The sequence below is a fragment of the Clarias gariepinus genome, chromosome 5, assembly GCF_024256425.1.
Source record: "Clarias gariepinus isolate MV-2021 ecotype Netherlands chromosome 5, CGAR_prim_01v2, whole genome shotgun sequence".
Lineage (NCBI taxonomy): Eukaryota > Metazoa > Chordata > Actinopteri > Siluriformes > Clariidae > Clarias > Clarias gariepinus.
The window spans coordinates 30,478,125-30,722,398 of NC_071104.1; the positions used below are offsets into that span (position 1 = coordinate 30,478,125).

The 244,274-nt window shown below is 38.4% G+C and overlaps 2 protein-coding genes across 9 annotated transcripts; one reads left to right on the forward strand and one right to left on the reverse strand.

Moving 5' to 3' along the window:
• Positions 1–23,727: 23,727 nt before the first annotated feature.
• Positions 23,728–239,858, reverse strand: tns1b (tensin 1b). 8 transcript variants are annotated; one of them, XM_053496636.1, is made up of 33 exons: positions 239,540–239,858; positions 158,618–158,732; positions 136,966–137,003; positions 107,413–107,451; positions 92,509–92,550; positions 85,490–85,539; positions 80,922–81,096; positions 79,815–79,865; positions 79,583–79,705; positions 77,742–77,806; positions 77,269–77,352; positions 72,950–73,062; positions 72,660–72,720; positions 70,323–70,398; positions 67,459–67,588; positions 65,336–65,401; positions 65,110–65,226; positions 48,792–50,270; positions 44,250–44,425; positions 44,028–44,103; positions 41,399–41,494; positions 40,130–40,295; positions 39,015–39,904; positions 38,255–38,341; positions 37,636–37,764; positions 36,789–36,881; positions 34,290–34,367; positions 32,623–32,694; positions 30,965–30,991; positions 30,256–30,424; positions 29,280–29,348; positions 29,060–29,089; positions 23,728–26,597 (listed from the first exon to the last, which is right to left on the reverse strand). In XM_053496636.1, the coding sequence occupies exons 1-33, from the start codon at positions 239,642–239,644 to the stop codon at positions 26,456–26,458; spliced, it is 5,229 nt and encodes a 1,742-aa protein (XP_053352611.1). In that variant the 5' UTR covers positions 239,645–239,858; the 3' UTR covers positions 23,728–26,455. The 8 variants fall into 8 exon arrangements, with proteins under 8 accessions (XP_053352611.1, XP_053352607.1, XP_053352612.1 ...); XM_053496632.1 differs by having other exon boundaries at positions 43,965–44,103; positions 239,540–239,856; XM_053496637.1 differs by lacking the exon at positions 239,540–239,858 and adding an exon at positions 203,426–203,580 and having other exon boundaries at positions 43,965–44,103.
• On the forward strand, positions 214,358–218,284 carry LOC128524204 (gastricsin-like). The gene is made up of 9 exons (XM_053496641.1): positions 214,358–214,476; positions 214,604–214,724; positions 215,206–215,323; positions 215,796–215,914; positions 216,691–216,881; positions 217,072–217,188; positions 217,523–217,670; positions 217,851–217,949; positions 218,056–218,284. Exons 1-9 carry the CDS (start codon positions 214,358–214,360, stop codon positions 218,215–218,217), a joined length of 1,194 nt encoding a protein of 397 aa, XP_053352616.1. The 3' UTR covers positions 218,218–218,284.
• Positions 239,859–244,274: the final 4,416 nt, after the last annotated feature.

Below are 244,274 nucleotides of genomic sequence, written 5' to 3' on the forward strand. Positions count from 1 at the left end.
TAGAATCCAGGTTCATTGAGACCCTGGCCAGGATAAAGTGGCTACTGAGTAGAAATGTATAAATAAATGGATAATGAATGATAATGATTTAAAAAAAATCCTCTGTAAAGTATCAACATCTTGCGTGACTGTCATCAACCAGCTGTTGATTAAAACAATTTTCATTTACTTTTGTTTATGCTCAGTAGATTGTCTATAGACACTTTATAGACTGTCATCCTCTCCTTTTCCATACACCTTATGTTTCGCTTGCTTGCTGTTGTAAATAAACACTAAGCAAACACCTTATTCGTCTCACCCCTTTTTATTAATTTTTTCACCTTTATCCCCCCTCCTTTTCTTTCCTGTTACGACCCGACCTAGACGGGGGAATAACATTTAATTAATGGTTAGCATATTATTATTGTCTTAAGTTGTATAGTCTTCCTTCGCCGCTTAATGATTTCAAATAGAGTTCATAATAATTACTATATAAACATCTTTCATGTTTTCAACGCTGGATCAATCCTGGGAAAGTGATATCCTGAGAAAAAATAAAGGATACAGCCTGAAGCCACAGCCCCTAGGGAATTGAGCCAGCGTCATGAACAGGCTGAGGGCTTGTGCACGTTTTATAACCTGGCTTAGCATCCTGCTAGACAATGTTCAGTCTCTTGAAAACAACTTAGACTGTATCAGAGACTGGGGTAAGTTTCAAAGGCACAGACAAGACTGCAACCTCTCCACTTCACCCAGACATGCTTGAGTACCAGACCACGGCATCTAGCGCGGCATGGCATCTGGGTCTTCTTGGTTTACCGCATGGACAGGACAGGGAATTCAGAGAGCCTGGGGGGAGCATTGAACTTCTCACACTGTCCTGTATACCAAATCTGGAGCTCCTTACTATGAAATGCCAACTGTTTTACCTTCCTTGGGAATTTACCTTAGTCATAGTCAGCGGTTTTGTTTGTATTCCCCTTCAGGCAGACATGGACACTGCCTTATGAGAAATACACCAGACTTGCAATCAACACCAGACTCATCACTGGGATGCTGCAGTCATTGTGGCAGGGACTTATGATCTAGTGATCATTGTGTGTCAGCAGCAGCTTCCCATTCAAAACAATAGGCGGTCAAATGACCGCTGAACCGCGTTATTAGTAGGTGACACTGGCGCGGCGCTTCTAGTGTTAACAGTGCCAACCTCAGATGCACAGGGTTATACTCACACAGCACATCACTTATCTTTCTACATTCCAGTCTCATTCACAGTTTGGGAAATCAGACTATGCCACCAATTTCTTTATATAGTACTGAAGGCAGAATGTGCGTAGAAATTGTCAAATTTAAAAACTCATTCATTATTTGGAGCATAATGGTTCGAAATGCCTTCAAGCAAGTGAACCCCAAAAAGGCAGCAGGACCAGGTGACATCTTAGGTTGAGTCCTTAGAAAGTGTACTGACCAGCTTGTACTGTCGTAAATAGAATTATTGAGCCTCTTTCCTGCACAGTTGGTAATCCTCACTTGCTTTAAGCAGTTAATCATCATTTTTGTTGCAAAGAAATCCCAGCCTGCCTGCCTGCCTGCCCCAATTATGCAATAGACCTAACCCCAGTTGTGATGAAGTGTTTTAAAAGGCTGGTCAGACACTTCATCAACTCTTCATTACTTAACCCTCTGGACTACAATTCACATACTGTGTAAATCCCCCAACCGATGATGCCATGGCACACCTTCTACATACAGACCTGGGCCAATGATTTTGGCACCAAGATTAAAATTGTCAGTGCATGGTAAGCAGTCATTTATCATGCTCCCTTACCATCAGCATTGGAGTGCCACGTGACTGTGTGGCCACTTCCAACTCTACCCCCATCACCAAGTCTGCTGATGACACTGTTGTTGTGTGCCTGATCATTAATATAAATGAGATGAGTTACGTGAAGTTCAAGACCAATTAGATAGTACTGAAGGACCTACTATTATTTTTAAATTTTTTATGCATTCCTTTAAAATTTGCAATTTATCACAACATTATACAGCAGAGAAACGTTTCTTAAAATTAACAAAGACTTACTGTACAGTAGTCATCATTTATGATGAAGGACATCACACTACAGCTGACTTGTAGAAAAAAGAATTTCCAATTGCCAAACCTATCACGCAAATCTGGTGAAAAAGCCTCTGGAGTGCTGTTGCAGTGTCAGCCCAAGTTTTTTATTTTATTTTGAGATCAACTCTGGATTGGCATAGAAATAGTACTGTCTGTAAAGTAACCACAATCTTATTTTCCCCTAAGGCACAGGCCTAGCCCAGCTAAATAACAACCTAGTGCAGCAGCTCTCCGAGATGAGTTTATTACATAACCTTTAGTACTGTACACACTCTACCTGTATGCAGGCAAAACCAAAGCACACAAATCCTGCATTTGAAGAAAAGTGGAGATATCCTAGCTAAAATATTACTCAAGTAAAAGTAGAAGTATACCCCATAATACGTGCATATTCCTATAGGTTTCTGTCAATAATCCAAAATCCAAGTGTATCAATGTGACGGTGCAATATAAGGAAATGTTCAATTTAGCATACCTTTTCTTGCTTTATATTACTTAATCGGCAACATAATTAAGTTAATTATAATAAGTAACTGAGATAACTTTGGGAAATGAGATGAATTCATCATAATAAGGTCTACTCACTAAATTGTTGTGGGCCTGATGATATGCTGTTACATTAATGAGCCTTTAATGATCAGAGACAGGGAGTCTGGTGTAGTCACCTTTAAGCATGCTTTGATACAGCTGAAATAGCTTCCTTTGCCGATTAAATCAATCAATGCATCTACTCAGAAGAGGGCGTAAAAAACGATAATTATCTTTGTCACGATATGGATCCAAAATAAGTTAATATTTTGTAAAGCTGGAAAAGATTTCACCATCTGTCAGAGAAATCTGCCTCGACAGGCCATGTCTGGGTCTTGCTGGCAGGCAGATGAGAGGCTGCAACCACTGAAGACTAATTAGTGCAAATAAGCACCTACTGAGCTCCTCAATTATGTGACAAGTCAAGCGAAAAATTGCAGGGCCAACACTGGCTGCTCACAATTTAAATTTAATCTACAATAAGTAGCCAGGCAAGTTCCCCATTTCTACTTCTCTTTATTTATTTTAAGGAGAATAATGCAGAGTTTAAATGCATGGGAAAACTTGGTTCCAGGTACAGTATAATAATACCAAACTGTTTGCCAGTGCGCTTAAATTTTTATGCATGTTTGCAATTCCTTTATGAACGACTAGTTGCTTCATAGCTTCTTAGTTACATGGTTCATTGAGAATAGATTATTAACTAAAAACAACAATCATATTCCTCAACACATCACATGGTTTTAGCATTTCTTACATGTTGACTTCTGGGTAAATCTGACATTTTGCTGATTAAGTTCCAAAACTCAGATTTGAATCTGATAAATTTGGACCTGATTTGGTCCTGATAAATTATGTTACAACTTACATACTGATTCACTGGATATAATTGCACCGCCCCCAAAAAGGTTTGACTTTCTAATTTCTAAAAAAAAAAAAAATGTCACCTGTATGTTGTACAATGAATAGTGGAGACTGTAGACTCACCATAAAGACTGTTCTGTGCTCACTGCTAGGACTTATACCCTAACACTTATACCATATACCCTTTCAGGACCCTTGTTTGTTTTTTCTCTTTCTAAATGCACACTCTAATGATCGATCATCACACTACCCAGCATTAACTGGTGGAGAATGGGTTCATTTGTTGAGTCTGATCCATTTTTCATGCGATCCCTGGGAGTTTTTCTTTGCCATATTCACACCTACAGTATCTATCTATCTATCTATCTATCTATCTATCTATCTATCTATCTATCTATCTATCATTATTTGAACACAACATTTTGCACACATTCTCCATATATATGTATACAGTATGTACAGTATCTATGAATCTCTGGCAACTAAGTCAATGGGTTCCATTAGACATGTTTTCAAGGAACCACAAAATCTACTTTAAATAGCTGACTGAAAATGTTACAGTGCCTGCAAATGCTCAAGGTTATTCAGAGTGCATTGCACAATTTGTATTTCTCTTCCATAACAAGCATGTCCTTGAAAGCGAAATGGTAACACATATTGTATAGTGAATGCTGAGAAAAACTTGCATTTGCTGTTAAGTAAAACTATAGCCACAGACAAGTATTTTTACCATACAAGCAGATCATTTCTTCTATCTTTAGGCATCAAATTTTAATAGAGTTAATCTCAATAAAAGAAGATAATCTGTGTCGAGGATTACAAATCAAATATTTTTTTTCTGATCTACTGAAAAAAAATGGCCTAAGCCTAACCTTGTTTCTATTCATGAAAAAAAATTAAAAAGAGAATGTAAAAGAACAACAGTGCATACGTGCGAGCAACCTGGTCAGGCCTATTTCTCGGTAGCCATACTGCTTTCATTGAATGAAACATGCAGTGCAGTAGGTGTGGCACAGTGGCAAGAAAGCAGGAGGAAACCAAAACCAACTCTGGTAATAAGTTCAGATGGAGCGAGTCTCTCACGGGACCTTTCGCTTGTAATCCAGGACTGTAAATCATACAAGGGGCGTGCTCTGTATGAACCTGGCACACATGGTCACACGCACACAGAAACTTGAAGGCACACCACTTGCTCACTCAGAGGCACTCGACTACCGCAGACATGCAGCCAGACACAGGAAGGCTCGCCTGGGTGAGCAGATCAGTCCATGTTCTTAAGTCTTGGGTGAGGCTCACTATTAAAGCAGTCTAAGGCCGACAGGATTGAAGTGTAACTCAAGCAAACACAGCCAATTCAGGCAAAGAGCCAGTTAAGTGATTAGAGGTAGAAGAAATGTCTCACCAATGCAATGGCAAATACATTAAAAAACATTCATATTAAAAAAAAAAGAAAAAGAGAGTACTGCACTGTATACTATACATACAATTATATCATATTATACTTTGGACTTTTTTACCTTATGTACTCCATGCAGTCATAAATCATAAATCATAATCATACATAATAAATTATACTAGTAAACTGGTGACGAAACATGAGCACCCAAGTCTCATCTATGCTTGTGGGGACCAAAAGCCAGGACATTGGGATTAATCCCACAGAAAAGCCACTGCACAAACTGCAGAACAAAAGTGAATGCTGGTCACAATAGAAAAGTATCAAAACAAGGTTTGACCCTGTCACCAAATTTCCCAGATCTTAATTCGCCCAAGTATCCATAGAATACACCAGACAAACAAGTCTGATCCATGGACACCCCAACCCACAGTACCCAAAGGATCTGCTGCTAATGTCCAATAATCAGACACAACAGCACTTCTCCACAGGTATTTTATCATTAAATTGACTTTTAAGCACCAACTCGTTGGGTGCTTTAAAAAAACAACTCCATTGCAAAGCATAACTGATAGTTTTGCTTCATTTGCTAATTGGATTGATGTGGTTGTGTTTCGTGTTGCAGTCCAACAAACCAAAATGAAAAAAAAAAAGTGGGAGTTCAAGTATGTCTACATACTGTAAACATACTGTTCAGTTGTGTGGTAAAATGTAAACAAGACTTTTTCGTGTATGACTAAAAATCATAAACTTCATTATCATTACTTGATCATGGAATGCTACTAGTGATTGTGAGGTGGAGGTTAGAGGTTGAGTGGGTACTCTTCCTCTCCAACCCCCCCACAATGTGTTTCTCTGGCCCGTGACACTGCATGGGCAGCAGTTTAAAAAGATGCAGAGGTTGGCTTCACATGACTTGGAGGAAGCATGTGCTTGCCTCACCCTACTGGTTGGTGGTTGTAGTCAAATAGAGGGCAGCTAGAGAGTGGTTGGAAATTGGCAAGACCAAATTGTTGAGAAAATGGAGAAAGGGAAAAGCCAAAAGAAACAAACAAAAAGACTAAGTGAAAAGATTAAGCTTTTTGTGAATCAAAGCTACAAAAATGTCGTTGGTAAAGAAATATGTTTACAGCTGCAGTCGGAACAATTAAGGCTGAAATTGTCCTGCTTTTGAACCGGACAGGGATCGTCTTGCTCAGAGAGTCTTGGACCGGTTGTTTTGGTCTGCACCTGAGAGCAGTTGCTGTGTTCTAGCCTGCCTAAACAAATTACACCAAGAAGGAAAACATGAATCAAATGGATCCAGTTCTGCATATGTGAAAGCACCCATAGAAGCCTTTCATAGAATCTCTCACTTTAACCATGTTATTAAAAGAGTCAAAAATGGAAAGACACACAAACGTCAAATTGATGGCTAAACTTATTAACTTATTACTGAAAAAGTAGAAGACACCAGAAATGTTTGTGTGTGTATATATATATATATATATATATATATATATAAGATTTTAAGTATCTCTGGCAAGTGTGACTGATGTATTAGATGGGTTAATCCCAAGTGGGGTCATTGCTGTGCCAAGTAAACAAAGTCAGAGCCTCTGCGGCTTATAATGATGGAGGAAAGAAGAGCCCAGTTACACAGATAATAATCAGGGTCCATGGAAGGCATGAATCAAGTCAAAGCCTGCGCAGTAAAATGAAGTAGCTAAGAGGCCTGTTTTATAGCTTTATGTGCTGTTCCAGACCAGGCCTGGAGCTGAAATAAACCTTCGAGAACTAACAGACTGTAAAGAGGGCATCTAAGGTAAAGAACAGATAAATACCAGCAAAAAAAATATTTTATATTGTATGTTTAAACAATGCACTTGCACTTTAATAAAAAAAATAAAATAAATGATAGCATAAGAGAAAAGTCCTGTGATTACCTCACGGTGGAACCGTTTTACAAGTAGCTGTAGGTGTAAAGTTCTTCTAGTAGACCGTTGACGAGATCAGGTTTCCCCTCTTCTCTTACACTTTAAGAAGGTCAGTTTCTAACACACGTGCTAAGTTTCTTAAATTGTGTTCACTGATAGCCTCACACACATGCACACAGACAAGCACACACATACATTTCTGTTGGTGTACCATGGCTGCTCATAACGGTTGGCTTGTCGTCACACACGCCCTGTACTTTTCAGATGAATTCAAAAGGTGCTCTCAGACTGGTGCACCAAACAAAGCAGCCATTGTTTTTGGGGGTGGCACAGACCTATCATTTACAATGTCAGGTCATCTCTCATATGTCTCCCAGCTATCGAGAGACCTAAGGGGAAAGCCAAAGAAGGAAAATAAACGTAAGACCTGACTGCCTTAAGTTAAACCCCCTGACCTGCCAAGAAGGTGAGTATACATTTTAGATAAGTAGAATTTCCATGCACTATACAGTATCTTACTATATAATTTAAAGTTTCTTTAAGTTCTTTCCTATTTAACCTTCTCTTCAAAGAAAAAAAAGCTTGGATGATGAATTACAGTCATTTAAGAATCTTTTCCTTGTATCCATCAAAATGAAGCTTAGAATGTCAAGGTATGGCTTGGCATGTTAACGTTTTTGGCTGCTAGCTGCTTCGTTATTTACCCAAATTCCTTATAAATTCAGGAAAATTATGATATCAAATTCCATTTTTTTTCATGTTGTTGAGTATTTAATTGCAGCATGTTCTTCAAATTGTCTTGTATACATAGCTACAGTACCAAGACAGAGACAACAACCTGGCCTTTCTATCAACCACTAGTATAAAATCGCAGAGTCTGATAAGCATCACCCAGCCCAATATCTCTTTCATCCCTTTCTCCATTACATTACTCTATGAAAAAAGGAATCAAACCAGATGTGCAAACAGAACAAAGGTAAAAAAACTGAATAAAATATCTAAATGTTTGTAAAACATTTACAGCAAGAGGGAGCACTGTTGTACTGAATATCAGCATGCGCTGTGTCGAGGTTCCACAGTCATGCTCGTATTCAGTACAACAGCACGTCCTTGAGTATGATTTTACACAAAAATTCCACAATTTATTATTACAAAATTATAATTTGTAATTATAATTTGCTTACTGTTATTTTGCTAAACCAACACCCTTCCACTCCTGATAACAGTTAGTTTAATTAACAGGGGTGAAAGTAGGTTTACATTGCTCCCTGTACTGTGCAAAGGAAAATAAAATATGGAGGTGGTGAGCAGTTCTAAAAAACTTTTGAAACTGACTTTATATTTCTAGTTATTCCATTACAGAATATAATATCAGCTAACTTTCTGGGTTTTGGGGTTTAATCCTGGGAGTTGAGGTCAAGTGCTTCGGCTGTCGAAAAAAAAAGAACTTGTTCGAAATTAATTAATGTCTCTGAACAGCACGCAAAATTCGCCATTGTTGTTGTGCTTGCCCCTAGCATTTGCTGCTAGCATTGCCGCCAGCAGTGCTGGGAAAGTAGATGTACATGTATGTATAAAGTGTTATTAAAATACACGGATGTGACAGTTCTTAGTTCTTAACAAAGCCAGTTTTTAGGAGGTTTGCTATTGAACCAACTCGGAACCGGCACTAGCAGCACCTGATTTGTTAAAAAAAGGGGTACAGTGAAACCTCGAATTGCGAGTAACGCGGTCTGCAAGTGTCCCGCAAGAGGAGCAAAGATTTTTAATACATTTTGACTTGGAAAACGAACAAGTCTTGGTTTACGAGTATTGAGTATCATGTTTCATGCATGCGCTTCTTGTTTTGACCCTGAGCGTCACGTGATCACACATGAGCCAACGGTTTTTCTCTCTCTTGTGCTGCGGAATTGTGGGTAATCGTCTCCCCTACTGGGTCTTAGTGCGCGTCTCTTACTGGTATAATCAAGAGCCATGCATGCGTGTACTGTTTACTATAACACTGTGACCCTGTGTGTGCGTGTAAAAAATATTTTATTTTGTGTCTGTATGCGTGTTTGTACAGCGCACGTGTAAAGCAAAAGCAAGTCTCATTAGAGAGGTTAAAGATCCATTTTTTCTCTCTGTATCAGCCTGCTCTTTGTGTCTGTGTGCGCGCACAGACCCCTCCTACCTTCGCCTTTACAGACACACACACTCTTTCTCTCTGCTCTACACAGAAACACTGCTCTGTCGCGATTCTTTTCAAAGTGCAGGTTAATTTGTTTTATTTTTACTTTACAGTAGTGATTCCATTAGTGTGTCGCTAAACCGAGTGTCATTAGAGAGATTTCTTGTTTATTTTTCTGATAAACCGTTGTGTGCGCACGTGTGTGTGAGAAGAGTGGAAGGGTAACTGTGTAAGACAAGTAGGGGAAGAGGAGAGCTTACTTTAGATTCACACGCACATAAAAAGCGCCTGCACGCACAAACGGAAACAAATCTGTCAGGATTTTTTTTTTTTAAGGTAAAGTGCAGGTTAATTTGTTTTATTTTTACTTAATATGTTATTATTATTGTGTTATTTTTTTAATGTATTTTTTGTTTGGGGGGGCTGTGGAACAAATAATTTGTGTTTCCATTATTTCTTATGGGAAAAAATCGATTTGGTTATGAGTGCTTTGGAATACGAGCCCACTTCTGGAATGAATTATGCTCATAATCCAAGGTTCCACTGTATTTAATTTGAAAGAGATAGGAAGTAATTAGGTTAGTTCTTTTTTTATCATAGCAGCTTGGGAAAATTTTGCTTTTTCCACTAAAATACATTTAAAACAATCCATATGGTAGAACTTACGAATAAATGTATACGGAAGTGAAAAAAAAAACTCTATGCATTGTAGAATCGTATGATATATGGTTATTACAGTCCTAAAAATAATAGCTGGTTCGATTTAACTGTGCCCTGTAGCAAGCCCTCAGGAAATCTTTACATTAAAATGTCTACATCTACACAGCATAGCTATAATGTCTTTAAGGTTTGTGATCCAACAGAGTTGCAAGTCTGCCTTTTATTCAGTGCTGTGATGGAAGAACGTACTGGCTTTAATAAAGTATAAAAGATATGATAATTTTTCAGTACTCACATGCTGCCATCTCACCAAGGAAATAATCCTTCTAATAACTTTCGAAAGCAAGTTTCAAGAAGAAGGTAATGAACTATGATACTCAACATGTTCCAAGCACATGCCCAATAAAATCAAGGCATAATAAAGAAATTTGTTAATACTAAGAATGACTGAGATACAGCACATCATGTACATTCTTCTCAGTTCTCTCACCTCCTTATTCATATATTGCCCTGCCACTGGCCTTAGCAGCCCTAAGCATTTAAGATATGCTAAAGCCAAGTTGTCATATAGCATTTGAACTTGTGAATGGAAGTTGGCACTGGATTCCCCTTAATGTGGCACATAACATCAGAACCCAGCTCACTGGTTAACAGTTTTAGAACCACACCTTTGTTTGGGGAAGTGCGGTCTGTTCCAGCTCTAATTTCAGATCCCATTTACTGTACATGATGTTTTTAGTTTTTTTTTATATAAAAATGAGCCATGTACCTCAACATGCTTGTCTAGTTTTGAACCTCGCTTGCTAAGACACCAATTTTAGTTGAAACATTACTAAAAGAGTATAGTTGCATAGTCAAATAGATTTTTTTTTATAATTACCCTCATAATTTTGTGTAATACAGTTGTTAATGGATTTAAAAGGCCACACTTCAAATAAATATACAGTTTATGCAAAGGCAAGTAAAAGAAAGTGCTGTTTTCTGTACCACATGGTATTGTTGGAACATGAGCACTCTGGATTAAACACACATGCTCAATAAGGCTTAAAATATTTTTATGTCTTTGTCCATTTGTGTATGGATCTCCGCTGATGTGAATTGTGAACCTTTTAATGTAAAAAAGGATTGTAGGATATTTCAATTGCCATCTTAGGGAGTTTTTCCCTTGCCAACGTCACCATGTTCATTAGGGACAATCTTGAAATTATGATTTATTACCATTTTCAACCATTTTAAACCCATTTCCACAATGTTTCGACCATTGCACTATATAAAAAAATATTAATTTAGTCAGTCTTCTCCTGCAAAAAGAAATCTTTTTGAACTGTAGAAGGCTTCTCCTCTTCATCTTCTAATATTCTTCTGTATATCTTGCCTTTGCTCCATAAGGTAGAGTAATAATTAATCATTAGTATGAGTAAACTGACCTATGATAAATTAATGATTGCTTTAACTGCACAGTACTATTCTTCTTGCACTTAACTAAAAAATCAATGCCACTACCATTCGCTATTACTACACCTGGATTGCTTTACACATATGTGCATCAACTATGATTATTCACATAGCTTTTACAGAATACATTAACATTAAAAACATAACACAGCTGTGAAAAGCAGAAGTATGTAGTCATTGTATCCCCAACTATTATTTACCATTTTACACATAGTCCATAGAAGTTTTGTTCCAGGAAAACCTATGACTGGTCATTTTAGTGGTGTCAGTATGGACATTATACACATGCATGTTCCTCGCACTGCATCTGTTCAACATCAGTTGCCAAAAAAAAGCATACATGCCATGTTTTAGGTATTTTTTTAATGATTAAAATTAATTGGCATTTTTCAGAACTGTTTGTTTGACATGCACAGGGAATTAAACGACTATTATTGATGACTGTCCCATCAATATTACAGATATGATGTGAGATATTTTGCTAATAGTGTATGCACATCTGTAAGGGAAGAAGCTGCCCAAATTCCTCTGAGAGCCTCGTGCTTGAGATCATCCATGTTTGGCTTAGAATGTGCTGAGGTAATCTTATCCTTTCATGACAAATGATGCATTCTGTATGAAATAAGAAAGAAATGAGACGTTCTTTTCATAATTGTAAGCAAATGTCTCCTGTTTAGAAAGTGGTGGAATGTAGCTCCTTTATAAATATAATTTTTAATTGCTTTTAATTCACACCTTATGAGAAAAGTAAGTGAACTAAGCATTTGGAATCCTTTCAAAGATATAACACTTGCAAGCTGTGATGTTTTTTTTTCCTGGCCACATATCAAGTCGACATAATTAACAGGGTCCCCAGAGATAGAAGTGATGATACAATGATTCATGACTCTGTTAAAATCCACTGCTTTCACTGACAGTACCCGGTAGCTATAGCTGCAAATGCTTTATAAAGAAAGAAGGTCTGCAGTCTAGCTCAGGATGCCGTAAAATGTTTTAGAAAAGGTGTACTTTCTGTGTTCCAGTTTACCGTTTCTGCTGTAAATAACCTTTTTCTTGTCTAAGTTTACATGTAGAACTTGGATGAACGGTTCTGCTTTCCAACCAACATTGTAAGTTTATGTTCAAAATAAATAGAGCTCACTGTATATCTCAACAAGCAAGCAAAGTCTGCTCAAAGCATCTTTTGGAGAATGACCCGCAAACTAAACATGGACGGTTGCATCCCAAACAAGGTATGAGATCACCAAGTCTCCAACAAAGTGAGAATAGACATGTTTATGAGGAGGTCAAATGTGTCATTACACAGCACAGCGTGTGTTTTACTCTGCCCTAAATTATCAGCTTACGTAAGATTAATAAAGTGATCATGAATCATCCTTCTGGGGCCAGCCTAGTAGTCTGGTGCACACATACAGTACATGCACACATTGAGTGTAGATCTTTTATCTTTTACCAGTGTAGTGTTTTATTGGTGCATAACACACAAAACTAAGAATATACTGAAGAGGTTGATATATACTGTAAGATTATGTCCCATTTGAGGATGTTACTCCAGTTAGCCTCATGGTTAATCCAAATAAAACTTTTAGTTGACATACACAGTATTATATGAAGTGAAATGCTAAGATGACCACCGATTACCTAAAATAAAATAAAAAAATAAAAAATTAGATTAAGTTCTTTTAATAAGAATATTAGGTATAATTTGGGGTTTTTTTGTTGTTTTTTTACAAATTAGAAATACTGTATAGAATAATATAGAAAAAATATTAACTAATAATATAATAATAAAATTTATAAAATAAAAGTAGAATAACTGTCAGCTTATTAAACTTTATTTAGGAGGTTAGTCTATTAGTTTTTTTTTTTTTTTTTTTATAAAATAAATAAATAAATAAATAAATAATCTTAAAATTAACCTGCACATTCGTTATCCAGTTTAAATTGTATATAATCTCCAGGATTCCTTAGTTTTTTTTTTTTTGGTCAAAAGAGGGAGACAAGCAATACACTTAGAGTTGGAAAAGGATCAAGTGGATTAGACAGATTCTGTCCTGGACTCAATAAATCCCTCAATGCCCCCAATCAGATGTGGGAACTACATTTTCGCCTGCAGTTCTTCTTTTCTGTGCTCATTTTAAGCGGCGCAGCCATTCACCAGAATTGACCATTATGGACATACTTCTGGGAAAATGAGTCTGGCCACCTGCTCTAGCCAGCTGGATTTATACTTCTGTGTAGAAAGGAATGGCCAAGGTCATGAGGTTACCATCCATCTTCCCTAAAGCTGAAATGGCATGAGTCAAGGTCAGGGAGCAGGTGAGTCCAGTGCCCTTACGGACAACAGAAGCACAGTCTCAAAAAGTGCAATTATTTTCTTCACAAACTGACATAACCTAAAGCTTTCTAACAAGTTTCCTGGCTCTCCTCATCAGCTTCCAACTAGCATATGTGTCAGCCAGATGATCTTGGAGGAAATACAAGCAGTGCCATCCAGTGGACTATTATGCAAGGATCCATTTCCTTACACTCTCACAACATTTTAGTTTATCATGAAATAGAAACACCGTAATGTTATTGAGAACCCTGCTGCTTGTTGCTGCTAATGCCTCCACATGGTTAATGTATTGGCGTAAAAGGTGATGTATATACTTATGCCCATACCCAAGATAGAGCCATATAGCTTTATCCCAGAGGGCATGCATTTGGCAAAAGGTCAGCTATAGATGAGGGGATCCTCTTCCAGGGGCCGTCGTGGTGGTTTGTGTTGATGAGGCAATAGGGGGCAGGTGCTGCCTGGCCTTGCTGCACCACCTGGTTATGCCCATCAGCTATGTAGGGAGGCCCCATGTACTCATGCATGCTGCACATTCTAGCACTGTCACCCTAACCACAGTTTCCTCTCCTTGCTATGTCAAATATTAAATACCCCTTCCTATTAGGAAAGAAGATCCAGACTTAGTGATCATAAACCATCACTCCTCCATTTTACCTCAAACCTCTGTTTTACTCTCAGAATGGATTTCTGAAGCAGCTAATGATACTCTTTCACCGTTTTACATTGGTAGGGTTGTTGCGTGAGCACATTATATTATAGAGAAAGTGATTACCCACAAAACACAAAGTTCACAATTACTCTACATGAGTCTTACTAACAAGAGGTTATCGTTACACTTGTGTTTAGTCCCAATCCTTATACGAGTTCTGCGGAAATGTTCTTACTTTCACATAGCTAAGTTTTTTACTGTTTATTTTATACAGTACCATGCAACTTTACCAAGCGTTTAAGTGATCTTTTGAGCATTTGAGTGATTTTTTTCTGTCCACATTTCTTCAAGTAATTTCAATTCTTTTGTTGTTTTCTTTTCTTGATGCATCCCAATAATTTTACCCGTCTGAGCTAGTGCTTTTTTTTTTTTTTTTGGGCAGGCAGTGTATATTATTAATAATGGTTGCTGCAGACCAGTAAAAAAAACAGCTTTGCTTAGGGATGTTTAAAAGGGAATATTTTATCATACTGCGATAACCAGCAAGTAAAAAATCTTTGCACTGGGATATGTTACAAAACATAATTTTTAATTGTTGAAATAAAATGTTTATGTAGCTTCTAGGCATAATAAGCATGTGTGTGTGTGTAACAAATACTTTGAAATTAAAATGTAATTTAAATTGACACAGACTATAATCTTTTAAATTAAATACAATTATCTTTTCCTGTTATGAGTTTCCAGTAAACAATGTGGTCAAATTACAAGCACCTTTTAAATAAGCATGATGAATCTGAGCTGGATGAATTTCCTAGCATTCAGCACGTAACATGTAATACATACATGCATACCTGTTGAGCTTACCTATTAACACACTTCTCATTTTCCACTTTTTAATTGCAAGATAAGATTCTACCAATCACCACTCTAATTGGTCAGATTGCAGTATTACAGTCATGAGACCCCACAGAATTGCCAACTGTGTGGAGCATCAGATCAACTGATTGTCAACAAGATACAGAAGCCGTACAAACTCATGCAGCTGGACAGACAGAGAAGCGGCCTTTAAGGGAATTAAATAGAAGTGTGCTTGTTTAATATAATAACAAAAATGATGTCGGTACCCACTTGATCTGACATCTATTGGGGCAGTTGCACTTGTGACATGAGATCTGGTTCAAATCAAAACACTTTACCAGCAATATCACCAGCATTTAGATGAGCAGACATACAGCATATAAACATACAGAAACTTAGTTATGAACTTACTACTGTATAGTCTAGAAAATGTTTACAATATATATTTACTGTGCAGCTGTTTTTGATAGATCATGTAAATAACATTTATTCATTCATTTCTTTATTAATTATGATTTTTGTTTTATCCTAAAAAGTGAAATCCAACTCAAATCAAGTCTTGCAGCTACTCACTAGGATGGTTCTGTCGTCAGGAAGTCTCCTGCCAAGACCCTGCACCGTGTAAAAGAATTAGCAGTACATTCCATTTCAGCAATCATAGACTCTGAAAAGAATGTGGTGATGAAAGCTTGGATAGCTGCAAGCAGGATGAATGGGAGTGGTACAGTAGGATGTATGAAGACTGACCCAGAGCTGGAGGAGTAGGAAATGTGGTAAGGATATGGGAGAGAGAGACGTAAATTCAGTTGATTTAAATAGTGATTTACATGTAGGATCATACAGAATATTCCTGGAAAGCACTTGAAACAATCTGAACTAAAATTTTCAGAGCAAGTGGCTAGCCTGTTTGTTATATAGCACCATAGTCACTTCTTTGAACATGTCATGTGGTATTCAACATACTGTATGACAGCATGAATAAAAGGTTACACACTCATTTGGGCACCTTGGGACATAAAGCTCTTCACCAACAATGTGAACGCATGAGAGTGAGGGATGATGGCTTCATACTTCCAAATTTACCAAAACCTTCTTTGCTCATAAACACCCCAGATCTTTACATTTACCTTTATCGTTGTTAATAAATAATTTTGTTTGTTTGTTTGTAACAAAAAATGGAAGGTTGTTCCATCATTAGAAGGCTGTTTCAACTGCAGAGCTTAGTAAGAGAAAGCTGTGGTCAGAAGTACTTATTCCAGGCACTAATAAAGAAACTGCACCTTTTTTCATTAACACAGCTATAACTATAAAAACCAAATATATGCTCAGGTTTGCTCAGTGCAGAACATTGAATGCTTTATCAGTTGTTCAACATAACATGGGTTTAACACTAAGATCTATTGTAAGGTCCTCAGAAACAAGGATATTCATGTATTAGCGATTACACATTTTGGTTATTCAAATGTTTTATGTTGAATTAATGTATTTGGATTTAATAAATATGGTTACATGGATTTAAGAATCAGTTTTTTGAGATATTTCTCAGGACTAAGGTAAGGCATGTATTCGCAATCACACATTTTAACAATCCAGATGTTTATAACAGTAAACTTTTTGGTATAAATTCACCAGTCACTTCACTTCACTTTAATTCTGTGTGGCATAGATTAAACAAGGTGCTGGAAACATTCCTTAGAGATTTTGGCCCATATTGACATGATGGCATCAATGGCGTTGCTGCAGATTTGTTCGGCTGCACATCCATGATGTGAATCTCCCGTTTTATCACATCCCAAAGGTGCTCTACTGGATTGAGATTTGGTAATTTCAGGATAAAGGCCATTTGAGTACCGTAAGAAACCAGTTTAAAAGGATTTTAGCTCTGTGAAAGGGCATGTTATTGTTATCCTTTGATCAAAAAGGGAGCAATAAGACTCAGGGAGGCAGTGGCATTTAAATAAAACTCAGTTGGTACTAAAGTAACTAAAGTATGAAAATATCACCCACACCATAGGATCATCACCATCAGCAGCCTAAGCCATTGATAGAAAGGGGAATGTATAACTGCTTTCTTGTTGTTTATGCAAAAATCAGACCCTAGCATTCATATCTTATAGCTCGAGACCCATCACACCAGGCAACTTTTTTCAAATCTTCTTTTGGCCCTCTGGTTAAAAAGAACCAAAGGTCAGGGCAACAGTGGTGAAAAGGGATAAATACTGTATGGTTCTGAATGTGGTGAACTCCTGTACAGTGCGGTAAAAGCACAACGTTAGCTAAGCTCACCTCAGTAATGTCAGAGTGCTTCTATAACAATAAACATATTTTATTTAAATAAATTAATCAATTAATACTTACCCAGAATAAAGAGTCCACAAAACGGCCATCTTCACCTCCCTGGTGCAGGTTTATAGCGACGGTGCTGCTGGAATCATGTGATTGCATCTCAGGAAGGTAAATTGCTGGCTCAACTTGATTTTTTAAATTTATAAAGTCTGTGTCTGCAAAGTTTTCGAAAAACACATTGTTACCTGTTGTCTCAACAAATACCACTACGATGTAGTATTAATTTATTCAGCTTTTATCTAGTTAGAGCTTTTACAATGTAGGACTTGAACACCTCTTATCCTGGAAAAAAACTAAAGAGAACTTTTAGACACATTGTGTGTGTGTGTGTGTGTGTGTGCACATGAGTGTGTATTTGTGCTTGTGTGTTGATGTCACTCTCCTCGTCAGCGCACTAAAGCTGGCTGGTAAGTATATTGAGGCGTGGCTGACACTTCATGCAATTCCCTCATTTCAAACTAAACAGAAGAATTTTAATCATAATAGAAGATACGTGTACTTTCCAAATGGCAAGAATCCCCAGAAGCCATGCTCCACATGTCTGGTTTCAATTAAATCATCACGTAGGATGAAGCAAGAAATCTCCCAGGCTAAAAAATTACGCAGCAATGCCCCAAAAGTAATACCCATGTTACTCCTAATGTCTGCAATTTCACTTGTATCAGTCAGCGCTGGGCACCCAGGAGTCCCTAAACCTAAGTAGCTCTGGATTTAAAGAACTGGAATCTATATCCGCCAATCATCAGAGATGTATTACTTAGTAACTTATAGGAATTAATGAGGAATGGTCACTATAAGGTTCCTAAACAAAGTGATGTGTTATCCTCATTAATGACCTATAGCTTGCTCCGTATAAAATGTGCAACATCCTTGAATTGCAGGATTATGTGATCTATGAGGGTACTGGGTAATTGGACCTGTTCTTAAAACATGCCATACAATGGGATTAACCCTATTACAAAAATTTTATATATACACATTATGAATTTAGCTATACCTTTAATTAATTAAAACTGATTTAACAATTATAAAAAAATAACTCGAGACAGGATCATGGGCACCCTAAAGTAGGTGATCCCACAAACAAGCTAGTACAGCACCACCCACTGAAAAAAGTCAATGTTGCCCACTGGAGAAAGAGAACAAGCCAGAACGACCAGAGCACTACAGCCCACCACACATGAGGCCAGGCAGCAAAGAGCTCAGGGCTGCCGATCCAGCCTCCAATCTCCCCAGATCCCAATCCAATTTAGCGCCCATGGAATGCTCTGGAAAAACAGGTCTGACCACCCCGCAACCAACCTCATGCCAATGATCCGCTGCCAACATCCTAGTGCCAGAGACCACAGTACACTGCCCGTGGTCTTGCGGAGTCATATCCCAAGAGGTCAGAGCTGCCCAGGTGGCAGAAGAGGAACCTCTCCGATATTGCAATGTAATGTTATGGCTGTTTGTTGTATGTAATATATTTTCATGCAGTATATGACTATACATGTAACATACATGAAAAACATTCTCTGATATATTGATATGTACATCTATATATTACTGTACATACACATACACTATTATACCATTAGTCCACATCACACAAGCATAAGGACGAAACAATAAGAAAAACCCACACAACTGTTTAGACCAATAGCCATGTACAGTATATATGGTGTATAGTATAGCTGCCCAGTTAGCAAAACAAACAACTTACTTTATTAACTTAACAATCAGCAAGCACAGAATGGTACAGATAGCTATTCTGCCTTGCAGTACTAACTGTTTAGTGGTTGAATACAGATTTTTGTATTCTGAATACATACATGATACATGCCATGGAAATGGTAGAAGCAAGTTCTGTTTCATTTAATCCATCCTTAGCGTATGGTATACAGGAAGGTTATATTTTAATTTCTGTTATTTTAGGTTACTGACTTACTGACCCAGAAGTGCCCAGAAGTGTTTTGGGTTGGCAGGGGGTTTTGGCAGAAGGGGGGTGTTCAACTTTTTCATTTATCCTATGACCCACCAAGATTGATTGTAACAGTAATGTGTGGTTTTTAATCATAGAAATGTTTTTTAACAGTTGCTTAACAGGGCAAATATTCACTATATACTCATAGCATGGTTCACTGTCTAAATGCTACTGTGGCTGTGCAGTTTGGAGCATGTATAATTTGGTAATATAACCTTATAGACTACACAAGTGTGCTTAAAGCCAGATATGCCCATATGAAGTACCAACTTTTGCTGGTGTAACCTATATATACAGTGTGTATATAATATATATTATTTGCATTAATAGAGAAGGAATTGTTCCAGAAATAGCCAGACTCTCTGTTTTATTATGAATATAATTCCAGGTCAAATTATTTAATGAAATGTACCCCAAAATTATTGTTGATTAAGAGCGACGGCTCATGCTACCAACTATCATGATGATTTATGAAAAGGAACCTCATCCAATTTGCCAGCCAAAGGGATATCCAACACCTGTGAAACTGCTCAGAGCCGTGATTGACAAGAGACTCATGTGGTTTCACAAGCATATGGGCTTGTTTACTGTACTAGAACTGCATTTTTCCCATGTCACCCTTAAGGCAGCAGATTCAAACTCTGGCCCACATGTGGAACCAAGACAGGTCAGGAGTCTTGTTACAGTAAGAAGCTGTATCTAAGTAATTTTAACACCTGCGCATGGCATCAATGATGCTGAACAAACAGGAAATACATCAGCCCCAGATTCAATTTACTTTCTCCCTAAAATAATTAAATTCCAATAATGATTTAATTATTAAAAAAAAAAAAATACATGCTGATGAAATAGCATAAACTTCATTATTTGGTCTAACAACATAGTGTAGCCAGAGATGGCACAAAAGCAGTCTTAAGGCATTCGACTATATAATACCTTGTATGGAAATCTGGGGAGGTCAAGCAGGGATCAAAGGTCACCATGCAGCCGTTCACCCGCATACTGCAAAGCACTAGTCGTGTCACAACAATCACAAACAGCTCTGACATGTCCTGACCTAAGTCTGACTATTTAGCCATCTGTTAAGGCATGCTGGGAGTGCAATGACCATTAACACAAGAGGTTTCTTCTTCTCTCTTCTTGGGCTTGGAACTCCCGCAGCTTTACATAAATTTTTAAAGAAAGTACTATAGCTTTGCTGATTTACTTATGCTTGGTTTTGCACATTAGGTTAAATGGCGAGCTCAGCTTTACAGCATGAACACCACAGTTTGTTAACTAAATCTTAAAAAAAACCTTTACTCCTTGGAGGAAATGGAGCTGAATGGTAACCTCTTAAACCCCCACCACCTTCTTAGCAAATTTTTAAAGGAGCAGGCAGAAAGACTGGTGTGTTTTCCCCATCTAGATGATTCCCAATGTCCTTGTGAATTGCTCAGGTGTTCCCAGTGCTCCTCCTGTTCCATAAGGAGGAGACACTCAATCCTTCTGGCATGTCTACATTCATTTCTGCTAAGTGCAGCTTGGTCTTGACCTCTGGCCCCTATTTTGCAGGCTATTTATACAGAAGTGTACTTAACCTGGCTGCTGGAAAGAAAATGGTAGGAATCGAATGGTAGGGTGTGGAAGAGGGGAATGTTCTTCCTGAAAGAGAACTGAAGAGAAGACTATGGATTCTTAATGCGGTTATTAGGGGTACCTGGGACAGTTACAGAAGTCCTACTACTCTGGCAAGCCATTAAAACGGAAGCCAAGAAGTATGAGGTGCACTTTCCTAATGATTCATGACAAATGCCTAAAAGCTACTGCAGCCCATCTACTGTACGAATTGGGAGCACTCTGTCGATGAGTGAGCCAAATGCAGATCCCTAGACATCCTTTGCTCACATACAGCCATAAACACATTCTGCACAGCCTTTTACCAGAAAACTAAGATCAACTTTGGTCCTTTTCACCCGAGCACAACATAAAACTGTGGTGTTGCACTAGACGATTCATTTTTATTTCAATAATAGAAAGGGGAAAGAAAATGTATGAATAAATAAATAAATAAATAAATAAAGCAGACCCTACTACCTATAGTATGGATTTTAGAAGTGAACATAATAGTTAGGGGTGTCAAAGATGCTTCGGCCTGTAGAACATTTTTAAAAATCATTAACATCAGGCTTACTGACAGTCATTGCAACATTATTTACCATGCACCGCATCCAGCTTCTTTTAATTCCACTATAATGACTTATTGTAAATCTTTTTTATTCAGTTTGAAAATACACAAAGCCACACTTGTCTCATGTGAGAGATCAATAACAGAGGCTGGAGTGCAGTTCTCAGTTGGGATCACATTGACTGCACCATATAAGTGCAAAATCACCATGGTGTATGTGATTAATCTTTACCGGAGTGAAGAGATAACTGCTCTTATGAAATATTACTCCACATAGCATCAGGACCAATTGATTTTTTAGATTTTCTTCCCCCAGTGCACAAAGCCATTTTGATAGAAGATTATGCTCTTCTTAGTCTCAAACTGACCACCTAATACTACCCATGTTGGCAAATTTGTACCTTCCAGCCACAATTATATTTACAGGGCATTAAAGCTGTAATCTCATCAAAAGAGTGCCCACATATCCCCTTAGCATCACCAGCTGTATTTTTCCATTGTCCACAATGAGTAAGGAATGTTTTCCTGGAATAATAGAGTATATGTAAGCTGTGGGACTAGACCAGTGCCATTGTTTGGGTGTTGGGGGCGGACAGCCCTGTGAGCAACACATCGATATAGTCTAATAACGCCTTATCTGTATCAAAGCCAGCATAAATAAAACACAGCATTGGCTGTAAATGGAAACTGCCCCTCAGTTTTTCTCAAACCATGACATAGCTAAAAAAGTGCTGTCTGATGGATGAACACTGACACCATGTGTCCACTTTGTGCATGTACAGCTCTACCACAGCAGTGCTCCATTCATTTCCTGTAGGTTGACCTACATTGACATAATGATGAGAAAACTTAAAAGTAGTAACTTGTGTTTAATTCACAGATTTATCATGTGTAAATGCTTTATCTTGGTCAGAGTTGTGGTGGATTCTGTTCCAGGAACACTGGGTATAAGTCCACTGCAATTGAAATCATGGGAAATTCAGTCATAACAGGAGCTAAGGAAAAAGAACACACAGGGAAAGCACAGACAAAAAAAAAAAATGATCCTAATCAATTCTACACAGACAGCAACTCAGGATTATACTGGGGCTGCTGGACTTGTGAGGAGGCTGTTTTACTGATGAATGGTACTCAAATTGTATCAGTGGAATGGTATGGTTGATACTCAAATTTGGTTCTTGTTGATTAATAGGCACAGTTTGTGAGAACACGCTTAACTGCATTTAATCACCAATAAGCATTGCATATCTATTGCATCTAAGCATTCTGGACAAGACCCCAACCTATAGCATTTACCTGACCTGTCTATTAATTAAACATGTAAAAGGTAGTAGGTGAATGTGGGTGTTTTGTTGTATTGTATATTGTTTTCAAATAGTTTTCAACACTTTAAAAGGCAAATTTTAATTGTATTTATAATTAATTGTAGCCATCATTATTTAAATTCAAGAAAGCGTTAAGTCATTGTATAACCTTATTAATGTGAATGTAACAAACATGTACAGTTGAAGTCAGAAATATACCTAGACTTATTGTTATGTCTGGGAGGCCTTGCAAGCCACAGGACACCATCCCAGCAGCAAAGTGGCAACAAGAAGTTGTCGGGGTGCAGGTGGGACTGGTGCACTTTGCAAAATAGATGGCATAGTGAGAAAGATATATTATTTGGATATATTTAAATACATCAAATAACATCTCAAGACATTAGATAGGAAGTTAGATTTTGGTTGGAACTAGGTCTCCCAAGTGGATAATGACCCTAAGCATACTTTAAAGTTGGCAGTAAAATGACAACAAAGTCGAGGTACTAGAGTGGCCCTGACATCAATCCAATAAAAAAAATGTGTGGGCAAAAATGAAGAAGTATTTGTGAACAAGGAGGCCCACAAACCTGACTCCAGTTCAGTAATGAGGAATGGACTAAAATTCTAACAATATACAGTAAGAAGCTCGTGGAATGCAACCTGAAACACTTAACCCATGTAAAACAATTTAAGAAATATTAACTAAGTATTTGTGAACTTCTGACCCACTGGGAATGTGATGAAAGAAATAAAAACTGAAATAAATATTTCTCAGTATTATTATTCTGACATTTCACATTCTTAAAATAAGATTCTCTCCATACTTTATTTACTTTTCTTCCAGCAATATTTCTTCAGAGCGGGATTACTACTACTACTACTACTATTATTATTATTAGTAGTAGTAGTAGTGGTAATAGTAGTAGTATACTGTAATTGCATCATTGTAAAATTGTACCCAAATAAGGCACTATATAATTATGCATTAGATAAACACAAGAAACACAAACACTTCCAAGTAACAGTGTACTTTAATGTAGCTGAGTTTGGTTGCTTTTTAATAGGTTTTTTTTTTTTTGTCTTGCAAAAACAATTAAGCCATACAATATAATGCAAATAACACATGGGTCTGTACAGCAATAGTAGCACATTCACACATTCTATGCCAAGAGCTATAATAGCTGAGCACATGAAGTTAAGCAACATTGTTGACTTTAATACAGAAATATGGGTGAGGGATCTTTTGTTTTTTTCTTTTATTTACTCATTTATTTATTCATTTCTTTAAAGGGCATTACGATCGAAATTTTGAAACATATTGTCATCTACACAATAAATAGTAAGTAAACAGTTCTAAGCCTACTGGTCAAGTGAAATTCGTAATAAGACAAGCAATGCATACAAGCATGTGTTTTATAATGTGCACTTTACTATTCATACTGCTTGAATGCTGAAGGAAGACTTTCAAAGATCTCTACAACACATTTAATAGTTTTCTTGGTGCTCTTTTGCCAGCTCGTGAATGTTAAGTGCTTTGCATTATTCTTGTTATTGGAGTAGTTCCTTAAGGCTAAAGAAATGTGGCCTGAGCCGAATGCATTTTCATGCTAAAGCCAGTCTCTGCACTGAGTGGAAGCTCCTCCTCACCTAAAACAATGAGCCACACTTCGGCTCATCAGTCAACTGGAGCGTGATCAATACTCAAACGCAAAATGCATACAAAAGTGAGATAAAATCTTTGGCAAAATAAAATATTTACACACTCAAAGAAACAGATTGTAGTTATTACTTTTTTGCTTTAAACACCCCTGTAATGATGGAAATGATGGGATTTTAATGGTAAAGTTGGCATAAGAAACACGAAAACACCCGTTTGACCTAATTTGTTTTTTTCTTCTTCTTCTTCTTCTTAAATTACAGTTAAAACACTGCAGTAATTCCCCAAATAATTAGGAGGCTCTGAAATGTGAGGAAACGAGAAAAGACGCAACACCTGACTACGCCTCATGATGGCACTGTGGATATTTTCCCAAAAAGGACAACATTTTTTGCTCAGTTTTTTTTTTTTTCTTTTTCGGATAGTGTGCGAAGGATAGGGAAAACGAATACATTTTAATGGGATGATGTGTTAGCAGAGCAAGTGAACTCTCTCTCTATATATATATGATGGAAAACACTTGCACTTTGTGTACATTTCTTTTTATACGTGAAGCGTGGGTAAAAGCGTAGGATCTCAGCTTTTTGCAAAAAAACGTGTACATCCTTTTCCCCTCTACAAAAACAGTGTCAGCTCCTAAATAAAAGCTCAAAATAAATCAAGGCAGTGAAAAAAGAAAAAAAAAAATTCAAAACGCAATAGGTTTTCAATACATACACTTTACATCATTCATAACTAAAGACGTCTCAAAACCGCCTGATTTTGATATCTTAGCCAAAATAGTTTTTTTTGTTTTGTTTTCATTCTTTCTTTTTTTTTGTAATCTTTGTGTAGACTATACAATATATGCAAGTATATGAGTTAACATAGATCATGTAGCAAAATAATAAATATTCATTTAAGTCATTTTTAGACATACTGTTTTTTTTTTTAAAGATACATTTAGCTTACTTTGGGGTGTGATGTCTATGTGAAGGTGTGTGTGTGTGTGTGTGTGTGTGTGTGTGTGTTTTAAGAAAGGCCTATGGATACTTTAGGCACTAATAAATCCAAATCTGTCCCAGAAGCACTACACTGACTGCTTGGAAGTGGGTATAGCAATGAGAAAACTGATCGCTCTCTGGAAATGTGTGATCAGAAGACAAAGGAAGAGAGCGCAGACAGAGAGAAAGAAAGAGCAAGAGAGAACAAGAAAGAAACAGCGAGGATACTGGTGAGCACAACATCGTCAGACCAACCAAGGTGACAAGACTGATGTATAATCTTTGAATGTTCTACACTGCTGAAGGCTGAAAGAAGAAACCTTTATGGGTAACAGAGAAAAAATTACGAGGAAAAAGTGGAATCTGGCCCACGTTTTTTTGTTTGTTTGTTTGCTTGTTTGTTCTTTTATGTATATGGTAAGCCTTTCTTAATCCAACATGCTCCATATGAGCCAGTGCAGCCCGGACATAAGAGATAACATGCGCCATATTTCGGATTTCTAACCAGAGAATACGGATGTCATTTTCACAGAAAGCAAAAGAATATCGATATTTATGTATAGACAGGAACCTATAATCCTCTGAACAAGCAGTCTTATTTTACAAACAAAAAGTCCATGTATATCTTGACAGCAGTCTCATCTTTGGTATGGTAATTCAAAAGCCTGATATCAGTCTCATCAACCTTTTTTTTTCCCTTTTTCCCTTTTTATTATAAAAACCCACAACTTTTAGACATCCATCCCTCCTTTCTAAAGTTAACCCTGCACAGAGATGAATTCCACACCTCTTCTCTTCCTCACCACACGACTCCTCCTCCTCCTCCTCCTTATCACTGCACTTCCTCTGTCCCCATCTGAGCTCAACTCCCAAATCCATCGGTTCACACCTTCCGATACACACGCGCACGCACACATGCAAGCTCACACTAACACCTGGACCTACACTTTAATATTTACCCAATCGTTACCACACACACACACACACACACACACACACACACACAGTGAAAGATTTGAATACATCAGAATGAAACCGCAGGGGAAATCAGTCCTCTGGGGGGTGGGGGGTGGGGGGGAAGCAGAATTTCCCAGAGTAGCTCATCGCTTTTGAGAGCCAATCATCACTTTGGAGACAAAATTGACGATGGCGGTGGCCGGTTGGTCGGGATCCAACTCAGCGAACAGATGACTGACGTTGTCTGTTGTGCTTCCCTGCTTCCTGGCCACGAAACCGAAAAATCTGAAATGAAAGAAGAAAAAAAGAATCCCTGACTTGATAAATTAAAACACTACCTTTCTCACAAGGTGACATTTTATTCTTTTCTTACTGCAAATATGAAGTTTGCTTTAAGTAATTCTTTAGTAAACTGCATTATGTTTAACTCCGAATAAAGCGTTAAGAAAAGAGAAAGCATGATAGTAAAGAAGATCTGGTAGTAGACCAACCCTTAAACTTACTGTTTCAAAAGTGTTAACCTACTGTATAGCCAAGGCCAAAGGTTTTGAGAATTACTTAAATATTAGTTTTCACAAAGTCTGCTGCTTCATTGTTTTTTACATCATTTTGTCAAATGTAACTATGGTATACTGAAGAGTAATTACAAGCATTTCATAAGTTCCTTTTATTAGGCTTTTATTGACAATTACATTAAGTTTATGCAAGAAGTCAATATTTGCAGTTGTTCACACTTCTTATTCAAAATCTTTGCAATTCACCCTGGCATCCTGTCAATCAACTTCTGCTCCACATCCCGACGGGACGTGGCCCATTCTTGCATAATCAATGCTTGGGGTTTGTAAGAATTTGTTGGGTTTTGTTTGTCCTTGGATTGACCACAGGTTCTGAATCGGATTATGGTCTGGGGGGTTTCCTCACCATGAATCCAAAATTTTTATATTTTGTTGCCTGAGCCACTTAGTTATCCCTTTTGCCTTATGGCAAGGTGCTCCATTATGCTGGAAATGGCCTTGCTTGTCCCCAAACTCTTCTTGAATGGTTCGGAGAAGTTGCTCACGGTGGATGTTTTCGTGCCATTCTTTATTCATGGCTGTGTTCTTAGGCAAAATTGTGAGCCCACTCTCTTGGCTGCACAGCAACCCCACACATGACTGGTCTTAGGATGTTTACTGTTGGCACGGCACATGACTGACGATCTAAAAACACTTAACCAGCAGACTTTGTAAAAAATATATATATTTGAGTCATTCTCAAACCTTTAGCCCAGGTTGTACTTACATCTGTTAACTTCATAGAAATCATGACACTTACTAAACACTTTCGTGAATGTTTGTTCATGTGAAAGTAAATTTTTTTACAGAGAACTTTCAAGTGGTTCTCTGTCAAATTATGAAGAGCCCTAACACAATGCACCTGTCATACTTCATATGTCCTCGCTCTTCATATAATGAAACTCTTAGTGGTGGTGGTCATTTAAAAACCAGCAAAATATATACTAATTGTCCTCGATTAGCATAGGGATAATGTCAGAACTAATCCAATAGCAATATATCTAAATGTCTTGGTCCTACAGTCTGGATATGTTTATAGTCATTTTAGAATTTTTATGGCATCCTTATATGTTATTGTATTTGATCCTCTTTATTGACCTGAAGTTACCCACCATCCCTCAGTTAAACTGGCATTTCTGACATCATGTGCTTTTATCCATTGCCCAAAATAGTAATATGTTCTTCATGCCTTAGCTATCTCAGTACATCAATGCTCTGGCACTTTTATGACAAAGCAGAAGAAACCATAATGGCACACACATGCTCTAATACAAGCAAGCGAAAAGAAAGAAAGAAAGAAAGAAAGAAGCACTGAAAGCAGCATGTAATGTTTACACTTACCACATTAGTATTATATTGCAATATCTCTTTTTCTTTGGACTTTATTTCACCCTAGAGCTGTGTTCTTGTTGGCACCGCATTGTGCGTTACTGTGCCCAAAGTTCTTGTGTTTCGTAATGGAATTGTACTGTCTTGCACTGTTTGCACATGCTTTCACTTTATGTAGTCTTTTGTTTATAGTTTAAGGGTGCTTGCTCTGGTGTAACTTGCAGTGTTTTCGCCTTGGTTTAGTTTCTTTTCACGCAAAGAAAAATCCAAGAATCAAAGCACGCAAGAATGTGATTCAATGTACATTGGTCCTGTTTTGGTTCTGCAGAAGGTCTGCACAAGAGTTCGCCAGATGATTTGGATCAAGGCCACCTTTTTTTTCGGATCTTGGTGCAGTTGTTTTGGTCCGCACCTGAGCGTGTTCACACGAGGCGAAATGAACCGCACCAAGAAAAAACAACTAAAGACTAGAGTTAGATTTAAATGGACTAAAGCCATTTAGTTATGAGTAGTCTTTGTGTAGTTCTGTGTTGTTTTATGTAGCACCCAGGTCCTGGAGGAATATTGTTTTGTTCACTATATACTGTACCTACTGTACTGTATGTGGTTAAAATGACAATATAAAAATTGACTTAATTTGAAAACATGTAGCAGTAGCTGGGTGTATTGTAGTTCTGGTTGCTTTTAGTAGAGCAAGGTGATAGTGAAGACTGAATGAGAGCCCAAGAGAATCTGATTATTTAGTTAATTTAAGCGAATGATCATAGACGTGCAGTATGCACAAACAAGTCTAACTGATTTATGCTGGTGCACAGTCCAAATAACCCTAATAAATAACCATAATAAATATTTAGAGGGACTTACTTGGCAGTGCCACCTTCTGGTTTACTCCACCTAGAGAGAGAGATATTAAACACAATGAGATCATGCCACAATTATTTTAAATGCAACATGACATCTGTATAAACAGCTGTAATATAACAAAGATTACAAGGTTACAGTGGAGCATACAGTAGGAGGAAGCTAGAAAAGTGTTTTTTGTCTTTAGTTGTAGTGTGTGTTAAAGGTTCTGAAGGGTACATACTTCCTCTCTTGGGGATCAAGGTCACAGAACGTGACTGTGTTGATGGGGTAGTGACGTCGGAAGAAAAGTCTGATGGTAAAAATGATACGGTTAGATATCAAATTTGGGTTTCACAATTTTTTTAAATGACAGTTCGAGAATCTTAGAACCCCTAGAACTGTTCTCAGAACCGTGCAGCTACAAATTCCAGTTATAGGATTTCTCCAATTACATGCATGCATAGACATATTTTTCTATAGTATATATTTCAGAAATAAATCAATTCATTAAATTAAAGAAAAAAATCCTCCCTGATTGACCTGCATTTACATAATCTTTATGATAAGCCTGTGATTTTGAATGGTGTCAGATTTATTATGCAATGAAATTATGAGCTTAAGGTAATTAATTTTTTTTATTTTTAACTTCTTTTCTCAGCATATTGGACTTGTTTTTATTTTTTTCATTTTTTCATGGTTTTCTACATTACTGTTCTCTGATAGTAGTGCCACAGAGATTAAACTTTTGGATCATCGTTAATATTTATTTCTTTTCCGATGTCTCTTCACCTCCTAATGTCTTTTGCTTTATACAAATGGAGGTACAGTATCTGCACCTCTATTTAACTCCGGCTCCTCCTTACCCCTACTTACTTTCGAGATGCATGTCAGTCACCCCAGCACAGGGGGAACATGCAAACTCCACACATAGACCCAAAGTGAGATTTGAACCCTTGACCCTGGAGGTGCAAAGTCACAATGCTAACCCCTGGTTCATTTTTACTTATAGATACTTGAGTCCTTTAAATCACCTACTGTACAGTAGCTCTCTCACCTCATTTAAGTGCCTTTTATAACGCGTACAGTCTTACAGCTGAGTCAAACATTTGCTTATTATTATTTTTAACAATGAATTTCTTCTCACTGATGACACTAAACTTGACACTAAACTTGGCGAATGAGACAAAAATAATTATAAAAATTCAATATGAGCTCACTTTCTCTGGTTGTCTGTTAAGGTGATGCCTTGTGATGACACCTTAAAGTGGACCACCGTGGCAGCGGGTGCAGGGTTGGATGCCATGGTCTCTGAGATCGCCTTGGCGATGGCCTGTGGGCCGGTCAAAGACTCCATATCCACTGAATTTATGTACAGAACGTTGCAAGCTGTAAATAAAAGCAGCGGATAAAACAGTTACGCACTGCCTAAGCAAGTAAAGAACAGTAATAATGTGTTCCTACTGTAACTGTAGCTCTATTGACAGTGAAGTACAAGCAAATCTATAACAAGTGTGATACTGTCAGCAGTGTCATATACGCCAATAGACTGTGATACAGTTGGAACTAAACTGTTAACTCTGTTCAGCCTTTAATTCGAAGCAGGAACAAACTGTTAGTGTATTTAAGAACATTTTTTTTTTGTTTATATCTTGAATCGTCATGCCGTGCAATTCATCAGTCAGCTCAAAGCATGCTGTCTAGCATCTGTCTGCAGAGAAAGCCTTTCTGAAGAACCATCATAAGAGATAGCTTGAGTAGGATAAACAGCAGATGTGGAGAGTTTTAAAGACCAAATATAGTAGAGTTACTGATACAGACACTGGCTGTGTGTTACACTCTCTCATGCACAAAACTCAAAAGACAACTCTCTGGGATGCATCAGTCAGAAAAGTACAGGGAAAAAAAGGAAAGTGTGATTGGGTTTACCATGGGATTCAACAGGACTCTTCTGCCCTATAGTCACACAGGAGTGACAACAGAATGAACAACTGGTTCATAAGTGATATAAGAACAGGCCAAAAAAAAAAAAAAAAAGATCCCTGCATATTCCTTATAGTGGGTGCAATTGTAAATACATTAAGATTGGTTTGTCTCACATAAATCGTAGAGTGATGCTCTTACGCTTTTACGCGTATAGAGTATGTTTTGTATGAACCTCTTCATGGCAGTACATCAATTTTGTTTATACTACAAGGCTGATTATTGTCCTCAGTCACTTTGAAAACTCTTTTACCCTTATCCCTTGATTAAATATTAATAATAAATACTGCAGTAGTATATGTACCATTAATGTTGACAACATGACTAGGACAATTAGTACATGTAATTTTGTTATCATAATGTAACTTATTCATCAAAGTTGTGCACGGTGCTTCATTTTAAATTATCTTAAAAATACATAGTACTTAGTACTGTACCATCAAAACATTCCCAGAAGGATCTGGTTTGGAATGTTACTCAGGAACCAAACTTGCACCTTTAGCAAATCTCAATAAGGTCCTAATAACATTGCACAAAGGACATTCGCATGGAGACCAGATGCACGTCCCCTCTTTGCTGGGATAAATGTGTGTCATGCTATATGCATCGTATATGCAAATAAGGTATTAACTGACATATGATTGTGTCCAAGCAGCTAAAAGTGACTTATTAATCACACTCAACTTGTCAGTTGTTTTGATATTATAATAGTTTCATGAATCAGACACAGGCTTGTTTACACTTCATACTGTGTGCTCAAATCTGTGCTTGTGCCAGACTACACAATCCAGGACACACTCCAGCCTACAAACAAGGCTGCTGAGAACTACTCTACATCTCCCAGCATACTGTATATCTGCTTCTTTTCCTGATTATTGTTTGCCACCACCGGTACACTACTAGCGAAAATTTGGACACACGTTGGTATTTCCTGATTTTTATTTCTTTTGACATTGTATAACAACGCTGACGGAATCCACTATATGCAATAATCTCCTTTGAACAGTTAATATTGAGATGTGTCCGCTACTTATGCTCTGTAAATCCTTCATAACTAAAATAATAACTGACTGTTATTGTTTTTAAATTAATTACATAATTTCATGGTTTTGAACACTACAGTATTGTTCTAGAATGTAGAAAATGTGAATACTAAAAAAAAACATTGAATTAGAAGGTGTGTCAAGACTTCTGACTGGTACTGTAATCTAACATAGACATTATATAAGGGACTCAATCACTGTTTTTTTTTTTTGCCAAGCTGTTTGTATTACTGTTTCTTATCCTGGTTTTTGATCCAGTATCTGTCCCAGTTTTCTGATTCTATCCTGCCCCAGTTTGCATGGTTTGTTGATCCAAATGCCTTAAGATTTCGAGTTTGCTACTTGTGTTATGTTCGTATAGATAACTTTCCAGTATTGCATGGCAGATTCTGTCTACGCAACTTTGATGAATAAGGGACAATGAATGTAATATAAACTTGAAAAAACGTAAAATGGAATTTGTTATAATTGATGGGAAAAAAACAAGAACAAATATGGCAACATAGTGTACCCGTTGTATAGTTGGCAAATGTAGTATGGTAAATAAAACCCACTGTTTACCTGCACCCTGTTTGAGCAATTCTGTAGCTGGGTTTACTGGAGTGGCAACCTCTGTTATCTCCTCATTGGGGTCTACAAAACACAATAAAAGAAAATGTATGAGAAGCTTTGCAACTTGCATGGAAGACACAGGGATGTGTTGTTGTTTTTTTCTATTAAGCAGAGAAAGCTGGCTCTGGGGGCTTTGATTTTTTTATCCTCACCCTTGTTCTGACCTGTTTTTTGTTTTGGCCAAAACCCACATAAGGTGGCTGACACTTTTCACCACATGCGGTTATGATGTTTTAAAGGCTTATAAAGGTTACAGAGATAAACACAGAGGCAAAAATACAAAATGTCAAAATATATAGTGAAACATATTAAAAAATTACCCAGTGACCTTAAAAATAGCAAGGTATTTTTTAAGAATAAACAAACACATTTGTAACTGGACATACGGTCTGTCGGGTTATTTCAGGTGATAAGAGTATAGAAGTATAATTTTACTTTTACTCTATCAAAAGTCGGTAGTGTACAGCACTGTGCACTTGGCAGCTTGGTGCGGTAGAAATATTTGTTCCCATTTTAATTTAATCTAATATTAAGAAATGACGGGTGACTCAAGACCTTCGCACAATATTGTACAGTGCTATACACTACAGAATATGCTCAAAATTTAAATACCAGATCATAACATATTTATGTGCTTGAACATGCTAACACAGATTTATTCCCCAATTGCTGTTACTACAGTATATTCTCCTGTTTCGCCTCTAGGAAGGCTTTCCACTGGAATCTGGAGTGTGGCTGTGGGGATTCTCACATTCACTCACATAACCATTAGTAACGTCAGGAGCTGATGTCTGGCATGAAGCCTTAACATTGTCATGTTGCAGTTGGTTTGGGGCCAGTTTCGCTGAAGGGAAATTTTAATGCTACAGCATACAAAGACATCCTACACAGTTTTGTGCTCTAAACTTTGCAGAAGCCCCATATATTGGTGTGATGGTCAGGTGTCTACAAACATTTGACCATACAGCATACTAAACCATTTCCTTAGTACTCCGACTGTTTATTAACTATGCCAAAAAAAAAAAAAAAAGGTAAAGCCTTTATAGGCCCAATGACTGAGAATTTCTTTAAAGTGACTCAATGAGTGACTCAAGTGTTAATTCATTGAGTAACCAATTAATCCCTCCAATTATCATGTTGATCCAATGCCTATTACAGGACAACTGCATTTAATAAAAAAATACAGTATTATATTGATAAACCTCTTTCATTTTCTGTTTATCTGCCATATCTTCTATATACCAATACAATGCAAATTGCTAAAAAGTATTTTGTATTTTAAATAAATCTGAAAATACGTGTTGATTGAGTACTTGTTGTCAGATATAACCTCTGACTTCTCACTTTCCTGCAAGGAATTCACACTCTGTTGCGTTCTCACACACCGTTTGATATGGTCGGAGTGGGAAGCATGTAACCTCTAGCACTATGTTCCTTTCACACCTGCGTGGCATGGAGAAGTTGGCAGAAGGAGGGATCCAGCTGTGAAAGCTCTAAATTCAGCTCAGGAGGTGTTTACACCGGCACAGAGAGAATACTTCATTCGGACAGCAAGTCTGAGATCATTTTAAACACACCGACGCATACAAACATGAGCACATATGGCAAACTCTTACCTTTTGTGGGTATGACCAATTTGCAAGGCAGAGCCAGTGGAGTAATGGAGTGCTGATACACTAATGCAGAGAGGCAGCCTGGATACAGACACATGCAAACTTGTAAATATATTTACGAGAGCAGAAATCCGAGATGAACATGCTTTACATGGCAAACTCCATAACTGGGTTATATTTTAAACTTATGCCATGCAATACATCATGTAATTAGGCAATCCTGGCTGAACAGCTTTCCCACTAACAAGGTAGAATGACAGAATTGGCACATGGTTAGAAGGACCCCATTGTCACACTTTTCACTAGCATCGGGCCTCATCTATCAAGTTAGATACCAGTGGCATCAATATGGTCAATAATAATAAAATTTTAACATGTAATTATTTAACATAATAATTATTTATTATGATAATAAAAGAAAGTCTTTTAGTCACAATATTCCACTGTATTTCTTAATATAATTTATTAATCAACATTTATTTATATAGCACTTTACAACAACCTAAGTTGAATTAAAGTGATTCACAGCACTAAAAATGGCAATAAAGTGGCAATAAAAATAAAAAATACAAAAACAAAATAAAACACATAATTATAAATGAATGAAAAATATATTGTAATTTATTTACAAAAAAAATTACAAATCTAAACGGTATTACGTTAATTTTTTGTTCATGTACGTCAGGCGCCAGACAAACGAGTATCTATGTAGGCACGTACATTTTTGAAAAGCATGTGATTTAAGGCTGGGGTCTAATTGGATTTTTTCAAATCATCCTTGATTTGGAACCCTCCCACTTTTATTCTTAACGAATCAATATTGTTTTTTAATATTTGGGCTCATATGATTGGACCATTCTCAACGAGTCTTAATAACGGTCAGCAGATTGTTAGTTAATGTATTGAATAGTGATTAACGTAGAAGCCAGCTTAATGGTGCACTCAGCGCTTTTCCAGCACTTCTTATGGCTATTTACGGGCGATTATTAAAAGATTTATTTTAGTTTTGTTTGTGCCCCCAACATTTTTTTGCACCAGCTGCCACTGTTAGATATCAATTGATTCACTTGTAAATAAATAAATTTGACTAAATAGTAGAAGTGTTTAAACCAACACCAATACCCTGCGAGAGCTAGTGAGACTATAATAGCACATAAAACACTAAATCACTTAAGCTCGAAATCGTATCATTTCATGAAACTTTGTTTTTTCATAATAGTAAACTGAAATCACATGATCCAAAAATAAATCAGTGACAGACTAATGATTCAGTTAAAACCAACAAAGTGGCATTCCATAAAGGGTGGAGGAGTTACTGTGCACTAGAAGTTTTAAACCAAGCCAGTTTTTACATGGATTAATTAATATACTGTACACACATAAATATGGTGAGAACAAGCTTTACTGAATCTTTTTAAAAATCTAACATAAATTTCTTTCTTTTTTATGTAAAAACATGCATTCTTAAAACATTTATACTTATATTTTATTCCTTACTTAAACCCGAGAACAGGCTATGGTGGTACTGTCCGTATTGTTAAATTAACTCATTATAGTCCAGCTGGTCTTGTATACACACTCGATGTGTCAATGTAGTATGTGGAGATTTTACAACGTGTTGATGAGTGATAATTATAAAATCATTAATTTTTTATAAAAATGGTAATGCATGTTTAAATAAAAGTAAAAAATTAATCAATCAATAACAACTTTCCCACGAGAGACTACCCTGTCTGGGCCTCATATCTACAGTAAATGTGCATTTGGGACACGGCTTGCCTCAGCATGTGTGAGACTTGGCAGATCCTCAACCCAGACCAAGACCAAGGGAGGAGGAGTGAAGTGCAGACAGCTTTATATCTAATAGCGCTGCCAGCCTTCGCCAACACCTGCTCTTAACCTCACATGTCCCACGTTTTTTTCTCTCTTACTCATAATAAAAAATACACTTATGTAATGTCTGTTTTGGCTTGTATGTTATGAAATGCCTCACCTAACAGGGTATGTCATAGCTTACATAAGCAGTCCTGCCCATGTTATTGTTATTTTAGGGCAATAAAGGAACTACATACAGCGGGGAAAAAAGGGACAGGCTTCACTGTGCCTTCACAAAGCCATATCATAATCTAGCCATCAGACTAAATTAGAGACAAGCTTTTCAAACAACATTATGTGACTTAACCCTTAAAACTCAAGCCGCAATACAGCATGTATGCAATTTCTTAATTTTAAGACTTATTTCTAAATTTTTTAGCTCAGCCATGTTTTCATTTTGGGTAAAATGAACAAAAATATTTGCATATTTGCGATTTTATGATGAAAAAGCATATTTCACTCCATATTGCACAATCCTGAGCCCTATATATGTTTATAGAAAAAAAAAGAAGAAAAAAAAAGAAATAATGGCTAAAATGCTCCGTGCTTTAACTGATTGTGGCACTATAATTAGAATTCTTAAGCCGAGAACTACTATAATATGTAAATAAAAAACAAAGAACTAACCAAAGTAGGGCTCATTGGGGCATCCCTTCAGCTTCACGCCCTTTGGACTTGTCTCAATCAGGAAGTGGCGAACCAACTCATTTGTGATGTCACCTAAAAACCCACATAATTAATTGTAAACAAATGAATTTAAATACTACAGTTTGTTTAGTAATTAATCAAATACTACTTAATAAAATATTAACAGCTACAGTAGTTCTGATAATACCCATCCTATTTCTCTTTTTCCTACACATAGTCTATTAAAACCTCTCTGAAATATTTGTGATTAACAACATACAAAGGCTCACAGATTATTTAAAAAATACAATTTTATCTAAACTTATGTTTTTGATAAATTCCATAAACGTCCAATTTTTCCAGGTAAGATCTATTAATGTTTAGCTCCTCAAATAGTCATAAAACCTCTGTAGAAACATGCCTAGGAAGTGAAGCGCTATCTTGGCTCAAGTCTACAACAATAGCCTTAAGGGTGTCCTCTAATTCTTTCTGAATATCAGGTATGCATGAACCTTAGAGCAGCTGTGCTGAAAGAGAAGCTGTGTTGAAAGCCATCTTCAGATTCAATTCTAATCCAACACTGCATTACATTTAAGTGTGTGTGGACAGGGGCTGTTGATCAGATACTGAGAGCTAAATTACAGGTTGAAGAACAATCAGAGTCTCTTTCTAGAATTGTTTTAGAAATATTGATTAAAGGAGAAACTTCCAAAGTCTCAGAATAATCAGTGTCACAATATCAGTTTTATGAAGAGTGTGCTGATAGAAGGTAAGTGAATCGTATGGCCTAAGGGCAGCGTGTCAAATACTTTACATAGCTTACTATGGTGGTTGCTCGGTCAGATACCTTTTTTAGGTGGCTGCACTGTAGGAGGTGGGGAGGCCACCTTCATGGCCAGACCATAAGCACCCCTGAAGGAGTGGCTGTCTCGAATGATGAAGGCTCCTGGCTCACGCTCTTTCAGGATATTAATAGCTGGGAAAAGGATCAAGAACAAGAGCGAGCACTGCTTTAATTCCATTTGTCACAACAAACAATTCCAGGCAGACTGTTTACACTGAGAAAAAACAGATCTCCATTCCTCCCTAATCTACTTACAAATGAGATTAGATTTGGAGCCATGTATTGCATATACAGGTACATCTATGTCTAAATGTAACAGACACAATCTATACTGTACCTACCATGAGTACAGCAAAGCATAAACAAGTACATATGGATCAGGGTAGGTGCCTGGTTTTTACTCTTATCACCACCAATTTGTCTCTAGTCCAATAAAAGTCAACATAGAAGAAAAAAAGCCTGCAGTAGTGCACAGGAACTGACCTCATAATGACCTTACAAAACATGGCCACTAAAGCAGACAGCAGAGTTCTTCAAGTTAGTTATATAAATGATGTAAACATAGATATACAGTAACAGACGCTTCAACCAATACAGAAAAACACACATGCCAAAACCTTACCTTGCTCTCTGGAGATGTCTGGTTTATACCAAAACTTGGAAGTGTCTTGGACAAACTTTACATTCATCCTGGTCTCCGGGCTTCCATCTACAAAATTGGAAATGCTAAATATCAGAATGCACAGATCTGTTTAAAACTGTTTCACCCTTAAACATATTTACTATCCAGATTTGTATAATAACAATCCATATTTTAAACTGTATTGCACTGTGTTTTGTCAATTTACATAATTTCAAAATTTATTAGACTTGCTAGTTTTGACAAGACTGGAGAACATGATCTTGAAGATTATAGTGGAGTATAGTATGTCTTAGTGATAAATATTTAGCAAGAAGCTGTCTATTTACTGTAATTGTTATAGCTATAAACAGTTAGATAAGGCTTAGGTAGATAGACAATGTTCTTCCTTAGGCCGCAACCCACCCATTCATCTAGGCTTGGTACAGGCATTAAGGGTTTGTCTCAGCATCTCAGTGCCTACAGTAGGTACTACAGTATACTGTATATGTGCATAGGGTTAAAGGCCTTCCCCAAGGGCCCAACAGTGGCAACCTGGCAGTGGTGGGGCTTAAACTACAGCCTCACTGATCATCAACTTCCTGTGCCACCACTACCCTCAGCTAGAACACAAATCCTACAGGTAAATACAAGCATCAGCTTTCTTTACTGTTCAATTACTGTAAGTGTAAAAATTGTCTTCAGGTAAACACTGACCATCATAAATGAAATTACATCTCTCGGTACTAAAATAAAAACTTACCACACATATTGAGTTTGGAGAAATCTGGAAGTGTATGAAAGAAGTGAGAACTTGGAGTACTCCCTCCACTGGACATGGGTGATGAAACTTTTCCGTTAAGGGTGCCGTAGGAGAGTACACCATTCGGGCGCTCGCCACTCGACATGCGCCTTTTCTCAGGCAGTTGAGGCTGCTGAAAGCCATCAGAGAAGGAAGCAGGAGAGACAGGGAAGGATGGGGTGGAGGGTGGATGATAGCCTGATGAGCTGCTCTGGCGTGACAGGGCACCATGTCTCTCATCTGGCGTGGTGTACCCACTGTGCATTGGGTGCCTGTCCAGGCTGGGGCTTGTATGAGACACCTGAGTGACAGAGGGGTGGCGTCCCAGGATGGGGCTGCTCTGTCCCGTGTGGGTGAGTGATGTCTGCCTACTTAACACTGGACTAACCTGACTGGGCTGGATGACAGATTGGGTAAGGGATGGCTGATAGCCAAGCGAGGGGCTTTGAAGACCTTGTGTACTCAGAGTGGGGCTGCTCTGTGTGCCCTGGCTTACAGGCATCTGTCTGGGCATCACTGGACTGCTTGGGGTAGGCTGAATCATGGGCTGGGCAAGAGATGGCTGGTACACAGTTTGGAAACCTTGCCTGTTCAGCACGGGACTGCTCTGCGTGCCCTGGCCAATGGGCATCTGTCTACTCAGCAGCGGGCTACTTTGTGTCGCCTGTGAAACCATGCCATGCCTTGGAAGCACTGGGCTGCCAGCTGCTTCTGGCTGATAGTAAGAAGGATAGGTAATAGGAGTTGGTGTTTGTGAAGTGCTCTGAGAGGGCAAAGAGCGGAAACCAGAGTCTCCCACTCCATCAGATGGTGTGCTAAGGCCCATTCTGCTATCATTCATTACATGCTCTCTGAAACAAGAATAAACACTGCATTAGAAATGTAAGGTCATAGTCACTGCCTGGCCCTTTTGTCCATTACATAACTCTATTTTGAAGCTTTATTTTCTACAGATGGGAACATCTTTAAAATGATACATCTGTCAAATAGCCCTGGCTCATTTTAAAACCTCATAAGTATGATATTCTTAATAATACTGTAAAACCAGAAAAAAACAAATGTTGCAGTCTTCTCACCCCTCTGCTCGTTGCACAGGGCTGCTGGAGGAAAGTGGGGGGTTAAACGGATGAGAAGCTCCTCTGGCCAAGCTGTTACTCTCAAAAGTAGGAGACACAGGACTGGATGGTTGCCCCCCAGCCACTGCTGCTGAACGAGCAACAGACGCCACATAGCTCCGGGGCTCTGAAAACACACATACAGTAGATAAGATATTGCCAACTTACTGGACAACCGCTTTTATTATCTTACTTCTGATATGAATGACAAATGATTTGATCACCAACATGAAACTCTGACGAAGGTTCCAGGAACCTCGTTCAGGACATTCAACTAAATAAATACTGTATATACTCTATGTGGAATGCATTTAATATATAACATGGAACTTATGACAAGCATTTGATGAGAAATGACCATGATCTGGATTTAAATAAAAAGCTAAAGAGTTGAAGTCAAATAAAAAAAAATGTGATTATGGGAATAAAGAGGAGACTCTTTATTAGTGCTAAGCTCTTACCTTCTTCTTCCTCACTTTCTGTACCATGACAGTACATAAGGATTAAAAGATTTAGAAAGAGGGTGAGGAGATTAAAGAGAAAAAGAAAGCATTATAAAAAGTGAATTATATTTAACTAGGCAAAAGTATGGTAACGGCATTTTGCCAACAATTACTAAAGACAGAAAAAAAAGCAAAAAAAAAAAAGACAAAACTGGTTCAAAGGAAGCACTCTAAAGGATGCATTAGCCTTAACTTGCTTGGGAACGGAGCTAAAACTAGCAATGCATGAGACTTTTGGTTATGAGGAGGCAGAGGTTCTTAAGACAGGCAGCCAAGTTAAATAGCTCTTCAGACACACTCCTGTTATCATTTAGTCTGTTTTTGCCTTAGATACCTGCCCTTTCAAACTGAAAAGGAACCCCACACTTTAAAAAAGATGTTTTTTTTTTTTTACTTCTCACAATCTTATGTGGCTATTATTGGCGTACTAGCTGTTTGGATACTGAGGTCAAAAAAGCAACATGCCTTTCTTCTGTCACACATACTGTACACACACAGGCTGCAATCACGTCAACCCAATCACATATGTAATGTAAAGACTTATTCATTTAGAAGTGTTTATGAGCTCGATATTTGAGAAGTTGAGGTCAAGACGCTTGTAAAAGTGGAAGCAAATTCACTTTAATATATTGCACTGAAAATAGATTTATTTTTATTAGCAAGCGATGAAGATCTTAAGAGCTGGTTATATACGAACTGATTTCTTGTTTCATGTGTATTTGTTTACCTGAGCCTGTCTGGTTGAGTTGGATCTCAGAAGGGTTGTGTGGCTTCAGACCCAGGAAGGACAGTGGTGTTTTAGCCAAACCTGGAGGAGAACGACCTAAGTGAGAAAGAAGGCACAGCTTAGTCTAGAGCTCAGGACTGGGCAGGTTATCAACAGCATGGATCTGTATGTTCAAGCATGGCACTAACAAAGAATTATTAGCAACTCATTGGCTATGTTTTGATGTCTGATTCCAAATTCGAACAACATTTTAATATGTTAAGAAAATCTGAGGCATTAAATATTTTAAAAATTTAATACATGCAGATCCATAGCTGTAAAGATAACATGGTACAAGGTACAGTATTTACATTTAAACATCTGGGGATGGTGCAAATGCCTCATGCTTACTGGCTAGGCCATGCAAGAGTTTCATTCAAAATATGAACGCTGTAGATAAAACACTCTCTGCCAAGTTATTCTGACAGAACGAGCACATCATGCAAACAATCAAACAATACTCAAATGCTGATGAGCTGAGTTTGAGGTGTAGCTTCTTACATTTGTACACAGAACAAGTGATGGTAGCTCTAGCTTTTTGTGCAATCCACTGTAGACACTCTACAGTCAATAAACCATCAGTTTCAATTAAATCTGACAGTTTATGGATGCTGACATTTTCTATACAAAATTTACAGTTATGCAATCTGTATGGAGAACTACACATTTCACTGTTTATTATTAAACACTAAAGAAAAATACTGTAGCAGAATCAATGACTGCGTAAAAATAATGGATGTAGAATGAAAAACAGAATGGGCAGCAAAGCAGATGTTGTTATCCACTTTAAAACAGCTGCCTCAGCTCTTCAGAGTCTACAGCAATAGATACAATAAAATGTATGTCTTATCGTTCGAAATTACTTTATATGTTAGTCAAAGGCCTGCTTTAGTGTTAGTTGGCTTGTAGAGTGTCTCCGATGGACTATCGGGGAAAAAAGGGAGCTCCATAAACACTAGCAGCGAATAGTGTAGACCGACAAAACAAGACTGTACAGACAAAATAATAATAACTTATAATTAAAACAGATCACGCATGCAGACAACACAACACTATGGATCACATTGGGTGTGTGGCAGAAAATCAGGGCCGGTCTCTACATGCATGCCTGTTGAAGCAGTGTGCTGTTAAGTTTGGACATTGGCCATGAGTTCTGGGAGAATTTTAACACAGGACAAACTGAGGTTCGGGACAGTTCGTGCACATCCTCCACTTACCAAAGAATCCCATACAATTCTTTGTTTGACAGCCCAAATCGCTCAACATAAGAGGGAAAAGGGAAGGGAGGAAAAAGAGTGGGGTAGCAGAAGACTCAGAGGTCCTCTGGTTTACTGCAGGAGAAGGGGGCCACAGTGACGCTGCTGCTTTCAAAGGCCTTTCAAAGCATGTGAGCTTCTTTTCCACTGACCAGAAAAGACAACCAATGCTGTCTCCTGCTCCCCACAAATGCAAACATGCTTGCTTTAAAAGCCCACACAGACGATACATGTTTTCTGCCAAAAAATGCTTTTGACAAAATGTGTACTATACTGTATATTTCTGACTAATCCAGCTTATGGCTGAATAGTCCTATTTTTCTTATACATATAGCAATAAAGCAGTGCTCGCTGTCAAGCTTTATTTTTGCGATCCAAGAAAGCAGTACTCTAGAGAAAGTCCTGGTTTCTGATGAGCGTAAAGCAGAATTGATTTTAAACAGCATGTCTGGTAAGAAGGAATGCAGCACTAGGCCAAATAAAACAGAGCAGGTCAAGAGTGCATGGAAGATGCTAGGGTCTGCTCGAAGAGAAAGAGCCTTTTCTGAGGAACCTGAGGCGGTGTGAGTGCAAGGGTAGGATAAAGTAATAGGTAATAAAAAAAAAGTGAGCTATTCTGGCTTCTCATTATGGGATCAGCCTATAAATATGAGAGCTTGACGACCTTCAGAGCTTACACATGCATCTGAAAATAGCTGATGGCAGCAGTTTATGAAACATGTGAGGTTGTTGGAAACAGGAGAGGACTAGGATATTTTTTCTTAGCCTTTATGAGCTAATGCGATATGTACCTCTTAGCCAGTAATTAACCACACAAAGGAGGTAATGGAAATTAAGCACAAATTCTCACGTCTGCAGCCTTGGGTAACCTGTTAATAATGTTTATATAATAGCCCTGAGACTGGGATTGGCTTGTAGAAAGTGTGTCAGTATTGATTTATCCTTAATGTCCCACAGAGACTCTCACACAACACTGCTTTAAATAAGAAAGACATACTTATTACATAAACTTCAACACAGAAGGTACAAAATTGTCTAACATGCAATATTCTCAAGTATAATAAACTGTAAAGGCAATTCAAAAAAAGTTATATCTGACATATATTTTAGGGTTATTGAAGTATGCCTTTTAATAAACATAGTCATAATGTACAGTAGTATGTTCTCGGTAATTTAGCTGATCATGATATGTCTTTTAGTTAAGTGCAATAGCTAGGAAAAGAAATCTCCGGATCTCTACGGCACCCTTCTCCTTCAGTTGGGAAACTTACACAGGTTGAAGTAAGGGGTTTGTGGCGAGACAGGGAATGCAGGGGTTTGGGGTAGGACCTCACCGCCCACAAATGCTGGAGGGCTCGCTGGGCCCCCATCAGTCTCTTCAAAAGCCTCCCTGTAACTGTGCATTTGTCCCTAGAGGAGCATACAACAGGTGAACATGCATATACAGTATGCAAACCAACAATCCCTTGTACAGTACATCATATTAAGCATAAATGATGGAGGCAAAAATTTAAACATCCGATCAAAACGACATCACTGTCGACCACTGAGTCTACCTCCTTAGGCCGTCCCCCTGGGTTTAAAGCAATGGTATTAGCCAGCTCTGGTGAAATGCAGCGAATTGGGGAGCGGACTCGGGTAGGGCTTTCATCACGAGACTGTCCTTCACTGGTAGTCCGTTGTCGTCTTGGTCCAGAGCCTTCCTCCGTTGGTGCCGCATGTGATTGAACCCCTGGCATACCATGTGATAACCACACAAACACTTAATTACAATTTATTTTAACCATCAGTAATACAAGAACCTTATCTGTCCACTGGAATAAATTAATTAGCAGAATGTGTAAAAACGAACCTGACCATGACCTTTAAAGGTTGCTAATCTCAAGAGGTAAATCCATGTAGAACTGAATAATGTTTGAAAAATGTTCACCATAAGCAATGTTTTATTTGGATTATCAGTAACAGGATCACATTGGCGTGTTATTTGTTGTATCCGGATAATAATGTAATACTCAAAGCAGTTCATAAGCCCCTTAAGTCACTTTAATGACCAAAAGCCATCTCTGAAAAAGTAGGATTTTGAACATTCTATCTAAGATAGAAGCTAAAAAAGTCTTGGGTTGTTCTACTCTATATAAATATGAGCACTTCAAAAGCTCCATTATCCTTTGTATAATGAGGACATGTGATGCTGGACACAAAATGCCCTCGTCACAGGGTACCTTTTGGCTAAGGAACATCCCCAATTCTTTTTCACATCTATTGAAAAAGCCTGAAGTATTCATCTTTGCAAGTACTGGATAAAGTGAAGCATGTAATCAATATTGTGTAGTCTAGGCAATTTATAGTTCTAGTCTTGTGTTTCAGATCAGTTTCATCACTTTGAGAATTACATGGAATTGAACTATAGTCTAACCCAGCTGCTTTCAAAACAAATCACGCTCCTGGTCTCATCTGACTGCAACCCGGCCCAGGCTGGGGTGTGCACAAACACACCCTTGTGTGAAAACGAGAGGTTTGGAAACCAGGCAACAGTCCGAGCAAAATATTTACGGCTTCTCTCAGTGATGGAGTGAGTGAGTAGTGTGGTGTGTCAGAAAAAAAAAAAAACAATCCATACAGTTCTTTAAAAAAAAATCCCCGCAATTCCAATGTTGCCATGACATTCATGCTCATGATGGGTTTATGTAAACGTCTAACCACAAATGTTGCAATGAGACAACAATGTACAGTACATTAGGAGAGCTTAGAGCTCACTGCCAAACCTCTCGTGCCATGAATGCTTCCTGTAAACTAAAAAGAATCAAGGCAGTTTGGTTGTGGGTATAAACCAGTGAGTTCAATTTTCTTAACTCGCTGGTTCTCAGTTTAACTCCTGGGAACCCTCTGGCCTGCAAGTTACTGTAAGAAGGGCTAAGCTCCAGTAAATATGTCATGGAATGAACAAACCCTGACATAAATGGGTCTGTATATGGGTAGATCAGGAAAGCACAAAAGCACCTGAGACCAACCCTTGGTGTTGTGGTACTGTATATCCCAACTGAATGACACACAGAACTGTCCATCTGCAGGATATCACAGTTTGTGTCTACACGTGTTGCTAGAGCAATGTCATAACACAAAGGCTCCAGATTTATTGACCTGGGAAAAGAAACCATGTTCAGAAAGTATCTGGATCTAGGCCCAACTCCCAGGGGTAGCAAAGGTGCACAGTCAACTTCTCCAGCGTCATTTCACTTTGGGGTATTTTATGAACATGTAATGCAGATGGAATAAGCACAGCTGTGCATGTCCAACTCTGTACACTGTTTCCTCAGCAACTGTCTATATCTAATGGATTCAAGCTGTTTCGTGGGAGAACCTTAGGGCCTTTGTCTTGCTCATCTTCATTTGATCCATGCAGAAGCTGCGTGAGGGGGGAAGTGAGATTTTTTCCTCCTCTTTCATTCACTTTTAGAAGTATAAAGAAGCTTGTGACAGGAATGTGTTATCTGAGGCAAGGTGTGGGTCATTGTGGAGTCTATACTGGAGTAAATGTGAGTCGAAAGAAGTCCCGGACTGGGAACGGATGCTGGCATCTGGCTACTGTATGCTGCCTTTGTGGTGAATAAACAGCCTGTGCCCTAGACATTTATTCCCCAATGGCTGATAACAGCTGCACAATAGTTCTGCAACTTAGAAGGCTTTATGTTGTTTTGTTCTTTTCCTAAATGCTAAAGCAGACGTGGAGGAGAGGCCTTGAAAGAATCCTGTGTCTTGATACTGCTAATTTGTTCCCTGAGTTTGGCAAACTGTATCTTGTGACACATACTCGGTGGATGCAGACAGAGTGGCCATTGTCTTCGCATTGTCTCACTCTTTTAAAATCTTCATGCAGTTTGTTTGGGGTCACCGGCAAACCGTAAGTCAAAATCTGTGCTTTTAAGAGTATTAAGGGTCAGAACATCCTGATCCTGATGTCTGTTATAATGTCTTAGAGTTTGAAGGTAAATTTATAAGGAAATAACAAACAAAAAACAACTGTAATAAAGATGATAAACAGATTGGAACTGAGAAAATAATAAAGGGAGAAAAGCTGGAGTAAGACAGATGAGAAAGGTAAATATCGTGTTATTGATTAATATGATTGCAGAGGAAACAGTGAAACGAATGCATGAATAGATATAAACAAAAGACAAAACAGGAGGAGAGGAATAAAGGGAAAGATAAATCTAAAAACTCAAAGGAGGAGAAGGAAAGAGTAAGGTAGGCGTAAAGAGGATAAGGAGAATGAAATAAAGACAGAGATGCAGTAGATAGATAAAGAGAGAAAGGGAGAGAGAGAAAGAAAGGGGGAGAGAGAGAAAAGAGAGAGAGAGAGTCATACACAAGACCAACCAGAGAAGGAGAGAGAGCGGCGGCGGTGTTCAGGTTCAGAAGCGGTTGCTCTGTCTTGGAGGTCGTGGATACGAGCTGTGTACTCTACAGAGGAGGTGCACGGGCACGATGGAGGGCAACAGGAGGTGATAGAGTAAGGTGGAGGGGTAGGATGGGTAGGAGGTGGAGGAGATGATGAAGCATCCACAAATAGGATTAATCCAAAAAAAAGAAAAGAAAAGAAGGAAAATAATAATAATAATTCAAATAGTAAGAAATGTATTTTTGGAACAGAATGAAACATTTTATTTGTTATTTCATGTAGACGTCTATCTAAATTACTCATCTTGCTACCATATAATACCACTGATACCTTGGATGCTATTTTTCAATTTAGTTAATGCGAGGCAGGAGTAATCCTAACAGTATGCATCATGGAAAAGTATGTGCCTTATGTCCTTTTTAAAACGAAAGCTACACCTGTCCTTTTTATGTGATTAATGCAAGCAAACAGAAGCTGTTCTGACAAGCAGAAGTGTCTGTGCGGCTCGGGAACCTTAACCGTCGAGTGAATGCGAACGCTACGAATGATCGTAAATAAGTCCAAAAGCGTCTCTCTTTGGTAGCCGATTGCTTTCGCATCATTTTATCATCTCCAATTGTCACCACAGCTCCTATTATTATAATAAGCACAACTGTGGCTGGATTTTACACTTAATATTTTTAAGTGAGGTTATATGCCGCCTTCCAGAATCAATAGCTCGGCTCAGACGGCAGGTCATCGAATAGAGCATCTTTGGTAAAGGAATCTTTAATAAATAAATCTTTAGACTTAAAGTGCTGACATGTAGAAGTCCTTTTTATTAAAGGCTGCTTTTCAAACACATGCTCAGTCTTATCCTTTTTGTCTGGAATCCTTGGAGTACGCATTAGATAAGGAGTCTGGAATCTGGCATGTTTTTACTAGTACACCACTAGAGGGCACTTGTGTACCTACTGTAGATGGAGCTACATTTCCTGGGACAATGGAGCTTGGAAAAACTTTGTCTTTGTGTATAGTCATTTATTGACATATAAAACAGTAGATTCTGTTGCATGAGATTCCTTATTTTTTTGTCCAGGGATACAAATCATAGAAGACTTCACCATAAAACTTAAGCATGCTCTTCATACACATCTCAATGTGAGCATTCAGAGTGATTATGTCTTTACCATAAGCTGATCTTTAAGGTGGTGTGTTTTAGACCAAACACCTGTGCAAGGCTACTATATCAGAGTTTTAAGCTCTACAGCTGCATTGTAAAAAAGCAGTGATCTGGCAAAGCACATATGTGTATCCACAGTGTAGAAACAAGGCCTGAGATGAGAGCTCAAGCCAGCAAAACACTTCATACAATGCTTTCTTTGTGATCTCACAGAATTCGTCAACGCCAACGTACAGATGCTGAAGAACAACATGGCTGGGTGTGCCTTTTAAAGTAGTGTTATTTAATTTGTGAATGTTCCCTAAAAAGCTGGCAGACAAACCGCAAAAACAAAAGATGTGTGTTCTATGATTGGTATCATTTGATTTTATGCCTCCCCCTTAAACTGTATTCAGTATTTTATTTAATGTATTTTCAAGTTGCAAACTATCTTTAGTTTTTTGATTCAGGTCATCGATGTGTTTCTTTCTTTTAAGAAATAAGAAATAAGCATTCACATCGTGAATTAATTCTAGAGAAAGTAAGATGTTAGCTTACCTGCCACACGGTGAGCCACCAGCCCTTCCAGGTGGTGATTTGTGTTCTCAGGGTCAGCCTCTCCTGGCGGTGGGGAAGAAGCTGAGTAGCCCCTGAAGGGGGCACTGTGTGAGCTATCCTCTGGAGAATCAGCAAACTGAGAGACTGTGCTGGGGGGATAAGCGTTAATGGGCTTCAGATCCAGACTACTAACTGTAGGAGAGGGTCCAGAAGAGGGGATCAGACCAGTCACATCTGGAACTGAGGAGTGGCATGGAACTGCTGACCTCTGAGGACTCTGAGGATAGGATGGTTCTGTGAGTTGGGACTGCGATGTAGATGGAGTCTTTTGGACAGGGGAGATATATTGCTGGGGCTGCGGATATTCAATCCTTGAATGTATGGCGGTATCAGCCTGATAGGAAGGCCGAGCCTGCGTCTGGGAGAAGGATGGCTGGGTTGTGATGACAGTGCCATCACCAGAAGGGGCACTGTAAGACTTGGGAACTTGCATATGAGCCGGATCCAAGTCCAGCATGAGCAGGTTGAGAGCCTCGATTGATTGTTCAATCTCATTCTGTGAAGGAGCTTTAGGGAAATCAGGCAGACTGTGGCTCTGGAGTGCAGGGCTGAAGTGTACCCCATCTACAACTGGTTCCTCTGTAACACCAAACTGCTGCCAGACATTTAGCCCACGCTGAACAGCATCTCTGCTACTGGTGGTACGTGCTGGAGCTTTGGGCATGAGCTTCTGTTCCGCACTGGGAGTGGCTCCAAATGACTGTGAGCGACAGATGCCTCCATTGTGGCTGGCGTAACCACTGGATGGTAGCTCAGAGTTGCCCAGACTCTCCTGGGTGGAGGACAGAGAGCCGTAATGTAGCGCTGCAGGTTCTGTGTCCTTTCCATGCCTGCTTCCCTCCAAGTAGGGCATGCCCTGCCCATTGATCACTGTCTCAGATTGATAGTACAAGTCAGCTGGGGTGGCTCGTCCCTCAAGCGAGGACAGAGTACCTAAGCTGTCCACACTGTTGCCTTCTTGGCTGTTGGGCAGGTCATCATCCAGGATGTCCGTTTCCCTATCTATGCTGTTGTGTCCATTGACATGAACCTGTGCTGGAACAAGGTGGAGGATACCACCTCCTCCTCCACCTCCTCCCCCGTGACTATTTTGGTAACTTGGCTGGTGCATGGGCGCCTCCAAGCCACTGAGCAGTTGATCCAGCTCTTGCTTCTCCTCAGGACTGAGGGGTTGATTGGGCTGCTGGATTACTGGCACTGCCTGCTGAGCAGGTTCATCAGTGCGATCAGTCTTAATGGAGGCAGTGGAGTTTCCAGAATCACTGCTAACAGACAGAGCGTGATCCACTGGGGCAGGAGTGTGTTCAACAGTGGGCTCAACTGCTGTGGGAAGGCCGTTAGCTGTAGCATCCAGTGAATCTTTTTTACGGACTTTAGCGTAGAGGCTACCATCCAGAGGACCTTGCATATGAATAACGTCTGTAAAAAAACAAAAACCCTGCGGTCAGTATTTCTATCATTGTATTGCATCACTTCCAACCACCAAGCACGCTACTAATGTCTAGTTGGGTTTTATTTCAATTTGAACAACTATGCATATATTAAAGAATTCTGTATAAACAAAACAATCATGTAATACTTATTGTATATTAAACTGGAATATTATTTAATCCAGAAATTAATCATATAATTAACAAGTAAACAATGATCCCAGTTTTCTGTCCAGAATATAAATCCTCTTTGGAGGCAGCATTATTTTTCATTGGTTTGATTGAATGCACCAAGGTCCTACCTAACGCTTGTATGAACCCCTCCCTTCATGAAAAAAAAACAAAAACAAAACACCCACACATTTGTAGATTTAGACACACCCCTGGACTATGATTCAACAACATTTTCCCTGGAACTCCTTATCCACAGCTCTGACTCACCTGTGGAAAAATTAAATGTTGAAGGAATTTTGGAATAAATGCATCACTGCCTACATCATCTCACTTGTACATGCACACCCACTGGCTTGGGCAGCTGGAAAGTCCATTCATCTGCAGCCCCTACAATGAACATTTTGTTTTCTCGAGAATCAGCTTTATCACAACAAGTGATGGACTGACGAGGCTCTCCTTACACTGTGGGATCAGCAGTTTTTGGTTCATTTAGTCATTGTATAAAATAGTTTCTTTGTTTCAATGTCCTGATGCATCTTGTATCAGTAGTCTGACACCTACTAGATTATAACTCTAATGATGAGTTACCTGCCACTTTTTTCTGTTCTATGAAATATAATCAATATAAAAGCTATTATAGCTGATGGGACAGTTATTTAAACACTGCCTGTAAAATATGGGAGTGCATATGAAACACAAAGAAAATAATGCATAGGAACTGATGTATACAGTACAAATCTACATAAATTAACATCTTACATGGGCCACATTTAACTGTAATCAAGCTACAGTCCCATAGAGCATTCAAGCAGGTTTAAAAAATGGTTTAAAAGATCATAATCTTTCATGTTCCCTGCATTCCCAAGATTTACAGAAATTGATGTTATTACAGGCATCATCAATGACCAAGTGAGTCAATTTCAGTTCAACTCTTGCTGTAGCGTGACCTCAAAAAATTCTTACAAATTTGAATGAGGACGATCTAGATTTGGTTTGATTTCATTTAAATAGATTGAAAAGAAAATGTATAAACATTAGCCGTGCCGGTAACCTTCACCTTAGCAACTCTTAATAATGAATTGAGCTAAACAAATTTCCATGCATGAGTCACGTTTTTGCCAAATCTTGGTGGAACATCAGTTATGTCTCTACAGAGTAACAACAGGTTTTCCGATCTTTATCCTAGTAAATCTTCTGTCCTGTTTAGTGTTTTTCCCCACCTTTAACACACCTAAAGGTAACTCAGTAATGGCTGTTAATCAGCAAATTAGTTGGCTCACATAGCACTAAAATGTGCCTGGCAGTGGGTTTTTCAAGACCAGGGTTGGAAACCTGTATGGGAAGTCCTTCTTCTTTTAACGGTCTATTATGGTTTCCAAAATGGATTGTGGATATTAATTACAGAAACCCCTTGTTATGGCTTCTATGCATATACTCAGACCTGCTCTTTTGCTCCATCCAGAGCTGCATTAGTCAGACACACCTACATATGCGCAATGTTTTACTATCGTTCCACTTAAGGACCTTTCCAAACGTATTGGCTGAAAGTACCAGCTAGCCTTGCCTTAATCAGCCCAGGCTTACCGCCAGCACCTCCCTTAAAAGGCCCGGCCTGGAAAAACTGAGCGTTTTCCCTCATCACCCATACTTTCCCCTTAACTAGGAAAGCTCCAGAACTCATTCGTGAGCCTTTCCAGCATGCTGAGAAGCAAAGTCCTCAACTTGGCGGCAACACATCCGTCGGGAAGCTGAGCGAACAGCGCATTAAGTATAACTATTAAAACTAAGTTAAACTGACATTTACTAAGGTAGCTAAGGCAAGTTCTCAGATTTTATTTACACCCAAATACATCCATATGACTGAAGAGTGTCATTTGAGGAACTGATGCTGTCAGAATCTTCATATGACACTCAAGCTTTAAAGATGGAAGGAGACAGACCTCCGTCCTGAAAAAGGAACTGCCTTCTATTTCAGCATGCATTTTATCCCTATTTACATGCACCTGTGATCCGCCATCATTCCTATATTAGACATCAACATCCTCCCTTCCCAATCATCAGAGGTATAAATAGCAGAAGGCTCGCACATGTTAGGAGAGGCAATTAGCGTTCATAATAATAGAGGAACTCAGAAAGGCTGGCAAACTTTCCCTACCTGTTAAGGCATCCCGTTCTGCAAGCTCTGCATAATTTCTTAATTACTTTATGATCTGCAGTGGTCTTCTTCTATACTGTTCCACTAACTGAACATAAGTGAGCTGTGAAGAGAGAGAGAGAGTTGCTGTGGCTCACCCCTCACACTCCTCCCACTGAGGCCACCAAACCGATTCTGAGACACTCCAGTAGAGACGCTCTATAATGGACTGCCTGTCTTTCATTCTCTCTCTCACTCTGTCTCTCATGCTCTCTTTCTGTTTTCTATAACCCAACTATGATCTTTGTGATTTTATCCTGTACCAGATGAGCAACTGACATCTAATGCCATGACATCATACGGTCTTTCTCTGCCCCTCTCTCTCATTCACTCACTCCAACTCTCTCTTCTTCCATAAGTGATACCCTATACCAGACTTGGACATGTAATCAAAAGGAGAAAAGCCGAAATTAAATTACACATGTAACTAAATGCATACCTTCCCCCAAACACACACACACACACACACCCTTACAGACCCGGGAACACATTACGGGGGGGAGAGGGTGGGGTAAAGGGGGGTGGGGGGGGACAAATCATGGGATATCCAGCAAGAATATTTAAAGTTTATATGTAGATGAGTGTCTCCATATTGTTTGGATCATACAATATTGGAACTGACATGACCCCCTCTTTAATACATCATACGGTGCAGACCTGAATTCACCACTCCTTCATGGACCCCGGTTTTCAGCCAGCTGGCTGTTTATAGGACAGTCTGGCCTGAACTCCATGGAAAAGCTATTCCCATTCAGCTATGCTAAAACGTGAACAAAAGCGTTCCTTTTTAAATGCCACTTGCAGTGAGGGAAAGGGAGAAACAGACAACATCGTATACTGATTGAAAACAGAAAGCGCTTAAACCGAGGCGACTACCCTTGCGTCAGTGTCATCTCATTCGGCGAAAGACACACCAAGCCGACACATTACACTGCATCAGGAGACCACTATTTTTCTTATTCCTCCGAGTTCCACTAAGCAAACAGCTGGTGAACAGAGATACAATACACAACCAGATATTTTTCTAACACCCCCCCCCCCCCCCCAACCACCACCACCATAAACTTCTCCCTAATTTAGTCATCTCCGATTCTCACCACATCCAGATACTTTTAATCTTTAAACTCCCAAAATTGCCTTCCGTATTCCTGCACAAAGCTAAGCTGAATCATTTAATTGAAGCCTTGATGGCTGATGGTGGAGTTAAGTCAGGTGGACTGCATCAATAGTTCATAGGGTGTTGGGTGTTGAGAAATAGTGTGTAGGTTGGATCTCAATTCACAACATGAGCTTATGAGGATAAACGTATGATGGGAGCTTTAAAATGAATGCTTTTAAAGCTAATCCCTTGTGTACAGGTAATGATTTGCAGGGAAGTTCCGCTGTATTCAGCTTGCTGTTGGTCTTCGAGTGGAAAAGCCGTGGGCTATTTGGAACACTATATGAAACTTTGTTTCAGCCATAACAATGATTTACAAATGCAGTACAGGAACACAGTGTGTGTCCTTAAATGGCTGTGTGGTGAAGATTTTCTGAACAGTACAGTATCTGATTTAACATTAATTCATTGATGTCCACTGATGGTTAGTCAATGGCTGAACCATTAAAGCACCCTTGATCTTGAACACTAAAGCAGTTCTCAAGGACCTGATGTTGGCTCGAATCCAAACTCCATTAGGACAATGCCTTCAATCTTGCCCAGGTCCTAAACCAAGGGCAGCAAAAGTCAGCTGCTTTTACTTGAGTAATAATACATACCTTTGCAGAAACATGTATCTCACAAAATGCTTTATCAATCAGGTTTAAACAACTGTTTGATAAAACTAGAGCCAAAAAAAAAGTCTCTTTTTTCTTCTCAACTTTCACTACATGATGTCAGCATGATATCTGAACACATACACTTATAAGCCCCACTGCAGAATTGCACGAGCTAAAATGTCTCCTGCAGTGCCTGCAAACCGCACGCTGCCCTCTGTTATATGAGCTAATTATTATGGGTTAAGTAAGGCATCTGGAATGCCAACAGGTCCCTTGGGATGAGTTAATTTACATCTCAGGGCAAAGAAGCAGGAAGTTTTGGGGGGGTCCTAGTACTCCATGCCCCCAGGAGGACAGACACAATCCTGAGTTATGACACATACAATGCTTTGATAGTTGGACATGCTATACTTAGAGGCCGGGAACACTGGGTACACAGTGAAATCACTCTGAATGGGACACCGGTCCAGTGCAGGGCAAGTGTTCAAAATGCACACCAAGCTCAGGATCGAATTGGGACCCTGAATCTGTGAGGTGGCAATGCTGCGCTACCACGCCCCAAACTTTACTCGCAACACTGGCAAATACATGTGATTATTGCACTGGTGCAATGTGTGATAAAACCAGCGCAGTAATTATAAATAAAATCAGGGATATGTATACGTGTGTGTATGCAAGAGGCAGGGCTAGCTCAGTGGTTAAGGTATTGCACTACTTACTGGAAGGTCCTAGGTTCAAACCCCAGCACCACGACCACCAAGTTGCTGCTGTTGGGCCCTTGAGCAAGACCGCCAAATGCTATGAAAGTGTGTGTGTGTGTATTTTCCTTCTTTATTTATATCCCTCTGTATTCTTTATTGTTTACGATATTTTTACAAGACTTACTATATAATATATTGTTGCACCAGAATTTCTGAGTACTGTGTATGATGACAATTAAATAATTCCATTCCATTCTTTTATAGTGATGCTCATGTTACTGGCCAAGTTTTTATCAAGTGCTCCTGTAAAGGGACCTGAGAAAACCAGTAAAGTGTCTGCACCGATACTTGCGGTGTCATGTAACACCGTAAAACCGTAAATCTGAGTAGGACAGTGCTGGGACGCAGAGAGGCACAAACAAAAAGACATGGTTAAATGCAATATCTGATGTATTCACATGTCCATTTGATTCACTTTACTGTGTGCTGAAAAAAGTAAAGAGCTTCCTAAAGGTCCTGACAAGACTCCAACTCCTGCAACTGCAAACTAAGCATTTGAGGGAAAACAACAAAACTTGCATCCCAGAAGTGTATTGGCTCTTATCTCAGCCATAATAGCAGTTCTTAAGTACAGCACATTAAATATGCATTAAAGATGTTTTGGACCAGCAAGACGTAAAAGTGTTCGACGACTGCGGGATGAGAGAAAAAAGGGTCCACTGAGACACGGTAAGGTCAGATATTCATCTAGTGGGAAGTGCTAAATGTGGCTGCATCAGCAAAGCTAAGAAGACTCTTTGTGTTTATGCAACAGGATTGAAAAAACAAGGAAGATAGAGATGACTAATTCCACCCTCTCCTGCATTCCCAGCATTCACCTTCTCAAAGGTCAAATACTGAAACACTTTTTGAGTTTCTCTCTATACTGTCATAGCATGCAACTTACTGACTTGAGAATTTCTAAACCAACTCTCAAAATGTATGATTTAAACCTGTCCTAGACTAAATGTTAACACAACTTTCAGTTAAATATTCTAGTGAATCAAGCCAAAACCAAACTATCTGTGCATGCAGCGCTCCATGTGAGTCAAGTTTAAAGCCAAACATTTTATTAGTGGTGACGTAGCATGTCAGGAAAAGTAATCAAGCTCGACTCTGAGCACTGAAAAAAAGACAAGATATGCAGAAAGCCGCTCTTTTCTGGCATAGTGGCCAGCTGTGGTACTGTAGAGACCAAACATGGTCATTCCTCTCAAAACATAAAACATGCACGCACAAATATCATCACGTGAAGAATCACATCACTATACAGTGGTGTGAAAAACTATTTATATAAAAATAAATATCCTGATTTCTTATTCTTTTGCATGTTTGTCACACAAAATGTTTCTGATCATCAAACACATTTAACTATAAGTCAAAGATAACAGTAAACACAAGTAAACACAAAATGTAGTTTTTAAATGATGGTTTTTATTATTTGGGGAGAAAAAAAATCCAAACCTACATGGCCCTGTGTGAAAAAGTGATTGCCCCCCTTGTTAAAAAATAACTTAACTTTAGCACACCTGAGTTCAATTTCTGTAGTCACCCCCAGGCCTGATTACTGTCACACCTGTTTCAATCAAGAAATCACTTAAATAGGAGCTACCTGGCACAGAGAAGTAGACCAAAAGCATCTCAAAAGCTAAACATCATGCCAAGATCCAAAGAAATTCAGGAACAAATGAGAACAAAAGTAATTGAGATATATCAGTCTGGTAAAGGAGGGGGGCAAATAGTTTTTCACACCCCTGTATGTCATGTTGGTTCTCTCCAAATCTAAAACACAAAATATTCTGTCCAGTATTGTGTACAGTAGGTTCTCCCTTCGGGGCATGACTTCAAAAGACCTCTGTTGGTGTGTTGTGGTGTCTGACACCGGGACATCATTGTCATTGTCCTTTACTGTACTGTAGGTGCTGTGGGTTTCTCGGTGATGCCTCCATTGGTCGATTTGTTTGACCGATGCTAGGTTGTATTGAGATCTGGGGTATTTAGAGGTCGGATCAACAACCTTAAATGCTTTGCCTGTTAAGCCTTGTGTGTGGCTTGCTGTAATGTGCTGGCTGTTCTGATACCATACTCTCATGTCCAGCATTGCCTTTTTTAGCTATATTGGCTTTTCTTATGTCAGTTATTTCAGTACAACCGACAGTATCTGCTGACTACAGCGTGCAGTCAGACGACACATATAAAATGTGTGATAAAAGCCATTTTTAGTGCAAACTAGATAATCTGACTCATGGAATTATAGCTAAAAATGCACAAGAATTCAAGAAACCATGATTTGAATCCCAGGTGGGCCAACTGGAACACTGGCATCATCATCCTGGAGACCTTTAAAAAAAATCCTCCTACTCTTATTAAATCCAGGCCAGCTGAGTGGCTGTGTAATTATTAAATGCAGAATAAAAAATGTTTTCAACTGAAAGTCTATCTTGATGAAATAGCCACATTTAAATGAAGCCAAAAGACTGTACTGTATGTTCCACAGACATTTTTCAGTACAACTGAGATGGCTTTCTATCCACTCGAATGATTAGTTCCTTATTTGCTTGTGAACCCAAATTCCATAAAACTTGGGCCCACTAATGTTCCAGTATTACAGCTACAGTTATTAAAGCTAGGGGCAACTCTGTAAACCTCTCAGACAATACCATAATTAGTTACTGGATGACTGTTAAATCACCAGTGTTGAGTTTAGCTTTTGGGTTTTGTCCAAAAACCACCTCAAAAACCAATAAATACTAAAAGAGTAGGATGATTTCTGGCACTGTGGATGCATTTCAGCTCAATTCAGTATGGTAAAGGTACAACTCAACTGAGAAATGTTCTTGGTGAATATGTTTAAGAAATGCACTATACAGTATGAGTGATATCACTAGCGATAGCAATATGTCAGAGCAGTGATTGGTTAACAGATTTTCTATAGGCTCTGTGAAGCTTATGAAAACGAATGGGTGGAGACACCGTCTCATAAATATCCACACCACAGCCATCTGTTACAGGTCAGAGAAAGCTATTTAGGGAGACTATCTGACCCATGCCGAGGTATGCGTAGAGGCCTGGAAAACATAAAGGAAACAAGACAGTTGTGTATTATAAAGTCAAAAAAGGTGAACGAGATCCTTTCCTTCTGTTGTCCTCCACCCAGACTTACAGTTCCCATCAGACTTCTTAAAGTTTGGAGAGGAACATAATGACGGCAGCTGGAGAAATGGTGTAAGTCCAGAAGTAAATGTCAACAAAGCATGGGTCTTCTTATGTTTCCCCCTAGCAGGACAGGTCAAAATGGCTTTATTTCCACAAAACGCACTAGTTTCCAAGGTTGCCCCCTGCTTAGAAACGCTAACCAAGCTAATAAACCCAAACCTCCATAAAGCAAGGACACCGAATAAATAAGTCGCTTGATCTGTTATATAGTAACAAGCCTGGATGAAACATGTTTCACTGTTACACAACTTTCACTGGCTCAAAGCAATGTAATCTTTAAAGACCTAACTGATGAAGGCAGATTACTCTATCCAACAAAACAGGCTAAAACATTTATCATCTGTGTAGTGGCTCAACCTACTGATTCTTCAGCAAAAATCCAAGTTGGTGGCAGTTCCAAATGCTGATGTCAACATGATTTTACGAAGCAAATCACGTACAGTACGCTAGACTAGAGCAGCTACAACAGCATGTAATAGGCGAAAAAGACAGAGCAATTTAGCAAGGCCAAGCTCAAAGTAAAGTTAAGCTGAGCTACGCGAGCAGGGCCCAGCTAATACAGGCACTCCCTGCTCCCTGCCAGTACTCCAGTTAGACTCCACATGTGTGCAAACTGAACAAATTGGTGACAATTCCCACTCTCGTGTCTGCAAAACAGTCATAAAAGTCAGACAGACCACACACACTGTATCACATGCATCAACAAACGTCTTTCGGGGAGCCGCGTCCATTGAAGGAAAATGAGCAACGTGCACCTTTGGTGTCATGTGTTAACAGGTGGAAACTGTAAAATATTCGGCACCGTGCTGGCAGGCTTGTCTCTCCATCACAACACTTGTTAAATGTCATGAGTCTGTTGAGCATGTTCTTAACAATACATTCTGTCAAAAGAGTTAATGCATATTTGAAAGCCTTTCCTTCTCCATATATATATATATAATTAGATCCAATTTTGCTATGGATATATTTATACTGTACTGTATATATAGGATCTGCACTTATGTGCAGAGCTAACCACACAAACACAGCGTAATGGTTTTCTGCAGTATTTCAGCATGCAACATTGAAACTGCGGAGCTCAAATAGCCGATCCGAGACTTGAAAAGTGGTAGGAACTGTGTTTAAAAAGCGTGTTAACCACATTCAAGCCAACTCTGTCAAAATCAGTCTGGCCTGTGATGGCTTGAAAAATATTTACTGCGGTGTGGCTTTTCTGCTGTGGTAAAAAAGCTGTTAGGACAGAAATTAGGCAATTATTATACAATAACACAGCCCGAACTGTACACTAAAAACCGGGATAAACGCAAAGATAAACCATCAGACTACATACCTTCTAACTCCATGTTTTTTCTGATTTTAATTTCGGTCTACACTGTAAAACAATGCTGAAGGAGTACACAATATGCAATAATCTCATTTGAACAGTTGATATTAAAATATATCTGCTACTTATGCCCTGTAAAGTCTTCATCATGCCTCTAATCTGAGGTGCTTCTTGTTAATTGGTGGTTTTTGAGGCTGGTAACTCTAAATGAACTTCTCCTCTGCAGTAGAGTTAAGTTTTGGTCTTACTTTCCTGGGATGGTTTTCATGAGATCCAGTTTCAACATGGTGCTTAAAGGGTTTTTCAAATGCACTTGAAAATAATGTTCTTGCAAGAACTATTCAAGAACAGCTGACCATCATGTCTTTAAATAATAATTGACTGTTGTTATTGTTGTTACTTATTTACCTAATGCCATGTGTGTTATTTCATCGCTTCAAAATCTCATGTATTGTTCTAGAATGTAGAAAATAATCCAAACTCGTATCCAAACTCTTGACTAGTACTGTGTACACAACGGCAAAACTCAGATTACCTTTTATGTATGATGGCCTGGCCCTTTACATGTTAAAATTGTGCCATTTTTATGATATAATTTGGATAAAACTGAATTCCAGAAAAAAGATGCCAACAGACTGATAATCTAAAAAAATACCAAAGTTTCGAGATTTAATTTCCTTATTTAAACTGTTAGACTAGTCATATTTGGTAAAAACCCCAAACTGCAAATCATCAGAAAACAAAAATTCACTTTGTAAATCAACACCAAGAACTCTGATCTAATCATCAGGCTGGAATTTTAAAGCAGCTTTTTATTTTTTACCACAAAACAGAGCAATGTGTGATACCATCCATGAAAGCAGCATATAAAAAAAAAAAAAACAGTTCCGATGGATTGATTGTTAAAATTGCCATAAAGTTCAAGCCTACCTGTGTACAGACAGCATTCAAGGGCTTATTATCCTTCAAAACAGGCCTTGTGATCTGAAATCCTAAAATCCTAAGACCATAAAATGTGTGTGCAGCGAACACAAGCTACCGCGTCATTCCTTCTCTAGTGAGAGACAACAAAAAGGTCTTTGGTATCTCGAGAGGCTGGAGGAGTTGTCTGTAGCTCACTCACTGCCTCTCTGACAGAGCCTGTCCGGTCTCATCTCCCCACCTCCACACTTTTCACACCCAACCATTCGGAAAATGTCGTGGCCATGGACTCTGGACAAATATGAGACAAGCCACGGTAAACAAGACCCTAGTGGTCCCTTCTGTGAGCAAGGCCGTGAGATCTGGGGCACTTCATTGAATCCCTGGGAGAACCTCTTTTGCAGTCACGTCCTTCTCTTTCCCCTCAGGGCAATTCAAGTCCCTGGTTTATTGCAGAGTTTAAGTGTTTCATCTTTTTTTTTTTTTTTTTTTTTTTTATGTAAATAATCCATCCGGGCGAAATTCGGCTACTTATAAATAATGAAATTCATCTGAGGGTCACTGGGTTAAATATTTGGCTCAAAAAGTCCACTGCACATGTACACACTATCTGACAGTGAAGTGTGTGCTGTCAAACCCTAGCATCTGAGGTTATCACAGTCACATGATAGGCAGCATATAACCTGCATGTAACATGTCAGTGAAGATAAAACCTTTGACCTACGTTATCTTACTCATTTGTAGAGCAATCGACTATAATTATGGCTCACTGGCCTGGATAATAGGTTCCAACAGCCACAATATTTACTCTACATATGCACACTTTATATACTCTCCGGACAGTAATTATTTTTTCATAATTTTTGAAACAGTCAGCAGATACTGGACATGGCCTTGAACAAAAGATAGAAGCTAATTTTATATAGCATTACAAAAAATAACCATGGATATTAATGAATGAGAAGATATTCATTAACAAACCTCTGTAGAATAAAGGAATGCTGTTATGAGAAAATGATGAACGACAGATAGGGCTGATGGCAACCGATGCAAAGAAGTGTCACCAGAGAGTCTGTTAATTAATGCTAGGCTCAAAAGTAACAAAGGCTTGGCACACATACTTAATGCCAAGGCGTAAAAGAAAAGCGTAATTAACATTTATTTTAAACTTGACCTGTCGCTTTTAATTCTTGGCCATTTTATTTACTCTATATACTGTATATATATTTATATACTGTGCATTATACACAATCACAAAATGCGTATATTTCCTGCTTATTCGTCCACCTGAACCAACCAGTCGTGTCATTTTCAACATTTTAAGCCTCAATATAATCCCTGCCCATGTTTTTATTCTCAGTAATATAGTTGAAACATATTTAACATAAAAAAAATGAATGAATTAATTAATTAACCAATTTCTATCTTGTCATACATTGTTCCAAGATACTGTAACTTGGAAATTAGTGTATGAACAATATAAAAAACGAATTACTCATATAATGCTTGATAATATTTATATACTGTATAATCTCTTCCTCAGTCTATATGTTACTGCATTTTCAACATGGCGTGACGAACTTAAATACAATAGAGTGACGTTCGACCTCTTATCTCACTCTGGATTCTGTTCTTTGGCTCTCACGGCTCAATGGGGCCGTTTGTCCCAGTTTGGTGTTTTTGTGCAGCAGTAATCTGAATTCCCGCTCTGTCTGTCTGTCCTACATGACTACAGCGTGTGCGTTGTAGAATGTTCTCTTGTATTCTTCTCCAGCTGGCTCGATGCCTCAGGCTAGCTGGAGGCGTGGCTTGTTAAAAACTCGAGTACTTGGCCTCTTGACCAACGGTTCCAGCCAACCACAGAGACAGACTGGTTTACAACAGCGTTTCGAAGGCTACAGCCAAAAGATCAGCGTCCCCTTATTTCTGGCTGGCCTATTTAAAGCGAGGACTGTTTAGCAGGATTGAATGTTTTATGGCTAGACATCTCAAATGACTTAGAGTGGGAAATGAGGTAAAAGAATGTGTGGTCTGAAAGGACCGAAGCCTTGAAAATTTTGGACATACTGAAGAAGCAATAAATACAGATATATTTATCTCCTCATTTTTCTCAGTATATTGGACTACAATACGATTAAAATAGAATGTGTTTTTAAAAAGCATTATGCATGGGTATTTTCTTAGAAATTAAAATAGAACTGGAACTTTGCATGAGCTATAGCTGTTATAAAGCTACTGTATATGACAATACATGATCTTGGTCGGATACTGACCATCTTCAGACTGCTGGAGTTACAAAGGTGCCATCAGTGGCTAAAGACTGGAATGTGCTATATGTGGCCTGCTGACCCTACAGACACAAGGTGGGTTGGGGGAGGGAGCCAGGATTTAGTGGCTAGTCATGACGTTGTCAGGTGTCCTCACACCATCTTTACAGTTACATCCAAATGAAAACCTGGAGCAAGGCCATGATTCGATCTGTTTAGGATTTGGAACCCATGCTTTTATATACATACAGTATACAGTATACAATATGACCTTGACAATGTTATACCAGGAACAGGTTCTGAAAAATATAGTACAGTTTGATATATTACAGGAAAAGACCAACAAGATTACTGACATAAATTGGAATCACATTATTAATTTTAGAAGTAAGATTAATACTAGTCAGGCTTTATACCACAGGATGCTTAAATTCTCATAAGGCATTGATTTATGATTATATTAGTATAACTATGAGTGGTGGCTCAGGCAGCTAAGGCTCCAGGTTGTTGAAGCTCTGCTGTTGGTGTGTTGCCATACTACCCAGTCACTGCATGCAGGGCCGATTCCAAGCTCGGTTGGAAAAAAGGGAGGATTGCGGCATTAAACCCGTCCCAAAATTGTGTATGGGTCGGATGGTCTGCTGTGATGACCCCTTGACAGCAGCAGCCGAAAGAAAGGGTGGGTTACGATTCTGGGTTACTGATTAGAAGGTCAGCGTTTCAAGCACCATGATTTACTTAGTTTTACATTATATTTCTGTAGTTACAATCACTTCCTCACTCATCGTCAATACCGCTTTATTCCAGAAGACTTGGGGATTAGGCAGTCACTCATTTACACACTATGGGAAATCTGGAAATGCCAATTAGCCTAGTCTGCAGGTCTTTGGACTGTTGGAGGAAACCAGAGTACCCAGAGAAAAACCACCAAGCACAAGGAGAACATGCAAACTCCATGCACACAGAAACGGAAATCGAACCCGGACCCTACACTACAACCACCGTGCCGCCTCTGTAGTTACAGTATAATATAATTATAATTCAGTCATGTTTCATACAAGGGGTCTGTAGAGCAGACATGCTATTTAAAATAAAATCTTAATATAAACACATTTAAACCCAAATATGTAGAATTAATGATGTTGTATTATTTTAATACAGTAGGTGTTGTAGGTTCTGTAAGTACACCATGAACAGTAATTAAAGTAAGTTTAAGGTAAACATATTTTTTTACCTGTTTCTTCATGTTTCACTATCATAATTTTTTTTTTATTACAGACAAGCATGTAGTTGTGTGCTGTGAGTTTTTCTTGTTTCTATGCCATCCTTTTAATGGTGTCTTTAGACAAGCATCATAGCAGAAGTGACACTTTAATTGAATAAAAAAAATGATGACATTGCCAGAACGTTTTGGCCGTGATGGTGCTAAACCACTGAAGACTCTATTGTGTAAACCTGGCTTTAATCAAGCAATCCAACTAGTCCCAATATGGAATTTATTGTGTTACTTTTTCTAAAATCGTGTCTTACTGTAAACACTCAGCCAATTTAAATTCTTGAATGCCTGGCACAGTTACAGATGTGCCGCAAAATCCTAAAAAGCCCCTGACTCTCTGTGCATTGTCATCGAACATCTCCCTAAAATCAAAACAGATCCTCCAATTTAACAAAGCCGTACAAGGACAGTAACTCCCATGTGCAAGGATAATGTAAAATCATGGTAAAATCAGAACTTTGTTTGCTCGAATAATGAGAAAAGCAAGCAAATCTGTATTTCATTGCATTTACACGTTTAATCTGTGCATGATGAGACTCAAGGCTAAAAACAACTTGTGGATGAATTTACTTGAGGAATGTGAGGAAAAGCACTGCTAACTCTATTAGAGCTGATTGAATCAGGCTCTCTGTCTCTCACTCACTGACAGCGTATGGGACAGCTTATTTAACCTGCTCACGCAACCAGAGCAATCATGGAAAGAAGTTTCTGGCCAAAGTTCTGGCCAGTAAGTGCATGGAAATGGATTAGTATGGTTTTGATGCTGGCGAAGTAAACAGCCAACAGCCAATGAAATTATTCACCCATTTTAGGACACAGAAAATGTTAAAACCTATTTGATGACTATATAAGGAAAACCTAAATCCCAAAATAGTAACTTGCCACAGTTAAGACAGACGATCCGTGATTTTTCTTTCTATTTATTTATTTATCTATCTATTTATTATGGAAAACCTACCTTCCATCGAATCTTCATAGCGCTGATTAAAGTTTTCATAGGAATCCCAGCGGATGAGAGGATCCTGGGTATTGTAGTCGACGGACACACTGGGTCCGTTCTCCAGGTGGCCCATTCCTTAAGAAGAGAAAGCAGCTTTTTAGCTCAGGGAATAAAATATAGCTCAGATTCCACATTGCCTATCGGTTGTATTTCAGTATAAATATTGTTCTATTTGAGTCCTTACCTTGGATTTTCTCTGGCCCAAACGAAAAGACGAACTCTACTTTTCCATATTCAGGAAATCTGTCATCTGAAAGAGGAAATCGGTAGAATTTTACAACACTGCGGTGACCTAGAACTGCTTAACCTTGTTTTTGGAACTGCCATTAAAGTTACAATTTGCAAGGATGAACTGTAATAAAAATACAGACAAGCCTTTTTTATCCACTACCTCACTATGTCCATGAAAACTATGTATGCTTTGTGGTTTGCATTTAATAGAAAAGACAGTGGAGCAGTGCAGCTCTGTTCCTGCTGACTCTGGGACTAATTTCAGTGCCAAAAAAATGTCAATGAAAAAATGAAGAAACAACTTCTTCATGGTTCTTAAATGTCTGATATGACAGAACTTCCATTACTGTGTTAATAATTAGTCATAAATGCATGCATGTTCCATGTGCAATACCGGTCCAGGGTACTTGATCCTTAAACTCTTAATAACGGGTGACTTTACAGTATGTGGATGTAAAGTAAGTTGTAACTTTAATAACTTCCTGATGTAGCATATTGTGTTTGTTAGCATTTAGGAAATGGGAATGCTTTTTTTCTCCATGCATTGCATATAAAAGTCATTATTAAGGTCTGATTATATGCACCATTCATATATATATAAGTAATATGTTTCTAGCTGACTGTAACAAAGCACTGACACTGAAAGCTCCTTCTAAAATCGCAGATGTAAGTTGTTATTATAATAAGTATACCAGTATAGTCTGTGGAGCTGGAATTATTGCAAAGTCTTTTAGTGAATTAATCAACACCTTTTGATCGAGCATCAAGAATTAAACTCAATGCAATCCAATGCTGGGGTATAAATAGAGCTCTAATTAATTTCACAAAGGGGGACTTATGATGAAATTTCCTGTGAATAAAGGTGTAAAATGAGATGACATTTACAGAAAACGTCAAACACAATACGGTAATGCAACTTTTGTGCCACAGTAACACATTTGAACGGCGCAAACATTTTAAAGGAAGTCGTACATTCACGGCTGAGGTGGCTCAGCACCCACTGTAGACGGTCCTGAGAACATTTAGCAAGTGGAACAATTCAACAAATAACCTGTTGCCAACTTGCAGATAAAAAAAAAATGTCAGTGAGAACTGTACCCACATCCCTTCACAAACACCACTTGCACATTACAGGAATTACAGGAGTTAATGCCACATCCCCCATATAGTCCGGACCTTAATCCAAGCCATTTTTCACACGTTTGGGCCATTAAAGGAGTTCCTTGGAGGCCAGCATTTCTAACGTGAAGCTGGTAGTCCGATCATGGCTCCAGCGTACTGAGAAAACTTTCTACATTAGAGGCGCCGCCCCATTAAAGTTAGGCAGAAAAGAATGCTACTTTACCATGTAATTATTTACCATAATAATTATTTATTTTAATAATGAAATAAAGTCATTTAGTTACAATATTTCGCTGTATTTCTTAATATAATTTATTTACAATAAAAAAAAAAAATCTAAACTGTATTGCGTTCGCTTGTGTTCATGTACGCGGGCTGCCGGACAAACGAGGCACATAAATTTTTGAAAAGCATGTGATTTAAGGTTTAGCTCTAATTGCTCACATCACTTTTGTTCTTAGCAAATCAATATTGTTTTTAAATATTTGGGCTCATGTGATTGGACCATTCACAACGAGTCTTATTAACAGTCAGCAAATTGTTAGTTAATGTATTGAATAGTGATTGACGTGGACGACAGGTAAATATAAGAGAAAATTCTGTAATTTTTTTGCTGAAATACTTTCATCGGACAGGGAAAGTTAAAGTTAAAGAGCTTAAGCAGCAGTAAAGTGATCGCTTCCGAACTTACACTCCGTGCTTTTCCAGCACTTCTTATGGCAAGCAAAGCTGGCTGACTGGATGCCTTTATTTTAAACTAGTAGTAATGATGCTTAATCACTATTTATAGGCGATTATTAAAAGTTTAATTTTTATTTTGTTTGCGCCTCCAGAAGGTTTTTGCACCAGCCGCCACTGGTTTGATTTAAATACAGGATTTACAGGAAGTGTCCAAACTGCACTTTTAGTAAGTATTTAAAACATAACAGGATAAAAAAAATAAAATTATTTTACCTTTAAAAGTTTCGTCCAGCTCATCCTTGCCAAAGACAAGGCCTAGGTCATGAACGGCACAGGTATGAAACTGCACTCTGAAAATCACGTCTCTGGACGGGCTGCGGAAGCGCTTGTGATAACACTTGAGCTACATGGGGAAATAGATAACAGTAATGTAAACCATTACATCATACACACATCCTTTGGGGAACACAAACATTCTAAAACACTGAACAATTACAGACTTGGAAATGTACAGTTGCCAGCATTTTATAGTGGTTCTCTGTCTTTCTCATACATCATACACATATCTATAAATATGTGGTCCTTCTGAACTATTATGCCTTATTATACAGTCCATTTCCATTCACTAAGGACACTTGAAAAGCTAAAAGCAGTGCAGGAAATGCAGTTTGTGGCCTGGCATGCGCTGCTCTACACATTTCTTAGGGCCCCAACATTCGCAGGTATTATTAAGCATATCCAGCTCTATGATTTACTAAAACAATATGCACAAGTGAAGCTGTGGCCAGAACGGCAGCTGTCTCCACCATTATGGTGCATCAAACTCCCAGACATATGCCAGTGCTTACAAGCAAGCACTATTAACCTTCTTAGATCAGATAACGGTTCTGGATGACCAAAGCTCTGTCAGTATTCCCATGCATAAAGAATTCCTGATATCCATGTCCATATCTGATTTAGTATACAAAAATGCCTGTCCAAACCTCAAACGAGAAAATTGAAATGGCCTCATAGACCACTGAAGTAACTGTATCCTGTTGCCTAGGATATCTGCAATTAAACTGTTTTGCTTGGGGCTGACAGACGTGAAACATACAAGTTCCCCCCCATTCCCCCCCCATCCCAGACTTTATACACAGCACAAAGTGGAGGGAGGTAGCAAAGGAAGTCAAACATCATGTGGCTTTGAGTCACTACATTCATGCATTCCAAGCTACAGTATCACACAGGTTGTGTTTTCTCTGGTGATTTCATTGCATACAATGCATAGAGATATCTGTAGTAGCTTTTTTACTGTACTTTATATGGATTTCAAAAAAAAAAAAAAATGTTAAGAAAATGTTTTTTTGTTGTTGTTGTTGTTGTTTTTAAAGCTTGATTGCTTTTTGTGATACTGTGGCAACTGTCATTACACCCATGACAGACACCCTTATCCAGAGCGACTTTTTTAAATTTTTATCCCTTTATACATCTGAGCAGTTGAGGGTTAAGGGCCTTGGTCAAGAGGTTGTGAAATTTGAACCTGGGACCTTCCGAACCATAGATCAATACCAATGTATTATAATCTTGTACAAAAGACCAAACAGTACATACTGTAGGGCATAGGCTTATACAATGCTCTGTGACCAAATATAGTTGTACTGGTGCTTTTTTTTTCCTGAAGAAGAAAGACCTGGAGTATTTCAAAATATCGTCACTTAAAATGTACAGGAATTATATACTTATATATTATATATAAGGTAACTTCCACTTTTGTACTGTAATATGAAAAGTGCAACAGGAATAAGTATGTATTCATGGAAATGATGATGTTGTCTCGTGTGGTTTTGACAATTTTTTTTTATGTATAATAAACTTAACAAGACTTATTCCACCCACATTTATGACAAGATCAAGAGAAAGTGACTAAATGTGGTGTCACAAGACTGATCTTGAGAACCACAATAGGACTAGGCAGCTCTCAAAAATTAAAATTAAAACACCTTACAGGGTCGACCATGTGGATCAGAGAGTGTTTTCCCCCCCTTTGCTAAAATTTGTGGGGAAGGATAAAAAGGTAAGATTGTAAAAAGTAATGGAACGGCAATAAGGGCAGAAAAAAAAATTGTTAAAACTCCATAGCCCTTAAACCTCAGAGCCATTATTTGTTTTGCGGTTTTTCAATGAATGTATACTGTTAGACTCAGGGCTGGGCAGTATAGAGTGTTATTTCCTTTTTTCAGCACAAAATATGCAATATGATGAAATGGTAAAATTTACCCTTTATAAAATTATTGTGTTTTTTTTTTTTTTTTTTTTAGAACTTTTGTTCTACCCGACAACCAATACACAGTTTGATATCTGAGGCCTCCCGATGAAAACACACCTGCAAGGATTTGGAGAAAAAAAGCTATAATTTAAATAGTAAAGTGTTCTAGTGCTTAAAAAGTGTCCAGTAAGTTACTTTATTTTTATGTACGTTGATTTACAACATACTTTAATACTTATTCCAGTTTATTAATTTCCTGGCAATCATTCAACTTAGAATTCTTTTTAAGTCACTTTTTTTTTTCATTTCCCCCCTTTTTTTTGGCTGAGGACAGTTTAAGATGAGCTCATCTTTAAGATGCTGCTCTTAAAGCAAAACCTTAGTGTTAATTAAATGAATTACTTCGACAACAAATTATACAGCTTCTTAAAAAGTCTGTGCAAAAATCTTGCAGACCGTAACACTTCGCCATAACTGTTCCTTCTACTGTCATTCGTTGTAGATTTTCCTCGTTAATTTCATCTCTGGCTTTTACTCCAGGAATCGAAAAAATGCATATTGATTTCTCTGAAGCTTTTTTTCGTGACAGTGTTCATTGATAGAAATTCCTATACAAATGAATTAAAATGATATTCATTTATAGAGGTTCAAAAAAGAAAGCAAAATCTCTAAAAGAAACCTAAAAGTAACTTTCCTTCACCTTTCATGGCTATGTTTCAGATATGACTTATTCTAGAAATATGAGCAATACAAGCACATTAAAACTGAATAGAACAAAGTTAACTATAATTAAAACCAAATGAAGTAATACAAATCGTAAAAAAAAAAAAAAAGTCTACAAAGGGAGCAACGTTTGCTGATAATATAAACTCTATGCACAGAGACTTACCAAAATGTCTCCCTTCAACAGCAAACCAGGTTCAATAGTTATGCAGATGCTTGTTTGACTGTCTCCTTGCACATTACTGTGAATTACAGATAGACAAACATAACAAATTTTACAAAAAAATACAGATAATTCTAATTAGGAAAAATACAACCCCAAATCAGAAAAAGTTGGGACAGTATGGAAAACACAAATAAATAAGTAGTGATTTCTAAATTTACTTTGACTTGTATTTCATTGCAGACAATATGAACACAAAATATGTCATGTTTAACCTGGTCAACTTCATTTCAGTTGTAAATATACATAATTTTTGTCATTCAGACCTGCAACACATTCCAAAAAAGGTTGGGACAGAAGCAATTTGGGCATAGTAATCAGGTAAATTGGTTAAATAATGATGTGATTTTAAACAGGTGATGTTAACAGGTGATGATTTGGTACAAAAGCAGCATCCAAGAAAGGTCTAGACCTTTAGGAGCAAAGATGGGCAGAGGATCGTCAGTTTGCCAACAAATACGTGACAAAATTTTTGAAATTGTTAAAAAACAATGTTTCTCAAAAAGAGATAGGAAGACATTTGGATATTTCACCTGTCCCAACTTTTTCTGATTTGGGGTTGTATGAAATTAGTAAAATAAATACTCAGCTAAGATACAATAAGTACAATCTAAGATATGTTTGGACTATTCTCTGAGACCTCTATGACATTATAAAGGATTCTGGGACGCTGGAAGCTGTGTCAGTGTGTGTTGGTTGATATTGGTGTTAAAATGTGTGATTGCTGATAGTAATATGGAATTCTTCTCTTCTTGTATGTCTGGGTTTGTATGTCCGTGCTTATCATAAATATGTATCCAGATAAAAGACCATATTCAAAGTTTGAGCCACTTATGTTTAAAAAAAAAAGTCTGTATATGTGTCTGGTGTTGAAATTGACTGTGTGGTTCATGCCTTCAGGTTTGCCAGGATTTTTTTTACCCGCTTAAAAATCAAGTACTGCTTTTAAGCTGAAAAAAAGATAGAAAATGTGCTATAATCATTTTCCAAAAATCTGAGCTGCACTTCATCAGTAAAACACATTAAATATGTTTATATTGAAAGATTTGTGATTTTGGCACTATTTTGTCCAGAAATGTGACTTATGCTGTTCCAAGGAAACGTCGAATAAATGCAGTATGTAACATTTTATATAATGCTGTTACAAAGTGGTTCACAGAACAAAAAAAATGGCTTTGATGGTTAAAAGTTGAGGTCTTGCAAATGAATCTATTTGATCAGTGAGTAATGTTGAATGTGTGACACTCCTGGTCAGATTAAAAGACTAAATTGCTGCTTCCCTTAAAAAACATCCCTCAATCAAGTGAGAATTTTAGCCTCCTTAGTTACTGTAGCAGGTAGGTGAATGGCATTATGGGAAACAAGGACCACAAGCAGGTAAGTGAATGGTGTTAATCAAAACAATACAAGCAGGTAGGTGAACTGCATTATGGGTAACAAAGTCAACAACCATATAAGTGAATGGCATTATAGTAAACACTACAATCAGCTAGGTGAACTGCATTATGGGTAACACTATAAGCAGGTAAACATCATTTTGAGTTACTCTGGAGTTAAAAATGTCATGACGTTTCATTTTTAAAATAGTCAACACCACTGGAGATTATGACCTTCTGCGTGGATTATTCTTAGAATTTTCCCTAACAATTTACGGCCTGAATGAAAGTGTGCAATTATGCAAGGCTAAATATGACCATCAATAAAAGATTAACTTGGTAACAGACAAAACACCTCAACATCCACATACACACGAGATGTTCACATGTAATTTATGCAGGGCTCATAATTTAGCAAATGGAATACCACTTCAAAACCTGTTCCTGAAACCAAGCCACTCTCAAAACACTAAATCACAGCATTTCATTATTTCCATTTAATCGCATAAAGCTGTAATGAGTCTTGTGGTTACTAAAACCTCACATGCCCTAAAGCCAACATGCCACTCTCTCATCTGATTCCAAACTCGAGCATAATCCCTCTGATCCGGTCGTCCCTTTCTTTGGCTGAATCTAGGGGCTTATGCACTGAGCTGTGTAATTTACATAAAGTTTTATCGTCTTTTTGTATTGACATACTACTTTGACAGTCTCAAAGTGCTATATCCAGGAGATAGACATACTGTATTACTCCATCTGTGCCTGTATGTATAACTTCCTAGCTCTATTTAAAAAAGAAAGAAAAAAACTTGTGACTTGGGTGTGTATGTGTGCGCGAAGGCTAGCAAAGATATCAGGACAAGGTGGAAAGTGAAAGGAATTACAAACAAAGCCTGGTTCTTACTAGATTCCTGATGTGTAGACTGGTTGCATGGCCTGGTAGATCTTGAGGAAAGGGCGGCACCCTGAAAGTCACAGGAAACAGAAAGAAATAATGAGAAAAATGAGTAGAAAAGGAGGATAGAGAGAAAAAAACAAGGCCTTAGTCTAAATAGGGGGAGAGGGCATAGCTAGCAGGAAGGCATGGTCTACTCACTTACGCTTGGCAAAGGATTGATATTATAAAAGAAGACAACCGTCTCAAACTTGTGTGGTCCTTTTAATTATGCACAAAAAAAAACAGAGAAGACTCACCTCCTTTAGACTCGAAGTTGGGAATGCCATGCATGATGACATGATGAAGGAACAGAGGCTTGTTGTTGATCTTAATGTGGCCAGAGAGCAGCCCACTGAAATACTGCACATACCTGAAACACACACGGCAACAACACCGAAAGCAGACAATCAAATAAAGGAATAAGGTTATAACATAGGTAGTGAACTGTAGTATTGAGATTAGGGAAGTCAAAAGGCGTTGGAGCAGGAGATTCTGGACTACAGCAGCTGTTTGTTTACAAATAAATAATATCAATAAGACTAAGATGTTTTTTTTTTTTCATTTATTCATTTCTTCCTTTTTTTACTCCTATATATTAAATTATTCTTTAGTCCTCTCTATACCTGATACATTTTATTTCCTCCTGTAAGACATTCCCAGGTCAACTATGAGATAATTTATTCTCCCCAGACGGTCTTGGGTCTGCCTCAGGGTCTCCATCCAGTATGTCATTCCCGATATAGCTTTAACAGGAGCCGAGCAAAACACATCCTTGTAAGGAGCCCAAACCACCTGAACTAGTTCCGGTTGTATTGTAGGAGAGACAGCTCTAATCTATGGCTATCCCAAATTCCCAAGCTCATAAGCTTATCACAGAAAGGAAACCCAGTGTAACAACTCTGCAGGGGAACCCCTTTATCATCTGTACTTGCAACTGTTTGTGAACAGAAATTTACAGAGAACTTTGAGTGCAAACTGAGCTTCTTATTCACTGGTATAGCAGTAATAATGCTGTCTCATAATGAAAATCAATTGAATTCAAATGTACGTGATTAATGAAATGTTTGAGGTGGATCTGTTATGCAAAATCCACTTTTTAATCACATACTGTAGTTCTTATCTGTGTACAATATGTAAAAAAAATGTGTGTGGGGGGAGCATTTTGTCCTTTTTTTCCATTTTTTGTTTTTTCAAACAAGTCAATTAGATTCTCTCGAGAGGTTGGAAGGGAGAAGCTCTTTATCTTTGGGAAAGCTCTGAGACATGTGTTGAAGAAATTGTACATGAGACCTTTAAAAAATGCTTGTCTCACTTTGTGGCAGCTTTTCATAAAATACACTATCTAAACAAGAAATGAACATAATGTGTAAAGGTATGGATATAAAAATGGCCGAAGCACTACCTTTCAACCAATCAGGAGCCAGTTTCCTACAACCATTATAAATGAAGATCATTAACTGTTAAGGATCACAATGGTCATTTTACCTTTTTTAGTATTGTACTATGAGGTTTTGGAAAACTCACAACCAAAATGTGTCTCTCTTGCCTGGCGATCATGTTGCCTGTAATTTCCTTCCCTTGTGCTTGTATTTACAATGTCTAAACTGGGCAGCTGATTAGCAGGGCAAGGGCACCATGATTTTGGTGAGAAACAAGAGAAATGGCCTGAATTAAAGGAAAAGGGCTGGGATTTGTTTGGGTTTTAAGTTTCAGTTCATCTTACTTTAGCTGGTGTCTGTCAAAACCATTAACGTTGAGAATGTGTGTGTCAGAATGCAATTAAAATTGCAAACAATGAAAAGGTTTAAGCCATAAAGTATAATTGATTTAGTGCTATAATCAGCTTTGTACTTTCCTGTAGTTTACTGTAACATAATCACTTGTTTACATATTGGTTTACAGCTGTGCGATATGATCTCAAATCACGATTATCACGATTTCACGATTAATTGAACATTTTACCTTGATTATGATTAATGAATAATTATTGTTATTTTGTTTTATATTTTACCCGAATAGTTCTCTTACAGTGGTTATACTGAAAATATACTAAACTATTAAATCAGGGATATTTTTCCCGGATGAAAGAGTTCAGACCTAATGAAGTCATGTGACTAGACACATACATTACATACGGTAGTATGTTTGTTAAAGCGACGGTACGCCTTACTCACTCACTCCTTGTCCATGCCACTTTATCCTGTGTAGAGGGATGCAGGGCCCTAAAGCCTATCCCAGTAGACTTGAGGCAGGGTACACCCTGGACAGTGTGCCAATCCATTGCAGGGCACACACATACACACACAAATTCACACACTATGGGCACTTTGGGAATGTCAATCAGACTAATCTGAATGTCTTTGGATTGTGGGAGGAAACCAGAGAAGCCCCACCAAGCATGGGGAGAAAATGCAAATGTTATGCACACCGACGGGAATCAAACATGGCCAGGAATCGAACCCGTACCCTGGAGGTGCAAGGCAACAGTGCTAACCATTAAGCCACCGTGCTGCTGGGACACTACAATGAAAAAAAAAAATTATGTCGCTTAGATGATTTAAATGTCGGTTTGATTCATTGGAATAAATGCTTAAATCATTTCTCGGCCCTAATGCAGAGTCTATTAGAGGTTTCATATGAGGCCATTAGAGGTTTCATATGAGGCCACTGGAGTGGAGAAACGCCCTGCTTTACAAAAAAACAAAAAATCCTACAAGAGGCTCTAGGAGTTTTCATAAACAGGAAGAATCTTTTTTTCCCTACTTCAACACTGAGGCCTCTTCCTCAGGGAGAAACAGTGACCATAGTTCGAGGAACTGTTTTCCCACGCGAAGCAAGGACATCAGCAGATCTCCTTCTAATCATGGAGTTGCTTTTCCATCAACGTGAATCCATTACTACTCCTAAAAAAGGAGTTAATGGGGTCTGAACTGTGAATAAATGTAAGATCTGATTTACTTTGCCAAGTTCATTGCCAAATATTCACTTATCTTAATGAATGTTTAGTTGCTTTATTAGCTTTTTTATCCTCAAGGGGTAAAATTAGCTTTTTTCGCATTTCCCAAAGGGGAAAATGTATGAGTCAGGGTGCAGGATCATCAGTTATACAGTGTCCTTGATCAGTTGCCATTTAAAGGCTTTTTTTAGGGGTGCATTGGATAGAGAATATCAATTCTGGGCCTCATGATCTCATGATCTTTCAGGCTGTAAAACCACCGTGCGGGGTTGTGCATGTGTGTGTGTGACTATATTTGCTGTAAAACACATGACATTCTGAGTAACGGTGCCTCATGCAGGGAAGTGCATATGTGTGTGTGTGTGTGTGTGTGTGTGTGTGTGTGTGTGTGTATTTAAGACACTGGTGCTTGGCACGTTAGCATTACGCATACCTCCCATAATAACTGCAGACTGGTGGACAACCACTTGTGACTAATTACAGACCCAGTCAGGAAATAACAGCACAGAGATCCCAGATCTCAAGTTTGCTTGCATTAAAAATCATTTGGGATATTACTTCACCTCTGGAAGAACGCTCCATTTCAATATGGTATGGGCAACATCCAGGGAATTGCATCAAATAAATGTAAGAAATGCGTGAAAAGCAAAAGCCATGTGTGCTTCTGAGCTTCACTGGAGAGTGCTGATCTCTGCATTATGTGGGCAATGTCCAGATTTACCAACAGCTTGTCTTACTAAACTATTACTGCTCTGTAGTTAAGATTTAAGCTTGTTTTACTGGATTATTTTGGAGAAAACAACTAAAAGAGAAAATCAACCTTAAAATCTTGCATGTTAATTTCCATATACTAGTTATTTTTATTTATTCTGAATCCTGTTTTTTTTCCCCCTAAACCAGCTGATCAGATTTTTCCCCCTATTGTGACTCTATATAAAAAATACCCTCCACTAGCTTGTTACTCTGGAGGGATGTGACCCAGCAGTAGCTCATTTACATAGACACATTTGGACAAGGGGTGAAATTTAATGCGAGAGCTATGACAAAATACATTATTGGAGGGGTATTTCCATCGGAGCGTTAACAAAGACACTTTGAGAAGCTCTGAGACGTGTGTGTTAACTGTGTTATCTTTAACTCATCAGGTGTAAAGTTCATTAAATGCACTAAACAACAATGGAAAAAACTTTTTGTTTGAAAACAGTGTGAGAGGTTCTCACAGTAAAAAAAAAAAAAAAAAAAAAAACAGCACCAGTCAACAAATTAACACCAAAAGCACATCTAAAATATTTCATTTTAAACGTACACTATATATTGTGTTTTAATGGTGGAGTTTTTTCACCGGTTTTGTTCATGTCAAACAGCAAACATTATCTTAGATCTCATATACTTGCTAAAAAAAAGGTTGTGGTTGGGGTTAAACAGCTTTATTTGAACTTTATTGATTGCAATAGTTATTTTTTATAGACACTCGTGAGTTCTATTAATAATAACTGGGATCAGACACAAAAACCGTAATTGCAAAGCCATAAAATGCAAGTTATACCTACATTAAAAATCAATGTGATGACTGGTTTAAAAAGTATGTATACAGTGAGCAGGAAAAGGGTTAGAACTGACCTTTTCTGGGAAGGTTGGCCCACAGGAAGTACTTTATCTTCATAAAACCTCTTCATAGCAAACCTGTCCAGAGCCTGGTCCGCACTGCAGGTCAAAATAAACATATACTTGGTTCTCAATTACAGCAAATACATAAGACTTTTAGTCTAAGTCTCCAAAATTGTATTTAGTAATTAAATAAATGCAGTGCATATGCATGTCTCCTGTGCACTTGGGTGGTCTAACAGTGATTCCACATTATTATGTCTGTTGATTAATGACTAGAACAATCGTGACATCCTGTGATTGCAAGCAGAGCTGAGGATTAAAAAAGAACTACTCTAAGGGTATAAATGAATCATTCGCGGATAGTGTGTTCTATCAGGATAATTCTTTTTCAATGTGTGTGCTGTGATTAAAGATTATCATGTTTCATCTATCGGGGTTCGAATGCATGACTTTAAACTAATAAGCACACGGTGTGGTGGTTTTACCTTGCCGAAATGTTGCTATAATGCATATATGCAGCCACAACGACCCCGGTTCTCCCACGATTTCCCTGCAGATATCAAGACAAAGAAAGAGAGATTACGGGATAATGCAAGCTAAACCATGAAATGTACAGTAATTATCACAGACGATTTCATCATGTTAAAGTTCAGTGAACAGCTTGTGGGTGAGAATGTTCTGGTCAGTAAACTGAAGGAGAAAAAAGAAACTTTTGATCTTGTAAGTTTGAGGGTCTGTATTAGGAATTTATGTGAAATCTGTGTATAAGATGTGTATCCGGGCAGCCCGTCGGCCGCTGCAACTTTCTCAGCTACTGCATACTTCCACCAGTTAGTCATCATCTGCTCGAGTTTCCACAGCCGGACAGAGCAACACAGTTTGCCATGGCAACACTAACGTTATGGTTTCCCGTATAAACCCTGGGCTGGTACTATGACCAAATCTCTCTTTCTCTCTTGCTGATTCAGTTTAAACCAATGTACAGTATGAAGCAAAGCTGGAGTGAAGCATCACGGCTGGTCTGGTAGTCTGACTCTCTGTTTTACTGGACTGGGAGTGATGCTGACATTTCTCACACTGACAGGAAGGAGGCACATCACTGGATTCATTAGATAAGCCTTGTTTTTTTTTCTACCGCTCATCTCCCCATTGTTGCCACAACAGTGATGTCAGCAGAGATTGTCAACTAGAGGACCAGCAAAGTATATCATGGGATTGAACAACACACTGGAAAAATATTGTAGCAGATGCAATTAACATGTGTGGAAAAAAAAATATTGGATGTCATTCAGGAAGTTTAGATTTCTAAACACAAACCATCACAGATTTTGGCTTCAGTGGTGTCCAATCAGATGCACCTTTGTTAATTATTCACCTGAAGGCATATGACTTGGCAGACTTTCATGGATTAATATATCATTTGGACTCTTTGGTTTGATTAGTACTTCAAAATAAATACAAGTAAAAAGAAAAAAAGGAGAGAAAAAACACCAGACAGAGAAGTGTGCATTTATTCTCGCACTTTGTGTGTAAATCTGGGGGCGCTTGTTACAACTAAAAATAAACATTTTAAATAATATATATTTCATCGTATATATTTCATGATGTTAGCTGATTATATACTTTTTAAACTAAGTTAAGCCAAGCTTTTATTTGTCATCTATATAGTACTTTATTGTAAACTTTTTCTATTCTTCACATATCCTGAAATTTATTTTATTTTATTTACTTATTTATTATTTACTTATTCACGGAGCCCAGGATCAAAGCACAGAGTCAGCCATTATACGGCACGAGGGGAACAGACACGGTTGAGGGCCTTGCTCGAGGCCCCAACAGCAACAGCTTGGTGGAGCTGGGGCTTGAACTGCTAACCTTCTGATCAATAACTCAGAGTCTATCTGTCTATCTATCTATTAGTAGAATGCCCCAATGCTAGACTATATCTCTTTAGGAACACTGAAACTTTTTCATTTAGCTCAAAAAGGTCAACCGAGGGTTTTTAACCCGTGCTCGGTATTTCCCTTTCATTACATCCACCAGAAGACTTTTCAAATGCAGTAAAAATGGTTTGCAGAGCTACGGATGTATGGCTACATCTCCCTTAAAGTGTTTTTCTGCTCTACTGTTACTAGACATGCACAGAACAGAGGGGGTGCATGTCAGGAGAGAGCAGCAGGACAACGCCATCTACTGACCGCACACTGCTTTCTACGAGTGTAAAACGAGGAAGCGGGAAGTCTTATAATAGCTTTAAAAGCAGTCATTTTTTCTAATTATATCATTGAAGGATATTTAATGACTTACTCATCAATGAAAAATGTACCTTATTGTGCAGAACCACAACGTTATGGCTGTCAGCGCTCATCCATGTGTCCATGGCTTTACATATGCTGCAGATCTTATCCAAAGCTGGAGCATGATGATCGGGCCAGCCAAAGTCCAGCACCTGAAACACACAGGAGCATGAAGAGAAGAATATAAGTGTGCCAAAGTGAACGCACACACACAGGAAGAGAGCAAATACATACAGTATAGAATAGATTAAAAGGGTTTACTTTGGGGTGCAGTTGGGAGATATCATATCGTTTTTCACTCAGGTTGAAGAGCTGAAAGGAAGAACATGGATATATTTAAAATAATACTAATGGAGCAGTTTGTATTTTTTTGTGTGTGTGTGTGTGTTTGTGTGTGTGTGTGCTGTCTGCAAGATTTACTGGACTTGCAATGAAACCTGACATGCCTTTGCATTCCCACTAACTTCTGCTGAAACTATGTATGTATGATTCGTGAGTTCCATTTTAGGGAAAGCAGACTTCAGACTTCAGCTCTAGATTCATTTATAGACCAATAAAATGTAAACCAAAGCCTGGAATAAAGAAACTCTTTAGATCCATTGCATAGCATCATTGTGAGTCAGGTTTTTTTTAAAGATAGCTTTGATATTACACTGTCTGGCTGCAAAAAAAAAAAAAAAAAAAAAAAATCTTACATTTAGTCACCTTTAGCTTTGATTACAGCACACAATGCGGAGGCCAGTTCATGTGTGAAAATGATTCATCATGTTCCCAGAACCACTCTTTCACAATCTTATACTGGAATATGTTCCATTAATGTGATAATCTGGTCATTTATTGCATTATATGGCTGCCTCCAGAGGCTTGTACAGTGGCCACTATGCATGATGGGTGCATTGCTTCATGCGCTTCACGTCTTACCCTGCCACACCCACCGCTTTGGAATAGGGTCAATCTGGGCTCAGCAGACTACAAATCCAGACTATGAGTTTTCAACCCATTATGTGTGTATACTGTAGACATGTTCATATTTTTACTGTTTCTTTTTTTTTACCATGCAACTCCACCAAGTGTTTAATTATCTACATTCATGATTTTTTTTTCCCCGCCCACATTTCTTTGACCAAGTTATCGTTCAGCACTATCCTTACAGGTTTCGATAAATCTGTTGACGGATTCTTAGCCCAGTCCCAGTAATTTCAAATCTCCTTAGTTATTTTCTTTGCTTGATGTGCCCAATAATTTGACCCTTCTGATTTTTTTTTTTTTTAGCCAGGCAGCATTATAGTGAAAATATCCTTTGACTTTAAAAGCCACTGTAATGCACACTGGTCCAGTGCTTCCTGTGTCTGAGCAAGTGTTTCTCACCAAGTAGTTGTCTCCGTGTTTGGAGCGGAGCATGCTGGCCACTTCTTTAAGGTTGGCACTGTAGCTCTGTTCCTCAACGCTGCTTGGAAAAGACACAGATATGATCCTCTCTGTGATGTACACCAGGTCTACCTCATAGTTCTCCTCCATCGCCTGGATCAGACTCACGCTCCGGCTGGATGGAGAACACGGAGGAAGAAAAAGAGGGAGGGGAAAGAAGGTCACACACGGCATGGAGAGAAAAACAGTGGATAAATTAGGGGGAAAAAAGCAAACATGCTATAAAACCTGAAATCTGATCATGACTGCATATTCACAGCAGTGTCTTACATAACCCATGCTTACATAACCATATATGGAGAAGTTCTGGTTATTCAGTTATTCAGTTGATGTGTCATGCTCAAAAACCTCAGCGCTTCTTTCTATGTTCTGAATAGATGGTTCTCTTGCTGCAAATTTTTCACCACTACATGCATTAGAATCAAGTAGGGTCTCGTTATTTTCATCAGGCTGCCTAGCATGACATCACCAATTTATGCTGTTAAAAACTCATCAGCATGGCACGGAACAAAGTCATATCTCCTTTTCAGTTTGGTTTGAAGCAAAGAAGAAATAATCCCACAGTGGTGAAAGATTGATGGTGGAGATAAACAAACGAGATATGAAAATGTACCGCATTCCATGTGTGCGGCTGAGCAGACCAAGCAAAACAATTTGGTCACTTGCAAGGAATGAGTTTGGGCTGAAGATATAACCACAATCAGGCCCCCAATCGCTAACCGCATTCTCTCTATGCAAACACATGGGAATATATTCGATCTGTGGCAGACGTACAAGCCCGCAGCAGCTTCTGCATCTGATCTGTTCGAAGGGGGCATGCTTGATAATCCAACCCAATCCATGGCGCTGTAAAGCGTCCTACTGCCTCTATACAGGATCAGTAGATCATTCAGAGGCTGGAGTGGTGTCTTAGAGAAATGTAGTGCATGGGAAAATCTGCTTCTCATCAAAAGCTTTTTCGATAGCTTTATTTAGCCTACCAGCACAAATTACCTGTGCATATCTCTCCAAGGCCAATTGCATTTCAGCACTGATTAAAACATTAAAAGTATCTTTAAAACAGATGCAAGCACAAAACAAGTGCTTTAACTTTTCTGCAAGAAACTTCACATTGATGCAGCAGCAATCTCACAAAGAAAATCTCAGAAAGAAAATCTCACAAAGAAATAAGAAAACAGAATTATTCTAAACAAGAAGGGTTGTCTTTAATTAAATTATGGAAATCACTTGTAGAAAATCAGGTGTAGGTATTTCGCCTGCCACGCGGAAGGCCCGGGTTCGATTCCCAGCCAGTGCCCAAACCCCAGCCACTGGATGCAGTGCCGGTCCCAAGCCCGGATAAAATAGAAGGGTTGCGCCAGGAAGGGCACCTGGCCTAAAAAACGGAAAAGTTGTAGTGCGGACTTGATATTCCGCTGTGGCAGCCCCCTTGCCGGGAACAGCCGAAAGACCAACAACAACAACAACTTGTAGAAAATCAGGTACTTCATATCTGAGCATTAATCAATTAAATTCAATCCCTCTTATACCACCTCTAATCCCTCTGGGCATGATTTCAAAATTTCTCAAAGGTGTGCTATGGAATCTGTCACCAGAACATGACAGTGAATCCTTTGGGTACTGGATGGCAGGGTAGGCTCTTAATGGATTTGACTTGTTTGTCCGGTGCATTCTATGGATGCTTGATCAGAATAAGATCTGGGAGTTTGGGACGCCAGGTCTTCAGCAGGGTCTTTTGCCTTCTGGGCCCCATAAGCAGCGGGCTGTTGTGTACTGGGTGTTGTTTTTGGTAAATTATGCTGCATTGACTGCATCAGCTTTTTTAGGAATAAAAATTCCAAATAGTAATTTTAAATCTTTAAAGAAATTATTGATTTATACCTTTATACATACTTTTGCTCATTGAGTTAGCAATGTGTTCCTACTGAACAAGCTGGAGACTCGTCTTCATTTGAGTGATACCAGATAATGTGATAATAAATAAATCCCTTCTATAATGTTATGCTATATGGTCAGATGTGAAAGTTTTAACCAGGAAAATGTTTCATGTTTCATTCAACATGAAGGCCACATGATTTACCATGAAGTCCATATTTTATGATAATCAGTCCCCCATGATAGGGTTTGATCATGTAACTCTGCATGTCACATCTGTAAAATGTATATGTAAATAATTGTACTGATGTGATAAATGAAACAACTCCTGACCTTATATTTATCTACAATTTCTGTTCTGAGAACTATTACTTTGTGACAATCTATATTGTTAAATGGTATACAAAGAAATCAAATTATGGAAAGATTCTGAGCATGCATACAAAATGAAGTACACTTAAGTAGTGTTATGTCTACACTGGCCAACAGCTGCTGTTCAGTTTCCAAGTGCATACTAACTTCCAGCATCCGCAAGTGCCAAAAAGTACAAGATATAACCATCATCTCCAAAGTCGACATACTGACATGCCTGTTAGAGAATAACTCCACAATACAGTTTAAAAAAAATCACTTTCATCCAATTTCTTTCTGTGCACCATAAAATTTTGCTGCCAGCATAGATTCACATGGGCTGCAATATGTTTTTCTCATTGAGGCTAAGTGGCCGAAAAACAAGGGTTTGCCATACCGCATTGAGAACTAACGAAGAATGATGATCCTCAGAGGAGGAAAAATAAAGATCACAGTATCTCTTTTCATCCTTCACAAAGAAAGAAAGTTGCAAAGCAGCCAAAAGTGCAGATGAAAGTGTTTCATAATTTAGGAACTGGGCAGTTCCTAAAATATGTAAAATTTGAGATGGTAATTCGTATGTTCAAATGTTTACATACAGCTTATAGTTTTGGGGACAAGAACAGGGCTTTAATGTCTAAAGGCTTCTTGGAAATCATTTTTATACTATGGCAAGTTTGATCGCACAGTATATTGAGGTAAATAGTCAATCATATGCCATACACTAAGAGACGTCAGTTTAAAAGTAGCTCAGGGCAACACTGAAAACTGTAACTAGTATACACTTATCAGTCCCTTCGTTAGATGCACCTGTTCAACCGCTCAGTGACAGAGTTCAGAGCAGACCAGACTGGCTCAAGCTGATAGAAAAACAACAGTAACTTAAGTAACACTTTTTTTTACAGCCAAGGTACCACCAAAGAGCATCCCTGAATGAACAACACGTAAACCCTTAAAGCAGTTGGACTACAGCAGCGAAAGACCACACTGGGTGCCTAACAACTGGAAAAAAACTAATGATAGGCAACAGAAGGTCGAAAAAACATTGGTTTTGGTCTGGTGCGTCTCAATTTCTGCTTTAACATCCAGATGGTACGGTAGAAGCATTTTACATTTACATCGATGGTATTGGGCAGATGCCCCATATTTAGATCTACATTTTCTTTATCTCATTATACAGCCGAGCAGTTAGGGGTTAATGGCCTCGCTCAAGCGCTCAACAGTGGCTACTTAGTGGTGCTGTGGTTTTGACACTGAGCTACCCCTGTTCTATTTGGCATAACCAAGATGAAAGCATGGACCCATCATGTCTTGTAACAACAGTTCAGACTGGTGGGGGTCTAATGGTGTGGGGGATATTTTATTGGCACACTTTGAGCTCCTTAGTACCATTAGAGCATTGTGTACAGTACATACCACAGCATACCTGAGTATTGCTGTTTACCATGTCCAACCCTTATCCAACCGTCTTCCAACCCTCTTCGGCTACATCCAGCAGGATTGCATGCAATTTCACAAAGCTAAAATCTCCTCAAATGGGTTATATATAATAAAAAGCTATGGCAATTTTAATAACCACTTTTTACAAATGTGATAAGCAGAAAAGCATCCCAGAGTCCAGAACACAATGAACCTCCTTGAGACAGATAAGGTAACATAGCAGAAGACACCATTGGTTTCCACTCTCATCAGTCAAGACACCTAAACTGGGAAGCTCAAGGCTAAAAAAGACCAGGTGATGGTTTGATGGCATAACTTTGTAAAAAAAAACATTTCTGGGTAATATCTACCATTTTTCTGTGTAACATATTTATTTCAAGCTGCAGTAGATTAGTTCACCTGTAGATTTATTCACCTTCTATACTAGCTTATTCTTGTACTGTTAGGCCGCTTGGGTCCTTGGGTATACATTTTAACCTACAGTATAACTTAAGGCTATGTAAAAGCTTTCACTTTGTGCCACATTTTTATTATAGCTGCACAAATTCTAACATAGTAGCCATTTCCATTCCATAGTCCTTACGTTTAGCTGCTGCACCTGACTGCAGAAATCTTATAATCCTGTGACACTGGGATACCGACCAACAAGTTTGGCCTTCAGCTATGACAAAATGCTTGAAGGATTGTTTAGCATAATCCTCAGTACGTCATCAATATGCGGAGCATGCACAATCATATGATCATCTTTCATTTAATTGGCACTAAGAATAGCCAGAAGAGCCAACATGATGAGTGTTACATATGGGCTTTAACAGAAGTACGGACAGCTGAGACGCTCTTACCTGGACGGTCTACGGCGTGACTCCATGCTTTTGGAAGATTTTGTCGATCCCTAAAAAATATAAAAGAAATTAAGTGAATCAGTTAATATTTTAATGCATTACAGGAAAGAAAATTAAGGGTTCAAATGGTTGGCGTGTTACAAAAATTCTTTCCAATGCTTGTGTGAATAAAGAAGTCTCTCTTTCATGCATGTGCACAAAATATAAACTGTACCAGGAATATTTATTGGGGAAAAAAAAGAAGAAAAAAAAACCCCTTTTCAAACCTTTCCAATAGAACATGTTTAACTTTTAGAATCACACTGTGACTGGGGTTAAACCAAGTCTACACACACAGTGTTTATGGTGCTCAGATGGAACTTGAAGCACAAGCACATCTTGGGATAGTGTTTGGGTCAGGTATAGTGCATGTTGTGATTATTCTGGAATTCTTCTCTCCAGTATTTTACACAGACTAATAAAAAGTGGCAGCTGGACATTTTCGCAATCAGAAAGGACCTAGCTTTCGCATTTGCCAATGATCTGTCTGTCATCTTTCCTTCATCCCTTTTTTCCCCCCAGAGTCCACATCATAGGTACCTATCATTAGTGGCCACAAATGACATTCGCTTAACGTTCCTTCTTCTCCTCTTAGCTACATCCCACTGTATATTCATATGCTACAGTAGATTACAGAGAACCAAACTTAGCAGCTCCATCTGAGCAGTTACATATGTGTTTCTCTCTAAAGTCTATTCATCCACTAAACGCGGAGTGACAGTCCTGTGAAATCCCAACCACGAAGAAAGCGTTGTGGTGTGGATCGAAGGTGTCTCACGAGTCACTTTGTCTAAAAAAGGAGAAGTGGAAAAACTTTCTGTGACTCAAGGGCTTTGTCATATTGAGGTGCATCCTTGAAAGTGCAGTTCCTTCCATTCAGCATTTAAATGACACGGTAGTGCACGTCCAAGGAGACCAAATAGAAACAATGCTTACAAAGAAAAACCCAGAATCCTACAAGATAATTATACACAGCACTTCTGGAAAGGACACATACTCTAGGCTGGATATGGCTATAATAATAGAAGGCTTTAATTATAATCATGAAATGTCATGTAAAGTGTCCTAATATTGTCTTCTTTTACCTCTACTGCGTAGCCTTGAGTTCTTTAGCTATATTATAAAATGAGTGTTTCTAGTCAAAATGCTGGAGAACTTCAGAATGTTTTTTTTTTTTTTTTGGAGCAGCATTGCATATCTGTACTGCGCTATGACACTATTGTTTATTATATGCCTGGAGTTATGGGAATATAATATGACATTTTAACTTAAGGAAACAAACACAGTGGTAAAAGCAGCCAGTCCTCCAAAAAAGATGTTTAAAACCTTGCTAAGTTAACATGAGTTCTTTCCACAGTCAATGTCAGGCTTTCATCAACTTGTTGATATTTAAGTGGCGTAGAAAAATGAATCGAAGTCCAATCGATTCAGATTGTAATCAGATAACAACTGTCACAATGTGTCCAGACAGTGCAGTCAGGTAAAAAAACAAAAAAAAAAACATATAATTTCAGGACTATATAATATAAAATGTAAAAATGTCCATACTGTATATAAAATGTTTTCCCTGTCTAATACGCATGGGATATATAATTGTCAAAGTATAGTATATGATTATGTTCCATCACGTCACTTTCAGACATAAATAACCATCTGCCAGGGATATTTCAAAAGATCTTCATTCTTAAGGCCAAGAAACAATAAAATAATCTATCATGCTTATAGAGAAAAAAAACCCTGTGTAACAAAAACTTCAGAAAAACATTATACAACGAGCAAGCACCAAGTACGTTCAACTCCAAAGCAGAACATTAAAACTCATCAGATCAAAACCAAACACACCCCCACCCCAATCATACTTCCTTTCCTAACCAAAAAAAAAAAAAAAAGGCTTCAAGGCTGGATTGGAGGCCTGTACACCCAGAGCAACACAGCGCCAGGCTCCAAAAAAACACCCACCCCTCCCTTAATCAACCCGCAATTACGAGCCCCAGAAGAGCCGCCAGAAGCGGGTGGGGGTGGTGAAGGGGGTCCCAGGCGATCTTGATCAAAACCAGCTGGACACGCAGCTTACGAGCACGTCTGACAAATTAACTATCGTATACACAACTTGGGGGTGGAGGATGAAAATGGTAAGAAAGAGACAAAAGAGGTCTAAAGCTTATAAAAAGTGGACGAAGATGAGCATGTGTGGTCCTACCTTCATCAGGTAGCCCGTGCTCCAGCGCCAGGCGCTGCGTATCGAGTTGAGGCGCCTCCGTAAAGAACCGCTGGGGTTCATGGCTGGGAAAGAGTGCTTTCTGTCGTTCTGCATTTTCCTCTCCTGCAGCAAACTTTGCAGTCCCAGAGCGAAAAAAAAAAGCCTCTATTTTGGGTCGGTGCCTCTCACAGGATGCCACATGGTTAGCCAAGAGCTACAGTAGACCACAGCTTGCGTTTTTGCCTTCTTTCTTTTACTCCCCCTTCTCCCTTTCACTTGTTTTCACTCCTTCTTTTGGTCGTTCTTGTTCAATCTCCTGCTCTCTACCTCCCGCCTTTTCCAACCTCCTCCTCTCTTTCACTTGTGTGGTATCCCTCCGTCCAACCCCTCCCTTCTGCCCCTACCTCCTTCTCTCCTCCCTCTTTCTTGAGATGTGTGTTTTTGGTTGCCACCCATGTGAGTCTGGTTCGGTTCTCCTCTCTTCCCAGTGTGGGTCAGGCACTAACAGCTGACTGGGGAACACCCTTCGAGATGTGTCAAAGGAAAAGATTACAAAGTTTTCAACTTTACCATCTTTCTATGATGAATAAGTCCGTGCACAGAGTTTTGCATCGGGTTTTCAAATCACATTCCAATTCCGAAAATGGCAAAAATGTTTATCTGAAGAGAGAAAGCAATTGAAAACGCTTTCCTTCTTCTTACGTCTGCTTTAAAATCTCTCCCCTTATCTTTATTCTCAAACTGCATGATATAATCAGAGAAGTCCAAAATAAGTCTTTCTATGAGTCACAGCAATCAGAAGACCTCAAACCACACACTGGCAAAAAAGAGATCCTGTGATTAGGTCATATGATCTTAAAAGCTTAATAATGCAAGAAAAACATGCAGGCTATCATGAGTCGAAGACGTCAGAAGAACTCCATTGTTATGTCCATAAGAAAGCCTAGAGCAGCATTTGGTGCAAATCCCAGTTGCAGGTTTAATTACACTTACTGAGGGCACTATCAAACCGATATATCTCTTAATATCAGCCACATGCTCTACACTTTCAAGACCACCTTCAAGTCTATACCCCAAGCTCGCGGACTGTACATGTAATTTCCAAAAATAATGGAATATGATGAATGACAACCTTAAGATATTTTGATCCAACAAAGACATCCAACAAAGCCTGGGTTTTGAAACACTTTGGATTTTGAATACTGAAGAAAGTCTGGGATAATCAACCTAAAAAAAAAAATCTGAAGAAATCAATCGTAGAAGGAGACTTAACCACTGGCAAGCTGTCCTCCGTGTTCCTTGGCTAAATCCTACTGATCTGGTTTTCTTCCTGCGTAAGATCTCATTCAGAGAAGCGCGTGCTATGAGGTTTGAAAAATGGGAATGGGAGGTCAAATGGAGGGTAATTTGTCTTAATTAAACCCACAGGCTGTGACACGAGGAAAGCAAATCACTTCTAATGCGATAACCAAATGACACAGGAAATGCATACGTCCCAGAAAAACATTTATTTATATATATATATATATATATATACGTTGTGTGCATGGATAACATTGTTTGGGTCAAATTACTTACATGGGAGATCATCCCTCAATGAAAGTGCTTCAAAGCTCAACCCAAGTTCTACTATGTATAATTCCATGTTTCCCCTAAACATATGCTGCCTCACGGCCAGAGGCTATGACACCCAATTTGTAATGTGATCCTTTCATACTTGCTTACTACAAACCAGTCCCGTACCAGAAAACGAGTCAAAACCTATATGTACCGTTCCAAGAGAAGGATATGACGGGAAACCAGCCTTACACAATACTTAACTATAATTTGCCACAGAAACACACAAAGCCGCACACACTCAGGCAGCGAAAATAAAACACAGATGCAAAGCAGTAAATCCACTTGTGTGTAAGCTATATTCTAAAGGATAAGCGTTCTTAAGAGTATTTACTGCATATCCTTCGGCTGAACTGTTGCACAACACAGCAGTAGGCTTTATGTGAAATATCAATGATTGATAGAAGCAGATTTATAAGATGTACAGGCACTTAAGTTGAATTCTCTATAGAGAACAAGAAAGCCCATGGTTGCATAGAACAAAGAACAACAATGCCCATGGTTCCATGTATCACAGTGCCTATAGACGAGTGTCCAAAAGTTACTATAATGGCAATAATCACCTGCCTTACATTCCCTAGAGCAGAATTGCCTACCCCACAATTTAATAAATAGTTATAATCACTTCACTCATCATTCTTAAAGCTGTTAAGGTCTCCAAATCATTGAAAGCCTTTATCACCGCTTTCTGCATAGAAGTCTCAAAGGGCGGAAGGTAACGGAATATTTGGCATCTGAACAGTACTCCGAGTACGCAGGCCATTAATCATGCACATGCAATATCGTCTGCACTTACTCTCTCTCTCTCATTCGTTATTCCGTTTAACCTGTACAGGGCTTATCCTAGCAGGAGGCCTGGAACCGTTCCCTTTGGGGTGTCAATCCATCACAGGGCACACAAGCACACACTCAGTTATTCACTACGGGGAATTTTGAAATGCACATTAGCCTCGTCTGCATGTTTTTGGATTGTGGGAGACAATCCAAAAACATACACTCAGACTACAATGCTAACCTCCATGTCACTGTGCTGCCATATCGTATGGAAATTTAAACAACACCAATTCCATCTTGCACAATTGGTTTATCTTTCCTTAAATTATATGTATACCCTTAGAACAGAGGGTTCTCTTTCTGGCAAATTGTCCAACTTAGAAAGCTACAATTGGTATATCTGCATACTTAATACACTTACAGTCAAATATTTATTTTACCGTGAAGGCACTGTCAAGCAGAACGACTTAATTTAAGTCTTTGTTGAAATAAAGTTCCAAGTTTGTTGAAAAATTATTGCTTGAGTCTCGTTAAAATTCAACAATAGTGCTACTCAGTAGCAGAAGAGAAAAATGTAGAGCTTATGATAATGCTATGGCCAAAAGCACAACTGACCATGTGGAAGGGGTGGCATACTCTCTCTCTCTCTCTCTCTCTCTCTCTCTCTCCCTCTCTCTCTCTCTCTCTCTCTCTCTCTCTCTCTCTCTCTCTCTCTCTCTCCTCTATCAATCACAACTAATCATGGGTGGCTGGAAGCTCATGCATGAGAAAGGTAATGCTTTTCTTCAACAGCAGTTGGCTGGCCTCATGTATTCTGGAGGAAGTATGCCTTTAGTCTCCCAGATTGGAAGCAGTCGTATTACAGAGGAGACATAACTCTTTTGTGGGAATTGTCCAGAAAATAAATTAAGGAGAAAATTAACTAAAAAAAACATCTTGGGAAAACGTCTATGCAATACTTTCTTCTTCTAATTAGGTATAGGAATACGCATGTTAAATATGATAAATGCACCTGTACGTGAGTTTTTACTCTGACAATAGAATAGGGAAATACACATACAGTATATACACATAAAATTTGTATATCACATAGACCAACAGTATTGTGCCAAAGTCTTGAGCCACCCATCATTTTTTCATTTCGCTTCCAAATATTCAGACTATTTTTAACGTAGTCTTGAGGAATAGTCCTCCAGACTTCCTGAATGGCTTTTGGCTCTTATTTTTAACAACTTTTGGCTCTCATTTTCAGTCCAGTCCCTGTACCTGAGCAGTTTCAAATAATATTTTTGTTTGTTAAGCCTCACAGTGACCTATGAATCATTTAAGCATAAAACGATCTAGCCAATGGGGATGATAACAGATGATCAGGCCGGTGATTAGTATACTGGTGATGCTGAATATTATGTGGTTGGAACGGACGAGAGGGGAAATGAGGTTGCTGTTGAGGTTGTTTTATTAACACTCATTTTTAAAACAGTACTGTATATTGTGAAATACAGGAAGCAAGCTTTTTAAAGATATATGACAGTTTATGATTGTGCCAACTGTGCAGCACTTAGGCTTACTACTTCGGTTGCTACATTTCAGACAATGTGGTCACTGTGAGTTGGGGAAAAATATATATTTTTTAAATTTTGCTTGGATTTTGCGAATTGTTTTCAGACATCTTACATATGAAATCAATACAACAAATCTGGAAAATGATTGCCGTGACTAAAAATCACTCCTAAAACAGAAAAATGGCTATAATTGTGTTCATCATATTCTCCAGAGCAGCTGTGAACATCTGTCATACAGTGCAAAAGACAACCGTGACTGTCAATGAAAAGACAGTCACATACTTCACATACGCCATAATCATTCACATACGTAACTCTACATCGAAAAGTCTGCAGTGCACATCAAATCTGTATGGTTAGTCGTGTGCAGTTGTGGTCCAAAAAGCACAAGTGTTTTTTGGCTGCGTATTAGGGGGTAGAGCAGGCAGAAGCGGAGCATTCATAAGGGGCACTGGTTTGTTGCCGAAGTGTTCACAGGCCCGAGCTATGGCATGATGTTCACACTGGAGATTTTTTTTTCCTTCGCCTGCTTTAAACACAGGAGGTGTTTTGACTGGCCAGCTCCACACCAGCCTGAGTCCATCATGCACTTTTGTGAGGTTCACTTTAGCTAATGTAACCAATAATTTGTGGTTTATTCTGCATGACTTTTAGACTAGTGAGGTTTATAGCACGGCAACTGCATAGCAACAATTTCAAAGTCAGACCTAAATATTTACACGCTATAAACCAGTAAGATTTAAAACAATATTGTAGCTCAGATTACAACAGGAAATTAAGCATTGATATACTTTTAACAAAAATTCAAATATATCGATTGTGCTTACCATCGTTTCTACATGTTTTAATGGGATGTCGTTGCTGGGAGCCTGAAAAACATAAGGGAAAAGAAAACTGTGAGAAACCTGGTCAGGTGTTTAAAAAAAAGCAGCTGAGAGGCAAACTGTGGAAAAAGCCTGCAGGTGTTCCCCGTGCCAGCACCTTGGCATGGCACTGCTTCAGTTCATTGCCTTTCAGGAGAAAATGTAAAGGTCAGCTTTGCCAGCTTAAAACAAGAAGGTGAAACATGCATCAACAGGGAATTACCGATCAGCACCACTGTTTAGTATATTACTGCTTCTTACCCTTTATAAAAATAAATGAGGAAGACTAGTCCCTACTCTCGAAGTTTCTTTCTCTCCTAATTTTTTCTTTTTTATCTGCTTTTTTCTTTTATATGGCTTGCTCATTAGGGAACTAAATCTACAGTACATCCAGATTTCTGTAAAGTTGCTTTGGGACAATGTCTATTTTTAAATGTGATGCAAAAGTAAAAAGTGAGTTGCATTTAATTAAAAGCTTTGTTTTCTCCCTGTGGTCTTTATGACCAGCGTCCGTTGAGATACAACAGTGTATTCATAACTTTTTAACTTCTGATTTTTTTAATGATAAAAAGTATAACTTATTTTAATTTCGTGCAATTGTTACTGTATATGTACAAGGGACAGAGGTTTTATGATATATATATATATATATATATGTGTGTGTGTGTGTGTGTGTGTGTGTGTGCACATTAAATTTGATGGCATGGAGGTCTCATCCAAAGAGTTACATTAAAAAGGCACACAGACATGGGCTGGTCTCAGTGTGTAGGAGCATCGATAAACAACCTGTGTAAATATTTAGACAAGACCACATAGCTTCACCATTAGTCAATGAGAGCAAAGGAGAGAAAATCTGACCGGTGCTCCAACAGCACCATATACAGAAGTGAAACCCAGACTTCAGCAGAAGACTTGGCCCAGAGCAAAGTGTTCATTTATGGCTAGTTACAACCCTCTGGACCCATGATGTCATCAGCCAAGGCAACTCAATCTACCGAAAGTCACATTAGTGTTATACCCGTGCAAGACAACCTTGCCTGTTCAACAGAACAAGTATCTGGAGGAAAATCTTTTAATAGTGCCAAACATAGCAGAGTAAGTAATAGTTATGACCTATACTTTTGTTTTCATATTGGGTAACTGTGGTTCTTTAAACTACTGTTGAACCTGAAGGGATGGGACGTGGGAGGAGGGGGGCGAAGTGGAATACATATCAAAGATGTAAACTGCGTCCAGGAAATGAACATAACGGATGAACCGCTGTGACTTGGATTTTAAGGAAATTCACAACAGCTTTACTTCAGTCAAAACCCGAACCACCCGCCGGCTGAGTGGTCACTGATGTAATGTGAATCATCAAATCCTAGCTCTGCAAGAGGCTCTGCCTGTCTGTCTCATTGTCTGAGAAATAGAATCTCTGGGAAAACACCAGGACTGCACCTCTAAAAGCATGAAATGTTAAATGTAGTAATACTAAATGTAGGGTTGTCAGTACTGCTCAATTCATAATGAGCTTCCAGACGTTCTGAAAAATCTTAGTCTCAAGCTAGCCAGCTGCCAGAAACAACTGAATCACACATACATGAGTGTGTTGGTTAAAATTCTTGTTAAAACCACAAAACCAACTCTGATTGATTGATAACTCAATAGCACTAGTGTAGTTTGTGAAAATAGTTAATGCAACTTCAGTAAGATGGCAAAGGACGGTTGAGAGACGTCGCCGCTAAGAAAAAGCCAGTAGTCATAGCTGAAAATGCTGTGATTTGCTTTGGGAGTGACAAGAATGGGCAGGATTAGGAATGAGTATATTAGAGGGACAGTGCAGAATGGTTTGGGGACAAAGTTAGAGAGGCTAGATTAAGATGGTTTGGACATGTGCAGAGGAAGGATGAGTGGTATATCAGGAAGTATATGTTGAAAATGGAACTGTCAGACAAGAGGGAAAAAAAGATAGGCCCAAGAGAAGGTTAATGGATTTGGAGAGGGAGGACATGCAGGAGGTTGGACTGACAAGGGAAGAAGTGGAAGAGACGGAGTAAGATGGAGACAAATGGTCCACTGTGGTGACCCCTAATAGGAGCAGCCAAAAGTAGATAAATGAAAAGAAGAAGAAGAAGAACTTCAGTAAGCACTCTGTCCTGCTCAGGGTCACAGTGGACTTTGAATGTATTCTGGGGAGATAGTCGTCACGGTAACCCTAACCCAAGGATGTCCAGTCTTATCCAGAAAGGGAAAGCATGGGTGTTTTTGTTTTCAACCAACAGAAGGGTATTATTCAATTATTAAATTAAAACTGAAGAATATGGAGGAAAACTACACAAACCTGCCCAAAAACGAACCTTGGCACTGAGAGGCACCAACACCACTTTTTATCACCATGCAAACCTGAATGAAATACAATACACTGAAGCGTATTCAAGTCTATACACGCATCGTTTACAAACCCGTGGTCATTAGCCCAGTCATTTCCTGCAGTGCGCAGTTCTCACATATAAGGGTTTGGATTTGGAAGGCTACTTTGACTCCTGGGAAGAGTTGCATAACGTACAAACCAACCAGCAACAAAAACACAGTGTGGATTTGTCGATAAGCCAGATTTCGAGGCTTTGTTCCTCTCCAATAAGTCTGGCAGTCAGTCTTCATCTTTGTGGTAAGGGCCTGAGGAGCAGCCTGGCTGCAATGAGGTGTGAGGTCATGTGCTTTATGACTGTGGTGCCGAGGATCCTCCACACCCTTTTCTCACACTGCATGAACAGTCTACACTGCCAACGTCTTTAAAAAAAAAACCTTCCTTCTTTACTCATTCCATTGTTGCTTACCCTCTTCTGGATTACTAATTATAAGATACTCATAGAAGACATTCTGTATTTTTTTGATATATTTATTGCTAGTTTAATTTTCTCTGTGTTTTTCAGATGTTAAAAAGTGTTAAATCGCTGAGGTCACTTTTACAGGAAAATGTATCATGGGATCCATCTGTTGTATTTGGCCTATTGTTATTACTCGTTCACCCATCGTCTGCGCCACTTCATCTTGTATACAGGGTCGCAGGGGGGCTGGAACCTATTTCAGGAGACTTTGGGCAAAAGACGGTACACCCTGGATGGATTGCCAATCCAATCAATTAATAAAGGCATTATTATTATTATTTTAATGCTTTTTCCCTCCTTGTTGGATGTGTTGTAACGGTATAATGCCTTCCTGCCATCTCTATTTATATCTGTATCTGTATTCAGATTTAAACTCAAAGTGTGTGTGTAGCCTTATCTGAAACACTTTCCAGAATGCTTTCCTCTAATTATTCTCTTATGATGTTGAAACTACATAACTGTTTTATTCTACGGCAAATTTACCATAATGTTCATGGAAGGTCTTACAGTATCTTTCTTCCTGGTTAAAATGTGTATGAAATTGTGGTTCATTCTTGTATAGTAAAGTTAGCTGTTGGTGTCTTGCAGGTGTATCTCAGACTTTTGTTTCAAAAGAAATTATTAAAAAAAAATAAAAAACTAGCTGTGATTGTTGCCCACTACCCTGATGTATAATAGAATTCTATTCTTCTTTTCTCTATTATATTTTCATTTTTTATGGTTTTCCCATGCTGTGTTATTATGTATAGTCATTTTTTATAGCAATGTTTTTTTTTTTTTTTACAGGATCAGGTTGCAAGCTTGACACTCAACCCTCCGGGCTTTGAGACCCACAAGAGCAGGGTGATTTTCTCTGGGCATAGGTTCAAGGGCCGTGCCCAAGGGACCAACTGTGGAAACACGGAAGTGACAGGGCTCAATCCCCCAACCCTCCAGTCAGCAACCCAAAGATTCTACTTCCTGAGCCACCCCTGCCTCAGTATACTTTCCAGCCTTTCCTTTAATAAACCATTTCCATATTCTTGTCACTTAAAATAGAATAGGTTCCCCTTTGAGAAGGATTCTCTCAAGTTCTTTCTTCTGTTGGTTCCAGCACGACCAATCCACAAATATTATGTTTTGATTTTGTTATAATAATAGTTTGAATAAATTATTTAAACAATATTTAGTCTGCATATTAGTCTGTTTGTAAAGACTGAATTTGAGCAAAATTGATTGTTTTTGTTCTTTTTTTTGCTGGTTTCATTGGGGCTGAAAATGTTCTCAAAGTCATTGAGCTCATTGCTCAGCTATGGTAATGAAAAACAGTAAACAATCATTTGCCAAGTGTAGCAAAAAAAAAAATCATAAAAATGATCATGAAGTGCACAGAACCGGTGCTAAATAAATAATTAGATTTATTTTGTGCATCAGCCTTTCTTTTCTTTCTTTTTTTTTTTTATTTAGCAGTCCAAATATCCAGAACACCATGCATTTCTTTAGGATTACAGGCTGTTTTGGCTCAGTTCGTGGCTTATGGTTCTGCTAACACTCTATGTTTAAAAGTACTGTATGTGGCCACTTGTCTAAAAACCCATGTTTGCTAAACATCCCATTCCAGATCTAGTGCCCCTTTCTCTTCTGGAAGTACATGTTCAGCCTTCAGCCATTAGTGAGGCCTGCATTCCAATTCATTCCAAAGGTGTGCAGCGGGGTTGTGGTCAGGTCATGCTAGACTTGACTTGGAAATGAACCATCTCACTCAGACACTCTCAGACGTGTTGTTTTGGTCCGTATCCAAGTTCAGTTGTTGTGTTCTAACCAGCCCGAACCAATCAGACCAAGAAGAAAAAGGCTACATGGGTTGAGTCAAGTGGATTGCATGTGGCCTTTTGACTATCGACCCCTGATTACTCTCATTAGACCTTAGACAATCTTCTAGCTGCACAGCTGAACTCACATTTCCAGACAGTTTGTTCTATCGTGCTGTTTCCCAATGACTGTCTGGGTGGTTGTTACAAGCCACTGCCTCTTGCACGCTGCACTTTCACCTGCAATTCAGCATATACCACAGCTAGGACACATGGTGGCCAGCTTAGAGGAGACTGCAGTGCCATTCTTCAATACATTCCTTTCACCTCCACAGGCGCACTAAAGTGTACAGGCACTGTGCCCTCTAATGTGGGCCTTTACTTATCACATGGGTTTACCGCTTCTGTAAGTGTTTCTAGGGATTCAAATTATAGTCCACTTCAGAGCAAATGTTAGAAAGAAAATAAACGTTACAGGGAGTTTTCTAAATGAAGGGAACAAAAACAATGAACAGAGCCTCCTTTAAAATAGCCCGGAGCTAAAAATAAGACTTAGCAGTACTCATTTGAAAACCATGGGAAAGTTTGTTTTGTTGAGTCCACAGCCTACTATCTACTATAAAAGAGTGTGTGCTGTCTTTCGTATAGAGAAAAAAACAGGTCGTTAGAGGAGTGACTGTAAATAGCTGCTATAACATAAGTGATAACAGGAAATACCGTGTTTTGCAGTAATTGCACAACATTAAATTCGATAAATAGGTAAAAAAAAAAACTTAAAAAAACAATTTTTTTACTGTTCGCATTGATATATTGCCATGATGTATACAGTAAAGTGTATCATTCATTCATCAACGGTTTCAGTTTTTGACATTTTGCTATTTAAATGACATTTTGCTCGAGATACCACTTTATATTTCTGCATTTATTTTCCCTCTGTACTGACTAGGCTTCCAGTCCCAGCTGCTGAAAAACATCCCCACAGCAGGATACTGCCACCACTGTGTTTGGCTGTAGGGAGGAATTTAATAAGGTGATGCATAGAGCCTGACTTCCTAATTCAAAATAGTTCAATCGTTGTGTCATCGGCGTAGAGGATTTCATTTCTTATGCTCTAAAAATCCTGAAAGAAGGCTTTTTGGCAAACTCCCAGCGGGTTGTCACATGCTTTTTAGTGAGGAATGGTATCTGTCTGGCCGCTTTACCATAGAGGCCTGATTGGTGAGTGCTACAGTGATGGTTGTTTTCACTCTAGCATACACCTTTTTGTTGACACCTTATAAAGAAAGCTGTATCCATCCATCTATCCATCCAGGAACCTTCATAGTCCAAGTAAGGACCAAGGAGGCCAATGGTGACCATTCTATTTATTCCCATTTTCACAACCGTGGTACGATCTCCAGTTAACATTTAATTTAGAAACATAAATCAGCTTAATGTGCATGTCTTTGGTCTGTGGGAGGAAACTGAAGTACCCGAAAGAAACCCACCAAGCACTGGGAGAAGATGCAAACTTCATGCACACAGACCCCGAGGCAGGAATCAAAGACAGGGTTGTGTGCCTTTCCTAATTATGTCCAATTAAGTCAGTTAGGCACAGACGGACTCTAATCAAGTTCTAGATGCATTTTAAGGACTACTGATGAAAGCAGGACGCAGTACAGCTTAACTGAAAGTGTCATAGCAAAGACGTCCGTTACTGTAAAGTAAGACACATGCCGGTCTATATAAGGTGTCAAAGCTTCTCCCACATCACGCTGGTGTCGAATATTTTACTATAACAGAATTTCATGTATCATTCCTCAAAAATGTCGCTCCTTTTCTACAGTTTTCATGTAGTCCTTTACATTTGTATCAGGCATTAATAAAATAATTCTGTACAGCATGAAAATTCTGATTCATGCACATTACTTTAACTGGAATAATCTCCAAATGCTTCATTATAATGTGATCCACATTCATATTCTCCATCACATCTGGTCAGCTCTCTTTAGGGCTGCGAAGGGGAAGTGCTGGGTGTGTGCTGGGGTTTCTCAGACTCCCTTCCTCTTCTCCTGACGTGGCTCACAATCTCTAAATACACTGTCTTTGTTTGGTTCCTTTGTTTTCCCCCATCACATTGGTTTCCTAAAACATCTTTAATTTTAACTTCTTCATTGTTTTGCAAAAACCGCAGCTTGTTCTCCATCCTTATGATTATCCCGTAGAGCAAAAGTTATACCTTAGATTGTTGCAAAGCACTGACATTGCCGACTCCTTCTAAATTATTAAGTCAAAGTCGCCATAATTAACAAGCATGCATTTTGTTGGTTGAATAAAAACGTGTTCATTATTAGGCTTAGAAAAAGAGCTACTCAAATAACAACACACATTCCCACTAATTACAATCAAACAGTGCTGTAGCATAAAGCATTTACATCTTACAGTACATTTTGGTTAGATTTTAAACCATACAGTTCCTGTGTCTAGTATTCTTCTTACCCTGTAGTGTAGATATTTTAATAACTTGTATGTGAACAGCAGTTAAGCATAGATTTATGTTCCTATGAAAATACCTCAAACCACAGCACTCCATGAATATAGCTATACTTGTCTGATGAATGATTAGGGGGAGAAAAAAAAAACTGCATGCTCTTTTTCCAGAGTGAGTACACATTTAGTCACAGAGACTTACCCATTTTTAAAAAGCTGATCCAATTTGCAGGATTCGAAACACAAAACAAGCTAAAAGGAGGAGGACGTGGGAGATATCTAACATTACTTACAACTCTTTATATAGTCCGGTGCCTCCTACTGGAGAGTACACACATCCAGTGTTTTTTTTGTTTTTAATTTGCTCCAACGTGCCAAAAAAGTTAATCGGGGGAGATTGGAGGTTGGGTACGGTGTGTATCATGACCAAAAAAAAAAGCCTTGTAATTTATCCAGAACATGGGATTATCTAAAACCTGTGTACACCAGCTGGATGGGAAGGCCGGCAGCTGCTTGATCTGGCCAGCATGAGTTTCCTGTAAAAGTGTCCCACACTGAACGCCTAAAAAGGACATGTTATTCTACTTATCTCCAGAGCAATGTGATTTACACATGGCTCAGCCCACCACAGCTGAAACCGTAACATTTAATAAATAAAAAACGGACACTGGCTAGTATGATCTTGGTCAAGAGTAAGAGTGCAAATTAGTTCTATGGGGAATATTACTGAATATTGTACATACGTCAGCAACAGGTGGCTGTGTTTTTAGGTTTTAATATCAAATCGCCTGCTTAACCCTTCTTGGGTGTAGCATGCACACTTGCACAATTTAAACTTGGTTTATGCACAGTCCAAAAATAAAATTTAAAATGTTAAATCTTTTGAGACAATGATTTAACATTATATACAACAGTTAGTTATGACCGAGCAACCTGATTATACGAGCAGTGATAATGGACGGAAACAACATTGGGATGTTTAACTGTATGTATCACTCCTCACCACAGGTGTTCTGCAATCGTTAACTGTACTGACAGTAAAACTAGGCCTGTACGGTCTGCTATACTTAGGAGAGAGAGCAAGTGCCTGACTCAAAATGCATGCAAAACCAGTCACAGAAGAAAACACTGATGGCGTTATGTCATCGTAAAACAAAACGACTTTGACTTCTTAATAATTGCTTCGAAGTCATTCTAAATCCCATCTGAGCTATCGGTGTTGTTTTATTCCTGACTACAAATCTAAGCAGCTCACAATAAAAGGCTGAATTCCAAATTGCTTTCCAAACCCTGATTCCATCTACTTGCTATGTGTGTGACAAAGGATGGAACACCCTGGCGAACCAGCTTTCCATTTAATGATACTTTGGATTCGATACTGGAACCTGGAAGTAAACTGAGCTGATTAAGTGGAAATATAAAAAAAAAAAACTTTTCATGATTGTTTATGATTTACATGATTTCCTTTACCTCCATGGTTTAAACTCCTCATCCAGTATTAGTAAGAATTCAACCAAGTTCAATACACTAAATGTAGATCTGTAACTGACAGGCGCCAGCTCTGCCATATCTATACTATTCTAATAAATAATATTTCCAGAGCTGTTATATAAAAGCCATATCACACTCGAAGTCATGCTGTATTGCTGGGTATGGCATGGCTGTGATGCAGCCAGAGGCACGAGGGCGTAGCCAGCTGTATCCAAATGTACAGCACTCCCTCTTTAAAATTTCTTTCATTTAAAAATTTTCTTTTTTGTGAAGCTGCTTTGAGACAATGATTTATATAAATAAAATTGAATGGAATTGTGTGATAAAAAAAAGTGATTATTTAACAGTGGGAGTCCATTCAGCACTGTATGTTGGGGCGGTTGACAGTATGCAGATAAAGCATCTTTCCATAGTTAATAGGGGAGGTTGCACGTCTCCCGAGAGCTCAGTGGAAAAAATTCCTCTGTCCAGCTGAAGAATCAGGCCCTGTGAGAACCAGCAAATGGAAGCATCCCAAACTGACCTTGTGTTGATTCTCCCAGCAGACAGTGGATGGCACAGTGGACCCTTCACTGTGTGCCGTACAGTGTGTGTCTATGTGTGTATGTGTGTGTGTGAGAGAGAGAGAGAGAGAGAGAGAGAGAGAGACAGTCTCTCCAGGGTCTAAGATTTAAACATATACACTCACTCATCAGCAAGCCAGCGTCTGGCCTGTTTACTGTCACTAAGCTTGCGGAATGCGTTCCGCTCTCTCCTGGCCTATTATGGCCAACAACACACTTGAATGAATGCAGAACAAAGCTGTGCGCTAATACAGGATGTGTGAGTGACAAATTGTGTTGTATTATAGCTGCACATACCTACTGTATAGCAGACCTGTTGGTACATTCCTATTGTTTACTGTAGTTAACTATGCTCGATCCGAGCATGAATACACACCTGTAGCATACCGTCGGTAGCTGGTCACACTTGCTTGTAGTCCGCTCTTTTGTTCACACTACCCAAAACGTACTGTTTAAAGCATGCTCTATCCATTTACTTATTCTCATATTTTTATTAATAGTGATCAAGAGAGTATTCCAACTCCTTCATATTTATTGCACTATTACAGGTGTGTTTTTTCAGTCACTCTTGATGAAATACAAGTGTGTTCAAATCAAACCGGGACTTTTGATTGCGCAGAATAACAGACCAAAGTTATTTCTCTATATAATCCCCTGCTCATTGTACACTAATACAAGTTTCCTAACATTTTACTAGTGCTTGGATACCATCGAGGTAGAAATTTTTTTTAGTGAACCGGTGCCATGATTGAACTGCCTGCTTCACATCCGAAACCCTGGCCTCCCAGGAACTCCTTTACTTGCCCAAACATGTGGAAATGGCTTGGAGTAAGGTCAGGACTGTACGTTGGATGTGGCAATCACCTCCAACTGGGTTCCTGTAACGTGCAAGTGGTGTTCATTAATGAGGGTGTGCAGCGTCCCTGCAGACAGACAATTTGCCACTGTTTCATCACTCATGGACATGTGGCCTTCTGTAAATCATTTGCACCATTCGAATGTTTTACTGCTGCTAAGAACTTAATGTGTCCATTTACACATTCATTGTCAAGTCCTGGTTTGACTTGAGCATCTTTTATATTATGAATGTGTCCAGCATGTGGGTGCAGCACACAAAATCTAGACTGGGTCTTACCAAGTGTAATCACTTGACATGGCTGTCCCTGATAAGCTGCAATCTGGGCAGTCTGGGCTGCGAAAAAACAGCCTTAGCCTCTACTTGATTCCAGTTTATTGTGTTTTGCTATTTTTAGTTTTCCTGTTGTTCTTAGCTCTACAAAAGTCAAAAGTAATCTGTTAAGCAATTTTATTAACAAGACAATAGCAAGCGAGACAATGTGCATAATAAAAGTTTTCTGTGCATATTAGAAGACTATATGGGTCTGTTACTACTGTTTCAGGTGCAACATTTTGTGCACACTAGATTTGTTCGCCAGATACATTAAGAAATTGTCTTGATGAATGAGCCTGTGCCAAAGCAAAGAGACAACACTGCGCATTATACTGTACACTCAATCACTTACAGTCTGTATCACTTAATCCTGTATACAGGGTCGGGGAGCCTGGAGCCTATCCAAGGAGACTTTGGAGATGGAGATGAGACAAGGTACAGCCTGAAGAGGGTGCCAATCCATTGGGGCACAGGGCACGCACAATACTGGCGATTTGGGAATGCCAGGTAGCCTAATCTGCATGTGCTTGAAATGCGGGAGGAAACCAGTGTACCTGGAGGAATCCCACCAAGTAGGGGAGAACATGCAAACAGCATGCACATAGAGGCAGGAACTGAACCTGGCTGGGAATCGAACCCGGATCCTGTAGGTGCAAGGCGATGATGACCACTAAGCCACTGTGCCGTCGTGCACATTATACTACTATGCCATAAAGTACAACTATGTTCAACTATTTAAAAAAAAATCTACTACTACTACTACTACTAATAATAATAATAATAACAAAATCCACCATTATGCACATTATCACAATTGCCTCGAAAAGTTATTCTTTTAAAAAATAACAAAATTGATTTTTAATAAAAAATAAATAAATACATTATTATTATTATTATTATTATTATTATTATTATATAAATCATACTTAAATATGGAATGATTTAAGACAACATGCTAATAACAGGTTGGTCCAGAAAACCATGATCCACATCCCTATTTCTCTGGGAAGTTATTTACATTCTGTTTAAATAGTGTCACATACTGTACAGTATCTACTGTATTTAAGGTATGGCATAATGCAATCTCTCTTTCTCTAATACTGTATGTACATCTATAAACAAATTTGTGTCTGTGTATCTTTCTGGCGATGTCAGTCTGAAATAATAGCATGCACAAGGACACACAAATGACGTTAGGATAAAAATCATTCACCATACTGTACAGTGCTGCTTGGCCCGGTATTTTGCAAAAATATAACTGGGCACAGCATGCAAATATGTGAAGCTATAAACATTTTCCTAGTTAAAAGATTGCATGTTGTGATGTCAGAATGCGGAATGTAGTTTTTAAATTTTTAAAATGCATCCTTAGTCACTTTGCAGCCTGTCACAGTAAAACATTTGTTCCAATTTCTTTAATTAAATCTACATAATTAAATTAAATGTAATTTAATATTAATAAATGAGGGATGGCTCAAGCCTCCCGCACAATACAAACCACAATCTATCCAGACGTTACCACGTCTCCGTCTCTCTGTCTTTTTCTCATTCCTTGTGAGCAAGTGCAGCATCCCTGCTAATGTTTAAAAGCAAGAGCTGGCCACAAGAGAGCATATCTGTGCGCTGCACATTGGGAGAGTGAGTATACCAGCATGCACGACAGCACCGCCAGAACATACTCCGGATGGAATGCTGATGAAAAACACAACACCAGCATTACCATCAGCATTACAATGCATCCGAAATGGCCAGTTGTTCTCTAATCACGTCTGAGTTACATTAAGCTAAAACTGTCATAGTTTACTTTTCAATTCAAAGGCTAAATATATTAAATGTGTGTTTAGGTGCAGCTCGATGCAGCATCCAACTCATTCATCCCGTCAGCACTCAGGAATTCACCAAACAAGGAGTCGAGAGCAGCCAGCAAACCTGCCCTCACCCTTATGATTCCACTCAGGTTATATCATTTCACGAGAATATCGAGTCATGTTCAGAGTTCAGCACACATAATGAGGATTTAATGCTGAAATTGTACATATCAGTATTCTGATCTCTAGTGGTAATCAGAAGTTACCTAAGAATTGCGCACATGGGGTTAGCTAAGCGCAGGTGTGTCTCGGGTATGCATGATTAGGAATAAATAAATAATACGATAAAATGAATAAATTTATAGTAATAGTACCCAGAGGGGAAATGTATTATTTTATTGTATATCGTAGACAACCATCAGCTCTGTGTGAAACCAAAATGAGACTATGGTGTATTTCTCCTAGTATTTATTTTTTTCTCTAGAAATTAAAATCTAAAATTAGCCTTATTTTCAGTTTTTAAATAAATTTTTTCAAGATCTAAAATAATTACCATTTAAACTCTCTTTTTAATTACAAAAAAATATAAAAAAAGAAATCAGAGAGCTTTTTGCATGGAGTCAATCAATTCTCATCCCACCCTCATTTATGCATCACATTTTGAGCTTAGAAAGAGCAAATAAAGAGCTGTCAGTAAGCGCTCACTGAAATTCCATCAAGACAAATGTTTCTTTTCTTTTTAATATTTGACTGACACCAATATTCTAATATGTTTATCATATTCACAGGCAAAAAAACAACTTTAAAAAAAGAAATACATTACAGGCAGCACCCTTGCTGGTACAGTATTACCCATCTGTGATCAATTTTAAGTACTTTACTAGATATTATTCAGTTTTGAACCACGTTGCACTTAACAAATCTTTGTTACTTGGTTGTGATTAATCTGTTCACACAGTGATTTGTATTAGGTATATAAATTCTACATAACCAAAGTGATTTTTTGGGTTACTATAGTGCAAAAAAGTTACTATTTATTATGCACTATTTAACAATAAAACTCTTTCGTATTATTTTTGTATATATATATAAAACTTTGTGGACAAAACAAAAGTTTCACACCCTTTATTTTTAAATATTTCACTATATCACGACCTGAGTCCTGGAGTATTGCTGTGCCATTAGGAACGAACACATGCATTGATGTGATAACCTGGTCATTCAGTACATTCAGGTAGACAGGTGACTTAATTTCATTGCCATATACGACTGCTAAGCCTAGATCATAACAGTTCCTCCAGAGGCTTGTACTGTATAATGGGCCCTATGCATATGATGGGTGCATCGCTTCATGTGCTTTGCTTTCATGATGCAACTTCACCCAGCATTTAATTCATCTCTATTCATAATCTTTATGCAACTGAAGTTCATGGCTCCTTCTAATATCTTTCCAATTTTTAACAATGTGTTGAAGGGTTCTAAAATTATCCTTTCCTGACATTTAAATTTCCTTGTTTGTTTTCTTTGCTTGATGCTGGCCAATAATTTTGACTTTTTTTTAGAAAGGAAGTGTACTAAGTACTACGATAAGACACCAGATTCGGACCTCTTTGTATCCCTTTGTCATATTTCACCAGGGGAACCTGAGATGTTTGTACAGGAGCTCTCTGGTACAGTAGATAATGCTACATACTGTAGCACGTATTTTTCTACAGACAAAAAAACTATTTTTATAGTTAAAATCAAGAGAAAACGGCACAATTGCAGATTCTATAACATAGCGTGTAACAAAGAAAATAGGGGAAACAAATCCTATCCAAATCTGATCAAACTGTTGAATTGTAAGTTGTAAGTAGTAAATGTAAATAAAAAAAAAAAACGTATTGCATCTCTTTAAACTTACAGTCTGACATGCAGGTTTTACAAGCTCATGTCGAGTCAAGTCTTAACTGCATTGATCTGCATTAATATCAATTCAGATATTACACAGCTGGTCCAAGTATTGCTTTAGGAGATTTGGCCAGCGTTGTCCTCAGGAGTCATGCTTATTTTCAAACTTCAGTGGAGTCAGGTTTTCACAAGTACACTTTTTTTCTTTTTTCTCCTTCCCTCCCTGGAACAGCACTGGTTATTCTAAAACATTGCCTAACTTCTGTTTAAATGGACTATAAATGGTTTGAATGTCTGCATTTGGTGCCTGAGGGAACTGCTTCTCTGGTCAAGTAGTCGTCTGCGCCGCATACCAGAGATCTGCTTTGTTCAAAACACCTTCTATGAACCGAAAACGGTCCAAATAACAAGGTGCATATCTTTTCGACATTGGGAAAATGATATAAATTTGATTTATGTGCAAACATCATTCAATCCGAGAAGCCAAAGAGCAACTTAAGATTTATGGCAAGTGCAGAAAAGGTAATGTGCTCCAAGGAGACTTATAATACTCTAAATACACACTCTCAACCAAAAAAGGGAAAAATCTCTAAGATATTGTTTATTCTTTTCTATTCCTACAGGCTTATCTGGCCTAGCCTTTTGGACTTGCCTTTTTTTTAAATTCATCTCTTAATACGAATGTGGATTGTTTCTTACTAATTTCCAAAAACACATAATCCTTTTATCTATGTGATTTACTGGCTACATTCTTTATACAAAAATATCCTAGCAAAAAAAAAAAAACGACTAATGCATTGATGAAGATATTCTTACCAGTTCATAGTTAGCAGTGGGAACACAGGAGGATGAAACCTGAAAAATAATAAAAGAAGTGTTAAAAAAGAAACAAATGAGACAACTTATACTTCTGTACAATAAATGTAAAACCAGTCTTAAACACCATGAAAGATGAGACTGTATGAGATTGTAACCTCATACTCCTTCTCATATAGTGTAACAGATTTTAAGCACGCTGGTCTATATATAGGTGTATTTATCCATAATGTACCGCGAACCAATCCACAATAATCAGGTACTTTTTTGCAATAGGATTGCGAAGTCAGTGCTGGTTAAAGAGCGATTTGTGTTTGCAGGAGCTCATGATCCGCTGACTGTAATAAGATTAGTGCTCTGGCTAATATCATCGCCAGTCTGTGCGCCTCCAGTGAACAAATGGCCACTGTGCTCCGTAAACAGCAGGAAAGCTTGGCTGTAATTAGAACATTAAGATGAACTATATGGTAACAGATCTGGATATGAAGATGAGGCCCAAACAGGATGCAGAGCACCAGCTTTCTGCTGCTCCTGCTCGAGCCAGTTCACAGGGAAAAAAAAATCCATTCACATTACAATTCAGGACAAAGAAGGTAAACAAAAGCAGGCTGAGTTGAATGCTTATGTAATTCCATCCATGCATTTGCACATTCCAACCCATACAGTATATGCCATGAACGTACAGTATAACGCTCACGGTCACTCCAAAACATCTCTCTAACCTGGCATCAGGGTTAAATTTACCATTCCTCTTCAGTTGCATTATCACTAAGATATATCAAGATCTCCACAAGATCCTCAAATTTAACAAGGTCTGATTATATGAGATCTGATTTCTTAGGTATGTACCTCTGATCTCGGTTCAGATATCACCTAAGGACAAAGAAGATAAACAAGCTCCCCCATTCTCCTCTAAAGTCCTAACTGGATACATTGACTCTCACGAGTCCAAAAACAACTATATTAGATGAAGTCTTTTTCATATCAGTCTGTTTTTATTTGCTGGACGAAGTTGAAAAGGAGTAAAATTGGATTATTCTGCGAAATGGCTCATAAGAAGCTGCAGTTGTTTAAAATTCCACTTTGACAGCTACATTATTTAAACCTTTGCTAAGACAGGATTGGGTGTTCTTTCATTTTAGAACACCAACAGGATGTTTTGAACGTAAATGGCTCCAGAAGAAATAAGCTGAGAATGAGGAGTGAAAATATTTCCTACCGAAACATGTTATTTCAGCTGAGGATGTGGGTGTGTGAAATACATAAACACTATCAATCTCCAGCTTTGAAAAACCTTCAGAATATCTAAATGAACCGTAATAACACAACGGTTAAAACAACTATAAACAACAGGAAATGAAAAAGAAGGGTTCTATCATTTTTGTCTCGGTATTAGACATGTACTCAGACACATTAGAGTCAAAACAAAAAAAGAAAAAAAAAAACAGTGTAAAAATATGATTTTTAAATAGTATGTTTGTTTGTTGATTTTATAATTAGACTTGGAATCTTATGCCTCGGTAATGAACCTCTAAAATTCTGTCATCACTTATATTCATTAATGTCCGATATAAAAACACAATTACTTTTATACTTTAATCCCTTAAATGATTTTTTTTACTTCCAAACTATTCAATAGCACACTACAAACCTTGTGTAAAACAGTGAAGATGCATTACTGAATTATTATATCTCTCAATATTGCCTCTAGGTTACCTTTCTCCACAAGTCCTGATCTGTACAGTAAGCATAACACACACATGATCATGTAGGATCACATTCAAACACCAACCTAATACATTAACTTATTTATTCAATTACCTTCTGTACTCTTTTTTATTACACTGGAAACACTGGATGTAAGGTTGGAATACCCCCCTCAGGGTCTGTGTGCATGGAGTTTGCATGTACTTTCCATGCTTGGTGGGTTTCCTTCGGGTACTCTAGTTTCCTCCCACAGTCCAAAAACTTAGGCTAACCACTGTTCCCAAATTGCATAGTGTGTAAAGGTTGACCAGAGGTCCTACCACGGTTGTAACAATGGTTACCCTTGGCCTCCACGATCACTAATGGACTACAGAGGTTCCTAGATGGATGGATAGATTGTCCATAATGGACTGCATTTGAAACCCTCCCTGGCACGAGTTGTAAAGTTCAACATTCACACTTAAAGGGATCTCCCAAAGTGACTATGTCAAAGGCAAACCTAAACCCAATACAGCACAGGCTTTGACTTTTTTTTTAGTCTGTCTGAACTATCCGAGTCTGAAATTCCATCACCTGGCTGGGATCTGCTCGTGAGTCCACAGTGGTGACAGCTCCTCCACCTGGGTCATTCCAACACCTTGTCTTGATCCTAATATCTATTCCTTCCAAGTAACCTCTTGGAAGACTATCTAAAACTTCTGAGAATATAGAAGCGCTTATTTTTTTTTCTTCCCTTTTAAAGTAACCTCAAATAGCAAGTGATATGCAAACCGTATCTGTTTCCATAACCTAACCAAACTGGTATGATGTGGTTGTAGTGTGGAAATGTGCTGTACTGTTAAGATTGATCTCATCTCCTAAGCGAGTGGTAGCTCACTGAGTGCTCTTAAGAATGAGTCCCGGTGTCACTGTTGGAGACCTGACAAATAGTTTAAACTGCTCCGCTCTACAGTACATGTGAATTTTAAGTCATAAAAAAAAAGATAAAATCAGTTACCAAATAAAATTTAAGTAAATCTTTGTCTTGGGACATGCCAGATCTTTTGTTGTGACACTTATTCAATTTATTGCAATCTGAGACAGTGTACACGCTTCCAGACATTGAGATGAATACCGAATATCATTGGGAATATCAAGTTGCACGTTTCTTGCGTTGAGAAGCATGGGGCGTAGTGATGGACTGGCAGATGAGTAGACAAAACAAATAACACTATCTAACTGTATGGTTCAAAAGATCAGCATGCGTGTCTCAGCTCCTGCCCATTGTCCTGCGCCAAAACGTGCCATGGGTGGATTCAATCAGTGGTGAGTTGTTCCCACACAGATTATCCAGATTCTAGATAAATTTCTTACATTCCAACTAGGTATCTCTGGATCTCTGTAGCACAGAACCATGTAACTCTCAGCAGCAGGACTCGGAGCGGTTCCAAGCTCCTGTGGAACCCAGGGCGAACCCATCTAACAAGAGCACAGGTAAGTGGGCACCCAAAACTCTAGACGTAAACACCCGAGAACTATTTTGTGGTGGGAGAAAGAGAGAGTCACGAAGGAGAAAAGACAAGCTTAGTGTGGGTTATGAAGGCAAGAATAGAAACAACCTGATGTTTGTTTGTTTTTGTATCGAATAATTTTCTCACCATCAGACAAAAATCTCCCAATCTCTCTCTCTCGCTCTTTCTTTCTCTCTCTCTCTCGCTCCATCCATACCAAACTGGAGCAGGCCGCCATGTTCACGTTCCTCACAGCACCCCTGAGAGCTCATTCATCTTTATTATGTGTCTTTGGCTTAAGGGCTAATCAGAGTCTTCATGAGAACTCAGATCTCTCTTAAAACTGCTGACATGTTTCCATGTTTTCTCCGGTATCCTCCCTGTTTCCACACTGAGATGCATGTGTTAAGGTGGAGCCCCTGGTACATATTTTCCAAACCATACTAATTACTCTAATCTAAGCCAGTAATTAGTACCATACTGCCCGGCTTGCCCAAAAACAATGCCCAGAAATCACCTGGAAATGCTACAGCAACTATGTAACATAAACAAAATCTCATGTAATCAAACAGAATTAATCACACAGGCAATCAACAACGGAAGAAACAATATAGTCCAACATACAACACGATTAGAAGATTGTTTCAGGATAAACATTCACAAATTATGCTAATAAGAAGAGATGCTTTGCATCGCGTTTGTCGTTTCTTTCCATGTCTGTAAGATCGCTGGGATCGGAAATTTTTTAAGGTTGGAAACTGTGCATCCAAACTTTGTAATCCTTGGCCTGTTTTTTTTTTTTTTTCCCTGGGAAACAAAGCCTCTGTATTCTCTTTGTGAGGGTGGAAGCACATGTTTGATACTATCAGACTGTACAAATGAGTGTAGTATAATAAGGGGTAATTATGTTTTGGCATTCCGTACATGCTTATGTTAACTAAATTAAACCAAGGGTCCATGGCACATTGAGAACTTATACTCCGAAAAGTATAGCGCTCCTCTTGTTCTTTCTCCAGGGAAAAAAACACTCTCTTATCTCCAAATATTTACCATCTCAACCTTGGCCAGTTCAGGCAAGTACAACATGCATGTGCTTGTGTTTTTTTTTTTTTTTTTTTTTTAAGTGTCCCCTTAAGTTATAAGCAGGAAATAAGGCTCTGTTGAGGTCAAGAAATGGCGGACAATAGAAACATGGCCACTAAGATCTTAGATCTCCACACTTGCATAAACATGCAAGCCTTTTTTTTCATGCAGACTTTTATGTTTATCCAGGCTGAAATAATCCATGCGTCTGGCACGCCATCGCTGAAAGGTGCTCTTGCCAATATTCAGAGTCCAAATCACATCCACTTTCCATAACCAAAAACAGAAAGATTACCCAAACACAGGTAAGGCACTAAGTGCCAGAGAGCATAAAAAACATTTTTTTTTTTTTGGTAATAAAAAAATATCCATGGAACGGCATGTAGCTTGTGCAAAATCCTGCGTTCTTGACTGACGGTACCACCCTCCTCCTCTCTGTCTCCCACTTGTTTACTCCACTCATATTCTGTAGAAAATGAAATGTGTAGAAGCAGCCTTATCAAATGTTTTGGCCATAATATTTGTAAGCACAAATGCAAAGCATACTTCTGAACTGTATTCATTAGTTTGGCTAAGGAGCATTTTACTGACATCATAAACTCTGGTTAACCCATCAATTAATACAATTTGTTATATATAGCTCAAAAAAAAAAAGGGACCAGCTAGTCCCAGTTTGACTCGAACACCTCTTGTATGTATACTGTATACATGTTCAAGTCAAACTAAGCGGTCAATTCATTTCTTTTAGCAGTTTATGTATGTTTTGCCTGAATTTCTTATTTATCATCTGTCTAATTCGCTCACTCGTCTATACCACTTTATCCTGTATACAGAGTTACAGAGGGGCCTGTAACACCCAATTAGCTTAATTTGCGTTCTAAGTCTTTGGACTGTGGGATGAAACCAGAAGCACAGGGAGAACATGTACATAAAGGCGGGAATCGAACCCTGACCATGGAGGTGCAAGATGACCGTGCTAACCACAAAGCCATAGGGCCGCCTATCATCTGTCTATTGTTTATTATTATTAAGCTAGGTTAATAAAAGTATAATGCCTAGATTTATTATTATTATTATTATTATTATAATGCCAGACTCGATTCCTGTCTCTGTGTGCATGGAGTTTGGTGGGTTTTCTTCGGGTACTCCGGTTTTCTCAAAACGTCCATATATTTGCAGGTTAGGCTAATTGGCGTTTCCAAATTGCCCGTAGTGTGTGAATGGGTGTGTGAGTGTGTATTTGTGCCCTGCGATGGATTGACACCCTGTCCAGGGTGTAGCCTGCCTCGTGCCCTATGTCTCCCGGGATAGGCTCCAGGTCCCCGCGACCCTGAATACAGGATAAAGCAGTATAGAAGATGAGTGAGTGAGTAAATAATAATAATAATAACAAAAATAATACTAATTGCTATATTGGGGCAGTGGTGGTGGCTCAGGCAGTTGAGGCTCTGGCTTGCTGATCGTTCAAGCCCCGTCACGGCCTGGTTAAAGCTGCTGTGACCCACCGATTGATCCGTGAGAACAGCGTAGAGCGAAAGGGTTAAATGGGTAAACCAAGCAGGGAATGCCAGGGAAAAAAGGACCATTCGAACTTCGATCTACTCTCACTTGATGTTTTGTTTTCATCATCTTTTCCAAAACCCAGTTCAACAAAATAAACAAATTTAGAAACCAAGGAAACAGGATGTGACTTCTTAGTAGTGATGACATTACAATGATTTACACATAAACATTATAAAGGCCGAGATGAAGGTCAGTCTTGGTGTTCAATGCTCCATCCATGCACTCTCAGAAATAAAGATAGCAATCTGCACTGGTTCTGCGGTGACATCTTTTATCTTGAAATGTAAATATAGTGTCCCTTTAAAATATTTGAAGGTACATCATTCGACTTTAGGTCCAACAATTTAAGGCATTAGTTATGCTTTTGATTCCAACCATACACTGCTTTCCAAATTTTGAATGCTGCAATGTGACAATCAACAAACTGTTAATCAATGTCAATGTCAACGATTTAAAAGTTAAAAGAAACTGTTGTGGTGGTTGGGGAGGGCACACTGGGTAAGAAAAATGACCAGACTCTCTGGCAATAGAACGTAGATTACACCAAAAGTTGATCTCTTGTTGAGAGCTTAAAGAACAATTAAGACAAATACAGTAGTGAAACCTAAGAGCTTTACGCTGTGAATAAAAGTGAATAAAAACAGAGGATGAGGTCAGTCAGCTCTGTTTACATCCAGTCCCATTTGGCTGCCTCAAATGCTACTACACAGCAAACCTCCTGCAGTGTTCACATTACTAAACCTTGCGAAAGACTGAACACCTTACATTTGTGTGCAAACTGACAGGTAGAGTGGCAGGTTGAGGCAAGACAAAAGTATTAGCCAGTCAAAGTGGCATTTAGTTCTCTGGGGAGGAAGAGTTATGAGCTGAAAAAAAAAAAAAACCTCTTAATGGGCTGGTGACGATATGCATTTCACTTACAGAGGCGATTGACATTAAGATACGTTCTCAAGAACGGCTTTGCTTTAACGTACAGTATTAATCCTTATTACGGACATGATACGGTCTCAAAGACTGCAGACTGCATGGTACAATTAAACTATTAAAAATCCTCTGCAATTGCATGCTGCACAGGAATGAACACAGTGCTCAATGCAAAAAATTGAGTACAAAAAGTCTCTGGAATAACAAGAATCTTTCACACTCTGTCTTTAAACAGCTTCCTTTAGTTTTTCCTCCCTCATGTTGTATCAGTGCAGATATGGCTTTCCTGCTATTATTTAACTGCCAGGTCAATAAATCAAATTCAAACGCAAACAAGTTCCAAGGTGATTTTCTCCAAAAATGGGCCTGCTTCATATAAACATTCCACAGAGAAGCATCGTCTGATAAGAGCACCATGCACATGGAGTTTAGGACAGGGTGGGGTCTGGGATTTGGGGTTATTGGGGCAGTGCATAACTCTTCCCATGCCTCCTATTCCCATGCACAGCTAGCACAACAGAGCACAGTAACACCCCTTTCTTGTCTATCATTCCCAGAAAAAATCTTTTCGATTTTGTTCTGCAATGCAGGGAGTGGCGTTCGTGCTGCACATGCTCACTGATGCACCATCACTAAATCCTTCATGAGGCCCATGGCACAATCAGTCCCTGGACCAGCAGTCCTGTATTTCGGGGGAATTAGTGAAAACAAGCCCTGTGTGCATATCATCCATCAATCCAGGACAAAACAAGTCCCCTGAGACAGCATTACGCTGTGGATTTTAGCCTGCAGAACCCCTCTCGGGCTGAGCTTGGCTTTCATTGTCATGACAGGAGATGGATAACATATACTTGCAGGGTAGAGTGGCTCAGGCAAAGAGGTGGGCAATGCTCAGGCAAACATGTAGAAATGACCATGAATATTATGTACTGTATTCTTGTAAATGTACAGTATGTGAGAGTGCAAAAAGTTGAAAAGCTGTAGCCAGATAGAAAAGATCACACATCGACTCACTAACATCTGGGCCAACTTTAATATTCGTTGTTGTTTTCATGATAACAAGCTGAATGAAAAGAGGATGTTTACTACAGGTTTCCAGGCAACAGTTATCTGAAAAACAGCTCTAAACCAATTTTAAAGCCGTGTATGCAGGATGGAAAACAACAGAGGGGAAACTGTCATGCTGTAAACCAAGTCACGTCCAGCCGGTGGGAAGTAAAACAGGAATAAATATCCATGTGGTGAGCAATGAAAGGCCAAACTATGGCAGTGCTCTGAGAGTAATCTTCTGCGATCGACCATCTCTGATTGGAGCTTCCCACAGAACATATGGAAGCAATCGAGCTACGTAGCCGCTACTATGAGATGACAGATTGAGCTATGTAAGGGAATAACAGTATCTACACTGCTTACATTCATACAGACTAAGTGAGACCCGACTGGAAGTATCAAATCAATCAGTCATGTCCAGCTGTTTGATGGAACCAATGCTGAATTTTGACAGTCATGGGTTTCAAAAGCATACCAAAGTGATATGAAAAAGAAAAGATTTTGTGGCCAGTGATCATTATTCCCCTGGCTGCAAGGCCAGTTTGGGATATTGTGACATAACATCACTTTATAATGGTGGTAAAGCACTGAGATTTGACAGTACAGGAAGATTACTCAACTTAAATGGCTGGCTTACAACAATCCTCTAATTGACCTCAAATGTACAGTACGCACCCTCACCAGACTGGACGGCCGCGGAAAAACCAAGAGATAGAAAAAAATTACCATAAAAATAAAAAATCCATAATGTATTTTTATTCTTTAATTCTTTACTTTACGGTAGCCTACCGATTTGGTCAAGCAGTTGTCTGGCTGTCAATGTACAGTATGGAGAACCGGTGCATCATTTGTTTGCTTGTAATGTCTCCGTCCCATTTTCAAGAGAAAAACAGCCATGCCAATAGCATAACCGATTGTGGTTCACATTGCCTGGTTGTTCTGGCTTTGGAGACCACACTGGGCAGGTTGTGACCACAGCACTTTAGACTGTCCTCATGATTAATGTCCTTCTTTAAGTAAGTGATTTTTTTTTTTATCCGCATATGCATTTCTGCTTATAATGCAAAAACATACCAAGGACCACTATTGAGCACTCTGTATATAAAATTGGACCAAAATTAAATTCAGGATGTTTTCACTAATCCTGCCCCTAAATGACTTCCTCTGGCACCCTTAACAATGCTTGAGGTTGCCAAGCCTCTAGAGCTGACGTAGAGCCAATTTCGGAAAAATGTTCCGAGCAAAAGCAAATCCTAATCCATTTTCCTTAATGAAAATGTCTATATGGGCAGGGTGAAGCTAATATATAAAAGTATAGACCTTACATATCATATCTCTCGTCACCCACTTTGGAATTTAATTGCGCTGCCAACCCATCTGTATGATATTAGCAAAGGAACTGACTAAATATATAGGCTATAAGACGACCAAGGCTATATGTTAGAGCCCCAATTTCCCAGCCAAAAGGCGCCATTATTTTACACTAGGACATAAGAGAAATGCCAGGTACTCTAATGGAATGGCTATGAGGCCATCTTATCAAAGTAAACTCACTTAACATAAATCCTAACCCCAACTGCACGGAAATGAATTTGCAGAGGCATTTTTCGACTGAATTCATACTGTAGCATAATCCTCGGTAAGGAAGTAACCAAGCCACTATCTTTCCTCCTTTTCCCCATATTGGGAATAAAACACTTCATTTATATTCCGAGAGCATTTCCAATTTCGTTTCTGCCATTTGTATCTCTCTACTCCTGTGCCTCTCCAACCGTATTGCACTTCATCAATGACAGATTTTGTGCCATGCCTTTCTACCAAACTGCACCCAGAAACCATTGGCCCAGATGGCTGTGGTTTGCTTTCAAACAGCAAAGAAACTCGTGCGGTTGAGTAGGAACAGAGCCGTGAAGATGCTTAAATCACATGTTTTTCTCCCGACACCTTTTCGCGCACAGGGATGTCTATAGCGTGCATTCCTGCCTTTAACAGCAAGTCATCTTGGCCCTAAACACAAGAATTTACGAGAAGGCCTTCCTTCCTCGCCTCCCTCCTGTGAGAGCTGCAGGACTGAGTGATGCCTTATCGCCTCTGAAGATTTTCTGCTAATTTACTGTGACCTTGTAAAAGTGCGACCTTTGCCCATGAAACACTCCTCTCCCCCTCTCCCACTCTGCTTGATTTGATCTGAAACTTTTCAGCTGTCTTTTCTGGATTCCATCAGCTGGCACGAAGCTTTCCCATTTCCACACAACGTGTCACCGGGGAACGCCGACATCTTCAAGGTATTTTCTCAGCATGGATTGATGAAAGCCATCGGACTTCTTTGGACAGAGCAGATGTACTATATGGGGAGGAGGATCAGATCTGTTAACGAGCACATAACTCCACGGAGGAGATAAATGGAGTTAAACAGGCTACAAAAAACAAACATGGTGCATTGTAAAACTCAGAGGTTTCTATAGCCTCATAATGATGCTTTCATTTTACAAGTAACCAGTGATGAAGGACGAGGAACGGGTATCTTTTCCATGAGAACTTTTTACCGTTATATGTGAGAAAAATAGTATACGTCATAAAAATCTATTGCTTAATCAGACGAAGATCTTAAAAGCCATCTTGTTAGTAGTGCTAAAACATGGCGCAAGAATGTAAACAAAGGCGCAGAACATTCGAACCATCAGACTGACATCAACGTAAGCCATGTGAATTCCACACTTGAACAATGACCTAAAATTCGTTTCGCATCGGGTTTCTTTCAGTTCCACCTGCTTAGGAAACAGAAAGCATACCGATGTGTAGAAGTCATGCAAAAAACGAGGCGAATTTATATTATACTGGCAGCTTATACAGCATCACCGAACAGATCCTTCCGCCATGGGATGAAATGATCCTTGAACCTTCATAATGGGCCATTTCTAAACATACATTTATCAAACAAAATTTTCTACGGTACAATAGATAGGCACTGCACTCCTGCCATACGTTCTCAGAAGAACATTAAGAACCATCGTCACCGAATACATATATGTTAGTTTCCGATCTCAAGTACCCCTTATTTACATTATTGCATCGGGTCAATAACCTAAAATCGTGTTCCGGGGAACTAAAAGCTGTTAGCGGGCTCTGTTAGAATCCCTCTTCCTTGTCGTACCTCACACATTGTCTTATCTACTCCCTCAGCCAGCAGACTGGTGATGTTTTTATCGCATGAGGGTATGTGTTATGACATGCACGGTTGCCGCGCAATGCATGGATACAGATGATGAAGAGAAATGCTTAAAGCCAACATTAAAGTCCACCTTTGGGTTCCCGCCAAAAGATGATGTTCAGCTTTCCCCCTGCATACAGCAAGCTAGTGCAGAAGTAAAGCGGTACCAACTGGTTTACGTTTCTTTGGACTATTTTAAATCCGTGTGGATGCAATAAGTAGAACAACGATGGCTTTACTGGAAAACAAAAAAACAGCACTAGAGATAAAGGGGTGTGAACATGCTAGTAAGTAGCATACCTACTGTGAGTAGCACAGTAATTACACGAAGTGAGTCAGAAAGCTAGCCTTATAACAAAACGATTGTGGCTCATTCTCTTTAGTTCCGATTAAGATTTTTGATAAATCTGTTCCAGCATGACTTAAATCTTTCTTTCTCCTCTTCATTTCAGCTAAATTAGTCATAATTGCACTACAAGTCATGCCAAAAACACTAACCGTGAGACGTTTCCCATGGTTGAATGCAACGGATAGAGAAGACGGCCTGGTTTTATTGCAGTAAATGGGTTTCTGTCAGCTGATATATGTGGGTATTTAGGGTCGAGGTGGGGATGCGGCCGGGGACTGCAGCAGATTTGTGGATGAGATTTTACTCGGAAGTGTATTACGTTGATTAAGTTAAGCATCAGATATGAAAATGCGTGTTAATTAAGGTCTTTTACGACTGAAACATAAGGATGACTTGTACAGTACCACAGTGCTGACGAATGCTTGATCCAGTAGGTCCATGCACAAAGTTTATATTAATACTAATTTATTAGTATTAGTTTCAAGAATGGTGAGTACAGCACACTGACCAAGCTATCTGTCTAGCAGGGACAGAAAAGGCACACACACACACACGCATAAACTCAGACAGCCAGTAGCAGACAGCATGCCGCAGGGGGACGTCTATTGTCTTCTCTTTAACAGCAGCTTTGTCATGCTGTCAAGCGCAGTTGTTACAGTAGAAAGGAAAGACAACCCGCTCGCTGTTGTCACAAATTAGCCCTGAGTGCCCTTAGTGTGGGATAACACTCTCACTTTCACCCCTAAACAATACTGATGCTTATAGCAGACACAGCGTCTAAGCCGCAATGGGGAATGCCTGCCCTGGGGCTAAATCCTCCATAACACACACACACACACACACACACACACACACACAAACTAATATTCAAAATCTTAAAAACTTAGAATAACAGAATGAAACATTTTGCATTTCGATATACTGTATTACCCAAAGCAAAATCAAACATTTGTGTATAAAGTTAATCCGAACATGTGCACTGATCTAATCTGAGATTTTTTTTTCCAGAAAAGACAGAAAAAACATAATCCACATACTGTACATAAACAGAAAGCAAAACTTTTATGTCATCTCAGCTATAATGGCACAATTCTGACAATTCGCCAACCAAATCGCTTATCACCAAATCAGCCTTGTATTTAGGACGATCCTCATGTTAGCTCAGTATCAGGTACTGGCTGATACGCATAACTCTGATTCAGAACATTCTGCATATGTATGAATGTGTGCTCTCTCTCTCTCTCTTTCTCTTTCTATATTTATATATACTAAATCCATACTCATACCAGTGAACCAATCAATCTCCTCATATAAGGGTCTTCATTAACATCTTCACCAGTACCGTACAAGTGCAGTCACCTTGGCTTAGGCTTATCTGAACTCTTTCCTTTTAAAAAGTGATAAGCATTTATTACAACAACAAGGTAAAACGAGACAGACAGCATTTCCCTTTAAATTGTGCTTACTCATTTCGAGATCCTGTACGTCCCACGATTACTAAGCGAGAAAGGAAAGCCTCCGCAGTTACTGTAGCCTACTGTACCTCTGTCCTTCAGTCTACCGGCTACAATCCCACGCTCTCGACCATCAACAAGATCTCTACACGCCGACATTCATCTTAAGTGTGCGTACATGCGGAGCCTCGCAGATCGCCGCCTCCTCACCAGTTCATTACACACGTGCCGTCTGAGAATACTTACACATCGGCTTTGCGTTTCTTTACAGAGGACAAGCCAAGTCTGCTTCTCTGAGCAGCTGCTGTTCTCTCGCTGCTGGGAGAAAGGCATCAAGATTCCTTGCATATCTGAGGACACAGACCTGACCGCAGGCTACGCAGAGTAAACGTCTACCCCACACCAACCTCCCACCCACCCATCCTTACCTGAAACACAGCTGTGGCCATCCTCCAAGTGTGTCTCTGAGTGTGCGCGTACTGTTTGTGTGTAAGTAGATCCACTCTATTGCCGCATTCTCCTCAGAACACTAAAGACGGCAGCGTCATTTGCTTGTTCTCTGTGGCACGAGACAGGGAAAGGTAATCCAGCCGGAGGAGAAAGGTGTGTGCGTGCGTGTGTGCGTGCGTGCGTGTGTGCCTGAGTGTGTGTTTGAGTATGGGTATCCCTGACTTTACCTAATTCTCCCTATTTCAACCAGGAAAAACAATCCTCAAGGTTATGGAATAAAGCAAGGAGTAAAGACAGGACCACAGCACCCAAGAGCTCAATAAGCACACTACAAGGATATCTGGAAAGTCTAGCTGCAGGCTATTGCCAATCCCCCTTTCCTCACTCTTATCCGCCCTCCCTCGCTTGCGCTCACACACTTTCTCCCTCTCGTGCTCCTTCACGCTCTGTCCCTCTGTTACACACAATGCTCCTTTTGCGCTCTCTCTCTCTCTCTCTCTCTCTCCCCCTTTCTCATGTATGTGAGCAAAAAGGAGTGGAAAAAAAAACACAGGCCAAAAGTATACAGTCCGAAATTCCTGAATAGTGTGTGGGCTGGACTACGTTTGACAGACAAACCTCCCGCCGCATAAACGCCCTCCCGGTGCTGTTATCAAGTTCTCAGCTTACAGGTTAACACATGAGTTGACAAGCTCGCAAGTCGAACAATTCACTCAGCCCAGACCTCGCAATAGTCTGAGGAGCATACACACACACACTCACACTGTAGCACTTATTTATGCAACATGCTGGTCGGGATAACATCATAATCCCTTTAATATTGCAATTACTGTACATCTGCTTAAATCAAAGTGCTGTTGTGTAAGAGTAACTCTGTTTCACATCTGGATGCATCACACCACGCCATCGCCGATTATTTTCCTATAACAGAACATCCCCAATGTTTTTTATTTTATTATTATTATTATTATTTCTTATATAACAGCCAGCACCTTTAAATTCCACAAAAAAACTAAACAAAAAAAAAAAAAGCAATAAGAATCTGTATTCCGCTCTCACAAACAGGACAAAACATGTAACGTGATTGCAGCCCCAAATAATAAAGCAAATATGAAATATGAATCACAGCCCAACAGTTCATGTTAAAGACTTACTGCCATCAAGATAGGCTGGTAGGCAAATATTTGTTTAGGCATGTGAAAAAGTTTGTACTCCCTAATGGTTTCTGAATAAAGATATCTATGTTTTACTTTTAATCAACAAATAGTCTATAATATAGAAATTCAATATAGTAACAAGTTTGAGAACATGATATCAGTTTCACTGTTAATATCTTAAGGTTCACTATTTGTGGCTTAACTAGTTATATTAAAGTAGGAACGGTGCCAGCATTGGTCAATGATAGATAAAAAAAAAAACAGCTTCTAAGGAAGGGCTGCTGGTGTGTGTTAACAGGGAGGCTTCAGACATCAAATTGTTTATTTGGGTTTTCGGATATGTCAGGCAGAACAAAAGCTAGCCCTATTTTTAAAATGCATACATTTTACAGCTTTCGGGTATATAAAAAGGATGCCACAAGAACTCCCCAATGCTATTATTATTATTTTTATTATTATTATTATTGGTCAAGAAACAACCTAAAAAAAAGCCATAAGCACATAATCATATATAGTTGTGCTTTTTTTTTGCCTATATAACCCAATATTATTATTATTTCTTTTTTCTCGGTACTATTTGTATAGTGGGATAATTTATTATATTGCCTGGGTTGTGCTGAAACATATATATATATATATATATATAATATATATATAACATATACTGAACATATATACTAGATTTGCGCAGAATGTAAGTTTGAGATCACGTTTATTAGTTGGATTTTAATTCCACACTCAAAAGTACATATAAAACAATGTACAGAGCGTCTGTGGAATTTTAATATGAAGTGAATTATTATTATTATTATTATTATTTATTTATTTATAATGAGAAGGGTGTTTTCCATTTAAGTTTCAAAGTAGCACATCCTTTACAATTACATTAATTAATTCACAATTATTTTTTTTGGAGGGAAAACACACACACACACACACACACACACACAAAAAAAATTTTTTTTAAACTTGGTAATGCACAAATGGGCAAAAATCCTACGGGTTTTAAGGACTACAAGCTACAACCTACTAAACCTAAGAAAAGTGTCTGTGTGTGAGCTTGATTACATTGTGTTTTATAGCCAATCTAAACAAACCAGTATGCAAGGCAATCACCAACACATGTATAGCTCAGCAACTTTCTTTTTTTTTTACCCACAGGTTGTAAATCCCTAAAAACATGACTTAGATCTGAATTTCCAATTAAATCGTCATTTCTAATACACATCCAAAACACACACACACACACCCACAACTAAAGTTTACTTATCTTCAATGACCAAATTCTAATGGAACAGTCACTCATGGACGAATAACAACATTCCACAAGATGCACACACAGTACATAATGCTTGAATAAGCAGATTACATAAGAAGAGATAGAGTATTTCGTAATAGTGTAACAAAGCTACTAATGTGTCAGATCCTACAGTAAGCTATCTGTTCCCTGTAAAGGGAGGAGTTTAAGAGCCTCTGAATGTTCACTGAGTTGCGGAGACTTTTTGAAGAGCTTCAGTTTGTAACAGAACACAATGGGCTTTCTGTTAAGGTTATTCGGAGGGGTCTGTTCAGGTTACACCCACTGCTCCCTCCCCTGTATATCCTTGGCCTTCGCAAACACACACCCTTCAACCCTCGGAAAAAAAAAAAAAAAAAAGGAGTAGTGGTAGGAATGCAGCTTATTAGAAAAAAAAAAGGTTCTGAGCAGGTGAGACAATACCAATGACCGGGTTATTAATATACCAGTTGGAAGGCTATACATGAAACCTGAGTGCATAATGAAACAAGAGGATTTAATGAAGCAGCATGGTTTACCTTTAGTACGATGGCTACATGAAAAGAACATCCTGTTCTATCTAAATGCATCTGGTTTATTCTGTTGTACCATGTGCACCATCTAATCATAAATTGTAATGGTAGGGATGTAAAAGCAATACTTAAACCTGCACTAAAGGGAAAACACCTTCACTTTTTCTTTTCTCTCTTTTTTTTTTTTTTACAAATGGAAAAACATGTGCCATTATTGTTCGGTGATGCCGAAATAATTATACACAGGATGAGAGCTTCAAAGTGAAATGTCTGCTATAAGTGTCCTTACAGTTGTGCTCACCAGATGTTTGTGGTGTGATGCAAGACATTTTTATCCATTATTAACAACAAGTGTGATGAAAAAAAGAAGAAGAAAGAGACAGAACAAAGTGTAAAAGTTGTCTCTATGGAATAAAAAGAATATGATAGAGTGGTTCATGAACAACTTGAACTAAAACAGTCTAGAACCTTAAATTCCTTTATATACAGTAAAAAAAAAAAGAAAAAGAAACTCCCTATTTGGTCATAAGAGGAGTGCATGCAGCGCTGCATGAGGAAGTGTTCTCCTGTAAGGTGCTGGCATGTTATGAGTCTGACATAGTTCCTGTGTCCTGGCTTTTATTATCTTTTATGATCCCTGTGGTGCTGCCTGTAATAAGACAGCTACGACTATTACCAAGGTTCAGGATGGTGTTCAACTACATGTAAGGAAAAACAAAGCCTTGCCTTAGCATGGCACATCACACAGAGAGAGAGAGAGAGAGAAATAGGGTGAAGCAGAGAAATAGTGTCATCCGTTGTCTGTGTTCCAAGAAAATCAGTACAGACACAATGGGGGAACATTGATACCAAAGACTTATCTTGCTGGGACATGCAGAGGAAGATCAAAACCCCGACAGAGTGGTAAACTGCACCAGCAAACAGTTTTTCGACAGTGCACTCAATCATGCAACGCTCGATCCCGGTGCTGATGCAGAACACACTTTCACAACACACAGATAATTCATTACCTTGTGGTGTTAATTAATATTGATTAGTTGCCTTAAAATATGGATGCTGTCTCCTAACTGAACTTGTACATGCCTGTCTAATGCAGACTTTAAGAATAAATAATAATAAAATAAAAAACGCTATGAACTATTGAAAATATAAGCCATTTTAGAGCTGCATACTACAGTGTACTAAGGTGGATCCACAATATCCAGATTTAGCAATAATCACCATAATAACTTCATTTAGTAAATTGGCATGACAATTTAATAATCCTGCTGTTATGCTGTTACTATATAGAACTGTACATCCATTTTCAGCTTCTTCAGTCATATTACGAGAAACAAATTTTATTACTGCTAAGAAATAATAATGTAATAAAAACAAACATTTGTGAGATTGTCCTTCTCTACTGTACATACTGTATCCTCCACTTAAAGTGACACACTTCTCCAAACGATGGATGAGCTTGGTGGAGACTGTATTTGAAGATGCCAGGTAAAGTGGTAAAGTGCTCGTCCTATCATCCGGAGATCGCGAGTTCGATTCCCTGGTGATGATGTAACCTCTCGCAGCCGGAGGTCTAGAAAGAGCTGATTGGCCGAGCTCTCTCAGAGGGGAGGGATGAGAGGTACTTAGTGCTCCCACATTAATCACGGCTCTACAGCCAATCAGAGGCGTCTGTGAACTCACGCGAGCGGACGGAGCGGATAACGCTTTCCTCCGAGTGTGTTACTCCGCCCCCAGAGGTGCAGGAGCGAGCAGTTCGAAAAGATGCGGTAGGCTAGCGTCACGTGTTTCCTCCGAACCACGTGATAGTCTTCGGCCCTCCCCACTGAGTAGTAGTAGTAGCTTAATGTGGGAGCCCCCTAGTGATGGGGAGGAATTGAATATGACCAAATTAGGGAGAAAATCAGGGAAACGAACGTCGAACCCTGCCATTTATTGTTTTCTTCAAGTGGTTAAAGAGGAAGAAGCTACTGAGATAGAATTTTGTACCCCAAGTCGCCCGAGGTTTAAAGGTTGTGAGCTGAATGGGTTGTAGCCTGACCCTAACCTCTTTGGGATGTGCTGGAGAAGACTTTACAGAATGTTTTGATTCTCACATTCTGAATACAAGATCTCAAGCAAAAACTAATGCAGCTCTGGAAATTAATAAATGCTGTGATGTTGCAGGATGTTAAAGAACCACAGTCAGTTACTGTATCACTCACTGTCTATACCGCTTCATCCTGTATTCAGTGTCATGGAGGCTATACCAGGAGGGCACGAGGCAGGGTACAGAATGGACAGGTTGCCAATCAATCTCAGGGCACACACACTCTGGGCAATTTGGGAACCCCAATTAGCCTAAACTGCATATCTTTTGGAGGAAACCAAAGTACCCAGACAGGAATCGAACCTGGCCAGGAATCAAACCCCGGACCATGGAGGTGAAAGGCGATAGTGCTAACCACAACACAACAGTGCCCCCATGTTATAGAAACTGAAAAATATATATACAGAAAATATATACAACTATATGCAAGCAAATGTATGCAGCAAAATTTTCTTTTTCCGCCTCCCTAATTAGGGCGCAAGCCATTTCCCACCCACCAGCCTGCCCTCTTCTGCAGGACAGAAACTTCTAGGTTTTCATGTGAAAGACATTAGGAAGAGATGTTTGCCCTTAATTATTTCCTTTTAATTCGTTTTCAAGCTAAAGCTACCTACTCAAGCAATTAAAGAATGAGGGACGAGCTGGCAACTATCGGATTAGCTGATGAGCTCGGCAAGCCTGCAGGAAGAGTGCTGATTAGAAAGCTGTTAATCAGGCAAGTGTAAGATGGGCCAGCCTCTGACACAGCTGTCTCTGATGCTAAAAAGTCTCTAAAGGTTATTCATAAGAAGAGTGGAGTCACAAATCCTTTCTTGATAAACACCAGCAGGTTTGAATGTAGGACCAGCAGTGAAGCAGCCATCTGGGGAATAAAGTGATGACACATGATGAGAGAAGAGGAGGAGAGTCCTATTGCACCAGAGACAGTGATTTCACTGCTGGCTGATGGAAAGGGACATGATGTTAGGCCAATGGACAGTTTGTGCTGTTCTTTCATTTACTTATCACGCCAAAAGATAAAAGTGGAGGTAAGGATTTGTTAATGCATTTATCTCTTTCTCGCTGTCAGTTGTGCTAAATAAGCAGCAGAGATCATCAGATAAAGAGCACGGAACAAGTCAATCTGAATATATTGGCGCTTTCAAGAAGAACAGTAAACAGTCCGGTGAGGATCAAGACTGGTGTGTTTTTCCACCTCCAAAAAACTACCATGAAAAAAATGCTCCTAATCTTTGTGGTCATCTAAAGATGTTCTGACCAACGAAGTAAACTCAACCTACCCGAATGCTTCTAATCCACATAAAATCGATTCGAGTGCCATAGCCATGCCCCTGTTTTTCCTAAAGTCTGCATCTAATAAGACTCATTGTCAGTGATTGCCTCTCTATTCGCTGTCTAACTTTTTCCTCTCTCTTTACTCCTCTCCGCACTCTAGTGGGAGTAACAGCCCCTGCTCGTGCTCACTTGGCCTGCTGTGGACATTCTTTCCATGTCTTGATTACTCTTCCTTGCCAAAAGTTTGGGTGTTTCTGTTTATTTTTGTATCTAAGACCGTGCCACTGAGAGTCAAAAGAACGAAAAAATGTTGCACAATGAGCAAAGCATGAAGACAACAGAACATTAAACTAATACATCCCAGTGCACCTGAGGGGCTGGACTGGACTGGATGCATCAGCTGTGTGGATAAAACTGTGCTCTTTCGCTTCCCGGCTGAGGAGAGATCAAGGACAGAGGCCATCTGCAATCATTTTACATGGACAAATGGGCCGCTGTGCTACAAGTGTTGTTGATCAGCAACTAACACCCCTTATCATCTGTGCACATGGTTTAAAGACCTCCTCCTAAGACTCTTATATCTTTCTCTTGCTTCTGTAAGTAACTGGAGGTAATATGTCTAGCAGACCTACATAATATTGAGTATGCTGTATAAATAAATCACAGGGTTTGTGCTTTACATAAAATATTTAATTCTGGTTTAAAAGTCCTTAAACTTTTGAAATGGTAGTAATCATTATCCTATTTTAGAGACTAGCACCTGTGATGATTATATTACTGATTACATTATAGCTGATAGAATAGTGCAATGAACATTTAACCATGAAACCTTCTGAATCAGAGACTGATTTCGGGTCCTCCAGTGTATGAAACTTAAGGAAATAAAAAGATGGACCAATGTACAGACAAAAAGCAGGACCATTTATAATATTAAGACCTATGGTAGTGGACTTATATGCACCTTAATTTTGATTAAATACAGATTTAATCCATTAAATGCCAAACTGTTATGTAATAATACTTCTAAGAGCCCTTACCAAGTCAAGTCAAGTAGATTTTACTTTCATTTTAACCATATACAGTTCAGTACACAGTGAAACAAAACAACAGTCCTCTAGGACCAAGACTTCTGAAGGGGTTAATGAAATAGAAGTGTGCGAGAGTGCTTATGACATACACCACGGGAAGACTTTCCCGTTTGGAGTCAGAGTGGGATTATTACACAAACAGAGCTCCGCCGTCTCCTCGAGACTCAACGGGGCTGTGCAAACTGAGAAAAATAGGACAAGTAAACCCTATTTCAGGGCTTATGTCTTATTTATGTGCTTATAAACTTTAACTTTAGAGTAAAAGAGCGCACTTGACGAGTTGCGTGCCGCTCTCTGGCTGTTTCTGGTGGGGTCTTTGTCTTTATTTTTGATCTTAATGCCCACTTTGTTGTTGCCTTTAGGCCCTGATACCTTACCGGGTGCTACCTAATGTCATAAATAAATAGGCATGCTGACTGTTGCCTTTACGGCGCCGGCGTCTGGCAATGTCTACATGACCACGGCTCTACCTGTTCAAAACTCAGCGAGGTAGTCGCCTGCAGATCTGCCTCGCAAGACCTGCCTCATTACATAAACAAAATCCAACCTTCTATTTGTGTAAAACTGCTTTTCAACAATGACCACTGTAACATTTTCCAGAATTCAGGTTGGGTCAGGTTAGATATGGTTGGATCAGGTTGGTTGTAGTTTGAAAGTCACCAAGTGTCTTCTACAGGATTGGTTGTCATTGGTAGCATATGATAAACATTTGTCTCTTAAAACATAAAACTAGATAATTTAGTAATTTAATACACAGTGAAAGAAACTGTAACATTAGTGATACTGTATGTGTGAAATAATTAATATTACACTTAATATTAGACAGAAAACTAAACTAGACCTTTATGTCATATAGACTCCACATTTTAGACGATTAAAACCTTTATGTTTTGTGTGTGTGTGTGTGTTTAAGTATTTGTATGGATGTGTAGTTTAATTGCACGTTCTTTTATAAACAACATATGTTGACTACATACTAGACTCAGTGTTCAGTTTCAAATTGTTCAGTTCCCTGGATCCATCCATTTCCGCATAAGGAGTATGTCTTATGTTACTTGAAAAACAAAGACCTCATGGCCAGGTAGTCTGTGAAGATTTACTTTCGCCCTTGCGGCTGATCCTCCATCCTTCACCGAGCGGAGTGTGCCAGGGTCACGGCCTGCGTTTTGCCATATTCACAGCATGCCCCCTATTCACATAACATGCATAATGACTCATAATACAGCCCCCCTCGGAGTTATTCCAACACATTTAAAGTACCCATGAGCGAAAAAGCAAGCTCGGGTATTTTAGTTTTATAAAAACCGAGGCACACATTTTGAAACATGAAACAACGCAATAATTTTTCTTGCTGAAAATTAGGAGTAAGGAGATTATAAAGTATGGTCCCTAAGCAATCTGTAGCAGCATGAGATCCAATATAACTAGCCACATGATGATATTTAAATTACATTTAAAAAGGCAAGACATAAAGAAAGGGATATAAACTCTTTTTGGGCAATAATTTAGACCGAAAGACAATCAATGTGATCGGACCTATAACTTGTCATGAACTATGTGGTCTGAGAATGCCTAAATGACGCGTACAGTAATTCAATAAGACTTGAAACTATACCCGCCACTAACTTGAAATGATCCCATAAAGACCACTAACTGTTTTCTTTCCAAATCTCAAGTCGATGCCATCAACTCTTGAGCAGCCTTTTTCATTAAATGAAAAAAATATATAACCTTCTTGCTCCGTGAGACCACCAACACAAACAAGGGAAGTTTACTGATTGAAACTGATGGAGCTCTTGTATTTCTAAGCAACACTGTTATGCAACAATTGAATTTTCAAAACAAAGGTTTGCCATCATCACTGGCTTAAAACATTAGGACAATCATCTTGGGGTCAGATATTGTTTATGTTCCATAAATGAGGAGTGAGCTTCTTACAAACGCTACAGGATATGGCTTTCAGAGCAGCACCATTAGAGTTCATGGGCACACCCTGAGAGGAAGGGGACAGTGTGAAGTCATTGTGTGCTGGAAGAGGTTACTGGAGTCATGCCATATCTTTTGAGAATGCAAAAACAGCATCCGAAGCAGTATGAGACAAAATCAAAGTCTCTAGGATGTACAGTACCAGAGTGGAGGGACTGCAAGCTGCCAGTTTAGGCAACTCGGGAGTCTTTAAACCTTTACAGTATGAGTACCCTTCTATGCCAACCACCATGGGCATCCACAGCAGCAGCACAGGAATATTATCTTCACAAACCAAGGTTTTTCAATTACGCAATGGCAATAAATTACCCTCTGTGCCAAATGATCCTTTTCCCTGGAAACCCTGGAATGAATGGCAGGGCAACAAGCACCAAACAAACCTGAGCACACTCAATGGCACAAGGGCGATGAGACGGAAACCTTCACATGAAGGCCACAGAAATAATCGTCTATCCTGCCTCTGACTTTCACTCTTAGACAGAACAGCAAACTGTCTAGCTCAACCAAGGATCATGTTTCTGAATGAAACGTGTACACTCGCACCTTTATCATGTAGGCAAGCCAGATTACACATGCATGTCGCTACAAATTACACATGCATGTGTTAGGAATTAACAACAGCCTTGCAAAATGAGTGAGGCATGAAACAAAGATGCTAATTAGTGAACACTTAACACATCAAAAAGAGCTGGAACCCCATAACAGTTGCACACCACAAACAAATTGCACAAAGCTAAACAGGCAAGAGTGCATAATGAAATGATCCTGTTTTACTGTAATCTTACTCATTTTTACATCATGCATCTTGCTTTTTAAGCTTTCCACTCTTACAGAGTAGAACAGACCACCATGATTATGTGCACTACAACTACAAGGAAAAGCCTACGAGGAGAGACTTTTAATTACAACCTCCAGGAATATACAGTATAACCCTAAATGAATCAGTCAACCTTTATAGAGTATGTCTACCTAAATTCTTTAACATTATTCTAATTGCTTTTACATCTGGTAAAAGCTTCTAGGCAACACCAAAATATCACCAAAATATAAACAAATCAACTCCGTTCGCTCACCAGGTGAGGACGAGACCAACCATCATAAATGAGGACACATGCTGAAAGCTCATGCCTGATGGCTGCATAAAGAGCTGCGGGCGCGTCAAAAACATGTGGGTTGTAAATACAGCCAAATAATGCCTGCGCACTGTTCTTATGCCAGCAGGAGAAAGGAGGCGCCTGGGCTTTGGTTTGGGCTGTAGGAGGGCAAAAACGTGAAACACAAGCCACGATCATTCATTTGTTCCAGTTTCGGCACACCTTTTGGTTTGGGTATGAAATCTTACAATATTTGCAATTGACTGGTTTTGGCATTACTGTACTTGTGCAAGCCTTTAAAGAATTCATATAAATGCAAATTATAGAGACTAGCATTGTAAATCAAAATAAATCTTCATGTTAACATTTTTTACCTAAAAATGCATCAGTGCCAGAGAAGGCCAGCTGAGTTCATCATGAACATAAGTGCACACATGCATGTCCTCCGCCCACCCAGAACTCACACGTGCTTCACAGCCAGGACAAGACGAATGAGAACCAGGCATTCTTCCGTAGCCGTCTCCAACCAAGCCCAGTTCTGAGTCACCGACATGCCTCCTGAACCAAACACAGTTCTGAGTCACCATCTTGATCCTTTGTTCCTCTTGGCTTGAAAAGTTGCATCTTTGGACGTCGATCCAGCATAATCTCGTCAGTGTATGGCTCCTGCGTGGCCATGCAGGGGTCATAAAAAACACTACGTTCCATTCGCCAAAAGCGTCGCAAGGAAAAACATGCTTGGGACAGCCAAATTCAGGAGGCTGCTGGCACATGGCATGGCTCCTTGCAGCGTTCATCATATCTGGCAGAACAGGGAGCTGCATCCAGTTCCACCAAGAGGGAAAAGTAATAAACAGAGAGGTCATAAGTCTCTCAATAGCTGTGACTGTGCCTAAAAAAACGTCGTCTCTCAGCCGACAACATGGGGTTTAGCAGAAGGATTGAACCACAGTTAAACACTATGTGCACAATGTCCAACGCCAGGCCAAACAGGCAAACATCTATCTGGTTTGAAAACAAAACAGCTATCAGAGTTCAAGAGACAAAATCACTTTTAGAAGGACTTGTTGTGGTGCACCCATGTTCTTGTAGAATCAACTCTCTACAACTCTGCATGCAACCTAGTGTATAATAAAAGTAGGCCATGATTGCAAACGTACATGTCGTAGCATCATTTTGTAAAAATGTTTCGCACAAAAACAACATCGCGATTGGTGATGGTACATCTTTCCCCATTTCTACCCAAGACACCGAAAGAAGCAACTATTTAGCAAATCGCATGCACAGATTGCCAAGATGTAATTATAATAACTGCATATCATGAACCCATAAACACAACATCAATCACAGAATTATACTCCCCGGGTCTTTAAACATTTATAAGCGTTTACATGAAACTATTTTCATGAAGTCATGCATTGGCTTTGTGAAAACTATGTGAACGTGTTTGGAGTAAGTGAGAGCATAGCAGACAGATCCTATAAATAGAATTCACAGATGTTAACACACATTATAGCTGAATTCACAAACAAACCAGTCATGGAATCGGCATTCTGAAGGCCGAGTGCGCTACCAAATATGGCTTCGATTTTCCACGTGTAAGAGATTTATGGTAAAGAACGTATCGAAAACTGGAAATTCTCTATACAGTGGATAGTTTATCAGCAAGACTGCACAAATTAGGACGACAATCCAGAACATTTTCAGAGGCACAGGAATGATCTGTGACAATCTATGAACTGTTTTTTTTTTTTTTTTTTTTTTGCTGAGTGGATGTTATCTTCCTCGCTTTAATTCATGCAAATCTACCCTGTTTCCTTTGGGGCCTGGCTCACTCGTGTGTTGTTAGTAGTATTGAATAATTTAGCCTCCCACTTAACCCATCCTGCCTTCATTTAATGATCGCACTGAGACCACTGAAGCTTTCGGAATTCGAATCATGTCAGACGTAATCCAAGCCAATAATTAATGAACTCGGAATGGACTGCGCTGCAACATGCGAAAGTCAGTCAAGCTTCTGTCAGACGAGAGGAAACGTCCAAGACATTGAGAGGGGAACACTTGGATAAAGTGCGGACCCATAGAGGTGTGTGTGAGGTGCTGGGAAAAGCCTGTCTGTCTGCCGAGAGCTGTGTAAGCTGCAGCGCAGGACACAGTCTAAGCCTGGTCTTATCTTCCAATCCTGTTCCTGCGGCACAGCCTCTGAAGTACACTTTATGGCCCTTTGTGGAAGACTGAACAAACAACTCCACAATGAGAAAGCGTATCTATAAAAAAAAAAAGGTTGATAATGCTGGCGAATGTTTGCACACTCATAAATATAGGTATAGAAAAGAAGAAGAAAGTCCAAGGATGTTTGTGTAGTCAGAAGCATAAATACAGCAGGCAGTACGGTTGTAGATTGGCCAACTTTAATCTTTTATCGTTGGGTGCTGGAAAAACATTAATATACTCATGGGACATTTGTATCTGATGATGTCATACCTGCAATGGTGCTGTTTGCCCTGTCTTTTATTTATTCTGTCTGCCAGGGGCCTGGTGCCATGTAAACTTCAGGACATAAGTATAGCTTGGCATTTATATAATTCACGTACCATATTTTTATTGTAACATCCAAACCAAATTATATTAATCAGGTCAATCTGCTATTATTCCAAATAGCATCTCACCTATTACACCTAAAAGGGACACTATGTCTTGTTACTCTTCTGACCCAAAACTGCTGATCCATCCAACAATCTAAAGAAATTTCCCCACTGTGGGATACATAAAGGTATACGAGGTAGAGGCCAATGGTGACTACTGTATTTATTCCCATTTTTACACCCAAGATACACGGGGAACCTAAAGACGGGGAAGACCAATTAGCCTAATCTGTATGTCTTTGGACTGTGGGATGTAGGAAACCCACCAAGCACGGGGAGAACATCCAAACTCAAAGCACACAGACCCCGTGGCGGGAATCAAACCCGGACCCTGGAGGTGCACGGCGACAGTACTGACCACTAAGCCAGCCAACTGCTGATACAACTGTATTTAGATAATGTGCTAATGCAATCCATCTCTAACAGTACAGCTCCCTCAGTAGTTGCATGATAGTTGCCTGGATATCGACATACTGTAGAGTACCAGATATTATATACTGTGCATATACTTACATTTGTTTAGCATTCGATTCATCATATAAAACTGAGACATGGGATAGTCTTGACTACTGTATTATGCCAGAAATTCTTACATGATGGAAGTTATCATAGTCTCAAAACATAGCTTGACCTATTTCAGGGCTCATTTACAGTTGAGTCAAGGAAGGCTGCAGCACGATAGGGTCGTCCTCTCTGGTCATATTCCATGACGGAAACAAGACACTGTTCCTAGCCAGCACGGAGAGGAAGGGAACTTCCCTGCTCTACATTATTCCTCGGCACAGCTTCGCTTCCTTCAATTCACTGTACTTCACCTGAAAGCACATCATTTCCTCCTTGTTTTTGTTGTGTTCAGAGTGTGTTGGGATGATAAGGTTTTTCACGAGTAGTGGCTAAGGCAATTTTTTATTTCAGCACAACATCCTGACCACATGTCTTTTTAGAGAGCTGTATGCTTATAGGAAAGTGTCGCTGCTGTCTGGTGAGTTTCTGTTTGTGTATGCATGTAATTTAGCAGGCAGTTGATGGACGCACCCGTTCACAGCTCTGGAATTTCCTGTGAGTGCAAAGAGTGGCAGAGCCATAGGTAGGGCCAAGTGCCCAAAACACAGTTTACATACACGGACCCACACCCACACACACACACACACACACTCTCAATCTGCAGTAATGTGTGCCAGATGGGGCCAAGTGATGGAAGGGCGGAGGGCTGGGCTGACATGATCTCTTGCTTCACTCATTCTTCAAATGCTGAAATATTCGCTCCCTCCCTCCACTGCACCCTGCTCTCCCCAATAAACCAAACCCAAACACACACACATGCACAAAACGTACTCTCACAGAACTCTCTCTCACTACGCCACTTCCCACAACTGCCCCTTTGACTGACTTGAGAACAACTAAATCATAGATTCCCCCACTGGAGGCATATCAAGGACTTTAATCTTCAGCTAGAAAAGGTTCGGCCAAGTTAAATATAGCATTATATATATATATCTAAACATGTTCTGGGACAGGGAGCATTTGTTTAGTGATCTGTAAGATGGCGGGGGAACGACAGGGCCTCTGTTCCCGCCAGAGAGTTTGTCGGTATTATCAGGGCAGACATTTCCTTAGCGATAAGATTTGTTTGGTTTTTAAAGAAAAATGACCAGGATTAACAGAGTAACACAACATGCATAAGGAACAACCTTTTTATTTTGACTTTCAAAAAGGAAATGTCCAAGAAACATAGACAGACAAACCTCCATCTAGCTTCAACAATTTATAGTGCTTTTAGATAGAGTTAGAGACAATAACGCCTAATGTTACAGTTCCCTTAAGCAACATTATGTTAAGTCTGTTAATGGTATAGACATAGCATTAATGCCACATATTGTATTATGCCTCACATTGATTAAACAGTACTGTGCAAAGTTTTTGGAGCCACCCCCCATATCTTCATATTAAAAGAAGTTAAATGCTGTAGATCATGTGGATGTAGAAAGTTAAATCAAATTAAAGAAAAGGGAACAAATTGCTATCAAGTGGTAATATCGCGAGTTTGATTCCCAGGTGATGCTGTAACCACTCACAGCCGAAGGTCTAGAGAAAGCTGATTGGACGAGCTCTCTCAGAGGGGAGGGATGGGAGGCACTGTGGCCTCACGCAAGCCTCCGAGTGTGTTACGCCACCCCCAACGGTGCGTGACACACTGGCGTCATGTGGTTCGGGGGAAATCTTCGGCCCTCCCGACCGAGTGGTAATAGTGTCCTTAATGTGGGGGCCCCCTAGTGATGGCGAGGAATTGGACACGACTAAATTAGGGAGTAAATCTGGGGGAAAAAAGGGGGAACAAAACTGCATAAAGATACAATTTAAAAACGGGTTGCTTATGTAATAACCTCAGCAACCCCTCTCGTCTGTTTCAACCATTCATCATCACCAGTATACTAATCACTGACCTCATCTTCTTCACAGTTATCATACCTCACTGGTTCATGCCTTAAGTTAAAGGGTTTTTTTTGTTTTTTGTTTTTTTCTGGAATGATTTATAGGTCACTGTGTGGCTTAACAAACAAAACACATTCCTCTGAAACAGGGACTGGACTGAAAATAAGAGCCAAAAAAGCCAGTGTGAAGAACTATTCGTCAAGACTACCTTAAAAATACAGGAAAGTCTGGCTCTTTGAAAGCAAAGTATGAAGAAATGCAGGGTATCTCAACACTTCTGCACAGGATTGTATATTTTTCAATAATGAACAAAATAAGCAAAGATCCACCAAGTTTATTCTCTCTATGATTTAAGATATATTAATATATCCATACTGTCTAACATTGGTGAGAATATTTACACCTGAGTTCGGTTACTTATTCAGATATACATTTAATGCATGCTAATGTTTTACAAAATTGTGGCTATTATTTATCCATTATTATGTATTTTTATTTATAATTTGTCTATTATTCCTGAATATTAACTATTCTACTAAATAATGAGTGATGACACGAGCATAATATTGATTAATAATTTATATCAATAACAGTTGAAAATGGGCTTCCAAAACATTAAAATCAAACACTAGGCAAAATGCTGGAAGGAAAAAAACTAGATAAATTATTGCACAGTAACTATGTAACATTTCTTACCTTAACTTCACATTTCTTGTGGCAAGCCAACCGGCACACTGCAAGACAGAGAGAGAGAGAGAGAGAGAGAGAGAGAGAGAGAGAGAGAATAAACCCAAATTGAGTTAATTTTTACTTCACAAATGATAAATCAAAGCATTATCAAATGCAATTAAATCAGAGGTTTAATAAATCAAGAGATATGCTTCACATGGACAGCTCCTTCCTAGAGCTGCAGCTTGTTTACTCTCAGCACACAGTCAAATATAATTTGCCAGTAGTGCCGTGACACTGCCCAGACCAACGGCCCTGTTTCTGCTTTTTTGGCTGCTCATAGTCAAACACAGCGGTCAGGCTCATGGCCAGTTCATACTGCACAGATCAACTCACAATCGTCTTGTAATCCTGCAGCTCCAAGATGCCTTAAGCATCACAAAGCATGAGCGATGGACCACAGGCAGCTTCTGCAGTCCATGGCCTGTATTCAAAATTGATAGTGAGGAATTAATACTGAAATCGTGCTTATCAGTATTCAGCCCTTATAAGTATAAATATTAGGACTATTCACAGATTAGGTAAGTGTTATGCAAGGGAGAGGGGTGAGATCGCATTCTGATCTTGGACTAATCTCAATATGCTCCATATGGATAATTACAAATGTTTGATTTTACAGAAGAGTACATCAAATTACAGAGACTTAAAATAGCTGATTTAACATGTGGTTAAACAGTATAGACTCCTGAAGAAACTGCATGAATTTCATGAATTCCATTCCAGATATCAAATGATTTGTTGTTTCCTGCAGCCTCAGAAAAATGTGAAAGCTTCATTAGTCATTTTCCACCATTCCGCCGGCTATTTTAAACCAATTGTGTTATTATCTAGTGTCTATTCTGTGATGCTATAAACAGAACCACCATAAACTATGCAAGGTAAAAAACAAAAGGACAGATAGCACATTCTCATTGTAAAGAAATATCAAAACAGTATGCTTTGTCAGCTTATAGAGATATACAGTATAAGAATAAAAAAAACAGGAAGAATATATACTGTATACATATGCAGTATTAGGGGCGGGGTAAAATTAATTCGGTTAAGAATTGCTGTTTAGCTAGATTAAAAATATATCATTTTACATTTATGAAAGAGATGAACCAGTCGATTGGGCAGTGAGCAGAAATGGTATACAGTTTTGATTGGCAGTGACCGGTGATCTGCCTATCAGCCTCAGATGGCATTGCAACACTGCTAGCGCTAATTAGTTGAAAATCACATGCGTTAAAAGCCATACGCAGCCACATGCTCACAGCCACTTGCACGCTCACTGTCGAGTCGAGTTTTTAGACTTTGGAGAAATTTGAGGAGGTAAAACGTCACCGTTTCCTTATAATCCTACAGATGGTGCACTTTGAATTATTTACACAATTTTACCCCGTCTGGTAGGAGTGAATTATTTGCTAGTTTTTTTTTTTGTTTTTTGCTTAATTTAATTTTTAGGTAAAATGTTAAACTCTTGTATAGATTGTAAAATGGAAAAAAAAGAGATAATGGTAATTTGTCAGTTCCATCTTTTGGATCCACAATATTTTGCTTTGTGCTTGATGACCTGAACAATCTAAAAAGAAAACATTTTTAATAGTTTGTCACTGAGATAAATAAAATCTATAAATTACTTGAACAATGTGATTTTTTATTTCTGTCTATTTTCGATTCTAAAATTGTAGCTCATTGTACAGATACGACTAATGTGATTTCATACTCAAAATTGCTTAAAAGTTACATGTGTGTGTGTGCGTATATGAGAGATGTTCATATATCCTCAAATTTCATGGCCCCTTCTGAATGGATCCTCTGTGGCTGAAAATGTTAGCTGATCTCAACTTGACAGTGAAACTTTAACACCCAGTAAGACCGGGAGGGAGGGAAGGTCTCACATCAAGATCTCTCATCTCCCTGCCCTTTTCCCCTTCTGACTACCATCCACCCATGGATACACACATGGCAAACACCGTCCGGCACATACACACTGGACTCACTGTTCTTTTTTAACTGAGATGTCATTTCACTGACAGGGGAGGACCTTGAGCAACAGAAGTTCCACATTCAAAGCTGAAATCCCCTTGCCAAGGTGGTGAAATGCCCCGAAGCTCCACCCGCTGGTTCTCAGAATCGGAACACCAGAGAATATGAGGCCTTAGGAGGGGCAAAATGCAGTGGGTGGCTACAGTAGACAAACTGCAGTGACTACTAGTATATACCGAGAAACTTTTTGCAGTATTATTTCCTTCTTTTATTTCTTCTCTTATTGCTACATTCAGCCCTCGACTTCAACAATCATGAAGAAAAAGCGCATTTTAAGGCCTCCGGTAGTGGATTTCAAAGCACAGCACAGAAAGTAGTGTATCATCTCTTATCTTATTTCATATATCTCATTTTAATATGTGGATTTCCAAATCTTGAGACCAAAGAGAGAACAAAGTAAAAACAAGTGCATATCCACACAAGGCCCGTTTTTTGTTGTTTCAGGAGAAGATCAGAGAGGTATGAAGGGTTTTGGCAAGAAGCGTACATACTTCTAGGCATTGCAGGATATTTTAATTAGCTTGTAAGTCTTCTGTTTGGCTGGGAGTGTGGCAGATGTGAGACAGCCTGGTCCGAATTTCCCTCCAAACCCACCATGTGTGTGTGTGTGTGTGTGTGTGTGTGTGTGTTAGCGTGTCTGTGTGCTGATGGCGGTGTGGTTATCATAAGAAAAGCAAGCATGATGATTGGCAGAATGTCTAAACTCCATTGACATTAAACAAGTACTGTATAAAACCAGTCACTGGAACAAGTCTAAAGAATACTTTTCATCAACCTGAAACAGTATACACGCTACACATAAGGTATGCCATCTGTGGAATTTATAAAGAATTCAATTATATTTCCACAAACTACTTCAGTTTGAAAAACAAACACAATGCTAAGTATTTACGGTTGAAAGTCAGAGAACATTGATAATTACTTATTTCTTGGAAACCATTTTGGTTTACTAAGAAACATGCACAAGGGTGAGGAATGTGCGTACCATGACCACTATGGAAATATATATTCACATCAGCCATACTGTTAACAAATCAATAACATATCAGTAAACTGGTGACAGGACCATGGGCTAGCCCGTCTGCTCTGATCCCACAGAAAAGCCAATGCAGCGCAAAAATCGCAAAAAAAAGTCAACGCTCCCCAGGGTACTGTATACATTAGGAGCACCAGCAGGCAAAAAGACCTACTGTAGCCTTGGTCTCAGATCCCAATTAGAGCGAGCACACATGGCATGCACCAGACAAACAAATCCAATCCATGCAGGCCCCACCACGCAGTCTAGAGCTCCCAAAGGATCCACTGCCAACATCTTGGTGCCAGACATCACAGCACACCCCCAGAAGTCTTATGAAGAAACTCTTTAAACAAAGACTTAATAACATGATGTTGAAATGTCTCATGGCAACAGCACAACTATTGTGCTTGAGCATCTCAAAAGAAAGCGCCCCACCACCTTCTGATCTCAAAATGATGACTAAATATCGATTACAGTTTTTTTTGTCTGATTGTTGGATTGTCTGGTTTTTAGTACCTGGAAGTTTCTGAACTCTTAGCTGTTGTGTTTTAGACAAGAACTGAAGTACAAGTAGAAGAACATTCGCGCAGTACAGGTAACTTGAGAACGCCAATGACCCTAATCTGCATGTCTTTGGACTATGAGAGGAAACCGCAGGACCTGGAGGAAACGTATCAAGCACAGGAAGAACATGCAAACTGGTTCAAAATCCCAGCACCACCACGCTACCACTGTTGGGCCCTCAAGCAAGGCTCTCAACCCTCAACTGCTCAGACATACAGGGAGATAAAACATGTATGTTGCCCAAGATAAGGGCATCTGCCAAATACTGTTACTGTAACTATAAAGGGGCCACATCCAAGTTAGGATGCAAACAGCAGGAGCATAGTTTTATCAGAAATTCCAGGTGTAAAGAGGACAACAGAACTCGAGGCCTGGCGATAATCATCCACAAATTTGTTCTTGTGCTATGACAGTCATCTCAATGTGGTTAACACCATCAAACGCACCCCTCAAACTCTGTGGAAATGATTAGCCGTGCTCTCAGGGCAAAAGAGAAGATGGTACATCTGGAATTTAAGCTCTGACTTCATAAGATTCAAGCCGTTTCTAAGTGGAAACATTTGAAAGAGCTTTTCACACCCTGAATGTTCCTCTATACAGAACATGCGTCTTTCCATGACAGGCTGTCATATAGAGATACACAAGAGACACGTTTCTCTGCACATGAGTCCTGGGGTCAGCTCCTGGAGCATGGGAGGAAGGAGCAGAACTTCCATATCGGGTGTGAAAGTGTTCTGTGGGGCCCTTGCCTGCCTTTGCCTTGTTAGGAAGTCCAGGTCTTTTGGTGTGTAAACACAGCAAGGCTGAAACAGCAAGGACAGGGAGGGAAAGAAGCATGGAATGGAGTGAGAATAAAATTGAAAGGGGGAAAGAAAAGGAGGTATGGAAAACAGAGAGCTGGTTCATATCTGATTCAGAGGTTGAAGAATGTTTCTAAAGGGGAAGGGTGGACAGGCATTTCCCGAGCCAGAATTTAAGAACGGTTGGTCAGTAGTCCCAAAGGACTGGGCTGAGTTGGGGTACAAAGTGGCAATGGGATTTCCTCTCCATTCAGCTTAATAACGCACACACACATATATATATACACACACACGGTTATTACAATCTAGCGATCTGGGGATTTATTGCACCCAAAGCAAACCAACAGCAAATGCATGTTTCCTTTCCTGAATACCACAGCACCAAGTCATTGTTTAGTGATTTGGCTCACTCAGCATCAACACAACTACACAATGATTCTACAGTACCAAAGCTTCAAGCTCCACACATGCCACAGCAAGACATGTAGCCAAACAGCTGGATGTGGACGTTTCTTGTTTTATCGTCTGTCATTAGAGCCGAACACAGTACCCCACTGATCTTCGAAACCCAATCTCAGACACATAAACCACCGTGTGGCAGTCTAACAGACATAAATTATTACAGCAGGTCATGGGTCAGGTCACAGGCCACAGGCCACCAACTTCCTACATGATGACTGTTACAAGGATATTAAACGCACATATAGTCGGATGAGGGATATGCATACAGTACGTCTGGGATTGTAGTCAGAGGCGTCTGCAAGTGGAGACGACTGGTTAGGAATGGACATGCATGTAAACAAACACGAAAGGCATTAACAAGAAAAAGACAAGCATGAAACAAGTGCTACTGGAGTCAAAGATTAGATCAAAAAGACTAGTGCTCATTAGACATTAAAATGACTCAGATGTGTCTGATCTGTTGTATGTGCAATGGTCATCGTACCAATTATGGCGTTGTCATTTGTATAATGACATTACAGATTTTCAAGAGATTACATACACACTTGTGCATGACAAAACACAAATATATGCAACAAAACATGTCATTTTATTATTTTTATTATTTTTATTATTTTTTCAAATTTGTTTAATGATAGCATGGCCGTTGTTTTCTTTTATCATTTGCTTTATTTCATTATTTTCAAATGCTATCTTTTTTTTTTTTGTTTCTTATAATGTCCATGCTTTCGTTTAACCCCTATAATAACTGTAATTATATATCCAGTACAATGTTTCTCATAACACAACTGCTGTACAGTATAACAATTTCGGACATTAACATCTTCCTTATATCCTTTTTTTGGAATCCTTGAGTTAATTTATTTTCCATTGCAAGCGGCTCTGGCAGTAGTACCAGCTGCAAAGCAAATTACAAGTTTATTAATGTGCTTGCTCTAATACATTATGGTTTCTATAGTAACAGCTCTTTCAGAGGGACTTGATTGGACGATGCTCTACTTAATCTTAAAATAATATAAAACAGATTTACGAAGGTTTATTTTTAACATTTACAGAAGGAGCCTGCAATAGCAGTACTTTGTAGCAGATGTGAATAAGTTACTGTATCCTAACAGGCACTTTAATGAAAAATAAATAAATAAATAAATAAATAAATAAAAAACATGAACTAACATTTTCTGAAAAATCACATTCAAGTATCCAACACTGCAAATGTTATCAGCCAACTAGATGTTTTTATGAGGTATGTGTTTTTATAGAATTTTTAATGTTCGTATGTGTTTTTATAGGGCTTTACATATAGTTTTATGTTCTGTTTAGGGTTTCCACTCCTTCCTGCCTCTCTCACGGTGCCTCTGTTTCTCGTTTTTAACGTTAAGTGAGGTGTAAAGTAGGAAAAGCAATTTTCTGTTATCTGAGTCCAGGCAGGCAGGACAGTCGTCCTATCGGAATAATGCGAGCTGTAATACCCGGTGTCCACAAAGCCTTTTATCTGATGCTCATCTGGTGTGGATTTGGTGAAGGACCACTGCATTGAGCATGCCTTGTTCTAATTCTACACTAATAATGCAAGAATTCTGAGGTTTCCGAGAGTACTGGATAAATCTGCATTTGCATCTGCATCTTTTGTACCAGCTGGTTGCACATCATGGCATATCAAAACATTTATGTTAATCAAGAGTAATCAAGTTCTTTATGGAAAGAACATTGGGCAGCGGGTGATTTTCTCGGCATGCCAAAAATGCCTGGTGTCGTCTGATCAGGATCAGGGTTGCAGTGTTTACAGTGGATGCCTGTGTCCAATAGTCCAATAGTATGCAGAACACGCATAAGGAATTTGATTGTCCTGTCATGTGTTCAGTTCCTGTAACTCTCCTACACTGGCCTCTAGTGGCCAAAATGATTATTATCTGTACTGTATATGGCAAGATATTTTATTCGTATTACATGGTATAGTTTTAGTATAATGCTCCTTCTAGGCATGTTGTAAGGTTTTCTGATGTTTTTGTTAACATTCCCATGCCTTCCTGTCCATAAAACAGTCCACTCATTGCACTTCGTCATTCATTATATGGTAATACTTCCTATAGCTTTCCTATAACTTCCCATGTCCGGACGAATATTCATCTAAATGGCCCTCTGAAACCCTTTGTTCTAACCGGAAAATGTTAACGTGTTTCCTAATGTCTGTCTTAGGGTCCCTATATGACTTACATGTTAATGACTTTTGTTCCTTTGATGTACAGGATGTACGTGACAGGGCACCTGGCCAAATATGGCTTAAATATGCTCTCTATACAGATAATAAGCAGAGAACACACCATACATACGTGCATGTGTGTTTGTTCTTCTTTCCTAGTTTGGGCTGTATACCGGTAAGCGTAAAAGCATCTAGCAATAATTTCTTTAATTCATAAACATTAAAATAGAATACTAATTTATATCACAGAATTATTTCCTATGCAAATTAAATCCATTTATAAATTACAGATTGTATAGTGCTTGATTTATCAAAGCAATAATTTATTTTACTTCGTTTTAAACTTAACACATGGATATTTAAAAAAATGTGTAGATTTATGATATACCTTTTGTAATTAAGTTATTATCAATATTGTTGTTTGGAATATTTATTTACAGTAGATTCGTAAAATTACATATTTTATAGTGTTCTACTCTATCTGCAATAGGGCGAAGTCCTGAGAAACTTCCCTGAAGAGATCAACTTTTTATTTCCACATACAGTGTTCTACTTTGGCATAACTTCTTTGGCTTTGCAGTTGAATCCCAAATCACAGAAAATGGAAAGGTAGTGCGCTATGCAGAAAATACAATGCCTGGCTCCACACACAAAGTAGTGCCCTCCGTAAGGTGTTGGAGAGGGATTTGGCAATCAGCCTTGAGTTAGAAGGTAGCTCGAGTTAACTGTGAACAGAGCGGCCTGTTCAGAGCCGATATGGAACGACTTTGAAGCAGTTGCTACGGAGACAATGTGTTCTTTAAGATTACATAATACTATCAAATGTGTTTTCTTGCTGAAATGCATCCATGACTGATTTTGAATGTGGGTTTTGGAGACAGATAATTTGTTTAGGACACAGACTGATACTTATAGTTAAGTGTCCCAGTGCTGTTATGTTCGTCCAATAAGATTACTTGGTCAGAACTATCTGTTGTATTATTTGAACAAATTTAAACAAGTAAATTTGTTGTTCATTTTTTTAATTAATTGGTTATTTAAACAAGGTATCATATTGGGCTTTTTTCTATACCTTGACAACATTTGAAGTAAAGATCAAACAATATATAAGAAATGATCAAACGGAATTCCAGCTTTTGTTTCCTGACATATACACTTAGAGTTGTTAAGTAACTTTTTGGTCAAACCCACCCATTTTCTAATTAATCAAGCATATTGGAACATGAGAATGACAAGTGTTTCCTGTTGCCCAACTGAGCCCTGTTAAACTGATTGTTTATTTTTTTTAATAGCTTTAAATGTCTAGCCCTGTTTTTTTGCTATGCAAGACTGCATTTGTTGTCAAAAATGATAAACCAACATGAAGACGAGAGCTGTACAGCCTTTTTAAATTTCAGAAAAAAATCTTTGAAGCTGTGAAGAAAAACCCAAAAACAAATGTCAGTGACATCACCAACAATCTCCACAGGGGAGGCCAGGGTGAAGGGTTTCACAATAACCATTTGGAGAAGACTTCAGAGCAGAAATGATTGAGGCCATACCACAAGATGCAAACCACTCATCAGAAATAAGAAACAGAAAGCCAGTTTGGAATTCAGAAAGAAATAAAGAGATGAGCCACACGAGATCTGGAACCAACATTAATCCCTACCAAAGGCCAAAGTGTAAAGAAAGAAAGAATCTGTTTATGAGCTCATTGCTCAAGCACAGTGGCATTAGTGTCATGGCTTGGACTTGCATGAGCGCCTCTGGAACAGCCTCAATAATCATTATTGATGATGTAATTCATGGCGGTAGCAGAATAAATTCAGAAGTCTACAGAAACATTTAGTCTGAACATTTACAGAGAAAGGCATCCAAACTAATTAGAAAGAACTTCGTTATGCAGAGATATTATGATCCCAAACAGACTGCCAACAGGGACTTAATACAGGGGAAAGAAGTCAAAGATATTAGGCCAGCCTTACCAAGTTACCAGTTATCACCCTTTCCCTCGCCCACTAACACACAGTTTAAACAACTAAAAGATTCTGTAGGTGGGTCACCATGTCGATGAAGATATTTCATGCAAATGATATGCAACAAATTATAAAAAATTATTAATGTTAAGTTGTTTATCATATCTAGATGTAAATATCATTAAAAGTTATCATCTAATATCTCATATTCCTTTGATCTCCAAACAACAAGTTTCAGTATAAAGCTCAACATGTACATTTCTGCATTTACTTTTTATTGCAGAAAAATAGAAGTAAGAGTAGTAGTACTAAAAAATATATGTTTTTTTTTTTTTCTAAAAGAGCTATTTTCCAGTATTTGCAAAAAAGATCAAACATGATTTTAAGTAATTTTCCTGAACTAAAGTGGGTGCATTTAACTAGACCAAATAATTACTATAAATCAATGCCAGTAACAAGAAGTAAGTCATAATTCATCCTTTCTGTCATATAATCATGGAACTAACAAACTAAACATCAAGCAACTGTCCACAAGGGGGCACTGTTACTTCAATTCAGTATTCAGCTTAAGGTCCCCCCCCCCCGCCCCCCTTTTTCACTGCACTGCATGCAATTCAAGATTTTGCTGCATAAATCAGAAGAGCATGAATAACCATTGTAACAATATAGATACGTGCTGTCATAAGATGACGGTAAAACAGTAGGCATTCTTTCACGGGGCAATACAGAGAAGAGACATTTTTGTAGATTTAGTAATGCAGCAATGCGGAGAGTGCTGAAACAGGGAGTGTTGTAAGAGAGCTGATTAAGTTAATGATATTAAAGTCAGAGCGGGACGTATCCGTCAGCAAAAGGAGCCAGTGATCGACCACATCAATCTTCTCTTCTCATTTCACTAATGCAATTCAAGAAGAGTACAGCTGCAGCTCTAGGACACACTAACAAGCAGGGGGGAAAGGGAGTTTAGGTTATGTAATGTGTTTGTGTGTGGACAAGGGAGTGTGTATAAGTCATGGGCCGGGGACCGTATGATGTTAACATAATGGAATGGTGTGTGTGCTTGCGTACATACACAGACAAGCACTATTCAATTATTCTTCCTGGAGGCACCTCATATCTCGTTTCATTCTGCCAAAGGTAACTTGCAGGGTTGTTTGCTTTTCTTACTTAATAAGGAAAAACGTCCAGTTCGGGGTTTCGCTGTTATCCTTATTTGGTAAAAAAAAAAAAAAAAGGGAAAGAAAATGGCCTTTCAGATGAATCCAACAAAACTGTGGTCTCAAAAGGAGTGTGTTGCTTATGAGAAGCCCAGGCACGACACACACACTGCTCGTGCCAGGTCAGTAGATGACAGTCTAAAGCAGACCCTGCTCTGGAATATCAACAAATAAATGAGCTCGTGTTCCAGAACTGGAACTGCACAGTGTGTACTGTCACAGCACCACACATACATCAAACTGACACATACCAGGCTCACTTGCATAAATAAACAACCTGGACCCAGTTCCACAAGCCAAAGGGATACTCTGTGCCACAGCACATGGCAATTCAAATACAACCAAACACACTGGATCATCTCTGAACCTGAAAAAACAAAGTCGCACATTTCTAAACACCCTCTGCTAAAAGCCAAACACACCTGAAAACAAACTTTCTTAACCTGTCTCCCACGGCTAAACACGGACTGGTCACCCTCCTACTGCTGAGTACACACTAAGCCATATATTTTCTTATTATCATAGTCTCTTTCATATATTATCATAGTCTCTTCCACTGCTCAATACTCACCTGATACAGTCCTACGGAAAAATACACACCGGACCCTCACCTACAACCAAACACCCCCCGGCCTTGTACTTCTCTGAACCACACAATTACTGTACCTCTGCTAAACACAAACTCTTACAATAAACCCACTCTAACATCTTTTCTATAGCTGAAGGCGCACCAAAAACTCTCCAACGCTAAGAACACAATGTTTATTATCTTCTCTCTCATTGCTGAACACACAAAACACTCTCTTGCACAAGAAGAAAACAAGACAGACCCCCCACCTAAAAGCTGACCTCACACCAGACCATAATGAAACTGGACCCTCTCAAAGAGCACTGAAATTTCACACATACTGTACAGTGCTAAACATGCATATCAGCCTCCTTTTCTAGAAATAAACACATACTGTAGTATTATCTCTTATAATACTGTACGCTGGATCTTTTCTCTCAGGTTAAAATTGAACAAACTCTCGACTACATCCTAAAAATAACTCAGGCAAACACTAGTGTAGGGGTTCGTATGCCAGATGTGGCTCCATACTTTATTGGGATGATGCAAGCCTTTAGATCTAATTAATGTAAGAGGAAAATGTATAGAGTTCAACATTCCTTGGTTTATAAACGTCTGCGTCTTGGTGCAGTCAATCACATGGATTTATGTTGATTATTTCTATTGAACAGATTTGTCATTTCATTATTTCTTTTTTTTTCCGATTCAAATTCTAAACAGACATCTCATCTGTTCAAAATATGCTGCGCTAGACAAAATGGTATTGTAATAAATGGGTATGAATATTTTTTATAGCCATGTGCTTATCACTAATATTTAACCGTTAAAATGTTATTACGGTTGTAAGAATTGATTTTTATGTACCGGACTGTCAGGAATTGTAGTTAAATACCCCTGATCTAGAACATCCACATCTGCTCCAATACACACTAGAATCTGTTACATATCCAAGAACATATTGGCCTCCATGCTGCTCGAACTGTGTCATCCAGTTATTGTTACCACCATATTATGGCACCGGCACAGACCGCATACAGGTGATGGAAAGAACAGTGAAGCACATGACTCTGGAATGTTTGTAAACAGAGTTTGGAGTGGACGGGAGAAAGGGCACCGACAGAGGTCAAACAGTGTCCGAGACAGAAAAAGCCAAGTGGCTATTAATAAAGGGCCATTGCCCTTCCATGAAACACTCTTTACGATTTCATTATTTCTTTAGATGGGTTAGTCAGTGTGCTGAAGAATTTCTCCTGTATACTCATGAGCATTGTCTTGCCCTCTGCCCAACCCTGCTGAATCCTGCCCCCTCACAATGACCAGAACGAGCCACTATTGTTCACTTTGTGCTCTCTATAAAGAGGGCCTGTCTCATAAATCAGGTTAATCCAGACAGCGGTCGGCTCAGACACAGAGCTGTGTGTGTATGTATGTGTGTGTTGGAGGGATAAGGGGGTGTTAACCATTGCGCCAGGCTCGTACCGCATAAGCTTGAAGTTTAGTTTTTAATCCTGATGCCAACTTGAGGATTTCATTGGTTGCTCAATGATGGAGATGGCAGAAAGCAGCGTAAGACCCGTGATGACAGCTGACTGAAACTGGCTTTGGATACCATCTTTGATGCTGGTCCAACTTCAAATGATGCTTTCAGTCTTAGTTCAGTTTATTTCACGCTGCTCCAATGGCATGACAAATAGTGTTATATTAACTGTACAACTGTAACTCTCTCTCTCTCTCTCTCTCACACACACACACACACACATACATGCACACAGAGAAAGGCTGGTACCTTAGCTAAAGACTTTAATATGTTGATTTCAGGCCCCAGATCTTTTACAGTATCAAGCTATTAAAACAAAATGCGTTTCATACCTAGAACTCCCAAGTTCTAAATCCCAACATGCTATCAACACATCAGAATCCTAAAACCATCTGAATACTCAAATTACATTGCCTACTTACATTAGTTACTTAGTTTTAAAAGGTTAGCATACAGTGTAGCTGCATACAGGCAGCTAGTTTATCAGTTTGTTGTTAGCAAACAATAATGTTACCTTGCTAGCTAGCAGTTGTAGCCTGGCTGAAAAAGAGATATTCTATTGTTTAGTATAATCCCTTAGTTCTCTTTTATTTACCATTTAAAGCCAGCCTAGAGTACCAACACATGAAATTAAATTGTATATGTTTTTAAATGTGAGAAAGAGATGCTAGTTTTGTCAGGAAAAGGATGGCATGGCTGCATAGCCGTCTTGTTCATGTTGAGGGATTACAGTCAGTGTGTTTTCCACATGTGCTGAAGCTCATTTCATTTTAAATACATTTCATTCTGTGATGTCTTTACATTTTAAGCCCCGAAACCAGTCTCAGAAAAAAATTCTGTATGTCTGTATGTCTGTCCAGCCAGATTTTGTCTTAGCATCGTGCAAAACTGGCAGGACAGAATTTATTGGAACTTAACTAAAGTAATACTTGCCATAAATACAATCAAAATGGTGAGTATACAGTAGTTGAAGTTATGATCATTTTTGTGCCAGATTACAAACAGATGTACTGCGCATGGTTCAAACAGTGGCCGTGCCTTAAATTTTGCAATACTTTAACCTGCAACATAAGTGAAATATAAATGTTGAGTAAAGGCAATGTTATAAACAGGTATGTGTCGGATTTAGTAATCTACTTTAAAATAAGATGCGTATAATCTACTTGCGCAATGTAAACAAACACCTGCACCAATAGACATTAATTAGAAAAGCTTGACTGGGATTAGTTCGTATTTTTATTTATGAAATAACAGCGTATAAATGCACTTTAATGTGTTGGTATAATTTTAGGACAAAACTGATCAAATTTATTAACTGTGATTCTCTCTCTCTCTCTGTGATTATTTAATAATAAATTACTCAATTATGTTAAATTGAGAGTTAGAATGAGAGTTCTACCGTACGGAAAGACAGGCAAACATGTACTGTACGTAGGCTTAACCGGAAGTAATATCACTAATCACATTAAAGCTAATCAGCTTTTTTTTAGCTTTAACCTTCTAACTGTTTCTACAAACTCTTTAACCGTCAATGGCGGGTACTAACGCTGGTCACTATATAATATCATAATTGTAACCAATATTAGGTTCAAGAATATCAATATCAACATTTCCAATATAAACTTTTCTAACATTATAAGTAGAAGTACTGTACAAACATATAACAGAAAAAGCATAATTTTGGCTGTGGATGCCAGTTTAATTTAGTCTGTAGATGTAATGATTTGTTAGAAGAGAGAGACAGTGTTCTAATTGCAAGGCTTATTGGATTAGAAATTGTATTATACAGGGACAGAGACATAAATAGCAGACAGGAGACTGGACACAAGGTCTCAAGTCACAAGGTCACAAGTCAGCTATAGTCATATGCAAGAGGGGAGAGACAGAGAGACTGAGTAACTTGATAGGATTGTGTGTTTTAATTGTGGTCTTTCGATCAATGTTGATTTAAACAGAGAAGGAAGGACGTTGTACCAGAGAATACAAATGCTCATATGCAAAACAGATTTATAAAAGGAAAACATAGATTTGATTAACCTTTATGTAAATATGTAAACCAGAATGATATGCTCAATTGAAATAAAGCTGCGTTATAGCTAATCCAGGGTTTACACTTGGAATGTCAAGCATGAGGTGGGAATACAACCTAGACGGGATGACCTTTCATCCTAGGGCACCATGTGCACACAAACACTTATACCAAAGGGCATTTTAAGTCACAGATCTCCTAATGTTTTTGAGACATGGATGGAAACTCGACACCTTAAAAAAAAACACATAATTCTCCACACAAGTCCAGACAAAATTTGACCTCAGGACTAAACCTGGGACCACAAAGCAATGAACTGTCAACTGTACTGCACCACCATGCCACCATAAAAATGATGATGATCATGATGCTTTCTCTCTTCCCTGTTAACAGCCAAAAGAGTCATCTTCGGTTTTACTGAAGTGATATTTAATGTGAGATAACACAGCATCATTAATTGTAAATGGCACTAAACACTGCTGAGTTGTTCTTTATTGCATTCTCCTACAAGGCAGTAATGATAAAGCTATCTAGCATCACTAGACATGAAAAATATACAGACCTAAAGGCAAGAGTCCATGATAATGGACTGAATCCAGTCATTTGCAGCAATGAAACAACTCCAAAAACTGATGTAAGACAATGAGCTCTTAGCATTTAGTCTGTAGCTGTTTGCTTAAATCACCAGATGTCTTTTTTATTTGCAGATGAAGCACAGTGTCTAGTAATAAAAGTGCTTTATCATCCTGTTATGTGGCTTACCAAAAGTGAATCCAAACAATTTGCATAGAATAAGATATACAACTATTGTTCATTTTTTCCTTACTCAGTGTGAACCTGGAATACAAATTACAAATGTCATAAACATTAAAAGCAAATACAAGTACATATTGTACAAGCATAGTCTGCAATCAGGACTCATAACATAAATCTTCAAATTTTACTCCACACATAGTGCTTGAATCTATCCTTTTAATTAAAGAGAGTGCTGTTTGTTAAAAAAAAAAAAAGGCACATCAATAAAGAGAACCATAACCTTTTGACTTTTGTTACCATTTTCCCTGTCTTATACAGTCGAGAGTCAGCAGGAGGTTTCAGCATGATGGAGCTGTCTTCCATATAGACCATGATTGATTGTGTTGTGGTTAAAACAAGAATATTTACCTTTAGGAGCAGCTGCTAACCATCTCTAACTTAGAGACTCGCTAATACAAGGCTAATCAGCCTCGGTGTCCAGAGACGTGTGACAGTGACAGGTTTTATGGCACTAAAAGAAAATCATTATCTTCTTTAAACAATTAGTCTAATGGCATGGAATTAAGATATTCACAAACTCCAGTAACATATAAAAGTGGATTTTTGTTTTTAGTTTTATATTAACCTTACATGATTTTAGTTTTAACTCAAATTTTTATATGTCATGAATATTTTAAACTATTGCTAAAATCAGGGCAGGAATCGTATTTACTTATAGGTGCTGTCAATTGGTTAAAAAATAAATGTATAAACAATTTTAAAATATGCAAGATCTACTTGTATTACAAACGTGCAATGTTGGAATAAAGAGCCAATTACAAAAACTGGTTAGAAGAAACAAATCATGCCGCTTTATAATATCTCAAACATTAACGTATAATAATGTTAGATTAAAATCTCTTAAATGGTAGACTCCTTGCAGCAGAAATCATATTGCGAACACAACTGTTCCTATAATGCTGTTCCTATAATATCCATTATGTCCTGTTTAACTTGGCTAGAGTGTATGACTGCAGTTGCCATTTGTCCTTGATTAGCTGTGCTGTTATACCGAGGTAATTATGGTTACTTTTTGATGTCCATTGGTTTTCAGTAAGGGCAATAAAAGTAACTTTTGCCACCACCTTACCTTTATAGCCTGGTTAAAGTGTCTTACATTTAATGTATTTTCAAAGGTAGCTCGAGCACACAGCTTTGATTTTCTCTACACTTCCATCTAGAAGCTTTTTATAATGAAAATTGCCATTCAGCACACCTTGTGATGTTTCCTCAGTCATCTTGTTATCCATGATAAAACTTGCCTTTATCACACAGCTGGGAAACAACACTGCGATTATGGGAAGCCATTATGATCAAGCACATTTATATGATCATTGTTAAAATTTCTAGATTAATCAAATACATTAAGACGGTAATATTGACAGCCGTAGTACTTATCTCAGTCTTTACAGGCAATCCAAAATCCTGCATGACAATGTTGTAACTTTTGGTCTGTATACTATGGTGGCCGTTTAGGGACAAAGAGCATTCAAAAGTGAAAGCACAAACATTATGTAAACACGCTGTAAACTCTTGGAAACACTGATTGATCTCCTCCTTTGGTAGTTTCTGGTCTGTGTAGGCCTGAAAAGTTGGGCTTATCACTCCCCCTGGCATCCCAGAGTAATTCTGACTTTGACTTTTGTATGTGTTTTTGAATTTGCAGGATGTTTCTGTTATGTTTGTGCTTTCACTTTTGTATGCCTTCTGTCCCTAGGGAACACTGTACTACAGTAATAATTTCCTCTAATATATTGTTTGTTCATTTTTATTGTACTACAATGCTTTTGAATCTATGTAATTGGTCAGAAGATGTAATAGCACTGCTAGGAGAGTGCTTTAAGCTGCAAGAAAAATTGTATGTTCATGCTAAGGTCCTTGTGCTAATACATACCATTTCACAGGAATATCACATAAAAAAACTCCCACTTTGTTCATATGATAAAGCTATATAACTTTACCTGAAAAAACATCATTCTTTAACTTAGACAATTCTTGCGTATAGTTTGATACTGTATAGTGTAAGATGAAAACTGCAATTCAGGACGTCGTATTATTTTTAAAATGCAGTATACATCATTCTATATATTCAAATATAACATGTCCTAAAATATTTATTATATAATATATATAATATATATTTCATATTAAGTCAGTTTAGTCAGCCTTGATCATGATTGCGATTTTATGGTTGCGTCTATTATCTGATAAGGAAATCGTTAAAATCTGTATGATCCCTATAACTGAAAGTAATAATAATAATAATAATAATGATAATAATAATCTTACAGACCTACAGCATGTTAGCTGCATAAAACAATACAAAGCTAAAAAGGTTATTTAATTTGTTGGTCATGTCTATCTGATCAGGAGGAACATCCATAACAGGGAAACCCAAATATCAGCCTCTAAATATGTCTCTAAATGCAGAAGGCTTGACACACAGAGTTGAGTGTTTTACCGACGTTGACAGTGCCTGATGTATCTCATGTCTAACAAAAATGCTTTTGTTTTTGTTCTCTCTTTCTTTCCAGTTCTTTATGTCCATTGCACAACAGTACTGTTTCTCTTGGCACAGCTTAAACCATCATAAGACCATATTAAATATCTGTGGCAAGCAGGTACAGAGATAACAACTAGAGGAAAAACAGGCAAGATTTCACAGATTTCGCATTTCACTCGGACGTAAATGGGCTGTTTATACAGGCACCACTGGCTAAATGTGTTTGGCCACTCTGTGCTTGGTTTCCTGAGGAAGGCATTGTTCCATGAAGTCTTTTCCTTGCTGAGATCACAGAGCAAATGTGAGACTGCATGATGTGCAGTTCAGGAAGCTGGGGGGAAATTATAGATACTCTGTTTTGCTATCTCTTTTCTTTCTGTTAAAGCCAGGCCAACAGGCCAAACACCTAACAGGTGTACAGTATCAGGCCCTCCAGGTATTTTTAATAACAGGAACTCAATGTTTACGCTTTTGTGTCATTATGTGTCATGCTTTATTCTAGCCAGTATATATGTGTGACTGGGGGAATAATGTATGCTGGTTCTATTGGAACCAGCATTAACCTTTACCTCAATTTGAGCGACAGTACCTCCCCTATTGAATCAGACTACACAGGCCAGACTTAGTAACTTAGGCCACCCATGAGTCGCCAGTTCACCGGTTTTCCTGGCTTGGATCACTTTTGGTATGTCCTGACCAATGTAAACCAAAACCATTTCACAAGAGCCGCAATTTTTGGAGTTGCTCTGCCTCAGATGTCTAGCCATTACAAGTGGCCCAAGTAAGGAAAACCAGTGAATTGGCGACATGGTCATGTGTGGCCAAGGCTTACTGATGCACATGAGGAGTGAAGGCTGGCCCGTGTGGTCAGATCCAATAAAAGCGCTAGTGTACTGTAGATCAAATTGAGGAAAAGGTTAATGCTGGTCTCCATAGAAAGGTGTCAGCACACACAGTTCATCACTGTTATGGTGGCAAAAGGGTGGATCGATTCAATAAGAGGCAGGTTGTCATTATGTCATGGCTGATCGGTGTGTATTTGTTTTGTTTTTTTCTAGTTACACAAAGATGGCTTGATCTGAGGGACTAATCAATATTAGGCGGGTGGTCATAACGTTATGGCTGATGTGTGTATATGCATAAAGCTAAGATTGTGTTCTAATTTTACCCACGTAAATTTTGTGTCAGTCATACAAAAAAGCCCTTTCTATAGCACATTCTGTTTGTTTTCCCACAACAAACTGAACATATTGTGTCAGCTGATATAATATTTTATCACCTTTTCTAATATTATTAACCAATATCAGCAAAAAACTGTCTACACACTGTACTGTAAAGGAGTAGTTTTAGCTTAAGTGAGACATGGCAGAAAAATGTAATTAAATTGTGTGCTAATGTGGGTAAGAGATATCAAGGTCATGGCATGCTTTCAATGTGACTTGTGCTAAATGTCAAAATCATGCATAACTGGGACGTGCCTCTAGAGAATTTTTAAGTTTGACCATGTAGTGTTATGAAATACAGTGACCTTTAATCGGCTGGTGTCTAAAGGCTGCCACCGATTCTCAGAGCTCATTAATCTAAGACAAAGATTTTCCTACTTTGTCTTTGCCTTGCATACACACAATGTTTTCCTTACTCTGAATGAACTACAGTCAGGTTCAAAAGTTAGTACCCCCTCTTATGTGTCTGTGTTTTTGTATAAAGACATATTGAAAATCATCTAATCATAAAAGGTCTTAGTATTGGGCCAATACAACCTCGGACAAACAACATGTAACCCTTTTAACCATGCAATTATTTATTTAAGTAAATAAAAAAAGGAAAAAAGTGTGCAATAATAAGTACCCCCTTAATGCTTACACAGAATTTAAGAGGACAAGTTGTAGCCAGATGCTACTAGTCATCACCTTGATTATTTGATCATCAGCAGGTGTGTAGACCTCTATAAAAGCAGACATTTTGTCAGTTTTCTGGTTTAGCATTCACGTTTGTGTTAATGCCAAGACGAAAAGACATAAGCAATTGTTGCTGCAAATGAATAGGAAAAGGGTTATAAAACAGTTTGGAAACATTGTGGAGCGCAGCGTTCTAGCTCTAGCTCTTGTTGTGGTTGTCCCAGTACATTTACCCCAAGGTCAGATTGTGCATTGCTCAGAAAATTTCCAATTAAAAAAAAAGAGCTACAGGCTTAACTTAGCGTGTTAAAGGTTAACGTCCATGACAGCACAATTAGAAGAAGACCGAACACGTACGGTTTGTTTGAAAGAGTTAAGTAAAGGGGGATGCAAAACTGTGTCTGAACAAACCTCAAGGCTTCTTATTTTTGTTAAATAAATAATGGCATGGTAAAAAAAAAAAGTTCTATGATGCTTTTCATCTGAGGGTGTACTTGTCTAATCGTCTAAGACCAGATGGTTTTTACACAAAAAAACATACAATTAAAAGAGGGGTACTGACATTAACAATGACTGTACAGCACTAACAAAATTGTCACTTCGTTAAGTCATTAAGTACTAATATGTTTTATATAAAACAAATGATTGATTTAGTAAAAAATTCTTTTTACCAGTGGCACAAAAAAGTCTACATTTTTTAGCTATTTCTACATCTAATATTGCCAAAAATATTGCTTGCCTTGTTGTCAGTGATATACACTCTCACAGAATATATTTGTCACAAATACATCTTTATTTTTATTTCTGCCACTGTGATTACTGTATCTGTTTTTGGTTTCCACCAGCGCTCCATCCCATGAGACTCTAATGGCATAGAAGAAATGTAATAAAACCACCATATTGCAATATCCAGATTTTAGAGCTCAAAGCCAAAAGCCCCAAACCACAAGCTTATGACCGTCCTTCTATGTGATCTTTTTTAATTTATAGGGTTGACTGTGGAAGCAAAGGCATTTGTTTTAGGATTTGTATAGTGTGTGCCAAACAGCACATGTGGAATTTAAATATATACTACGAGTCAAACCAGGACTTTGAATCCCAAACACCTCTCTAACCCACTTGGTATGTCGTACAAGGGATTCTACATCCTACATAGGGCACTCGCTTTCCATTTTACACTATTTGGAAATCAACCCTAAAACTGTTAGTTAAGTGGAGACAGAAACTTACAAGATTTACAGGACATTCCACCACCTTCAAGATTTATTCACCTTGTCTTTTGACTACAAAGTACAGGTAATAATTTAAAACTACCTTTACCCCAGGGGATAATATAGAGAAATAATGCTAGTTTTACTCTCATAACCCACTCTCCCATTCATTCTTTATACTGCTCATTCAGTACAGGGTCATTGGAGGCCTGGAGCCTTTTCCCAAGAGACTCGGGCACTAGGTGCGGTACACCCTGGATTTCATGTCAAACCATTATAGAGCAAACAAACACACACACTCGCAAATACAGACACTACAGACAATTTGGAAACGGCAATTAGAGACTAATCTGCATGTCCTGGATTGTGGGAGAAAATCTGTACTCTGTTATTTCAGAGAAAACTCACCAAGCACGGGGAGAACATGAAAACTCCATGCACACAAACCCGAAGCTGGGACACGAACCCTGAACCCGTGGAGGTGCAAGACCACAGTGCTAACCACTAAGCTGTGTTCTGTTATTCTGAACAATCAAAATTCCTGTATATAAATTAGAAACCTTCTGTTTCAGCATACAATTTTCCTGCTATTTTTCCCTGCCACCTGTCTCAACTCTGAATCTCCTTCCAGAAAATCATAAGACCACACTCTCCCCCTGGGATTTAATCAAGTTAATAATCGAATATGATCTGCACAGGCCTCTCAGCTGTACTGGAAGCCATCATTACTGCCTCTTTGCTCTGCATCATCCCAGAAACTCCTAACCTTCTTTTATCACCACTCATCAGGAGCTGATGACCCCCTCACCCACACCCTCATCCAGTACTGACCTCTGCAGATGAGTCCCTCTTTGCTGAGCGTCTGCTTACACACACCACAGTGCTTGTTCTTCTTAAACGTCTTCACCCGAAATGTGTGGGAGTGAACAGCCTCAAAATCCTCCGGCTACAAAGAAAAAGATAAAAGAAGATTTAGAAACCGTACAAATATACAAGCAATAAGTATGTAATGAAATGCATACGCATTAAAACGGCAGTTGTCCTAAATATCATGTTTTAAATATCCGTGTTCAACAGCTGTTTTAAATATCCCTGAAAAATGATTACTCCCTTTTTAATACAGACATGCTGCCAATGCAGATGTAAAGTTCTCAACATGGGGTAATAGGCATGAATGCGTTCCCTTTCATCATTCAACATGGCTGAAACAAAATTCCTGGAACCCACTTAGCCAGAGCCCAGTCATTTCAAGCTCAAGCACTAAAATACCATATGACATCTCTGACGGCGTTAGCATATCAGGCATGCTTGGTCTTGAAAAACTAGTGTAGTGGAGCACTATCGTATAACTATAACACAATATTAATCTGATACCATAGTATTAATTTAGATGTCAATATGTCAACTCAATAGTCATTAGGTACTCAGTGACTCACCATCTCAACCTGAAAGAGTAAAAACCTAGTAGTTAAAGAGGATTTATGGTGTCAAATAAATTAACTAGACAATCATTAAGTGATTAGCGTGCTCAAGTAACATACTAGTATGTTGTTATTCATTCATTCAGCTTCTATACCGCTTATCCTGTATAGGCTTATAGAGGCCTTGAAGCCTATGCGTGGAGACTTTGGGCATGAGGCACCCTTGGACTAGGGTGCCAATCCATCACACGGCACACAAACACACACTATGGGAGGAAACCGAAGCACCCGCAATAAACCTACAAAGCACGCAGACCCATAGTGGGACTTGAACCCTTGACCCTGGACATGTGAAGCCACAGTGCCGAACAATACACCACCGTGCCACCATTCAACAGGTTCTAAAAAGTACTGTACTTTAAAGTATTATTTGCTCATTTGGTAGCCAAAACGGAGAAAATCATACTGTAACTGTGGCAGCTTGGCATTTGTTGATTTTTCAGTTAAATTTAAATTCAATTTCATTTGTGCTTTCAACAATGTCAACAAGGGTCATTGTCACAAAGCAGCTTTACAGAGATCCAGATGTATTTTCTGTTCTGTACAATTTTAAAAACTGTAACACGTTAATTATAGCCAGCTGCAAAAATAGCACTTGCAACAACCTCTAGATGTATTTAGGAAGTCATTAACCATCACAACTACACTTTACAGACACAACTGTTTTGTCCTTTGGGAGCAGAGATTTTGCCGGCAAGGTAGTCGCACCATACCATATACAATGACATAGTTGGCTTGGTGACAGAATTGACATACAATCTGCTGGACAGTCTGTAGCTGAATAAAAACTAAATCTGCAGTCATCAGCAAGATCTTCAGCCAGGGCAAAAGTAGGAATGAAAGGGCGTCCAAAAACAATAAAGTTTTGAACAAAACAGGAATGACCACAAATGATATGCAAGCGATGGAAGCAAATTTTTATTCCATACCCTATACCAAGCCTGTATAAAAGGACTTTCTTTCATAAGCCTCTGTGTGTGGTTTTTCTAATACAGAAAGACCTTCTCTCCTTATCTGGATTTGGTCATGTTCTGGTTGGTGTTAGCATTGAGGAAATGAGAAAAATATATTGTCCCCTTTCGTGTTCAATTCATTCCTTGACTAGCCTGACTGAGGTCCATGGTGACTCAGACACGGTGACACCACTTCCTTTGAGTATTTGCTCAGATGTTTTCCATTTGGAGCTGAACATGTCTGCCCAGGTTTGAAAACTACAGTACACCACTGGTTCGCATAGAAATAATAATAAAAAATAAAAAAAAACAGTAGAGATTTTTCTAAACCTAAGAACTTCTGAAAGACAAAAAACAGGTAAATGTGAAACGGTTATAAATGACTCAACAAAAGGAAGTGCTAGCTCTTCATCAAAGAGTAGTTACTTTGCCTGATGACCAGATTTCCATCATCATTATAACCATAACCAGCATTTATCTTCTCACTTCTATTGTCATCTCTTCACTTTGAGAAAGTCCATGAACCCACATTGTTACAAAATTTTCCTCAGACCTGCTGCAGTAAGGGCGATAGACAGCATGCAAGAAAGGGTTGCAACATGTTTGCCTGGAATATAGACAGTCTGGGCACACAGCATGAAAAAGACCAGGGGTTTTCTCAGACAGACATAAAGAGACCTGGCACACCACTGCTGCTAATGATCTTCTCATTACAGCCTGTGGAAACTACGGCTAAGAGATCTGCCATCATATACGTAAGCCTAAAGCACTTCAACAGAACCTAATTCTGTGTGTGTGTGTGTGTGTGTGTGTGTGTGTGTGTGTCTGGCATTATTGCACCGCCCACTGTAAGTACACCTGCAGGTTAACAGACCAAGACATGGCTTTGTTGAACAGGAAATTCCAGGGTCTGGTTGCCATGAGAGAGTATGACTTCATTTGCAGGTACCCTTATAGCCACAAACAGCGCAGTCCCAGAACAAAGGTCCAATATTACTGTTCATTAGGTATATGACGTAGTCCCCACAACTCTAGAAACATAACTTAGGAAAAAACTTTTTAAAATAACAAGGAACCACAACATTAACAGCAGTAAATTCCCGGTGCTAGGTGAACCCTTTATCTAGGACGAATAACACAAACAAAACATTAATTACTATGAAAAGCATTTAAAAAGTCATACTGTAACATAAAAATGAGATAAAATGTAACTATCTTGTTCTAGATTTTGTCCTAAATTGAAAAACAAAATCCTGGTGAGACAGATACAAGTGGACGAGGAATGACTGAAGCAAGCAATATAGAGCTGGGACTGAGGAGAATGAGTAACTACAATATGAAGAGCTAAATGTTTATGACTTAGTGGGATTAAATGCAACGTAATAAGTTTTTAGCTCCCATTTAAATTTCTTGCAATCAATATTTTAGTTACAGCCCTTTTCAAATGCTGCACTTTTTAATGTTGGTTATTAGTTGCTTGGTTGCTGGTTGGTTGGTTGTTTGATTTGTTGTTTTTATCCCAGGTTGGTTAGTTAGTTGTTGGGTTGTATCCCTAGGTGGTTTGTTGGAGATTGGTTGGTCGGTTGATTTTATCCCAGGTTGGGTGGTAAGTTGGTTGTATCCCTAATTGGTTGGTTTGTTGGTTTATTTATTTGTGTTTCTGGTTGGTTGGTTGTATCTCTGGTTGGTTGGTTGTATCCCAGGTTGGTTGGTTGTATCTCTGGTTGGTTGGTTGCTCCTAATGTAGCAGCTGAAGTTGCATTAAGTGCAGGTGTGTTTGCAATTAAAACTGAATTCCAGGAGATCCATCATCATGGAAAAATTTAACAAAATCTTAAAGCTTATACTACTGTGCCCAAGTAGTGCAACATTGTTGGTGTGTTAGTTTAATTACCTACAGTACAGTAGCGTTATATTTTACCTTTTAGTTTAGTAGTTTTTGTGCACAGAAAATCTAGGGTCAAGCCAAATAGAAAGATGTAACATTTAAAACAAAATATAGCCCTCGTAGAATGAGGAACCTACACAATGCTAAACACAGTGACTCACCGTGCAAAATCATTAAATGCTAAAAAAAAAAAAGGATAAATCCGAAATTTTGCACAACAAACTCAGATGTATGGTGTTATTTTGATTCTCAAGCCTGAGCAGCAGTATGACCTTTTATATAAATTTTTCATGCAACTTGTAATCTTTTTCAGCTGTGCTCTGCCAAAGGATGAGAGTGAAAAAGGGAAAAAAGATGAAAAGAGAGATAGTCATCTTTAGTCCTCACCTCAATACAACATTGTGCGTGACTTTGACAGATCTGTGGCGTTAGTGATTCTCTTTCACCGAGTCCCCAGGCTCAGCCCAACCCTGGTCTGATCTGATTAGCCTGATATCATCAGCCTAAAGGATTTAATGCAGCTCTGCTTAGCTGAAGGCCGGAGATTACACTGCTGGACATTCTGTGAATCTCTGCATGTCACCCATCAAAAAATGAGTGAGCATTTGTTATTGAGATCCTACAACATTCATGGAGTAAAATGCATGATGGGAGCTTAAATAAGAGTTGAGTATCATCTGTGTAGAATGGAACCACAGAACTATGCTGCATTAAAGCTGTTGGTTAAAATATTAATACTGGATGTGTCAGGTGGCATTTCTACACCTGTCTGTCCTCCAATGTGTCTCCGCTGGGCCCGCTGCAAATTCCAGAATGTGACAGTCACCAGACACCAGCCCTAGTTCAGTTTTTATACTCAAAAGATTCATTATGGGATACAGTTACCTTAGTGTAAATATAAATACTTGAGTGAAACTTGTATATGTCCCACAGAGAGAGAGTCGGCATTTGCTGAGCCACAAACAGGGGAAACGTGGATTCCCCTTATGGAGGCCAAGTATGGAACACATTTCATCTCTTTGCACTGATGAAAAGCATGGTGGTCTCTAGATCTGCCATCCCCAATCCACCTAGCAGTGCAGCTTACAGAGTTGGCATGGGAACACTCATCTTCAAAGATTGAGATCATGCCATACAGGCAGGAATTCTGGGGATTTCGGGTTCTCTCTAACTTAAAAACCCTGTGCAAACAGCCCAACATGGGAAATATACACTTAGGTGCTCCTATACACTTTGAATTAAGGTAGATTTTTAAAAAATAGACTCTCACATTCCCATAAGGAGCACATGCTATCTTTTTAAAACCACTTAAAATAGCACAGAACTGATGGTAGCACTAACCTTTTCTTCTCTAAAGAAGCATTTTTTTCAGGTGACCCCAAACAATCAGAAATGGAAGTCACCAGAGAAAATGACCTGCACCTTTTTAAGAATATTAGTCTGTCCTGGAAAGAAGTGGCTTCTTTGCTGCCCTTCTTGATATGTATGAAGGTGAGCGTTATCAGCAGTCATGTGTCATGCCAACAGTAAAGTATTCTAAGACCATTCATGTGTGGGGTCGCTTCTCAGCAATTTTGCATAAGAACACAGCCATGAATAAAGAATGGTATGAAAACATCACCTGAACAACTTCTCCCAACCATCTAAAAGCACTTTGGTGATAAATGATGTCTTTTTTAGCATGATAGAGCAACACCCCCTAGATTTTAATAATTTTGTCCCATAAAAACACAAGAGCCTCTGAGGAACAGATCGTTGCGTTCTCTTATTTATAGAACCACAACAGGCTTAACTCTAAAAGTAGGCAATGAAACTTGGACAAAAAGTAATTTGCAGTTTCCCAATAGCTAATTTCCTGTTGGATATCATAAATGGCATGGAATGCACGTCTCGCTAATCCTTACAGAAATGCCAAACCAGAGCTTTTAATTATAATTTTAGGAACTGCATAACCATAACATGCTCCATTACCAGACAGTGAAGTTTTTTGTTTATCTTCATAAATATACATGATCGTATAAACACAACTGTGCAGCTGGCATCCTCTTTTAATTATTTCCAGTAACTAAGACAATACAGGCATTGTTCCCATTTGAATATTATTGTACAATGATGCAGCTTAAGGCTGCGTTTGTAACTTGGCTAGCCCCTGCTCTATAACCTCATGTGGAGCTGCTTCCACCATGCTCAAATCATTTCAGTGTATGTGGCTTCCACACAAGGCCAAGCTTGTGGGTCCCAGCAGCCCTTGTAGCGGAGCAGAATGTAAACAACTATTTTTTACTACATATGTCTATGATATGACTCACAAATTCAAATTACAGGAGGTCGCAAGAGTTGCAAGACCCAAAGTTGTAAAGTTCTACATTTGGACGGAGAGCATCCATTGTCATTAAAATTAAAGTGTTTGTAACAGCTGTAAATGTAAATCATTTCCAATACCCATATATTTCTTGCCTGGCAACACCATAATGCTGCAGCCAGAAGTGAAACTTTGATTTTAACGTTATGAGTTTTCACAGGCACCAAGGTTAATTTATGCCATATACAGTAGTGACAAAAAATGCTCACTTCAGACTGCATGTCCATAATAGGTGACTGAATACAATCACAGAGGCGATAAGCTGTCGATTACAACATTAAGCACACCCTGATAAATAAAGTATAATGAAAACAGCTTATTATAAGCTTAAAAGCTTTGGAAAAGTATATATCTATATACTGTACATAAAAGAAAGGTTTTGTTATTGGTCATTGGTATACTTTTTCAAAGATCTGTCTGTATGACTGTCCAGCCAGATTTTGTCACAGCATCAGGCAAAACTGGCTGGACAGAATTGAATTAATCTTCGGCAGTATTTAGGTATTTGCCTGAAGTTAAGCCTAAGCCATTTGATTACTGTATAATCAAAATGTTGAGTAGAAGTGAAGTTATGAGCAGTTATGTGCCAGATTATGTTACAGCATCCAGCACTTTTTTTTCCTAATTTAGCGTTTTTTCCATGAGGTGGGCATGGCTATACATGTCACTCAACAGTGCCAATCAATGTTCAGACAGAGTATGCAGAAGACACAGAAACAACAGTAATGCACCTACAGTACAATTCTCAAGAAACAAAAATAACTGCGCGACACAGAAGAAAAAAAGAAAAGTAGACTATAAAAACTGAACCTTCAAAAGTTGAATAGACAGATTTAATGTATTCTTCCTGCGGTAAGCTTAAATCTAGTTTGTTTCATATTTTCTGAAACTATGGCGCTAATAAAAAGCAGTAATTTTAATTACGACTATGAGATAAAACACGGGTCATTAAAGCAAACATATCTACCACAGTCCGGTGTTTTGGCTGACGACGAAAATGAATACAACTTGGTGTAAACAATGCATAAGATATTCAATCTTACAAAATTTTATTTCTTTGTATTAATAGGTTAGGCAGAGAAATACGCTGTACAGAAAGACAGACAGACATGTACGTGGGCTGCACCCGGAAATGAAAATGTCACTAATTACATTAAAGCTGATCATCTTATTTTTAACCTTTTTTAACTTTTAACTCTTTTGCCATCAACAATGGGTACTTGCGCTAATATATATTATATTACATATCTCACTCTAAATCTCACTCATTCTCTATACAGTACCTCTTATCCTGTACATCGTCACAGGAGGCCTGGAATCCCAGGGGACTCAGGGCACTCGGTGGGGTACAATTTGTATGGGGTGCCAGTCCTCCTCAGAGCACAAACCCACATCCACTCACACGCTCAGTCAATTTGGAAACACCAGTTGGTCTAATCTGCAAGTCTTTGGACTATGGGAGGAACCCAGAGTACTTTTGTGGAGCTGGAGAAAAAATAATAAAACAGCGATCCCAGAGGAAAGCCACCCGCATACAGAATAAACTCCACACATGCACACAGTTTAATGATCACAGAGACATTCTTCTCATTATTCTTTCTCTAGTAATCTGGACAGTAGTGTTTGGGTGTCTGGAGAACATCTGTCTGACAAATCAAGCCAGCCACCATCCTGTTCTCTTGAAATGCTTTCAGCCTGATTGTACTGTAACATCACAGTGCAGGATCAGAGGCATTACCTGTAGCATGTCACACTCACCTCTGTTATGAGTATATGATTGGAGTGTGTCTCCAATCACTTCCAATCCAGATGTTGCACCATATCAGCACCGCTGGAGCTGAAAATGTGATTATCATAGGATAACAGTGATTAAAGTGTGTGTATAAGCCTACTGGCAAACCATTTGAAGATATGGTTTGACCTCAACCAAGCTGATACATTCTGTGATTTAAACATGCAAGTATCATTCCCTTTGAAGTGGAGACACACCCAGTAACACCATAATATATCCATCTTATCTGAGTAAGTTGTATTGCAGCGGGGCAAACATGTGTCCCCTGTGCACTTGCTTTTCCTCTTTCTTTTGAATTTATCTAATAAAAAAACCTCACAACCAGTCTCTCTCTCTCACACACACACACACACACACACAAATTGCAGGCCGCTCTTTCCAGGAACACTCGTATTCCATCCACCCAGCCCTTGCAATGGGACATGCTAGGCACCAAGCCAAGGACAGCATTCACATTAAGTGACGGATATGATGTGGAGAGGAGGTGACTGAGTGTGCAGACATGAGGAGAAACACTTGGAGGGTTGAGGACAGATCTGAGAATCCGGAACATGTGTACAAACATGGTTCATCACAAACACATAATCAAATGCAGGCTAAGAACTCTGAGAAAAATGGTCTCTGTGTTCCATTCCAATAAGCCTCGAGGACTCATAACAAAGCACAGATATGGTGAGTGAAGACTTTCAGAGCAAGCTTAAAAATTCTGAGCAAACGCAGGTCAGACGTGGCTTTAGCCACCAAGTCATGTGAGGTCCTTAATGTATACAAGTTCTAACACTCACATATCAACATGTACTCCTACAATCCCCACTAAGAAATGGAAAGGGAAGTGATACAGTAAATAAAGGATAAAGCCAGGGTGATGAAAGTAACCTTAATATTACTTGATGATATTAAAGGTATGTGGCAAAAACGCCATCAGGGGGCCTGGACTGAACTGTTTGCATTTTCTCAAGATGCAACCAATCCACCCAATAGTGTAAAGACCACACAAGCTAAGGGATGTCAAGGAATGCATATGAACACTTTCAGAGGTCATTTGAGTCCAAAATTAATCAGCCATAATACAGTACAAAAAACATTACACCCAATTTTGTGTAGGTACCCCTTGTACCACCAGGGCAGTTCTGACCCCAACAGGGCATGATTCCACAAGATCTGGCACAAGATCTGGAACCATGAAGTTGACAGTGGATCCTTTAAGATCTATGGGTTTTAGGGTTGGTCTTCCATGGATGAGACTTGTTTCTTTGGAGCTATGAAAAAGTATTTGCCGTTTCCTAATTTTATTTTGCAATTGCATTGCATTGCATGTCATACCGAAATGATTGAGATCATCAATCAAGTAAAAAAAATAATAAATAAATTCAGCTTTTAAAGGATGATTTCATTCATTTAGGGAAAAAAGCTGTCCAAACCTACTTGGCCCTATGTAAAAAGGTAATTACCCCTCCTTGCTAAATCATGAATGAACTGTAATTAGTTACATTTCACTTGCCACACTCAGGCATAAGTACTGCCAGACCTGTTGAATCAAGAAATCGCTTAAATAGAACCTATCTGACAAAGTCAAGCATGGTAAAAGATCTTCTAAAAACATAATGAATTGATGAATTACATTGACATGTTGACATGGCACTGCCCGTTTGATAAATTAACACTTTTTTATCATCGTTTTTTTATTTTCTTATTGATTAAATGGAGCACACGCCATAACCTCCAGAAGGTCACATGAACAGTAAACAGTAGTTACCATCAAAATTATGATGTATCAGCAATCACAAAAACCTGTGACACTCCAAACTTCTGCCAGAGCTGCTGTTTTACTTGTTATAATTTATTCTGATATATCAAGACAGAGCTTATCTTATTTGTGGGGTTTTGATTATGTTCCTTTACTCATGCTTTTGGAGAAATGCCGTTAATACAGTTTCTTTCTCAGAATGGGAGAGAAATGGATATAAACACTCAACCACACACATTTTATTACCTCACACAAATGTACTTGCCAAGATATTTCATAAATCTTAATTCACAAAGTGAAGACATGCACGCAACATGAACGCCCAAACGCACGCAAACACACACATAATGTACATGCACATTCTGGAGATCATGCTTCTTTATTTACCTCACTACCTTGTAAATGTACCACCCACGGGCAAAGACACACTAAAGAGTGGGTGGTTGATATAGAAGAGTCATTTACAGCTTGTAAATGGTTATAGTCTCTCAGAATCACACGTTTAAGAGCTTTTACAGAAGGAACAGAACTAATCATCCATAAGTAAAGTTTTTTTTATGTAAGCTGGTTTTGGGTTATTAATTTCTGGGTATTTGTTAATTTAGCTGCGGCATATCTGCCAAAATGCATTGTTTTACATGTGTTTTAAATTTATATATGTTTTTCGGTCTGCATTTGCATAATGCACACATGGTACACATGTTGCTCCATATTGGCAGTGTCTGATAGTTTGACCTTCTCGTCACACTTTGATCTGTTGAAACAGGAGGTGTGGCCTTAATTGCTTCCCTTATTATCTGCCCCCAGGTTTTAACCAGTCAGAATCCTTGCATGGCGAGGAGATGTTTCAAAGTTACACAAAAACACGATCAGCGAACGACCTCCAGCTCTTTGCACCTCAGCACCTGGAGTCTCTCAGAAAACAACCCCCCTGCAACCGTTCTGATTTCTTTCACAACGGCACTATTCTTCCACCCACAAAACATTACCCAGCAGGGGCACCTAACCTCTGACCCCATCATCCCTCTCCTTCCACCCTCTCCGACCCTGCATCCACTTGGACACACCGAGGATGTCTGACCTCCTTTCTCCTGTGTTTTCTCCCACCGATCTTTCCTACTCTCTACTCGTTTTTCTTCCCCTCTTCCTCTCACTCTCTGGTAAGGAGGAAGCCCCCACATGAAGTTTCTGAAATTAGATCTTGGGATTTGGGGAGGGGGGAGCACTCATGGGTGATGATCAGTTGACTTAGGAAGTGAAAAAAAATTAAAAATAGCTCATATTTACAACATGTTTTATGCATTTCAAAATAACTTATATCTAAGACTTACATCCTGTCTCAAAGACAAAAGCATAAGCAATCCAACCTATGTAATAGAGATCGTACCACTGCAACACTGTACAGAATATACACAGCAATGTATACGTATGCATGAACACAAAAAAAAATAATATCCTGTAAAGAATTTCCTAGCAAGCACTTCCGCTCTTAAACCAGAACATGCAAGAGCCCTTTGCTTCTCAGGATAGCACTTAAATATTTAGTATGTATTCAACATTTTGAACCAAAGCAACAGAAGGCTGCTAGTAAAAATAGCACACCCTCCATCTGAATTTAATCACCTGCTAGTCCAAACAGCCCAAACAGCCCACTACCTAAATGTTGCCTTAATGTTTAGATTATTGCAACAAGCAAACTGATGCACGTGATTTATTATAATAAATGTGTTTACTTTGTGCAGACACTATGTCAGACACTGCTGCATCACCCCCGTCCCAAAGCCAAATATTTCTTTTTCATCACCCCAGCCCAAATCCCCACAACCTTTCCTCTCACTTCACACCCAAATCCACAAACATTGCCCTTATTTCCCCCTTTAAATCATACAAGCCATCCTTCTTACCCTAGCCCCATTACCCACAAGCCACCCCTCTCACTCCAGCCACAAATCCTCAAACCTACCCTTTCACTCCATGCTCAAATCCCCCTAGGCCTTCCCTCTCATCCAAGCCCCAAATCCTCAAGGCTTTCCTCCTACTCCAGCCCCAAATCCCATCAAACCATCCATCTAAGTTCATCCCTAAATCCCCACAATTTCTCCTCTCACCCAAGACCCGGATCCCCAGGAAACTTCCGTCTCACCGCAGGCCTAAAACCGAAGAAACTTGATCCATCATCCTATCGTCTAAGTCACACAGTACAAATCTATCATCCCAACACCAAAGGTCTATCGTCGAGTTTAAACAGTCCAAATCCCAAACCCCATAGTATAATTTTACAGTCCAACCAACCACCCTGTTTTAAACTCCCCACTGATCTATGCTATTACTCCAGCCCCTAAATTCCCACAGTCCTGCTCTATCACCCATACCCAAAGCGTCGCAATCCTATTCCTATTACTCCACCCCACCCCATTTATCTCCACAATACTGCTCCATTACCTCAGTCACAAATCCTTCTACACCACCCCCAAAGCCTCACAATTCATATGCACCACCCAGTCCCAAATCCCCACAATACTGCTTCATTAGGCACTTTTAAACTACCATAGATCTTTCATCATCAACACAGACCAACCCCCAGCCCCTAAAAAGGCCCACAGTTGTACTTAACCATTCCAGGCATAATTTTCCATGTATCTTCGTAAACCATGTTCATCTTAGCAATTCTCCTTAAAATGAGAATAGCAATTGCAGAATGCAAAAAGATCAACTAGCCTCACCCATTCAGTCAAATGTTCTATAGCTATTCAGGAATGTTCTTAATCAGCTACAGACACTTTCAGATGATTCAGAGCATATGTGCATACATTTTCAACATATCAGTTCCATGAGTTAGTCTTGTTAGCTCAAACGCCGTAGCAACCATACATAACGAATAAATACAAATCATATATCTGGATATCCATTTCACTTCTCCAAAAGAGCTGATTTACATTTTCAGTCCTGCAGAAATTACGATGTATGCAGCAGACCACTTGCTTGCAACGTTACCAATAACTATCTGAAGCCTTCAGGCAACCTGTTATGACCATTTGTACTTGCACTTGTGTGCGATGTGTGCGTAGAGGGGACAACTTGTGTTCAAACCACTCGCGGCATACCACAGAAACCATCCTATTTCTTTCCAGGAATTTCATCACTCAAGTTCAACAATGCATCCTGCACACTAAATCATTCACCGAGCTTAGAGCTCACTCTATCATTTACACACTGGGATAGCAGCACAGGCATAAATCCTGCCTCTAAGAAACAGCTAAAGGCAGCTTGCCTGGTGTCTGCTGCAAAGTCCATGTCCCACATTGAGACACGCTGCTCGTGCCAAGATTAAGGACTGACCTTAAAGTATGGCCTACTCACTAATTTAGGCACATTTATAGTGCAATGTCTTCAAGTGGGAATATTGTGGAGCAGGCCAAGGTTGAAAAATATAAAGCACCACACCTATTCAAAACATGGGAATGTTTTGGAATAATGCTTAATTCAGTGGAAAAGGACATTGGGCTTCATTCCCAGACAGAATGCATCATCATATACTGTTTATCCAAATAAATTCTCAGGGTACAATAGGTGTAGTATTTGACATAAGTAAAGTTTGGCAAAATCGCAATCATTAACAGGTTCATTAATTTTATTTTATAGTTCAGAGTTATATTTATGAAAAATAACTTTACGCAGCTGTAGCATGATGGATTTCAGGCAAGCTTAAAGATGGGCCTCTATGGTTGGGTCGGGTCGCTCAACCCAACCACAATATAATTCAACCCTTAAGGGATAAAGGAAATGCATCTGGATCCATAATCATTTGATTTGCCCACTATCAAAAGAAGGAGGGTCTGGAATGTGACCTCTCCAACTACCAGGCTCATGTGTTTTTCATTTGGTACAAAAAAAAGTTTTCTTTCCAAAGTCTTGTTATTAAAGCTTCATCTTTTAACCCCATGGAAATATCAGGTGCATTTAGTTTTAGACGGACCTGATCCCTGTAAGAAAATTACACAGATATTTAAAAGCCCGCTAAATAATCCTAACCCCTTTTTTAGCCCATCAGCAGCACTGACGAATGAGATTTGGCAGGCAGGCCTGTTCCTCCAGGGTCTGAGATTCATACACATCCTCAAGCTGAAACCAAATCCAGGGTACAGCTTTACAACTCTAATCAAAAGTCCTGACTACAGTAATATATATTTGCTTATTTCAACTTATAACTAAATATATTATTGCTAATGATCTTCCTTTCATTCTGAAAGTGAAGTGAAGTGAAGAAAAAAAAACTAAATAAACATAAACTTATAATTATCCCACATACTAAACATTTCACTGCATATCGTACTGTGTATGACTGTGCATGTGACAAATAAAATTAGAATTTGAATTTAAAATTTAAATTTAAATACTATAGGGGGGATAATTTTATTACTAAATAAAAAAAAATAGTTGGTAATATATTGTAAAAGCTCAATTTACACAAAAGGTGAACTTGTGCTAATATTATAGTTTTTATATAATATTTTATAGTTAGGGCTTTTTATTATTCTATGGAAGGCTGCCAACTGTTAGATATGCGCTAATGACATACACATACCTGTTCTGTAGTGTAATTGCACACTTTATAAAAGCAGCCTAGTGGCAAAAGGACAAAAAAAGGTGAAAACTATTTTGTAGCAGTATTTCACAAGACGAAAGAGTTAGATCAAGAGAAGTGGTCCAAATTTATTACGCTATAATAGTGGTATTTCGTGGCACATGAATGGATTAGAAGAAACGTATCCAGAGCTTCAATCATTACCTTGTAAGGCAGTTCATGAAAGTTGAGCTACGAGTGTTACCTAGAGGGACCCCTAAATCTTGGCTACGTATGTTGCATGTTTTTTAGGCTTAAATCAGAAGGGATGTTTATTAAAGCCATATAGAGCTCTGTTTCACTATGTCTGGTGACAAAAAGGCCTTATAGAAATAAATACTACAGTATGATGTCTAATATGCAGGAGAGACAGACAGACAGACAGACAGACAAATTGGACATTCATTCTAAATTACTCAAATTGCAGCAGTATAATGTTGGCTCTTAGTTTTAATAAAGATACATTAACCCAATATAAGAGCTCATTTTGCTTTAGATATTAATCAGATACAAAAAGCTCTCTCTTCGGAAATATGCATGAATCTGTAGATCATAAACAATGTGAAGTATATCCAGAAATATTATGCAAATTGAAAAATCAATAATCAAGAAAGTAATCCACTTTGTTTATTTCTATCACTTATGTTATTGTATTTCATGTGTGCCTCTGATGATGACTTATCGGTGAAGCAGGTTTAAATAAATGAGGCCCAGTGCACATGAACTCTACGGGGCAAGTGTTATCACTTGACACTTGACCCAGCTGTCAACAATATGCCGTGAGAATCTGAAGTCTGGACTAGAACAAAAGAATTAAATCAGCCCTAGCCTATATAACTCACACCATTTTGAGTAATTTTGCCTATAATTGTTGATGGTGCTATAGTTCTTATACTTTCTAAATCAAAAAGTAAAAAATAAGGATGCCATTAAGCCCCTCGATTTAGTTTCCCATGAACACCAGCTGGCTTTCCTAATACTTACGAAATTATCAGAAATAGAGAAACAAATATTTATATGTACCTATAAAAGGAACAAACGTAGGGGATTAGTGTAATCAGAAATCATTGCACTTCTCTAAATAAACTGTCTTTTTCACATAGGTGCAATTCTGTGAAGGAGGTAGGAATGTAAATAGCCAAGAATCAAATTCAACCTAAGCATCTGTTTCTAATCTAGACAGAAAATAAGGTTAGAGTGTCTTTTAGTAGGAAAAGGGCATCTTTGCTGGCCCTGTTTCAGTTTTACTACTGTAACGCTGCCAACATCCTTAAAGTTGGGTTTTTCCCCCCCCAAACTGAACATCATCACATTATTGATTAGTGATGTGGTGCCAAAGAGCGAATTTACACACAGTGACTACAGCCGTCAGCAGGATGGTACTTAAACTGTCCGCAGTGGTGCACGAAGTACACAAATGCTGTGTGAAAGGTAGAGATACAACAGGTAAAATATTACTCAAGTACAAGTAGAAGCCCTTGAGAAAATCTACTTTAGCTTGTTTTAGCTAACTGTAGCCTTTAAGTCAAAAGTAAAAGTCTCTCTCTCATGATCTGTTTACATTTCTGAAAAAAAATAGTAAAGTAGAAAGTACAGATATGTTTTGTAGGATGTAGTGGAGTAAAAGTAAAAAGTATGCCCCAATAAAACTGCTCAAGTGAATTAGTGCTGTACTTTAGTACAGTAACAAAAAAAAAATTCTGCATTACTTTCCACCTCTTACTGCATTTATTAATATTTTACTACCTACGTTGATCTTCTGAGCAGGTTTGTCCAAATAGCTACATTTACACAAAAAAAAAAAAATCTGATTTTTCACAAACTCATGTAGTATCACGGCAGACAAGTATAATACACTGTGATCTGTGTTACTATTTACAGCCCAAATTCAACACATCCATGTATAAGGAAAACGCATTGATTTATATGGTGCTAGTGAAAAAAAAGGACGCAGCCATAAATATGAAAACACAATGGCAATGCAACAAACTATATATTAAATGATGGTGTTTTCCTGAAAAGCCACATGTACAAGTATTATCATGCATATCTTAGCGGTGTGCACCACAAGAACAAAGAGTGCTCTTATAGGGGGCCTCCTTCTCAGAAAATACCACATAGGAGGTCCCACTTGGGGACTGGGTATCCTGCCGCTTCCAAACCTAATTACAACCAGGTTTCAGCACCTCTTTCATTTTCTGAGTCAGGTCCAGAGTGGACATCTTGTTGTGAAATTCTGTGAAGATTTGGAATCCAGACATCAGATATGTGAATCTCTTTGACACTGAACTTTGTTGTCTTCAAAGTGTTTTCCTGAGTTCTAGGAATTACATTCTACTAGGTAAAGAAAAAAAACTAAGTGTCTAATCTGGAATATTTCATATTCCGGTATTCCTAGGCACAGAAAAAAATTTTCAAGAATCTCTACTAAATCAGCCAAAGGAGCAAAGTTCTGTCTCTAGAATATCTATTCAAACTCAAAGGATGAAAAATTCTAGAAAGGTTGTTCATACAGAGTTGATGATCACTCCTACTGAACAAGAACAATGAGTTGCTTTCTTTAATCGGTTTAATTCAACATGATATACGACAAAATATAAATATTACATATATTTGATAACTGCATGCATGCAAATAGTGGTTGGTGCACCTTATATTACTTCTGAACTGGCAACAATGGACACCCCCAACAGAGAGAAAACCAAAAAAATGCACTGAAGAACAAACATCCTAGGTTCACAAATGATGAGAACCACATGGTGCACATCATCCAAGCATCCTATTTAGCTCCCAGGAATCACTGCCAATTTTTAATGAACTTCTCATGAGTTTTAGAAACTGACTAAGAAAAGCATCAAATGCATTTCGTAGGCTGTGAACTACCTTTGCACCTCAGCCCACAAACACGGATTTCCTATCTCCTCCGGAGACAGAAGTGCTGTTCACTTGTCTCGCACACTGAGCGAGACACCCCAGACAAATGTTCACATTCCCAGACTCTTGCTTGCATCAGGAGACACTACATCAAGCAATAGAGGGAAAGAGAGATGCACGGAGCATTCTGCCAAAAATCAAAAGCATATGTTATATAGATTTAAACAGACAAAGATACTTTTAAGGAGCCAGACACATAAATACAACTAGACTATAGGAAAAGAAATGTTGGCACAATCACGAGATGAAGAATTGAAGAAAAGTGGGAGTGGGAGTGAGGGAATGATTTCAAGAGTAATGAGGGAAGTTTGGGATGATGACAGGAAAATGGGGGGCGGGGGGGGGGGGTGTGTACAATGTGAAATACGAGGGAAAAAACATAGTAGTTTAAAAATCAAAAGAGAACTGATTAGGATCATTACATGTTCCAGATTGCAGTTCAAGTGTTATTGGGAAACAGGAGAGCCGTGGTGACCAGTCAGGCATACAGAGGTGGGACTGTGGGTGCATCGTAAATCACATGGCCTTTCATGTTGTCCCAGGCTCTCTCCAAAATGTCACTCTGAGTTTCATTTTTCACAAACATTTGTAACAGCTCACTCAAAGAGAGTTCATACTTTCAGCTGCTAACATGGACATGAAGGCTACGGTACATCAGGGTCCATCCAGAAAGGTACCTTCACAAACACTAAGACAACGTATTATTATTATTATTATTATCATTATTATTATTATTATTCAATTAAATATATGATCTGTTTAAAGCAAGATGCTGCAATTATTTGATAAGATAAGCCCATATACAGTCCTGCTTTAACAGAGGATGGGATAAAATGCAGAGCATCAGTAGACAGATGACTAATTAGAATTCAAAGGCTCAGAACACATTAGTCTTTAAAACCAAAGGACAAAAGATGTATGACTGTTTTTAAAAGATATAAATCAGATAGCCATCTTCCCTATTTATTAGAAAGCACTAATTCCAATTGATCTACTGGATGGTTGATTAGTGCTCACTCTCTGTACAACAAAAGACCCATTTCTCCACAGGAAGACCTTCAAACTCCCTCGGGACAACTGCCCTACCCTTCCACGTGGCCTTGGCATCTGAGCCCCCTTTTAGGAGACCAAAACCTAAGTGCTGAATTGGATTGACCTTGGGATTGACATTTGTTCAATATCAAATTAGAATAGGATAATGGACATTGATCATTTAATTAAGTTCTTAGGCATTTATGACAAAAGGTCAATATGTATTTAAATTAATTTCTAAAAAGCCTACTTTTGCATAACATCTTGTCCCTGGAGTCTCCTTTCAGGGCTGATTCAGATCTTATTTACAGACCACCCAGATGGCAATGACACCCTGTCGTCTAATTTATTACTTACCGGGCCACTCTTCCTCTTATCAGCAAATCAAATTCCTAAGCACCTTTTTCCTATACCTGTGTGTTCTTCTAACCTTCTTCCACATCATAGCGAGATGGAGTAACCAGAGCACATGTTCATACTAACAACTTCATCTTGCTCAAATGGCTCATTTATAATTCAGTAGATTTTGAGGAAGGGCAATGTCAATTTTTTTCTTCTTCCTCTGTATGTTAACAATATGGATTCCTTAAGGATAGGGGATTTTTCAAACACTTGCCAAGATTTAGTCTTCAGCTTTGGAAGGAATTTCCTTCTACCTAGATCCTGAAAGCGCATTAATCACATTTGTTACATTTGCCTGTTTCCTACATCTGCTTCTTTCTATATGATTATATCTACAGCTGTACGAATGGTTCCTTTCATCCCGCTGGGCAAGACCCTGCACTCCTCAAGGAGGTAGGCCTAATTACTTAATCTTACCCCTACAGGGTAGCTAAAGATGCTCTACTTCCTTGTGCATCCAGTGACTGGACACAAGGATTTAAGTTTCTTCTGTAGTCCATTCTCTAAAGAAGAGTGCTAATTAAAAGGGCAGAGGTCAGGCAAGGCTGCCAAGCCTCATCAAGTCAGAGTAAACTGATCAGAGAAAGAGCAGACTCTCCAAAACTGTCTAAATAAAAAAGTTAGCAAAGTCGAACTAGACCTATTTATTTTGTCCTAGTGCAAAGAGTGCATGCAGCCAAAAATACTTCTGATACACATGTTCATTCAAGCTTGCAGCATTTTTAGCATCAGCTCATTCAAGCAAGCATGGCTCAATTTAGTTGCATGCCACATGTGTACTCTCTGTTCCTTGTCTCTTGAGATTATCAGACAATCTCAGTACTGTAACATCCCGTGTCTTACCCAGAACATGCAGGAAAGGCAGACCCATGTCCGAGTGCGTCCAGCCAACGCCGGTGGCATACTTAGGGACACAGAAGGCATCATGAGATCACGCTGACAGCTCCAGCCCTGCAATTCCAGACTATTCCCCTGAAGATTCCTGATTATTCCACTGGACCAGGTACAGAATTCCAGAGCAGTTCATTTACTACTGCAATACTGCTCCACAAATCCATGACACACCTAAGAGAGATCAGATCAACTGCTGCTGCTGCTTCTCTTCCTCCGTCTCTTCTTTCATCCTCTTCTGTCTCACTTTCTTATCTAAGAGCCTTCCTCTTTTCCTCCCTCCCACTCTCTCTCTCTCTCCTTCTCTCTCGCTCTCTCTATTCAGTGAAACTCACAAAGCTTTTTGGGGTCATGCAACTCAGCTCCACAGGAGCAAGGGGGAGGTGACTGCGCTGCCCTTTATTTATCTCTCCCCTCCCCATATTTCCCTCGGAGCCCCTCCTCTATCCTCGCTCTGTCTCTCTCTTGTTTTCTTTCTCACTTTTTTTCTTTATTCTTATTTTCATTCACTATCTCTACCCCCTGCCTCGTTCTTTGTGCATCCCCCATTCTGGGCTTTTCTCTAAGAATGCTCGCTCATATTTGCACTAATGTCACTTCAATTTTTTATTTGTCTGCTCACTCACTGAGACACCTTGGTATCCTAAACGTCTTCCAAATCTCTTTTCCATTAAACATCTGCAAATCTCTTCTCCAACCTGAGCTCCATTTTTCTGCTCTGCATGTAAAACATTGTGCAAGTGTGAGGTCGCCATCAAAGGCTCATCCAGACCCCACTAGTAAAGAGGAAAAGGTTGTAAACAGAGAATGACTTCATTAGGAGCTCCATCCATCAACCCTAAATTGGGCAGCTGGTGAGAGAAGTAATGCGGTATGTGTGTGCTCTTCTAGTGAAACTCTGATTCTTTTTCTTTCTGCAGCCTTGGTATTTCCTCCTTAACAGCCTGATGAAGTTGCCCTGTGCCCTCTAATCCATCTCATTCTTTTATTAGGCAGAATGAACACTTCAGGGACCAAGTCACTTCTACATCTGACTCCATCTGATAGATGATACAAAATTCCTCCAGTAAAAAAAAACAAAAAACAATAATGCATAGGAATACTTAACTATTAAAATCAGATAAATAATTATCAACGATAAAATAACAGACGTAAAAACATGCTAAAGATACGTTTTGGATGGTAACAAGTTTGGAGTGCAGTGTACATGTGGATGAAAGACAAAATTCTATACAGTATATCAGAGAACCTGAGAAGGTAAATGAACAATTACTACCAGATGTATAAATAAAAAGTTTAGTATCCTGTCCAAAATATTTTTTTTTCATTTTTTATTTATTCATATTTGCAATTGGCATGGTAAAATGTTATTTTTCCTCTACAATCCTGCAGATGACATGCGCTTAACTATTGATACAGCACAGCATTTAGTGTGGTAGAAAAAAATGATTTAATATGTTTGTTTATAATTTTGAAAAATATAAATTTTTATATAAAAATTAATTGATTTTTATATAATCGTAATACTTACACAATTGCAATACAAATCGAATCGGCACCTAGGTATCATGATAATATTGTATCGGGTGGTCACTGGGGATTCCCATCCCTTATAAATAATGCTTAGATTTATAAACAAACCATTAAACAAACAAACAAACATATTTTTTGTGCATTCGAGTAATACAGTATATTGAAAGCTAAGAAACTGTCAGATACAGAATTCACAGAGACTGAAAAATATGCACTGCAATTTAAAGGCATTATTAAAGCTATAATGGCTATAACATTTCATAAGCTCTCTTTTTTTTTTTTAGCTTCCGTGTCTTGCCCCTAAAGAAAATTTAAAAAGAAGTGGTGGTCTAACTTCGCCAGGAATTTCTCATATACCAGTTGAGAGAAATCATATCTTAAAATACCAGGCTGCTAATCAATGAAAAGAAAGAGTAAGAGAGTATGAGTTAATATTTCCAGTGATGGAGAGTTATGTTTTAATTTTGCATAACAGGTACGAGATTAATTTGTTTGCTAATTACAATGGAAGCTAATGAGTAGTGATTGATTTATCCTCAGTGTGCAAATTATGTGAATGATTTAGATCATTAAAGTCAATTTGGCGTTTTAAGCTTCCAAATCACCATCTGTACGGGTAAGTTCCAATTATAAAAAAGCCTTTATACACTGATCAGCAATAACATTATGACCACCAGCCTAATATTGAGTCCCCGTCCCCCCCACTTTGCCACCAAAACAGGGATGCATTGTTTTTTCTGACACCTTTATGTTGGAACCAGCATTAACCTTTTTCTGAATTTGAGCTACTGAATCAGACTACACGTTCCAGCCTTCACTTCCCATGTGCATCACTGAGCCTTGGCCACCCATGACGCTGTGGCCAGTTCACCAGTTTTCCTTCCTTGGATCACTTTTGGTATGTCCTGACCACTGCAGCCTGGAACCATTCTAGCTTGCTTTGCCCCCATTGTCTAGCCATTACAAATTGGCCCTCATCACAGTAGCTACATTTTCAATATGTCTTTACAGTGGTGGCTGAAAGTGGGTGGGATATACTGTATTAGGCAGCAAATAAAACATTTTTTCTGAAATTGCTTCTGTGTTGAAAGCCGAAAAAATTGGCAAGCATAAGGATTTAAGTAACTTTGACAAGAGCCAAATTGCAATAGCAAGAGGAAAGAAAGTAATCCAAAGAAGGAAAACCAGTAAACTGGCCACAGAGTCATGGGCGGCCAATGCTCACTGATGCACATGGAGAGGTACTGTAAGGCTGACGTGTTCAGTCACATCTAATAGAAGCTCTTATGTACATTAAATTAAGAAAAAGGTTAATACTCTTTGTGATCGAAAGGTGGCAAAAGGGGGGGACCAGCAAAATAAGCATTGACCTTTAAACAATAACTCATAGTGTAGCTAGGCATTGAGACTACTACTGTCCATGCTTAGTTAGATGCTTTCTATTGGAAATGTGCAGTTTATGATCAGACAGAGTGCCATTACACTGTGGCAAGTCCCAAGCAGTTTATTACTGGCCAAATACTTTCAGCCATCCAGATAAGGGTAGCTATAAGACATAATCGCTTGTTGATCCAGTGGTAAAGTGCTCACCATTTACAAGTTCAACTCCTGTAGCTGGGAGCCTAGTAAGAAATTGTCCACGCTTTCTTGGGGGGAAGGGGATAAAATACTCATACTCCCACATCAATCATGGTGACACTAGCAAGTCATGGGTGTCTGTGAGCTCATGCATGTGGAAGGAATCGGATATCGCCGATTACTAACGGCCCATGAGTGAGGGTTTTAAAAGATGCAGCTAGCGGCTTTACATGAATAGGAGAAAGCACACGCTACTATGCCCACCCTGGTTGGTACTGTAGCTGTCACTGATGTGGAAGTGTTTTAATTTGATGGGTAGGACCAGGACACAACTAAAATAGGGAGAAAATATTAGTGGAAACTAATAAAAAAGAAGATTACTTAACTAACAAGGTGAGAAACAGCTTGGGAATAAACAGCTGCATGGTCGCAAGAAAACCACTTGTTAATGAGACTAATCAGATAAAAATACTAGAAATTTTTTTGCTAGTAATGTTAAAGACTAGACTTTGGAGCAATGTATATACGTAATGTGGTCTGATGAGTGATGGGCACATCAGGGTAATAAGGGAAGCACATGAAGCGATGCACCCATTATGCATAGTGGCCACAGAACAAGCCTCAGGAGGCAGTGTTATAATATGAGCTTGGTTCAGTTGGCAATAAAATGAAGTCAGCTGATGACCTGAATCCACTGTATGACCATGGTATCCTCCTACCAATGGATTTCGTTGATAAAGATTGGTTATGGGAGCATGAGGAATATTTTTCATGCATGAATCAGTGACTTCAAAGATAAGATCAAAGATAAAGACAGGGGGCATTGGTAATTCATTGGAAAGTTTCTCGCCTACCTTGCAAAAGGCCCGGGTTCGCTTCCAAGCCAATGCCCAAACCCCAGCCACTAGATGCGGTCCCAAGCCCAAATAAAATAGGAGGGTTGCGTCAGGAACGGCATCAGGTGTGAAACCTGTGCCAAGTTGTTGTGTAGACCAGTTAGTCCGCTGTGGCAACCCCTCAACCGGGGCAGCTGAAAGACTAACAACAAGAACACTTAACAGAGCTAAAGGCGGGTGCGCCATTTAAATTTTCTGGCCAGGCCGTGTAGTATGCAGTTTGCTTTTAGGCTTATAGAATTGTTACTGTATATCACTTTGCCCTAACAAACATAAGATTAATCTACACAGTGGCAGGATGCAGTGCTGCTTTAAAATGTTCTGTTTTGTGTATCTTGCAGTAGCCCACTACTATCAGAGAAGGTGCTAAACAAATTACAACAGTCATCCTTACAACAGTCTAGACGGTATACCACTGTTGATAGGCTCCTCTGTTTAAAGAAATAGTGTTAATTAACTGCCAGTCTGTGTTTTGTAAAATCTGACCTAAAATAAAATACATTTGCTCACAGGGTTGACATGTACACGAAAACATGCCAAACCAAACCATGATGTGTACATGTAAGAGCTTAGAGCTGTTTCAACCATAGATGGCTTTTTCTCTTCCTTTAAGTTTCAGCCTCTTTATCATGCACTGTATATAGACCATACGATGTGATATTAACTGCAAGTCACAGCGGGATCTCAGTGTAACCTTGTGGCTTTTCACCCCATCTAGTCTTCTCACTCCAACCATCACAATATCATGGGTGACAGAGTGGCAGCAGCAGTTTTTGGCTTAATCAATCCTTTTATGAGTGCTTCTTCTCTCAACAGTTATGCTAAATATAAAACACACACACACACAGTGCAGTATAACGGATGTGCTTTCACTGAACGCTATTTTGAGGCACAGAATGTGATGAGAGGCAATACAATATAGAAAACACAGGATTTAGAAGCACTGCTCCTGTGAAGATTCAGATTCAGCAAGAAATAGGACGATAAGATGAGTTGATCGCTTCATAACACTGAATTTTGATCTGTAGAAGCATCTCTGTCCTTGGGCAACAACTGTGAGTTTTTGTTAACAATGTCAAAGCAAAGCAAAGCAGAGCAAAGCAGAGAGCTAGTGCTTTTTCTCACGCAGAATGATTCAGTGTATATCATTTTGTGCTTGAAACATCATGTTGAAACAATCTGGCCACCCTCAGTGCTTTGTGAAAAGAACCTGTTTTTACTTCAAACTAAAGTTTGAGAATATTGTAAACTTGTGAAGGCTGGAGTCCAGTTGCTTTGTCATGTAGTTTGGGTCGAGATCAGGAATGCTGACTGATGAGATCCCATCACAAGGTTTATTTATGGAGTTCACAACTGTTGTCCTGCAGGGCCAGCATCCAACACACTCTGGTGATTCCCCACCTCTAACTTACTAAACCTGCTAATTAACTCCGGAGTAGAACTTCAACAAAAAATCAACAATGACCCAAGGGCCATAGCTGTGCTACATTATGCTGTCTTATGATTCTCTACTTGGAAGACAATGATTTAAAGCAGCATTTCATTAAATGTACAAAAATTAATTTCTTACTATCTTGAAACGCATTACATGGGGTACATTGGGTAAATGGAAAAAGGGAAGCTAATACAATCATTGGGAAGCTAACACAAACACAATTGGCTAATTTTTTTTTTTCATTAAAATTTTGTCTTTGGTTACATAGTTGGACGGCTCTTCTGTTTCTTGATGTGTTCTTCCTTCAATCCTTCTTTTCAACCTACTAACATACTTTTGCTTACTTTTAATTACATTTACTTACTTACTCTCTTACTTAGATACTTTTACTAACTTATATATAAACTATAGTTTTGCTTCATTAAGTGCTCTAATTACTTAATTAATTACTTACTTTATTACATTTTCCTACCTACTTATTAACTTACTCATGTTTACTTACTGTACAGTACTTGCCTACTAAATTACTTTCTCATTTTACCTGCTTACTTACTTTTACTTACCTGCTTACTTACTTTTACTTACATTTTTACTAACTTGAGCTTAATTAATAACTTTAATTACTTAATTTATTTTTGTTACCTGCTTACTTACTAACTTACTCATGTTTACTTACAGTACTTACCGATTTAATTACTCTATTTTACCTACTTACCTACTTAAATTAGTAAGTAGTAAGTAATTTAATTACTACTATTAAATTAAGTACTACTACTTAATTACTTACTTAATTACTTAATTAATTACTTACTTACTTCATTACTTTAACCTACTTACTAACTAACTTACTTATGTTTACTTACTTTCAGTACTTGCCTACTTAATTACTTTCTTACTGTTACCTACTTACTTACTTACTTACAGTACTGTTCATACTTATAACCCACTTTCTTATCTACTTAATTACTTTTACTTCCATCATTTAGGGTATGGTATAACTTATTCATTATTAGTAGCACAGAAAATGTGAATATTCAGTGTACAGTACAACATGTAGAAAATTACTTTAGTAAAGACTACAGTTTACTACAGCATGTATTAATTTATATACAGTACTATACACTACAGTTTACAACACAGTGTGCTAAATTACTATAGTAAATACTACTAATGTTTAATACAGTATGTAGCAATTTATAATTAACACTTTCTTTAAAACATCTGCATAATCATATGAATTTATGTTGGTTTAAATAAAAATAAAAATTAAAAACCTGACTATTGAACATTTGGAGGCAATGTGTTATGCAAGATCCAACAGACATTTTTTTCATATTTCTTTCCCTCAATGTGCTTCATATTTCTTTCCCTCTTGTATGCCGTGGCCTTATGTACTGCAATTTATTTATTTATTTATTTATTTATTTATTTATTTATTTATTTATGTGAGCAGTGGCTGCCGTGGGACTTGAGTTACAGCTTAGCTTTTGTTTCTGTCTCTGAACTCTAAGTTTTTTTAGACTCATGAATTCAGACGATGGGAATACCAGGAGCTGTTTGTGTTGACGGATCAAAAGTAATAAACTCTGTACAGAACATACAGTAAAATAAAATCATTATGATCAATATGATCAATAATGATCAGTTTCATGCGACCAATATTATTTAATAATAGTAATTAAACAATTCAATAATATAACTAGTTTATAAGAAAAACAGTTTTAATAAATTAAGCACTCATCCCAAATTAAGCGCTACTGTGGCAACACCTAGTGGTGTCTTACCTCATTGCTGACATCATGTTTGATAAAGTATAAAGCAAATAAATTTATTTGTACAGCACTCTATAAGAGGCCCAGTGAGCTAGACAGAGACAGCAGTGGCAAGAAAAAAACTTCCCAGGACACAATGAGGAAGAAACCTTGAGAGGAACCAGATTTAAAAAGGAATTCATCCTTTTCTACAACTGTACCATAAAGACAAACAGTGTTATGCGTGCTATAGGAAAGTTCAATATGAGCATACTGTAAATAGAAGCATGAGTGAGACTTGGGAAAAACTGTTTTTTAAACTGCCGTATAAAACTGTCCCTCCTGTCCAAAATGAGAAAACTGTCTCGAAATTGTTCACAAAAGCACCGCGAGACTACACTATCAAAGACTGCATTGCCAGAAATATTTTTATGTCACACTGTCCTAAAAGCACATGCAAACCGAACCGTTTTCCTGCCTTTCATAATCAGAATAGCATTTGCACTGGGGAAAGCTACCAAGAGGGAAACAGATGATTTATGCTTTTATCTCATAAAAGAACCTGGAAAAAATGTTACCACAATTTTAAAAAAAGATGTAATCTGTAGTGACAGAGACAGAAAATCAGGCTGTTGGCAAAGTGCCAGAGGATATGGAGGAAGAAAATGGAGTAAAGGATACAGTCTGTACCGGAAAGCCAAAGGCATGGACTATGAGAAACAGGTCGATTTTTTTTTTTAGACAGGGATAATCAAATCCAGTAGAGCACTACATCAAGAGTTGCTCAACCTTCAGCACTATCCTCATTTAAAGTGAACCAAATGCATTATTTGTCCATGTCACCATTACACATATATTCCATGCTCGACTATACTGGTTTCAGGTCTCTCCCTTTTTTCTCCATTTTATTTATGCTGTTATCCTAAGAGACCCTGTTTAAACTGCCTTTTAAACCACTATAGGAGAAAGGGCACGCATACTCTAAAGTATACCTGCAAAATCACAAACTTTAAGATTTCATTCAGTGACCTTTAGCTTGGATTACAGGTGGTGGCAAGTTCTTGTGTGAAAATGATTCCTTATGCTCCCAGAAGCACTCTTTCACAATTTAAGACCTGATATACCTGTTTATATACCTGTGCCATCAGGTTAAAAAACTCAATTGATGTAATAACCTCATCATTCAGTACATTCAGGTCGTCAGCTGACTTCACTTTATTGCCACATAACATTGCTGAGTCTAGACCTGACCAAGTGAAGCAACTGCCTCCAAAGACATTGGTTTATGCGCTTTCCTCCTTTCCCTGACACGCCCTTTACTTTGGCTTTGGGTCAATCATATCACATGTCTTTTTTTCATTGCAAGCCCAATCTTTATGCTCCCTAGCTATGTTTTTTACTGTTGATTTTTACCATGCACCATCACCAAGCATTTAAGTGATCTCCTTTCATGATTTTTCCAACCACATTTCTTCCAAAATGTTGACGGTCAAGCACTATTCTTCCAGGTTTTGATAAAGTGTTGAAGGGTTCTTAACCCAGTACCAGAATTAAATTTTTTTTTGCTTGTTTCTGAAATTGTGTTTTTCCCCCAGTCAAGCATTGTACCATTTCTCTACCTCTTCTCTCTTTTTGAGAAATAATGATACAAAAGATACAGTATATAAAGTTTTATGTAAAGCGTTTATGCTATATAATGTAAATTGTTGAAACATCCATACAAAAAATAATTCATATCACAACTGCAGTTTCATTCAGTAGAAACCTGTCACTACTCACAAGGTTTAGTTTTCCTTGCATCAAATTTTAAATCTCCACAAAAGAACAATGCAGCAAAGAATCTTTTAATGCACTCCAAAATCTCTAATATATCAATACAAATTGATCTTGCTAGGTATCTCACTTGATGGACTCCCCATAATACTATAACTCCTCTTCTTACTCACATTCTCTTTCACTGTTACTCTCACTGTCATAAAACCAAGGTCGACCTACCCTGACCTAAGTTTTGCTTTTGAGCATATATTTTGTCACTGGCTTCTTTAAAAGTAATAACCCCAATCCCACAAGAAACACACACACACACACACACACACACACACACACACACAGCTAGACAGAGAGAGAGAAAGCGAGAGATCCAGTAAGTGCCAAAGTGTAACAATAAAATGAACATCTCGGGTTAGTGTTAATATTGCCTTGTTTTAGACTCAGGAAATCCTTTCAGCTGTTTACTATTAACTGAGTTAAACAACTCACATTCATATTTACACTGAATGAGCCAAATGCAGATGTGATTGAAAGCAGATGTGATTCACAAACATATCCAAAGCAGAGGGATTTGCTTAAAGTAACAGCTTTATTCTCACTATTATCCAATTTCTAATGCAGTACTTAAGAACTTTATGATTAGTCACAGTGTATAGTCAAATGACTTCATAATGCTGACAGTTATGTGCATTTTATGTATTTATGTATGTATGATTACATACTTACATTAGATGCCTGAAGGGACAAAGGGCCAGCCTGTCCAGTCCAATCAAGGATATACAATCTTTTGTTCCACTAACCAAGTAGTGCTAGCTTACATTCACCATGAACAGAGCAACATGGATGGTTCACAGGCAACTCAGAACACAGAAGGAATTAAAAGCTGTTAATAAGAAGACGAAATGTTGTTTAAGATAAAATGAACAGATGAGTTTTCTTGCTGTAAATGCTTCCATGACTGGTTTTCCAATACCCCGGACCGAACCGACCTACTTTCACCCATGCTGGTGGCTGCCAGTTCACCTGCGTCACACCTGTGATGCTGAGTGATGGTTAACGTCCCAGTGCCATTATGCTCTATATCATCACTTGTAGAATGCCTCACATCCAATCGATTACTCCAAATAGTTATCTAACTATTGTATATAATATAGGAATGGGCAATAGAATGATAAGAACATATGCTGCCATAGACATTTTCTCAATAACAATAAAAATATGGTTTGACCTGATGACGGGTTAAAAGCAATGCATTAGAAACCACCTGTTTTTGGGGGCTGTATCCTTTAAAGGACGCATTTGAAGGTTGATTATGTCATAGCGTTGCGTGGAAGCCTGTCACATTTTAAAGATTCCTACACAGTCAGCAGTGGTCACATACTCCTTGGAACCTCTTTAATGACACTTGCTTTTTTTCCCTCCTTTTGGGGGTTTTGCAGAAATGTGACAATGCATTGTCGTTAAACAGACTGATCTCCCACACATGCTATAGCCATTTTATTCTTTTTCTTCTTCAAGGGGGCTGTTGTTGCAGCACAGTTACTAACGAACAGTCACTACACATGGACACAAAATTGTAATAAAATGTGACACTTGGCAGACAAAGTGCATGTGTATAACTCGTATATCAAGACCTCCCTCATTTATCAAGTTAAAATGTATTTTTTTATTTCTCTTGTCTTGCAAAACACTCGCAGGCCAAGTACTTAGATTTTACTGTACAAATATTATTCTCTCCTTCACAATTTGGCATTGTCATCTTGGAAAAAATCCATTAGTGGAAAATCCTGGTAATTCAGTATATTCAAGTAGTCAGCTGACCTTATTTTTGGGTGGATAACAGAAGCAACTGCAAAACATAACACTGCCCCCACAGGCTTGTAAGGTAGGCACTAGCCATGATGGGTCTATCTGTTCATTCTCCTCTCTCCTGACCCTGATGGACCCATCACTCTCAAACTGGGTAAATCTGGACTTATCAGACCACATGACCTTTTTCCAATTCTCCACAGTCCATTCTTTATGCTTCCTAGCAAATTTACACCTTTTTTCTGATTAGCAACATTGATAAGTGATTTTCTTAGAGCTACACAGCTGTTTAGTTCTGATCCCTTAAGTTTTCTTCATGCTGTGCGTGTGGAAATAAACAGTTCTACTGTTGTTCTTTTATAATTATTCATCAAACGCTTAAGTAATCTTTGACCACAATCAAGTTTTTTTTTTCTGAAAAATTCCTTCCTCGAAGATAATAGTTCAACACTATGCTTTAAATTTAAATATTTAATTCAATAATGTATTGGACAGTTCTTAACCCAATTTTAGTAGTTTTAACAATCTATTAGTTTTCTATCTTTTTTAACATCTTTGCCATAACCACAGAATGATGAGAAGCTACTCACTGCATCAGAGATGAATAATTTGTTGACCGCTCCACCATATTAATCACTGCAGTAATTATCCAATAGAAGTCTCTCATCTAATTGCATAGTTAAATCCACTGTTTTTTGGTTGGGGAGTGGATCTCTCTCTCTCTTTCTCTCTCTCCCTCTCTCTAGATAGATAGACAGATTCTTATCTTTAGAGAAGCTTTATGCTTCTCCTAAGATTCCTAATGAATGTCGCCTTGCAGCTCCAGGATCTGGTTCGATTCCCGGTCAGGCACGATTCCCGTCTCTGTGTGCATGGAGTTTCCATGTTCTCCCTGTGCTTGGTTGGTTTCCTCCGGGTACTAAGGCTAATTGGTGTTCCCAAATTGCCCGTACTGTGTGTGTCCTGCAATGGCTTGCCACTGTCCAGGGTGTACACTGCCTCATGCCCTAAGTCTCCTGGGATAGGCTCCAGGCCCCCCGCCACCATGAGTGAGTGAGTGAGTGGATAGATTTTCATATTTTAAAGGTTTGTAAAAAGTACCTCAACTTTTCTGCTTCTCTTTTTATAGAGAAGCAGGAGAGTTGCCCTCTTTTTATATATTGTCCAGTTTGTGTTTGTGCCTCTGGATTAATGAGTGCATGGACATTAATTTAATGAGAAGAGAAGTGCTTTGTCGACCTCAATGATAAGGACAGCAGAGACCGACATTGCCTACTATTAAAATGCCAATACCTCAAGATTGATCTGTCGCTTAAAGAGAAATGCTTGCTTAGATCATATTGCGACTGCCATCTTGCTGCATCTGTATAGACAGCCAGTAAGAGGAAGCTCTTACGTTTTTTAATTACTGAAAGTGCAGTCGCCCTCTCTTGCTCTCTCTCTAATTTACTTTCTTACTCTCTCCCCATTCCATCATCTCTCTCTCTCTCTCCCCCTCTCTTTCTCCCCTGTCCATCATTCTTTCTCTCCTCCTCTTTCTTTAATACAGTGCAATTAAGTACCTTTGACTTGATTCCAACTGTGCTTAAGAATCACAGCTTAAATCAACCAACAACTAACCAACAATTTGGCAGGAAACATAAAATTTTCCAATGATTTCTGACAGCTTCCCGTTAAAATTCCATCCACATTAAATGTGAAGCTCGAAAGGTAAATTGTTCGATTGTTTTCAGGGATCTTTCTGCTACATGCCTTCACATGAAATTTCATCTTTCTTCATCATAAATAACCTTCCTCTAACACCTGACAAATGTGTCTTAGTGTGGAACAGGTACGGAGACAAACAGATGAATAAAAATATATATTTTTTTAAAGATGGATTAAGTAAGAGATAAAAAGTGACCAGGGGATGCTGTTTTTGAAAAGTAATCAACAAAAGGGTGCTGTCGTGATTGTTCGTCCTATAGGAACATGCTCCAAAATATTCCACAGAAATTTGCCAACATTTATATTTTTTATACATTATAGAAAGAGGTCTCTTTTTCATCAGCTTGGTGTAACATTTAATATTGTGCAGTATTTTTATCACTTACGTTATAGCAGCTACAAATAGCTGTTCTCTCAATTCTGACCAATTAGAATTGAGTATTTAACAGAGCTGTGGCAAAAATTAAATGGAATAGAATATAAAGAACAAGAAGACTATTCACATTTGTATGACCTCTAATCATGCTAAGCTAAGCTTGTGTGTTAGCCTGTGCACATAAGTGAATACAGATCAATTAAGCAAATTTAACTGTCTTGATATCAGGCAGTGCTTTTATCAGGGACTAGTAATATCCTGGTCCAGGCTTATAATAATTTCTGATTCATTTCTTATCTCACTGTCTTTTACCTCTTGAATCTCATTATACACACACGTAATCTGATTCCATAGCTGAATAGTACGTAATACACGTACTATGATAAATAATTCACACAATATCCTGTTACAGTATAGATTACGTACTGTACTTGTATGCCTTTGCTCATCAGGGAAAAGATAAATGTAGCCTTAAAGATGATAAACAGTTCCATATTGCAAATCTGGTTCCACTTCGAATCATTTTGCAAACAAAATAAGTAAAAGTTTCTCCCAGATGAATAAAAAATACTATTTTGAGGTGCAACACAGAACATTTTATTTTCGTTGTGCACAGCAGTGATCCCTAAGATCCAATGATGTTCATTAATAAACAGCCCCAGGGGTCCATAAAGTGTAGCCCAGGTGTTCGTGATTTTCTTTAATCAAAATAGCGATCAGCCTATAAGTCACATTGGACCCTAATTTGCTTAGATATACAGATATGCAATTAAAGCAGTGCTGCATAAGCATGCCCTACACTAATTATAATAAGGATAATCATAATAAGGTTAATAATCATATGCAACAATATCAACTGCTGCCACTATGATAAGCACGTGGATCACCAATGATGCTGCAGGTTTAAGGTTCTGACTTTCTTCTCAAGTATATTTAATTAAAGGAGCCAAAAACCCAATAAATGACAAAGAGTCAAAGTGACAAAGCAGTGTATCCTGGAGAGATGGAGTGGTTACATCTAACCATAAAAATGCAGACAAAATTACGGAGATGCCTTTATTTCTTGTTTGCTTGTTCATCATCTAAGGGAATTCTTAAATGGTGACAATGGTTATAATAAATGCTTAACCATTAATCATTAATTCATCATCATTATTTTACCTTTGACTGTGATTGGATAAGCCACAACTAGGGATCTGCTAGAGAAGCTGCACTGATTCATGTTTAACTATAGCTTAACTATTTTTTAAATGTTTTTCAGCTCGGATACAGTATTTTTTAAGTTTAGATTTTGTTTTTACCTGTTTGATTCGGTCCTTTAAAATACTTTCCCTAGTCTGCATTCAGACCATGGATCACAAATTGAAAACGCTTACATAAAGTTCTGTGTACGTACACCCCTGGTGCAGAGTGTTTTTCTATCAAGAAATGATCCAAGAGAAAGCTAAGGAAAACCTTAAAACCTACTGTATAATGAACAACATAACGCAAGTATTAAATGAAACCAACAATCACAAAATTGCTCATGTGTATTGAGTAATGCATTAGAGTATAACCTGCCAACTCCTAAATGTATATGTTTAAATGTTCCATAAAACACTATTATGAAATAAAGTAAAAAATTCTAAATAAAGTAAAAAAAAAAAAAATAATTTTAATTAAATTTTCAGTAAATACTAAATGAATTGCTTATATTTAGATTTGACTTAGAAGGACACGTCTGCCATAAATGCGCTGTGCGATGTTGTGGAACAGGTACAGGCTTACCGTCTCTTTTCTGGAAACCCTCAGAGGAAAAAAACAAAAGAACAGAAACTTCCACCAGCTGAAAAGCGAAGCCAAGCACCAATTCAGACGAGTCATGCCTGCATGTACACAGTTTTTTTTTTCTTTCACCTTAGCAATCCAAACACGTATACAACCACTCCAGCACTGCTTTAGAAATGCACCTGTGAACCAGCTCACAGAATGGCTCAGTCCTTCTCCCCATATGCCATGGAGCGATGCTGAGAATGCTAAACGCGAGCACAGAGGAGTCGTCTGAGATTCAATTGTGGCTGAAGTCTACAGAATCCTCTGCAGCAGCACTGAGCATCCCAAATAGGGTCTCCACTGCTGAGCCGCGGCGACTGCGGCACGAGGAACACCGGAAGGAGGGAGGGGAGAGACAGAGAGAAAGATGGATTGAGAGAGAGCAATAAAGGGGGCAGGGACAATGCATAGAGTCCCTTAGAGAGAGGGGGGAAAAAAACACCATAGTTAAATTATGTTAAGAGTAAGATGGCGTACAGAAGGACACTACGAGGACTGCATGACCTGGACAGTGGGGACGGTGAAAAGAAGGTCATTGGTAATAAAGTGTGGAACAGGTGGGTTCAAGTGCATTGATCCACTGTAGATTTACAGTCCCGCAGAAAATGATCAAATGGAGAAGACAATTATTTTGATAAATACAATTTATTGCTAAAAATGAACCTTGCGCATAGTGGACACATGACTAAGAATTTAACAATTATTAATTAATATTAAGTTTGCATGTTTATTATGGAGTTTGCATGTTCTCCCTGTGCTTGGTGGGTTTTCCTCTGGGTACTCTGGTTTCCTCCCACAGATATGCAGATTAGGCTAATTGGCATTCCCAAATTACACATAGTGTGTATGTGTCCTGCTGTCCAGGGTGTACACCTTCCTATTCCCAAAGTCTGAATATGTTTCTGAATATTTTTTTATGTCCTGTATAGCAAGGCTATATGACATGAATATCAGTGATGGTCCACTGGTCCAAACCCTGCCAAACAAAACTACACAGAGTCTTCCAGATGTAATAGGAAAAGCATACTGATTAAGAGGACAAAGGTTTTTTTTTTGTTTTTGTGCCTGTGCCTGATGCCCCAGGAGTCCTCTTGAGTCGGACTAAAAGCTTAGATTAATTTAAGAGACTACACAATCAGGGCAAGCTGATATTGACCAGTGCATTGCTGTAATGGTTGCTCATGAAGAGGAGGAAAGGAAGTGGCTTACAGAGAACTGACTGGAATACTAAATCTCACTGCTGTGTTTGTGAGCTTCTTCCTCTGATGCTCGGAATGCTCTTGAAACAGAGTACTTTTCTGATAAAGTTTTCTAGAAGACACGACTAAGTAAAATGCTATGCTTTTATTTTTTTATTCAGCATATTAATATAATGAATGTTTTGGATATAAAACGCATTGGTGGGTAAGTACAGCTACTGTATATACTCGATTCCCAGCTAGCAATGTTTTGCCCACATTTTTTATATCTTCACCACATACTGTACAACGATCAGTCACAACACTAACACCACCTCCAGGTTAATTGAAAAGCACTGATTATTAATTATATACCAGTATACTGGTGACAGAATCATGGGCACCCAAGACTTATCTACACCTGTAGGGACCAAATCCAGGCCATCTGGTCCGCTTCCAAAGCAAAGCCAATGCAGCACAAAAATGCTGAAGAAATGCTGGCCACGATAGAAAGTTCATGAAATTCCATGAATTATTGGAACACGCTGTGCATCACAGCCTTTGGAAGCATAAACACTGAACTTTAGAGCAATGGTAAAAGTTCATATGGTCTGATTAGACTGGTGTGAGATTCTACAAGGTCATATGAAAGTGAACACATTCAGTAATTTCAAAGTAAATAAAAATTGAAATATGATAAGGGGCGTTTCAAAAACCAGTACTTTTTGAAGAACTGAACACATTTACTATATGAGAGTAAAACTACCTTTATTTCTCTATAGAATAATATACAATCTCTGCTTCACTAATGCACATATCCCAGCAATTCACTAGTGCCTGGATAGCATTAAGGTAAATGGGTTTTCCTAGTATACCTTAGCCATCTTCCGACAACCTACTTTATGTCTAATACCCTGGCCTCCCAGGAACTCCTTTAACTGTCCAAACATGTGGAAATCGCGTGGCAATTAGGTGGCAATAGCTCACAGTCAAGTTCCTGTAGTGTGCAAGTGGTGCGGTTGGCAGTAAGAGTTTGTACACTGTCCTGCAAGAAAAAAATGCCTTTGGTAATTAAACCAGACCACTTCTTTCTTGACAGCGTTCCAGTCGTTGAAAGTTCACATGACCTTTCATGACCTTCTTTAAAAACATTTGCACCTTTTAAATATTTAACTGCAGCTAAAAGTCTCATCACTGTACTGAGCATGATGTCTACTGTAAACGTTAATCAGTTTTAAGCTCCATATTAGTTTTAGGTTCCAGTTTGACTTGAATGTTCTAGTTTAACAGTTCCAGTTTGACTTGAATGTTCCAGTTTGACTTGAATGCTTATTGGCATCTGCCTGCATTTATTTAAAATTTAACTCTTTGGATATTTCAAGACCCTAATTACTCACCATCCCCACAACAGAGGCTAATGCATGTATTTATCTAATTGACTAGTTTAATGGCATCATCCCTGAACAGAATATACTGTACAGCAGTTAGCCATTCTTGTTCTTTCAATTATCCTATTCTACTTTCTTTCTCTAGACGAATGGGGTCAATCAATACAAAAAATGAATGGCCCTTTAAAGGCTACTAGAAATACTGAGAATTTTAGTTTGACACCTCTGTTGAACACCACACGCATTTATGATTATACACTGCTGCACAGAGGGATGACATGCAAGGGAAAAAAAAAGGAAATCAAACATTATAAATTTTCAGCACAAGCATGTTCTATTGAAACAGCATGAAAGGCAGAGTTAAATGCTTTTTACTCTAAATTTTTTGAGTTTGAAGCGGGTGATAAACTGCCTTGAGTAAGCTGCTGCTTCAATAAGCTTTAAACAATAGCTCGGAGACAGATTTTTGGAGCGCGTTGTGACAGGGTGTGACTAATATATCAGTAGTGTCTGGAGCAGATAGAGAAGCTCTGGGTCTGTGCCAGTAGCAGCGCCAACATTTTCAAAGCTATGAACAATTCACATACTGCAGAAAAGGGTGAGGTATGAAAATAAACAATAGGTTCATAAAATCACAAAGATATCAGGCAGAATGCACATAATGGGGTGTTTTATGCTGATCCTGAACTGAGCATTAGCCTAAAGAAGAAAAAAACAAAAAAAAGAAAGAAAAAGGCTTGCGTTATTCCATCTGGTCCCTGCAGTGCAGTATGTGGAATTAGTTCCACTGGAAAAGAAGCGGTTTGATAAATTTCCATCGGTGGAGCCTGTAGGGAGTCGTCAATCAAGCGCCATGTCTTTACATAGTGTGTGCATGTGTCAGTCATACAAGCTATGGTTCTTTTTGCTGTAAAGGGAAGTGAAAGTAGACACAGCCATAAAACATGTGTGAACCCTGGCCTGGGTGGATCCCTCCACTCTATCCTGTTTTCCTCGCCTTCCTCAGTTTTCAGGAAACTCTGCACACTCTAGGCCAAATGATGGGAGCATAATATGGACAGCTCCGTTGTCTTATGTAATGACTGGAAAATCTGACGCACCTTACTGCCCTATGGATCTTTCCAGAAAGGACATCAAAGTCAGCATGTACTACAGTACTCCGTGACATTCCTCGTACGCACCAATGATATCATGATTAACACGTTTTCCATCGACTTTTGATATAACAGGATGTGGAAGACGTAAGCTTTCTATTGTGAGAAGGAAAAAAAAATACTTAATTACTTACTTTAAAAAAAACTTAATACTGTGGTTTTATAAATGTATAAAGTCAGCTGTTCTGAAATGCTGGTGCATGGATTCAGTCATTGTTTTAAAAAGCATTGTGTGGAGGATAATCAGAGGAAGGCGAACATTCGGAGAAGCAGCAGAGGTTGCAGCTGTTCAGTGAATCAGACAAGCAACAGTAGCTGAGGGCATGTAAATAGAGGAAAATGAGCTAAAACTGGTTCAGAAAATATTTTCAAGAACGCAAGAACATGAGGCATGTTTCCACCGGGAAGCAGGTCAGGGACAATGGTTCTAGGACAATGATTCCAGAAACCTTTAACTGCCTGCTCTAGATTCGCTACAATATACACCAGAGGCTACTGGGGTGGAGCTACTGCGAACTTTCACAAGCCAGATGTATCTGAAGCATATTTTATACTTTCGTAAGCAGACCAATATAACATTTCTTGCTTTTATATAAGCAACAAATCATAAACATTGTAAGGTTGTAAAGCAGTTTTATTACAGTAACATGTAGGCGCAATTTATCCAAAGCATGATCACAATTGCTTACTTTTTATGGAGAGCATCCAGGAATTATTACTAGGAATCACTGTGAAGTGACTTATAGCTCCAGATCACAATGACTGACATGCAGTATAAGATACAAGATATCAGACTACACAGTCAGGATGTAACAATTTAAACGAGCTCTTCGGTAACTTTCAAATGACACCAGCTCTGCCACGCTGCTATCTGCAGTGCCCTAGAAAGAAGCTGCGGAATTTAGGCATTTTAGCTGACGACGGTGCTCTGTTCAGAATATAAAACTTTAATGATGATCAGAAACCTTGTCAAGTTTTGGGGGAGAATTTATAAAATTTTGAAGTGAAGGTGAACCTGTCAGACATTTGCTTTACAACATTAAACAGCTGTTCAAAGAAAGATACATTAATACGTAGTATGAGTCAAAATCATGACAGCAGTATCATAAATCAAATCGAATTGTGATCGGAGAGTTATCGTTACATCCCTACCATATTGAACAGAATTGAACAGCACTGTGGAAAATAATGTAAAATATTATATTTGTCAAACCGAGCAATGAAAATTTATTTCAATCTTAACACCCAAAGACTATTTTGATTTTGCCATTACTATCATGCATTAACGGGAGATGATCATACAAACTGTTCATTTCATGTATAATCCATGGAACTGGCTGTTTTTATTCAACAATACTGCGAGTAAAATAGCATTAATTTCTTTGCTAATTTACGAGTTATTCATTTAATTAGAAAGATATGCAGGTTAGGCTAATTGGCATTGGCATCCACTTGCAGTAAAAGGAACAGGATTGAGCTATGTCAGCACTGCAGTCTGGCAAATGAGATGTGTGTCTGTGCTACATTTCTTTCTTGTATCTACTGTATGTGGCTTACATGTACTGTATATGCCACAAACCAATCCTCTGCTAAACATTAAACAATAAACCTTTCTATAAACATAAATGACAAGGCCGTACGTGCAAGCAATTCTATGGACATTTTCTGTCCAGAGGTTTGAATTTTAACAAGAGGGGAAAAAAGAGCCCGTGGAGATCTCATTTTCTGCCATAATTCAACTGTCAATACAAGCGCACGTTCTCGATGACATCATGTGGTGTGCTTGCATTATAAATGTGCACACTTGAGCTGATTAAAAACACCCAAAGGGGCTCGAGATAGCAGCTATATTTCAGGTCTGAGGTCTGTTAACAGCTGAGGATAAATCTCGTTTTTTTGAGCAGTCCAAAAGGAGCAGTCAGTGTGGAATTAGATTTGTGTCAAAAAAAAGTTTTAACAAAAATAATTCCAAACCAAAAAATAACATTAAATGCAAAAAAAAAATAATAATAATTTATGAACCTCTGTAGTCCAACTAGGGACCATGGAGGCCAATGATGACCATTGTATTTATTCCCATCTTGTACGACTTTGGTAGGACATCCGGTAAACATTCACACACTACTGGCAATTTGGGAGTGCCAATTAATCTAATCTGTCTTCGGCGTGTGGGAGGAAACTCACCTAAAACATGCAAAATCCATGCACACAGACCCAACGCAGGATTCAAACACAGGTCCTGGAGGTGCAAGGCGACAGTGCTAACCACTAAGCCACCAAGCTGCCTGTGTCAGCATCTCACAGATGAAATGTTCAAAATATAGACAAGTGGATGTTCTAGACATTACATGAATGATATGCTATTATTATTGAACAATTGCACAAACTGAGTCAATTGCACCAGAAACATTTGACAAATATGCATTTTTATTTGATGTTTTTTATATTTTTGCCTATAAGATACTTTCATTTTTTTTAACTATATATGACATTGATGAAGAAGAGTTACAAAGTGAATCCTGTTATATTGCACGGTACAATAAAAATAAACTAATACAATTTAATTAACTATATTATACTACTATTTATATTACATGCACTATTTACTACTACTTAGTCACTTACTTATTCTCGGGACCACTTATCCTGTATAGGGTTGGGGGAGGAGCCTATCCCATGGGACATGGGGCACGAGGGACACATACACTCACTTTCACACTACGGGCCATTTGGAAATAACAATTAGCCTAATCCAGAAACTAGAGTAACTGCAGGATAACCATCAAGCATGGGGAGAAACTGCAAACTTCACACACAGACTGAACCCAGAAAGACAGGACTTGAACCCTTAACAATAGAGGTGTGAGACAACATTAATCACTATGCCATCATTCCACCTATTTACTATTATTATTATTATTATTATTATTATTATTATTATCTAATATTGTTATATAACTGATCTATATAATCTAATATTATCCCCCCCCACCCCCAACAGCAGCTGGCCAGTGTATACAATATATATATATATTATATACACTATATATATATATATATATATATATATTTATATATATATATATATATATATATATATATATATATTACCCCTTATAAATGTATTTATATTTGTTTGATTCTTTATTCTTGTTTGACAGAAATCTAATTCCAAATGGTTAGGAAGAAGACAGTCTTTCATGTGAACAGCAAGTTATACACTTAATTAGAAATAAATGCTTAAATGGAAAGATTTAGCCTTTCCTCTTTATAGTATCGATCCCTGGAGTCAAATCAAATGTCAATAAATGTGTACACAATGCAGGCTACGTTATAGAAGGACCCTTTGATTTATACCAATAAAATTACATTGCATCACACATAAAGACAGATAAATAATGATTTTACAATAAAAGGGAAATAACAATAAAGCCCAAGTTAATCTTCCATGCAATAAAAATGTCATAAGATCCTCTTCTTTATGGTTATACTGTAGAAGTGGTAGAATATCGTGGCTTAGTCCTGAAAAGGCCAGTTTGGTAGCTTATTTCAATTAATGAGACGGAGGAAACGGAATGTGAAGAAGAGCGACAGGAAGAGAAGAGGGATTATCCCAAGTAGCCTAGACTGCACCGACCACTGAATGAAACTTTAATTGGCCTTCTTTTGTCCCAAATTGGACAATTCTGCAGCCTTTCAGGACCATCTACAAAGACTAGAAGAGATGAAAACACTGGAATCCACCTCCCCTTACCCAGGTTTGAGAGTCTTCCCAGAACACAGTGATGGCTCTCAGGCCCCATCCTTCCTCTTCCTACCTGAACTGAACCCCTTTAAAGCCAACACTCAATAGAGACTAATAACACGGATAGCAGGAACTTGACCGTATAAGTTTCTGAGTCAGGCTTCACAGGTAACAAAGACCTTATCATTAGTTTAGTCTGGAATGCAGGAACCAAAGTAACTATACCATAGTTGTACACTTCACTGGATATTCAATCCTGATATTTCCGAACCATGTTGTTTAACAATGTCAGAGCAGCGGAGCATTGAAAAGCCCACCTCATAGTTCCTGCACTGCTCAACTCCCACCGCTTCACCTTTTAATAAACACTCTCAGTCCTCAATCCTCTCAGCTCTCTCCTCTCAGGAGAAAGGCCTGAGCGATGAAAAGCCATTAAGGAGCTTCCATTGTTATGTGAGCCGGTGGGTGTTTGCAGTGGGAACCAGTGGAGTGCTTGAAGCACGGAGGTTGCCTAGGTTCGAATCAAACGTAAAAAGCATACGTGCCAAGTACTTATAAAAAAAACTTTATGTTTCACACGATTCCATGGAAGTTACACACCTACACCAGATATGAGAATATATTATCATACAATTGTAAATTCTTTATCACATACCTACTTAATGATATCACACAATATCAACGTAGTCCTTATGTGGTGAATATATATATATATATATATATATAACCTGTCCTACATGTAAAAAAGTTCATATACACTGTATATATATACAGTACATGATTGTAGAATAATCACTAATCTGGATAGAATAGCATAAACAACTATACTATAAACTATACTTTATAACTATATAATTATATAATAATATAATATATATTTTTTTAATTCTATAATAGTACGTCAGACTAAATACGTTTAATCAATAAACTCAAGATTTTAACTATAGCATGAGGTACAGTATGGTATTTAATTCCCACACATGGATCATATTTTTCTAGTATTACCGATCTCTGTGTGTGTGTGTGTGTGTGTGTGTGTGTGTGTGTGTGTGTGTGTGTATTTGCCAGAGGAGATATTTACCGTGAAAGTTAATAATATTACATTACAGTCTTAAAAAGAAAAGAGCAATGATCCACACAAAAGCCTTTATCTTTAACTAGACAGCCTGGCTATGTGAAGAGACAATACATAGTCCATATTTGGGTCTCTAATTGTACTTAATGCACTGTCTACATGCACTGTCTAGAAGTATGCTTATACTAAAAAGAGAATGAAAAAACATCATCATTGATCATTATTTTTTGGATCACAGAAAATTAAGCCTTTTGGGATCACCAGTGTCAGGGTGAAAACTTTTCTTGTTCTTCCCCTCGAAATGAATTTGTAATTACAGATCATAGGTTAAATGCATGCAACTTATATAGATATAGAATTTATGGGAAGGGATACAGTCTGATGTTCAATGCTGCACATTTGGTCTACAATTTCTAACAAGCATTGTGAATTCATTTGACTTTTGTCACATCTTTCAGACAAGCAGGAAAGCCATGACCATCAAGGAAACTGACAAGGTCCTTTTCATCTCCCATCCAGAAGCTATTTCAGAGGTCATTGTTTCGGCCAGTTGCTTCGCAATGGCGTTCAGTGACCATGTACAAGTGAGTGTTATTTCGATCCCCAATCCGCTCCCACAAAGCCCTGTGCTAATGACAGAACCTCGAGCCTAATGCGGCTGTGTAAACATGTTTTAATTGTGCAGCCATGCTTCACTTGCAGGCCCCTATACCTGGAACTGTGCATAAAGATGACTTCAAAACACTAATGGACCATTTTGGATGACCTATAGACACTAAAAACAAAAATTCAGAACATTCCCAAGACAAAAGCACCAAAAAAACTCAAAACAACTTAGCCATAGTCAGCTAAAGCATTTTCAAACCTATCACCCTTTCAGCACCTGGACATTTTCTTTTGTTTTGGTCTGTTATTTTAACCTTTGAGAATTTTTTGTATTATTATTATAGATTGATTCATTTCCTTTTGACTGTTGTAAGCCGGGAGAGTTTTACAGCTAATACAACATCAGCAACAATCATATTTGAGCATTCTGTCAATAATGGCTATAAAAATAAATTCACTGTACCAAAGTTGAAAAGTGACCAGCTGCTGCTTTTGGCATTTTACTGCAGTATAACTCTAATTAAGTCATGCAAATTTATTAGCTGCTTCCTTTCAAGCTGACTTGGCAAAAAATGAAGTATGAAGAATGTCTACAGAGATCTAATGATCTCTTTCTCTCTCTTATCTATTATACTGGACTGCACGTATTTTGGTCAAATTCATTCGCATTATTGGGAAAATTGATTGGAGCATTGGAGATTGGAACATCAGAACTTATACAGTATATAGGTTTGCACCTACATTATATATATATACTGTATAATAAAAATATATTCTTTTATATCAATCTCTCTCTCTCTCTATATATATATATATATATATATATATATATATATATATATTATATGTGTATGGAAGAAGAAAAATTAAAAATCTATTCTTTTTGCTCAAAAGAGTCACTGATTCAATTTGCTGTATATTTATGTTTAAAAAAATGTTAGTTGAGCTTATTTGTGTCACAAACAAAATCCGAAGAACCTTGAACAACAAACAGATGCATTTATGTAAGAATTTAAAAGCAGAAAGGTAAATGTACTTAGCTAGTCACAAAAAAAAAAACCTTCCTTTCACAATGAAACAGAATGCAATTTAGGATTCCTGGAAACCGAATGCTCCCTAGAGAGCCAATCCTAACATCAGCCACGATGCACACAAAGCTCTTCAGACTTTCTACTTTCCCAGAAGAAGTTCCAGAGATTATTTTTTTTCCCCTTCCCAGTGTCTGATTTCGATTGGTCGGTTTCGTACACAAACAATCTGCCACCAGCCTTCATGCGCTTCATTGAAAAGGCATTCCACAGATCGCCTCATCAACAAGTCGAGGCTTGGAGCAATTTGACAACACTTTTGTCTTTTGTCACATAGAAGAAAATCTCTGTGTAGAGCTAAAAACACTGCCTCGGGGGAGGAACCTCTTACAGATTACACCTTGTGTGCCAGTATATCATCATCAGGATGTCATTTCGTAAATGACTCCATCTGTTCCTGTGTTTTGGAGTAAAAAAGCCCTTCATACCAAAAGGGAGCAATGATGCTTCATGTTTGTCTACATTATATGCTACAGCAAAGAAAGTAAGTTTCACTTTAAGCAAGCATGGTCAAGCAAATGAGAACTACTGTATATTAAATAACTATTCCTGATCTACTACATGTGTACAGTAATTACCGGACATAGCAAGCTTTGTTGTTTAAGTGGCTGAAAGCGGTAGCTCCGACTCACCATCCAAAGGGACATCGCACTACACGTTCCAAATGCTCCGGTCAGACGCACACACCTCGATCTGAAGCAGCCCTGGGTGTCAGTCGGATCCAAACAGAAGACTTCTTATGAGCACAGTGCCATAATCTCACTCTCTCCCCACGACAGCACAGTGTGAACAAGAGCCTGGTTGTCTGGGCTTTGTCCTGACATATTTCCTGAGTTTCATTGTTAGCAGTGGAAAGGAAACACACACACACACACACACACACTGACACACTTTTCAGTGTGATTCCCCTCGAAAAAACAAAGTGGGTAGTCCATATTATACATGCAGCAGACATTGTAATTCCTTCCATGGCATTTTTCAAGGGTCAAAGTTTAACCAGTGCTTGTCTAAAAGCTCCGGTCTAGACCCAGATCCTTAACTTCTACGTTGATTATTGACAGAGGGTTTCAAAGCACTAGTTCCAGACGGTGTGTATCCCACTGGCTGGAATATTACACGACCAGGAGGCCTCAGTGATTTACAAGCTGTTCATATGAAAAGCAAATGAGTTCACGTCCCACTGTTCAGGTCAAGAAACAAAAGCTATAATGATGGATTGAACTTCATTATTTATAAAAAATATATGTAGGTAATATTTTACACCATAACATCCCCTACTACACAAATGCACTCATCCCAGCATTTCACTAGTGCTTTGTAGAAAGTTTTGATGGAACTGCATGCTTCACATCTGAAACCCTAGCCTCCCAGGAGCTCCTTAAATGGCTAAGACATGTGGAAATGGCTTTGAGCTAGGTCAGGACTATAAGGGGGTTGTGGCAAGAACTCCCAGCTGAGTTTCTGTAATGTGCAAGTGGCATTAGTGAACTTTTGTGGTGTACAGTTCCCATAGACAGATGCGTCTCTTCTGCAAATTATCTGTTTATTTTCAAGGATTAGCCATTCCACTTGCTGAATGCTCATAGGAACAAGTCATTCACAGATATACAGCCTTCCTTAAAACATCTGTAAATGTCAATCAGCTTTATGTCTTCGTTTAGGACATATTTTATAACAAGTCCCAGTTTAACTTAAACACCTCTTGTTCAAGTCAAACCGGGACTTGTGATGTAATTCATGAATAATCTACTATTAAATTGGTACAGTAATTACAGTAATTGGTGGTCACAGATAGGAATCACCATGCCTTCGGCTTCGGATTATAAAATACCAGCCAGTCCGAGGCAGTAAAACTTAAACCTAAGAATGAAAGGCAGAGAAATAAGCATTAGTTCTGCGATCTGATCTGTCATTGCAGTTTTCTGATATATTAGTGCAGTAGTAAAAAGAGGTCATGGGTGTCCTGTTCAATTCTGAGCTTTGGTTACAGTTTGTGCAGAATTTCACATGTTCCCTACATGTCCATGTGCCAGTGTATCCAGGAAGTATTTCCATCATATGCCTAATGTTCCAGAGATCCTAATACTGTATGCTGGCATGAAACAATTACAGATGCTAAAAGAATTCATTTAAAAGTATATCCTGGGAAAAATCACTTTTGAGTCTTCTGGCCAGCTTTGTAGTTCAAAGCGTTAAAAAGGAAAAAACAAAAAACAAAACATGGGCTTCTTTATATAAAGAATAGGAGCCATAGTTCCACTTTATCAAGAGCTATATAGGGAAAATACACTGGAGTACATGTGTGATTCAGCCTGTTTTTTTTGTTGTTGTTTTGTCCATCAGACTTTCACAAGGCTTTCAACACCAGTTCCCTCCTCTTAACCACAAACGTAACCACAGCTGCTGCCAGAGAAACCACTCTCACCATGCTGATGCCTCCAGGGATGCTTACACAACTCCACAGGGTTAGATTACCACATTCTGGACATGGCCAGCCGCTTTTTCAGGACCGGTGTTAGGACATATTAACTAAAGGCCAACTGATATACACTGTATCAGACACATGATATGTTTTTATTCATATTGGTGTTTACTGCACTCCATTGATGTTGCATGCTATTTTTAATAGACAAATGAATCCAATTATTTTTAGCTGGTTAACAAAATGCAAAGTACAAATAAATGTAATAAAACGAATTAAACTGATTACTGTCAAACCACATCAGTGTTGAATTCCCTAATCATACAGATCATACAGTGTGATTAATATTTGATGACAGCACAGCACTGACAGTAGCTCCACTTTTTTAGACTTACATTATAGTTTGAAAGGTTTTTGTTTTTATTGTAACAGTCAATGATCTGACTTTAAAGAGCATTGTATTCCATATGAACTAAGCCTAATAATAATTAGATCAAACGTCATGACATTTCTCTCCACGCGAGTTTATTTTTGCCTGAGATTTTGTCTTGATGACAGGAGAGCAATCTAAATTATTTTCCTTCCTGACTATCCTCACTTACATGTGGTTTCCTTCTGGCCACACAGCTGGACAGTTAGTTACAGCATACACATATGTAAGTGATAACAGTAATTAACTTCAGTATAAATGTAACAATATGCTATAGTATTAAAATGTGTGACATGTTATTGATCAGTAAATAAAAGTTTTAGTATGCATGGAATAATACACTGGTGGAAATTAATCAACTGCAGGAATGTATTATTAATATTCAGTTTAATCAAAGCTATCGGTTATAGCTAACTATAGCAGATTTTGTAACAATCTTGGAATACTTAATAAGTAATGAACCACAATTCTGATTTAGCAATAAGTATGTATACTGACATAATCTTTTTGTCTGAGCAGTTAACATACATGTCATGTACAAATGTCTTAAATTAGTGTAATAAAGTTGTAACAAATTGGAACGATCATATTAAAATTTAATAATAAATATTTTTTAAAATCCTTTAGAAATGTTATTGTCACATACAGGTACAGCGAAAATGTGTTATTGTGCAACAGGGTTTATATCGAGGGATCAAGCCCAGATGTATAAATAGTAACACTCAGAACACACAGTTTCCGTGTAGTGCTGAGAGAGAGAGAGAGAGAGAGAGAGAGAGAGAGAGAGAGAAGAAAGCAAGGATGTCACAAACCCAGGGTACACACACACACACACACAGAAAAGCTAGGATGTCACAAACCCAGAGCATGCTATACACATATACACATGTGCACACAAGCACATAGACACACACACACACACACACACACACACACACACTATACAGTACATACAAACACAAACAGCAAATGAATCTACTAGAGGAAACACCTCAAGAACAAAACAGCCTGCTGGCCCTAACTTCAATAAAATCCACTTAACTCCACCCTTCTGTCTATAACAGGAAATAGCACTTACATGACCACACACCACACCTCCATTCAGAGCTCCCAAGGGAAGCTGTCACCTCCAAAAGGTCACCACGAATGGTCAACTCAAAGCTGGCAGCTTTAATGATATGCATTTCTGACGTCTATAAAACCCACTATCTGATAACTGCAAGGGCATATTAGGTGAACGCCAACGGAAAAACTAATGAGCGTGATTACAGATGGGCAGCTGTGTACTTTGTGTGGCAGTAATAGCATGGTTTGTGTATACTGTAGGACATGTGACATCACGCCTCCGTCTCACCTCCTGGGAAAGTAAGTGAGTGAGTGTCTCAGTAAGCTGTCTGCTACAGAGAAAACAGAGAACTACACGAGAGGCACGCTTAAAGCAAACACTTCGCCATGCCTGAAACATGTTTCCCCATGCTCCCACTGGATTCTACTGGACGTCTGCTTAAAATCATGCTCAAATCATAATAGAAATCCTTACAGAAAACAGATTGTACATCATTCTTTTGAAAGTAAAAATTAATTATTGGTCAGGATTCAAAGACATTTCACCATAGTGGAAAAATGAAAGAGAACAATAAAGGCTGATTAAATTCTTCTTATAAATGTTTATACATGTTTTGTTATTGAAACATGGGCCTCTTTGTTCAGAGCGGTCCTGTGAGAAGCTGCCGTGTCTCGTTAGCACTGAGGTGGGTGCAGCATGGGCCTTAGAAGGGGGGCAGAGCCCAAAGCGTGTGAACTCTTCAGAGGATTAGATATTTCTGCCCCTCCTGCAGAGACCTGCACACACAATTATCATCCCACAGCAGGGGAAAAGCATAGGACAGACCCTGGTACTAGGCTGTGTCACGAAACGAAAAATATGATCTTTTATTATTAATAAAAATAATGTGTTTTATTTTAAAAGTATATTGTAATGTATTGTCTTAAGCTTAAACTATTGTCCTATTCAGTTATTCACTTTAAAGTATGCACACTGTAAACATATGGTTTTTGATCAATGGTGTTTTAGTAATCCCCTACTTACAAACATTCGAGTTACAAACTTTCAAAGATATGAACAAGAGTTTATATTGTGGAAGTTGTTCAATTGCAGAAATTAGATCACATGTCAGGCATCCATTGTCACATGTGTACACTGCGCATTCCAGGATGTTCAGAAGCAAGCATAAAAGCAGAGTCAATAAAGCTGCTACTGCTAAAAAGCGGCAAATAATGAAACTAAAAAAGGAGCAAGATGAAATAGCTTGTTTTAACATGAATCATTCAACCATTGGCAATATCATAGAACATGTTAGTCTTATACTGTGGACAATTAAATCTTGGATTGCAAGCTTAATTTGGCTGAAATCGTGCTTGAATATCAAAACACTCATATATTAAAGCGTATTTCCCCATAAGAAATAATAGAAACTCCTGAGGATTCATTTCACAACCCAAAAACATCCATATAAAAATAAGTAATACAAAATATAAAGTAAAAATAAAACAAATTAACCTGCACTTTAAATATGAAAATAACCCCGACGAAGCACTGTTTCTGTTAGTGTGTGTGTTTGTGCGTGCACGTGTGTGTGTGTGTGTGAAGCTGTAAAGTAAGACTATACAAGTGACGCACATGCACTGAGACTGTGCATGCGAGACGATTTACCATAATCTAATCCAACAATCAGTTGTGATCATGTGAGGCTCGGCAGATAAAGCGCATGCATACTACTCGTATATCAAGACCTCGATTATTTAGGTAAAATTTATTACAAAATTCTGCAAAATGCTCGCAGATCGAGTTAATTACAATCCAAGTTTCCACTGTAGAGCTAATTGTGTTAGTATCCTAGTACCCAGAAAATGTTTGTTAGACTTATAAATTAGACTTAGGAACAAGTTTTCATAACAGAACTTGTTCGTACAGTATATTCAAAAAGTAAAATTAGATGTATTTGTATTTATTCTATGATATTATTTACGTAGATTATTTACTATTGCTACTATCATTAAGGATCTTTTAATAATGTTAAGGATCATTTAATAACATTACTGCATTCAGCATTCAACAATAAATTTTTGTCCACTTTCTCCACTCCACTGATTTTACACATGTCTGAGTGTTAAAAAATGAATACTCCTGAGTATGCTCAGACTACACTTGTGTTTTTTTTTCTTAAATTTGTTTTAACATTTAGACAACATATTGAGAAAATGATGCACTTTTTTATGACATAAAACTTAACCTTTTACAATTATTAGCTGATTTGAATCGTGCTAGAAGAGTCTGTAGTACTAATAATAATGCTTAAGCAGCTTCAGTAGTTTGGACTTTCAATTTTCTAGGCCAATCACCCTAATCCCTGATTATTCAATGGAAAGAAAGTCATTAATTTCTCATCTAGAAACTGAAAAAAAAAATAATAATAAAACAGAGAGGATAAGGGTAAGACTACTTTGGTAAAACTTTGGTAAAAGTATAGAATGATGAGTGGTTTTCCATATGATTTTTCGGGATCTATTCTTAATACATTGCGTATAAGTAGTTCTTTGTGTATTGTAATTGAACTGAGTACTTCTAGTATTAAATCAATTGTAACTTTCCAATGTACTTATCTAAACCCTGTTCACAAGCATGCCCTGGGAGTGTAAAGCAATTAAAGGCAAATTTAAAGCAAATGATGATTTGACTCCAACACCTCATTTTCATTAGATACACTCTTTTCAATAGGTTTTTAATGTCTTGGAATGGTGGTGCAATCAACTAGCAAGATAAAAGTGTTGCTTATCAAGAAGACACGATCTTTACTTAAGAAGATTTTATCTGAAAATTAAAAGGTGAGATGTTTTCCCCAACATGAACTAACTTTTCATCAACCTGATACAGCCAATGGCCTGGTTACTTTTTCAGCCATTGATTCATTTTTATTACAACAACACCTCCATCTTGTGGCCAGAGACCTTTGGCCAATAGTCTTCTGACTGTTTAAATAGACATGCAAGAAGTAAATAGACACCCACAGCTTTATAATCATACAGATGCACCAAAATGCATTTTTGCCCAAGATTATTATTATTTCTTATTTCTTTTCTTCTTTTCCAAATTTATTGGCATAAACTTATCATTAAGCATGCCTTGGAGTGAAAATTACAAAGAAATGTCTTATTGCTTGTCACTCCAAGTGTGGACTGTCCCAGTCAAATAGCTAAATCTTGAAAGATTCCTTTTCTACTGTTAACAGAATTATGGTTAAATTTAGCAATCATGTGCTGGCTGACCAGAGCATTCTAAAAGACATTTCATGCTGTTTAAACATCTGCTGAGAACAACCCTCTTAATTCTCCTAAAGCCAATAAAAGAAAGTCAAAAAAGTACTAATAATGTATTCATCATTTACTCCTAAACTTTACTTGCGTAACATATTTTGGTGCATACATTTTATCATAAAACTCACTCACTCACTGTACTCACTCGTCTATACAGCTTTATCCTGTATACAGGGATTTAGGGTACACTCTGGATGGGGTGCCAATCCATCGCAAGGCACACACACACACACACACACTATGGGCAATTTGAGAACGCCAATTAGCTTAATCTGCATGTTTTTGGATTGTGGGAGAAAACTGGAATACCCAGAGGAAACCCAACAAGCATGGAGAGAACATGCACACTCCATGCACACAGACCTGAGGCAAGAATCGAACCCAGGCCCTGGAGGTGCAGGGTCACAGTGCTAACCACTATGTCACCGTGCTGTCCTATATCATAAAACTCTGGTGTTTATTTACTTTGTGTTCAGTACTGTGTAAAAGTCTTGAGCCACCCCTAATTTTCAGTAGTTTACATAAATGAAATGAAATGAAATTGAATTGGAGCAAATGTTTTACTGTGACAGACTACAAAGTGCCTAAAGATGTGTTTATGTAACAGCCACCGCAGCAACCTCATTTCCCCTCCCATCTGTTACAGCTTCTCAGAGTTCTACATCACAAGGATACAATCTGATCATCTGTCATCATCTGTACCCGTTTCTCACTGGTTTATCCCTTATGCTAGATGTTATTTCTTTTTTTTTTATGCTTATAAAAAATAAAAATCAGTCAGAAACTTGCTAAAAATGTAAGAAAGAAAAATAAAATTTTCTGGAGAAAATACAAGAAAGTTTGGCTCTTTGAAACCAAAATATTATGAAATATGTATATAATCTACAGTATATGCGTTATAACTCCGCACATGCATTCAAGTAAAGTTATAATCTCAGCAATACACAATATATAAAATGCACATATTATCAGGCCACAAATCGCATAATAATAATATACATGGGCTTTATTACTCAAAATCAGTTTCAATATCACGCATCCAGTGCCACCTCATCCTACTAGTAATTTCCTCATCTTAAAGCATAAATGTGAGAATCTAGATCTGGATCTGTGATCAGCTCTGATACTTTAAGGGGTTAACAGCAGAAAGAAGTGAAAGACTGGAATTAGGAATTCAGCCTTCAGTCTTCTTTCCCACAGTTTACTGATTGGTATTCATCACCCAAGTTGTTTAAGCTATGTATACACACCACTGCTGTCTGCATATTCATGAAACCTCAGACAAAGTTAGAAACAAGAGTGAACGTCAAAAGTCAAAACCTCCCCCACACGTCTGTCTCAGAAAGTCATGTTTGTGCAGACACGTGAAAGGGACTATCAAAATAGCCTCCTTTATCGCAAGTTCAACTTGGGTGATGAGGGGGTAATGGATGCAGTCAAGCAGACAGAGTGGTAATAACCCTGGTTTTCTGTTAACCCTGTAGTCAGCATGAGAACGTGTGTGTGTGCGTGTGTGTGTGTGTGTGTGTTTATGTGTGTGTGAGACAGTGATCAGAAAAGCATCTAACCAGCTGCTTTCACCACCTGTCATTCAGACACTCCCAACATCAGATTTCACAGCTACACAGATTCATTAACACACACACACAGCTTCCTTCTGACTGAGATGTATGCATGCCCCACGCAAAACATTTTAGTTGGTGAACTATACAGCATTTTAGCAAATGGCTCCAATATGACAAGGAGTGAAAAATTTAAGGTGGTCTGAATACTTTCCATACCCACTGTACTGTATGTTGTAAAGAAAAAAAGTCAACATATAGAAGGTTTCTCAGGCCACATTATCAAAGGAAATGATCAACTTTTGATCAACTTTAAGCATTTTACGTATTTACAATTTTGCAACAGTACAAAATGCTCAGCATAATGTAATCACAAAAGAGGTTTTGGAATTCACTTCATGACCGATATTGCTTAATGGTCAATGTTATTCAAAGAAATTAAGCAGACTTTCTGTTGTAGAAACAACATAAAGTATGGAATTTACATTTCATTTGTCAGAAGAAAGACTGCACAGCTGTTTGCGATCTTATTTTAAATGAAGGTTTTAAGCAATAATTTGCCACGGGTATTAAGTCACCGAATGCAGATGTTAAAACAAAGCCCGGACCTGAAATCTCTTGAAGTTATTTTCACAGGATTATTCTTTTGATGTTTTGTCTTACCATGCTGAAAACCAAAAAAAAGGAATAAACTTCTGGATGAAGTCTTCTAAAGTTTCGCAATAATATTGCATTGATGGAGCCAAATTTTCAGCACAATTTTTCAGGTTATCAGATCATTATACACCCTCAGGACCTTATGAATACAAAGAAAGGTATGTTTTCCTTTCCCAGTGTGATATAATTATTCCCTAATAACCTGTAGACCCAGCCTTCACACTATAATTGTCTACAAAAGTCTCCAATCTGCCTCGTATCATCGGAACAGCTTTTGTGTCCTCTTATTCGAAATTATAGTACATGACTTGTCTGTTCTAAGTCCATGTCAGATTGCTTGCCAATCCTTGTAAATTCTTCTTGACGTCTTCATCATAACTCTTCCAGATGTCATCCTACTGTACGCCTTCTTTGACTTTCCTTTTTTTCTTTTCAATGTTTCTGGATGCTTTGTTTTAATGTTTTAATTTGACTTTGCTAATTTACTTTATATATATATATATATATATATATATATATATATATATATATATATATATACTGAGATATTCTGCACTTAAATGTCTTTAAAACACAAATATAGTTCAAAGTTGACCAAGGTTTCTCATTATTTACACAGGCAAACTTTTGCATTCTCTAAGATATGCTTAAGATAATGTTATTGGCTGCTGGTTTAGATTATACAACACACCCGTTTGTATTTTACATCAAATTTTCCTTCAATATGACTTCCACCTTCATTAATCTATAAAGTGGCTTAGTGGCTGGCACTGTCGCCTTGCACCTCCAGGTTCCTCCCACAGTACAAAAACATGCCAATTAGGCTAATTAGCGTTCCCAAATTGTCCGTAGTGTGTGAATGGGTGTGTATGTGTGTGCCCTGCGATGGATGGGCACCCTGTCCAGGGTGTACCCTGCTTCGTGCCCCAAACCTCCTGGGATGTGCTCTAGGTACCCGCGACCCTGAATACAGGATAAAGCGGTATAGAAGATGAGTGAGTGAGTGAATGTAAGTGTTGACCGAAGGTTCCACCACGGTTGTACGAATGAGAGTAAATACTGTACAATGGTCACCATTGGCCTTCACGGTCCCTAGTTGGACTAGAGAGGTTCCTAGCTGGATGAATGGATGGAACAGATTATTTTAATATATCAAACTAACAGATACAAATACAAGCTAATTAATCAAGCAATAAATTCAGCCACAAATAGCATAATAATATTATACATAGGCTTTATTTCTTAAAATCAGTTCCAATATCATTGTCACCTTATTCTACTAGTAATGTATTCATCTTAAAGCATATTACATCGCAGGTTGTAGTTAGGAAGGCTCCATGCCCCTGCAACCCAGTACAGGATAAGTGGTATAGAAGATGAATAAATGAATAAATAAACATTTTTGTATTTCAGCATGCTCTTGTGGTGGCACAGGACTGTATACCAGTGGCGCAGACTGTAGCAATGTAAGAACCTGCAGGAAACTGCACTTACTTTCAAGGCATAATCACACAAAACTGAGCCATGCTTTTGTTTCTGTACTGCATGTACAGTAACTCACATGCAAATTCTAAATCGTGCTTAAATCATGTAAAGTAAAACATGCCTGAGGTTTAAATTCAATTTAATTTATTTGTACGTATAGCGCTTTTGTTACAGGTTTTTTATAAATACTGTTGTGTTCAGTTTGTCTATTAAATCCTTGCCATGCACGCATCACTCAACGCTGAATATGGGCCTAGAAAAATAAATCAGACTCTGAAATCAGACTGTGTGTTTGTTTTGCTTTAACACCAAGGACATAGATAAGTCAGATAAGTCAGAACTGTAACTGTAAATAGCATTCCTTGGCATCAAGCATAAAGATAAGATAATAATTCCCACTGACCTTTGCAATTTTTAAGCTATTTGAGATTAGCTTTAACATACATTATCAGCTTCCACAATATACATGCATACGATTATATAAAATCTGTTTACATAATCTCAGATAAAACAGCTGACCGATAAAGACAACATGAAATCCTGCACAGCCCAATTACTATAGTAATGTTTTTGTGGGTTTAAGTCCTAAAGTGGTCATGTGGTCAGTGCTTTTGGATAAGTTCGGCTTATAAATATGCTCGATTCAGGTGGCTGCTGTGTGTGTGTGTCTGTGGAAAAAGAAATCAGTGCAGGCATGATGAGGTGTCTGATACTCGGTCTGCTGTGTCTGGCTCTTACTGAGGGACTCTACAGGTAAGGGAAGGGGGGCAAAGGGGATTTGTGAGGATGTGAACCAACATCATTTTCATACATTTAAATGAGAGAGTAGACTTTTGTAAAGATTCTGTTCATGATGTTATTTTAAACATGTTGTCTGCAGAGTTCCTCTTGTTAGAAAGAAGACCATAATGAAGGAAAGGGGTCTGCTCAAGGAAATGCTGAAGTACTCACAGTACAGCTCTCAGCAAGGTTACCCTGAGAGCCTGGTCAACCAAGATGATGTAAATCGACCTTTTACAGAAATATGATGATTATACAGGAAAGATGTCTTAATTCTTTATTAATATTGTGAAATATTGCCTTTTTCCCATTGATGGTGCTGCTCTCAAATGGACAATATTAGTATAACAAAAGTGTAATAATGCACATAAATTATTTAATAATACATGATTAATTGAATGCAAAAATTGCAAATGGAATAAATGAATCTTAAAATATTCTATGTAAAAACCCTTTAGGAACTCCTACAAGTTTAATATAAACATTAATATTTGCCAAACCATTCATACTCATATTTATATGGAAACCTAAATATGAAATAGTTAATCACAGGTTCCTTTATGCCATCAAGCTTTTGACCTAATTCACTTAATTTATTTTTTACTCTTGATGTTCATAATAGGTGTCTGTACATGATATCAGGTTATAAGGTATCAATTCTTCAAACAGAGCCTTAACAATCCATATCTCTGTATTCTCTAGATGGCTTATTTTGGAAAGGTTGGTATTGGAACTCCTCCACAGTACTTCTACCTGCACTTTGACACCGGCTCCAGCACCCTGTGGGTCAACTCTGTCGACTGCAACAGTGCTGCCTGCAGTAAGTACTACGCAGACACCAGAACCTCAATACAATTTCATTTTTATTATGGAACAATCAATATATGCACATTGCCGAGGTGGTATACCAACTTTCAGAGAATAAAGCACATCAAACTCGCAGCATTTATTTTCCTATTAATTAAAGAACAGAACATAAATGTGTTTTGTATGGGCATTTCTTCCTGAAAAAAGCTTCAGCTTGTCGTGTTATCAGTATGAAAACTTTCCCATTGCTCAAAACAGCCTGACTTCTGATAAACACTGATAAACACTTTGTTCATTGAATTTTCTTGTAAAAATCTTCTATACAGTAAGTTGCTTTAAAAACACTGGTGGCTTAATTAAGGTTTGTAACATCAGCCGTCATTGAGCTCTAATCCAATTAAATATGGCCTGGTCTTTAAAAAAGAATTATATATACACACACTGTATATATGCATGCGGTGCCTTTATCTATCTTGTTTTTTTAGACAATCACCCTCTCTTCAACCCAAATGAGTCTTCTACATTCACCAGCAATCAACAGCCATTCTCAATCAAGTACGGAACCGGCAGTGTCCAGGGCTTCATTGGCTATGACACAGTCACAGTACGTCTGCAATAAAAGTTGAATAGTAAATAGATGCGATTGCTACGGGCATAATATTCTTTGTGTTGTTGGTATTATCTTGATTTTCTGCTATTTATGCAAGGATTTGGCCACGTGGCTCTGAATAGCACGACAGTTGATTTCCCAAGAACAGATTTTTCTTAATCTGGTAAAAACGTTGGATTATAAAATTTTGTAAATCCCTGGAGGGCAGAGGGGAGAAGGAGCACACATGGAGCATGCTATGTATGCTATGTTTTGGTTTAATCGGTCATTTTTACTGAAAATAAATTGACATTAAAAAGTCAAGGTCAGCTTAGCTACAGTACATTGGAATTTAACTTTAAGGGTAAAAGTGAAAGAATGGCAAAAAGTTTAACCTAAGTTATACAATGATTTTAGTTGCTCATCGAAAATATTTGTCTCTTCCACCAAGAAGATAACATCAAATGCATTAGCTAAGGTTACCTAACAGATTTATTCGGAATCCCTCAAATATTATCTATTTAGCTATATCTCACAGTACAAAGTTGCTGAATGCTAACAGCAGGATTTAACAATGCATACTACCTTGATAAGTAAAAAGTGAATTTAACAAAAGAGAGATTACAGAGATCAATATTAGTCAAATAGCCAAATAGTTGCTTTACAAGTATATAATTGTGAAAGGTAGTAAGGAAAACAAAGAGTTTCTTGAAATACTTTATAGCAATTGTGCTGAAGGCAGTACACATTTTGTTTCATATTTATGTTGTTCTAACATTTACCTGATGTAGATGGGTCAGCTGACTGTCACAAACCAGAAGATCGGTTTAAGTACTGTAGAGCCTGGTAATCATTTTGCGAGGCCTCTGCATGATGGGCTCATGGGTCTCGCCTTCAAGCCTTCTTCTTCCCAAACCATTGTGGACACCATGATCCAAGAAGGTGTTATTGAAGAGCCAATCTTTGCTTTTTACTTAAGCAGGTAAGAAATGTGCTTGTGTGGCAGAAAACTCTAAAACAAACTTGTGAAATTGATGAAACGCCTTATCGTTACTACTATAAATACAAATTCTTGCTTCTTCCTTGCTTATTCCAGTCATTTCTTAATATTGATGTTATTAAAATATGCCAGGATAGATGTATAAAAACACATGTAATAAAATGCTAAACAGGGACTCTGAGAGAGGAAGTGAGGTTGTGTTTGGTGGAGTTGATCCAGCCCATTACCAAGGTCAGATCAACTGGGTTCCTGTGCAACAAAACAGCCACTGGCAACTGGTCTTTGAAGGGTAGGTGTGTAGCACTTTTTGATAAACTGATCTGAATGTTGTACAACGGGACAACCATTCCAATAAAAATGGAAATTCTTATGGAAATTATGTCCCATTGTACACCATTTCCAATAAAACAAGTGTTTTTCTCCCAACACTATGGGAGCATATTCCAAATTATTTTTGAAATGCTTCGCTTCCTCCATCATGCTCTTTTTATTTCTTCTGTAAAGAACTTCAAGCTGAATCCTAATTTAGATCTGCATTGACAACTTAGAGTTCTGAACACCATAATATTGAAAAGTTCATTAAATGTGGATGTTTGACCAAAAAGCTATTTCTGGTTTGTTAGTTTTGAGGTGAATCACCAGTCGACAGGATGGTGTGAAAATGGATGTACGGCTATTACAGACACAGGAACGTCACTGCTGCTGTGCCCACCACAGTATGTAGACACACTACATCAAATGCTTGGAGCCCAACAGGATAGCAATGGCAACGTAAGCCCATTTCCATCATCATCTTCTTATGCATGAATTTATACACACTGAGTTATATGAATAAGACATATAATATTAGTAAATGTAAAAAAATACCAAAATCTGGTGTAAACGCTCAAATGTAGGATTGATGTTTGAAATTCATGTAGACATAAAGTTTTTACTCTGCTGTACTTCCAGTATGTGTTTGACTGTAACGCAGTGAGCAGCCTCCCACCACTGACATTCGTTATGAATGGAGCTCACCTGCATTTGCCGGGTACTGCATATGTGCTTCAGGTAAGAGTGGAAATGCCTAAAAAATTATTAATAGAAATAAAATATATGTACAACAAGTGCAGACTGACCCGGTCCGTTTTTTTTTTTTTTTTTTTTTATTAAACAGGAAGAGGATTCTAACTCCAACTGTATGAGTGGCATCCGGACATCACATGAGGAATACAGAAATGGTTATCCCTACTGGATCCTGGGTGACGTCTTCCTCAGGCAATTCTACTCTGTATTTGACCAAGGAAATGCTAGAGTGGGATTTGCTACCTTAGCATAGAGATCATATTCAATACACTCTGGAGTCAGTTACTTAATAATTGAATAAAAAAATTTACTGACATGGGGTTAAATGTCTGGTGTGTTGTTTTTTTAATGTATTGCAAGTGAATAAAATCCAACCAAATGAAAATTGTGAATGAATAAAAATGGATGCAATTGCAACAGAACCTTTCAATAAGAGTCCATATGTAAAATTACATACAAGGTTCCCACCATAGAGAAGAAGCATATCCAACAGGCAGGTAATTGAGGAGACCCTATGGTTAGATGGTGTGTAAAGTAATCTGTGATTACACACTGACCCTAAAAGAGCATCTAAAAAGCTGATTTTACCACCTGTGTCTCTGTCACGCCATACATCAGCCTGTACACTTACTGATTCACAACAACTTCTACTACACTTAGATTACAACTCTTGGGTCATTCCCCTAAAAGAGAGCATCAGCGTTCTTTTTTTCTGGACTTTTTTTCATATCTTAATACTTTAATTTACATTCCCCTGACAGCTCATCTGAGATCATTGTGAGATTTTAGATCCTGACAATCCTGAGGCGGTAACTGTCTCTACATGAAGTGGGAGACACAATGAAAGTATGCCATCGATTGTACAGTAAATGCCTTAGGGTGATCTTATTAAATCATATCTTTGTGAATTCATTTCATGGCAGAAAGACAAGATACACAATGATGCCTAAAAATCGAGCTTTGTAGGCAGAGCCAGGACAAGCTGAAATTCCTTAAAGGCTCCTGGAAAAAAGTGAAAAAGAGACAGGGGAGGGACATCACTTGGATGTTTTGACGTTCCGGAGAAGCATGTTGGAACGACAAAAGACGGAATGTAGTGTTTCAGTTCTTCCTTTAGTTTGCTTCATCCTGAGAGGTCATTCATGTCTTGTTTGGCCTGTAGCATGCAGCCGTGGCATAGGCAGACCTCACACAAACACATTCCTGGTACTGGGTGTGTTTGAGGAAGACAAAAATACATGGTGAAAAAATCTTTCCCTGCTCCCAAAAATGTCTTACAGTTTACACTCGGGGAGTCTGAAAGCAACACTTTTTAATGAGTGTTAATTTCTTACTTCGAAACACTTCGGAAAATAATTCAAGTCAACTCAATTAGATTTTACAGTTATAGTTTCGGTTATATAGTGTTTGCAGGTATAGTATATTGTCACAAACCAGCTTTACCAGAATTAAACATTCTGTGAATCTGTACATGTAAAGATTTACAAATTTATCAATTTGTCCCTAATGATCAAGCTCCCTGAGACTACATGTGGAAGAGGAACCCATCCTCATTTGGGTGATACTGGATAGTGTAACCATAAATAAATTTATTCTATACGGTCAATGTCCAGTTGTTTAACAGAAAATGGTTTCAGTTACCATGAAGTCGACTCTGTCAGGGTTAACAACTGCTCACTGACAGAGTTTGAGTACAAAACTGTTTGTTGCAATTTCAGTCCCAATACTATCACTCAATCACTCACTTAATCACTCATCGTCTATACCGCTTTATCCTGTATTTAGGATCGCGGGGGGCCTGAAGCCTATCCCAGGAGACTTAGTGCATGAGGCAGGGTACACCCTGGACAGGGTGCCAATCCATCGCAGAGCACACGCACATACTGTACACACACTCATTCACATATCAGTTAACCTAATCTGCAGGTTTTTGGACTGTGGGAGAAAACCGGAGTACCCGGAGGAAACCCAACAAACACAGGGAGAACATGCATGCACACAGAGACGGGAATCACTAACCACTACACTACCGTGCCGCCTCTAATACTATCAAAGTCTCTAAGTGGAACTGTCCTCAGTAGTCACATGCATAATTTATTTTGTCAGGAAGGATCTATTAAAGTGTTTACTTGGTTTAACAGGTCTGGCAGTAATCAGGCCTTTGTGTGTCATTAGTGAAATTTAGCGCATGGGACGGGGCAATTACTTTTTTACATAGGGCCAGGTAGTTTTGGACAGTTTTTTTCCTTAATAAATGAAATTATCATTTAAAAACTGTATTTTGTATTTGCTCGGATTACCTTTGAGTAATATTAAGATTTGAATGACGATCAGAATTATTAAAATGTGATAAATATGCAAAAAAAAACAAATGAAAAGGGATAATAGTTTTTTACAGCACTGTTTTTCACAGCACTGTATTTTCAAGCACAGCACATGGGGCTATCCTTAGCAGTATCGGATGGTCTCCATGCGATAAAAACAACCAAAAGTGGGGCACCATTATGGATCAGGCATGGCCAGAGCGAGGGGTATTCAAGAATAGGGTTGATATTATGATTTAAAACTTGGTAACAAAACAACTCAAAAAGTTTGATTTCTCCTGTAGCACGGTAATAAATAATACACTGAACAATTTATAGTTGCATTTGTTGCTGTGGAACATCCGAATAACAAGCCGGTTTGTGTAATTACCTGTGTTTTATAGCAGCTATAAAAAGTTCTTCCCTAATATAATACAATTAGAACCGGCACATTAATGTACAGTAAATCTTTCATTTGAATTACAGCCAGCACTGATCAGACCTAAACCCAGACATAAAATGCCTTTTTAAAATATAATAATGTAGCATAGTATATTTTTGGTGTATTATTTTTGGAATTCTGACTCTGTTCATAAAAACAATGTCAATTAGATAGGGTTTAGCCAAGTGAAGACGGTAATTAAAATAGAACTGGGCAGTGATTTGTCCCTCTATGACTGGATACTGGTGTAAAGCAGCGTCCCTTCTCAGGAATGTGGTCAGGCTCAGTAGATTTAGATATTATTTCACACCCAGTGCCAGCTGGATCGCTTATGAAAGTACAACTGTCCTTTGCTTGGCAGATTATTATTAACAATTGTTGCTTAGGGCAAGCTTATTATTACTAACCTAATAAAATCATATTTTTACTTTATGGTACCAGTCAAAAGTTTGGACACAAAGTTTGGATTTATTTTCTGCATTCTGGAACAATACAGGATTTGAAATAATACATATGGCATTAAGTAACTGACTAATAACAAGTCAATTATTTTAAGACATGAAGGTCAGCTGTTCTGGAATAGTTCTTGCAAGAACAGTATTGTAAAACCCATCAAGCACCATGATAATATTAGCTCTCATGAATACTATCCCAGGGAATTAAGACCAAAATTTACCTCTGCTGTTCATTCAGAGTTACCAGACTCAAAATCCCCAATAAACAGCAGATTAGAGTTGTTTACAGAGCAGAAGTAGCAGACACACCTTAATATTACCTGTTCAAAGGCAATTATTGCACATTTCTGATGCCTTCGGTATTATTTAAAATTGTCAAAAGAATTAAAAATCAGAAGAGACCATAAAATTAGACTGTAGTGTATATATGAAACAGCACCAAGCATCAATATATCTGGACTGCTACAAGTATGGAGCTCCTTTAGAGGTTTGAAGGTGACATTCAAAGGAATAAACAATGGCACAAGCATAAGGATGGTGATGCCAATGATTGTGGTTGTCATATACTTTTCACAAGGCCTAATATAGTATAGCACAGACATTTTCTTGGCCAAGCCACGTAATGTAATAGATTGTAATAAGAACGCTTTAAATGAAACACATAAAAACGAGTTCGAATAAGGCCATTCCAAGCAGTTATAAATACTTCAGTTTTCCGTGGCTTTTCCGAGTGTAGGGACATAGCTGTGTGATGGCATGATGAGCTGTCTGATTCTCAGTCTACTCTGTTCGGCTCTTATTTAAGGACTCATCAGGTAAGAGAAAAAGAGGCTGTGCTGGAACACGAATTAGGGACCAAAATGTATTTAAAGATTTGAACAGGAAAACATGGTATTAATGATTATAGTCATGAACAGTTTTAAAGTTCTTAACCTTCATGCAAAGCCATGTGCCTAGAGTTTTTTTCTTTTCCTGGTGAATTAAGAAACCACTGGAGGAGCAATATTTCATTAAGAATATTCTGAGCTACTGTATGCACAGTAAACCTTAGAGCACATATACACAGGAAACCTGATCAACCAACTAAATGAACATTGAATAATTACCTACAATTATAATAGTGTCAATTTTACAAACTTAAGCCTTTATGGGATAGTCATTGCAATATATGTAAATTGAAATTTTGAAGACTTTTCCCAAAACCTATTTACTTTTTTGTTTGTTTGTTTGTTTGTTTTTGGTTTTTTTTTTTTTGGGGGGGGGGGGGGGGTGTTAAAATTTTTTGGGATTTTTTTCATTGCAAGTCAAGGTTAGTAAAGTGACCATATATGCCTTAATTTGGGGGGAAAAAAAGCACATTTAATAAATTTCAAAATTTATTTCACATTTCAAAAATGTGCAAAAACACAAACCTACAAAAATAAAACAAACATATACACAAATATACAAATTCCACAGAAGTTCCCACAAAATTATTGGTTATGAATTTTATCAGTTCTCATAAAGCTGTCCAGGTGTCTGGCTGTTTTTCTTAACAACATGCACCTGCACATTTAATGTAGAATTAAGGGACACGCCACCTGACCTACATACTTCTACTCTCAGAAGTGTGTGTGTGTGTGGTTGTGTGTGTGGTCCTCCATCAGCATGATTCCTATCGCTGTTATTCGCAGCTGGCCTACTTTGGAGAGGTTGGTGTAAGAACCCCCTTACAGTGCTTCTGTGTCCATTTTGACACTATGCTCCAGCACTTTCTGGTTCAAATCTATCTACTGCTGAAAAAAAACCTGATGTGGACAACATTAAAGAAGCTGCAACAATGCTAGCTATTTGAAAAATTTTGTAGAACCATGCAACAAGAAACCTCTAGGATGCCACAATTGACAGAATAACTTTTAAGAACAATGCATCACTTTGTACTCTGGTATTAACTCGGATTAAAAGTACAGAGGGAGGCACTAAATAAATGATGCTGTGTTATGTGGTGAATCTAAAGTATGTCTTGGAGTTAAATGGCATTTAGGCCACATGTTAACCATAGACAGCCAGTCTACATATGATTAACATACTACGCCAACTTAAGTTAAACACACTATGCTGGGATCTGGATAAAAATAGAATAAGGGCTTTAGTTATTATAACACATATAGTGAATTCCACAGAATGTTACTGAACCCAATTTAGTCTTAAATCCACAAAGCATCCTGCTATATCTGATAGAGCACTTTATTAGAAACACTATCCAAATACTGGGTAGTGCTTTCCTTTGCTCTAAAAAAAATATCCTTAATTATGTATGGAAGAGATTCCACAGGCCTTTGGAAATATTTCTTTGTGTTTATACTTTATATTGACATGACTGCATTGTGCAATTCATGCAATTTCCTACAAATGTCCCTCATTTTCGTCTGTTAAATCTTCTGTTCTACCACATCCCAAAGGTGATTTATTGAACGCAGTTTGACTAGGAAGATTACTGGATATACGTTTACCTTATACATTACGTGACTGCGACCATATCTAACTGTTTTCTCTCTCTTTTTGTCGAGTTACACATGGCGCTTCTGAGCTGCCAGTGACCAGACCTTCTCTGCTCTCCAGACCCGTCTGACTCATCCTAGTGCCCGCTTCTGGTTGGAAATCTCATGTGGTTTGCTTGGGAAGTGTGATGGTTCCATCTGATGCCGAGATCCGTTCTCTAATGATGTGTGACCAAAGTTACTTAATAGTTCAGGACTAAAATTTCAATAAACAGCTTTGTACCTGAAACTCTAATACTGTAACAAAAGTGGACTCCATAACGTAAACCCCATATCTTAAACTCCAAAACTTAAACTCCCTTCCTGTTATACTAAAATTCAGCGTTCCTTGTTAAGTGAACTCAACGTGATCCACTTATTCACCAAACGCACTCGTCGCTGGGAACCCCGGGGCCAATCAAACCCTCTCACAGCTCGAAGAACGTTTCTGGTGGCCAAACATGGCCGAACATGTCAGAAGGTACGTGAGAAGATGCCAGGAATGTGCCACAACCAAAACACCCAGGCACCTACCCTCTGGAATACTGCTACCCCTACCAAATCCCCGGCGTTCTTGGTCACACCTAGGGGTAGACTTTCCCTGTCATAGACCTTCCCTGCTCTGGCAAGGGCAACACATGCATCCTGGTCATCGTGGATCGGTTTTCAAAGTCCTGTCGCCTGGTTTCTTGATACATGTGGCATTCTTTTTGTGGCATGATACAGTATCATGTGGGAAGGAGTAATTAGCAGATGGGAAAAAGTGTGGCCATGAAGAGATGCACTTGTTAAGCACCAGGAGTGAAATGGCCTAATTTAAACCACCTCAACCCTGGCTGTGTGCTAAGGGAATTTCTGTTAATAAATTGGTGGACACCATAAGACTCGCAAAAAAACAAAATCCCCTGATCACTCTGTGCTCCTTAATCGCAGTGATAAAAACAACTGTTCACACATCTTGCATTAGATGTTTGTGAACTGTTGAATAAAAACCTGCTATTGCATCTGCTCTCAATCCTGTGAAGTCCCTATAAAGAAAGCAGGTCTTGGCTATGTTCTTGAATAAACCAATCTTACTTCTTATCTGTATCACATACGGTATTACTGGGTGAAAGTTTACATAGCCCTGTGTAAAAAAAAAAAAGTTATCTACAAATGGCAAAAAACATGGAACAGTTGAGAACCTTCCCAGGAATGGCCGGCCGGCTCTTATCCCAAGAGGACAGCGACAACTCATCCAAGAGGTCACAAAAGACCGCACAACATTCAAAGAACTGCAAGGCTCACTTGCCTCAGTTAAGGCGAGTGTTCATGACTCCACCATAAGAAAGAGACTGCGCAAAAACAGTTTGCATGGCAGAGTTCCAAGACAAAAACCAGTGCTGAAAAAAAAGAATATACAGTGAAGGCTCATTTCAGTTTTGCCAGAAAACATCTTAATAATCCCCAAGACTTTTGGGAAAATACTCTGTGGACTGACGAGAGAAAAGTTGAACTTTTTGGAAGGTGTGTGTCCCATTAGGTGTGGCGTAAAAGCAACACCGCATTTCAGAAAAAGAACATCATACCAACAGTAAAGTGTGGTGGTGGTAGTGTGATGGTCTGGGGCTGTTTTGCTGCTTCAGGACCTTAAAGACTTGCTGTGATAAATAAAACCATAAATTCTGCTGTGTACTAAAATATCCTGAAGGAGAATTTACGGCCATCTGTTTATGACTTCAAGCTGAAGTGAACTTAAGTTCTGCAGCAGGACAATGATCCAAAGCACACCAGCAGGTCCAAAGCCCTGACCTGAATCTAATTGAGATGATGTGGCATGACCTTAAAAAGTCGGTTCATGCTCAAAAACCCTCCAATATTCCTGAATTACAACAATTCTGCAAAGATGAGTGGGCCAAAATTCCTCCACAGCGCTGTAACAGACTCATTGCAAGTTATTAAAAAACTTGATTGCAGTTGTTGCTGGTAAGGGTGGCCCAACCAGTTATTAAGTTTAGAGGGAAAACACTTTTTCACACAGGGTTTAGTAGTTTTGGATTTTGTTTTCTCTTAATAACAAAAACCTTCATTTAAAAACTGCATGAAATGTTTACTTGTTATTTTTTATTAATATTTAAATGAGTTTGATGATCTGAAACATTAAAGTGGGACAAAAATGCAAGGGAGTGTGTGTATATATATATATGCATGCACTACCGTTCAAAAGTTTGAGGTCACTTTTTAACATGATCGTTCCTGATTCGTCAATCGTTCCTGAGTTAATTGTGAGATGTGTCTGCTACTTATGCTCTGTAAAGCCTTTATAACGCCTCTAATCTGAGGTGCTGTTAATTGGTCATTTTTCAGGCTGATAACTCTAAATGAACTTCTCGTCTGTGGCAGAGGTAGGTTTTGGTCTCGCCCTCCTCGGATGGTCTTTATGAGAGCCAGTTTCATTATAGTGCTTTTGCAAATGCACTTGACAATACTGTTCTTGCAAGAACTATTACAGAAAGGCTGACCTCTGTGTCTTAAAATAACAACTACCTGTTGCTTTTGTTGTTGTTACGTAATTACCTAATTCCATATGTGTTATTTTATAGTATTGAAATCTCCAGTATTGTTGTAGAATGTAGGAAATAAATCACTAAACAAAAACAAAGAAATTTGCAAGTGACCCCAAACTTTTGAACGGTAGTGTATATATATATATCTATATGAGTCACTTTCATATGGTCATAGATTGGACACACATTCTAGTTTCCTGTTTTTTTTTCTGATTTTCATTTATTTCTACAGTGTAAAACAAGGTGGAAGGCATCCAAAGTATGCATTAATCTCCTTTGAAGACTTTATATTAAAATGACATATTGACATATTGGGCCATCTGAGATACTTTTCCACATAGCACGTTAATACATTAGTGTCTTTTAAAGTCACTTCAATCTTAGCTTATCAGTTTCAGAAATATTTAAACCAGACATTCTGTCACCAGCAGCCATGCCACAGTAAAACTATGTTTTGAAGTGAACACGACCTGAAGTTCTTGACCTGCATCTACAAGATTTAATTCACTGTGCTGCTGCCACATAATTGGCAAAATAGATCTCTGCATGAATGTTTGAGCGTACAAGATTTCCTAACAAAGTAGACAGTGAATGTGTACAGTATATGTACAACTGACAGTTGAGTTCTTAAGTACCTAATGCAATATGTGGTCATAGTTAAAAATAAAAAAGGGTATTGTTCTAAAATAAAAAATTAAAACCAAACTTGTGTCCAAACTTTTGACTCGTTCTGTTTGGACACAAACTTTTGTACATTACCAGTCAAAAGTTTGGAAACACCTTCTAATTCACTGTTTTTCTTCAGTACATTCATGAACAATACTGGAAATTTCAAAACTATTGAATAACACCTACTGTAGGGAATTATGCGATTAAGTAACAATAACAAATGTTGTAAAAAATGAAGGTCAGAACACTGTTATAAAGAACTAAAGACACAGTTACCCAATTAAACCTACTATAAAAGCATAGAAAGTCCTAGAGTTATGAGCCTGGTCGAATGATGTCTACATTACACATTACCTTGCCTAGATTATTTTCCCAACCTTCTGAGACGCAAACACCCAAAAAAAAATTCCTTTTCTCCAGAATTTAGATGTGTGCAAGACAATCCTTCCACAAACAGTATGAACGAGTTGGAAAACTGATCTGCCTCAGCTTGTTACAACATTTGGTGTTAAATGGAAAAAAGAAGTCAGGGGTTTTCTTCCTGTGTGTATTCAGAGTAAATGCAGCATGTCAAAGAGGGGATTTATTACCACCCCGGAGAAAAGACAACCTTCTCACAAGCATAAAAAAAAAACGCTGAGGTCCAACATGGACAGTGCAATCTGGTTATCTTTTCTGTACAACTAATTACTCCTGTTTTTCTTTAAGAAATGCCACTAGTGACAGATGATCAGAAGCAAAACAAAGCCATGTATCAGTCAAAATGTGCTTCACACTATGAGGCTGCTGCTTCCTGTCCATCTCTGTGATAGGCTTGGAGGAGTGACAAAGACCGAAGAAAAAGTCTTCATAGGAGTTTCTGGTTGCCAAGTGCAAAAGACACGATTCCTTTGCCAAGTATTATTAAACAGACAAAAAAATTCCCCCAGCAGAAAAGTGTCAACAGAAAGGCAAAATAAAGGCCACATTCATCAGTGCACAAAGGCAAAGAGCTGGACGGAAGCAGCTGAACTGAGCATATAATGTCCATCCTTTGCTCATAAAACCGACAACTCCAAAGGTGTTTAAGTTGACCAGCCCTTGTTCTTTTACATAAAGAACGCACACAAGCGTAACTCTGGGAAAAATACAGTGACCCTCATGCTTAATCTATCATGCACACTGTGATTTCATCCTCAAAGTCCAGCCTGCTGAATTAAAGTAGCATTAAGTGACTGCAGTAATGTCTTTTGTACCCCATTATCTTCTGTTGACAGAGGCTTTGTGAAAGGGGTTCTGCATCACTGGCCCTGTAATGTCGTGAAAGCAAACCCCTGAAAGGCCTATCCCATTCACAGAACTGCTGCCTTAGACATTCCGTTGCACAACCACCACAAAACTGAGAATGGTAAGTCATTCTCGTCTTATTTTGGTAAAAAAAATTACAATACATTAATCCATAAGTTAAATTTCAACACCACTTTAAATATCACATAATCATGGTGGTTGCCGTGCTACAATCTTCAATGACTCGAGTCAAGAGCTGTCATTGGTAAGTTGAGAAAATTAGATCTGCTGTCTGACTTGGGTGACTGTAAAGTCAGAAACCTGATGCGCATAGTTTTTTGTGCTGTCGTTCATGCCACTTACTGCAGTCTCTGAGCGGATTAAACTTACTCTGTAATATGTTACTCTAGGCAAAAATATTTCCTTCTTCTCCTCTGAAAGGCAGCAGGGGCTTATAGGATTTAACAGATGAGTTAATGAAAGAGTATCTCATGTCTATTCTACTGTAACTTCTTTTTTTTTTTTATTCCAAAATGGACACGGTGACACACAGAGGATTTGAATTTCCCTTTACAAAAGAGCTTAAATGAACTCTAGAAGGAAGTAAGACTAACTTAGAACTGAAAAAAAGAGACTTTGTGTACAGAAGACATTTAGATTAGTCTTCCAACACACAACACACTGTTGTTTTTCTTTGAATCACAAAAGCTATGAACAGTCATTTTTCCTAAGCTTAAGATCATCTTTTTTCGTATTTTCTTCTCTCTTCTCTATCTAAACAACTAGCTAAACGTATGTTGGGTCAAATGTTCAAACAACAAATCTGTTACAGTATCAAATGTCTTTCAGTTTACTTAGGTTCTCCCCAGCTTTCTATGATCATATTCATGGGGCAAACCAACAAAAAAACAGCCCTATTCAACCTCTGAATAGCACAGAGGCATTTGTCATACATATGATACACATTATTTTACTTATTAGGACAACTAAATGATTCAGGGAATCAATCACAGTAACAGTCATGGTTGTAGATTTGTCTTCAAAGTTGACAGGGACACAAAGGGAAGTTAGTGTAAGAGTTACATGCCTGGCATTGGCACCCTTCCATATTTACGCACATACAGGCTGTTGAAGTAACTTACTTGATATTGGTAATGTTTGCATGTTCTTCTTGTGCTTGGTGGGTTTCCTCAGGGTACTCGGGTTTCCTCCCACAGTCCAAAGACGTGCAGATTAGGTTAACTGGCATTCCCAAATTGCCCGTAATGTGTAAGTGTGTGTGCTCTGCGGTATTGGCACCCTGTCCGGGGTGTACTCCACCTTGTGCCCTAATACCCCTATCTCACCTACGTTGTTTCGTGAGCCGTAAGTACAGTTCATCATAACTTACCGCGAGTTTTGGCGCTGTAATTACATTTCCATCTTTCCGCGCGAAAAATGTAACTTTAAAAAAAAATGTATACATTTTTGCCGGCCCTCGTGGAAGCGCGCGGACCTTACAGAACTTGCAGAACGCCTGCGGGACGTCGATGGGCAATCGCGGTAGCTCACGGTGCCTAACACCGCATCTCACCGCGAGTCAAACCACATGGGTGAGATAGGGGTATAAATCCTTGTATACAATACAGGTTAAAGCGGTAAAGACAATGACACATTTGCACATGTGAAAATGGGAATATATACAATAGTAATTACCATTGGCCTTCACAGTTTCTAGTTGGGCTACAGAGGTTCCTAGATGGATGATAGACCCTCAGCGACATCACCTAAAGGTTTTCTGAACTTTGAATTTTATAGCTGACCTGTGAGCGATCTGGTCATCGCAAAAGCTAAAAGCAACTTGGCCCAAACCACCCATAGACAGAGCCAAGCTGTTTCTTGGGACACACCTACTTACCCCAGTTTCCACAGGCTACCTAGCATAGCTAGCTATTTTGGCTAATGTTATTTACAGTATCTGCTTATTTTACTTTGAATTTGACTTGATTTCATCATTTATACCCTACACGTGGTCTCATGTTAACATCTAAATTTCTTGTTTATTTTACTTGCTAAGTTAAACTACAACAAGCTAGCTGGTTAGCTGAAGCGATGGATAGCACACAGCTAGCAATTCCGTACCGGCAATACAGCTGTCACTCAAAACGATCATGCCCCTAATTATGCATACAGTAATTGTATGATTTAACTCATGAGTTACAAACAAAATCACTTCCTGTACAGGTGTCATCAATAGGTAATCTCATCGATGGAGATCAACCCTCAAATCCGTTTTTGTAGAAGGGTGCAAGGGTGCATCTGTAACTTCTGGACAGTTTAACATGGGGCTCTATGAGATTGATTTATTTTTGCAGGATAGTGGTCATTCGAGGTACTGCACATTTTGACACTTTCACATTAGACTCTTTTTCAGAACCAGAGATTGCCCTTTGGTATTTACATTCTCTAGTGAAAAAAGAAGCACTATGCACTTAATCTGTTTAAGATCATTCAATAGACACAATCTGAAGAAGAGTAACAGGAAGTAATACACATTATGCCTAATATTGCTGATATTTTGGCAAAAACGTAAAGAGCAACCCTTTGTCTGCCTCCCTACTTTATCAGCTATAACTGTCTAGTTTAGAGGATGCGATCAGTACGTGCTGTGTGCATACAGAAAGATCAAAAGAGATAGACGGCATGGCACCGATGACATCACATTCTAAACAGCGGCCCACTTCTGTGTTGAGGGAAAGTTGGCTTTGATATTTGAGTCAAACCGTACCCAAGTACGTCGTACCATACTCAAGTCCCCTCAACAAGCCCAGACACAGTACAAGCATGTTAGGTGAAACTATCACCTGATTATGATAGTTATATTTCAGAATTTATGAAAGTTTATTTAATAAAAATATGTCCCTACCATCCCTCCATAAATCAATATATGATTGCAATGAAAGGTAGAAGAACAGTACTACAAATTTTATTATCTGTCTTTCTACTATGCTTTTGGTGTTGTTGCTATTGCAGCATTTTGTTGTTTGATAAATCTATTGTTTGTGTAGTATTTAATTGATATTAAAGTGTATAGCTCTAAAAAAAAAATCACATAAGCACAACCTTGTTCACATGGTACACAAAGACTCCCAATATGCTAACCAGCAATGCTGTGGGGAACACAGCTCCATCTTGTCTCTCATTTCCAAAGGAAATGCCAACAACTGATGTAATCTCAAGCATTGTTTCTCAAGAAATGGCCATTTTTGAATTATTTCCTCCATGAGTGCATTCAGTTATCTCAGATTTCAATTGCTTAAAACAGAGAAAATATTTCATAACAACCTACATAATCAACGTTTGCTACTGATGTATCATAAACACAGTGCAAAAAACAAAGATGGGCAAAGACAGCTAAAACCTAGAGCAATACATGTGATGTTCTGAAGACATCAGTTTAAAAAGCCCCTGCACAGACACCTTTCTGCCAGTGGCCAACAGCATAAGATATTTACTTGGAACTATGGTTAATTTGTATATGTGGTGTATGAGCTTAGTGATTAAAGTCCAGGGCTAAAATCCCAGGACCATTATCAAGATTCTTTAACGCTCAATTGTATTTCATTTTAAATAAATGCAATATCCAATTTTATGCAGATTAGTCATAACATTAACATCACATAAAATTAACACTTTACATTATGAACCAGTATATTGGTGGCAAATCAATTATAGGCACCAAAAGCTTATTTAATGTCTGCAGGGACCAAAGGCAAGCCAACAAAAAGCCAATGCAGCACAACTCACTAAAATAAGTCAATGCTGGCCATGATAGCAAGGCACCTGAACGCACAGTGCATCATAGCCTGCCATGCACAGACCTGGCCTCCAAACTCCTCAGATGCCAATCCAACCGAGTACCCAAGGTTAGCACCGCTGTCAACGTCCTGGTGCCAGACACCCTAGCACACCCCCAGAGGTCTTGTAGAGCATGTCATGAGGCCCTGATGGCACAAGAGGAATCTTACACAGTACTGGGCATTATGTTTTGTATTGTAATGTTATGGCTGATATGTATGGCCTTATATGTAACTTGTCTGCGTGAACCCATAATATTCTACAAATAATAGCCCGATCAGAATAAAAGTGCATGTAACCAACCTTAATCTGTGCATGTTTGACCCATGTGGGGGCAATATTAGGTGACGTGATGAGTTAAACATCATGTCAACATGTTTACACAACTCAAATTCACAACTCTTGACTTCTTGACACCACTATTATATTTTCCAGCACAGGATCTGTAACTGATTAAACACCTAGAATATTGAGGGGTTGTGCATCAGTGGACTGTTTTTTTCCACAACACTACTGACATGGGTGGGAGTGATATTATGTGGTTTGGCACGAGCCAGATAATATATCCTGTTTATTACCTGCCTGCGGACATCTTTCTATTCAAGTGGGTACGGGAAGTGAACCACCATCAGTGGTGCAATAAAGATGATAAACCTGTACATGGTTCTTCTCCATATACATTACACAAGGTATAACTGCTCATGCATTCAGACGGTGTTTCCATAAACTTTTGGGAAAGTAAAATAAAAAAAAAAATACTATCCCTGTTATTAGCTTATAAGCTGTAAAATACTACTTTCTTTGTTTGTCCCTAAGCCTGTCATTGTGCAACACTTTTATTTTCCATAAACACCAGACTACCATGTGGACATGACCTGAAACCGACGTGATACAAGAAGTCTCTATTCTCGAAAACAAGCCTTCACACATTGTTATTCCTTCCCAGGGTTGTCAGATCTGCGTGACAAAACCTGCTCAAGCAAGTGGACAAGAGGTATTAAAAACACAACATTTGTCTCAATGGTTCTTTCACACAGGTACCAAAACAATCACGCTGGCATGAATAGGGATATAGTATATGATGCTGGCAAAAAAAGACACAATCACATTGATACCTTATAAGGAAAAAGTTAAAGTTCCAGATTAAGACGGTATGAGAGTATCCTTTGTGCGTATGCTTTTCCTAACTTTGAAATATTAAACCAGTGTAGCAGGAGAGAAAACAACACAGCTGGGCTACTGTACTTTACAGAAATATTCCTCATGTCACAGCAGCCAGCAGACCATTGCCTTTGAAGGATGCAGGGATGAGGGGTTTGTTTTATAAAGATGGGATCTAAGTAAAACAGGTGGTATTCTTCTCTATGCACAAACATGGCCTTCAGCGCCAAATGAAAGGTGAGAGACAAGGACAGAGGGGTGTGGCATGACTGTACTGTAGGTAGCTTGTTTTCCTCACCTTGCTCAATGTTTTTCTCACAGAAGCTCTTTATGTCTTGCCATTGCCTACGCAGGAGGGTACAGCTGGCAGGGAGGACTGGCTGAACTTCTGTTTTAGAGATAAGAGCAAAGTGTGGAGCAGACACTATGACAGAAGGGAATGTGTTTTTGTATGGTGCTGTGATACCATCCAGATAGTCCGAAGAGACATACAAAATGTACTATATTGGACAAGCAGACCTGTGCATTGACCTCTATTCCAACGTCTATTCATAAACCCTTACCCATGCAGACAAAAGTCAGATCAAGGTATTAAACAAGCGAAATCATGTTGTGACTTTTAATCTTCCCTGAAAGATCTCTGTCATTAGTATCCTGCTTGAAGCTAAGCCACATTATGCTGATTATTTCAAAAGTAAACAATCTTCCATGACTAAATCTCCTCCAGAATGTATAAATCCCCCTCACAGTGAGCACGCACGGTGCAACCTACAAGGGATACAACACATTAAACCTGATGTTTTTGCCTCGACAAGTCTGAAAGCGGAAACACCAGGCGTGCCTATGTGCCATTAAGAAAGTTTGTGCGGTACCGCATAATGAAAAACACTTTAAGTAAGCACGTAGTCCATTGTTTAAGGAACTGTGTTAAACAAACTTTGCTCTTCCTTTGTTCCACATATGCTGTACAAACACTACTCGTTTCACTGAACTACCTGCTGCAGGTAAAGTGTGTTCTCCATGATTGTGCAATCCGTCAGGCGGTTCAACCCCTCAGTAATCCCCGTACCACACCGGGCGTGATTTATTCTTCTCTGAAAGATGAAAGCAAGCACTAGTGTACTCTAAAGATCAGCAAACTGTTGGTAAAAGTGCCAAATAAGTATGATTGATGGGCTTATTTGTGTGTGCAGGTGTATGTTAGGTAAGATTAGACAAAAAAATACTACAGCTCCAGTACTTATTTAGGTTGATTAATTTAACAGAGGACTGCATGCCATCTTCAGAACTAGCGACATATTGGAAACATCTTCAGGACCCTTAAAAGGCCATTAAACACCCCAGATGTCCTCATACTAAAGCATGAAACGCCTTGAGGATGACCTTAAGGATGCTTGAGGTTTAAAGACCAAGTGCAGAGGACCTGAGGGCAACTCTGTGTGCCCACTGTCATTTCGCTACATACAGACACTTCAGTACAACATGACATTTTGTCCACACACATACTCCATTTTGAAACAGACCTTTTGGAAAAAACTACATCGTACAGTATGAACTAGGCCTCACTTTGGTAAAAATATACAGAAATGCCAAAGCCGTACTTGGCTGGATATAATGAGAATACCGAACATTTAAGAAAACATTTAAACTGATTATAACCTGAAAAACTGGGTAAAACTGGTTAAAAACGGTTGATTGTTTAGAAGGTGTTGTCTGAGTTTGTATAATCCCAAATCAACAGTACTATAGTAGCAAATTAGCATTAGCAATTTTGGAAGGAGACTCACAAAACAAAACTTTTAAGAGTAAATTCTTTGTAGTTTCTTTGTAACATTACAAGCTGAAATTATATGTCCAACTAGTATTACTAGCCGCCATTGACGGTTACAAAGTGTTTTAGAAATAGTTAAAAGGTTAAAGCTCAAAATGAGCTGATCAGCTTTTAATTTAATCAGAGATAATATTATTATTTCAGGTTAAAGCACATTTACTGTCTGGCAGAACTCTCTGCCTAACTTATTAATACAAAGAAACAGAATTACGTAAGGTTAAGTTGTACTTTCTTTTCTCATCAGCCACATACACTCCCTGTTCAAAATAGAGTACATCAGCACATGACTGTTCATAACATCCCTTTTACTCAACATTTTGATTTGACTCAATAACACTCTCAGCTCTGATGTTTTACATGCCCTTAGCTCGGACTGCTACGGTCATGTTTACTCTAACGACTCGTGTTTTATCTCGTAGTGGCGCCTTACAGTACATCACGCCCTTAATTAGCACAACGGTTAGGAAACATATGAGACAAACTGGTTTTTAACTTCCTTTAGGAAGTATAAACATACAATTAATGATCTATCCATACATCTTTGAAAATTTAGTTTTCAAACATTCGTTTGCGCTTCATGGGGATTTTGACGCTTTGAAGGGGTATTACAGTCGTTTCTGTGTCTTCCGCATACTCTGTGTATTTACACTAAACTATCGCATTGATTGGCTCCGTTAAGTGTCACGTTCTGTATAGCCATGCCCAGTTTGAGGGGAAAAGCGGTATATTCTGTATTCGTGATAAAAGCGATAGCTGCAGTGAGGTAATCTGGCACAAAACTGCTCATAACATCCCTTCTACTCAAAATTTTTATTTCATTTATGGCACAGATTCAATTTTAGGCAAATAATTAAGGACTGGCAAATTTTCATTAAATTCTATCAAGCCAGTTTTTTTTGTGATGCTGTGACAAAATCGCTGGACGGACATACAGATATACAGTACAGACAGACAAAGACATACACAAATTTTTCTGAGACTGGTTTTACGTCCTTCAATGTATAAAATGTAAATATATAAAAAAATAAAGATATTATTGAAAAAGCGAGTTCTAACCAAAGTACAGACAAAACATTTTTTATATAGATTTATCTCAAAAAAAGGAAAAAACACCTGCTGTAACAAGTGGTGCTAATTATGGTATAAGAGGAACTAAATACTTAGAGAAGCAGTGTTACAGAAAAATAATCAACCTGTATCAACCAATCTTTTTGGTCTGTACATATTTCAGTTTTTTTGTTTGTTAGTTAGTTTGTTTGTTTGTTTTGTTTGTTTTATGGTTTTGATTTTCTTTTTTCCCTAAAGACTATAATTGATACCATGCAAAAAAATTTTTAAATGTTTTTACATTGGAAAATTCAATTTTATTTATATATCTCACCTGCAAATTTCTTTTTTTTTGTTGTTGTTAAATAATTTATTTTCTACATTCTACTACAATACTGTGGATTTAAAAACTAAAGAAATATCACATATGGAAATAGGTAATTATGTTATTATGTAACAACAACAACAATAACAACAGTCAGTTGTTATTTTAAGACATGGAGGGCAGCCGTTCTGGAATAGTTCTTGCAGGAACAGTACAGTATTGTCAAGTGAATTTGCCAAATGCATCAAGCACCATGATTAAACTGTCTGTCATGAAGGCCATCCCAGGAAAGGGATGCTGCAGAGGAGAAGTTCATTTAGAGTTACCAGCCTCAAAAATCACCAATTAACAACCAGCACTCCAGATTTAGACCCGTTATGAAGGCTTTACAGATCATGAGTAACATATTTTGGATTCCTTCAGCATTGCTTCACGATGTAGAAAGAGACAAAATATCAGGAACGACCATGGAGTTAAAATGTGATCCAAAACTTTTGAGCAGTAATATATAGATAAAATAATAAAATTATGCATAAAGTTAAAACTATTCGATAAATTTTCTCCAAATTTACACAAGGTTACAGGACATTCTCCAGATTACTGGCTGGTGTTGTTTTGTACAAATAAAAATTAAAATAGAAATTTAAAACTTAACATGGTGCCCAAAGCTATCTTCTGGAAACTGATGCACATGCCATTACAAATGGGAAAATAGCGTGCACACACACACACACAACTGACTAGTGCCACTACGATTGACTTGCGCCTACACTCCCCACACCCCCATTCCGAGAGAGCTCACAGATTCGAATTGCTAGATGACAGAGCGAATGTGCTTCTGTTGCACCACTCGGAAGCCTTTCCATAATCAGTTCAGAGTTGTTCATATCTAAAGCTGATCAGTGGTAATGGGTGATCAGGCTGAAAATCAGCCTATTCCAGTCACACGCTGAACGATTGGTGCATCTCCAAATATTCTCCTATACAGTACAACCAACCGGTCATATTTTATTCAATTTAACTCCATAAGAAAGAAAAATCGCTGGACACAATGTGAAAATGCAATAATATATCCAATAGAACTTTAAATATCCAAAAAGTTGATCCACATTCCCTCAAGGGGCAGCCTCATTCACACACAGCCTTATCTGCACATCAAAGTAAACCTGTCCAGGTCTCATAGCTGCCCAGACTCACATGTGGGCTGTGTTTGATGGTGCGTGCTATCAATGGAGGGCATCACACTCACTCCATAGAGGCCTATCATCATAGTTTGCTTTGGATACAGCTGCCTGAACTCCAAATAGGAAAAAGTGGCAGCATCTTGTGCCACCTACAACCAGACACACACCTTGTTCAAACCAGGAGATAAAAAGTTTTCTCATAAACATAGGAAAAGGCTTCTGGGCTATGTAAGAAGTGGAAGCCACTATAAAGCTGGTAGGCAGATGACCACAGTGAAACTACGATATAAATATGAGCTGCGTGACAGCTGAGCAGTCGAGGGTTAAGGGCCTTGCTCAAGGGCAACAGTGGCAACTTGGTGGTTGTGGGGTTTGAACCTGGGATCTCCCGAACCATAGTCCAATGCCTTAACCACTGAGCTACCCCTGTTTTTCTCCATGTAGTTTAGAGTCCAAAGGCATGTGTTGCAGACTAACTGAATGGTATTTTCAAACTGCCCATAGTGTATGACTGGGATTGTGAGTGTGTGCCCTGTAACAGGTTGGTACACCATCAAGTGTAACCCTGACTTTTGCCATTAGTTCCCCAGAATATGCCCCAGGCCTTAGATGCCCCTACATTGGATAAGCTGTACAGAAAGTGGATGGATGGATAACCTTATCATAACATAGTCTCACTTTGCCTTAGTGAGTTACTTTAGCTTTTTAGGTATAACATGGTTCAGCTGTCTAAGAAACTTTGCTAGAATATATTTTTTTATCTAAAAAGTGATCAAAGACTTTACACACTATATGGTTGTTAAACAAATAGTTTAATTTTAATTACAAAACTGAATGTATTTGGTTAATATGCACTAATGCCTTAAACTGCACATTTTAGTTTAAGAATAAAGAAAAAAAAAATTTAGATTTTCATTTCACAAGTTCAAACAGCAGCGCAAAAGAAGTGATGTCATGATGCATATGCAAAGAACAAAAAGGTCTCAGACTGCAAAGTGCATCTGTAGTAGCATTTAATCAGAGAATCACAGGGAGTGATGATGACATACATGGGTATTACAATATACATTCTGTTATCTGTGCCCTTCTGCACATCCCGTACCGATTACGCTACAGACACAAGACTCCTCAACATCATATTCTATACAAAGCACATACACTTCTTGTAAATGACATGAGATGATTCTGAACCATATAGCATGGAACCAATTGGACAAAATGAACCCGGGTCTGTTGGGTTAAAATCACAGGTGCTGCACAATTCATTTCAGCAAACGTACATTTTATTACAACTATTTGAGGAATTTAGAGGTATGCAGGTAAATCCAGATGTATTAACATTATAGTAATTGATAAATATAAGATCATCTATATTACACTGGGTACTGTACGCAAGTAACAGTGCAGACAACCATTCATTCACAATAACACTGCAGCAATCTTTTTTTGTGTATGTGTGTGTGTGTTTTGTTTGTTTTGCATATTTGAAAAGATTATGACAAGCTCTGAGTTCAACAATGTTTTTTCTTTTAATTATAGCCAAACTTTTCCAACTGCTGCCCTCTGGTTGGCATGCAGCAATAACCCCTAGACTACTGCGTTATGTACTTGCAATTAAGAAATATTCTTATGTGTGATACTAAGACGACCTTAATAACAGTCTCAGCCACCAGATTTACTTCAAGGTTTCCGATCAAAGAAATCTCATCTGGCACGAAGATCCTGTCTGAGATCTGGCTGAGAGGTTTCTGGTGTCAAAGTCAACATGAGCAACAGGTTTGCCTTTTCTTATTCCAGTGTTAGTTCACACCACCATAACCAGTGCACTCTGAATATAAAGGGTACCTTCATGAGCACATCATCTGTACCAGTGGAACTGATCTTTTACCATGGAATGTCCAGATCCAAAAAGTGTAAATAAAATGTAGGTTTTGTTTGTTTGTTTGTTTTTAGATGTACGCTATATATCTATCTAGGTAGATTTTCCTACCTTTGTTAAAAGCCTTTTTTCCTCTTTCTTTTTCTCCTCATGCTGCTCCAAAGGCATCTGCAGAAAATCCTCTTCGCAGCAAATGAAACTCACTGTGCATCCCATCCGGGAAACTGTCCCGAGTCCCCATTCAAAACTCACCAGTCCTGGTCTATTAGAAGCTCTCGGCTTCTGCACGAGATCTCTAATGCAGTTAGTAACAGATGCCGCGCGCGGCTGCGCTCCTGAGTCAGCAGGTACGGAGTTAGAACACGCGCGCGTCTTTTATGTTTTCAGGAACGAACTGGTTTTGGCTTCACTCCACACCTTGTCTTTAAATAACACTCGGACCATGAGAGGTGTCCCAACTTTCCCCACTCAAGTCCCGTTCCCAAACCCGCCTTCCGACGCCTCTGCGCTTGTCCAGGAAGAGGAAGGATCGCAGTGGGGCAGAAGTACTGTGGCAGCAGGCTGGGGTGGGCTTTACACCCGCGCCTTAGTGCCTCATATACAGTATACAGTACATTCCGAGTATGAATTACTTAAAATAATCCAATAGACTATGCCTAATTAATAACTCAAAAGTTGCATTAGTTAGTTTAAAATACAAAGTCATTTGTATCAACTATGATTTATGAATTTTTTGCAGTTTTTAAATTATGACCCAAACTCAACACATTATGGTGAAATGAAAGATCTCAGCATGATGATGATTATGTTCTTGATACATAAAGGGAAAAAACATTAAAATGTGCTAAATATGGGTCATAATTAAAAAAAAAATCACAAACTTGTCATGAAGAAAAAAATCATGGTTGATACAAATCACTTTGTATTTAACACAAGGTCTATAAGCTTATCATGTACAATGGCACGAGCCTTGGTACACCCTGAAACTACTCTGCTTGTCTTTGGACTGTGGGAGGAATCCCACCAAGCACAGGGAGAATAGGCAAACTTCACACACACAGACCAGAGGAGGGAATCGACCCCTCAACCCTGGCGTTGACAGGCAACAGGGCTAACTACTATACCACACCATGCCGTCAACGTCGATGACAATGATAATATTAGCCTTCATCATCATTATCATCATTTTTTTTTAATATTAAATGGGTACTTAGTGCTAGAAGGCCTGTAGCCTATTTCAGGAGACTTTGGGTACGAGATTAGGTACACCCTCAATCTAATCTGCATGACTTTGATGAGTGCCCGGAGGAAAAACACAGAGAACATACAAACTCCTTGCACATAGTCCCGAGGCAAAAATCAGTTTTGACCACTAAGCCAATGATGATGATGATGATTATGATTTTAATGATGATGATATTAGCCTATCTATCTATTGGTTAAAGACAGGGGACACCCTGGATCACACAAGCCACACTCACCCAATTATACAATACTGGCAATTTGAAAATAGCAGTCAGCCTACAAAGCAAGTCTTTGAACTTTAGGAGGAAACTCCATGCACCCAGAAGTTAGTCAACATTTGAACACACAACCCTGGAGGTGTAACAGTGATGACAGTGCTATCGACTGAACTGGCATGCATCCTTAATATTAGCTTGTTATTGTTATTTAATACAAAAATTAAATAAATACAATTATAATAATGATGATGATCATCATCATCATCATCATCATCATGACAGAATATTGAATGGGAATATTGAATGCGTATTTAATGAGAAATCAAAGGAAAAACATATATTTACTCTGATAAATATATATATATTAATAAATATATATATATATATATATATATATATATATATATATATATTAATATATATATATATATATATATGATCAGAGTATATATATTATGTAAAATATATATAATATCATATAAAATATATACTATCAGAGTATATACTGTATACTCTGATCAAGTAATGATTGCTGATGATTACATTCCAGGTGAGATTATATACCAAAGACAGGTTGGGACTTAGATATATGCAGTTTTTGGAAACAATTATTTCAGGGTTTCCATGTGTGGACACTCTGATCAGAAGTCAGCATCAGGACCTAAGGGTAAGCGCAAGAGGAGTCACTGCAAAAGAAGTGTTTCAGGATAAAGCACCACTATCACAACATGTAATATTATAAAACATGCTACTATGGTGTCAATAGTAAGTCATTGGTTATTAATGGCTGTTATTCATGTATCAGTGGCTGTTATTTATTAATTCATTCATTTCTAAGCCTGATTAACTAAAAAAAATGTCATTGGTGTAGATTATTTGTTAGATATACCGGAAAAGCCATGTTTATGGGACAGGGTCAATAATTATTAAAATAAATAAATATATTTTATACACACACACACACACACACACACATATATATATATATATATATATATATATATATATATATATATATACTGTATAATTAGATTAGGTTTAAGTGCTGTGTGAACACGAAATTAGTCTTTCTTTATGTTTCGTATCCTTGCCCAAAGGAAAGTGCTTGAAATCATCAGTTGTGAAACATAAATCACTAACCTCTCTCACAGCTCAAACACAGTAAATTACTCCCAAAAGTTGAAAATACTCCTGGGGAAAGCTGTTAGTCTGGAGGCTATACTGCTGCTGTGACAGGGTCTTAAACTTACTACCTGAACATATATCCTGGGGAATTCATCAAAAGAGTGTCTGATAAAAAAAAGAGGGAAAAAACTCCTTGAGTATAAAAATGCAGATTTTGTATGTACCATATCCTGGGTGCTGAGATTTGCTAAGATCTGACAGATTTATGTACATAACCTGATAAGACCTGACAACAAAAACAAACAATTTCTTTCCTCATGGAGTGTACTGTCCTCTAGGCTGTAATGCCTGCATTTCTTAAGCTTTTTTCTAATCTTTTTTTACCTGACCAACTCTGCTTCTTTCCAACATTTTTTTGACCAGCCGTTTGTATAAGGGAGTGGTATGTACTGTTTATGTGGTTTAACGCATCACACACAGTTCATTTTTGTGAACAGGTAAGATTACACAGGTCCTGCAGCTATGTGCCATAAATCCTTCCCTCTTTGAAGCTGTTTTTACCACTTTTTGCTGTGTTTAGAAGAATCAAAATGTAATTGATCTTGGAATCCCATGAGAATGCATTCAGCTCGAAGCACACATAGCTTTGTGACGAGGTCACGTGCTTGATGGGAATTTGTCTTATTATTGAAAAAAACAGACTGAAGGCTTTAATCTGTTACTTTTTTCAGTTTTGTAGTGAGTTTAGCACTTTTGCTTCTATTAAAGATCAAATAACCCCATGTTCCAGATCCAGGCCTTTCAATTTTCAAAAGGCTGAATGACTTTTGTTACAAAGCATAGCACGGATTTGAGTATTTTATCAGACCATTTGACTGACAACAGCAAACCAACCTGCCAGTAAACTACAGAATTTTCTATGGGCTTGTCACAAAATTGTCATCTACATTCATAACAATAATAGAGTTAACCTTAATGTTTTTTTTGGTTGTCATCTATTAAAGAACCCTGCATAATCTCTTTATATGTATCAATACTGTACTTTGCCGGTCCCAAGCGCAGATAAAATGGGAACGTTGTATGAGGAAGGGCATCCAGCATATGTTCTGCTGCGCAAAGTTGTGTGTGGATTGGATGGCCCAGGAGCAGCCAAAAGCCCACCAACAACAACATTTGTTTGTTTATCTATCTATCTATCTATCTATCTATCTATCTATCTATCTATCTATCCATCTATCTATCTTGTGGGCCTACAGCTCAACTTATAGACACAACTTTTATTACAGTAACTGTTTAAATAAAGAAAAGAAGGACTTCATGTTCCAAATATACTTTCCAAGTGTTAAAGTAAATGCAAATCATTTATGCAGATGATTACCACAAGATAGTAACTTGTGTGCACAAAATAATAATTTGCTGCCATAGGATAAAAAAATAAATGGTAAAAATAGGATAAAAATGTCTCCAATTTGTACATAGTTTTTTTTTATTGAGAGAGAGGGAAAGAAAAACTCATGGTTCTTATTCTGTCATAAAGTGTGTTCACTTTCCCCATTTGAAAGGATCCAACTATCTAAGGGGAAATGGTTTATTATTGCATAACACTGGAAAAGGACTTTTGGTCAACATTTACTCTGGGGATGAGCTAAGGCACTGAGAGTAACAAAGAGGAAAACTTGCTGGAAAAGGGCCAAGAGGTGCAACGGGAAAGGAGCAGTGTTAGGGTTTTCTGATATTGTGTGATGTTTTCCGTGCCTCTGTCTCTCACATGTCTAATTGTTCTCTATGTCATATATGAATAAAAAAAAAACTCGCTGCACTTCCTCATTCCTAATATGGTAAAAATGAAACCCTTTTGTTCTAACCAGAACATGCTAATGTGCTTCATGTCGTCTGTCTGTCTCTGGGTCTCGATTTTACTAACATGTCAACGGCTTTTGTTTTTTTTGATGTATGGGACATACAGTATGTGATACAAAGTGACTAAGCAGAAGCTTAAATATGCTCTCATTTTAACAATGGAAAAAGGACATTTGACACCCACTGTGTGTGTGTGTGTGTGTGTGTGTGTGTGTGTGTGTGTGTGTGTGTGTGTGTGTGTGTTTGACTGTTACTTTTCTGACATTAGTATTGTAAGTGTATTGATGCATGACATATCAAGCAATAATTCTTCCTATAATTAATGTAATTAAGATTAAATTAGGGCGAAGAATTACGCGGGGTAAAGAAAAGAGCTTTGGAGTTACACTAGGGAATCT

Bases quoted from the DNA above. Each gene is read 5' to 3' on its own strand.
- LOC128524204 (XM_053496641.1), top strand. From the start codon at position 214,358: ATGCTCGATTCAGGTGGCTGCTGTGTGTGTGTGTCTGTGGAAAAAGAA. The intron at 214,725-215,205 runs GTAAATCGACCT...TGTATTCTCTAG, and splicing joins GCCTGGTCAACCAAGATGAT to ATGGCTTATTTTGGAAAGGT. The intron at 215,915-216,690 runs GTACGTCTGCAA...TACCTGATGTAG, and splicing joins TTGGCTATGACACAGTCACA to ATGGGTCAGCTGACTGTCAC.
- tns1b (XM_053496632.1), bottom strand. From the start codon at position 239,644: ATGGGATGCACAGTGAGTTTCATTTGCTGCGAAGAGGATTTTCTGCAG. The intron at 30,992-32,622 runs GTAAACAGTGGG...GTGTGACTATAG, and splicing joins ATTGCTCAAACAGGGTGCAG to GGCAGAAGAGTCCTGTTGAA. The intron at 29,349-30,255 runs GTGAGCTCATAT...TTTTACCATCAG, and splicing joins TTAACAGACAACCAGAGAAA to ACTTTTCTTCCGACGTCACT.